This window comes from Saccostrea cucullata, unplaced genomic scaffold (genome assembly GCF_032062105.1).
Source record: "Saccostrea cucullata isolate Sc308-1 unplaced genomic scaffold, CSIRO_AGI_Scuc_v1 ctg27, whole genome shotgun sequence".
In the NCBI taxonomy this organism is placed as follows: Eukaryota; Metazoa; Mollusca; class Bivalvia; order Ostreida; family Ostreidae; genus Saccostrea; species Saccostrea cuccullata.
In genome coordinates, this window is record NW_026920935.1 from 702,401 (window position 1) to 916,882 (window position 214,482).

At 33.9% G+C, this 214,482-nt stretch overlaps 9 protein-coding genes, 1 long non-coding RNA gene and 1 other non-coding gene across 16 annotated transcripts; 7 read left to right on the top strand and 4 right to left on the bottom strand.

The window, feature by feature from the left end:
- Positions 1–13,690: 13,690 nt before the first annotated feature.
- Positions 13,691–14,882, bottom strand: LOC134258694 (5-hydroxytryptamine receptor 1B-like). Its single transcript, XM_062741234.1, has one exon. The coding sequence runs from the start codon at positions 14,765–14,767 to the stop codon at positions 13,691–13,693; it is 1,077 nt and encodes a 358-aa protein (XP_062597218.1). The 5' UTR covers positions 14,768–14,882.
- Positions 14,883–18,365: 3,483 nt separating this feature from the next.
- LOC134258695 (mucin-2-like) lies at positions 18,366–31,206 on the top strand. Its single transcript, XM_062741235.1, has 17 exons — positions 18,366–18,597; positions 21,135–21,343; positions 22,294–22,380; positions 22,547–22,736; positions 22,925–23,028; positions 23,188–23,221; positions 24,063–24,153; positions 24,306–24,399; positions 25,756–25,833; positions 25,944–26,089; positions 26,189–26,229; positions 26,321–26,426; positions 26,532–26,699; positions 26,901–27,021; positions 27,383–27,508; positions 27,612–27,663; positions 29,339–31,206. The coding sequence occupies exons 1-17, from the start codon at positions 18,504–18,506 to the stop codon at positions 31,165–31,167; spliced, it is 3,570 nt and encodes a 1,189-aa protein (XP_062597219.1). The 5' UTR covers positions 18,366–18,503; the 3' UTR covers positions 31,168–31,206.
- Positions 31,207–32,947: 1,741 nt separating this feature from the next.
- LOC134258729 (tricarboxylate transport protein, mitochondrial-like) lies at positions 32,948–50,244 on the bottom strand. The gene is made up of 7 exons (XM_062741288.1): positions 50,027–50,244; positions 37,382–37,592; positions 36,356–36,441; positions 36,059–36,196; positions 35,586–35,806; positions 35,368–35,441; positions 32,948–35,027 (listed from the first exon to the last, which is right to left on the bottom strand). Exons 1-7 carry the CDS (start codon positions 50,139–50,141, stop codon positions 34,913–34,915), a joined length of 960 nt encoding a protein of 319 aa, XP_062597272.1. The 5' UTR covers positions 50,142–50,244; the 3' UTR covers positions 32,948–34,912.
- LOC134258696 (uncharacterized) lies at positions 43,151–44,687 on the top strand. The gene is made up of 3 exons (XR_009990210.1): positions 43,151–43,268; positions 43,663–43,748; positions 43,980–44,687. It is a non-coding gene; the product is annotated as an uncharacterized LOC134258696 (long non-coding RNA).
- Positions 50,245–52,701: 2,457 nt separating the features above from the next.
- On the top strand, positions 52,702–59,374 carry LOC134258697 (centromere protein M-like). The gene is made up of 6 exons (XM_062741236.1): positions 52,702–52,838; positions 54,142–54,218; positions 54,551–54,649; positions 55,519–55,598; positions 56,376–56,467; positions 57,920–59,374. The coding sequence occupies exons 1-6, from the start codon at positions 52,776–52,778 to the stop codon at positions 58,055–58,057; spliced, it is 549 nt and encodes a 182-aa protein (XP_062597220.1). The 5' UTR covers positions 52,702–52,775; the 3' UTR covers positions 58,058–59,374.
- Positions 59,375–76,011: 16,637 nt separating this feature from the next.
- Positions 76,012–141,899, top strand: LOC134258733 (protein polyglycylase TTLL10-like). Of its 2 annotated transcripts, none has more exons than XM_062741295.1 (10): positions 76,012–76,410; positions 134,419–134,839; positions 136,006–136,124; positions 136,943–137,143; positions 137,584–137,746; positions 137,944–138,115; positions 139,111–139,251; positions 139,473–139,589; positions 139,977–140,070; positions 140,165–141,899. In XM_062741295.1, the coding sequence occupies exons 1-10, from the start codon at positions 76,017–76,019 to the stop codon at positions 141,523–141,525; spliced, it is 3,183 nt and encodes a 1,060-aa protein (XP_062597279.1). In that variant the 5' UTR covers positions 76,012–76,016; the 3' UTR covers positions 141,526–141,899. The 2 variants fall into 2 exon arrangements, with proteins under 2 accessions (XP_062597279.1, XP_062597280.1); XM_062741296.1 differs by lacking the exon at positions 76,012–76,410 and adding an exon at positions 131,617–132,152.
- LOC134258738 (myelin transcription factor 1-like protein) lies at positions 81,076–106,002 on the top strand. 5 transcript variants are annotated; one of them, XM_062741309.1, is made up of 6 exons: positions 81,076–81,155; positions 81,554–81,639; positions 97,894–98,044; positions 98,322–98,528; positions 100,811–101,000; positions 103,505–106,002. In XM_062741309.1, the coding sequence occupies exons 3-6, from the start codon at positions 97,918–97,920 to the stop codon at positions 104,217–104,219; spliced, it is 1,239 nt and encodes a 412-aa protein (XP_062597293.1). In that variant the 5' UTR covers positions 81,076–81,155; positions 81,554–81,639; positions 97,894–97,917; the 3' UTR covers positions 104,220–106,002. The 5 variants fall into 5 exon arrangements, with proteins under 5 accessions (XP_062597293.1, XP_062597290.1, XP_062597294.1 ...); XM_062741307.1 differs by lacking the exons at positions 81,076–81,155; positions 81,554–81,639 and adding exons at positions 96,808–96,828; positions 97,116–97,175; XM_062741306.1 differs by lacking the exons at positions 81,076–81,155; positions 81,554–81,639 and adding an exon at positions 83,690–84,027.
- On the top strand, positions 129,981–130,056 carry Trnay-aua (transfer RNA tyrosine (anticodon AUA)). The gene has a single exon. It is a non-coding gene; the product is annotated as a tRNA-Tyr (tRNA).
- An 11,040-nt stretch (positions 141,900–152,939) lies between the features above and the next one.
- Positions 152,940–169,464, bottom strand: LOC134258730 (phosphoinositide 3-kinase regulatory subunit 4-like). Its single transcript, XM_062741289.1, has 35 exons — positions 169,343–169,464; positions 168,680–168,797; positions 168,304–168,428; positions 168,103–168,161; positions 167,444–167,593; positions 167,190–167,291; positions 166,752–166,939; positions 166,379–166,505; positions 166,058–166,230; positions 165,590–165,710; positions 165,255–165,350; positions 164,875–164,969; positions 164,718–164,757; positions 164,467–164,549; positions 164,097–164,172; positions 163,418–163,565; positions 163,234–163,280; positions 163,027–163,128; positions 162,093–162,227; positions 161,612–161,749; positions 158,853–159,029; positions 158,666–158,722; positions 158,436–158,479; positions 158,165–158,305; positions 157,851–157,896; positions 157,447–157,690; positions 157,094–157,274; positions 156,696–156,835; positions 156,400–156,493; positions 156,222–156,313; positions 155,883–155,987; positions 155,515–155,640; positions 155,272–155,429; positions 154,845–155,020; positions 152,940–153,420 (listed from the first exon to the last, which is right to left on the bottom strand). The coding sequence occupies exons 2-35, from the start codon at positions 168,769–168,771 to the stop codon at positions 153,219–153,221; spliced, it is 4,080 nt and encodes a 1,359-aa protein (XP_062597273.1). The 5' UTR covers positions 168,772–168,797; positions 169,343–169,464; the 3' UTR covers positions 152,940–153,218.
- A 159-nt stretch (positions 169,465–169,623) lies between these two features.
- On the top strand, positions 169,624–183,296 carry LOC134258735 (ATP-binding cassette sub-family F member 3-like). The gene is made up of 19 exons (XM_062741297.1): positions 169,624–169,738; positions 174,725–174,869; positions 175,182–175,314; positions 175,551–175,639; positions 175,955–176,077; positions 176,331–176,435; positions 176,774–176,932; positions 177,161–177,310; positions 177,431–177,487; positions 177,709–177,731; positions 177,977–178,032; positions 178,367–178,567; positions 178,718–178,794; positions 178,966–179,010; positions 179,391–179,520; positions 180,795–180,975; positions 182,277–182,409; positions 182,813–182,900; positions 183,098–183,296. The coding sequence occupies exons 1-19, from the start codon at positions 169,666–169,668 to the stop codon at positions 183,251–183,253; spliced, it is 2,124 nt and encodes a 707-aa protein (XP_062597281.1). The 5' UTR covers positions 169,624–169,665; the 3' UTR covers positions 183,254–183,296.
- Positions 183,297–191,823: 8,527 nt separating this feature from the next.
- On the bottom strand, positions 191,824–203,982 carry LOC134258779 (solute carrier family 2, facilitated glucose transporter member 1-like). The gene is made up of 11 exons (XM_062741368.1): positions 203,900–203,982; positions 196,035–196,142; positions 195,464–195,751; positions 195,159–195,279; positions 194,823–194,963; positions 194,452–194,599; positions 193,981–194,071; positions 193,527–193,757; positions 193,201–193,276; positions 192,845–192,972; positions 191,824–192,458 (listed from the first exon to the last, which is right to left on the bottom strand). Exons 1-11 carry the CDS (start codon positions 203,906–203,908, stop codon positions 192,264–192,266), a joined length of 1,536 nt encoding a protein of 511 aa, XP_062597352.1. The 5' UTR covers positions 203,909–203,982; the 3' UTR covers positions 191,824–192,263.
- Between the last annotated feature and the right edge of the window lie 10,500 nt (positions 203,983–214,482).

Here is a 214,482-nt window from a genome sequence, read left to right on the forward strand (position 1 = left end):
TTGATCTTTTATTTAAAAAAGAAACAGGCTGTCAGAATCGTTCAAATTTATTTATTCACTTATCTATTTATTTATTTATTTATTTATTTATTTATTTATTTTTTATTCATTTTTTTTTTTGACAGACTATACTTAATTAATCGATGTAATGAAATATATGGAGATAAGCTGACGAACAGTATTCAAGATCAAAGTCTAATAAACAATACAAAATAGGAAAAGAGCAAATATAGACCTCTAAAACATCAGAGGTGGGATCAGGTGCCATGGAGGAGTGAGAATTCCCTGCCGACAGGTCACACCGGCCGTGTTCTCCTAGTCATGATCGGGAAATAACGGATATATATGTCGACAATTCGGTGTGTAAATAATAGCCTGACAAAAAGTGTGAAAAACGTCAGCATTTGACTTAATGATAAATTGTACTTGCTGACAATGTCACTGTATCGACCATAGAACTTACAAAATGATGACAATAAACGAGACTGCTGATATTCTTGTTTCAGTAACATGTTTGTCAGTATTTATCCTGGTTTTAAATATTGTTCAAATGTAGAGCATGCTCTTGTGTATCGAATCAACTGAGAGATATAAACCCCATATGCACGTGATGAAGGTATACTACAGTATTACCGCATATAAGTAAGGAACTTTGACGACTGAAAAGTAAAGTCATTTCGTTTATTATAAAGCTTTGTTGTTAGATTACAATTAACTTCTTTTTCAAGTAAAATATCGAAATATGAAACAGATGCGTCAGAATCTATGGTATCTTTTATTTCAAGCTCACCGGAATAAATAGTATGGACATTAGAATGGAAATTACCATTGTAAATTGATAATGCGTCGCCGATATAAATAAATGTCGAGTTGAAGGCCACAGCAAGTGCTTTCCTCTTTTCACGTATAAGATTACAGACAAATGCTCTTCATATACGAGGGTTGTCCCGTAAAATCGTGGACAAGTTGTCTAGTTTGAAAAATAATCATCACTGCGTTCTGAAATTTTCACCACTTTTTAGTAGATAAATTATGAATATAAATAGCAAATTTCAAATAGATATATGCATAGGTAAACAAATTGTGATATTTTATGTTATGTACTGTATCGCCCTACGGCGCACGGATGAAGTGTCTAAAACAGCGTCACGTTTCATCTTTGCTAAACTTAAAGTTGGATAATCCCCACTTAAACTTAGAAATTTTATTGATTTACATATGTGAGTATCTATAACCAGTTAAGAAACCAATGTGGCACACTCATACGATCTTATGAATATTTATTAGCAAGTTACAGACAGTATTCTCACCATCATTCAACTAAAAGAGAATCTCACATCGACGGTCGACATTGACAGCTTCCTTTGCTATTACAAATAGCAGTCTGTCCATATGTTTTGTACTATCTGGGGACTCGACCACGAAGACTTCACTCAGAAAACTTTCATTTCATTTATACTCTAAAGATCTGGTGATATTTTTCACATTTTCTTTCTTCTGTATTCATTTAAAGTCTCTTAAGGCGTCTTACAACATCCTAATCTATCTGAACTGCTCTCCGGTGCGCCGTAGCGTCATAAAAAGTCGCCATTTTCCGTGTATTGTGTTTATTACTTTCCCATTTCAAATGCTCGGGAAACTGCCAAAAATTAACCAAATGCCTTGAAATTTTTTAAAAGACGACAGAATTGATTAAGGAATGGAATTAGGATAATTTTTCTCCTAATCTTAAGTATTGAAAACTTTTATTATGAAAAAATTCTTATGTCTTCTCTAATATAACCTTGCTATTTTTACCGTGCGCCGTAAGGCCGTACCTTGTGCACATTCAAGCAGAATAAAATCTTTATTTTTGAATAAATATTATCAAAAACATTTTGATTCACTTAAATATGATGAATAAACATTTACTGAAAATTTCAGCTTAGTGCGCCCATTACTTTTTGAGAAAAACGCTTTGTCCACGATTTTATGGGACAACCCTCGTAAATACAAAAATAGGTCTGCTATTGACGGGGCGCAAATGGTACTCATGGGAATTTCAATTGATTGTTGGAATACGTGGTCTCCAAAAACCATATAGATACTGTATTGTCATTCAGAAACTCAGGTATCTTCTAAATATCAACTTCAGAGTAATTGTGTGTAGAATCAAAATGTTTGTTTTTTTACAAAATAATTTTGCAAATGACCAGTGACAAGGTAAGTAAATTTACGAGTTCCATTTCTATTGAAAATGCAGCTGTCAGTGATATCAAAAAGCCAGGACTTTGATTTATCGTTGGGAATAGTTGTGTATAAAGTTGAAAAGTTGAAAAGTTTTTATGATTTGTTTTGGTTAAATTGTGTGATTCTAAATATCCAAAAGTTCCTTGAATTTTTTAAGTATCACATATGACTTACACCACTTCTTGATTATATTGTTGCACAGTACTCTTAAAGTTTCTCCTTCACCACTGTTAATATCTTAGTGAAGAGTAAAGAGAAAGGCTTGGTTGAACATTTACTGGAATCCTCTATGTACCTTGGTTTGTAAGGCTTTTTATAAAGTTTTGGAACCCAACATGGATAGTATTATAGTAATTCAAATTTATTTTGGTTGTTGGAATATTAAAATTGTTCAAATCTGACATATGATTTTGAAGAATTTTTCCTTAGAAAAGAAACTATGAGTATAAATTGGAATATCACTTGTAGAATTAAATATAAGTTCTTCTTGAATACGTATGAATTCTTACAAACAAAACAATGCTATTACCTGCTTAATGTCAGTAGAGACCAGTATGTACTGATCATGTAATTGATCATGTAATCTATTTAATTCTTCAGTTCTGGATTATTGAATATCAATGATTTTCATATGGTTTTCATATGGCCATCAATCGATGCGCGATTTTTACATACATTTAATACATTCATACATCTTTTTCATGATGTAAGCAATAACTTCTAACTCCTAACGTCTTTTTTTCTTGTTTACTTGCAAAAAAAATATATGAAAATTTTAATAAACTTTTTTAATGAGATATGGAGAAAATTAGGAGTATTTAAGCTCATAAATCCATTCAAACAGTACAAAACTGAGCATAGCAAACATGGACCTCTAAAACATCAGAATTGGGATCAGGTGCCATGGAGGAGTAAGCTTTAATCGGTAGGGGCGTGTTGTGGCTAACCAATTAGCAATCCTGAATTCGATTGCGTTCCCTAGACATACATACAGAGTTTTATGTAATAACGGATTAGATTTTTTTGTACGAACTAAATCCGACTTACTTTTTTAAGCTGAAGTTGACAATATATTCTAGATTCATTACTGATATTTCAAGCATGTTACAGCTGTTCAGCAATTATGATCATTTAACTTCTAACTAGTTTTCTGTTTGATCCAGAGTAGTTATGTAAGGAGTTGATCCATCCCACGGTGGGACGTGGAGACTGGTCCTTCGGATGAGACCCTATAATCCGAGCTCCCTTGTCGCTATTGGCAGCAAAAGATTCCTCACTGTTTTAAGACCGAGTACATGTCTAAATTTGCTGCCTTCCATACTTAATTACTTATTCATTTGCAGAAAATTAATTTTTTATAGATTTTTTATCTTCAAAGTTCTGGTAAGAAGAAAGCATTTTTATTATTGTATTCTTTCTGATACCATGCAGGCGCTGTCTATGTTTTAGCACATTAAATCCATTTTTATATTCTTCTTGTATTTCAGAATTTCTAACTTTAAGATCGCTATTAAAATTTCATATATGTTTATTTTTTTGTTCATTGAAGTTTAATTAATATCGAAGAATTTAGCTCGTTCAACCTGCTTCCTGTTACAATAATATAATTATTACTCGTTGCAAACCAACTTTTTCTAATGAAATCGATGCTAATAAAATTGAGCTCATATTAATTACATCCATAATATAGGAAATATAATGTCAGGGTTTTTCTGCATTAAAGTAATGCATTTCTAATTTATTCCAATCTAATTTAATGATGTTTCATGACGCGCCTGTCGACGCAGTGCATAATAGGTGAAAACTATTTAGAAATATTTCGTGTACTGAAATAAATATAAAGCTTTTTAAAATGTGTTCACTATAGTTAAAAGTTTATTAGTGTATGGCTAGAACATGTATGAATATGGATGGTATTGGCTAAATCAACCTACTGTCGGTATGGAAAGTCGGTATCGAAAATAGAATGTTTCATTTCTATCCGTAGTAAACGTTTGGGGAATATTTCCCCGCAGTATTATTTTGGATCGGTGCTAGACAGCGACGTAATTTAGATTTTGGAATGATGCCCATAAACATTGAATGCTGGTTTTGTTTGAGACTGCTTTCTGCTTTAGATGGATAAAAAAAAAAGCAAGATAAGAGGGTTTTTTTTCGATTTCGGACTAAAATCATTTTCAAATGTCAGCGTCATACCAAAATAGTGTCCTCTACTTTTACAGGGTTTTTTTTCTTTGCTTTTCGGAATAATTCATCAATTTCTCCACAGATATAAAAAATCTGTTAATTCAGAATAAGACCACATTCATTGAGTTTGATAAAGATGCATTTGTTTGCTAAATTTAAGTCTTATGTTGGGTGTTATTGAATAAGTTCATGCTCTCCGTTCAATACAGGACATATTTGTCTTTTTTTCTGTCACATGGGCTATGTAAGGCAAACTCTAGAAAATACAACGAGTTGAATAAAATTAAATCCAATAAAGAAAACATGAGAAATACTTTTTAAAAAAACATATTACCTCCTTTTAATGGGTTCTCATTTTTTCATTTTACTACCGACTGCATTAAACCACACAGCAAAGTTTCAATTTGGTAAAATAAAGCATGTTTAAAATGTTTTATTTGGTACAGATATCTTTTATTTCAACGATCAAACTATTATAAACTCTGTCCACATCTAATGCAAATTCACATAACATCGCTAGATTTCGAATCACAAAGGGTGATATGTAAAAAGATCAAAAGCATTTCTACATGTCAACGGAATGTACAATGACTGCATTGAGAATTGAGAATTTTTCATTCATTTGTCTGCATTGACTCTCATGAGAGTCGCTCATTGCCTGCATTAGACCTTGACATAGTCGCTTAGTGCTTGTATTACCTCTCATGGGTGTCTTCCCACTTAGCCAACATTTTGAAAAAATACAGGTAAAACGGTTTATTCCCACTTAGCCAACATTTTGAAAAAACCTATTCCCACATAGCCAACATTTTGATTTTTACACCTGAGTGACTAATAGGCTATAGTCTGTTTTCGGGTATGAGTATATATGGATTACCTGAGAATTACTACCATTGAAATGTGTAAAAATACATAAATCGAAATTAAAATTTTAATCAATATAATTATAAAATCAGAGTAATAAAATTAAAGTTCAAGAATTTTTAAAAAATAAATATACATGTAGTAAAATCAGCATTTTTAACAAAAATTAAATATTAAAAAATATTATAAAGTTAATTTTATAAGAAATGAAGTATTTAATGATGAAGCAAAAAAGAAAAGTGAGATTATTTTTAATGCCCTAATATAATCAACATTAGAGATTAGAAATATTTAACTGAGTATGTAATATTTGATCATGGTAATTTATGAACACAGTAATCAAATCAGATACAATGCGATTTATTATCTGATGAAGACACCAGCTTAAATATTCATTCACAACCCTGCTTATTTAATTATCTATTGAGTTCCATAATGTCCCCCAAACTAAACTTCTTTTGAATTCCAGTCATTTTGTTTTTATTTGTATAGTTTTACTCTACTATGGAAATTCCCAAAAAATTATTTAATTTCAATTAAAAAAAATCAATGTTTGTACATTTTAAAAAGGCATGTTGCAACATATTTTGTCGTTTTCATTTTTAAAAGAAGGAAAGACTAAAAACAATCTAAATATAATCAATGAATTGTGCATTTTTTTATTTTTAAATATAAGAATTATAGCTAAATCATCATGTTTATATGACAATTCTGAGCTAAAATATGAAAAGGGATTAAGTGTAAATATACATGGTAAAATTAATGTGATTTAATTTATGTTCAAATGTGAATTCTCACCAATTTTGAACTTGTAAAACCTAGCGTTTCTAGAGTTTAATTGACTAATTTTTTTCTGTTCTCTAAATGTAAAGTCGAAAAATAAATGGGTTATTGTTAAAAATTCTTGATATCTTAACTTTGAAATGCGTATGATTAAGTAATTTACATAAAAGCCCTATCTTTACATAAAATCATTAGAAAGGTTTTTTTTTTTAATTTTGATTATTTGATGTAACTTAAATAAATGCATCAAATTAAAATAGACTAAAATTAATAAATGTTTTATTCACCTTAAAACAGACTATAGCCTACCTGTAATTTATTTCTATTGTTCTCCTCCTGTACCCCATTCCCACTTAGCCAACACAGATTTACTTGTGTTTTACCATGTCTTCCCACTTAGCCAACATTTTGAAAAAATACAGGTAAAACACAAGTAAATCTGTGTTGGCTAAGTGGGAATGGGGTACAGGAGGAGAACAATAGAAATAAATTACAGGTAGGCTATAGTCTGTTTTAAGGTGAATAAAACATTTATTAATTTTAGTCTATTTTAATTTGATGCATTTATTTAAGTTACATCAAATAATCAAAATTAAAAAAAAAACCTTTCTAATGATTTTATGTAAAGATAGGGCTTTTATGTAAATTACATAATCATACGCATTTCAAAGTTAAGATATCAAGAATTTTTAACAATAACCCATTTATTTTTCGACTTTACATTTAGAGAACAGAAAAAAATAAGTCAATTAAACTCTAGAAACGCTAGGTTTTACAAGTTCAAAATGTGAGTCGCCCGGCCAATTCCTGCATTTGATTTTGAGAGAGTCGCCCAGTGCCTGCATTGGTTTATTCCCACTTAGCCAAAATTCTGAATTTTGTACCTGTAATTAATTTCTTTTGTTCTCTCCCTCCCCCTACCTGTACACCATTCCCACCTAGCCAAAACCAGTCACCTGTAACATTTTCAGAATTTTGGCTAAGTGGGAAGACACCCCTGCATTGGACCTTGACACAATTACCCAATGCCTGCAGTCTACCTTGAGACGGTCGTACAATTCCTCCATTTACCCTTGAGAAAGTTTGGCAATTCCTGCTTTGGTGAAAGAAAGAGGAGTGAGTGAGAGAGTCTGTATCAGTGCCAGTATTGGCTTTTTTAATAGTTGTACAATGCCTGTGTTGGCCAACAATGACCAAAGATCTTGAAGAGAATTACATTATCAATTAAATTTAGAGCAATTTCAGAGGCATATGAGATTTATAATATACAAATCAGAAGGAGAAACATTTGCAAGAACTATGTCATTGTTTCCGTGAATACTGTGATTTTACTAGTAACTGGAAATAAGCAAATTAGTTTCAGGCTACACTTATAATCACGAACAACTTCCTTTGTAAATCTGTGCAATTATGTTTACATTGGTAGTAGATGCCAACATTCTTTCAATTTCTCCTCAAAAATTTCATCATTTTATAAAAATTATTTAGACAAATAAAAATTAGTTGAGAGTCCAATATGTATACTTGCTTATTTAAAACTTAACGATACTTTTTTTTAAAAATTTACTTTGCATTGAGATATAAGGTCTTGAAATGCATTTATTTTAAATCTTTGATGAAACAGAAGTGTTGTAACAAATATTTTGCTAAATTTTAATATTTAGTTTAAAATTTTCCCATTAGACAAAGTAAAAACAACATTGTCTATATTTGTATTAAAACATTTTAAATTCTATTCTAGAGGAACAAAGACTTAATTCTGCAAGATGTAACCGAACATTCACTTGTACCCAAAACTCCCTTTATATGAAAAAAATGTTACATCAAATGTCAGCTTTAAAAAAAAAAATATATTTTTTATTCCCAACAATCGAAATGAATTTGAATTACTATATACACCTTTAATGGCTCCCAACCTTCACAAAAATCATTACAAAGATACAGTATGGGCAACGCGGATTATGCATAATCCCGGGCTCCCCCCGCGGTGTGTTAATCCTTAATGCGATACTACCCCGCGGTTAATTCATCGGGGTCCTACCTGTAGCCAGGTATAGACCGTGGCGATAATGTCATGTTTAGTCTATATTCCAGGGTTTGGGTATAAATTCTTATCCCACCTTTCTTTTCAGCGACTTCCAATAAATATTCTACCCAGCCCATTTCTTTAATCCGCACTGATATTATATCAGCGTTGAACAAAAACCTCTGGAGCGCTTTAAACAACAATGTATTTTAGAAGTGATATTTAATCAGATGTGGATACTGCTTCAAGGCACTCCAATGAACTTTTAAAAATAAAAATAAGAGATAATAAAACGTGCTCCTTTTCACTTCATAAAATCATTCGTTAAAAAACTTGAAATCGCAAAATGGGTCTTTTGTACTTTTGCGATGTACTTAGGCTTTTTGACATTAGAGACGGCTGCTTTTTTCAATTAAAAGAGACTCGTTAATTAACTTATAATATAAATATAAAAACAAACTACTGTAAATTGATAATACGTCGTCGATATATTTAAATTTCAAGTTGAAGTTCAAGGCAAGTGCTTTCTTCTTACGTAAAATATTTTGAATAAATTCTGTTTTATATGAATGCATAAAAAGTCCGCTAATAAGGAGACGCAATTGGTGTCCATGGGTATTCTGAAAGATTGTTTGAAGACCTAGGGCCCGTTGCACAAAAGAACTTACGACCAAGATTAAAAACTTCAGATGATTTTAATACGTTGCAAAATTAGTGAGTCTGTTTAAAATATCGAATAAAAATATCTATCTTTATTCCTTTTAAATACATCAAAACCATATCCAGTTGTTTTTATTGAATGTAAAAAAAATTAGAAAAAATATTAACAGAACTAAATTTTGGTCTTAGTCGTAAAACGGGTCCCTAATCTTCAACAATCACATACATGTACATGTACATGTATATAGAAATTGTCAATCAGAAACTCACGCAGCTTTTGAAAATCAACTTCAGAGTACTTTTGTATATAATCAAAATCTTTTTAACAAAATAAAGTTGCAAATGAACAATGACAAGATAAGTACATTAAGGATTTTCATTTTTATTGAAAAAGCAGCTGCCAATGATGTCAAAAACGTACTAGAATTATTTATCGTGGGGAATGATTGTATGTAGAGTTTCAATGTCGTAAGTTTTAGCTCACCTAAGCCGAAGGCTCAAGTGAGCTTTTCTGATCACATTTTGTCCGGCGTCCGTCTGTCCGTCTGTCTGTCCGTAAACTTTTCACATTTTCCACTTCTTCTCAAGAACCGCTGGGCCAATTTCGACCAAACTTGCCACAAAGCATCCTTGGGTGAAGGGGATTCAAGTTTATTCAAATAAAGGGCCATGCCCTTATTCAAGGGGAGATAATTGAGAATTAGTGAAAATTTGGTGGTATGTTTTAAAAATCTTCTTCTTAAGAACCACTGTGCCAGGAAAGTTGAAACTTATGGGGAAACATTCTCAGGTAGTGTAGATTCAAGTTTGTTCAAATCATGACCCCCGGGGGTAGGGCGGGGCCGCAATGGCCGACCAAAGTTTTACATAGAAATATATAGGAAAATTCTTTAAAAATCTTCTTCTTAAGAACAGCAAAGCCAGAATTGCTCATATTTATATGGAAGCATCCCCATAGTGTAGATTCAAGTTTGTTCAAATCGTGCTGCCGGGGGTAGGGCGGGGCCACAATGGCCGACCAAAGTTTTATATAGAAATATATAGGATAATTCTTTAAAAATCTTCTCCTTAAGAACAGCAAAGCCATGATTGCTCATATTTATATGGAAGCATCCTCAGGTAGTGTAGATTCAAGTTTGTTCAAATCATGACCCCCGGGGTTAGGGCGGGGCCAACCTTTTGGATTCAAACTTTTCAACAGTAAACCAATTACTACTTTTTCCTAGCCACAATGCTCGGGTGAGCGATATGGCCCATGGGCCTCTTGTTATGCTTTTGATTTTGGTAAAATTTTGCGATTTCACGTTTTTCCAAAAGTTCCTTGGGATCTTTAAGTAACTCCACTTCTCGAATATGTTGTTGCACAGTACTCCTGAAGTTTCTTCTTCACTGCTGTTAATATTTTAGTAAGGAATAAAGATAAAGATTTGGTAGATTACGACCAACTCCAAATTATCATTTACGTGTATATAACTTAGTGATTAACATGCTTTCCCTTGATTTTTTTAACCAAATATAGCACCGATACCTATATCTAACCATCAACATGTGTCCTGTGACTTAATTCTGGCCTTACGCATAAAATCTAATTCGAATTAGCTTCGCTAAGCTAATGCGAAGTAATATTTAATGCGCAGTAAACTAATTCGCTTTAAATTCTCCGTGTTAACGCGATTCAAATTTAATTCGCAGTAACTTATGTGTGAACAGGGCATTTAGTTTACTGATCAAGACATGGAGCATAGAGTGGGTGTGACTGATACAAGAGATGCTTGCTGCCTACGGATTTTCGCTAATCATGACAAGGATCACACGGCGAGTGTGACAGCTCGGCGGGGTATGCTCACTCCTCTCTTGCACTTGATCCCACCTCTGGTGTTTTTAGAGGTCCGTGTTTGCTGGCTGCTCCGAATTTGAGACGTTCTATTGGACATTTGAGTTTAATGTTCAAAATCTTCGTATTTCATACTTCAGCAGCATGCTGCATCTACGTAATGACTGCTGTTAAAAAATATTCACAGACACTGAAAATAAAATTCTGGAGTTCAAAAAGGCTTGCAAAGAATCAATACTATCCTCATTTTTTGTACTGCTAGACTAATATTGTTGTGTGCATTGACCGTCGTTCTCAATTTAAACTATAGCCTAAAGTAAACCATGAAGAAACGGACACCAAAAGGGTATACTCTGTTATTCCCATTCATCAGATACAAAAAACAAAGAATGCATATATCAAGGATGACAAAGAATTTTTTTCCTTACCAATGGACACTCAGCCCTTCTCTGATAGAAGATAGACAGTAGCTGGACCAAAGATTGATACAGGAGTTTCAAATAAAGTCCCCACAGAAAAAAGTGTCATCAATGTCCAAGTGTATAGACCTTTTTCGCTACAGGTGTTTGATATCTATCTTGATCAATGACTATCAATCCCTTTGAAAAATTATGCACTGACCTCTAAGTTCTGGATACTATGAAGCAAGTAGCCAATTTTGCATTAAACTCTGCAGAAATTGTGAAAAGAATTGGAAAAGATAAGTTTGGAGAGTATAGCCCAAAAAGGTCTTAATTCGCTTCGGGCATATTTTCAATCATCGCAAAAACCTAAGCAACACAAAACTCAGCAATGAGTAACAGGATACAAGGGTTTGACTTTATTCAGATGTGACATGAATCCCCTCTCTAAATAGTTTATTTTTCAAATAAAACAAGGAAACCTCAAAGATTCCTTTCAGTATAAGAATCAAGCTCGTCTCCATTCTTTTGAGGCTGTAATCTACATCTTAGAAACAACAGTAATTTCTTCTGTGCATGAAACATATGGAGATAATGAACATTATTCAAGATCAAAAGTCCATAAAAAAATACAAAATAGGAGCAGAGCAAACACGGACCTCTAAAACATCAGAGGTGGGATCAGGTGCCATGGAGGAGAGAGCATCCAATGCTGACCGGTCACACCCGCCGTGTGCTCCTTGTAATGATCGGGAAATAGCGGAATAAACCGTTGTCAATTCAGTGTATAAATAATGGACTAACAATAAGAATGAAAAACGTCAGTCAGCATTTGACTCAATGATAAAATTTATTTGCTGACAAGGTCATTGTATCGACCATAGAACTTACAAAATGATGACTTTAAACGAGCCTGCTTACATTCTTGTTTCATCAACTTGTTTGTTAATAATTTACCTCGTCGTAGAAATTTTTCATACGTGGAGCATGCTCTTGCGTATCGAATCAACTGAGATATATATAAACTCTGTATGCAGGTGATGAAGGTATATTGCTGCATAAGTAAGTACTCTTGCGTAATCATGTAGGATTTTCAATAAAGATATATAACCAGAGTTACAATGACAAAATGGATTATATCATTGTCCAAATGGTCATCAGACCTTTCTTTGATCACATTTCTAGCGATATAGTATTTATTTTTTATCTTAGACAACAATAGTTGGTGAAATCTGTGAAAGAATTTAGTAATTCTCAGCCATAACAGTAATTTATAGACTCTGAGGCCATTTTGAGATATGGCCGCCAGGTTCTGATTCTCGCCCAATATCCAGATTTACTTATATTGTGAATGTCTATAATTGTGCAAAAAATGGTGCTTTTTGTCACAAAATGCACAATAAGTTACCTATGCCGCAGTACTATTAGCGCATATTTACAATATGACAGCTCTGACAAGCCATTCCTCTATTTATTCGTGAAATAAAAGTTTTATTTCAATAAGAGATATCTTTTAAGAACAGGGAGATACCTCATTAGCTTATAGAGATATATTTTTTTGTAAGAGAGATATCTCTTTTTCTTAGAGATATATCTTTATAAGCTAGAGCTAGAGAGATATCTTTTCAAGCGAGAGAGATACCTCTACACTGAAAGAAAAACCTAGTGAATTTAACTAGTGTGCCTCGTAAAGCGTTGGTCGTGATTAGTAAACTTTCATTTTACAGGTTAAGATAGTGAGTTGTGGATATATTAGATATCTAGTGAAAGAGAGATATACCAATATCTGGTAAAACTACTTTTAAGGTAGTGATTGTATGGACAGTAAATTTACTAGTTTTCTTCGTGACTTTAACTAGTTATTTTTTTTTTACAGTGTAAAGGTTAGAGAGATATCTCTTCAACGAGATTAAAAAAGATATCTCTTTTAATAATGTCGAAAGACAAGTGAGGCAAACTGACAGACATAAAAAGAAGGATTTTAAACCTATATTCTTCTCTCATTTCACTGGTTGGGACTAATTATGCAAGCTTTTGATATAAAATGAACAAAATGATAATGTTCTGAAGTTTTTGCTTTCCGCTTTAGGCAATGCTGAATCTCCAAAGTAATGTAAAGTAAAGGAATGCTATTTCCGTCAAAAATGATCAACATATAACAAATCCAAGCATGATCTGTAACTCATCAAAAAAAAACTCGCAAACAAAACAGTTTGATAAATGCAATTATCTTGCAAAGATGCCAGGACTACCAATTTGTTGTTTTTTTGCTAGCGCTTGTGTTGGAGGGATAAGGAATTTAGTCTGCTCTGTTGGACCGGCCTTCGGTAGAGGACTATTAACCAGCATGTTGACAGGCTAGCATTTATCGCTATAAAGTTATATAGCTTTCTCATATAAATGGATTAAATACAAAAAAAAGTCCAATATTAATATCAAGCGTTTTTTTTTTAATTATGACACAAGAAAATGCAAAAAATGACATTTAAATGCTTATAAATGTAGTTGCTAAAAAAAAAGAGAAAGGTCACATAGCAAATATACTTTAATTACATGCATACAAAATTGCAATAACTTCCTTCCTATGAAAATGTTATAGATTCTGATATGTCACAACACACATCAATGTTAAACTCTGGGAGTTTTCACTAGCATCAATATTCAAAGTACAATGTTCAAAGTTAATTAACGTTTTAATCACAGCTCTCAATCAAATGATGCATTATTCACACGACAGAATTTTGCCATAGCATTGTTGACTTCCGGTATTCGAAATGCGTAGAGAATGGGGTTAATGGCGGATCCCAAGCAAGCAATATAAATTACAACATGGTGCCATGAGACGGAAGTCCGCTCCAAGTTGCCAAAGATCTCCATCATAAGCATGGATATAAGGGGTCCAACGCAAAGAAGGTGGCTGCCGATGATAAATCCCATTGTCTGGATGGCCTTATTCTGCCGACTGTCGTTTTTGGATTGCTGGCTTGCCTCTATCCCATTCCTTGAAATATCTTGCTGTGACTTCATGGACGGCATAGATTTTGCTTTCGAAGAATTGTCAAGAGTTGATATTCTGCTCGAGACTGCGCTTATTTCCGAAGTGCGGCTCCGGACAGGATTTAACCGTTTTCTTTTATTTAAGATGAAACCAATGATAAGACCGTAAAAGACAGTTATACAGGAAATGACTGCAATATGAGTGCAGACCTGGTATCCGAAGGCCTCGTTATAATAGTCCCCAAAAACATTAGCTATGGAACACACCGACGAGTTCTCATCCCGCCACAGAACAAAGGGAATGAACTCTATCAAAAAGGCAGCTACCCAGGTCCCGAACAGGAGAAACAAGCATCGAGGGAATAGCTGTTTACGTGTCTGGGTTTTGTTAAAGTAGATAATCCACCATCTGTCTAGACAAATAACGCAGACGTGAAGCAACGAAGCCATGTATGCAATCATGAAAACTGCGCACCGTACGCTGCAGTCAAAGTCCGACTGCTGTCCTAGGAAGTATGTAATCTGAGTTGGGAGGAGGGAAACTCCGACCATAAAATCACTGACGATCAGGCTCATTATCTGGACGTTGAACGGGTTTTTGTTAATCTTTTTAAACCCAAGCCTAAGAACCAGTGCCACCACGAATACGTTGAGGAAGATGATCGATGTGGCGGTGAAGATGAAGAAGACGAGATCAAGAACGATAACATTTTCTTTGGGTGAGAGAGTGATGTTGTGGTATCCATAGTCATCTAGCTGGAACTCTGTCTGGTCGTGAACAGGCATATCCCTCGAGGCTTAATCAAAGACAGGAAACCTGGAATATACAGGACTTCCTGTCGTCTGCTCAGTAGCTCTCCAGATTTATAAGAAGCTGGATCATCAGACGCATCCAGAACAAAGTCAGAATGATGGACGCTATAATAATCTTCACAAGAACTGGCGTTGACATCCTTAAAGATAAAACAATCAAATTAATATAACCTTTGTTAGCAAAATAAATACTAATAAATTCTAGTTTTATAATGTTTAAATTGTCAACAATTTCATAATCATATTGAAAAAAAAGGTTTACAAAATATTAGACGGACAACATGACAAAAATAGATCGGCTCTCTAAATGGTTAAATCCATGCTGATCCCTGCTCCTTTTATTTCAGGTATCAAAGAGCAAGAACCGTTCCATTTCATCATTTTTGAAAAATCACCAGCATGCCTACCACCTACAGAATGTATTTTAAAGTAAGAACGTGTCTTAGATTATAAATACCTTGCCCGTTTTGGTCCTCGATATGGAAAAAATATTTCACCAAATGCTTGAATTCTTTGGATGTCCCTTGCCGAATTAGCAATTATCGATACGGAAAGGGTGCAAATCCGATAATCGCTGATAATGGCTCAAATGAGGTGCAAATTCTCAGAAATGTGCTTTATTATGGTAAACACCTTATGCAAAACTTGCAAAAGCTGAACATTTATTGTACTGGTAAAATATTTCAGGTTTTTTCTGGATTTTTTTTTCTTCAGATAACCTTGACAACTAAGTGAAAGTCCAATAAATATTGGTAGTAAACTCCCAATTGAATGGTAATGGGGAACTGAGATTTTCTAAATTCATTTTTCTTTTCTTACCTTGGTGCTTAAAGTGTAATATAAACTTTACAAAAATATACCAAAGCCAGGTAAATTTTATGAGGAAACGCAAAATGGTGAAAAATCAGAAAAATCACAAAAACTGATTTTTAGGTCACCTGAGTAAACTCAGGTGACCTATTGCTATCTGTTTTCGTCCGTCGTCGTCCGTCGTTCGTCGTGCGTTAACATTTGAACATTTTCAGCTTCTTCTCTGAAACCACTGAACCAATTTCAACCAAATTTGGCATATAGCATCTATGGGTGAAGGGAAACAAAAATTGTGAATTTCATGGTCCCTGCCCCCCTGGGGCCTGGGGGTGGGGCAAAAACCACTAAAATTAGTGCAATATTTATAAATCTTCTTCTTTACTCCTGGACATCAAGCAGTCAAACTGTTGGTATGATTGTGATCAGCAATAAGTCCTCTACCAAAATTGTGAAATTCATGGCCCCAGGGTCAGGGGTTCTAGTGCTAGGGCGGGGCTAAACAGGTTATATAGTGAAAATGCATTATTTCTTTGAAATTCTTCTTTTTTGTTCCTGGGCATTAGATAAACTAACCAAGTGCAAAGGTAAATTGAAAATGACCGCCTTTCCCAAAATTGTGAATTTCATGGCCCCAGGGTCAGGGGTTCTAGTGCTAGGGCGGGGCTATATAAATTATATAGTGAAAATGCACAAATTCTTTGAAATTCTTCTTTTCTGTTTGTGGGCATTAAATAAACTAACCAAGTGCATAGTTATGTTGAATAAGACTGCCTCTTTTCAGATTGTGAATTTAATGGCCCCATGATCAGGGGTTCCAGTGGTAGGGTGGGGCTATATAGATTATATAGTGAAAATGCAAAAATTCTTTGAAATTCTTCTTCTCTGCTCATGGGCATTAAATAAACTAAGCAAGTGCATAGCTATGTTGAATAATGCTGCCTCTTCCAAAATTGTGAATTTCATGGCCCCAGGGTCAGGGGTTCTAGTGCTAGGGCGGGGCTATGTATATTATATAGTAAAAAATGAATTATTTCTTTGAAAAATTTCTTCTTTGCTCCTGAGTATTAAATAAACTAACCAAGTACATAGTTGTGTTAAATAAGTCTATCTCTTCCAAAATTGTGAATTTCATGGCCCCTGGGTTGGGGGTTCTGGTGTTAGGGCGGGGCTTTATTGATTATATAGTGAAAATGCATAAATTCTTTAAAACTCTTCTTTTCTGCACCTGAGTATTTAACCAATGAACTATGAACATAGTTATGAGGAGGAAGGATGCCTCTTTGAGATTTTTGAATTTCAGGGTCCCTGGGTTAGGGCTTCTTGTGTTAGGGTGGGGCTCTAATGTTTATATAGTGAAAGTGCATGAATCCTTTGAAAATCTTTTCCTTTTTTGTTGGGTATAATGCCAAATGCTCTTAGTATATATTTGTGACAAAAAAACCTGTTTCTTCCAAAAATCGTTAATTTCCTGGCCCCTGGGACAGAGGTACTTTGAGGGGGGGATAGTCTGAAATAATTTAATGCTTTGAAATCTGCACTTTGGTATTAATTAACAGCATGATGAAATTAGATTTTTAAAAAAAATCCAAAATTTTGAAAGATATGGCCCCAGGGTCAGTGGTTCCTGTGGGATGGGGAGCTCAACTGTGGACCTGCGCTAACACAAGAAGCCCTGACCCAGGGGCCCTGAAATTCACTAAAAGTGGAAATGCATTTTCTCTTTGTTACTCTGATCTACCTCTGGGTATTAAGTAACCAAAATAAGCATGCTGAGTGTATAATTATGATAAGCAATGGTGTCCCTTTCAAAATTGTGAATTTCATGGCCTCTAGTTTAAAACATGAATCAAATTCAATTGTTGGAAAGTTGTGGCACGATACTCAGGTGACCTATAAGGCCCATGGGCCTCTTGTTACCATTTTGCTTTTCCCCATAAAATTCAATGGGTTGGTATGTATTTTTAAAGTTTATATTACACTTTTAGCACCAAGCTAACATATTCTGAAATTTGTTTTCATCTGTAAACCTCTACTGAGTGTGATTTGTCCATATTTGTAATTTTAATGAAATATTAATTAATATTTTCCAAGTCTATATCATTTTCCAAATCTAAGGAGAAAAAAATTCAAAGAATTATCCACTTTTCTAAACTTGTTGACATGATATTAAGTCTCCTCCCAAGGAAATAAATTCTAATAATCTAAGACCTTTGTTCTAAACTTATTTATATACAAATAGATTTATGTTAAAAATTATTGGACACGAGATACCAAGGTAACGGAAATCATTCTCAAAATATAAATCGTGTATAATAGCCATCCCACTCAAAGATACTGTGTGTCACAATATTACAATGTCCACGTAAGAACGTTGTAATACATGTCAAAGAAAAACACAGTTACACATTGGAATGCTGTTTTCCTATTTATAACGATAATCGCTGATGGTCTGATTAAAACGTCACATTTTCACTACGAGGGACAATTCGCTCAGACCAGCTTTTCACACCCTGGAGGCCAGGGGCCTTCTGTGTTAGGCATACACAGACGTAAAGAGTCAGCGACCCGTGACTATCAGATTAAAGATAATGTTTTTGTTTTATTGTCAGACTTACCATTACTGGGTTGGTCCAGTAATGGTCTGAGTTCATCCAACCGCATCCAGCGTAGTCTCATTTTAGCCGAGGGTACGTTAGATGGGCATTGAACGTATTATTAAAATCACCAATAAACAGGATGAGGTTTTTTACCCTCTGTGACTTACAATATATGGAGATAATGTGAATTTTAGAATTCTAATGTAAATTTTAGAATTCTTTTAGTGTTTCCCTTTTTAAGTGTTCAGCCAATAAATTTCGGATACACGAAATGAGTTGACAGAGGGTGATTTGGAATTAAGATGAATATTTTGTTTTTCGTAAGTCTTCTTTCCTTATCATGTGCATTTCCGTCCCAGTCCAGAAAACGAAATATTCAGGACTCTCTAACTGAAGGTTGGTGCCAACAAATGCATGTTCCAGTGTTAATGGTTTTACTCTAAATGGAATTTAATAATGAACGATTTAGAACTTACTTATTTCTTACAATATAAATAAACTGTGTAATATGTTTTGAATTCACCACATTTTAAAGTTTACTAGAGAAAAGAATATTGTAACACTTGCTTAAGTTTCATTGCTACTCTCATAAGAAAGATAACTCTTAATGGTATTAAATGTCTATTAAATCTTTATTTATTTTTCATATTAAAAATTTCTTTTTGTCCTAAAATGCAGTTCATTTTTAATCGTAATTGAAAATTCAGAGGGAATTTGGAATCTTAATTTTAAATAAAACTTTTTTTTTCAGAAAACGGCAATATTTTTCTAATAGACTTATATTGACTTATTGTCCAAACATTTCCTTAGCATAACATATGATGAAAACTCGATTGAATATCTTAATATGACATATAAAGATATATTTTTTAAAAAATATCAGTGTTCAGAGTTTTCTTAATACGGACTTTTGAAAGAAATCAAATTTATGCTAAAAGTATACACATAGTTGTAGTATAATTTAACAAGGAGTGTTATCTTTCTGATCACGGGGTAAATGAACTTTTAGTTAGTGACTAGTGGGGATGACCATGATATTTCGATAAACTTGCGTATAAAGGGAAAAGATTACCAATTATTTTCCCATAGAACTGTATAAGTAAGTAAGTAAGTAAATTATTTATTATAGTGACATGTGTATTGTTACAGTAATACAATATATTTTACAACAATAAGTTTAGTTTCTTACACCCGGCCCAAAGGACCTATATGTCACTGTTAATATTTTGACAATTCTTATATACAAAGGCACAGAATGAAGATAAATGATATTAGAATGTTCTTTTTATGAAGTTCTGGCGAGTTTTAAAAGCATCAAATATAAAATTTGCAGATTGTCTGGGAAATTTACATAAAATATCTGAAAAGAATGTGTAATCTAAAGACAAATCTGATAAATTTTTAAATCCTATTTTACGAAAGAAATCCTTTTAATTTCATATAATTTGCAGTGTAATAAAAAATGTTTTTCATTTTCGATTTCATTATTGTTACAAAACTGGCAAATTCTATGTTGGGGTGGCTCAGATTTATAACGTCCGGTTTCAATTCGGAGTGGTAATACACCGCAACGAAACATTGCCAATCTTATCGGTTTTGTCAAATCCATAGAAACGTAATCCTCCAATTTGTATTGATTTTTAAAGAGACGGTAAGTTCTTAGTTTGGGAATTTTTTGCAAAAGTCCATTTTGTTTCAATCTGTTGACAGAGGAGTCTTTTTGCAAGTTCTAAGCTGCAAATTGATAAATTTGTGTAGATATCTGGCATATTTAGAGAATCAAGAAGTAATTTAGTTTTTGAAGTCCAGTTCGTTTTGTTATTTTGTTCCCTATCCCATAGAAAAATTTTCTTTGTCAGACGGTCGTTTTCTAATATCATCAGACGATTCCATAATCGCAAGACGTTAATCTGCTGTCGAAAGTAGCATGGCATCCAGCCACATTCGCCTTGGATTGCAATCAATGGTGTGAATCGGTGTACTCCAAGAAAATACCGTAAGGCGCGGGACTGCACCATCTCTGTACAATAATAATTTGTGGTTCCCCAAACTCCGCTGCAGTAGTCCAGAATGGGAGCAACACAGTTGAGATATAACTTTTCAAACGTTTCGAATCCGACCATTTTGAGGGAGTGAATTTTAGATATCATAGATCCGAGAGCTCGTCCTCCAGATTTTCCTAAATTTTCCGCATTTCTCTTAAAATCACAATCCTCATCAAAGATTACTCCTAAATACTTGTAGAAAGGTTCATAAGTTAAATTTAAAGTATAAAAAAAACTTTTTGCCCTCTCAGTACCATACTAATTTAATTTCAGACAAATCCTAGGCATTATTTGAAACTTTAATCCAAGCACTTATTTTTTAAAAAGGCCAAAAAAATATGGGGTCCCATGGCGTTTATAGGTCAAAATTGCAGTTGTTTACAACTTATAGCTATCAGCATCTTCGCTAGATGAGCTATCAGCAGTAAATAAAACTTTGCCAAAAAAATTAACCCCCGATCCTACAATCTCTCCTGGTATTTCTACATTTCTGTAATATTCATACATTCAATCAATTATTTCAAACATTAATACTTTTACTTTAACATGAAAAAAAAAATTACATACCCCATTTCAGCCAATCAGGTAATACATACATGTACCTATTAACCAATCTACTCTACATTGTGTGTAACAAATAAAGCCATATGTTCATTCAGGGACACAATACTCTCATTCCATAAAGATAGCCTCAACCAAAATATTTAGAGCCATACTCATTCCAATGAGGTCAGTTCAAGCAAGGGCTATTTTCAAGAGATTCATCTAGACGTATTCCACCATCTAAACACAATAAACCATCTTTCAAATTTTTACTTGGCTCTATTTTTAATCAAAAATCAATCAAGGAATATTTTCTGTAATATTGTTTGAATATATTTTTTTCAGAATTAGTGCCAATTCAGATATTACTCACACAAGACCATGCTCGAAGGAAACGGTCGGCCCACACATTTCCGGATAAACTGCTCTTTAAATTCACCACCAGTGACGGCGATGTGCGATTAGATCTAACCAGAAATGATTTGGTCAAAGTTCCTCCAATTCTCTTGTGGACCGGCGGACGAGTGGTCAATGACACAAAATTTAGTTTACAGGTAGCTTTTACAATGTCTTAATATATTTCTATTTCTTTTTTAGTTTAACTTGCCTAAAGGTTTACCCGTCTACATGAATTTTGAAATTCCTTTTTTTCTCGTGTTTCATGATGATTGCATTTACCAAAAATACGAAAGATTATTTTGGTTTTTACAAGAATAGAACTTTAACTTAAAATAAAATAAATGGAAATAAGATAATGTATGTATAACATAGATGAATTCAAGTTGTAATTGGCGATAAGTTAGGTATTAATACCTTTGACTAACTTTTAAAAAAAGCCTTATCTCCGCCGTAAATACTTAAGTCTAGTTTTTAGGCTAGAAAATTGTTTTAAACTGACTTTTATATATAAATATAAACTTGACTCATTATTATGGATTGTATAATTATATGTACATATATATATTTTTGGACAGGTGCTTTTTACTCTGTTTGGTTATCTTTTTAGTTAGCAAGTAAGTTGGATTGTCAGGGACAAAAATTCAACTATATGCTAAATTGTTGTATTGAATTGACAGCTTTAATAAACCTTAAGGGGATGATTCCGTGTACCATAAATCAATTGCAATCACCAAATCACAAACGTGTTGGTGTTCATGTATGTAATTTGTGTTAGTAGGGATAGAGATCTTACATATGTATATTTTGTAGATTGTTATCTCTGACTTTGTTACAATTTACCAATAACAATCAAATCAGATCATGGTCCTTTTAATCTCTTTGGAAAAAACACCTTGAGTGATATTTTTATGGAATAACTAGTATGACGTTGCAACACAATTTTTTGCGACAAGTCTCAATGTTTTACAGATGTAAATTTTATTAAAAAAAAATAACAAATAAAACATTTTTTAACATAAAAAAGATATTTTTATCTAAACATATATTATATATACGTAAATATAATTAAGTCGATATAATACATGTTATTTTTTTCTTTTTTCAGAGAGATTTTGCCTTGTATCAAGGCACTGAAATGGGAGCCAATGCATTGGTGCGTTTTCCTGAAGATGACTATACAAGGTTTGAATTGGTAAGGTACCAACTTATACGAGTAGCTCTTGAATTTGTGGCCTTCAAATGACTATTAATACCATGTGCACAGATTCTATGCATTTGAAAGTAGAATATGTTTGTCTTTTCTCTGAGTCTAGTTAATGAAGACCTTTCTACAAATTTTGCAATATACTTTGTTTCAGCACGCAAACTACATCATCGGGACAGATTTTTACTCCATTGAACCGGTGACTTCCAGAACGAGGCGGTCTGTTAAGATCGTGGAACCCCCATTCTCCAACACCACCCCTCACCCTGCCACTATCCGGATCCACAATGTACTGAGGCTGGAAAAGGATTCCCTCGACTTCGGGAACGATATGTTTATTATTAGTAGGCAAACCTCGAATTTAGAAACATGGATTAGATTAGAGACTTGGTTTTCGTTCAAAACTATGATAGGGGTTAATTCATCCGTATCAACCCTTCCAACTAACATAGTTGTTTAACAGTGTAAAGGTTGCTTTGTCATTGTACAATTTAAGGAAAATGCTCAGTGTACAGTTCTTTTCATTCTATAGACAACGAACCCTCTCAGTCGGATGGACTAAGACCACAGAGGGTGATGGAGGGTTCCATGCCTACATCATCCACGCAAGGACCATTTATCATAGATCCCGGCATGGTAAGTTTTCTTTCACCAATGGAAATAACAAATATTTTATATTTGTATCTGATGATTCAATGATTATTGATTTTTTTTTTTACTAATTATAATTTCATTGGAAAAAAAATCAACATAATATAACATCACCGGAAGTAAAAGATTTGTTTGTTTTTACAGGGGTTCAGTGAAAGGAAAAGAAGAGAAAGCAATGGTAAGAAGGAAGAATAATTTGATTGATTGTTTGTATGTTGTATTAAGTCCTGTTCCAAAACTTTTCACGCGTATATAGAGACGTCGAATGTTATTAAGGCGGGTTGGACTCTAAAGATATCAGTTAAGGTCATACGCAACGTAGTTTGAACTTTATTTGGTTCTTCACTGGAGTTGAAGAGTTCCACTAAAGGAAGGACACGTGTGCAATATTTTTAATGTCTATATATGGATTTGTACACCTCTTCTAAAACAATTCTTGATGAAAAAACATCTGGAATTTTTGCTTTGTAATTTTTATACATTTTTTTTTTGAATAATGCAAAGATTTTCAAAATTTGATATCTTTTCAAAACCCCTGGTAACGCATGCTGATTTTTTGTCCAAGAACATGTGATGGTATTATAAATTTAAATTTAGAATATCTTGGAAAAATATCAGTAGGTAAGGTACCTTGCGTATGTCAGTGTATAAACCGGCAAATAAATTGACATAAAGAGAACAGCGTCATTATGATTTGCTACGGAGCACTGCTGTTTTGTGGATCTCCGATCATTTGTATTTTTCATGATTTTAGGCAAAATATCGTTTATCACTTTTTGCTTCATTTTATACATCCGTGGATCCTTAATGGGTTTTTTGAGCTCAGATGAACGTTTTAAAGGCTCTTTTACCTCTGGTTGAGATTTAGATACTCAGTAATTGTAATTTTCTTGGAATGCGAAATATGTTTTCTAGATAAAGCCAGGAAAGCGTAAGATATTTTAGACTTATTGTGACAGTGACTTTCAGAAGATTTGTGACAGTGACTTTCAGAAGATATATATAATTTTCTTGCATAGAGTTTGCAAAGAGCCACAGATGGAACAAAAGAAGTACTAATCAGTTGTACGTGGAGTACTTGGTGTGTGTAGACTACGCGAACTTCATCATGTGAGTACTATCAAAGTCAATACGTAGTGTGTGCAGAGTAGTGAACTTCATCATGTGAGTGTTTATGAAATCAGTACTAACATCTAGAAATCACATGGTAAAAATGTAAACGTATTAAAATCATGTGTACTAATACTTTTGTTACGTTACAGCTGGAAGTCCATGTCAAATGCAACCAATGACAACCAAAGAAATGAAGAAGCCAAAAATGCAATAACCAAATACTACCTCTATCTTGTAAATGGGGTAAGACAGTTGACATCTATGTTTTTTCATAGTAAGGGGTGTTAAGAAAGTTCGTTCCAGGATGAAATATTTTCAAAAATCCTTCGGTTTTTTTATTTTTACTGAGAGAGTACAGCTTTTATTGTAGTTCAGAGTATAAATTTTAGCCAAAGGAGGCGTACTACTCAAAGTTATATAGGAATTAAGAACCAAAACAAAAACAACAAGCCATGATTCATCAATTTTCAAAACGCATTTCAAAGTAGTGCTTAACTAAAGCGATGAATTTTCAAGTCAGACAAAATCACAAGAGTGTGCTTTAGATTTCTAGCAATTCATTTCTAGCAGGAACTTATAGGATTTTTCTTCCATATGAAAATATATATAACATCTTTAAAGCTCGAATGATAGAAGTGCTGGTCATTTTGAGTGAAAATAAAGGACAATTTACTGCTTTTTCTTCATATCTTATCTTGCATCAGACAAGCTGATGAGCGTAGGTATATAAGAACGATAGATCACTTTTCAATAGAATAGAATTGTCGTTTTGGAATTTTTCACAGATTTGATAATTTTTGCTTAATGTTTGAAAGGATGTTTTGACCTGTGTGCTTAATATATTTCACAAATATGCGTTATCCCTGATTTTTCTGAACAGACATAATCTGTTTTAATACCTGCCCTCCCCTTATGCTGTTGATCTAAGTGTAAATTTTATGTAAATTCTCTTTTTTCAAATGTATTGTTATCACCCGGTGATGAGAAAAAATGAGATCACCCTTTGGGTATCCGATGAACTTATGCCATAAAAAAAACATCCGACTTGATTTAACAAAAGACAGTTAAAACCTTATAAGTAGCAAGAATGGACTCTATAAACATGAAATATCACAAATTGTAAATATCTTCTCATCGTATTTCTTTTTGAAAATAAAAGAAAAATGTGGAACGAACTTTCTTAACACCCTTTATATATTACTAATTCAATTATTCAATAACAACCATGTTTTTTTCTAACATAATGGGATGAGAGTACCTACAAAGTCCTTCTATATAAATATATACTATATATGTCTATTCTTATGAATAAAACAATATGTATTACCTTTCAGTGGTAAATAAGGTATTAGTCTATATGAAATGCTTCCACAAAAGACATGCAACATCGTTTTTTAAGGGCGGGGATGGGGGAGGGGGTTTTGAAAATTTACTTTAAAAACTTGACAAGCAAAAAAGGAAGATTTCTAACTCGAAAATCCTATTTCGCCTTGGGGAGTGGATTTTATGTTACAAGAGGGCAACTATCAAAGTTTGTTACTTATAAGTGGGTATCCCACTCCATTCATCTTAGATTGATATTTTAAATTATTTTTGCAGATAGACACCCGATTTAAGACGGCGCAGACCCCTCAGGGCGACTTACGTGTGGCTATAGCTGGAATTGTACTGGCAATGGTAAGCGCAACCTTAAAATGAATGCATCAGCGTTATGTTTAAAGAAAATACGGTAATTGAAAAGTATGGTAGTTATAGAATCTACTACAAGATAGACCTGTTGCTTTTAGGACCAGAAGTCGTCCAATTGGACAGAGAACAATGTGATTAGTGGGAATAAGGTGTATGATGGAAACACTCTGATGGATTTCGCCATTTGGTCCAATGCCCAGAAATCGGTGTTACCAAGACACGATCATGCTGCTTTGTACACGGGGTAAGATTCCTGCAAACTCTCCAAGAAATAAAGAAACATGATGATGAAATAAAATGATGATGAATATCATTGTTTTTATTTGTGTGCGTTTTACCACAGGTATAATCTGGCAGAAACATCGACAGATGACAGAACTATAGGTAAGAATCTTCCCTTTCTTTTGTAAAATGTTGACATTATATAGGCTATACTAATGTATTGACCAATGCTTACCAATATCTAATGTTTCAGGTATTGCCTATCTGTCCAGGGTATGCAATTCTTACGCAGCATCCGTTAATGAGGAAACATTTAATGCCATCGCCATTCACATAGGTGCTCACGAGCTTGGTCACAGGTGGGGAAAATGTTGTTTATACAATTACTTCAAATTTTATCAAGTTTTTGTCTCCGTTGATACCAGGAAGTTCACTAGCATAACATTTTTCTCTTTTCTTTCTAGCATTGGTGCATCACATGACACGGGGGCGTGTCCGTCCAGTAATTTTAATTTAATGGCGGGAATTTTACCAAATCCCGCCAATCTTAGTCCCGATATGGCGCTAAACACGTACAAATTCTCGGCTTGCTCAAGAGCAGCAATTGGGACCTACGTTAGCGGTTTACTTGAGTAAGATATATCCAACATCCCCGCATAACAAATCTGTCTTTTGCACACAATTGCAACAAAACCCCAACAATAATGCTTGTTCAGTTACAAAATATAAAACCTTTTATCGTTTTTTTTTTCAAGCGTTACGTTCTTGTCAGGTTGTGATTTTGCTATCAGGTGACAGCTAGAAAGTGACATTCAGATTTCTTTCTCCTTTAGAAATTGTTTGAGTAACATGCCACCATACTTGGATGTGGTCACTCGAGAGAGCCAAGCCTTCACAGCAGACGAACAATGCGCGATGACGTATGCACCATCTGTTGGTTCCACAGTCTGTCGGGTATAACTTCATAAACTTAATACTTGTACTTTAAATGTCGAAGAACAAACTCTGAAATAAAGATTTGAAATTAAAAGTTTGGGTCCAGTTTGGTGCACACATCCAGAAACGAAACAAAGTTAATCCGGAATAAATCGGGTGAATGAAAGTGTCTACGTGTAAAAGAAAATTCAAAACGCATTTATTGGTTAACAAAATCTAGAATAGGATACCGGTAGTCTGATGAAATGAATTAAATGTGGATATTGAGTTAGTCAGTGTAAAAATATTACTTACAGAGTTACTACCGATATGATTCATCTGGATATTAAATGCTATTATCATAGGCATAAATGTTTTACAAACATCTCTTGTTTTTCAGGAAACGTATACTGGTACTATACTCAAGTGGTCAGAAATTTGCCACAAACTACGATGTCGTATTCCAGGAAGTACTTCATGCTCGGCCCATTTTACGTTTGATGGAACCCCATGTGGTAATTACAAGGTAAACTGACTTCTGGTGAATTCTACCCTCTTGTAAATATGTGATTCCTTTGCAAAATTTTGACTTGATTCGAGCCTCATTCTTTTATGTTTCTTTGATTTAGTGGTGCCAGCTTGGACAGTGTGTCAGTTCTACAAAAGCTCTGGATGTGCCAGGTAAGGCAACCAATACATTGAGGCATGATGATCCCCCTTACCCTCCCCTCCCAAATAAATTGGAGAATATGTGGTTGTCGATTTACCTCTTTTTTGAAAGTAAACACAGGGGAAGGTTTGTCCCAAACGTTTAAAGACAGGCCAAACGATTATGTTTGTTTGTTGCAAAACAATATTCAAAACGATATTGTGTTAGATATGTGAGAAAGACATTTGACGACTTCATTTGCAGGAAACTCAATTCAGAGTAGGCATTGACGTCATCATTCCTGTTTCTGAAGCACTTTTTTGCAAATTTGCGCAGATTTTTTTGTCCTGATTTAGCTGATATCAAATTGTATTTATCAGATACCTCAGATTTTGTTCCTGTGCCGTGAGGCCATATCAGGCCTTTTTGTACTCCGATATGTAAAATGACAGTCATGCAAAACTTGGTAAGTATTCTTTAAATGTTTAGCAACCCTCGAAGATGTTTCCCTTGAAAACGTACTAGAATATGGTAAACGCAAAGCCCCCCTCCATCCCCCACCCACCAAACTTCCAAGACACACGCATACATTTATACCTATACATTTTGTACTTTTTAAAATTTTTGAAATTTCCTTTACTCCTTTTCATACGTATTTTGTTTTTGTCCAGAATCTCACTTGCCCATTCCGTTGTGAAACTGCCTTTGTAGTTTAATAGGGCTATGCAATAACATCGATATTCCAATATATTGCGATTCGTGACATAAAATATCGTATTGCAATACTAAATACTGTATATAATTATACCGATATATCGGCAAAATGCTAAGGCTTTAGATTTATAGGGTAAAATATGAAATTTAAGATGTCAGAACCGTTTTCAATTGAACAAACGGTAATTGCTTCTGTTATGTGGTTGCATTTTGATGCCAAACTGAAGTGAAATCAACTTTTAACTTTTTTGTTACAATTAATATGAGTTTTAAACACTATGCTTATAAATGGAGGTAATTAAATAAAACAAGCATTCTGAGAGTATTGCATAAGCAATACATGTCCCCTATCGGGTTCCTTTTTTTCTTCAGGATGTCATTTTATAATACCCGGTATGCAAAAGTTATGACCAAGGTAAAACTGCTGAATGTTGAGGTTTTGAATGCCTTTAAACTAATAAAATAATCCACATAAAGACGAAAATTCAGCTCATTTTTCAACTCTTTTTCTCGCTTCATATTTATCATGTTGACCATCGGAATTTAGCGCAGCACGAACCCGATCTTAAACCATTTTGAAAAATTAAAAATGCCATAATTCTGTCAAAAATCAATGAAGCAAAACGAAATTCAAACTTGATATGTAACTCATCAAGATACACTCGCATACCAAAATTCAGCCCAATATCTGCAAGCATTTAGAAAAAAAATGCGGAAAACCAAGTAGGACAGCTAGACAGACCGACGGATGGACGGACGGACGGACAGACGGAAGGACGGACAGACACAGAGGAAACCTATAGTCCCCTCCAGTTTCATCGGTAGGGGACTAACAAGACAAGAGCATTTAAATATTTAAGTATTGCAATACATTATAAAATCGCAATACAATTCCAAATATCGAAATACAAAATCTTCATCCGATACACAGCCCTATTAAAGTTTAACGGATCTTTCTTATGATTTTTAACTCTTCTTTATATCAATTCGCAGACAACTGTCCACTGGGTGATGACCCCAGCTATAACTGTGATGTCTCTCTGTGTAGTCAGTACTCGCAAAATGTCCGAGAGGGGAGTTGTTGTCACACATGTTTAATTGGAACAACAACTACTAATATACCAACGACCTCGACACCAACTACAACAACAACACCAACAACAACAACAACGCCTACAACAACAATGCCACCTACAACGACCAGGACACTTACTACAACAATAACACCTACAACAACAACAACGCCTACAACAACAATGCCACCTACAACGACCAGGACACTTACTACAACAATAACACCTACAACAACAACAACACCCACTACAACAACAACGCCTACAACAACAACAACGCCTACAACAACAACAACAACGCCCACTACAACAACAACACCTACAACAACAACAACAACGCCCACTACAACAATGCCTACAACAACGCCTACAACAACAACGCCCACTACAACAACAACGCCTACAACAACAACAACGCCCACTACAACAACAACACCTACAACAACAACAACAACGTCCACTACAACAACGCCTACAACAATGCCTACAACAACAACGCCTACAACAACAACAACGCCCACTACAACAACGCCTACAACAACAACAACGCCCACTACAACAACAACACCTACAACAACAACAACAACAACAACGTCCACTGCAACAATGCCTACAACAATGCCTACAACAACAACGCCTACAACAACAACAACGCCCACTACAACAACGCCTACAACAACAACAACGCCCACTACAACAACAACACCTACAACAACAATGCCTGCAACAACTCCGACCACTACAACACCGACCACAACAACAACAACGATGTCTTCAACAACTCTGCCTACAACAACGATGACGTCTACAACAATGTCTTCAACAACACTGACCACTACAACAACTACAACCACAACAACACCTTCAACTACATCAACATCTCTTACAACAACAACGACGACGTCTACAACGACAACAACACCGACAACTACAACAACACCAACAACAACACAAACTACAACAACACCTGTAACAGCAACAATGCCTACAACAGCAACAGAGACTACAACAACACCAACAACAACAATGCTGACTACAACACCAACCACAACTATTAAACCAACCACAACACCTGCAACTACATCAATGCCAACGACAACAACATCATCAACCACAATACCACCAACTCAAACTACATCAACACTAACAACAACAATTTCATCAACAACACCAACCTCAACATTAACTTCATCAACTCAGACCACAACATCAACCCCAACTACATCATCTAAAACACCAACCACAACAATGGTACAGACCACCACAACAAAATCACCTTCTACAACATCACCAACAGCAATATTGACAACCACTGAAAAAATACCAACCATCACAACACCAATATCAACAACATCAATGCCAACACCGACAACTACCACAGCACCAATTAAAACAAAATCAACCACAATTACATCAGAAACACCTACCTCAACATCCGTACCTATCACAACAAGCGACCACACAACCACAACAAAAGCAACCACACCAAGCACAGTGACAACAACCTCACCCATAATAAAAACTTCAAAAACAACCTTCACAGCAACTTCATCACCTAAACCAACAATGACCAGTCCCCCAACCTCTGTACCAACCTTACAAACAACAGAACAAACATCAGAACAGACAACCATTGAAACAACCACAGACAGCACTGATGATGTGATAATTAATTTTATGCAGCAAGCCAACTTCTATCATTTAACAAAAATAGCTTTATTTCAAGCACTTGTAGCCAACATTGTGTGACTTGATAAACTCAATTCCATTATCTACATACAAGTAACACAGCCAACTTTTTTCTTAATTTAAATACAATTTGAGTAGTTTAGTATGATGTGTCTTTCAGTTGAACTAAAATTGCTTGTACAGTAAATGTATTTGCTCAAATTTATAATTTTTGAAATATCAATTTTTATTTTTGTGAAATAAAATGAATATACGCCATTGTTTGGTATAAAATGTTCAACAATAATGCTGAAGAAAACAGGCTCTTAGAGAATTATGATTTTTTTTTGTTTTACAAACAAGTGATTTAGTTCAAGGGTAGTTTGTCATAATTTATTGGGGGGGGGGGGGGGAATGACAAATCATTTTAATATAATTTGATAAACAATTGCAATACATGTACTTTATTTTTTTTTCTTTTAAAGTACAATTAATAGAATAAAAATTATACCATTTATCATCCATAATGAATTGCTATTTGACTGGTCACGTGTGTACTAGTGTGGCAATATGGACCTTGAATATCATAGCTCATTTATCACAGCTTGCTACACAGAGGTAAGTTAGGGAAAAAAGTGTATATGAAGTAATTGAACTTTTCCTGCCTGATGATTCCACAGTTTACAGAATATCAAATGTGATAATGATTTAGATTCAGCCACAATGTGCAAAGAGGGATAACTACATGATTAGTATTAACATTTATTTTAAAATAAATACTGCATTTATATTGACCATTTAATTAAATGTTATTCTAATGGTGTTAAGGGTAACAGCATACTAAAGTTTCAATTTCTCCATCCGCTATTAATCCGTAATCTTGATAATCTTGACTTGGTAATTCTTAATAATAGTCAAGGCCATACCAAACTCTTGAATAAAATTTAATTCATTCCTTTAGTCTGAACACAATTGAACCAACTGTCAGTCAGGTAAGTGCCCATGCAACCAAGAGAAAATAAAATATCTTTCTGATAGGGTAAAGTCAAAACTACATCTGAATGACTAAAATGAATAGTTTTCTGTTAAACTGACAGCTTTTATGGAAAATTCTTCATGGATTATAACTTAAGATATTTATTTCAAGTTTCCCTCATCCTTCTTAGGGTTAGGAATCCTGAAAAGTACCTACAGATTAGAACTGTTGATAAAAACTCCAAGTGATACTAATTAATGAATTGATCTCAAGAGTTATGGTTCTTTATAGTAAACAAATTACTTCAGTCAGGGCAAAAAAAAATTAATTCACAGTTTCTCAGGCCAAAAAATTCAAATTTCAATGTGGCAGGCAGGCTTTTTTTTTTAGCAGGTTTTACACCTTTTTAAAGCAATTTGTTCAATAAAATGATAATATACACTAATTCTTAATTTTTTAATTCTAAAATTCGTTATAATACGTATTCAACTTAAAATAATGTTATTCCAAACATTTATTTAAAAGTTAATTCATAAAATATTGTAAATTTAGAAGAAATATATTGTTTTCTATAATAAAAACGTCTATCTTAGCATTTATAAAAAAGGGGAATAACTCAATTTTCTTTTTCAACTTGAAAAATAGAAAATTGAGTAATTTCCCTTTTCAATATATCAATAAAATTGATCAATGCGGCCGTTTTTGAACTGATGCGGCGGTGCCTGAGAAACTATTGATTAATTTTTTTTGGCCTTACAGTTGTGCCATTATCAAAGAAATTTGGAAGAAAAAAAATCTAAAAAGTGAGGCAATTAAAACTTGCATATTAGTTTTTAGCTTTATAGATCATCTGCTGACATTAAAAAAAGTTAAGTCCAAGTCATTGTATCATATAATGTAAATTTTATATTGAACAAAATTTCATATACATTTGAAATAGTATCACAATTATTTTTTTCAAATACATTGTAATTTTTTTAATGTACAAGAAATAATAAATACATATATTCAGTGCATCAACTGAATTCTGAGTAATGCATAGAAAATTTGGTTTGTCTTTTGTTTTTTAAGTATTTCTATAACCTGGTGTAAAATCAAATGGTTTTTAGCATTCTAAAATCAGAAAAAAAGTACATATGACAAATTAATGTATATGAAATGAAATAGCATTAAATCATCTGAGCAAAAATAAAATTATAAATAAACTTAAAATAAACATTTAATACTGGTTAGATTTTGGATTTATATGTATATTGTCAGATTGTAACATTTAATATGCAAATTAATGATCAGTGAAAATTAAAAAAAAAATTCCCATGGAAAACATATTATTAAGCTGCATAACTTTATCTTATGTGTGTAATTTAATTAAAGCACAAAGCTAGCTAAATATTTGAACACTTGTTTATCATAGGAACCAATGAAAACCCTCAGATGAGTGCACCAATGCTACATTGCACTAAAAAAAATTGCCCGCAATTGTACATCATGTATAACTATGATCAAAATATGCATTGATCACCACCAAAAATGAAAACCCATTTTTATGTACATTGCATAATATTTTAAAGCCATGTTTTTTTTTTAATTAAAACTTATGTTGTTCAACCAAGACTTGTACATTCACAAAAATTCAAACCTGAGATGTTGATTTAATAAAATCTTCTTTCTTATAAATTCATATTTCATAAGACGTGTATTTAACATAGCAAACATGATTTTGATATATAAACATACAAGTATTAAACTGTTGAAAATTCTCATAAAAAATATATATACTGTATCTACTAAGTGTAAAAAAAAATGGACAAAAAGGATGTTAAGATAAATAAATGAAAGACAAATCAATTAAAGTTTCTAATTCACTAGTACACTGTACATGTATTAATGAATCAAATTTTACAAATCTGTTGAACGATAAGCTAGTCTGGGGTATCTTTGTCAAAACGAGTTTCATGCTAATCCAGAAATACATTTCTATTGCAACAATGCTTGATTATATTATGGTATTAACTTACCGGGTACGCTAAGAAATTATCAATCTATGAAATGAAAATTTTCAAGAAAAAATTATCGATAATATTTCAACCAAAATAAATCATCAAGTAAACATATACAGGTAATATACCTGCAAAAAACGTGCAACTACACATGAATTTGCTTGCACAAGTCCTGAATACACATACAGTTTTCTTCTAGCCTAGTTTGAATCTTGTCATCAGATGACAAATAAATACACATATGCCTGATACATAACATTTTCATGGAATGCAATGGAAATTTACAAAAACTAGATATCATCTTTCACACACACAGAAATGATCCACAAACCTGTTAACATGTAAATATATGGACTATTGCAGCAGATGTTAGAAATAAATAAGAATATAAAAGCTTCACATTCTGGCACTATCACTATAAACACTAATATGGCAGCTGCAAGGTCCACTGAGACCCAATTAATATGTATAGAGCACTTATAACATATAATGCCTCTACATATAAAAAAAATCAAATCATTTCAGTTCAAACAATACAATTTTACATCAAATAATTCACCAATCATGCTATTTTACATCTAAATAAATATCCAATCATACAATTTGTAGAAAACAGGGGACAAGCTGGACACAACTTTACATGGAATAAATCCAAGAGTTTCTATTGTTAACTCCATATCTTCTAAAATTAAGCATTCAATATTTTTTTTTTTCACAAATTATTTTATTAATGTTATTTTTCATAACACTTTGTGTCTATAATCTTTAATTAGTCAAGTCCAACAAGCCAGCAGTTTTCAAAATTTTCCGATACATTACTTCATTGGAGATACATTTGGATTTTAGGATTTTATCCCCATCTCCAGTGACGATTGAAAATTTCCATAACAGAATCATAAATCATAAAGGTGATGGCCACGTCTAAACAAACACGACTTAACCTTGGAATTGTGCCTTTGTAGAACCTATAAAACATAAAATACATTCTGATAGGAAATCAAAGGAAAACTCTATTTTATTATACTGAGTAACCTAATTCCTCGTGTACATTTTGCTGAAATTGGCATCCTAGATAGAATTCCTGACTTTATAAATCTTAAGTTTTTAAAACAAAAAGAGTCTTTCTTAATGGTCATTTATCCATATACATGTGGATTTTAAAATCATTAAGGTGAAGTTTTAAAGCCTGATTTCTGTCGATAATTTTTGAACATTCCCCCCCCCCCCCAAAAAAAATGTTGGCATCAATCAATCTTAGCAAGTAAGTTTCTGTTTGCTAGAAATAAGAAAATTATATAAACTTACGCTCTTGGTCCTTCATGCTTAAATATCTTAACTGCACAGTCAATCGTTCCCTTGTATTTGTGTGCATCAAGACCCTAAAAAAGTAAAGGCAAAAACCAATATTCTTCCTGCACATTCAGATCATTACTTTCCAAGCAATTATTTTAGGACTGGGCAAAATATAATTTCATGAACATGTATTACACTGTTTCATATATAAAAATACAATTAACACCTACCTGTAGCCTTGTTTTAATGACATCTATTGGTGTGTTACCAAATACAGAACAGGCTCCCGCTAAAGCTCCAAAAGCCCCCACCACATAAACAGGGACCGGTTTTTTGGGGTCTCCCTCTCTGTACCAATGTTTTAAGGACTCCATAACAAAAAATCTAATGGCCTGATTAGATCCCTGTTTTAATATTGTGGGAACTACTCCTTGATATATACCTTTTATACCTGAAGGATAAAAATTAAACTTTCTTGTATTATGTGTCAAACTAATGATTAATCAATCTAAAATCATTAGAGTTACACAAATCAGGAGTAATTTTTTTTATATACTTGAATCAAAATCATGAATTTCAATTTTTTTTTTTAGAATAAAAACTCATAATTTTCTTAATTATGACAGAAATCTGTCCTTGCAGCATTCATAGCTAGATGGGCATAAAGTTTTCGCTTGTTCATAAAACTGATCTTTGTATTCACCTTGCTCTTTCACAATCTGGCTTACTCCATGGAAAAATCCTCTGTAATGGGGGTTAGCTGAGGTCTGATCATTAATGAATTTAACTTTTAATGTTTCCATGGGTGTTACTGCTAATATAGCTTCTGATACACCAGCACCTATTGAAAAGAAACATTACATAGGCTTATGATATAAAACAAATATAAAAACCTATAATTAATTCATGTTCAACTAACTTAATTTGCTGGCCACTTGAAACAAATACTAGGTATGTTGAATTTATTCATTCACAACTTCACAAGAGTTAAGGTTCTTACCTAGTCCACATAGTACTCTTTTATGAGGGCTTAGATTACCATTTTCATCTACATTAAATCTTTTTAATTCTTCAAATGCCCCAAACCTGGAAATGAGAATAATATTGCTATAAATATATCATACAGAGAAAAATTTACAGGTACAATCATGGTCATTGGAAAATCCAGAGGGAAATTTTATGCATGGTAATTCAATAAATTATATCTGTTTTTTCAAACCAAAAAAATGAATTAATTTTATTGATTATGTTTAATCAAGTTAAATTTCTTGAAAACATGTATGTATGAAGAAACCTTCATCTCTGAAGTTATTAATCTGTGGATATTTTGGCAGCACCAACAGCTAAGAAGCTAACTAGCATTCCAATCGATGTGAGCAAATCCAAAAATCAGTTTGATCAACGTCGGAGAGTCTAGTAATTTTCTGTGATTGACGATACCTAATCAAGCCCATTCACCATAAAAGGCCCCAATCTTCAAGTTTTACATCTTCTTGGCCAATTTTATTGATTATACGAAATCTCCTACCAAGTAAGCATTCAAGTCTAAATACTAAATAGATTTTTCTTGTACCAAAAATCATTACACGACTCTTAATTGCCCAAATTTCCCTCAGAATGAAGATAACCAAACTAAAATAGCAGAGACAATGTTGAGATACAGTCAAACCTCATTATCTCAAACTAAATTGGACCAAAACAAACTTCAAGATAGCCAAAGGTTCAGGATATCGAGGGTTAAAGAATAAGTACGTGAAGTTGGAAAAATGACTGTAAACATGATTATTGAAGGGCTGAAAATTTGACAATTTTTATATTTTAGAATGCTCTTTAACAAGAATGTGATGAGTGGAAACTTTAACAATTTTTTAAAGTTATTTTTCATTTTCATCATTTCCTCCTCGTTAAAGTTTCCCATTTTAGAGTATATAGTACATGTATTAAATAGCCATGTCAGTTCTTCAGCATTTGTTCTGGAGGCAATGAGAGATTCTTGACATGTTGTAATGACCAGATAGATACTAACCTTACTGCAGACTTAGGAATAGACCCGTATAGTAGTACACTTAATCCCCTATAAAGACCCCTAACTCCATAGTCTCGCACTGTCACTGAAACACAATTAACTGGGCCTGTATATCGTTTCTGTACCCCCGATCGTTCGTCTAACTGTAGCTGTGTTTTCACATATTCTGTAGGAAATGTTATACAGATCTCTAATCCTCCTGTGATGCCTCCTGAAAAAAAAAATCATCATGAATATAACGTAAATTTTGAGATTTTGTACTAATGATGGGATGAAAACTGGTTCAAAGCAGAGTGGCCATATTACCATTTTCTTTTTGTATTTTTTTTTTCCTAAATAACCTTTTTAGCCAGGCTTATTGCTCAAAGAGCCATTGCCGGCTTATGTGATCCTGTTCAAGGCAGGATGTCAACCCCATAGTCGCCATTTTAAAGTTACGTGCAAAAATATAGTTCTTACTTTCACCGCCTTTGAGATTATGCAAACGATAAATAAAGCAACAAAAATAAAACGAGGTTTTATCTATATAAAACATTAGTAGTAATGACTTTGAAAACTTCAGTCCTAAGTCAAAGAACATAGTTCATTAGCGTAAGGATTTTTGATAATCAGAGTTATCGTAGTTCTCTACACATACCAGGTAAAGCAGGAGAGGGAACCAGACTGGCCTGTTTGTTTACATTCAGATGCAGTACCAGATTAAATCTGATTCTGACAAAATCGGACCATGGTATTAGGATTGAAAAACTCACTGGCAGTGTCTTATAATTTATATTGATAGTTTTAAAATATTTTTTTCATCAGAATATAAACGTGATTCATGTAAAAAATTCATTCTACTCTGTAAATAAGCCCGGCTCTCTGTACACCTGAGTACTTTGATTTTTCATTGAAGTGTAGGATCATTTACCAGTATCATGTTTTCTAAGAATTAAAATATTTTGTCCAAGATCGTTTATCAATGAAGACAAACATTAATTCAGAAATACTCAATTTAATATTCATGCACAAACAAGGATGAATTAAATTTGTAATTTAGAATAGACATTTCAACTGTATCTATAAATTCAAACAAATGGGCATGTACCATAAGTGTAATGAATTGTACGTCCCAGGGTAATTCAAGGTCATTTTGAGAATTAAACCACATCATGAAAACACTATTAAGGACATACGCAACATTGTTTGAACCTTTTGGTCTTTTTCCGTGGAGTTGGAGTTCCAAATCTTGAAGGAACTGTGTGCTATATTTTATTGTCTATGTATGGTATTGTACACTTCTTTTAAAACAATATTTGACAAAAGAAACACCTAGAAAATGTTTATTATTTTTTATACATTTTTCTTTGAATCATCCAAGAATTTTCATCAATAGATATCTTTCTAAAATCCCTGGAAAGGCATGCTGATTTTTTGTCTATGAACATCTTATGACACTATACGGTAATCTAAATTTAGGACTACCCATACCGAAAAAAGTTATAACTAAGTTATAACTAAAGTATAACTTAGTTATACCTAGCCTGTGAGGTACAAAAAAGTTATAACTAAAATGTAACTTTTTGGGACTTTGTCATTTTCATGTATAACTAAAATGTAACTTTTTGGACTTAGCCATTTTCATGTGTAACTAAAACATAACTTTTCTGGACTTTGTCATTTTCATGTATAACTAAAATGTAACTTTTTGGACTTAGCCATTTTCATGTGTAACTAAAACATAACTTTTCTGGACTTTGTCATTTTCATGTATAACTAAAATGTAACTTTTCTGAACTTAGCCATTTTCAAGCATTACCAGTATAAATTTACAAGTTTTGGGGGTTATTTAATGGATACTACTTGACACCAACTTTTTTTTTTTTCAAAAATAACATATAAACTAAGTGTTAATTTGAATGAATTTTGATCGTGTTCAAAATTTTTTTTTTTTTTCAAACACTGCAGCAGAAAACTTTGTCAATTCCTGAACAATAATATTGTTTACTACCAGTGATCGACTTCTCATTCATAATACCGGTAAATATGCTGTCCACAGCCATGTCAAGTTCAACAGAAGGGATGTGAAATAAAATCTTGTGAATTACATCTATAAATGAGAAATTCTCTCTCTCTCTCTCTCTCTCTCTCTCTCTCTGTGGTGTTTGAAGGTGTGTACACAGTACATGTCATGTGTGTGTAATAAATATTATTGTCTATTTAAATTGATATTTGTCATGTAAGTTTCAACTAAAGTTGAGAATAATTAATTTCTCTCTCTCTCCTTCTCTCTCTCTCTCTCTTAGAAAATACGTATTTATTGAGACCCTGATGAGACATATTTGTCTTGTAAATTATAATAATGCACTTACATCTGAAGTTGGGAATGAATATATTTCATAATTCTGGGGAAATATAAATGTACTGCAAGAGATATAAACAGTATGAAATGTAATCTCATGAAGTCTTCGTGTGCAAAACTGTGTAAATTTCCCTATTGTTTTCTGTGAGACAGGTGTTTGTACTAGGTGACCTTTGTGGCCAACACATCGTAAATATTTCAGCTTGGGTATTACACAATCTCTGAATGGTACAATTCTACACAGGTTGTTTGAAATCTGCAGAAAATCAGTCGTAATATGGGTGGCTAAAAAGATAAACAGCAGCATAGAGTATGTGCATGTTCATGTTGAACAGATATTACGATGTTGTGAATAAAGACTGCCACTTATATTAAGATTTAAGCAGATGACTAGTACATGTAGATTTTATTGTTTGCATAATTAAATAACCCAGTTATAATAGTTATTTTCACAAATAAACAAATATTAAATTCAAAATGGCGGCAAATATCGGCCTGCCTAATTGAAGACCTACAGGTAAATGAAGACCTACGGAAGACCTACGCAAATGTGTATTATATACATGAAATCTGATATGATAATCTTATTCAGCATGTCTTAAATATCAAATATATCCCAAAAAAATTTATAAAAATACGTTTTAAACAGTGTTTTTGGAGCTCGGTATGAGGAACTATTTTTTCTCCCAAACGAACTATCGCAAGAAAGATAACTCGTGTCGATTTGTAAACAAGAGACCACAGCGATGTTATAACCCAGTATATTTACATTGAATTGACATTGGAATTTTAATGAAAATTATTTCAAATATTATTCAACATTATTTCATATATTTAAATGTATAAGAGTGCATTTATAATTATATATATTTTATTTTTTCTGATTATTAACAAAAAAATTTTTTTTTTAAATATATAAACAATTTTTAACATTATATTACTTTATGTGTATAATTTTTTTTTTATTGTTTTTTTTATTAAACTTATTATTTTTTATAACTGGATTATCACTTTGAAGGATTATTGGATTTAATAACACACTATCAACAAACACCAAGAGCTATTGGAGGATGTCCATGTTTTGATAACAATTAACACAAGACCCACTCAGCCTGTGTGTGTGTATTTAGAGTCAACAGTGGTTTCTTAAATACAATACCAATGTTAAAATACACAATAGCACAGATGTATATTATTTATATTTTACTTTTATTTTAAATGACAAAGAATTTATGCATATAAAATACAAACAATTTCATATTTTCTATATACATTGTGGCAAAAAATTTCAATACCTAAATATATCAACATTGTTTTCATTATTATTTATTTGTCTATTTCATAACAAGCAAGGAAATAAATAAAATTTAATTGAACATGACATGAATAGTATAACATAATGAAACATTAAAATTCATACACATATATTATATGTCAATATTTGAATGCACACTATTTTGTCTCTCATCTGTAACTTTCACACTTGAGGGCCATCCTGATCTGCTGAGCATACTTCCTGGTTGCTGAAATGTTGAGGTGGGTTCCATCATCTAACCAAATGTTCCATGTAGGTTTCACTAGTCCACGGATATTCCAAAAGTGCACTCTGTTGTCTTGCTCATAAAACTTCTGGAGAAACTTGTTCACTCTATCCACTTGTACGTTGTAGTCTGTAGTTGTCATTCCTCTGGGCTTGGTCCGATGGAAAAGGCTACCAATGATGACTGTATGGACACTGTCGAATCCCAGGACTTTGTCGATGACCTCTCGAATTCCCTGAATAACATCCACAGATGACAGAACCGGTGAGATGTCATTCCCTCCAACCTGAATAAACACTTTGGTGGGGTTGTATTCTTCACACACTTGCATCTGGGGACTTGTCAGCAGAGATGAAGTTGTTGCTCCTCGGAATCCAAAGTATTCCACCGAGTAGTTGTCTGGCAGGCTGAGATTAGTTCCAACGCTGAGTCGTCCATTCTTGATGTCTTGTTCCAGCCGTGCAATATAGCTGTGACCCAAAAGTGCAACTCTCTCCATCTTAACTGTAAAAAGAAAACAAAAGTAGTTAGGAAGATGAAGATGACTGTGATAAATACAAAATGACACTAAATAATATATATGCAAGTATGTTCAATATTATAAATTTTAAATGATTAAAAGGATTAAAATGATTTTAATTATATGATGTATAATAAAAATATGTCTATAAGTATTTTCCAAGTTGCTTTGCTTGTTGCTTTGGTTGGAAATGATGGGTAAGGATGATAACAAGTGTGTTTTATACTATTAAGTCTGCTTGGGTTAAAAAGTGATGAATATTGATTTGTAAACTGAGCTTATGGTGAACATTAATCTATTAATTCAAATTTATGAAGGTTTATCTAATTTAGACAATTTATTTAATTAAAACCAGTTCACTTCATGTTCACCAATTAAATAGTCACAGCTTGCTCATTGTATGATCAGCATCTACTGGGTAGATGTGTTAGTTTAAATGACAATTATTTCTAACCATCTGAATCTCCTCCGCTTGACGGCTGTGTAGAGAGATGTGTTAGCTCTTTTTCCTTTTTCATATGTTGTACATAGGCATGCCAAAATATATATGTTAAATTATTATTTAAGAAAAAAATTCAAAAAAAATAAACAAAAAAAAAAAAAATAAATAAAAGGATCCTGTAAAGAACCACGTCCACGTCGTAGGATCTGGAAACATAGTTATGAATTCAAGAAATATAAAAATTAATAAAAATTAATCAGAAATGCAGAAATATTGAGTTCACAACTATGGCTCAGAGTTCTTTTTTTATTTACAATATATTACAGTAATGTAATTCATTTTTAATTTAATTTAAAAATTATTACTATCAATTCATAAATTATAATTTTCTACAATTAGTGCTCTATTTTTATTTTTTTTTATTATAATATATTCAAGAAAAAAAATTCATCTTCTATGAAAAAAACAAATAGGAAATATTCTTTGGCTGATTTTGTACATTGACACTTCAACAAGAGTTATCGTTCTTGCGCTAGTTCGTTTTGGAGAAAAAATGGTTCCTCATACCGAGCTCCAAAAACACTGTTTAAAACGTATTTTTATAAATTTTTTTTTGATATATTTTATATTTAAGACATGCTGAATAAGATTATCATATCAGATTTCATATATATATCCCCAATTTTTGTAGGTCTTCCGTAGGTCTTCCGTAGGTCTTCATTTACCTGTAGGTCTTCAAATAGGCATTCCCGCAAATATGGCGGCCGCTGGCCTCCGATGTCCGTTTTGTTGATACTAAGATAAATTCAAAATTTTAACACCAACTGGTATTTATATTTTTAATTTAAGGTTGAAATTACACAATTAGGTTTATTTGCATTTAAAATAAATTAATAATGAATTATTTATTTTATTTCTTTTCGATCACGTGACGTTTTTGAGTTCTATGATTGGTCAATAACAGAGCGCGGATTTTTCCATGGACGATTTGAATGTTTGTATGTTGAAAGTGTTGATAGAAAAAAAGGAGATAAAACCAGTTGGTAAGGCGATATTTATGCTAACATTTTATTGATTTTGGTAAAGTAGACTTAGTACCTCTGGAATAACATTCCAAAAAGAAGAAATATTGGGAATGAACACAATTCTAGGCGTGTGAATCTTAGATTTTTCTTGTTTGTTTTGATTGGTATGTCGAATGACAGACTGAAGTAAACAAATTGAAAGTATTTGAAACGCATAATATTTTTCAGCATTTAGTATATTAATCAAATATGTTCTTTGTCATATTTATTCCCACAATTGTTTATAGATTCCCTGAACTGTTAAAATATTGTGAAGCCTTATACGCATCAGCATGATCATAACATGATCTAGCTGCAGTGTTAATTAATGCTATGAAATGAGTAATTTAACATTATTTTTTTTTTTATAAAGCAGAATATTGGTACATGATGTTTCCATGAGCTGAATCTGTCCTGCCCTGGAGTACATGAAATTCTTCACAATATTACTTGTTTAAGGTAAAGTAAATTTTTTTTCCCTTTCAAAATTCAATAAATCTTTCAATCTAAAACTGATTCCTGTAAGTATAGATCTTAAATTAGTCTTGTATTTTCCATGTTTTGGATGAATTAATGAATTTGAATTAATTGATATGGAAGAGTGTTTCAATTTGATATGCAAATGAGTGCTGGAAAAATACTATCTAAATATCTTTAATCTAAATTTTGAACCTTTACAATTTTTTGCAGAATTGAAGAAAAGGTTAAAATTGCAAGCATATTTCAACGAAAACTTAGCCGACTACCAGTCACACTGCCCACCAGCCAAGACGTCTGACCAGCTAAAATGAGGGACGCAGTCCACCAGCCAAGTCCCTCGGCCAGCTCGGCTGACCCAGTGCGGCCTGTCAAGGGATGACCAAGTCCATCAACTAGCTCGGCTGACTACCAGTGCAGCCTGTCAAGTCCTTCAACTAACTTGGCTTATTACCAGTGCGGCCTGTCATTGAACAACCAAGTCCATCAACTAGATTGGCTTACTACCAGAGCGGCTTAATTTTCAAGGGATGGTCAAGTCCGTCAACTAACTTAACCTACTACCAGTGCCGCATGTCAAGAGATGGCCAAGTTCGTCAACTAGCTCGGCTTACTACCAGTACCGCCTGTCAATATAGGGACGGTTAAGACTGTTGACTAACTTGGCCTTCTACCAGTGCGGCTTGTCAAGGGACGTTTAAGTCCGTCAACTAACTTGACCAACTACAGATGCGACCTGTCAAGGGATGGCCAAGTCCGTCAACTATCTTGACCAACTACCAGTGCGGCCTGTCAAACGATGGCCAAGTCCTTCAACTAACTTGGCCTACTACCAGTGTGGCCTGTCAAACGATGGCTAAGTCTGTCAGCTAACTTGGTCTACTACCAGTGCGGCCTGTCAAACGATGGCCAAGTCCTTCAACTAACTTGGTCTACTAACAGTGCGGCCTGTCAAACGATGGCTAAGTCTGTCAGCTAACTCAGCCAACTTTCAGTGCAGCCTATCTTCAAATAATAAAGATAAACAACTGTACACCTGCAAGGATACCTGTGCAAGGAGGGTGGTATGCAGCTAGAAACTGTGACTGAAATAACTGTTTATAGAACCTTTCTTTTTTTTTTTGAAATACAGCTAGATCAAAAATAAATAGGGTGTTAATATTTAAAAATTAGTGACGTCTGTTTATACAATTAGCAAGAGTAGAATGCTGTTTGCTAGGTAATTTTACAAAGACCCTAATTGCTATATGCTAAAAATGTATTCTTTAAAACAACCAGAGAAATTTCAATCTGTTGTAGATGACATGATGTAAAATAAGGTACACTTGAATTTTTAAAACAATTGCATGTGCATTCATTTAGTTGTATTTGACAATAAACCAAGCTATCTTTATCGTGTTTGTTAGGTAAAATTGTTATTGCCTTTAATATGTTTTAAATAATCTTTTTTGTATAAATTTCAAAAATCTTTTTTTTTTTTTTAAATTTTAATGAGTAGCTTTTTAAAAGCTTATAACTGAGTAAATCCACAACAGGTTAACAGTGTATAATTTCACTGGAACTTTTACGAAAGTTTTTATTAATAGGTATAACTTTTTATAGTTATAACTTTTTGCGGTTATAACTTTTTTTTAGGTATAACTTTTCTATAACTTTTTCATAACTTTCTTGGGGTATAACTTTTTTGTAACTTTTTCATAACTTTATAAAAGGTATAACTTTTTTTAGTTATAACTTTTCCTGGGTATAACTTTTTCCGGGTATAACTTTTTTGTAACTTTTTCATAACTTTTTTTGGGTATAACTTTTTTGTAACTTTTCCACTGTTTATTTGGGTATAACTAAAGTATAACTTTATAACTATTTTATAACTTTTTGTGTAACTTTTAATAAGTATAACTTTTTGTAGTTATAACTTTTTTATAACTTTTATGTACTTGCTGTATTTATGTTCAATAAAAGGTGAAAAGTTATGAAAAAGTTATAACTTTTTTGTAACTAAGTTATAACTAAATTATACCTCACTTAAAACATGCCATTCCAAACTCCGATAACTTAGTTATAACTTTTTTGTAACTTTTTTTAGTTACAAAAGTTATAACTAAGTTATAACTTTTTTCGGTATGGGTATCTAGAAAATGTATCAGTAGGTAAGGTACGTTGCGTATGTCCTTAATGTGAAGTATATTGTTGTATGATTAATTCTAAAAATTACTGTTGAGATTTCCTGGAAAACATAAAAAGGTTCTTGAGTGACTGAATGTTATGAAATGTGTCCACTCTTGGTATTTGTGCAGTTACCTGCAATATGTATAGTCACCAAGATCTTCAAATCCCATTGGTTTAAAAAAATCATTATAATTCAAGCTTAGGCTTAGAATAAACTTAAATTATATTCAACTTGCAATTTTAAACTCTTGCAATTGTAAACACTGTATTCAGCATTTGGTACATCAAAAAAATCTAAATATATCATCAGTTTTTCAGATGAACACTGTGAGTGAGATAGGTAATCCATATCATAATATTTAGTAAAACTTGAAAAAACACAAAATGTTTTTATAGACACCACTAGCTGGCATATTGTGTCCAGTATTCTTTATGACAAACATTCCTTTAGGTAAAAAAAAAAAAAAAAAAAAAAAAAATTTTAAACAGTTCCTTATCTACATGCTTTTAGAAATTCATTACTAGAAAATTGTTACACCTCTACACTGTAACTTTGCTGCAAACAATGGACAATGGTCTAAAAAATGATTAATTTTTAAACAGTTAAATCTAAAAACCTTGCTTCTCAAAGTATGCTGTTTCTAATTGATTAAGCAATCTTTTCTTCTCTGACAAATATGGATTATCTTGCCAGGGTCCTCGTCAAAAAATCAATTTACAAACTCCATTTGTCTGAATTTGATGCATTGACATGAAAAATATGAGACATTTACTGGGTATGAAATCTGTGTCTTAGGAGTTTTTAGATTTGTTTCACAACTGCAGTAATTACAACTAAAACTGCAACATAATAAGGACAGAAATTGTGCATTAATAATTAATATAGAATTGCAAATTCTACATTTTGCTGTTTATTAATTCACCCTAGACATTTCAAATCCCTGGATATCTTAAAGTTTGTTCGTTTTTTTTTGTTTTTGGTACCAATAACCTTGAAATCAAACCCCTTCAGACCAGCAATTTTACCTTAAACAAGAAGTTAAATTCAACCCTCAAAAAGAAGTGATTTTACAATATTTGATTAAAGGTAAAGTTTGGGCTAGTCAATGTTGATTTACTTTGGGGTCAGGTTTTCCTCTACAAACTTTTTGAAAAGGGGATACACATGTATATCCATGTCAGCTGAATTTTCATCTTTGAGAGATCAAACAAATAAGGTACAATAGTTATATATATATATAGATTGTCAACGACTTAGATCTTTATCACTCACTCATGAGCAGGAATTATCGTTCATAACAAAATGAATCAGTTTACAACATGTCTTATATAATTAATTACACATAACAGTTTGTCTGAATTATTCATGACCTGTAATGAGTTTTCTCTAGTGTTTCAAGTGGCCTGGGTGTATACCCAATCTGGTAAAGATTTATAACTACATGGGGTGATGACAACTTTCTTCAGACATTAGCACCATGAGGATGATCAATACTACAGTGTATTCCTATCTCATTTCATCAAATGATCAATAGCTCCTTAAAACGTGTCACCTTTGTCCCTCAAAAACTATATATAACAGACAGTATGGTTATAAACAAATGTATGTCCTAGAAGGTTTAAACTTTACTCTTTACAGGATTAAAATTGTATATATTAGAAATGATTCTGTACTTCAACCTTCATACAGATCTGTGACAACTACATTCCCTGGGCAATCTTTATAAAATTTTGTTTGTCCTCTTCTGACCAACTAAAAACAGCCATACTCAAAACTTTTTTTTAACCTCTATGAAGCAAGTCTTATTTTTATTCATTTCCAAGCCGGCAAGGTTTTTTCAAATTATTAATAACTATTTCAGTTTTACATATTTGCAAGTGTTTTTATTAATTTTAAAAATTCTCCCTACATACCCACTCACAATTTCAGCAGGGATCCTGAGTCAACACACATTGTCGTCAAATGGTTACATGTTGAATCAAGACCCCTAACATACTGTAAAGAAATCCACCCATTGTTTTTTTTTAATCCCAAATTAAGAGGACAAAAAGACACTTTTATTTAAGATGGCCTATTTATATCACAGAAAAATTTATATTAATTTTTTATATTTAGTATTTAAACAAAATTAGCTTTTGCACTTGTTACTCCTGGTAATCTGTACTATATAACATTGACAATCAAATTAGAATGATGTTTAATACACAGTGAGGTGTGCATATAATGTCCAATATGATAAGACTCCGTTGTGACAAAACAATGAAAAAATTTATTTGAACAAGTGCTTGCAAACCCCTATAATTAAGTACTGTGACATTTAATATACCTGCGTAATAAAACTATAATTATTTTAATGGAACATTCATTTAACCATTGATTTTAAACATTCCCAGTTACATATTACATGTCAAAATAAGTTCACTGTACTGAATACTTTATACCTTTAGAACAATTCTAAGATAAGAGTTATTTTCAGTGACACTTCATCTAGTGACCTGAATAGTCATAGTAATCTCAGGAACCCATATTTCTACTAACGACTTCAAATGCATAACAATTTAAAGCTCAAAAATTTAAAATCTTTCTCAAGCATTCATATTGCGTGAATTCCGTGAAAGAGAGTCAGAGGCATGAAGATATCAAGTTTCCTGACCATTATTATGCTGTTCTGTCAGACCTGTTTGGAGGTATTCTACTAGACCAGGAAGTCTCTCTATTATTGTTATACCCTCATATCTCCCAAGGCTGGGTACTTCTTTTCAATCCATTCAGTTTAAAAAATTTAAAAATAAACAACATTCAGCAGAATGACAAACTTCCTAGAAGGATTCTTAATAAAGACATTTATTTGGACAAATACAATGATTGAATGTCAAATTCAGCCCAAAGACTACGTCACAGTCATTTTTACTGAAAAACATTACCTAACGCCATCCCAAAACATAGAAACTCATATATTTTAGGGTTTTTTTTTACAACACATAGAAACTTATATATAATACTGACGATGTGCAACTAAGAAACGTCCAAGTGGGTGTAGAAAAAAAATGAAAATATCTACACTGCCAAAAACTATTAAAATACACTGATTCAACTTACATTACAAAACAGTCCTTTCGGGGAAAATAAATCATCACGTTAACTCACTGATAAGAGCCTTGTTATGAAAACTTTTTACCATCATTTTGCCAGTTTTGCACATGATTTGATTGCCCATTTCCTTTCCTTCCTTGAAACAACTATTCATTAAAAGGTTAGTCTTAATGCCCCAGGATAATGATCGAAACATCTTATAAAAGTATAATTTAAGACAAAATCTTTATGCTTTAGTTAGGACTTCAGCAAATATATTAAAAACACGATAGATGGCATGAACAGCTTTAACTTTTTGTTTCATTCTATCATTGAATCACAAAATAAAACAATCATTGCTGTTTTTTCAGTCAATACAATGATTTAGCCACTTTCAATCAATGTATATACAATATTAATTCATCTCATCCTTTGGGTTCGGTGAATATTGTACTCCTTAGGTGACTAAATCATCATATTTGACCTCAAAAACACTAAACAGCAAGTGTAATATACACATATTAATATTCAATTAGTTTTTAAGAATATTCAGGGATTTAAAAAATTATTTGAGGTAATCTTGATACAAAACATAAAAGAGCATTACATATATATTTAGTTTTTTAAGTTTTTTTCTGATTTTAACTACTGTTTTACCAAAACATAATCACTAATAATGAATATTATTTTCACTAGAAATCATAAATTTCTCTATTTTTCGATTGTCATGACATTCAAACAAACATGAAAAAACGTGAAAATCTATATTTAGAATCAAAACAAAAACACAACACATGCTCGGCTCTACAAGATGATGCAAGATGTCGTGACCAGTTACCAGTCATCATTTTAGCACGAATTATTTTTAAATCGAAGTCCAAGGTTCATTTATACAGAGAAAATATGTGTCAGGGGCTCCCTCCTGGTCATTGAGATAAGATAATTTTAAGGGTGTTTTCCAACGATACGACCTACTTCACACGAAGTTTTCGTAAACCCTTTGCCTTTACCCACTCACCTGCAAGAATTGACTTCGTTGCTTTAGCTAAATTAAAGCTATTTGTAGGAGGTGCAGTGATATTTCCTGCTAATGCCTTCTTTTCCTGATTTTTCTGCCTTTGCTCGTTGTCCATTTTTGTCCTTTAAATCCTTCTTTGCTCACCTAACGCAGTTGTACGCGTGTATCCTCTCCCTAAGGTATCATCACGGGAAATGACATCACGCCACGAATCTCGTGAACCTAACCCAACTTATTGCCCAATCAGCGCACGGCATAATGTTCTCACACGACTGTCCTCGAACAAACATCATAGTGCCCCTGAAACCAAAAGAAGCTGACGTGAGGCTTTCCACTTTTATTAAAAATAATAATTATTTAATTTAAAGTATAACGTTAAATTACAATTCAAATACTTTTTGTTTCAGGACTGTTAATCAAATTTCGAACAGTTTTTTTTATCAATTTACCTGATTACTAAATTAACACAGGGCATGGACAAATATTGCAATAGACTTATTTATTTGGACTTTGAACTATTCATTGTGTAATTTGCAAGCATAAATAGCTTTAGAAAATAATGTACCAAATTCTAAAAGACAATATTGAAGTAACTGAATCTTAAAGAAGTGACAGGAAATTAAAAAAAAAAATATTCCGATATCCTTTATTGATTGATTTAATCAATTACGAAAACGAAATAGTATTAAATATATGATTACATGATTTACATGTAAATTAGCTATGAATACACATTTATGTAGCTTATGGCGATGGTTGAATTTTCTCAAATGCATGCCAAACTCAAAAAGTCAAGATTGGTACCCAAAGGAAGGTGTTGTCACAGGGAATACACCTGAAAAATATGAAAGCCATAATTCTAACTGTTCAAAAGTTATATCCAAGGTTGATGTATTTAAAAAGTAAGTCAAACACTAAGGTCAAGGTCAAAAAAATCGATACCCAATGAAAGAAATTTTGTTGTAAATTTTTATTTACCGGTTGTCAGTAAATACAAAATTCCGAAAAAATCAGAATCACAGGTACTTTTGGACAGGACCCCCCCCCCCTTCGATATTCAACCCCGGGACTTATTGGACATTTTTATCACAGATTATATTTATTACACTTATTCATCGTGTGTACAAAATCAAGAAAATGAAAAAATCGTCAAAACCCCAAAACAATCGCTCCTCAAAAAATACCCCACTATCTCCCTTATAATGTATAGTGGGGTATTTTTTTTTTTAGGAGCGATTGTTTTGGGGTTTTGACGATTTTTTTTTCATATTGTACACATGATGTATAAAAGTAATAAATATAATTTGTGAAAAAAATGTCCAATAAGCCCCGGGGTTGAATATCGAGGGGGGGGGGGGGGTTGTCCTGTCCACAAGTACCCGTGATCAGAATACCGGTATATATACAACATGACTAAATACGCATGTGAAGTATGAAAACCACAGCACCAACTGTTCAAAAGTTATGATCATTGTAAAAGTGTGATGAATTTTTGTAAAAGTGGGTCAAACTCCAAGGTCAAAAGGTCAAATTTAGTGGTACCAAAAGAAAGGTCATGTTACATGGTATACACATATGACAAAGAAAGCCATATCCCGACCCACTCAAAATTTATGAGTAAGATTAAAGTTTTTACGGACAAACACATACTGGCGGAAAGGGCAAAAACTACCGTATAAGTGGAAATTTTAGCGAGACGGAAATTTAGCGATTTGTCCTTAAAAACTGGTATTTTATTTTTAGCGATATGTAATTTTAGCGATTTTAAATTGTTCATTAAAGAACCTATTACAAATAAAACGCAATAAATTTTTAGCGATATGTAATTTTAGCGATCTCAGCACCCTCGCTAATAATGCCAAAATTAAGTCCTCGCTAAAATTTCTACTTACCGGTATACGGTATATACCCCGAATCTTCGATTACGGGGGCATAAAAATATGTAGGTTCAACTTTAAGGTAAAGTTACCATATCAAATACCCAGAATACATTCGGAGACGTATTGAAACAGGTTGTGCACAAGTCATTTTCTTTACTGAAATCAAAAGTTATTAGCAATATTAAAATTTTAGAAAATTATATCTGTCAAACTTTCATGTCAAGGTGTTAAAAATCACAGGGGCGATGAACAACGATTGTAAGGAATGTTTTGTTGTAAAAAAAAATGAAAGAATATATTAGAGACACAACACACAATGGGTTATAAACTTATGATTTTAGATTGCTGTTGAAAAACACGAAGAAATCCTGGCAGACGGACAGTCTTACAAACGAATAAGATTTATATTTCCAAAGCGGGGGGGGGGGGGGTTAAAACATGTTCATGTCCAGTCCAATTCATTTGATCTAACAAAGAGGCTTGTTCTAAAACTATATTAAATTGAAATAGAAGGGCCAGGGCATTTAAAAATATGAGGGGTCTTGGGTCGATCCCCCCTTAATGTTAATGGGGAGTTTAGAAATAAATGACAAAATAATGGGGGATAACATCATTATAGGCGGGAATATTTCCCATCCCCGGCCTTTTAAACAATCATTACCCATCATATTATGGAGTATGATTCAATGCAGTTCTCGTCATAAAGCGGAATTATATATTTCACCGTTTCCAGTTTTAAAGCCTGCATTTCTTCGTGACTCCTCGGGAGTTTTCCTATTTCCCGCGTATTTCAAACGTAAACATCAACGAATGATCCGTTCAAGAGGAAAAATTGAAGGTTCCGTGTCATTTACAGCTTTTTCATAATCATGAATGATTCTGTTTTAATGCCATATAATAAAATACCACAATATCAGCTTGCAACAGTGTTGGTAAGTAGTTTTCACGTTTGTAGACTCACAGGCACCTGAATTTTTAAATTTTATCAATAACAGAATAAGTCGCTAATTAAGCCAAATATCGAAAAATTCTACCCCCGCTATATATATATATAGAGGGGGTAGAATTTTTCGATATTTGGCTTAATCAGCGACTTATTGATAAAAATTCAGGTGCCTGTGATAGACTATACCATAATCTATTCGAATTTCCTCGATCAGTCGGTGAAACTTTACAAGAAAGTATCTGGCTCCGGGGCCACAAAACTTAGACAAGCTCACTTTTGATCGAAGTCCCACTTTTAGCATAGACATTAAAAGAAGAAAAGTGAGACTGAGATTAAAAGTGAGCTCATATTAGTTTTATTGCCCGGAACATTGTCTGCCATTCACAAGGACAGGGTTGTCCTTAACTTGACCCTAAAAGTTGAAATAGAAAGGGCATTTAAAAAGCAGGTGGGGATTTGCTCCATATTGGGAGTTTAGGAGGAATACCACAATGACGAAGGAGTTATATCATTTTAAGACGGGGAAATTCCACAGTCACAGGGACAACCCCACAAGGAGATTATGGAATAGTTTACTTACTATTGGCTTATTGTTCCTGCATAACTTTTCATACTTTGACGTAGTACAGTAATTTGAGCTATGATGAAGCAAGACTTTTCCCACTCACCATCATATTAAGATTGATTAAAGTTTAAAGTTCTTTAACTTCCCTAAGGAGAATTTTTCACGGACTCATATGGAGATACCACCACTTGCCAGTGTAGAGCTGCAAATTTTGTCCTATGCCCGGCACTTATGGCCATTGAGCAGGTGGGGATCTTTTCTGTGCCAGCACCTACTGCGACATGGGTCCTCAGTTTATGGTCTTATCCAAAGGACTGGTCTCCACGTCCCACAGTGGGATTCAAACCTGCTACATAAGGATCAACTCCTTACTTTGCGAATCGTAACTCTAGAGCAGACGCTCTAACCACTGTGCAACACGGTTGAACATGCCTCTTAACAATTCATGAGATAAGCTTCATATACTTGATCAGAAATACCCGTATATATTTTAATTTACTTTGGCCCTCAGTTTTTGTGATCTAAGCTCGGCTGAAATTGGACTTGACCAGACATTTGAACTATATAAATGCCAGCTTCAACAGCAGTTGCCCAAATATCCAGCCATGTCAAATCTTATCCGAGATTAAGTTGTGCTCATTATACCGGTAATAAATTTAACTTGCATATAGTCCATGAGAATTATCAAGAAGAATATATATAACATTTCCTGTATCATTTGCAGCTTGTTGGATCTGAGGGTATTGGTAAACATGACTTTGGGAAGTGTTTGATCAAGAATTCCTGGTTCTACCTGCAGGTGTGAGTAAAACTGAGTATCATTACTATGTCTGAATATTTTGGTAATTCGGATTTTAGAACATGTTTTACCAAATATATGTGTTGGAGAATACCTATTTTTAAATATATCATTCAGTGTTTGTTTAGCTACTAGATGGAAATAAAACAATTTGTCCTGAAAAATCAGATATTAATTTTATCGAGATGTAATTTAAGGGATTTCATGGTGCATAGAAAGATTGAGGTAACCTCTAATGCAGATATTTGATTTTAGTGATCTCAACACCCTTGTGAAAAAGGCTAGAAATGAATCCTGCTAAATTTTCTGTTTTATATGTGGTATTTATTTTCAGGAGGACAGCTATCACCCTCCCTCTGCCATTAACCTCGGACAAATCTCGCCCCAGGATAGACTACATCTGCTTCCTGATTGATCTGACCAGCAGAGATAGGTAAGCAGGGGCATCAGGCTGTTACATTTGATGATTTTTGGTGGTTTTCTTTAATATAAAAAAGATGAGCAGATTGAATTTTTAGTAGTTTGTATACACCCCCACAAAAGAAGTTTTTAGGATTAAGTACATTGAGTATTGTATTATTGATACATGTATGTACATGTACTACTGTAAATCACTTTTCAGGAGAACTTTAATTAATTAAGCAAGACACTTTGATCACAAAAATGTGATTTTTAGTTCTCCTGAAGATGTAATGACCACATTTTGTGAATTTTTTTCTCACTAGTAACAAGTTAGTGACTATCTTGTGAAAATAAGTTGTCATGAAAATATAGTGAACTACAGTACTGATAGGAGGTCTAATAAGGGAGATAATTAATATTCAGTAGTTGTTAATATTTAGGTAGCAACAAAGCTATATTTCAGCATTTTTTAGTAATATTCCTAGTTTGTATTAAATGCCAAATTAGGAGGGAGTAAGATATGGCACCAGAAAGACAAAACCAGAGGCCTGTTCAACAGAACGAGTCTCGCGAACATTTCTGTTGGAGGTATAAGGAATTTTGGTGAGCACTCGCAAACGTTCGCTCTGTTCTGAACAGGCTTCAGGTTATTTTACATACAAGAAGGAATATATTAGTGAATATTTTTCTCGAGATCAGCACTGCTGTAACTGATTAACATAAGGTTTGAGATACACAAATGTTAATTCATTTTAGGGCTTCACTGCAAATATATATTTGTCTAAAAGTTTGACATATATTACTTAACTATGTTACTCAAATGACAATTACAGTAATTAGGCCTCTTGTTCTTAAATTTAAATGTGTTAACTCAAACTTGTTTGTTTTGAATTTTTTAAGCTTAAAAACAGTAGAGGAATCACTGAAGCATGTTGATGTTCGATACTTCCTAGGACAGTGCTGTTTTATTGCCCTAAAAGGTAAAAAATTAATGCTTTGGGCCAAAATAAAATTATAGTTTGTTTGAAATTGCCTCCCGCCTAATTGAAATGCCCCCTCCTGAAAAAATTTTATTGACCAAAAGTAGGAAGATTTTTTTTTATTAAATCAATTTTTTTTTTGCCCATTACATGTACATGTATCAGGTACACCATACAAAACACTGAAATATTGTGTCAGATATGTGTAAAATTAGGTTTTTTTGTTGATGGTAGATACTTTTTTTTAAAAGTCAGAAAATGTATTTACTGTTTACTGAGATTTTTATCAAAAAATTAAAATTTATCTTCAATTAAAAAAAATAATAATTTCCCTCCCTCCCTCCCTCCTGTGTCTGAAACCCTTCAGGCGGCAATTCCAAACAAACATTTTTTTTAAGGATGGCCTTGTCTGATTACAATTTAAGTAATTATGAAATACTGGTAAAAGAGCAAGATTTTTAGGCACATGTTTGAAGAGTTCAAAACATTTGGAAACGTTTTCAAGATTCTTTAAAAAAAGAAAACACAATTGTAAGAAAAATAATGAACATACCTATCTTTTGGGTTTGCAACTTTGCATCAAAATCAGGTTAATCAAACTTTTATTGTTCTCAACAAACAGACAGACAGATAGACATGAAAGTTAACTGCAGCTTCACTTTGAAGACAATTCACATGTACTTTAGAATGGTATTACAGGCAATACACCTCATTAAAAAGTCCTTTTTATAGGTATTTTTTACAGAGTAATGAATCTGTTCTTGTTTTCATTTGAAGTGAAGAATCCAGAGAAGAGAGCCATTTTTATTGAACAAATTGTTCAGCTTTCGAAGCAGTATAAATCAGATGTGTTGTATGGCTCATTTGAGGTAGGTTGTTCAGGAGTTATCTTTCTTTTAGTGTATTTTGTCAGACCAGTGACATATACTGAAAAGAAAAAGAAACTTTTGAATTTAATTAGAATTACCATTTCTAATATATTTTCCAATATTGTTATCAAACATTTTAATTCATCTTTAATTAACAAGTTACGAAAATCTTGTGTGACTTTGACTGATAATTCATGAGTTATTGAAATTCATATGTCGATACCCCCCAAAATTAAGATAAAACTTCTCACCATCTCCCTTGCGCATCAGTAACAGCCTTGATTTTCCTGTGTATTGAGTTCACCAGAGCATTTATCTTTCACAAAGGATTATTATTCAACCCTACCAATGGTAGTCTTAATGGTTGAGAGTAGCTGTAACATTCTAAAGCCAACAAATCCCCCTGCCCAATGAATCCCACGAATTTTCGATAAAGGATAGAATGTAAGAAAGTCTCGACAAACACTGGCTTTATTTTCCCAGTGTATGAATATGCTAAAAGTATTACGTATATGATGCGTACATAAGCGTGTGAGAGTAAAATCAACGTTAAAGTTGCCAAGCTCGTGGACCAAATTTGAGCAGAGAATCTCTGTCAATTTTAGGGTGAAAAATATGAGTATGATGTACTCATGTATAAATGTCTGCTGTATAAATATTGGTTTCAGTGATAATGTCTTGCCGATAACCGAGGTGGCATGGTGAAAAGCCCTATCTTGATGTGACGTTGTTACGCGCTAACGTCACTGTCATGGTTGGTTGGAAACCTTTTAAGTTACTGGCTGACAACCAGAAAAGTTGGTTGAAAAGTTCAAAACGAACTGCACAGCAACGTGTTGTTGCCGTTTTAATTATACATTTCATGTTTGAGTAGTTTTGACCAGCGATTTAAGTGCTAAGTAACCAAAATACACATCTGTCCAATTTTCATAATTTTCGGCAATGTACCGATAGTCGAAAAAAATTTGCATATATTTTCTTATGTATTTCTTTTTCCTTTCAGTATAAAATAGATCCCTCTATTATATGTCCAAGAACCAAATTGTTTGCCAGGGACCATTATGCCAAAGGCAAATAAAATAATTATGGTTTTAGGGGTAGACAAAATGCATTTTGTCAGAGAATATAGTCAATGAATGTTGTGTTTTATTTTTGAGATATAGTGTGCTGCTTACTATGTGTAACGATAATTGATAAGAGAGGTCCAATATAATAATCATATATATTTGATACTAAAGTAATGATAAGATGAAAATGTGTTTTTATTTATTTAAGATTGTTATCATTGAAGTATTTGAGGGATATTCCATCAATGTTAAATTCCACATCGCAATATTGTAAAGCATGATATCAGGAAGAATCATACATTAAAATGTTGCCTGAATATTACTGCATAAAAAACTATATTTCTTTGAATACAACTTGTATAAAGGTACAAAACATATTTTGTAGACAGAAGAAGAATCCATATTTCTTGCAGAACAAATTCTGAAATCTGTTGAAATTGCAGCAGGTATGCAGAAAAATGTGACGCCCATGTTTTTGGAAAGTACGCGATTTGTGGGGACAGAGGAGGAGGGAGAGAAGTGACGGATCTGATGGAGTGTCTTGTTTATCCCTGATTACTCTCATAAAGATTGAGAGCTTGAAGGCTGGTGGCAAACCCCAAATTATACAATTCACAAATTATGAATATACATTCCATGTATTGCTATGGAACTGCGAAAAAGACAGTGCCACATGATTGCTTCACAGAGTCATTGAAAGAATGTGTTTTTTAATACAAAAGAAGTTATAGTTGATTTGCCAAAAGCAAGAAATCGCTTACTTTTAGTAGTTTCTATTTCGTACCCTTACATGTTAGCAGTGACCAGGAATTGGCACTTTAAGAACCATCAGATGCTACCAGATACCATAACTTCCATTCTTACACATTACTTACACATTACAGATATACATGTATTCCAGTATTAGGTAAAGCATGTATTTAAACCATCTCCAGACCTGTTTACTCTTACGGTTTTGACATATTTTGTATGGATTCCGAGTCCGAAATGCATCTCATATTTTGCTATTATGATAATAATACGGAAATCGGAAAGCCATTCACTTGAATTTTAGCAGTAAGTTTTCGTTATGTTCTGTCTCAGTTTGACACTTTTTAATCAATAAAAAGAGAGATTTTAAACAACATCTACATGCAGTGTAGATACAAATTTAGTTTCATATCATTGCCCTTTGGACCAGTGGGATTTCCTATGGTTCTTGTTTTTTTTTTTGTTATCAGTAGAAAGAAATTTTAGAGCACAGGTAAAAAGACTTAGAAATACATACCTTGTGAGGTTCGAGTGACTGTTATAGGCCATGAGCCTTTTGATTGCAACTGCTAAAATACTTGTTTTTATACTGTATGTCATATTGCCGAGTGTATTGAGTTTGTACAGTATGTTATATTGTTTTTAGCCACAGGATTTCTTTGGTTACTTGTTTTGTTTGTTACATGTATTTCCGATGATAATTTTTTTTTCACCTGTATTTGTTTAATGGTCAATAAGAACATATTTTCTGCTGTTCGGTATACAGACTAAATCAAGGAAGTACTAATTCTATAATGAGAAATTATATCTGATTTTTTCCTCAATCTAATTGAGATAAAAATCTCTTCTGTAAATACATGATGAGAGATTTTTCCTTTGTGGCCTTATAAATATTTTATCAATAGGTGAGAGAGAATTAGGTTTAGTTTGTCTGCTATCCTAGATCCAAACTTTGGTTCTCTTTTTTACCAAGTTATAAGAAGTTTATGGTGATAAACTTGTATAATTTAATTGTTTTTTCTATTTTAGTTTCTAATTAAGCTGTAAGAATCATAAAAAATGCAGGTGTGCCACATCATCCTTGTGTCTTTATTCGAACTATCATTCTATAATTAAGCTTTACAACTAGGAAGTAGTCGTAGTAAATCTGCAATGAACAAGTTCTTTTGTAGGAACATTTCAGCTTCTTTTCTGAAATGACTATCTAGTTTCAACCATTTTTGCATTAACATCTGTCACTATAGAGGAGCAGAAATAGCACAAGAATGACAAAGCCATCAACATTTTGCAGTTTTTAACATCTTCTTCTCTCCAGGATACCTAGGTGAACTAGCTGTTTAAGTTAAACAAGATGTTTTGTGAGATACTGATGTCCCCATATGGCAGCAATTGGCAAAGGTTAAAGTTTGTCAGGTACAAGTCAGGTCAAACTCCAAGGTCAAATTCAAGAGATGAAAAATGGTGGTGAATTATGAAAGCCCTAGCACAAACTGTTCAAAAGTGATGACTAGGGTATAGTTTTTTAAGAGTAAGTCAAAATTGTTGGTATCCAAGCAAAGGTCTTGTCACAAGGAATACATCTGTAAAATAAAATATGAAGGTCCTTGTACAAAGTTTCTGAAGTAATGGCCAAGTGTGGGTCAAACTCAAAAGTCAAAAACTTTTATTTCCTTAGAAAGGTCTACTACAGTGGATACTCATGTGAAGTATGAAAGCCCTATTGGATTTTATTAGGTCACCTGAGTAAACTCAGGTGACCTATTGCTATCTGTTTTCGTCCGTCGTCGTGCGTCGTGTGTTGTGTGTTGTGTGTTGTGTGTCGTGCGTTAACATTTGAACATTTTCATCTTCTTCTCTGCAACCACTGAACCAATTTCAACCAAATTTGGCAAAAAGCATCTATGGGTAAAGGGGAACAAAAATTGTGATTTTCATGGTCCCTGCCCCCCTTGGGCCTGGGGGGTGGGGCAAAAACCACTAAAATTAATGCAATCTTTAAAAATCTTCTTCTTTACTCCTGGACATCAAGCAGTCAAATTGTTTGCATGACTGTAATCAGCATGGAGTCCTCTACCAAAATTGTGAAATTCATGGCCCCAGGGTCAGGGGTTCTAGTGCTAGGGCGGGGCTAAATAAGTATATATAGTGAAAATGCATTATTTCTTTTTAAATCTTCTTCTCTGCTACTGGGTATTAAATAAACCAACTAAGTACATAGTTATGATGAGCAAGAGTGCTTCTACCAAAATTGTGAATTATATGGCCCCAGGGTGAGGGGTTCTGGTGTTAGGGCGGGGCTCTATAGATTATATAGTGAAAATACATGAATTCTTTGAAAATCTTCTTCTCTGCTCCTGGGTATTAAATATACTAACTAAGTGCATAGTTATGATGAGCAAGAGTGCTTCTACTAAAATTGTGAATTTTATGGCCCCAGGGTCAGGGGTTCTAGTGATAGGGCGGGGCTCTATTGATTATATAGTGAAAATACAGTAAATCTTTGAAAGTATTCTTCTCTGCTCCTGGGTATTAAGCAGATGAACTACCTATATAGTTATAATGAGCAAAGTTGCTAATCTTCCAGAATTGCGAATTTCAAGGCCCCAGGGTCAGGGGTACCATAGGGGGGACTATACTTATATATACTGAAACTGGATGAATTATTTGAAATCTGCTATTTGGTATTAATCAAATATTTATTTATAATTAAAAATGAAAAGCAAGGGTACCTTTTCAAAATTTATGCAATGTGTGTATCTAAGCTTAAGGGTCAGGGGTTGATGTGTGATAGGGGCATTACTGATTATTGCTGAATATTACTGATTACTTGAAATGCATTTTTTGTTCCCCTACCCTGCCTATAGGTATTAAGTAAACAAACTAAGCAACTGCTAAGTGTATTGTTATGATGATCAATGGTGCCTCTTTCAAAATTGTGAATAGCATAGCATCTGGTTTAAAACATGAATCAAATTCAATCACTGGAAAGTTGTTGCATAATGCTCAGGTGACCTATAAGGCCCGTGGGCCTCTTGTTGCATGAAGCACTGACTTTTACAGATGACAGTTTACTTGAACATTTAAACCTGTATCATGTACAGAGATACAGAATTGATAATAGAATTTAAGAAAACCTTTACAGCGGTCATGAATAGGGTGTTAGGGCCACTAACATGTGATGTCCGGGAGTTAAGGGTAGAGTGATTGTCGTTTTCTTCAAGGACAATTTATTTGTGCTTTGTTAGTTATTAAAAATTGTTGAGCTAAATATATATTGTAAAATGGCTTCCGTACATTTTCCTAGTGTAACTGTAAACATCGGCGCTCCCCGCAAAAGTCCATTACTCAAGTTATGACAAAAGTAAAAGTTTTATAATCTGCACTAAATGGGCTCAATCTTGAAAAATTGAGATGTTATTAGACAGACATCCAAGCAATCAATAGACCAAAGAAGAAAATTATGGTAATGTATGTCATGAACATGTTTATTTTTCCGCTATTGCCTCTTGGCAGTACATTAAAATCTAAACAGTCAAATTGATTGACCCATGAAGCATACGTATCACTAAATTTTGATACGTTAGCCTAACAAAGTGCAGGAAAGTTATGTTTCATGGGTCAATGTCGTTTTGAACTTGCTTTCTTTTTATAAAATAACATTTAAGAACAAGATGTATTTCACAGCTGCTTTTTTCAATAAAATGGAACTCGTAAATTTACTTATATCGTGTCATCGATCATTTGCAAAATTATTTTGTCAAAAAACATTCTGATTGTACATACAAGTACTCTGAAGTTGACATCAAAAGGATGGTTGAGTTTCTTATTGACAATGTCTATGTGGTTTTTGGAGTCCTGGGGCCCACTCGATTGGGACCCTTCTTATTCCAGAATAACCATTCTGTCTGCTCGATTGGTTTGGTAGGGTAGACTTAGAAGGCCTTCTCAGCCTTCCACGTCAGAGATGGAAGGATAGCTGAAGGATAGCATTCTAATATGGCGTCAAGCGGTTTGGTGAAAACTTAGGGGATTTTTATTATTGTAAATAAACCTAACTTAAAACAAAATACAGTTGCAAAATGTATTTTTATCATGTATGAAGGGTACGTCTGTTAAGAAGCATTTTTAGCTCACCTGAGCCGAAGGCTCAAGTGAGCTTTTCTGATCACATTTTGTCCGTCGTCCGTCCGTCCGTCTGTCCGTCTGTCTGTCTGTCCGTCTGTCTGTCCGTCCGTCTGTAAACTTTTCACATTTTCGACTTCTTCTCAAGAACCACTGGGCCAATTTTGACCAAACTTGGTACAAAGCATCCTTGGGTAAAGGGGAATTTAAATTGTTAAAATGAAGGGACATATTCCCTCGCAAGGGGAGATAATCAAGAAAAGAGAAAAATAGGGTTGAGTCATTAAAAAATCTTCTTCTCAAGAACCACTGGGCCAGTAAAGCTGAAACTTATGTGGAAGCATCCTGGGGTAGTGTAGATTCTAAATTGTTCAAATCATGACCCCTGGGAGAAGGGCGGGGCCACAATGGGGAATCCAAGTTTTACATAGAAATATATAGGAAAAATCTTTGAAAATCTTCTTCTCAAGAACCACTGGGCCAGAAAAGCTGAAACTTATGTGGAAGCATTCTAGGGTAGTTTAAATTCTAAATTGTAGGAATCATGACCCCCGGGGGAAGGGCGGGGCCACAATGGGGTATCAAAGTTTTACATAGAAATATATAGGAAAAATCTTTGAAAATCTTCTTCTCAAGAACCACTGGGCCAGTAAAGCTGAAACTTATGTGGAAGCATTCTGGGGTAGTGTAGATTCTAAATTTTAGGAATCATGACCCCCAGGGGAAGGTTGGGGCCACAATGGGGTATCAAAGTTTTACATAGAAATATATAGGAAAAATCTTTGAAAATCTTCTTCTCAAAAACCACTGGGCCAAAAAAGCTGAAACTTATGTGGAAGCATCCTAGGATAGTGTAGATTCTAAATTGTGCAAATCATGACCCCCGGGGGTTGGGCAGGGCCACATTCAGGAATCAAAGTTTTATATAGAAATATATAGGAAAAATCTTTGAAAATTTTCTTCTCAAGAACCACTGGGCCAGAAAATCTGAAACTTATGTGGAAGCATTCTGGGGTAGTGTAGATTCTAAATTTTAGGAATCATGACCCCCAACTTTTGGGGGAAGGGTGGGGCCACAATGGGGAATCAAAGTTTTATATAGAAATATATAGGAAAAATCTTTGAAAATCTTCTTCTCAAGAACCACTGGGCCAAAAAAGCTGAAACTTATGTGGAAGCATCCTGATATAATGTAGATTCTAAATTGTTCAAATAATGACCCCCGGGGGAAGGGCGCGGCCACAATGGGGAATCAAAGTTTTATATAGAAATATATAGGAAAAATCTTTGAAAATCTTCTTCTCAAGAACCACTGGGCCAGAAAATCTGAAACTTATGTGGAAGCATTCTGGGGTAGTGTAGATTCTAAATTTTAGGAATCATGACCCCCGGGGGAAGGGCGGGGCCACAATGGGGTATCAAAGTTTTACATAGAAATATTTAGGAAAAATCTTTGAAAATCTTCTTCTCAAGAACCACTGGGCCAGAAAAGCTGAAACTTATATGGAAGCATACTGGTATAATGTAGATTCTCAATTGTTCAAATAATTACCCCCACGGGAAGGGCGGGGCCACAATGGGAAATCAAAGTTCTATATAGAAATATATAGGAAAAATCTTTGAAAATCTTCTTCTCAAGAACCACTGGGCCAGAAAAAGTGAAGCTTATGTGGAAGCATTCTGGGTAGTGTAAATTCTAAATTGTAGGAATCATGACCCCCGGGGGAAGGATGGGGCCATTATAGGGGAATCAAAGTTTTACATAGAAATATATAGGAAAATCTTTGAAAATCTTCTTCTCAGGAACCACTGGGCCAAAAAAGCTGAAACATATGTGCCCATGGAAGGATCATGGGGTAGTGTAGATTTCAAAATGTCTAAATTTTGATCAGTGGGGTAGGGTGGGGATGCATTATGTATAACAAGGGGGAGATCTGGTAAAGAACAGAATGGTCAAAGCTTCTCAGGTGAGCGATGTGGCCCATGGGCCTCTTGTTTCTGTTATGTAATTGCAGTAAAATCAACCATTGAACACAGTTTCATAATTTACCATGTAATATGGGGTGCAGATTTGAGCCATTAATAGGTCCCTGATTTGACCATAATTGTTTTATTTTTTTTTACATGCTCTTTAATATTCTTCTGTCTCAGACACTTCATGTTTTAAATCTTTCTTTAAATAAATAAAAAAAAAATTCCCAATACTATTATATTAAATTAATTTTTCCACTCTTAATTATCTCAAGTTTCCCTTTCGAACTAACATTTAACATGCTTTACAAAAACCGGATTCAAATTCTTGAAATTCAACAACTGCAGTAATTCAAAACATCGCAGATAATATTCCATCCTATTCAATATCCTTCTGAACACTTGATTTAGACATACATATTCCAACCCTTCCAACATTCCCCTTTGCTTCTAGAAGGGTCCCAATCGAGTGGGCCCCAGCAGGTCTTCCAACAATCAATTGGAAATCCTATGGGTACCAATTGCGCCCCGTTATTAGCAGACCTATTTTTGTATTCATATGAAGCAGAATTTGTGGAAAATCTTATACATGAAAAGAAAAAACACTTGTTGGGGGTTTTTACTCGAAATTTGATATATCGACGACCTATAATCAATTAGTGGTAATTTCAATTTCCTTTCTTATGTCAATACCAATGGCACGCCAAATTCAAAAAATGAGCGAAACATACTTTCACAGTCGATAAACTAGGTTTATCGGTTGTAAACTATAGTTTACGGACTGTAAACTATAGTTAACAACGTCAATCTATATTTTACATCTATAAACCATAGTTAACGCGATAATCTATGTTTCAGAACCGTAAACTATACTTAACTCTGAAAACAATCATTTGTGATTGCAAAACATAGATTATCTGATAAATACAGTTTCACGATTTGTAAACTATGGTTTACAACTCTTAACTATAGTTAACAATCTGATAAATATAGTTTCATGATTTGTGAAACTATGATTAACAACTCTTAACTATAGTTCACGATTGTAAATTATAGACGTGAATCTATGTTTATCAACAAAATCTATTGTTAACATTTATTACAGACAGATAAACCTAAATTAAAGACATTTTTAAACTATAGTTAACAACCGTTAAATATAGTTTTACAGATGAAAACTGTAGTTAACTAATTGTTAATTATAGTTCACAGTTTGTAAACTATACTTTACAGTCGGTAAACCTAGATATAGTTTATCAACATAGAAACCATATATATATATATATCCCGTTGAGCTTGAGATAAAAGATACCACAGAGTCTGACACATCTGTTTCATATTTGGATATTTTACTTGAAAAGACGTTAATGGTAATCTAACAGCCAAGCTCTGTGATAAACGTGATGACTAACTTTACAGTCGTCAACTTCCCTTACTTTATAGATAGTATTATTATACCTCTACTGATTTTTTCCTATATAAAAGTAAGGCAGTAAAATGTGAATAATTCCCTAGAAATATCAGTGAATAGACAAATTCCCCGTGCGTTAGTTAAATGAGCTAATCCCTGCTTCGGAAGCTAATTCCCCGGTTATCCGTAATCCTCTAGATTTTACTTTTGGATCGGTCTAATATTTTAATGGCCTAATTCCACGTGCGTTAGTCTTGAAGCTAATTCCCCGCCATTCGTAATCCTCTATTTGTATCGGTGTAATAAAACAGTTAAAATTATTACCTAACCTACTATATAAATTATAATTAGGTATTTTAAACTGTTTCACGGTTTACTTTATGTTTTTGCGTGATCAGGAAACAGTGAACTGTTGACCGGGCCACAGAATGAACTGTTGACTGTTTAAAGCGTCATCGTGATATTCAAGCGTTTTGATGATCACGACATCACTATTTACCTGCTCTATAGTTAATCAAATTTAAATAAAACACACAAACAATCAATTTATTAAGTATTACTATAAATTAAAAATATTAATTTAATCTTTATATTACGTGTTCAGCTAATTAATAGACAAGTATGTGAATAAACAGTTGTGAAAACTTTTTATTGATTGTTTGTGTGTTTTTATTCCAATTTAATTAATTATATAGTAGGTTAGGTAATAAAACACTTATTCAATGACTACTCGGTGAAACAGTCAAACTGTTGTCCCTCGGTAGTGGGGGAGACCTGGTAAACTTGCCCTCGGCCTTAAATTCGGCCTCGGGCAACAGTTTCCCAGGTCTCCCCCACTACCTCGGGACAACATTTTGACTGTTTACCTCGTAGTCATTAAATAAGTGTATAATGTATATAATCGAGGTTGTTAGCAAGATTCCAGTTCCCCTCGACCAGGACTATTTCCCGAGGCGCGCTGCGCCTCGGGAAATAGTCCTGGTCGAGGGGAACTGGAATCTTGCTAACTCCCTCAATGATACTAGTATACTTTAACTGTATAATATACCTTCGTCACCCGCATACGGAGTTTATATATCTCAGTTCATTCGACACACAAAATTATGCTCTCTGCGTAAGAACAATTTCTAAAACGAGGATAATTATTGACAAACAAGTTGATGAAACAAGAATATCAGCTGTCTTGTTTAAGTTATCATTTCGTAAGTTCTATAGTCGATACAATGACCTTGTCAGCAAAAACAATTTATCATTGAGTCAAAGACTGAGTGACGTTGTTCATAATAATTGATAGTCCATTACTTTTACACCGAGTTGACGACGGATTTTTTTTTACGTTATCTCCCGATCACGACAAGGAGCACACGCCAAGTGTGACCGGTCAGCAGGAATTGCTCACTCCTCCATGGCACCTGATCCCACCTCTGATGTTTTTAGGGTCCGCGTTTGCCCTACTCCTATTTTGTATTGTTTTATGGACTTTTAATCTTGAATACTATACGTTAATATCTCTATATGTTTCATTTGTGAAACACTGATGCTACGTATGAATGCTTATTTTGAAGGTAAAGGGTCAAACGCAAGTTAATTTCAAGGTCAAAATTGTTGATATCCCCAAATAAGGTCTTGTCACAAGGAATATACTTGTGACATTTGAAACCCCTAGTGTTTAAAAGTTATGGTCAAGGTTAAAGCTTTTTAAAAGTGAGTCAAACTACATAAGGTCAAAAGTATTTTCATCCATGGAGAAGTCTTGTCAAGATTAATACACATGTGAAATATGAAAGCCCCAGCACCAACTGTTCAATAGTTATGGCAAAGATTAAAAATTGATAGTTATTTTTTTAGCAAAAGTCACAGGTGCTTGAGGAAAGGACCCCCCCCCTTCGATATAGACCCCGGGCTTTTTCCGACTTTTTTCCGAAAATAATCTTTTATTCACATACTGAGTATTTGTGATAAGATTTATACCAACCAATCGAAAAATTACCTAAAACAAACGTTCTATAAAATCTACCCTACATTCTATGTATAAAAATCAACAGTTAATTTAGTTATATAGAGTGGGGTAGAAATTTTTATAAAATGTAAGTTTAAGCAAAATTTCTGAATTGATAGGATAGATTATATCACAAATGTGTCATCCATATACTAGTATAATTTATGTGAAATTGTCAATCAAATTGTCAATCAATTACGTTAAAAATAAAAGTTTTGATTTAAGTTCGTTCTCAGTTTATGGTCTTTAGACAAGATTTCAAAACGCCAAGTAAACGTCAGACCAATATACTAGTATTTCTAAAAAAAAAAAAAAAACGTGGTTCCGGTTTTGCCATTCGTTAGTGAGTCACTTGTTTATTCTATGTGAAAAGGCCTACCTTTGCAGATATGACATAGCTTTGTTGTCACTAAATAGAATTTTTTAGATGTAAAACTTTGTTTACCTGTTGTGGACCACCTCCTACCCCGTGGGTCATGATATAAACATACTCGAATCTACTATGATACAATCATATACTAGTAAGTTTCACCTTTTCTGGCCAAGTGTCATGAAAGGATTTTAAAACGTTTTAATAATAATTTTTTTACTGAAAATAAATCTTTTTTAAAAATATATATAACTAGGGAGCAATTGTCCATCTAGTATGCTCCCATCTGATTCCAGTTAGAAAAATCTCATTTGATTTCGAGCTTCTGGCTCGACGAGCTCGGGTGAGCTAAAACAGTAAAATCAGTGACGTTGTCGTGAGCTGTTTTCATGTTTCTCTGTTTATTTATATGTTTAATGATGCTCACTATGGAATTACTACTCTGTTTAGGAAAATAAAAATCAGATCGATCTGTATCCATGCTTAATTTTTTGTAATTCGTGTTCCAGATAATGATTTTCCCCAATTTATCCACACCCATTGATTAAAATAAGGAAACGCCTCTCTGCTTAACCTTTCAGTTCGTTGATTAAAATGGTAACGTGTTGTGCTTCTGTTTAGCTGTTTTCTTGTTATAGCCCAATTGACATTTGATCTCGTCATGTCATGTCTAGTGTGGACTGGCGGATACGTAGCAACGTCTGATGTTCCGACACGAAAGCCCGCAATCATTCAAATATTTACCCAGTATCCAGGGAAGAGTCCGCGGGCTTGTTTTATTAATTTCATCGACTAAAGATTAAACGTTTTACTGTCACTACATAGTTTGTTTGTAATAATTATTGCAACATGCAGCCAATTTTTCTAATGTCTTTCGGCAAAATACCTTTTGCAGTCATCCTTCACTATAGCTACTGATTCTGTTAGTGGTAAAGGACATGGCTGATGTGAGAGAGTGACAGGTGTGATGCACAGGCTATGATACCAAGCTTTCCCAACTGTTGTATTCATATGACGAATAAATATTCCCCTAAAAGTCCAACTCTCAATCCTTTTCTCATTGCAGCTTAAATAATGCATGCAAGAGGAAAAGTGACAAATTATTTCCGTAATTACTACATGCTTAAGATTGAATCTGCAGTCTTTCTGACTAGGAACCACTGGACCAGAAAAAAATCGACTTTTAATTTTTTTAAAGTCTTTCTTTAGAATAACAAACTAATATTCCTATAGTTGAATCGTTGATTTGGCTGATATCCGTGCCTGTGGTTTTGGAAGAAACCATGGAATTTTCAGCGCACATTGACGGGGACAAAATAGGAAAGGACACCTGAATACCACTAGTAACTTCAAAAGTATATTTCATGTGTCTACACATTTACGTAAAATTTTACGTAATGTACGTGCGATAATTAAAGCACGGGTCAATAATGAAAATATATATGATCTGTCAGAATTTTCTATAGCAGAAACTAAAGTTCTGCAGCTTTTTAAGACTGTACAACATCTTAGAATTAATGTTAATAGCTTTCTACTCTGTATTAAAATAAATTGGTTTGTAAGTGTATTTTAAACTCAACTGGTTATAAAATTATTGAAGACATCAATGTTCAGTGGAATATTCTTTCAGAAAACATATAGTGCATATATACCGCCTTCAAAGATTTTGAGATATGTGATTTTCAAAGCATTTTATACAATAGATCAAGTATCCAAAAATTGAAGTCGGCGACGGCTGCAGACACTATTTTCTGAAGAAAAAACACAGAAATAAGTCATTTTGAGACTTTTTCTGCATAAAATTTTGAAATGTCCCAAATTAATGACGTCATATTTCCAATATAGTCCTCCTACTTGCCTAATTATTAGATGATTTATCATATTTATCTACTCAACTCATGCTACAGCCAATTTCATGACCTTTTCAGACCGTTACATTTTTAGGGCACAATAAAGCCCTAAAACAGTACAATATTTAACTCCGGACACTCAAGTCCTAAAACTCAGAATCCCATTGGAGAATGGTGGGATTTTTAGTCCAAATAAATATACCACCTATCTCCAAGGGGAGAAAAAAGTGTCAAATGGGATGTTTTTTTCTCCCATATGGATTTTTTTCTCCCACAAATTTGTTCAAATTGGATAAATCCCACGGATTTTGACAAGGAAACATTATCTCTCATACATTGTAAAACATGGGATATATCCCATTTATTATGATAAGGGATTTATCCCATCTATCCAATTTATGGGCGAAAAATTTTCAGTGTTAATATCTGTGAGATTTATCCCATTAGGAAATGTTTTTGAGAGAAAGTATCCCATCTAACTTTTTTTTCTTCTTGGAGAATAGTGGAATAATTGTAAGGACTGAAAATACCACCATTCTCTCGTATGATTCTGAGTTTGAAGACATGTTATCTTTAAAAATAAGTTTAACATGACACCATATGATACTGCTAAGAAATCCCACCAAGCGTTATAATTAATTTTTGGTCACCATAATTAGAAATGGTAGTAAAAGTCTTGGCAATGTATCCAGAGTTAAATTTCATACTGTTCAGACCCTACCTTCTTCTTTGCTATATGTAAAACATTTTTAGCAGGTGATTTAAGAACCCTCTCTACACTGCACACTAAGACTTTAATGATTCAAAGTAGAAAACTTGCATTTATATTTTCACTTAAAATAGTGTAAATTAAGTTATAAGCATAAGTATTTGTCAGAATCAAAATCGTACATTTTTAGTAATATCTTAGAAATTGTGTTTAACCTATTTTAAATGTTTGATTTTTTTTTAAAGATTTCATAATTGATCAAATAAATAAAATTACGTATTTTTAAAAGTCTTTAACTTAACAGTATGTCTCACTACTCCTTTTGCAAAGCATTCTTCTAAAAATATTTATTGGTTATGTATTTAATTTAACGACGGTTATTTCAAAAACCTTTGACATCGGTCACAGGAGTATGCAAATATCTTTATTTCAAACATGTGGTGAAAAATTTCCTTCATTATCATTATTATTTTAAGATTTACTGTTTTGAATTTTGACTGACGTATGTCATAAGTTTTTTGTCATGGGGACTGAAGAGCTCGAGCTTATAGCGATAGTAAGATATCCACCCGTCCGTCTGTCTGCATAGCTGTCCGCCTGTAAAAATACTTCAAACGTTAGTCCTCGTAGAGTTCTGATTTCAATATAACTTGGCACACAAGTATACTACACTAAGAATAAAGATACATAATTCTATTCATTGCTGTTTCAAATCAAATTGCTAGTTTTCTCTTCCTTTTGGTATAAGTACAAAGTACACTACAAACCAATAGAGTTACAGTCTCATTAGAGACTTATGACGTAAGACCAAGTTTAATTTTTCATATAACGTTTAAATTAACATTATATCGAAAATCATTTAAAACTTTTTAAAAAGAATTTTACCAGATATTTTTACACTGACAATTTCAAAGAGAATTATTAATTTGGCAAAATTTTACAATAATCTGAAGTTTTTGGTCTTAGTCGTAAGTTCTTTGTAAAATGGGCCCCTGGTTCCTTTCACTAGTAAACTGGTTTAAGTTTGGGCAACGAACAAAATATTTATAACTCAGTATATTCAGTTTATCAGTTACCGAGGCACATTAATGTATTCTTAACTCTCGGGTGCGGATCTAGGCTATCGGTATATCGTACTTTGTCAACTTTATATTCTGTATATAATCTTTTAAGCTGTTATTAGAGTTTTAAGCTATTATTATAGAGTTCATTTCTATTTTCAAATGCTATTGACCGAAAGTCTGCTTTCGGTATCTTATAATTAGAACAATATTGCAGCTTGTGGCAATCATCTGGAACAATATTTTGTAGCTAATGGTAATCAAGTACATGTATTACTGCAAATGGGGAGAGATTGTTCTGAAAAATAGACAAATATTGAAATTATTTTTAAAAAAAAAACAAAAAAAAAAACAACATTTATTTGATGTCAAAATTTTGCAAAAAAAAAAAGGGTTTCTGAGAAACAACAATTGAATCAATCAAAAATTATTTCATGATGTCATTTTTAATCACATAAAAAATCTTTTAAAAAATCAAAATTGTGATTGTATTTATAAAATAACAAAATTATTTTTGTAAAAAGAATTTTGTTTAATAATAAATATTAAAAATTCATTTTTGGGTGTTAAATGATACCTTAATATTATGAAAAAGGGCGCGTTTTTATGAATTACATTTACTTGTATGTATTTGTTTGATATGAGACAAAAGTTTAGTACTGTGAGAAAACGAGCACATATAGCTGTTTTATTACACACATTTTATTATTCAAACATAACTATACAATTTATCGGTCGAACAACGAAGGCATTTAACAACTTAAGCTTTAGATATTTAACAGAGGGTCTTACTACCAGGTTACTAGAACTGGAGATTGAATCTTCTTTGTTTATATTATTTTCTGATATCATATGACGATGCTATCGCCGTAAAGGTTAGATGGTTCATTTCAACACCTCGTCACCAGCAAAAAATAAAATGTTTGTTCGCCGAAAATTGTATAATGCACTCACACCCAAAGAAATAATTTCCTTTAAACCATGAAAATGATTTCAAATCCATATTTGAATTCATATATTCATATGGAAGAAAGGTGAATATTTATTTAGTTGATAAATCTGTACATATTGATCCGGCGGGTGGGTTGAGAGAAAGATAGCGCACCTGCTAGAATTTGAATCATTGGTAAGTACTTTACATTTTGAATCGTGCAATCGCTATTTAACGTTTAGAAAATATTTTTCTTTTTTTAATATATATATAGTCCTGAGAACTGTTTAATAAAAAATTAACCATTTTACGGAAGTTATTGAGTCTGATATCATTGGAAAGATAAGAAAAATACACACATATTGTGACGTCACTTTATAATTTTTATGACGTAATAACCCCGAAAATGACGTCATACTTCCGCATACTTACAATACTGGTCATAAAAATGACGTAACAAAAGACACAATTTCATCAATGTAAAATTTTAAAAACAACTTTTGCTCATTACTCGGGTAATTAAATGACAGTTGGTAGAATCTTTACATAGACCACAATCTATCATATGGTGGTCTACTTCAGAGATCTTCTTGTTCTGAGATGGTTTAAGCAATTGTTAAAACATCGAATGTTTTTATCGAATCTTGCTCAATATATTGCGTAAAACAGACCCAACTGTGAGAATAAGGCAAAGTTGGCAATCAAAGAAAAATATACGATCGTGTTACTACATTTTATGGCATCAATTCGTCAGGTGTTTTAACCATATTTGTTGGATCGGTGAAGGCTCAAGAGAAGTTAAGTTTAGTGTGCCCCATATTTTCTTGTAAAATCTAAAATGGCGCGGGCGCAGTTGTAACCCCGCCGTACCTCCACATATTCGCGAAAATTAATTCATGGAAATTAAATAAGATTTTTCATGTCTATGTAATTTATAAACCGTTTATTGAGTCAAAAGTCAAAAGCAGTACTGAGTTTTGGGGCGCCGAAGTTGAATTAATGAGAAAAATACGCACAGAAACAAGTCAAGGGCAAAACTTTTGTACATTTTATTTGTAAACGGTAAGAGTACTGTTACTCAAAATATATTTGTTGAAAACTGCATAAATATACTTTAGTTTTATACAGAAATTGTTTTATTTAATATAATAGAGGAGTATATAAAAACCGAAAATCCAGTCGTATCATGTAACTTGAAATCTTGGATGAATGTCGATGATAGCATAACCGGACATAAACCGCGCTAGTTAACAAACCAAACAATGAAATATAGTATTGTTGATATACAGTACCATAGTCCTACTCTACTTCTTCGCAAATGAAAATTTTCTTTAAAATATATTTTCAAATAAGCCTTTGGCAGCACTTTTAAAATTGTGCCATGTGGATAAAAACGCGAGTTTTCAGTATGCTAAACATTCTATATTCTGACGTCATTTTTGGAGATATTACGTCATTAAAATTATAAAGTGACGTCACAATATGTGTATATTTTTCTTATCTTTCCAATGATATCAAACTCAATAATTTCTGTAAAATGGTTAATTTTTTATTAAACAGTTCTCAGGACTTTTGAAATGCCCCTCGTATATATCTGTACCGAGTTTCATTTATTGACAATTGGAAAATGTTTCGATCTTAGGTATGTCCTTATCTATTTGTAATTTCATTTTAAATACTTTTTTTTCTTTACCAAAACTGGTGGGTCATATCCTTTGATTCAAGAAAAAACAGAATAACAAAACTGAATCATTTTGATATTTAATCTTCGGATGCTATTTGACCATCTGGTTATTTATGCAAAATTTTACGCTGGTCTTTGGGATAAAATTGAAATCAGTAACAAAATTAGATATATTTACGATTCAATATTGCTCCTCGACTTCTCCTTGGAGACGACATGCTTTTATATGCAAGGTGGGGATAAAGTTTACTGGATGTTAAATGTCCTTAAAAGAATTTTAATGATTTAAAGGGTTCAATATGATTTGCATTACCTCGTACAATATAAAGTGTGACATTGATTTCTTCCAAAGAGAAAAATACAATGTACAATGTATATTTACAATACTGCAATAAACAAAGTATAGAATAGAGACACTTGTTTTGCTGTAAACAAGAAAATTAAAATTCACATGAAATTTGATCTCTCATGAAGAGAATGCTCGTGCGCGTGAAGTGGGGGTGTTATTTTAAAAATTTGATTGGGTGGTTTGAAGACGATGTTTAAATGCATACTGACAACCTCTGTGTAGCAACAGCGTACCTGGAGGAGCACTTTCTTATGCAACATAATATGTAAACAAACGTTCTAGCAACAAAATACCAACCCAATGTATATTTTGGCTGGCAGGATCGGGTACGTAGAGTTGTTTGGCACCAGTTTGCATGAGATGATTTTTGTTTTTATTCTTTATTTAGATTATATATGCATGTGTTTCATTAGGCACATTGAGCTTCAAAGAATCACAAAATGATCTTAATTGTTTCAAAGCGCATATACATGTATGTACTTCTTGCATTGTTTAAGAGAAAGCTAAAAAAAGGTCACACTTATTTCTTGAATGCCATAAACATATAACACAATAGAAAGTACACGTTCCATTTCAAAAGCATCCTTCAAGGATATATTTGCTGTTTTAAAATGCCGAATACCATTTTTTTTATGATTTGTTTGCAGAATTTCAAACGGCTGAATCATTTAATTTTCTTGTAACTCTTTAAATGTTTTTTTTTAAACCTATCTTTGATACGGACATTGCGTTTTCTATATAAATATAAATCTGCTTAAAGGCTTAGTCTTTAATTCAATACTGTAATAACTTTAGATTAAGAAGTGACTTTTCGGGAAAAAAAATGACAGGCTAACTCGACTCAAGTGAATTTATCTGTGCGACAAGTGTCGATTAACCAATCTTTCATATTAAATGTTCCGAAATAAGACAAATATTCCTTATTCTGAAAATTAGATATTCCAGACACACTGGCAACGTTACATATGGTAGTAAGAGACATAGTCAAAATAAATAAAAAGTATCGATTAATGATTCATTGAAGAAATCTCGGTTTCTTTTTTTTTTTTTAAGTACAACTAAAACAGAAATGCAAAAACATTTCATTGGAAGAATAAACAATTAATTTTGAGTTTTTAACTTTTGTAGTATAGATCGTATTAATGTAGAATAAAATTGATGATACTGTGTTAAGCTTTATAAGTTCAAGATCATAATAAAATCTGTATTCTATATTTAGGAGGCGAATTGATCCTCGGGTGAGCGTTTCAGCCCACAGACATTTAGTGAAAAACAATGGGCTCTTCTTCATCCAAACCTCAAGCAAGAAAACATGTGACGTCAGATGGCGATTCTAGCAACCCTAGCGAAGACAATGAAAAAGACGGCATCAAAACATCCGAAAGTGACGTCATATCAAATATGTCCGAAAATAGTGATGATACTGTTTTTGTAGCTTTTGCGAATGATTTAATTTTTCCAAATGAAAGTGAATTGACAGAAAAATATGAGAGTAGCACCGTCTTCATGAAAGACTATGTTGGGTACACAAAACCCCCAAAGAAATCTTGGAAGGAGAAAAGAACACAGATAAAAGAAAATAGAACGTCTAATTTAAACGGTACACGTAATAAGGCGTCACACTCGGGAAAGACGGTAACCCCAAAGTCAGGCAATAAAGTTAAAACAAGTAAGATTTTATAACATATTTAATTTCTTGATATTAAAACATTTAATACAGAACTGTACAATATGGACAAGGCTATATAAATGATGATTAAATAAAGTTTTTCTATACATCTGCCTCTCTCATATGCAATTTCCCTAGCCAATTCATATAATCAAGTCAAACAATACATGTATATCCCTTTTTTATTTTTTACTCTGTCAGTCAAGGAAGAAACTAAGCATTTTTACGGTATTGGTAAATGATTCGTCCGTATTGGCGTGTTTAAAAAAGTTTAATCCTCTCTACAGAATGTGTTTGATGAATACGGGATGAAAGCTTTTGCGAGTGTGTAACAATTCTGTAAAATATCAAACTTGCAGTGCATCGACCTTATAAGTCTGATAACCTTTGAACTTGATCCTTGTGTTCAATTGCAAATTACACCATAGTGCCGATATACTTATATATATATATATATATATATATATATGTCATTTGCCCTTGAAGAGGTCATTTCTAATTTACTATTTGACGAGTGCACTACTTGACCTCAGACCTTTTGATAAAGAAAATTAAAGTTACATATTCCACTTGACATTGAACTTTGGCACACGGCGGGAGTGAACGGTCGGCAGGGGATGCTCACTCCTCCATGGCATCTGATCCCATCTCTGATGTTTTGAAGGTTCGTGTTTGCTCTGCTCCTATTTTGTATTGTTTTATGGATTTTTGATATTGAATTCTATTCGTTATCTCCATATGCTCAATATATCTCATTAAAGGCGCTAACAAAATTAAAGGATGACCTTTTTTTTTAAATTCTTTTTTCTTTTTTTGAAATATACCAACATTATAGTTCAAGCAAAATTAAAAATACATCATATGGATATTAAGACAGCGATGAAAAATATTTATAGAAAAGTTTAGGGCTAAATAACCCTTGCATCCCGGTCCTGTTAAAGGAACCTGTCCCATGGCACCGTAAGGTAAATATTCCCAAATGATAAGCAATTTGACTTTCAGTGGTTTTTACTTTTTAAAGAACTTGAATTATGAGATTCAAATAACTTATAAGCAAAGAAATGGGGAATAAACTTTAATTTATAATATTTTATTCAACAGTAGCACTTTAAGCATAAATATAACATGTATATATTTTGTATCGATAAAACATGACAGGGCATAGATTCAAAAGGGTTAATTAAAGCCGTGAAGTTCTTTTAAAATTTTTGATAAATATTTTTCATCGCTGTCCGTGGATGTATTTTTAATTTCTCTTGAACTGTAACGTTGGTATATTTTCATATAATGAAAAAGAATTTTGAAAAAAAGGTCGAACTTTAATTTTATTTACGCATATAGAGATAACGAACAGAATTCAAGATCAAAAGTCCTCAAAAGAATGCAAAATAGGAGCAGAGCAAACACGGACCCTCAAAACATCAGAGATGTAATAGTCATAACACACAAATTTTCTCCTTGTTAATAAAAATTCAATGTGTAGATAATAGACTAACAATGTATCTTGCATTTGATTCAGTGATAAATTGTATTTGCTGACAAGTTCATTATATCGACAATAGAACTTACGAAATGATGATTTTAAACGAGACTGCTGATATTCTTGTTTCATCAATTTGTTTGTCAGTAATTTACTTCGTTTTAGAAATTGTACATACGCAGAGCATGCTCTTGCGTATCGAATCAACTGAGATATAAACTCGTATGCAGGTAATGAAAGTGTATTGCGGCATATTATATAAGTAACGGAAGAGAATTAAAATACGTTTATAGATCACAGAGCTATATGGGTCCATAAAAACGAATATGAAACAGATGTGTCAGACTCTGTGGTATCTTTTTTCTCAATCTCACCAGGATATATTGTATCGAAATAAGAATGGAAATAACCATTGTTAGTTGACAATACGTCGTCGATATATCTAAATATCGAGTTGAAGGCCACGGCAAGTGTTTTCTTTTCACGTATAAGATTATGAAAAAATTCTGCTGCATATAAATACAAAAATAAAATGAGCGCAATTGGTAGCAGGCCACACATGGAAGCCTTTCTTCAATCAGAACATTTTTTTATATTTCAGACTACTTGTTTGTACAATCATTCTGACAAAGACATTTTAAAACAAAGTACAATGTAAGTAAATTTTAGTTCGATTATATTTGAACAATCAAAAATCCTGATTTTAATTATCTGAAGTTGTGAATAAAGATGAAAAGTTGTGTAAGTTTTTAATCTGTTAATTTTGGTAAAATCTTGCGATTTCAAATGTTCCAAAAGTTCCTTGGCATTTTTAGCATCTACTTCTGATCAACACCACTTCTCGAATGTATTGTTGCACAGTACTCTTGAAGTTTCTCATTCACTGCATTCATATTTTCACAGTAAAGAAAGATATCTGTGCGAACCTGTGGAACCTTTACTGGAACATATGTATCTTGTTTGTAAGGATTTTTATGAAGTTTCGGAATCCATATAGATATGGTAATTCAATTCATTTTGGTAACAGGTTGTTTAGGATATAAAAAGAATATTCAAAACTGACATATGATTTTGAAGAATTTCTTCCTTAGAAAGGGAACTATGAATTTAAGTTGGATACACAAGTTGGATATATATGGGCCATACAAACGAAATCAATGTTGTTACCTGCTTTGTCAGCAGGGATCAGTACGTACTGATCATGTAATCTATTTAATTCTTTTTTTCACTTTTGGATTAATAAATAAATGAGGCAATAGCAGGCCACACATGCCTTTCTTTGAACATTTTAGTTTAATTTCGACGAAGGTCTTTTGCAATGCTATTAAATTAGACGATTTATTGAACAACTCTTAAGTTTACAACTGTTATATATAATACAAACTACATGCATACAACGTACTTATGGACAAGAACACATCCACCCCGAAATGTATATTTTCACATAATATCTTAAGTCTGTAGATGTTCATTACGATGTAATGAACGCCTAGAAAAAAAATTGACTAATCATTCTACAAAATGATACATCAACTTTACAAATACCCTCTCGAAATATTTTTTTGAATGGTCGATTTTATGGGTTCGTCCCACAGGCACTCGTTTCATATGTAGAACTTCCCCTAAACTGAAAAGGGGTGTCCTGTTAATGCAAATAATTAATTGCATGAACATCACTAGAGCAAAAATAACTAAACGCAACGAAGGGTAGCACAAATTTGAAAATATGCGAGGAAGTCTAGTGGAAAAAACTTCAAACATTTAAGAAATAAACAACTATACTTTTTTCATTGGATAAAAATTGCATACATAGACTGTATTTCTAAATCGAGTCATCAACAGTAATTGAAGAGTAAAATCGAACAAAATTCGTCTTTTAGCAAATGTTTATGACATCAATGAAGCTATATTGATGAAAGAATTTATGAATGATAGATGATATTGTTTATAATGCGCAATAAATATTTCGACAAAATAACATTAATTTTACAAAATTAACTTTCTTCAAAAGAGGCAAAATAACGATGTGTTCATTTATAAAAGCCATTTTTGATAGATGTTAAAATGATTCATTTTTCGTATGATATTTATCGTCATTCATCAAACAAAGTATGTTTCAACATTCTTTACATGGTAATCAACTCGATTCGCCATATTTCACAAGATAACAAAAAACAAAGAAAATTGAACTCCATCATATGACCAATAATTCCAATCATTCAGATGTAATACCTGAATTCCGACTTCTAAGTAACTTGTTCTTGTACACGTAGAGCAAGAAATATGAAGGTGTGTATTTTAAGAGGGAAGATCCAGCAACATCGAAATCTTAGGGAAAAACGTTTACATCTTGCATGCTTTCTTATATATCCATGCGTGACCAATGTATACAGAATATTAAAAAAGTACAGATGAAATCGCTTATCATAACGAAAGCTATAAATTTAGTAAATTACCCCGGCTGATTCGCCTGGTAGATCATAACATTCTTTATAGGGGTGGAAATGTATATTCCTGTTTACGACTGGTTCTAATGTGGTAAAAAGATGAATACTGCATTCACAGCAATTATTTTAATGGATTGGTTTTCTTATGTAATTATAAGTTGATTACAGAGTTTTCTGTCGCCTAGGCTACCACAGAAACAAGTTCGGACATAAAATTTCATTTAACTGAATCAGTTTGACTGAAATGCGGTAACGCGTCGATTGTTCTGAATTCACTGTTACCGTGTTTAAAAGAGTTTTCTGTAGAAATCAAAGAAAATTACAAAAGTTTTTATCAATCAGCCGACCATGGGGTTGCTTCAAAGTAGCTGATCAAACAGAATTTTGATCAAGACTCATCCATAATTTACCCAGTTTATGACGTGTCTAACGAACGGTATTGATCAATTTGTTCTGTGTACATATCCAAAATATGAGTCTGAACCTACGGGGGAGGCTGACCGATACAAGGTGTGATGGCTATTTCGATGAAACCGCCAAAGATCGATTGGCCCAACATACCCGCCATGCTCCATTGGGGAAGAGACATACCAAAGAAGTTGCTTTAACTATCGACATTTTTTGTTTGTCATTTTCTATGACATGTTGGCAATTAAGTAAATTTCCTCACATTGCCTGACTTTTTCTCGCTTGATAAGGGTAGCAGGTTATAAATGGCTCGAGCGTCAGTTTAAAACGGAAGTGATGCAAAGTAGGTACCTCTGACCCGTCTGGTGCATTCAATCGATGTAGTCCGCCAATAACCTCACTTCCAACAGGTACGTATTATCATATTCCCCACTGTTTTCATAAAAAAGCTTATGTAAATAAATATATTTTTGTGTTCCTGTTTTTCACATTTCTTACCTAACTGAAAGGTAATCATCTCTTAATGGAAAATTTTAATTTACAGGTTATTCCAAAGTTATTACCAAAAAAAACCCAAACTTGTTTCTTAATGTTTCTTTCTGTAGTTGCAAAAAGCATAAAGTGTGTGATGGGTTAATGTGTCGACCATTGCGTAAGAAATTGGATATCAAGATCTATCACTTACATCTAATATGTCTTTCTCTGATCTTTTTGGTGTAATTCATAACTTTAAGAATTCTCTTTATACTGGTATTCTTTCACGTTCTTGAAAATAGACCTCTAACATTTATTTTTGTATTTATGGCAGGTTGTCGATGACGATGCAGAAACTAGGCATCTGCTTGTGTTTGTCGTCATGGAAACGGGCCATACCCGCCTCTGTAACGGAAAGAGGTAAGTCAGATGCACAAAACGAAAGAAAAAGTGTTAAGATTATTTCCATCTCATTGTGATTGAGCACCTGTCATCTTGAGAGCAAGTTAGCTAAACGCTAGAGTTTATTTGTCATACGTTGTTACGATTCCTGGCTCCACGTCTTGACTATTAAGAATTATACCGCTATTTTAATGTACAGAAAAGAACTGAGGAGAGTTCGAATGAAATTCTTGTTCTTATCTCGGCGTGCAAGGCTTGGATGCAGCGTTACCCATAGCTACATATACAGAGAATATACAATATTGATCACATTTACACATGATTTGAAGTTATTTGTGTAAGTTTTATTCAGTCTTTTCTATTGGGAAGGTGAGGATCTTGGATAGGATTAGACGTATAATTTCTTGTTTCTATAGATAGCTCTACATACTCAAATATATCATTTCAAGTGTACTTAAAGCTGAAAAAACATCACCAAAACGGAATTAATGCTGATCAGGTTTATCAGTATAATACTTGAATTCATTAAAAAAAAAAATAAATTGTATATGTTTTGTACTACTCTCTCATGGTTACAATTATTGAAATAGTGTGTATGAAAAATGATTATCAATTAAATATAATATTTTTCTTCCTGTTAAAGACTAAATATGAAGTGATACACTTCTAGGTTATAGAAGCAGGAATTCAAACAACTTGTGACAATAACAGAGCGGCGTTTTATTAATGTGAATTTGGTTTCAAAATGCCATGGTATGTAATTTATGGTGAGATGGAAACCAAAACACTTTTTCTTGATCTTTGATTTTCTTTTCATTTTAATTTTTTGTATTTTCCCTTATTATTATTACTTGATATAGAAATGGACGACAAAAATGTTCGCTTATTAAACTAGAATTAAAAAAAATCAGAATATGAAGAACTGAGTAAGTCGTATGCTGACTCAACTTTATACCTTGGATAATTTATCTACAAGTCATTGTATTAAGTTAATCGAATTCAAAAAATTAAGTCCGTTATCTTTTTATGCAGCGCTAGATCTGTGTTTTTAAACTTTTTAAACATTTCTTTGCAAGGGATGTTTGGTGTTGTTTTCTGTTGGTCTTAATTATTTCTTAGAGTGAGTCTTAGCAATGGCGATCGGTTCCTGGATCTCGTCTTGTTGTTAAGTTTGGTGAATCTAGAGATGATTCTCAAGTTGAAGCCCTCAGATTGTCAGTTTCTTACGGTTCTGATGAATTATCGATGAGTTTATTATGTTCAGCTCAAAGCTACAAAGGGTATAGGGTGGATATTGGGATTCTGTATATAGCATACAGTTCTTAAACAAGGACTTGTAATCATAACTTTTAAAACGCTACACTTGCGAAACGTGTGTATATGGTACATGTATATTCATTATTATTCATTAAACGTGTTTAAAATAAAATCTAGCAAGTTATAAAAAGACGACATTCTTTTATAAGAGATAATAAAATTTATTTTAAAAAATAGTCAGACAACTTATCTATAATAAATAAATCTAAATGATTTGTTCATTTTATTCAGAGAAGTTGATCATACCTACATAAATAGAAAGGAAACACACTTAAATACAACTTTTGGAAAAGACTACCTCAGTGTACAGATTCTGTGCCTTGTACAATTTTATTTAATTCTAGTATCAGGCGTTATGTTTGGATAGGGTTGTATAGATGCGTTTGCATTAAATTTGCATTATCCATTTGTGCCCATCGAAGTGAAGCGACTGGTTGGTTTATTTTTTAAGCATCATCACACATGACTCGACAGTTTCTTTTGTCACGAGTTCCAATAAATGATTATTCATGCAGGCATGGATGATGAATGTTAGAGCAGTGTCTATTAATTTTTTTTTAAACTACAAAAGTAAACAGCAATAGGACACAAGTCACGGAATAACTTTTATTACATAATTTACATTTGTCCATATAAAGGCAGAGGGTATATGGCAAATACGTTTATAGAGTTATCGCCCGTTGTCCACTGAGTTGATTTGCTTCCTTTACTTTGATTGGCTAGAAACTGAATAAAATCGACCAATTACAAAGCGTTTTGTATTGGGTTCTCGTCTAAAGTGTTTTGAAATCGTCAAGGCGGTTTCCTTTACACAAAATCAGAGAAACATGTGTACCTACATGTTGTGCAGATTTAAATTGACGTTGTACGTTTGAGTGAACTTACTGCTCTTCAACCTTGACATGTCAACACTAGTAATGTTAGCAAATGAGTGGTAATGAAGAAATCAACATGGCCGACATACAGGAATCCGGACAAGGAATAAGCAAACGAAAACAATGCGAGTCCTTTACTATTGACTTTTCTCAGGGCGGTGGACAGAAAGAGAATCTGCAAGACGCCTTTCTAAAATTTAAAAAAGATAAACAGGTACAAATTCCATACCGTTATGTTCATGTATTTAAATATGTTAAAGTGATTTTTTTTCGATATGTATATATTTCTTCCAGTTCCAAGAATTATTTTGTTCTGTACTTCTGAAATAATTATTTTAAAATTTTCTTTTAAATTCTCACCAGACTTTAATTGTAAAGGTAGGGTAGAAAAATCTGTAGTTGCTGAAGAATGGTGGTGGTGTTTTGGATAGCATACTTAAAAAAATGTGGTGTCTGATAAATTATAAATTTTTTAATAAAAAAGCAAAAATCTATTTTAAAGTAATATTTAAATGCAAAAAAAAATTGATTAAATTTTAAAAAAACTCATGTAAAAGTTAAAACACATGTAGACATTTGTAGTTTACAGCTCTTATACTATAGGTATATGTTTATGTAGTTTAAATTTCCAAAAAAAATATGACGCTTTTCCCCCCTATGTTTCTTATATATAGAATTATCATGAAAATTGTTGATGGCATTGGTTTGAGTGATTATAAACATGCATTTTTTTATGTAAATGTAAAACAATTTTGATATTCTTGCATGTATTTTTATGCATAGATTCCTGAAGAGTAATCAAACTTTTAGCTATACATTCTATTCAAGAGGATGAACATGATGAATAAGAAATTCATTAAGAAATGAATTGATGTTAAATGTTAATAGATGATGATTGAGCTGTCATCATGGTCATGGAAAATATTATAGTATTTGGTCATTTATTAGATCTATTTAATAGTTGCTATAAATTATGTACTGATGAACTGGAGAGTGAAATTAATAGAAGAATATCAAATGTTTGTGGGAAAATTATTTTTTTTTTTAATTTATTTTAAATTTAGCAGTAAGATAGTGGACAAAAGAGTTATGTGAATTTGTGTTTTAGTACACATAATGCATATTGCATAATTTTTCCCTATTCTTTTTGATGTTTTAAACTATTGTTGTAAGGACTGTATTATTGCTGTAAGTAGACTAAGTTGATATTTGACTGAACCACCACCTAATAGTAATCATGAATTGATAATGATATAGAATGGCCTGTGGTAACTAAAGTCATTTTCATTGTGAATAACAATGAGCAGGTCCAGTAAATATTCAATGTATCGTTTATAAAATCAATAAGTAGATTAATTTCCTGTCAGCTTTTCTATTGAGGTGGGTACTGAACTGTGGGGAATTACATAAACCCTGGAAGCTTTTGTGAGTTTTCCATTAGACTCTGTTACTTTGATATTTCATTATTTATACTGGGGGCCACAGGAATATATGTGTATAGATGAAAAATTGAGATCTTATGGGAGACATTATCTCTTGATTTAGGGCCCGATTTCTCGTTTTTTGTTATCAGTGTTTACCTGTTCTCCTAATTACGTGTATATACCGGTACTAGTACATCACACAGACATAGCATATGTATTTCACCAGCCTTACAAATCTTCTCTCATAATTTTGCTTTGAAATAGATGGAAAAGGGTTTTTTGATACAGTTGACAGCTGAAAAAAAAAAACCCCATCAACAACAAAACAAATACTCTTCTCAAATTTTCTGACCATCTGTTTATTAGATTTTTACATTTTAACTTCTTAAATGATTTTGACTTGCATGTGTGGGAAGGGGGCGGGGGTCCTGAGATAATGAGGTATCAAATATATTGAAGAAAGTACCAATATCTTCCTTTTCAATCATTGAAAATTAGCAAAAAGAATTTTAAGCGTTTTAAAATTAAAAAAAGAATTTTTTAACATCCACCAATCCCAAACACCCCCACTGCCCAAAAATAAATATTTGAAAAAATCCCTTTGACTTGAACTTTTTTCATTTATAAACAATATCTGTGTTGAAAATTCTACCCTTGCTCTTTGTGGCTATAGTTGCTGATTGTTAAGGTATAAAACAGCATTTATATACACATTCTTTTAACAAAGGTTGAGAAATTTAAAAAGGAAAAATGAAAAGGAAACATATATTTCCTTATTTGATTTAACTAGCAAGGAAATAATAACCTTTTCTTTAGGCTTAAGTTATATTTTATCATGTTTCATATCAGTCTAAAAGCATTCTTATTTAAAGGGTTGGAAGGGCCTTCCAATTTGTCTTTTGGTATAATTTTAAAAAAAAAATCTGTGTCCATAGATACATGTTGAGAGTAAAATGTCCATTTTGAGAGTAATTATGGGTCACCAGTTTTCAGCTGACCCACCAAAAGCATACATTGATTAAATTCTTTTAAGTAAAATATTAACCTGGTTAAGTCAATAGAGTTGGTCAATTTTAGAATCTCTACATTGATAGGTGCAAAAATCATGTCAAGACAGAAAATTATCTAGTGTGCAAGCACTTTCAAGTGGTTTATTCTCCGACCTTCATTTTTTAAATATTAGGACATTGGGAGGCCTTTACTAATATTTAAATTTCCCTGAAAGTTATTTTAAGAGTCCATTGATCCCTAAAGATAACAGTCAGAGGCATTGAAAGAAAATGAATTGGGAGATTAAATGAGATTATTTGATTTCGTTGACCTCCAGTGAATTTTTCTATTAGAGCATGCACTTGTGGCAATCAACATAAGTACCATTTGCTTTGGTTTTAATTTTCCATTTTAAGCTTTGAAAAGCTTCTGCTAACAATGATTTTTTGAATTTATTCATGTTAGAATATTGCAAAAACTCGGAAGCTTTTGAAAATTATAAGTATATAAGGCAGAGATTTTCCATTTGAAACTCTCATGATTTTCTACTCCTGCATGAATGTAAACAAAATTGTATTGAGATTTGACTATTATCATTCCATCTCAAACATAATGTTTTACAGTCAGTTGTGATATATTCCAAAAATGTTTCGGTCAATATCAATATTTTTACACCAAGCAAGGTAATAATTCTGACACAGCAATTTAAGGTGAAATGACACCAAGGGGAGAAAATGTATAAGAAAGCGATGGATCTTCATTGATTTTTTTGGAAATAAATTGATTCTCTTTTTTGCCTTGGAGGTCCGTATAGAGATGTGAGATTGGTAAGTTAAAGTAGGAAGTTGTGTGGAGTTTGCTTTGTCATATAGAGATTGAAAAATGGTGTCAAAACCTTTGTGAAATTTAATGGCTTTTCCTGCCTCTGTCCTGCCAGACCCAGACAAGGAATTCAAACTTTGCTTTTGAACATTAATAATTTACATATATAATGAGAGACCCACAAAAAGAAATGATAATCAACTTGGAAGAAGGAAATTCTAAGTGATGTGTTTTACGTGAGATGACAGGGGCTGATCAATTGCACAATAAACAACACTGTTGAACTTCTTTTGAATGTTTGATCCATAATTTGGACAATTTGGTATGTTACTTTATGATTGATGTTTTGTGGGGTTACTTTTTATGGAGGTGTCGGTGATCATTCCCCCCTGATGGTGACCGGAGAATCAGGTGAGGGCTGGCTCCCCTGGGAGGTAACGAGCGCTCTACCTTTGTACGATTTATTGATCACGGTGTGGTACCATTATAATCCTGTGTTGGCACTTCTTCCTTTGTTATCTCGGTTGACAAATATTTGTAACAAACAAAAGAGTTATCTCTTCTCTTCTGATAGATTTAATGACCTTTTTTAAGCTCAATACTAGACCTCTTTGAAAGGACCCGGTCCTGGTATAAACACAGTATTGATTTCTTGACCACTGACATTCTTTTTTTTATCGGTCTGATAATTAGTGGCAAAGTGTTTTCTTTTTTGAGGTATATTTATTAATATTGGATATTTAAAAAAAGAAAAACAAATATTTTTTCTCCTTTTATGTAAAAATAAATAATGTTACACAATTTATGAGGCCTTGGTTTAAATTTTCCAAACTTGGAGAATTTTTTATATGATTTAGAAATGTTGGATCTTTTATCTGGCAGAGAGTTTGCGTGACTCGTGGGAGATTGAAAGTCCCCTTAGCCATGTAGAGTCAACAAAGTGAAGATTTACGGTGTTTGATTCAGCACTTCTGAAGTTTTTACCTTTTCCATTTTTTGTACTGATAATTGTGCAATACAGGGGGAATTTGAAGGAGCACATGTACCTGTAAATTTGTGTGTAATATTTCCAGCTCCTGCAAAGCGGGACCTCTTTGTTTCCTTGTGGTATTGATCCTGGATCAAAATAGGAGACATTGTCTTTAAGAAAATGCAGAGTCAGGTTCAGGATCAATATTTTGTTACTATTGGGATGTGGGCTTAAACTTTGTGTGTACCATGTTTTAAAACTTACTATTTTTTGTGTCATTTTAAATATGGCTTTAATTTGTTTTTTTTAATGTTCCAAGGTATGCTTTGAAATTTTTTTAAAGCTGGATGTTTTTGATACAGGAGGTCTTTGTTGTAAGTTTGTAACATTGCAGATACAATTCCCCTGTTGTGCTTTCTCAATATCAGACAGGAGAACTTAAAACCTTCTATCACAAACTCTGTGCCCCGTGGAAACTCTAACAATACTGTGCTCTCGTTGACTTAAGTCTGCAGTTGTTGAAGCACGTTTAATGACGTTTGGGTCAATATTGACTGGGAGATTTTCATAGCGTAATATACCTAGCGCTCAAACATTTCACCTGATCCAAAGAGCAAACGAAGCTACGCTCACCCCACAACCATTGTTGGAGAATTTCATTTTAAAGAGGGGATGAGTAGAGGTTAGCATTGAGTGGAGAGAGAGACCTGTGATTTTTTATCTGAACCCTATTGCTGAAATGCTTAAAGGACATTATTCTGTGCTTGAGGACTTGAGGTAATTCAGTTCAGGTTTAGTTTTTTCATAAGGAAGCCAAATATTAATTCTTTCTCATTTAAATGCAAACTTATCCGGGTATATAATAGGGAGGATTGAATTTCTGTTATTTTTCATGGTGATTTTTTTCAACAGTTGCATTCGTGCATTTCAAATTATGCCTTCCTTAAAGGAAAATAGATCTGTTTAAATTCTTCGGAAAATAAGTTTGTGAGGAGTAGAAGGATCTGTAGTGATGATTATGATTGTAAGAAAGCCACACCCTTCAGGTGATTGTAAGACAGGTAATGTGTAAAATCCAAATCCTGCATTATACAAATGTTTGATCTTTTGCTTTGATGTTGCCTTTTATTTGATTTACTTGCTTCTAACAATGATTGTAATTTATCTTCTTCATGGAAAACTGAGAAAAAAAAGAATTTATTTAAGAGGAATATTTTCCTTGTCTTAGCTATAGTAATTTAAGCAATTTTTACTACTTATTATAGTCAAGGTCTTATGGTAATTCTTAGAGAGCTATGTTGATGGAAGTTGTCAAAGATTTGAAGGACCATGCTTTTCGGAATTAATCCAATAAGAAAACACAAATTTGCCTTGGATTGGGGTCTTATTTTAACTTTTGTGTGTGAAAGAAAATTGACTTTCTCCCATAAAGCAAAGACACAAAGACGAGTGTCAATGTTTGTGTGTTGTTCATTTAAATTTTGTGGAGGTAATATTTGTCTATTTCTTAACTAACCGTCACACAGTCCCAATGTTCTGTTGATATTTTACACAAACTTTTCATGTGTTACCGAGATTCTTTGGTTTTATTTGCACATGAAATATTTAGAAGGGAAAAAAGGGATGATTTATTTGCAATGTAAATGTGTATCATGAGTTGTGTACATGGTTTATAAAATTCCTTTGTAGTGACACATTTTAAAACTATACAGGTGAAATATTCATGTGTAAAATGTGATTTTATAGGGGTTTTACGGGGCACATTACCTGATTTTCTATCTTGTTATCTTGTTAGTGATCTTGGAGTGGGAAAGGTTTAGTTACAGGTGTGTTTCTTTGTTTAAGGTTGTGGGTTGCCATCTTGATCACACCATTAAGTATTTGAATGGACAGAATTTTCATTGATCATTTCTAAGTATAGCAACTTTTTGTGTCACATGTTTACCTGATTATTATGCTGTTTTGAATGCTTTACAAGCTCTTGAGAGAAAAAAATTTTTTTGCATAAAACTGAAGTTCCCCTTTGAGAAAGATTGATATTCTAGTACATGTATCAGTAAAAAGTATCCAAGTCGAGCCATACAGTGTTGGGACTTTTAAGCAAGTGATGTAAGTTATAGAATTAGTAATGAGGAAATTTTAGACCACGCCTCACAATGACACTTTGTGTCAGGCAGTCAGGTGTGTTTGAAGTGGAGCAGACGTTTGATCTAAAGATACCTGTATTAAGTAGCTAGGGGACCCAAGCCACCATATGCCATTAGAGAAAGAGCCATGAGGGGGAAGGACAAGGTAGCTAATGAAAAGTTAAAAAAGCCTTCATCTTCATTGATGTATGCATGACTATCTTGTGGGGACTTTATGAAATGCTCATTCAGTTGGAAAGTTCATTGTTGCTTGGATTTCAATCTGTGTATATCTGTTATCTACTGTTGTCAAGCAAAGATGATGTCGTTTGTGGAACCTTGTATATCGTGGACTGCTGCAGCACGGTAACTCTACCTAGGCATGCTTAGATTCTGTGGGGCCATATTGCATTAGAAGGTTTAGGAGTTGTATTACACAAGTTATTTATTTAGCAACTCTTTCTCATGAACTAGTCAAGCATGTAACTACTTTATGCTTGGCAAATTACTTGCCGGATTTTGAGAGATTTTTCCTGTACATTGCGTACTAGGAAGGATGTTTAAACTTGTGTGTCAGTTTGAGGGTGAAAAGATAAATTCGTGTGACGTAGAATCTTTTTAACGACGAGATCTATGGCTATGCAGTGGGAAGATAGCAGTGTCGATTTGTTAGACTTGAGAATAGAAAGGTGAGATTTGAGAAACTAAGGTTTAATAAAGTCATTTACTCTACTAAATCCAGTCCTAAAATGCATGCGAATGCCTTGTTACAGTTGAAGTTGATTTATGAAATTTGAAATTGAATCTCTCGATGGGTATGTAGAAGTTATTGATATGGGCTTTTCTTGTCATTTAAAAGATTTGATTTTTAAAAAGCAGTGGTCTGATATTAGCTCTTTAAGTATTAAAATGCTGGATACAAAAGGAGTATCTGTCAATTTTTGTGGACTTATTTTCATTCCATGCATTCATTATAACATAACGTATTTCAAATCGGCTTTCTTGTGATTGAATGCGTTTTTGAAGCCCTAATTGTCTATAGCATGGGTACCACCCAGTTGTCTTATTGATTTTTTTTTACAGGGAAATAATTTCAAACTGTTCTCAAATTGTATAGCTAGATCTTAGGTTTCTTAATGTTAAGTTTAAAGGTTCAGGGAAGATGAACTGTTTTACTGATGATAAGGAATATGTCACTCTTATTTGCAACATATTTTATGGAGATTTGAAATAGCGTTAGAATATTATTTGGGAAAATACATAATTTGCTGTTGTTTTACGTCGACAAATTTCCTCATTTATATTTGATTGTGATATGTCTTAGTCATTCGGAGGATTTTTTTATGGGATATATTTTTTTTCATGCTTGAACAGTGATTGATAAGTGAAACATAGTTGAAAACTAGTTTTGCCGCGCTCCCGTGAATAAAGCTTGCGTGGCATTGCACACCAATGTAAATTGCCAATGGTTATTTTATGTAAAGTAAATGTAAACTAAATATTGTCGAAGCTAAGTCTCCCAAGATTGTCATTGTGTTGTATAGTCTCTGTATTAAGTAGCACTGCACTACGCACTGATTTATTGTGATGGATTCTGGCGGCATCTTACCGGATAGCATTAGAATGATGTACCTCTTCTAATACTGTCAGGTAAAGATGTCCTCAGAGTTCTCTAAATCGACCATATTCTGCACTACACACCTGCACTCTTACTCATCTCCATGTATTCTCTTCAGACAAACAGATGGTGCCAGATCGCAACTGAATGGACTTAATTATTCATAATTTCATTTCATTTTGTAGTAAAGGTCCCATTTGTATTCAGAGAAGTGAGAGGAAAAATATCTTTTTTTGACATGACCATAAGTTTTAAGATCTAGGGTTTCGTGGCTACCATTCTGTTTGTTCTGTTTTAGATTCCCACTGTGTAATCAAGGCATCATTAATGGATCAGTTTTACTACACTTTTTTGACAGTCCTTTGATGCTGAAGTGTCATTTGGTTCAAAATCAACAGAGAATTTCATTATCTGATACTCAGAGTATTAAATATATTTTTGGTGGAGAACACTATAAAAATATATTGATTTTTAGTAAATCATGATTTATGGATGATGGTTTGATTACACAGATGATAGCTACTGTCCTACATCCTGGTATTCTCTTTCATCCAATGAAATGATCTGTGACATCTGTTCATGGGAAGGTGCATTTTGCCTGTTGTATACTGTTGTTGGAGATTGTATACACTGTTACTAGGCACCGGTCAACAGCAACCCACAGATGAGAAGGAGGCAGAAGGGAAATGTTGCATGCCCTTGTTTGTATGTTCTGTTGTGATGGATTCGAGTATACGGCAAGTGGCATGTAACACTGTGGATACAGAAGCAGACTGCCAACCCTGCATGATACCTCTAGTTTTAATCTTAGTTCTGATTTCAAGCCCTATCTGATACATTGTATAGTTTCAAAAATTATTAATTGTCAGACAGGTGTTCTGTTTGTTGTCAGGTATGAACAACACCAAGGCTTTGTGTTGCAGTAACTTAACAACTTTGTCGCATAGTCAACAGTTAGATTTCTCTTTCTATTTTCCCTTTCTCTCCATCTACATTAAAAACATAGGAATAACACATAGAGAGATTTTGATCTGTTGTGTTAAATTGTCCATTTTACATTAAGCAAGTAAAACCTAATTGCAATAGAATGAAATGGTATTTTGAGTCACAAGTGTTGGAGTATAAAATCTCATATATATCCTCTAATTGATGTGATTCCAGAAATTTTTATGATCCAGGCAGGGTATCCATATTACAGATTAAATTTAAAAGCAAAATTTCATTAGAGGGAATTACCTTTTCATTTATTGCAAGTGCATGCTGTTGAAAAAATTACAAAAACTTTTTTCTGGAAAAGAAGAACCTTTTATTTGATATTAGAAATAGGAGTGAAGTGCATAATATTTCATTGATATCCTTTTTTATGGGCCCTTTTTAGTAAGGGTTTTAAACTTTTACTGCTTGCTGGTCTATCTAGATCTCGCAGGCTAGAGAACATATATCCCGAACTAGAGGGTTTAAAAAAAATATTTGTAAAGATCTCCACATTTGATATTTTTGCCCATAAATTCAAAAATTTTTCCTTTTATTTGCAAGTACAGCATTTTATTTTATTGTTGTTTTTGATTAAACATGTTTTAGAAAGGAAAAACATGGTAAGGTTGGGCCTGGCGGTTAAATTTGTGAAAGATATTGTACTTTAGAAGTAAAATGCTGACTGGCCCAAAGCCAGGATTTAATTCTGATTTGAATTTTTAGCATTCTAACAGGCTGCAAGATAATTTTTTTTTTCCCTTTTTCATGAATTTTCATCAAAACTTTATTTGCTTTGCAAAACAGAGGATTTGCAAGTCTACCTGTGAATCTGAGCTGCTGATGTTCAAAGATGTAATTTTGGCAAATAGCAGCGAAGCATGTTGTCATTTTGAAGAAAAAATTACAATTTGCTGAAACATGCATGAGAAATTGTTCAATTTTCTATGACCTCTAAATGTTTTGTCTCTTTTGAGTGTTTGATATAAACTTGCATTTTGCAGGATGTTACTCAATAAGGTATCTATAAAGAGCTCTTAACAGTAAAAATATTTCAAGGGGGAAAACATTTTTAGAAGTTTTGGAATTCCTGGAAGGTGACAGTCAATATTTGATTTTCAAGAAACCTTAACAGAATCACCAGTCTCTTCAAATGCAATTCATCAGGCTTTTAATCATATTAGTGAGTCAACTGATCATTCCATTATCGATTCAAAGGAAAACACTGACAACAGATGACAGTATGAAGAAACAAGTCCTCAGCCATGTTAAAATGATGAGTTGAAAATGTCAAATTGATAGATTATGTAAAATGTTTATGGCTAATTTGCTATTCTCATTTGTTGTGGGATCCATCAAATCTATTCTTTACCTCCAACTTGAAAGGTTTGGCTGACAAGACAATCTATTGGTTTGAAGAACAGAGTGGCTCAAATTAACAATATAAATTTATGCAGAAAAGATCTATCAGAAATGTTCTCATCCATAATTACACTGACTGCAAGAAATGAGTCCTGGTGCATATATTTAATGTATAATAAACCATCTATTAAAAGCTGGGATGATACACAATTAACAGGGGGATTTTGTGGAGAGATTGATTAAGTGGTTGCATTAATACTAATATATAACATTATTGGGCTGTTTGATAGATGTAGGTTGTCTAGACTATCCTAATTCCTATGCTAAAGTCAACAGGAAAGGAAGGACAACAAATTCTATGCCTTACGCTGGTCTTCTCCTACTGGAAAGCTAGTATAGTGAAACTTGTCTAATCCAGATCTTTTTTATCCAAAATCCTGTCTAATACAGTATAAACTTGAAATCCCTTGCAGTATATTTTCTTGTTTTAAGTCTTGTCTAATACGGTGTAAACTTTAAGTTTAATCTGGTCAATTTGGTGTCCAAAAGTAAACTGCGATTTGGTTAAATACTGTTCAATATTCAGGGAAAATGCTCTTGTCTGGTATATAGATGAGAGTTGCATTTTAAACTTAAAAGAGTTTTTAATGAAGCAAACATGTTAGTCAGTAAACAAAAGTCACAAGACATCCTTTGAGCCTCTGATTTGTTTAGTAGTAGCATTAACTGATTGCACTGTGTTGTCACTGTTGCTTTGTTTGTAGTCATCTGGTTTCAAGGGAACTGTTCCAGGTGATTGCTAGAAAATGACTTTCATTATGTTCAGCAATATCATGTTTTGGGTCCTCTTAAAAGCTCAGTCTAATGTCTTATCAACCACCTGTTCCACCAGGGCTAGTATTTCACTGATGCACCTCAAATATATTTTATCTGAAATTTTAATGAGAGTTGCTGGATCTGTTAATTGCTTTGCATGTTTAATTAGTTACAGTGGAAACACTGATTGGCAATATACACATACTACAGTCCTCTTCTGTTTTACATAATGAAGCATCGTCTATATTAGCAATATTCAGGTATATGTTTTCCTGCCCTAGGACTCAGAAATTGCAAATAAAAAAACAGTTTTCTCAAATTTCACACTAATAAAGGACTAGAAGAAAAACAGACTTGCTAGAGGGAGTAGATGATTTTTCTGTAATAGCTGAGAGCTGGTCAGCTTATTATAAGGATCATAAACCTCCTATAACTGTCACCCTCACTGTCTGCTGACCGGGCAGTCACAAACACTGTCATGTCCCTAATTATCTCCCTTTGTCCCCAAATGATCGTTAACCAGACTGATCACTCTGATATTTATGTGTCTTTGTGGTGGTAGTAGTTGGCTAGTGTCTCTGCTCTGCCAGGTCATTGATACCACTTGACCTTGTCATTCATGGACAATGCAATATTCATGTCATATTAAATAAACCTGGAAAAAAAATTAGAAAATTTTCAAAAGCAATCAATGAAAGAAAGACAGGGAGATAAAGTATATACCTGCATAGAAATTGTTGAATGACGATTTTTTTAAATATAGATTTTGATTTTTCGTTATTCATCAACTGTTCAATTTTTACTTATTTAACTTTTTCACTACAAATTGATAGGAACAAGTGCCAAAAACTGTGATGCTTCTGCAGCCAGTAGTTCAAAGATCAGGTTTATCATGGTAACAGGACTGTAATTGGTTTGGGGGACCATTTTAAAGTGGTTAATATGGCAGATATCTTGGAGAAATTGCCAGGCTTTATCAGCTTATCATACTGGGGTTATCTTTATGGAGGGGGTCTTGTGTTCTGTGGACGGTTTGATGACAGCCGAGAAACGATGCTTAACGGAGCTTAATCGTGATTTACAGTTGTCTTGTCAATATCTCGAGCACTCAGAGTGGACAGGAACAAAGAATTATGGGGTGGGTTGGTACCCAGCTATTGTTGTCGTTATGGTATCTTTTATTTGTGTCAGGGGCTTCCTAGGTGTAAGGGACCCTCGTACAATAAACATTGACGGTGGCCGCGAGTCGAATATTTTACAAACATTGATTTTGTAGATACTCTTGGGGTCTGCATACTCATTATCTTTTGTGTTTAAATGAACAGTTTTAAATTGTTTGTGTTTGTTTTTAATGAGGTTTTGTGTTGGAAAGATAAATACATTTTAGCAATGATAATGCAATATGTATTAGCCCTATTTGTATGATCCTCTTGGAGTAAATATTTTTAAAGTGATTTCTAAAGTGAAAGTCAAGAGGGGAAACTCCTCTCAGTGAAAAAAAAGATGAAATGATTTTGTGGGGACTTGTCACCATGACTTTAACTTCCTGACTTGTAAACAGTTTGGCACACCTCATTTAAATGTGGTTAGGAGAAGAAAAGAAAGAATTAGCTTACACTGCCTTCATAAAACTTCCTGATGGAGTGAAGTATATTAAATCTGACAAAGACACTCAACAAAGCCATATTTGTCCTGGACAAATGGTGTCCATTGTTCGTTGTTGGTTGGCCAAGCTTGGTGACAGGGTAGTGACAAGGGTTCTCTCAATCTGAATTGTTTAATCAATATTTGATTTGGGTAATCAATTTTATGGGGAGAGATACTGGAATCAGAGAGAGAGAGAGAAGCGGGGAGAAAGGTGATCTTAGCTGACAGCACAGAGGTCATGCCCTTCTCTCGAAGGTTTAATATGGAAGTAAATAATGTTTGATTAATCTGAAATGGCTCTCTTTATAAGTATTGGGTTGATAAGAAACAAACAACTGTGTCTTGCAGGCGACAAGCATAGACTGGTACTCAAGGAAAAAGGTTTCCACCATGTTTCTCTAAGACAGATATCTGCTTGGTCAGCTTAGTATTTACAGGGTATTATGCAACTTCTACATATTAATTGCTATGGTTACACACCTTTGCGAAGAGAAGACTGTTTTTATGCCTTTTGGGGTCTTGAATTTCTTAATTATGTCACCTTCTCTTTTCTAGATGGATAATAAGGAAATGGGCAGTCGTAAAAAGACTTGCATAAAAAGAATGAAAAACAAGGTTAAGGTTATGTTTGCATTAAAATAACTCCGAGTGGCGTTTATATTTTACTCTTTTTAAGGATTTAAATAATTGCACTAAATGGAGCTAACAGTGAATTCAGTATTCAAAACACTTGAAGTGGAAGATATTTCACTATGTAGAAAGATTTTCTAGATAACATGTTTTGTCTTTAAGGATTTTTTTCTTTCTTTTGCTCTTAACAACAAGACCATCATTACCAGGAATAAAAATAAATTTCTTAGTGGCTTACATAACTTTCTGCAATTAGGCATTAGAAATAATGAAGTTGTTGAAATAGTTTGCTATTATGCTGTCCAGATCTAGCCAAAATCTTGTAACAAACACAGACATATACTTGTATAAGTACTGTTTGCAGTGTGTTGAATGTTTCACTTATGATCATGTATATATGTGTTATTGTATGATGTCATAACAAGCCTATTTCTTTGTTAAAAAAAAAATTCCAACTTGGGTAGATGATGTGCTAACACGTAGTGACGTTTTATAAGACAGTTTAATAATGACCCACGAATCTATGTCCTCCACTAAATGTTAAAAATTCAGACTAAAGTATGTTATTCTGCAAGCAATCAAATAAAATCCCCACAAACCAATATTTTTTTCCTCCAGTCACAAATGTTTTATTGTACCAAAAGAAATGAATTTATCTTAATCACTTACATAAGTGATCTCCATTACCTATGTATATTTACAGAAGGAGATCAGGAACCAAAAGAAAATGAGACGAAGAAGGAAGAAAAAACAGAGAAATCCTCAGCAGATGCAGAGGCTGAGAGCCAAGTTTGTCGCGCAGGCTAAGAAATATTTCGGGACACCATATGCCAAACGATACTGGAACCCAGAGGGTAAAGGACCCTTATATATCCACATTGCATGTAATATTATAATGTCATGCATTGTGATCATTCTGTGCAATATATGCCAGCCACTATATGCATGCATGTTAATGGATGTATTTAAAAATTGAATACTATAAATGAAGAGAAACAGAATACAAGCCAGGAGTCAGTCAACAGAAGTGGGACAATCGTTTTTGCCGAGTAATGCTGATTTATTTAAATTCTATTGTATGAGAATCTTTTTTTCCTCCCAGCTCATTCACACTGAATTAAATGTTTTTAGATGAGGAATACTACTCCAAGCGCTTTCTTGACTGCTGCGGGTTGGTGCGACAGGTTATGTTGGACTTGAGGAAGGAGTTTGGATTCCGCATTGGTCCGTGGAACCAGGCCTACATGTATGACACACTGCCAATCACGATAGAGAGAGAGGAGGATATGAAGGCGGGGGACCTCGTCTTCATCTCGGGGATTTACCCTAATCCCAAATGTAAGCACCTACCCCAGTCCCAATTTGTGTAAAACACTTCAGGGATTACAGTCACTTTATCATTCCCAGAGTTTGTTATGGTAAAACTAGGTAAAACAAAGTTCCCATGAAAATAGTAGGATTTTAAAGATAAAATTTGTCATGAGTAAGAACCAACTCCTTCTGTTTTTCCTGTACTCTGTCTTTGGTGCCTGATAGATAAAAAGATTTCTTCTTATAAGGAAAATTTAAAAATAAAAAAGGAGAAGGGAATTTTTCTTGCAAAAGCAAATTTTATTTCTACTGGGGCATATTGTAGAATTGTGTTCAGACAGATATTAAAAACCTTTTACCACCTTTCTATATCTCAGTAGTGACTTTATTATTAGTTTTCTATACTTGACTGTCTCCAAGGTTCTCAAGCATTAATTAAATTCTTCTCTTTACTTGGCTAAATTTATTTAAACAGTTTTACCAGTATATCTCTTCACAATAAACTCTTTGATGAGGTTAACCCAGAGAGCTTTGGGCAGATTATTTTGAACTTGAATCCACATTTTCGTTCATACGTCCTAACCCAAGTGTAACCAATATAGAGATTTGACAACATTTATATTCAATTCAAGGACATGGTTTATAGACAGATTTAAACATTTTCTCCCAAATACCTGTCATAGTTCACCTAAGCTGAGGTAATTGGCCCGATCTGGCCATCCGATCCTCCGACACACTGACAAAGACCACTCTATGTGGGGCTGCTAAATAGTTTGGGCCTTGATCCTGTACATGAGCAGTTTTTGACTTGGAGAACTTGGGTACAGTTTAGGATTTTTAAGTAAGCGTGGCTCAGAAACTAAATTGGCAGGGTTAATTTTAGGGTGGGGATTTAGATGTAAACCTGTGTAAAGAAAATGATTGATTGTTAAAGGATAATTAATATAAAAAGGAATGTTAAACACAGAGAATGTTTAATATCGAGTTAGGTTCGTTTGAGCATGGCTCTCCAGTTAATGTGACATTCTTTGTTAAGGTTCAGAGAAAAATGAAGCTAAATCAATTATTATCTTATATAACATGTACTTTGTTTATTCTAGTAGGTATTAGTAACAACTATTGACTTTGTATCAGTAACTACAATATTCTAGCTAAATATTACTGTTAGCTAAGTATCGTTAGCTTAATGAACCTAGAATTACAGTTTAGCTTTCCTAGCCGTAAAATAAAACAATAGCTGAATACAAATGGTTCTTTAAGGATGTAGGAGATTTAACACTCCAATAGGCTCATAATGCAATTAACAATTACAAAGGATATTAATATAACTTCTCTTAAAATAAGTATTATTTGTTTATAAGTGTGTTTGCTTTAACCATATTTGACTGTCCCTACATTGTTAAAAGACCACTTAGTTCAAGTATGCCTAGAATTAATAATTAAAGTGAGGATCCCTCATTTGTTACCCGATGTCACTCCATTAAATGATATTAAATTTCAACATTGAAGATGAGAGAAGAAATCAATAAACCGAGATCAAAATATCAAGGATCCACTTAATTCCCTAGAGATGGACTTGATTTTACTTTCAGTTTATTTAAGGTAGTCCACCCTTAATAGGAACCAATTCTCTGTCTTAGATATCTATCATGTACAAAATAATCTGATATTAATGCTAAGCCATTTAGAAAAGGGAAGGATTTACCAAGAAAAATTTTCAAAAAAATTTATAACTAAGCATTAATCAAAAAATAGATTGCATTGAGGTCTATGATGACAAGCAAATTTTTAAATAAATACTAAAAATATCAGAAAATGCTGTGATTGATAGATGTCTTTAATCATAAGGAATTGAGTAATGAAAGAAAGCAATTTTTCACTGGACAGATTTTTTTTAAATTTGATTTTTATCAATTAGAAACAAAGGGTAATGACACTACAAGGACAGATCAAGGTCATAAATTAGAACTCTCTTCTTTTACATTGTGATCGTAATAAATTGGAAATATATTTAAATGTACTCCGCATTTATCATCTCTAGTCAAGTGTCCAATTCGAACCCCTCGGGAGGTGAGCTAGGGGATAGAAATTGAACTCTTGACTACTGAAGATGGCTGAGTATTCAACCTATACATATTTGTTATGTATAAAATTTATTTAATCTGAGCATGTTAGGGGAGCAATACCTTAAAAATTAAAATCATGAAGAAATGGAGAAAAAAAATCTTTAAAAAGAGTTGAATGTTGTACTGTTCATGGTGAGATTTTGTCTTTAGGTGAAGATAACTTTGGTTTGATTTTTTTTTCAGCTCGGCAGCAGAAACATCATATGACCCATGTAGAGATTTGGGCTGGGAATGGTTGTAAAACTATTGGTGCTCGATGGAACAAAGGAAAGGTACAGGTGTTTGACCATTACAAGTTCCAACCCAAGAGCTTTCATAGTGAGCAGTATTACTTCAAGTCCATAGACACATGGCTAGCAGGGACATGCAAAAGGTACAGTAAGCACAAGCTGGAATAATGGTCTGGTATGGACCATTCTCAAGTTTCAACCTGAAACAGTGTCACAGTGGACACGAGTCAACTGTGGCTGAGAGTAACTGTATAGTAGCTATTTTGAAAGGTCAATATTGGGTATATGGACCCATATGTCAAGAGATATTGACCACAGACACAGAAAGTGGTAGGGACTTCACAAGCTTTATGTCTAATTTATCACTTTCTGTGAGTTAGGTCGATAATACTTGATATTGGTCCTTATAATCACATATTGCCCTACACCTAAGTCCCATATAATATTAATGATGATAATTTTTTGGGGTAGGGAGAGGATGCTTTAAATTCCCATTAAACAGCAAATCACAAATAAACAAATTGCACACCCATGTGACCACTCTTTAATGTAGAATTTTCCTTAGTTTTTGAAATTCATAGGCATTCAAATTGATTTCTTACTTCTAGTGTAATGATCATGACATCAGGTTTTTTTTTTTAATTTACATTCTTCATTCCATCAATCTGTTTTTGGACTAGCATTTTAGATTTTTTTAAACACTGACTATGATAAAAATGTTAATGAGTTTTGGCTTTTTTTTTTAAAATGATGCTTATGGTTAGAGTCATCTTTTCTTTTTTGACATTGAGGAAAACACAACATTAACACTGGGAATAGGGCAGAAATGAGAATACAGACCTCCTACAACCACTAAAAACTGGAGATAAACATAGTAATTACTAGCATTATAAATAGTACCCAGGCATGGTACTGAATTGAAGAATAAATTTGATTTATTTCATTTTTATTTTTAGCGAAATTAAATGCCAAACAAAATTTTCATATGATCAAAATTGATCTGTTAACTTTGAAACAACGAAATTTTATCCCTATAAAAGCATTATTGATCACAAATCAATGACATTTTATCCCAACTACCAACAAAAATTTCTGCTTCTACAGTATTAAATTAAACGTAATATGCTATATATACTATTTGAGTTTCCATAAGGATAATGAGGAAAGACAGTTGTATACAACCCTAAAGGAAAATTAAATGTCAGAAGTAATCACTGTAATCAATGTAAAACATAAGCTTTTAACGTTAAGACGACAAAATGGATGCCCAAACAAAATACAAATGTAACAATTTAACTTAAAAGCTTTTTAATGCATGCATAGTTTGATATTGGCTATTGTGTTACAAAAAAGCCCTGGACCAGGATATTCAACCTAGTGGTGTGTGTCTATTGGAATGGAATATCAGTAGGTCCTGTTTAATTAACATTAGAGTAAATGGTGTGTATAAAAAGATCATAAATTGGGAATTGTTTAGGAAATAAAGGACTGCTGGCTGCTGCGTGGCCTGATACTATATCAGAGAGGATGGAGGCTTCCAGAATTGATCTTCTTAATACTTTATCCCAAAGATAAAAAGATTTTATGCCCTGCAATTAATCAATTTTTGATGAATTATTTTTAACCAAAAAGTGATAAGCTCCCAGCTAGTCTCTTGTGAGAGGATAGAAAATTAAGTGATTGGACATCTCCTGCAGTCAGGTCTGAGGAAGAAAAATCAAATAGAGGCTGACAAAGCAACTTATTATTGTTCTTCTCCGTACTCTGCTACCTAGCAACTCGACTCAATTTCCTCTGCTTCGTCTTACTGTTTTAGATCACAGAGTTTGTACCTGACCAGACTAATACATTAATGGTAAATCAGGAATATCCAGAAAAATACTGTCTGACTTGCAGTTCAATAAGAAACCCAAGACGTTTAGGTTTATTATACAGCTATAAAATATTGTGTAGAACACAAGACCTATTTCAGGAATTTATGGCTTATTTAAGAGTGTGGCTGAGCTGGGTACTTAGTCCTGCTGTAGTAGATTTACTTCAGTGATGGATTCCTTGTGATCAAACGGACAAGAAATCCACTCCTAAGTAGACCTATCACACTGTAGCATGTCCTGTCAGCTTTACTTCTATGTGCTGGTAATATGCAAGAAGTCTTCTCACGAAATACCTTAATTAAACTTGTAAACATGACAGGCTTGCATGCTGGACTCTTATTAACTTGCCCATTCATCCAAATACACTTGCCATTTTTCTACAGCATACCTTTTATGCCTGACTTTGATTCCTGCTTGGGTGTAAGAAATAAATAAATAAGACTTAGACCTGAATCCCTCATTTTTCTTCCTGTTCAGTAAGCTGTAAGTGGGCAATAGAGATCTGAAGATCTGGCAATACAGATTGACAGATCTGGCAAAATAAGATAATAAATGCAACATGTCCATGTTTCTCAGTCTCCAAGCATGTTGGGCACCAAGAACAGAACAAAATTAATTGCAAAAGTTTTTTTTACCAGATATGTTCCATTTTATACTTGCACACAAATTTTAAGAAAAAAACCATTGTTTTTAAGATATTCTGTTTCAAAGTTAAGTAAGATGATAGATGAATACTGTTCATATAATTCATAAGTGTTTGTTTATTTCTGTAGCTTCTGCCCAGAACATAAGTGGAAAAGAAGGAAGTTCAACCCAAGCAAGAAGTCTGTGTTTTCACTTTCTGGTGAGCAGAAGAAAAGTTCTGAAGCTGGTCCATCATCTGAAAAAAGTGATCAGGAGAAACTAGGTCAAGGTGTGGTCGAGGAAGAAATGACAACAGGAGAAGAGAGAAATGAAGAGACTGAGAAAGCTCAGATGGCCGAGGCTGAGAAAACAGAGGAAGATGAGGAATTTGAGGAACAAGATCAAGATTATGGTGAAGATGATGAAGAAGATGGATATGATGATGAAGATTATGATGAAGAAGATGATGATACCTATTTGTACCAGGAAGATGATGTCGGACAAGAAGATGAGGATGATATAAATGCAACACCTATGGATCTTCAGAGTCAGATTCTTTCCACTAGCAGCTCAATGGCTTCCTTGCAGAATTATGACTCAAACACAAGGTCATCAGGAGCAACCAATCAAAACACGGAATCTATACGAAGGAGTAACTTAGCCATTGAGACACAACTAGCCAGTAAATGCAGCATCACTGATAAAAATGGTAAGAATATCAACAACAGCAGCAGCAGTGCCAGTCTGGACTCCGTGTTCTCTAAAGCTACCAACTCCATGCTCCGTGGAAAAGGCAGTCAATCTTGTAGTCAGCTGTCCCTAGCTTCCAAACAGATAGTCAAAGAGTCAAGAGGTCAGCAGTGATGATGTCACTTCCTGTTCAATGTATTTTGAAATTTATACTAATCTTTGTTATAGTATTTTACATTTGTTATTTGTTTTGATAATTTTATATGTTGCCAAATAAGGCATTTTCAGTTTTTTAATTAGCCTTTATTTTATAGTTCTTTTTTGAACATAATTTGTTAGTGTTTGGGTGTTTTTGTTTTGTGGAAAAGGATTTTGTTGTAAAATTATCTTTTTAAATTAATGGTTTGTATTAATTTTTTATTAGGACAAAGAATTTAGCATTTTCTCTGCAAGGGAATGGAGGAAATTCATGTAGTCATTTTTGTGATGAAAGCTAAAAAAAAAATCAATGAAAACTCATTTAATCTATTCGAGCCTCCTCATTTTCAATCAGCAAATATTGATGAACTGTTGTTAGACGCAGAATAAAAACCACACCCTCAGGAAATGAGCGCTTGTCTAGATTGATTGCCGTTGTGGCGCTTTGTGGCTCTTCTGGGATTTACATATCATTTCATTTTACATTACGGATATGGGTTTTATTTATTAAAATTCAGAGTAGCATTTTAACTTATGATGTGGTTATAGTTATTCAGTTCAGGGGGGATTATGGTCAGGTATCTGGCTTAATAAGATATGCATTAATATCTGTTATTTTGAGATGTTTGAATTTAAAAGATCATATTTTTCTTTCTTTCTTACACGTACAACTTGAGAGACAGACATATAACTGAAATTAAAATTTAGATATTATACCAAAAGATTAAGGTGAGGCAGACCTATATAAGCTCATTGATTTTATTTTTATAAATAAATCAAATATTGACATAAAATACACGTTTTTCTCTTGGAATCATTGAAATTTTGAATTGATGTCATTTTCTTGATATTAGACCTAACCTATGATATCATGACTGACATAAATATAAAATTGATCTCTACAGACTATGAAATTTCTTTCAATTAAAAAATACAATGTGAGAAGACTTTGTATGAAGTCCTAGATTTCAAAGACCCTAACAGAACTCAGTGTATGTGATAGGCATTGACCATAATTATTATTTCTCTTTGTCTTCTCTCATGCAATTTATTTTGAACAAAATTAGGAAAGTATTACAATATCTTTCAATTGTTTAATGTGTATAAGCATAGCATTTATGTGCTGTTCTTGGAGCAGTTTAAGGGTTGAAAGGGGAGGGGATAAAACTTCTTTCCTCATATAACATTTTTGATAGGAATGTTGTGAGGCTAAATTATTTACCATTGGATATGCTAACTAGAATGTGGTTTTCAGTTAAATCAGGTTTGCAATTTATTTAATTGTATGTAAGTTTTCATTTTATCGGATAGTAACAGAATTTTATGATTGATTTTGCACCATATTGTATAAGTGATATTAACATGGGGACCTATGGGAGGGGGGTGTTATCAATATAAGGTGTGAGTTATCACTGCCTTCATTCCCAGTTAGGGCATATCCGACATTGGTGGTATATCAAAGCTTCTTTTTTTATTTGTGTACGTACCATGTACTGGAAAAGTTTCCATCCATTGTAATTTGAATGTGATACATTAGATCTGTGATATTTTAAAAACAGGGATACACATATTTCTGTGTAACAGCTTTTCTTTTGTTTTTAGAGTACAGTTAAAGTTTGTTTTATAAGCAATTAGATTTTTCTTTTGTATAAATAGAAAACAAAATGATAGTCCACTTTAGAGTTTCCTATGAAAGGTATGACATATGGATTTATTGAATTAAGAAATTGTCATTCAAATAAAAATTGTTTGATTATAATTTATCTTTTTTCTTGATAATTATAATATATAATTTGACAATACTTACTGTTACAGTCGTACGACGTTTTATTAAAATTTCAGACCATACAGGGTAAATTTAAAACTTTTTGGCAAGGAAAGTGTTTCTGAATTCAATATACATGCTTTTTTTCCTCAAATTTCTCATAGGAAAGATAATCAATAGAGTGTCAATTTTCTTGATCAATGAATAAATACAATGCATCATTGAATAACAAAGATTTAACACATCTCTTTACCTATGGGAGAAATTAAAAAAGAAACGAACATTATGCAAGTTGAATTGTAAAATTGATGTAGATAGATTAGTTTGCCAGCATTGCTAAACAAAATATTTATTTCATCCCTAAAGGCATAGATTACCATAGCAATATAAAATTTTGCACCACGCACCAGTGGGCTAAGTGCATGGTAATTACGACAGAAGGCTTCTGTATATTGATGAGGCACTTTGATGGTCGAACTGTGACCTGAAGTATATACACATGTGTCGCCCAAGTCGCATCATTTCATCCCTCAAAACATCATTAAATGCGGTTATTAAAAACTGGCAATTCAACATGATCTGACGACATTTTACGACCATTTTTAAAATTCATCTTAAAGGAGGTGCCAGGCATTCTGATATATTTTAACTATGTAATGAAATTTTTAAGAGCTGAAATACCCTTTCAAGTTTATTGACTGAGGTAAATAATTATACAATCGGAACTGTCATTGACATGTACAGATTTATTGGGCAAATATATATCCTACCCTAAAAGTCAGGCTTTTGATTTCGTGAATAAAGTTGATCATTTGAAAAGCAAGTAAAAGGTTTTATGGAATGCTTTTATCCAATTATGAAAAGTACATTTTATTTTCAGCTCACATAACAAATTTTTTGTGTGAAACTCATATAAAATCATTTTTTTGAGAGACGATCAGATGATAAATATTCAAGTTTTTAACAAAACAAAGTGGTTTAAACATTGACTTCAGACAGTTAAATTGAGTATAAATGAGGCATAACATCTATTCATCAAAATTTGTTAGCATATTAGCGCTACAGGAGGGAATGTTTGTAGTCTGCCATCATTGATTCATCACAAACACCCTTCTCCTATAGCGGAGATAATGACACTATATTATGCAATACATGGATTACCAACATTACTTCCCTATAAGAAAGCTGATGTTTTTTGTTATCTTTAGGTAATATTCCTTTGTTTGCAAGTAGTCCTTTCCCATGATCATGATCTTGTTATAATGTATGAGAGGTGTGTTTGAATTTATAAGGACATGTATGCAGTTGAATGGCAGGTCACCATACCAATGTCCTTTCTTGTCCAGTAAGCTTGTTCATTAACTGTGCGTTATACGTCCAAAAGTTAGTGATATCAATGAAGTGTGCACATTCGCTGAAGTTGATCTATCCCAGCTGCCATATTGTCTATTTATGGTCCTACTAACACTATATATAGCCTGGAAAATGCCCTGCTTGGTCATTCACAGATTTCGTTGACCTCATGGAACTATTGCTGTTCAAAAACCATAGCGGTCAAGAAAATTTGCATCAAAAGTCACTGCCTTGAAAATGATTTTGCGTATAGTCAACATAATGCTATAAATCTGTCCAGTAGTTCATTTTACCAAGTATATATTAGGAAAGGTAACAGATTTTTACAGCTGGGGGATGGTTTAGCTAGGCTTCTTTTTTTATTGGAGCATCAAGTATGCAGTGATATGTTAATAACCAAATACTATGAAAATGTGAAATATATGAGTCTTAATTTTGTGAACTTAAAAATAACTATGCTTCCAGAATTGCAGGTATGGGGGCATATAGTTTTCCCCTTAATTGTCTTTTCATCTGTCTAGCAATCTTTCTATTGGTCTGCAAAAACTGTTAGAGTAACTTTTTCCATACTTCACTTAGTATTTGCCCTGTCCAACACTCTGTCTCTGTCTGTTTGTCTTCCAAAACGTTAATTTTGTCCTTCGTGCTAGGGTTTGTTTGTTTTTTTTTGAATGGTTGGAGCCATAGCTTTCATACTATACTTCTGAAGTTCTCAAGTATATTTCTTGTGACAAGACCTTTCTTTGACCTTTTGACCTTGCAATCAATTGACCCACTTGAGCAAAACTCCATTTTAGCTCACCTCGACGAGATGAGCTTATGCTATACCCCCAGTGTCGGCGTTAGTGTCAGCGTCCCGGTTAAAGTTTTAGGAGCAGGTCCATTCCCAAGTAACTATAAGCCCTACCCGGACCAAACTTGCATGGCTGATGCATCTAGGGATGGACACTACCAGACTTGCTTCAGATGCGGGATCTGACCTACATTTTCCAGATGAGTGACCAGGTTAAAGTTTTTGGAGCAGGTCCCTTCCCAAGTAACTATTAGCCCTACCAGACTTGCTTCGGATGCTGGATCTGACCTACATTTTCCAGATGAGTGACCAGGTTAAAAGTTTTTGGAGCAGGTCCCTTCCCAGGTAAAAATAAGCCCTACTCGGACCAAACTTGCATGGCTGATGCATTTAGGGATGGACACTACCAGACTTGCTTCGGATGCTGGATCTGACCTACATTTTCCAGATGAGTGACCAGGTCAAAGTTTTTGGAGCAGGTCCCTTCCCAAGTAACTATAAGCCCTACCCAGACCAAACTTGCATGGCTGATGCATCTATGGATGGACACTACCAGACTTGCTTCGGATGCTGGATCTGACCTACATTTTCCAGATTAGTGACTAGATTATTCCCAAGTAACTATTAACCCTACCTAGACCAAACTTGCATGGATGATGCATCTAAGGATGAACAGTCAAAACTTGCTTCAGATGCTACATTTTCCAAACGAGTGACCAGGTTAACGTTTTTGGAACAGATCAATCCCAATGAACTTTAAGACCTATTTAAACAGAACTTGCTTGAATATTGTTGTCAGAAAAAATACTGTTAAGAAAATATGATTTGAGATTTGCAATACTTATATTGATAACATTCGTCGCAGTGAGCCTCGTAATCTTTGATTACCTATGTTTACCAAACTTGAACCTTGGTCAAATTTTTGTTTTTATTTTTAACAGTTGGTGCTAGGGCTTTCCTATTCCTTTTCATAAGACCTTTTCCTGGGTTAAAATTATTTTGACCTTAACCTTGGAGTTTGACCCTCTTTAAAAAATATTTTTACCAGGACCATACCTACTGTTCTTGTTAGGGTTTTTATTTCCTTACAACAAGACCTCTTGGGCACCACAATATTTTTACCTTGACATTTGAGTTTGGTCTCCTTTTGAAAAACTTAAACCTTAGTCATATCTTTTGAACAGTTGGTGGTGGGATGTTCATATTTTACTTATATATTTCTTGTGACAGGACGTACCTGTTGAGCACCATTAATTTTGACTTTTTTCAATTGACCTTCACCTTGGAGTTTGACTTGCATTTGAGAAATTTTAACCTTAGACATGAGCTGCAATATGGGGGGGGGGGGCATCAATGTTTCACAAATGCATCTTGTTTTTTCCAGTAATTTTACTCTAAAAGCGCAATTTTACACTAGATTAATTATGTATAAAAGTTTTTCATTCCAAAAGTTTATCTTTTAATCTAATACCTTTATCCCTTATACTACATGTATGTCATACAGTTTAACATCAGGTAATTATTGAAAATAATAATTTTGATCATACAGTCCTTCAGAGAAAGTTAATTAAGGTATTCAACCTCTTCACATGATGTGATATTACTTGTCTTGAGATGATATCATTAAATCACATGAGAATGTCAGTATTAATCATAAAGGTCAATTCTAGAAATTAGTATGTTAACATTTTCTTAATTGAATTGTGTGGTTTTGATTTTTTTCATGCTTAACTCTTCTTTTAATGGTTTACTTAAATGTGCTTTGTATAGATAGCAGGAGGACTATTATTGTGGGGCGGTTATTTTATGCCAATCTACAGTATTGGACCTTGAAGTATCAATTTTAATTGTTTTTCTAAAAGTGTATTTAAATGATGTCCTTGAATAACAAGTTGATCAAAAGGCTGAAACTACTATGTCATGATTTCAAAGAAAATCAATACAGGATTGCAATTAGCTTTAAATAAAGAACCATTAATGAAAATGTGAACAACTGACAGAGTTTTTGAAGAAGACATTTTTGAAGTAGCAATTACATCACTGGCACTGAGCCTGAAGAACAAAATTAAGCTGACAATTAAATGTCAGGTTGTGTACAACAAACAGGGCCCTAGTGCCAGCATCTGTCGCAGCATCAGGTCGCTGTGGGACAGCTGGATTGATGATGTTAGGATGAGTCTGCAGGTCTGACTAATTAAGGACTGTGGTTCAGGTGATGATGCAGAACGGTACCTTTCAGGGATCAATAGATCATCAGAACATCGGGAGGAACTCCTGTAGCTCTATACATGGTGCCTGAATTAGTTCATTATACATTGTTTAAGGTAGAAATTTTATCATTGATAAGAGGGTTTGTTTAGAGAGGCATTAAAGTATGAACAAGAGTTATCCATCCTTAAACAGACACTTGCAAGGGGAAATAACTTTTTCCAGTTTGTGAATACAGTACATAAAATACCTCAGAACAAATATAGTCTGCTCATATTAAGTAATATTATAGTTATAGGGTGGATATTAAAAAAAATTGTGATGCTAATAATTCAAATTATATTATAATCGAAAATGACCATTTTTGCAATTGAAATGAACTGATTTGTACACCAGATATTAAATAATTATTACATTTTTGTGTAAAAGTTTTACAATGCATTGTTTTAAATAAATAACAACTTGAAATTAATGCATGGAAATTTGCCCATGTTGTCATGAGGACAGACTTGACTATTGATGTTTTATTGCCAAAGAGAATTCTTGTTCCCGCGCACATCTTTTTTTAATGTTGATCTTTCATTTATCAGTACATGAAATTAATGGTAAATATGCAAATGAATTCAGCTTATTTAAATATTCTATTCCAGCTGGTACCCCCCAAATATTGACAAACTCTAATGGACTTTTTATGGTGTAAGATTCTATCGAAGTTAAAACCAACAGGATAACTACTGAAATTTACTTATTTTTATTGAAAAATTCCTAGGGAAAAAATTCATGTTGTAATTTTTGAAAATGAATCATGAATAAATTATGAGAAAAAAAATTAAAAACTGAATGGAAGGGAATATAAAGGGAATCAGAATCCATGACACTTGAAAAAATGATTCTTTTTATTACTAACAATGTAAAGTACATAGGAGCATTTATACTTTTCTTTAAATAAAAATATGAAAACAATTAGATAATGGTTTGAATTTTCATTCATAAAACTGAATTTGGATGCCTTTGGAAGAATACTTTGGTTACTGCATGAAAATGATATTCATTCAGTCGAAAGATGGATAACTCTTGTGATCCTGAATATCTTTTTAAGGAGGTTACATACATGTACAGTTCTTGTTGTAATGGAGAATTTGGACATTATTGGACTTTGCTTTTAGCTTCCTATTTATGGGTTTATATTACATGTATTATCATTTGGTCATTTTGATAAAATGGAATCTGAAAAACAAACCCTGTTATCTCAAAACCAATTGGATTAAAAAAAAAATATTGAGATATCCTAGGGTTCAAGATATGTTCACTAACATTTGTTACTCCATGCCCAAAGTCCATTTCTGATCTTTCATCTCTTTGTCAAGTGATCACCACCATATCTCCTTTGGCCACGTACCCTCTGTTTCACTTTGCTGGTGAAGTCCATCTTAAGGCTATATCCTTGGTACATACATATACATGATGTTTCAATTCTTATGACCTGGCCAATTCATTTCCATCATTTCTTTTTATGACCCCCTTCGAAGGAGGGAGGGCATATTGCTTTGCTGCTGTCTGTCGGTCCATTTAGTTTCCGTTCATTTTCTTCACAATCGTTGCATATACTGAAATGAAATTTGGTATACAGATTTATCAGATGAATATCTAGGTCTTGAAGTTCTGTTTTGGGTACGATCACGCCATTTTGGACAGAGTTATGTCCCTTGGACTTAGAAAAATTCCAATTATTTTGCAGTTTCCTTTCATTTTCTTTGCAGAGGTTGTAAATTTGAAATGAAATTTAGTATACAGATTCACCGTGTATATCCCAACATGCGGGGTGTATACTATGTTGTGCACGGGGTGTATACTTCCGAAGCGAGAGAAAGGGGGTCAATGTACGTTCTTTGTCCATTTTCTCAACTTACGGATATTTTTCGCCAGTAAGCATATGCCTACGGAAGGAAGCATTGTCTAAGGAGTATATGGATACCTGTGAATCCACTGGACACCTTCTAGTTTTATCAAACACCTCAACACAATTCCGAGGATCGGAACAAGATTGACGCTACACGGTGTTTTTGTTCAAATATCAGAACAAAGTTTTGCTTTATCGTCACTTTTATATTATTGTTAAATATATGTATACAAAATAAACGTTCGTACAAATTGTCTGTAAATAAAACAGTTCCTATATAAAGAAATTGACGAAAAATCAATGTTGTGTCCGGGGTGTATGCAACATGTTGTACGCGGGGTGTATACCCCTCTCTTTACTCTATAGTATCATCGTCTGAAATGTCATTAAAAATTGTTAACAATTGACTTTTGTAAAAGTTCTATTTATTTTTTAAATTATTCACCAGTTTTGTAATAGCACAACTTCAGGTTCATGAATTCGATTTACTGGAAATAAAATTGATACACGTTCATCGTACTTTTGGCTTTGCATGTACATTGAAGTAAATGTACAGGGTACTTTGTTCAACTGTTTAATGTGATGACCAACAATTCATCCCTTCTTTCGATTTAAAGGCACCTTATTCAGAGCCTTTCTTAATAAATGCTTCACACATGCATCATTTTGAACTTTTAACATTTCCTCATAACTTTTTTTCAATACTTTTTTAATGAGTTTGAACATATTAAGCTTTTTGTAATGTCATAAACACCAGAAAAAAATGTTCTAATTCATGTAGTATTTATATGTTGTGTACTTTGCCCCCAGGAGCCCATATATGGCAGTAAACTATTTGTTTTATATTGAGGCATTGTATTTTACTGAGTACATACTTTCTATAGGAATGGGCCCGAGGTTGTGTTTGTGTCTTAGGTCATTTGGGGGGGGGGGGGGTTAACTTTACTACGTGTATATACGATAATAAATTAGAGGAGGGTGAACATAATTGATATTAATTACACGTCAACGTAAAATTGTAATTGTACCAAAAAAGTTTTTTTTTCAATCATGCATGCCCTCGGAAAATTGTCGTCCCTTATTACAAATGTGCATTTTTATAGCCGGCTTTACATGTTTATTGTGATTTGTTAAATATGAAATCTTTTCAGATAAGGAAAAATGAGTCCAAATATTGCGAAAATTGAAAGTAAAATTAATATATATGTATCATACAGACAAGTAGTATCACCCCCCCCCCCCTTTTGTTCCAGTCACAACTTTTCACTACAGAAAATGTTCATCGAAAGTCAGGTTGCGCCCCCCCTTTTTTTTGCAGCATAGTCAAAAATGGTATGTAGTATGTTTAAGTAAAAAAAGGAGAATTGGTCTGAAAAAAGATGGGACCTACAACCCTATCTGAAATAGGAGTTTGAGTTTCGATACCCCCCCTTTTTTTTATAGCTAGTCAACTTATGTCAAGGATTTTTTTTTTCAGGTATACCCCCCCTTCAAAAAAGATTCTACATCACTCTCATAAATGCTTAAGAATACATGTATTTGACAACATAAATGTTGTAGAAACAAACAAAACGATTTATTCCTAATACACCATTCATGTAGAGTTTCTATTTTTTATTAACAGGCGAAATATTTACCGGTAGATTAAAATGAGCTTAAAAAAGGGCAAAATGTCCTCAATGCAGGCATTGGGGAGGGGGCGAGGGACCCTTTGGAGAGATTTTATGATTACGTAGATTTAGATCATTGCACCATGTACAATGTAGCATTTAGTCAACTAACAATCACTCCTTGCAAATCGAGCGCCTTTTATGTTGGAATATGATAGTTTGTTTTTTATTCTTTTTTAAATTTAGTTGATTTTTTTTTATTTCAGAAAGTTTATGGAAATTACTCTTTGGTTCGGCATTAGTATTAAGTTCTTTATCAACACTATCTGTCGCTTTTAAACCTGTGTGAATATAATATTTCCATTGATACTTTGCATTAAACAATCCTAAGAAAAATATGGGGTATACACCCCGCATACAACATGTTTCATACACCCCGGACACAACACTGATTTTTCGTCAATTTCTTTATATACGAACTGTTTTATTTACAGACAATTTGTACAAACGTTTATTTTGTAAACATATATTTAACAATGATATAAAAGTGACGATAAAGCAAAGCTTTGTTCTGATATTTGATCATAAACACAGTGTAGCGTCAATCTTGCTCCGATCCTCGGAATTGTGTTGAGGTGTTTGATAAAACTAGAAGGTGTCCAGTGGATTCACAGGTATCCATATACTCCTTAGACAATGCTTCCTTCCGTAGGCATATGCTTACTGGCGAAAAATATCCGTAAGTTGAGAAAATGGACAAAGAACGTACATTGACCCCCTTTCTCTCGCTTCGGAAGCATACACCCCGCGCACAACATAGTATACACCCCGCATGTTGGGATATACACGGTGAGATTTCTCACATCAAAATCTAGGTCAAGATTTGTTTTGGATACGATCGCACCATTTTGGACAGAGTTATGCCCCTTGGACTTAAAAAAATTCCAATTATTTGCAGTTTCAGTTCATTTTCTTCACAGAGGTTGCACATACTGAAATGAAAGAACAAAGTACGGTATTGGCCAAAAAATGCCGCTTGTCAGACCTGCTCGGTTCAAAACATTTTAAAAAGCTTAGGATTTGTAGAATTAAATGATATATAATTTATATACCTGTCTCAAATGTATGCATTGCAAAAATAACGCTCAATACTGTACCTTTTATAGCAAAACGTCAAGATTTTACGAAGAATTTTGACGCGACGTCATACATTTAAGGCAGGTCCACCCTTTTACGGATCCGGTTTTAATTTTACACACCGATATAAAATTTTGATTATCCTTGTCTATTGAAATAAAATCTTTTTGGATGATTGAAAATGATTTAGCAAGTATACATTTGTTTATTATAGTGTCATTGTGCACACAAAGCATTTAATGTACATTATTTATAGGAATAACCACTTTGCACTCTGTCCATAGGATCTATATATGTAATTTAGTACATACACAGACAGAGAATTCTTAATTGCCGTTATGGACCTAAAGCTTTTAATTTTTTTTTTAAACAAACTAACTTGAGATCTATTTATCTTTAATTTTTAGCCTATATCATCTTTTTAAATTTACTTTTTCATAAGTTTTGCGAAGAACGATTGAAAAAATAGATATTCCAAAAATGGGGGTATGGGTGTTCAAAAGGCTGTTTTGTAAACATTTTCTGGTCAACCATAATAAAGTATGTTTTTCTGCTAACCTAAGATATAATTCTAAATAATTGTGAAGAAAAAATAGCATATAAACATAAAAGATTTTGAGAAATATTTAAAATAAAGATATTTTGAGCTTTTTCTCTGAAAGATTTTGACACAATCAACATCAATTATTTAGTGTTTTCAAATAGAAGTTTCAAATATTTTCTTGACAAATGAATATTTATGATTTTCCTATGTTTTAACAATAATTGGATGTGATTTGGTACATAGCTAAATAAAATATAATGTTACACTTCTATATGTCGAATTTTGACTGTTGAATTTTTAGAGGTATATACTCCGAGACATGTTGCATGAAAATTAACCTGCAAAGATATGTTTTTTATGGGTATTTTAGTTAGATTATGACTTATTCAAGATTTTCAAATAAAAAAACAAACAGTTTGACAGAAAATTCTGAAAGTACGGACCTACCTTAATGCGTACAATAAGCGTATCTGAAAATTTTAACTTATTCGCTTGGACACAGTTTTTATTATATATTGAAGAAATTAAGTCGTTGATTCAATAACACTTTTCTCGTGGATATTTACTTTCATTTTATTGCAGATCTCAATAAAAATAATATCAGATATTTCTGTTAAATTAATTGAGAAAAATCTAGTGAAAATTATGTACTGATGGAAAAATTCAAGTGTCCCGGGCTGCCCTTAGTACCAAAAAAGTTCAATTCTCAAAAATATGGTAAGTATAAGGTGGACAAACAGTTGAAAAAAAACTCGAATGTCAAGAAAATTAATATTTATATCTATTGGAACAATAGCGTGGAAGACTATGATTATTTAATGTACGTATATATACAGGAGAATTCCTCCTTCTAATGGTCAATTTTACTAATAAAGATATTAAAACACAGAAAGAAGAATGCGAGAAATTTCGATCTTGATTTAAAAAAAAGTATCAGCCTAGTAAACTTTTAATTATATAATGGGTACATGAAAACTGATTGTTTTCTGTGATATATTCATTTATACCCTGCTTGGTGACAGAGGAACACTTGAAATTTAAATGCCCCCCCCCCCTTTCCCTCCATTATGAGTTGAATGAGTTCATATAATTTATAAATGCCTTACAATATATTCTGGTTTTAATAGGACTGTAAAATTACATTTAATAAGACTGAAAATGAATTATCAGTAAATCTTGTGAATTTTTGTTTGGAAGGGGGATTAGATTAGGGGGCGAGGAGAGTATACATGTAAATCGAACTTTCGGTTCAGACTGAATATCATAACAGGAGGTATTCTTTCAATTCGCTTTAAAAAAGTTATAAAACCTGTTCGGATACTATTATTGATTTACTATTTAGATATTCAATACTTTTTTTTGACAATTTTCTCGGATAAGTACATGTATAATCGCTAATGGATTTTTTTTTTTTTGAGAATCCCCTTTTTCTAGCAGCCGATGACATATTTATTCCAAATATATGTATTTAGTACAGTGTTCGCATATTTTATTAGGTTTAAAATGTTTAAGTTGCTGGTGACACTTTTTCGTTGTTTTTATTTTTCGCAAAAATTCCTCGCTTGGTAAAGAATGTAGCATTAAAAAAATAGATCACAGCTTCCTTGTATCTTCATTTTTCTGACAATTGAACGTGTTGTATGTATGATTCTCACAGTAAACGAAAAGAATGGAGGGTTAATGTACAATACAATACAGACGAGTATTTCCTGTATTTAAAGAATATACTTAACATGTAATATATATATTGGTGTATAAGAAGTCATTTTAGTATGGGGATGGGCTCAACTGAAAAAAATGCTTTGGAAAATTTAGTAGTCCCTATCCCCAAACATACCTTTTCTTAATTTTAAGGAATTAATGTAAAACATAGTGAGCAAAAAGAACAAACACCAACTATCTGCAATCCCCTTCCCGGGAAGCACAGGTCTTTCATAAATTGCATGGCCCATGAACCCCCATCCCCCAGCCATAAATAGGTATTCCCCTCTCTGAGAGTGTTGAAACTTATTATCGAAAAAAGAAAAATGAGTTGCAAGCTTTTCCTTCAGAAGTAGTAGATTGGATTTCCTTATTGTACATGTAATTCCTTTGAATGTCCCAATTCACGCCATACCGTTTCCTATCGTACAAAATGCATAATGTTCTGAAGTGGTGGCCTTTTATCATACATAAAAAAACATGTACTAATACTTGGTAAAGATAGTGGAAGTATAAAAAGTAGATACGACTTTTTCTACGTACATGAACTTCGTGATCACAAATTAAGGAATGTGATTGTGTATGCTATTGGACATTACGGATATACCTGGATTTAGGTTTTGAAATACCCGTATCTGTGTACATCAATTCAAAACACTTATTTTATTGCTGACAACTTGCAAAGACGATCTGCTTTCCTTCGTAACAAAGATTCGGGAGGGTTTTGTAAGACTTTTTTGGTTTCATCTGTATGACTCTTTCCTAATCTGAAAATCCAAGGATGAAGGGCAGGGAAGCCCTTAGCTTGATCAGATAAGTCAAAAGCTGCTGGATGTCGCTGACCATTGTAAAATTTTCAGAATTCCACTAGCATGGGTACAACTTTTCTTTCTTTTCTTTCTTTTTTTTTTTTTCGAATTAGCATTCCCCTTTACTTGTATTGCTAAAACGCGGAACGAAACGGAAAATATGATTTCAGCTAGATTAAATCCCTTTATATTACACAACTTTTATCATAAACGGTATATCTTATGCATATTCAATCATTATTAAATACAAGTTGATTTAGTTATGTCCTGTCTCTTATTCACGAAAATCGCCGACATAGCAGTGACGTACGCAAGTATTTTGCTTTTGAAAGGGGGCGGGGGTAGAATAAAATAAACTTACCCTGAAAGATCTTGACAAGCGGTTTGATTTGGAAGGGAGATTAATCAAGTTCAAACTTATCTTTTTTATACAACTTACAACTTTAGGCTGCCCGAAGATCGTATACCGTGTACGAAGGTCTCGGAGAAATTGGCACTCAGAAAAGTCAACATATTTTAAAGTGTTCTTTTACTTTTAGCAAAACTATGCATTCCATATATAGAAATAGACAACATGTGAACCCTCTATGAGTCTATTCTTTCATGTAAAGTGACAAGTTTACTTAAAACTAATTTTGAAACAATAAGCCTACATGATTAATATTGACCGTACTTTAATTCATAAATGAGTAAATACTCATTTCTTCGAAGATTTCGTTTGTTTCATTTTTAGCCGGGCTCTTTGCTCGTAGAGCAATGCCCGGCTATTGCGACGGTGAGCAACAGGAAATGCTGCTTCTTCACCGCCAAACTCAGTTTACGAGTAAAAATATAGTACGTACGCACAGCCGCTATTGAGAAAACAAAATCCATTCAAACACCTTAAGAAATAGTAAATCGAATATTTTTATCAAAATATTAAATTGTTTAATATTTTCCTGGCTCCTTTGACTAAAATTTTACAAAGCAATTCAAAAGGTGAGAAAGGTTTTCACCAGGTATCCCTGTCTGCGTCATATTCTATAGATAAATGTTGTACTATCAGGCTAACACAAATGCAGTGAACTTGATGCAAAACTCCCCACTGAGGACACATCAGTGCAGAGTCGTTTGACCTTAATTAATCTTGCTGCATCGGTGTTTATTTACCTCTGTTTGTATATAAAACCTGTTACCCCAAAACGATACATGTGATGAATTTTTACGCTGTTAATTTCTAGCTATATTTTATTTCATTTTTAAAACTTTTTAATACTATACATGCCATTGAGATATTTTTGTGTGTAACATATCCTCTAAAAGTCTGAACTTGATTTTAAACTGTCAATACGGTCCTTGTTTATTACCCTGTACATGAGCCCGGCTTTCAGTACTTCTGAGTACTTTGATTTCCTTCCTTCCTCGTAGGTTTTGAAGTAAAGTTAATAGGTGACATCAAACGTACAATTACTTCCAGTCAGCCTTAATCATATTAACAAAAAGTATGTGTAGGGCAGGGGGGGGGTCAATGAAAATTATTGAGTTAAAAGCTTATAGTGTCTGAAAAAAGTGGGGGCAAAATTTTGATATCTTAATGATCCATGGTTAGAGAACTAAAATCTAAAAAAAAAAAATTCTGAAGATTATGATTAGAGGCAACCATAACAGGATGACTTTTCTACACACTGGAATGGAACAATGATGTTAAAATTTTATATTAAGGCCACTTCAATTAAAGAAAAATAGTTACATGTATTGAATTAATTTGCAAGAATTTTCTTTAATGTTTCAGCTATATAAATATTTGAATTTCTTGATATGCATATCATGCCACTGCAAAGCTGTCGGATTTAAGGGGGGGGAGCTTTTGTGTCCAAATTATACGTAAGATTTAATAAATCATTTTTTGGTGTGGGTGCATACTATCTATATAGTATTCGGCAACTTTTTTGCTTGTATTGTTTTGTTGAACTGCTATCAACTACTGCAGATTTATTATTATCATGGATATTATAATATTTATTTTTCACAATAAAAGGCTTTAAAACGTATTTAAAGTTGGACCATACTTTTAATGTTACATTAAAGGGTGATCATATTCGATGCATATACATTTTATTGTATTTTTATGGTTGTCATATTATTGTTCGGAGGTCACACTATGACTATAGTAAGACTACATACACATGTACATTGAGGAAGACTCGTAGAAAATATAAGTACAAGCGGCATCCTTAGGTACCATTTCTTCTTTGTTTTCAAAATATTTTATTCATATTCAAAGGTATTAGTAGTTTACGATATCCAGTAAAGGTACTTAAAATCAGAAAATCTCATTCTGTATCAATTATGCGTCATTATTATCGATATCAGGAAAATTGTGTCGGTAAAATATCTTTTTTCCATATGTTAACTTTTGCAAAATTCATATTGATCACGGGTGACAACCAACACTATTTTAACTAGTGCTAATTGTAACGGGGACCGTTACAGATGTTCCCCAAACGCTCCCCAACTCCTTTTTGGTGCCATATTCCCTGTAAGCTTCATTATATAAGACAAACTCTGTGCATTTTGACTTTAACAACGTTTTCTCAGAAGGATACCAATTACATTTAAATTTTACATTGCACCCGTGCGCATGTGAATGCATGTCCGTTATGATCATATCATCTTGTCTACACTATCTACATATTTTAATATGCAATATATTAAAGCATTCAGTCCAAAAGTATGAAAAATCACTCTTTCAAGTGTAATTTTCATTTCACTCGTTCCAAATGCACGCAAGTGCGTGCACGTGCATGATGACCATACCTTCTTGTAGGAGTCCCTTACATCTATCTATATTCTAAATCCCATCCTGTTTGGTTGAAAAACAAGGGAGTTATAGCCATTTCAAGTTTAAGCCAATCAGATTGCAGCACACGTGCATGCGCGTGTTTTCATGTTTTTTTTCTATATCATATTGTAGGATATCCTAATGCATGACAATGTTTTAAATTTCAAAGCATTTCGTCAAAAAACAAAGTAGATGTAGCCATTTAAAGTTTCAGCCAATCAGATTGCAGCACGCGGGCATGCGCAAGCTTTCATGAAAATTCTTATATATCATGCTGTAGATCTTCATAATGTAGGTCTATGTTCAAAATTTCAAAGGATTATGACAAGAAACAAGAAAGATATTGAGAATTTAGTTTCAGCCAATCAGAGCGAAGCACACGTGCATGCGCGTGCGATCTTGCTATTTTGACCAAGTCATCTTGTCCATACTACTAATATATACTTATAAAATGAGTTTAAAAGCATTTCATCAATAATTTTAATAGTTACGTCTGTATCAATTATATTGGACTTTCTCGTGTTGCACGTGCGAGCTCTTGCAAGCACATGTGCATGCACATGCTTTCATGAAAAATCTTATATTACAGGCTGTAGATCTCCCTAATGTATGACTATGTACAAAATTTCAAATGATTTTATCAAAAAAGCAAAAAAGATATTGAGACTTTAGTTTCAGCCAATCAGAGCGAAGCACACGTGTATGCGCGTGCGATCTTGCTTTTTTGACCATGGCATCTTGTGCATACTACTAATATATCCTTACATTATAAGTTTCAAAAAATTTCGTCACAAAATAGAGAAGTTACGGTTATATCCATTATATATTGGTCATTTTAAGTTTTGCACGTGCGCGCTCTTGCAAGCACGTGCGCGCTCTTGCAAGCACGTGCGCGCAAAATGACCTTGATTCCGCAAATTTACATAACATGCCTACTTACCCTAAAAAGGTTTCACCTAAGTCGGATGTGTAGTTTACAAGATCACTCGCGGACAAAATTTTCCCAGGAAGAAAAATAATAATAACTAGAGCCGAGCTCGTTGCAAAGCAACGAGTAGGTCTTCCGTCCTGTTTGACCGGAAGTAAGTGTCATTTTTAACAAAAATGAGACATAACGCCCAAAAATGGTTCGAATCCTCTTAATCCATGGTAATGAATGCAAAAATAAGCAATTTTCTGTTACTTCCGGTTCGACCGGAAGTGACGACGACGGACGGAAAATTAATTTTAATGCTCCCAGAGACATATGTTACCAAAAAACTTGTCAAGAACGGCAAAAATAGGCGTTTTCCTACTACTTCCGGTTTGACCGGAAGTGCCGACGCCGGACGTATTTTGACGACTTTAATTAATTAAGCTTGACATTCTGAACAATTTTGCTTCTTTGACGTATCACAAATTCTCAAGACTTTTTGAGATATAAAGGAAAACCTTTCGGCCCCTCCAGGCCCCTGATTTAAGGGGCCAGCCCTATTTTCGAGATGTCATTTGAAAGATCTTGAAATTATACACCTTTTTTGTTCTACATGCTTTGACAAAATATTTCTAGGTAAAAAGTTATCGTTGAAAAGGTGCTTAAAATTTTGAAATTCTTGATAGGACTATTTTCGGGCCATAGCGAGCGTCGGCGCTTCGTACTTCCGGTAGTTGTGATATACTTAGTGCACATCTCCAAAGGTTGCTCTAAGTATCACTGAAAGTTTCAAGCTTCTGTGTTAAGTGCTTTTTGAGAAAACTGCCGGACAAAGTGACCCTCTAAAAATCACTAAATCGCAGAAAAATCCGAACCGGAAGTGACGTCATCAAAATGAAAAAATATATGTCTAGATTTTTTGATGTTCTATCAGACCTGAAAGTTTCATGAAAATCGATTGAGCCGTTCTCGAGAAATCGCGCGTACAAAATCGGTAAGAAAAAAAAAAACAATAATAATAAAAATAGTGGAAAAGAAACCTAAGAAAAACAATAAGGTCTTCCGCTGAAGACGGAAGACCTTAATAAGAATAATAATAATAAGAAACAGAGTAAAAACAATATGTTCCCCAACTTCGTTTGGGGAACATAATAATGTAACTGCGATATGTAATGATGAACTTATATGCGGAGTATAAAAGTGGTTGTTGCATGTGAAAGGGTCTAATTTCAGCAAAGATTACTTATTTTTCAATATAATTTAACGATTTTATACGACCATTCTATGTTTAGCGCGCATTAGTGACGTCATAGTTAAAAATTACGTCATTTTTGTACCTGTAGAATTTAGTTCGCATCTTCCTTACTTCAAAGCATAACATCAAAAAATTGTACAAAGAAGATTAAAATATCGTATTATTTTCGGCGAATTACTGCTAATACCGTACTTTGTTCGGTATACAGATTTATCAGATGAATATCTAGGTCAGTTCTGCTGCGGACATCGCTGCAAACTTGCTGCAATGAAGCTAAATAATCCATGAAAGGCTAGGTCAATTTTAAAATTGATTGGTTGCCTTATCCCAACCAATTTGCTAAAAATGCCCTAACTCAAAACTTTTTTAACCTTTAGGAGACATTTTTTTTATGCAGTCCAGAAAATAGGTGTTGAAATTAAAGAATTATAGCTGAAATTTTCTGAGAAAAAGAATTGCCCATGTACCAACCAACCAATTTTTTTTATCCCAAGTTAGGAGAGTGCAAAGTAATATTATTACAAAGTTGGCCCTATACAAAGCCTTTGAATTTGCAGCAAACATTTTACCATGCAGATAATATATGCATCAAGTCTGCATATATAGGATTTTCCAAATTTGAAAACTGCTGTAAACTTGCTACATACATTGCTGCACACCATATACTATTCATAATCAAAATTATCACCTAAGTGATGCAGTGGTTAGAGTGTCTCAAAGTAAGGAGCTGATATTTCAAATCGACTGTGGGACAGGGAGACCAGTCCTTCGGAGAAGACCAAATAAACTAAGGCCCTTTGTGACTGTCGCAATAGGTGTTGGTACAAAAAAGATCCCTCACTGGTCAATGGCCTTGAGTACCAAGCATAGGTTGAAATTTGCAGCTGCACTGACAAGTGGTGGATTTTCCATATTAGTTTAAAAATTTTAAGAGGGAATAAACAACATACAAACAAACAAAATGACAAATTCAGTGTTGACCTTGGAACAATCTGCATTTCATTGGCTGATTTAACTTCTTTAAGATACTGACTTAAGGACTTTCAACACTAAATACATGCAATTTGGTGAATATTTTTTGTGAACTTTATGTGAACAATAGATTGGAATGATTGTTTCTTACAAAGTTCCGGCAAACATGGTGTTCCCACTTTGCTGCAAGATTGTGGGTAATGGAATCAAACAATTTACTGGTGGATTGCACTTATGTACAGACTTGCTGTAGCTCTGCAACAAACATAACAGCTCGGTTAATGGTGGTGGTTACCAAATTATGGTAGAAATCCCAAGTAAGAAGAGGACAAAAAAATAGCCCTTAATGCTCAATGGCCATATGCACTGAGTATTCCTCAACTCTCCAACAGCAACTGAAGGCATTCCAACGTTAGTGAAAAATTCTCGGATGTACGACAAAGTCAAACAGATACAATGTAATATCTGTTTTGTTACCTAGAGTCTGACCAGTTGATCATGTTGTTATTGCATTTTCACTTTCTGTTGCATTGGCTTCATAAGTTCATTATATTAAGTGTAAGCCCATCATTAATGACAAAACAAAGAATGGTCTACATTCAGGAAGCTTACTTATCTAAATTAGCTCAAGAAATATGTATAAAACTCATCAAATTGAGTTGTCAGAGGCATTGATCAGTCCTGCTGGAAAGACCAGGGATGTATAATACTGCCTGAATTGATCCTGTCAATCCTATATTATGACTTTGTACCATAGTTAAGTGTGATTTCTTTTGTTAAAAGTGTGGGTTTTCTGTACATAACCCACACTTTTCTATAACTCCGCCCATCGAGTCGGGACAAAAGAACTATTTACAAAATGATCATGCACGGATTTTCAATGAAACAATCATACGGGCTTGTTATACCAAATTTAGGAGAGAAAAAAAGGAGTAAAAATTTTCAATTGTATACAGCATTTTGTAATAAATAACATTTAAAAACAGTCTTTAATACTTTAACTTTAGTTAAAAGTGAAGAAAAAAAAAAAAACTTCAGAAATCGCTTGATTTTTTAAACATTTTTTTTTTTAAATAGTGTAATGACCAGGGTGACGTTAGCTTAGTAGATTCCAATATATCGTTCTTTTTATAACCAACAAAGGAAACACGGAACATACATGTACTTGACGTAAAAACAAGTGTACACTACTGTACTTATTAAATAACCTTTTCAATTGTGGATCTAGCCGATCAAAGATCTAATTTTCATTAAATTGAAATATACATAACCTCTAACAAACATTTCAATCAACGTACCATGTGCAAAGCAAACTTTGTATCAGGTTTACAAAAATTTAAATTAAACCAAGTTCATAATAAATTCAAATTACTACTCTGTAATTTTGACGATTGAAATTTACGAGAAAAAAAATATCAATTTAACATATACCATTGAAACCAAACTCGTTATTTTTTCAATTACATAAATCAAACTTTTTAAACGGGCCTAGATATGTTCAATTTTTATGTCGCTTGCGTGGCCCAGTGGCTAAAGTGCCTGCCCTAGTCACGAAGTAAGGAGTTGAATCCCACTGTGGGACGTGGAGACCTATAAAAACTATAAACAGAGGTCCCATGTCGCAGAAGGTGTTGACAGGAAGAAGATCCCTCACTGCTCAATTTCCTTGAGTGCCGAGTATAGGGCAAAATTTGTAGTAAAATTTGAAAAGTATTGTATACAAATTACTTACCCTATATTCCATTGACGTGGTCAGAAGGACAAGAAGGAGCGTAAAATCATATAAAATCAAAATGCATCTTTGAAACCAAACACTTAATGTTTCAATCCCGCGAACCAGTCCGAACGATTCGTAAGCTGACTTACATATAAACTATGGTACAAGTCATTTACCCCATATCACACTGTTGATTATGTGTAGATACCCTATGGGCGTGGTCATAATGACAACTCGGGAGCTATGCTCCCTCGTGTCATTATGACCACGCCCATCAGGTATCTACACATAACCAACAGTATGATATGGGGTAACTACTACGAGTAGAATAGAAACTTGGTGGGTTCAACAAAAACTTGGAAGGGCTGTAAGATATAAGCTTTACTTATTGGAAGTTGTGTAATGAATTTGTGCTGGCTTAATTGAGGATTTTGTCCTTAATTATTATCACTGTAATCAAACTGCAGCAGATGGAATGAAAAGCTCCTTAATTACCATTTAATTTATACCTGGTATGTTTCAGAATTTATTTAAAGCTCAAATACAATATCTGAAAAACCAAGCTTTGTCTGTGATGTGTACTGATAGGCCTGGTTGCAGATTTCTTTGTTTTGTCAGTCATTATAGGACACCTGGAAAGTTAGAATGGGAGGTTGCACAGATCCTAAGTAAAGATATTTGGCAGTGTTGATATGCTCATGTACAGCTGTATTATTGCCTCTTTGAGTTGCCTCCCTTGCATTGTCACCTATATATTTTCTTTCCTTAGCTTGATGATCATCACCCTCATGAATATTCTCACCTTGAGGGTGAAGAAACTCAGTATACAATGATGATTTTAAAAATCAGCAATGTATAGCTCTGCAATAAGGACATTTAGGCTAACAATGCATGCTATATAGCTTGGTAAAATAAGAAATCAAGCTTGCATACATTACATATAAAGCCCTGCAACATGGAGAAACTTAGAAATTCTTTCCTCTGTAAAGGCCCTGTCATACTAAGCTATGTCCCCACAGAGTTAATGTGGCCATGTTAAATTTTTAGCTCACCTGAGCCGAAGGCTCAAGTGAGCTTTTCTGATCACATTTTGTCCGTCGTCCGTCCGTCTGTCTGTCTGTCCGTCCGTCTGTCCGTCTGTCTGTCTGTCTGTCTGTCTGTCCGTCTGTAAACTTTTCACATTTTCGACTTCTTCTCAAGAACCACTGGGCCAATTTTGACCAAACTTGGTACAAAGCATCCTTGGGTGAAGGAGAATCTAAATTGTTAAAATGAAGGGACATATTCCCTCGCAAGGGGAGATAATCAAGAAAAGACAAAAATAGGGTTGGGTCATTAAAAAATCTTCTTCTCAAGAACCACTGGGCCAGTAAAGCTGAAACTTATGTGGAAGGATCCTGGGGTAGTGTAGATTCTAAATTGTTCACATCATGACCCCCTGGGGAAGGGCGGGGCCACAATGGGGAATCAAAGTTTTACATAGAAATATATAGGAAAAATCTTTGAAAATCTTCTTCTCAAGAACCACTGGGCCAGAAAAACTGAAACTTATGTGGAAGCATCCTGGTATAGTGTAGATTCTAAATTGTTCACATCATGACCCCCAGGGGAAGGGCAGGGCCACAATGGGGAATCAAAGTTTTACATAGAAATATATAGGAAAAATCTTTGAAAATCTTCTTCTCAAGAACCACTGGGCCAGAAAAGCTGAAACTTATGTGAAAGCATTCTGGTATAATGTAGATTCTAAATTGTTCAAATCATGACCCCCAGGGGAAGGGCGGGGCCACAATGGGGAATCAAAGTTTTACATAGAAATATATAGGAAAAATCTTTGAAAATCTTCTTCTCAAGAACCACTGGGCCAGAAAAGCTGAAACTTATGTGGAAGCATCCTGGTATAGTGTAGATTCTAAATTGTTCACATCATGACCCCCGGGGGAAGGGCGGGGCCACAATGGGGAATCAAAGTTTTACATAGAAATATATAGGAAAAATCTCTGAAAATCTTCTTCTCAAGAACCACTGGGCAAAAAAAGCTGAAACTGATGTGGAAGCATCCTGGTATAATGTAGATTCTAAATTGTTCAAATAATGACCCCCAGGGGAAGGGCGGGGCCACAATGGGGAATCAAAGTTTTATATAGAAATATATAGGAAAAATCTTTGAAAATCTTCTTCTCAAGAACCACTGGGCCAGAAAAGCTGAAACTTATGTGGAAGCATCCTGGTATAATGTAGATTCTAAATTGTTCAAATAATGACCCCCGGGGGAAGGGCGGGGCGACAATGGGGAATCAAAGTTTTATATAGAAATATATAGGAAAAATCTTTGAAAATCTTCTTCTCAAGAACCACTGGGCCAGAAAAAGTGAAACTTATGTGGAAGCATTCTGGGGTAGTGTAAATTCTAAATTGTAGGAATCATGACCCCCGGGGGAAGGGCGGGGCCATTATAGGGAATCAAAGTTTTACATAGAAATATATAGGAAAAATCTTTGAAAATCTTCTTCTCAGGAACCACTGGGCCAAAAAAGCTGAAACATATGTGCCCATGGAAGGATCATGGGGTAGTGTAGATTTCAAAATGTCTAAATTATGATCAGTAGGGTAGGGTGGGGATGCATTATGTATAACAAGGGGGAAATCTGGTAAAGAACAGAATGGTCAAAGCTTCTCAGGTGAGCGATGTGGCCCATGGGCCTCTTGTTTAAATTACCACGGAATTGCACAAATTTCTGAAAATTTTACAGATGTCATAGCATCTCTATTGCAACCAACACATTTCTACGGTGTTCTCGTTGCATGCTACACACTGCATTCCCTCAGAGATCTCTAGGTGATTGACTTTACTTATACAAAGTTTTCACAGCGACTTCTAGTAGTTGTCACCTAGTGTTCATTGCATTCTCACTGCCCTAGCTGCATTCAAGGACTCTGTGAGGTCTCAATGGAAGCAGATTCTTCTATATTGCACTGACGTACAATCATGTGTCTTTTCAGTGTGCTATACCCCAAATGAGGAATCATATCTATATATATAAAAAATTGTATTTTAAGTGTGATATAATTACATCGTTGAATGTAAAAATCATGGAAAAGAAATTTTCTATGGTTTGTGGTAAGATTAAAAAAAATGAACACAATATGCTGGACAAATTCAGAGTTTATCCCAAAACACATAAGTTAAACTATCTCTGTAGTAGCATCATTGAAAGACTGAATATCAAATCTGAAGTTATATGCTATTATTATACCCTTGCTCCGAAATATTGTGAGTATACAATGTAAACCTTTCGTTTCTGTATGTGTGTCTGTAAGAAATTTCCATCATAGTTTTCTCAGCAATTACCCATTGCAGAAGCGTGAAATTTTAACACACTATTCGTTTATTGTATGATTGTATGTTGCTTTCAGTCCCATTTGAGAATTTTTCACTCATACAGAGACATCACCATATACATGTGAAAGCTTCAAATTTTGACCTATACTCTGCACTCAGGGCTATTGAGCAGGGAGGGTTCTTTATCCTGCCAACACCTGCTTTGACAAGGGACCAAGGTTTTTAAGGTCTCATCAGAAGGACCCACAACTTTCACTTCAAAGTGCCAAGTGCTTGGCAAAGAAACAGTTGCTACCCATTTTTTATTGACTTGGGTCAGTCGCAGTCAACACTCTTTGTTTAGGCATGCCAATTATGATTGGATTCATTTTTATATAAAATCTTCCAACTTCCTGTCAACAGTCAACTTCCTGTTTATGTAGATTCTTAATTATACACGCATTAATTAACGTAATTTCGCGAGAGGCATCACTGTCTCGCGAAATAAAATTACTTGTTTTTATTGGGGCTGAAATCCATAAGATATATTTGCATAGCAATTTTTCGCAGTTTTCTCATCAGCTACTCATTGCAGATACCTGAAATTTTAACACACTCTTTGTTTAGGAATGTGGCATGATGCCATATGATGGGATTCATTTGTAATGGTTTGGGCCGTGGATATCGGCCTGGATAGCTCAGTTGGTAGAGCACCTGACTAGTGATGCAGGTATCCTGGGTTCGATTCCCGGTCCAGCCATACATTTTCTCCTTTCCTGTTATTAGTTTTGGTGCCTTGACCACCCTGGAATTGCAGGTGAAAGTCCTACCAGGGGGTAATAAGAACTTGGGTTGTGTCTTCGAGGGCGAATACCATTTAACGAGGGAGGAATGTAAAGGTTCGGGCCATGGATATCGGCCTGGATAGCTCAGTTGGTAGAGCACCTGACTATAGTGATGCAGGGGTCCTGGGTTCGATTCCTGGTCCAGCCATACATTTTCCCTTTTTCTGTTACAGATTTGGTGCCATTAACCACTCCTGGAACTGCAGGTGAAAGTCCTACCAGGGGTTAATAAGAACTTGGGTTGTGTCTTCCCGGCGAAGACCATTTAAGGTGGGAGGAATTTAATAGTTTGGGTCATGCATACTGTAAACCAACTTTTATTCGCGACGACTTTATTTCGCGATTAACCAGGGGTAAACTAGTTAGGGACGACTAATTTTCGCGATCAAGCCTTTTTCGATCTGTTTTAAATTGACACAGATACTTTAAGTTCTGATTCGCAGCGAGAAATATTCGCGATGACGAGGCTGTCGCAAACTTCGCGAAAATTTCTCGCACGCGAATAAAAGTTGGTTTACAGTATCAGCATGGATAGCTCAGTTGGTAGAACATCAGACTTGAGATACAGGGTTCCTGGGTTTGATTCCCAGACCAGCCATACATTTTCCCCTTTCCTGTTACAGTTTTGGTGCCACTGACCACCCTGGAATTGCAGATGAAAGTCCTGCCAGGGGGTTAAAAGAACTTGGGTTGTGTCTTCGAGTGCGAATACCATTTAAGGAGGGAGGAATGTAATGGTTTGGTTTGGGCAGTGGATATCAGCCTGGATAGCTCAGTTGGTAGAGCACCTGACTGGAGATGTAGCGGTCCCGGGTTGGATTCCTGGTCCAGCCATACATTTTCTCCCCTCCTGTTACACATTTTTGTTCAAATTCCAAGTCTAAAACTGAACTTTTGTGTATTCAAATAAGAGCATAATTTTCACATCAGACATGATCAGAGTGAGGGTATTACTTCTGAGCATTGGCTCAAAGAACTTTCTCTTGTATAGCCTATGAATTTCTTAAACTGCAGTTTTTGTTCAATGTTCTTCCAAGCATCTGCAATGATTGCCTTTGAGACTAGATGCAGAAAAGCTTATTAATTTTGCTCAAATATCATTCTAGACATCCATGAAGATTGACGTACTGTAACTTACTGCTCTGCTAGACATATTTAAGCACTAATGAATGGGTTGCTCAGTACACAAGTCAATTCTTAATGTCTAGTATACCAAACGTTCCAAAAAGGTACTTGATGGCTAAATGCTAGTGAAAAGTAAATTATACTTGTTTGATTGATTAAATATATATAATTCTTAGAGATTAGTATTAAGGGTAGTAATTAATGTAGACAGAATATCTACCAAATTAATCTCTCTAATAAAAGAGTTCCCATTAATAGCCCTCTGGGTAGATTAAAAATATCCCTATTCGGGGTAAATGAATGTGTCACTTTAAATGAGGCATGCTGAACAAGCAGTAGTCGCAATTTTGTTTAGAATTTAAACTGGCTATTTACTGATCTGTGTGCATGGTTTTTTAATCTTGAAGATTTAAAAATCTGATATGCTTTAACTTGTAGGATTAATGGAAAAATTCAATAATCAATTATGGGTTTAAGTGTTTAGGAAGGTGAAAATATTCTCCCTTCTTGAAATTTTAATTTCTGGGATTGTAGAGTGGGACTGTGGGTTGAAGCATTGTATGAATGTTTGTTGTACGTTATCTTAGAGATTGTAATGAATTAGGGTGACATTAGGGGACCTCAAGCTGCGGTTAATCCTGAACATGGTGTCTCCTCTGAAAACACTGTGCTATATCATCATAGTTTTAATTGTCATGGATCTTTAGCATATTTAAATAAAATCTTTTCCGTTTCTAAATATTGATTTAAATAGAATTAGCACATGAAAACCGTTCAACCCAATAACACAGATCAATATGGCTGAGGGTTTTTAAATGTCTCTGGCACTTTAAATTGGGCCTTTAGAGTTGTAACGAGCTAAATCTTGTTTCCAATGGTAGTGGCATTGTGTATAGAAACTCGATAGAATTCGGGCCAGCACTACTGTATTGAAGCCTTCTCTGTATATAGATAAAGAATCACCTTGTTTATGAGGGGATATACTGAGCTGCCCCATCTTAGGCCAGTTATGGAAATTTTATGATATATGTGGAGTAAACAAATGGATAGACATGCTACCTTAAGTTGAACACAAGTAACAGGAAAATCCACAGAACATGCAAAATCCGGACACCAAGGGTAAGATATTTGACGGATGATTGACATTTAAGGTTCACAAGTCATTCTGGGAAGTTTGCATTGTAATTTACAGGAATGGATGGAAGATCAGTAATGGTTTTAAACTGTTTGTATTTGCTGGAAGAGACATGGTTACTGTTTGTCTGAGAAGTGTACTAGGATTTTCTTTGACAACCAAAAAAAAGATTTTCTATATTTCATGGTCATTGAGGTCAAATCTGGACTCCTTGACATGATGAATCAATCATACTATCTTATTAAATTTAAATAAATTGATTTATTTTTCTAATGCTTAATTATTTAGATAATTTTCAGGCTAAATTGGTTGTTTTGGGCCTTAATATCTGTCTTCAACAATTTTTGGACTATTCAAGTTCTGCCAAGATTCAAATAATGCAAACATACTTATGGTTCATAATTTTACAGAATCCCAATTTTACTTCAATTACCAAGAAAATAATCTAGATTAATCCTTGGATTGACAATGTTATAATTTTCCTTAGTAGACTTTAAGTAAGCTCAGTGACAAATTTCAAAGGAAAAAATTGTAATCACAGATTAAATTTACTCCCAAACCAAAAAAAAAGTTCATCTAGAGTATTATCAGAAATCCTAATTCTTGGACAGTGTCAATGTATAAAAACAAATCTACCTGTACATCCCAGAAATCCATTGACATTTTACATCTGAATTACCTAAGAAAACCATTTGGCAATGCCTAAAAGACATATATAGCAAGTGCCAGGGATGAACAATTTTCAAAAATACTAGTCAGAAATGAAAACCAATACTTTATGAATTCATATTAAATGTGTTTGTTAGTTATCTGTGCTGAACATAGGTACTGTACAACACAATTGCAATGGTTTTGAAATGCGGTTACCTGGTGAAATTTACAATTTTACATAGATACAGCATGAATAATGAAGGAAAATGAATGGGTTGATGTATGTGATGAATAATTTACCATAGATATATGGGTCAGATCTGGAGTACTGGTAGATATGCAGTGATAAAGTACCCCTGTTACTGATATTTGATCCTGGGTGGCTTACAGCAGTGTTGTCGTACAATTTGGTCATTTGGCATTCAACTACAGTCAACTTTATGTCCATCTAGTCCCCCCTCCCTAGTTCCATCCCCCTCTCTTCCCCAAAACAACAAAATTCTTTAACATTTTCTAGCAAAGTATATATATGACAATCAGTTTGCTAAAATGATATTGCAGTTTGTTGCTCTGTTGCTAAAATAGCACTTCTACAGAAAAACGGTACCCAAGTCAATGATGAAGGAGTAACAGTAGCAAAGGAGTCATAAAAAAGGCACTGCATTTATGTTTACATTCATTTGAATAATTGAACAAAAAATTGATTTTGCAGCCTGTTAAAGCATTGTCCTTCATCATATTTTTTCACTGTTTTAATTAAATGCTGTTTACCCCTCAGTAATCAAGGATTTGTTACCTCCCAGCCAGATGCCTTATAGCTGCTTTGTTGACAGGAAAGTCTTATGTCACTATAGGTAAAATCAATTAGACAGGATCGATTGGATTTGTAATTGAACTTGTTATGTTTTAGCAAATCTCATCAAAAACTGTGCCATTTCAAAAAGTTAATTCTTATTGGCTCAAAAGCAGCAGTGTCCTCTTATGATTCTATCAATAAAATTGTATATTTGTCTTGTCTCTGTATCAAAAACAAGTTTAAAATCCATTTAATTCATAAAAAAGTAATTTCTGTATTATCATTCACACAGTCAGCAATAGATTCCTAATGCGTTGCATACTGTGAAATCTATTGTACAAACTCTGTAGAGGAAATTGAACTGTTCGTATTGTCATTCTCGGTGGCAATATTGTGCTAGTTTCCTTGACTCCACATTGTGCTGGCAGATACCTTTAATGTGCTTTGGAGGAAATTCTTTTTTTCATTTATAATTAATTTTTCTGATTTTTTTCTGCTCTACCAACAATAAATTCTTTTGAATAGGTTTCCAGGCAGTCAAAAAAGCTTATTAATTAAAGATTATTGACTTCATCAAGACTGCGCATTTAAAATTATTAATCGTTTTTCTGGTATGACATATACTGGTAGGGTATTATATATTAAATTATTTTTTTTCTACTTTGATAATTTCTTCACAGTTTATTTTACTTTATTATAACTGCATAATTGTAACAATCTCCATAAATGTTAAAATTGTTGTTAACTTGCTTTAAAATTTTATGTGTTTTTTATTTTTATCTTTAGTTAATTTTATTTTATAGATGCACCAGCAGAAAACAAAACTGAGGGTGCCACTGGTACAGACCCAGGTAAACCTGACACCACTAAGAAGGAAGCCACTGTCAGTAAACTGGAGGCCACAAACTCAGATAAAACTGACAGTCAGACGGTCAAACATGACAGTGGACTGAACCCAACCAAACCAGATACGGCCAAAGACAAACCGGACACCACCAAAGACAAACCGGACACCACCAAAGACAAACCAGCTGATACCATAAAAGAAAAACCGGATACCAATAAAGATAGCACCACCAAGGAAACCAAAGAGGAGGCATCAAAAGAAAAGATAAAGAATGGGAAAAAGTCCCCCCATGTCCGCTCTACCAGGCTCCCCGCCTGTAGCCTCCCCGTTAACATGCAGCCGACATTTTACGTGGGTGGAGGAAACGGTGTGTCACTGTAAGTCACTGCCGGGTGTACTTAGTCTGGGTGTGGGTATTAAGGATCAAAATTAATTGTCTATTGTCTTCTATTACAAGATTGTAATATACAGTGAAGCCTCATTCATTCAGACACTAACAATCCAGTACTGGAACCAACTTCAAGACAATATTTGGGGGGAACATAATTTACATTAAAGCTGAACTTGACTTGTAAATATGCATAGGCCATATTAGATTTTCTATCTCAGATATCAGCACTGGGGTATATACTTCAGATTTGTCACATCTGACTACTTTCTTGTCATGGGTACCTGCTTTGAATGGATGACAAGTTTCTTTTACACATTCAGCTTTTGTATCTGCTGTAATTAAGAAAGATATATCCTCACAGTCTTCCAGAGGCTTTTTTCATCCCAAGGTTTTTCTTAAGAACACAAGTCTCTGGATAAATGAGGCACTACTGTATGTACTTCAATAAGAGTCTCAGCTTTTAAGCAGTATACTTACATATTTGGGAAAAAAGAAGATAAATTATGTTTGTATAAGAGGTTCCAAAAAATTAATTCTTTTAAGAAGCAATAGAGAGCACTATCCTCATTTTTACACATGTATATGAAAGACAAAATAAATGGTGTTGGCCTTAATGCTAGTTCTAAAATCTGCATTTGGTAGGTCTGAAAAACATAAACATTTAAAAGAGTAGTATCAAAGGTGAAGCTAACTATAAAAAGCAAAGATAAATTGTTGGAACTAAAATGATAAGCAATTCTTAATGTTATTTGTATGTGACAAAGTTTTAATTCTAATAAAAGCAGTACCGGTATTTATCTATAATGTGAAAAGCATGACTGTGTATCTTTCAGAGCAATATGGCATGAATGTCTAAGGTTTCAAAAATACTTAATTTATTCTATTATGGCACATTAAATGTTGAATAAGGGTTTATTACTATGTAAACATATCCTGAATTTTGATTTATCACTAGAAAGACACAGCATCCAAAACCACAAATAGGGACTTCAAAATATTTAAAGTGATTTTCAAATCCTTGGTATTGTCTATTATCTCAGAACTTGAGAGACTCTGTTGTCGTTTTGTAAGACACCTGAAATTGATCACCTTCAGCCAAAGTGTTCACAATTCAATGGAAATGTAAATAAGATAGACAAACTGTTCTTACAGAGTGGAGGCCCCACTACTCAATCTTGGATGGAAGCGGACCAATGACAAATATGATGAGCGTTTTAGACTGAAGTGGGTGGAGTGCAAGACTAGAATCAATTACAGTGCTTTCAAAGAAGGTATATAGATTTGAAAATGAATTCAAGGATGGTGTATTCCTTCGTAAGATTTATAAATACAAAAACCTTTTATTAAAATTCAGAGTTATTGACTGATATTAATTACTGGTATGTCAGACAGCTAAGAGTCCATAACCAAAATCTCTTTTCTTTTTGTATAATTTATTTAATAAGTTTGCTTTGCTTCTTCTCCCTCTAGCAATGTGTTTACCATTATATCCTAGGTTAATTTTTTAAAAAATATATATTTATATATAATAATATAATAATACATGTATTCATGCTCCACATTCCTGTTATTAAGTAGACTCTTTCTTGCAATAACTGCATATGAACAAATTAACAATCATTGTCAAAACATTGGTGTCATTAATTTTGTGTGTATATGATTCACACTAGACCCGAAAGTTTAAAATGCTTTCACAATAGATGTAATCAACTATGTCAATAAATGTTCCAAGTTTAAATGATAAATGCTTAATCAGTATTGCAAAGTGAAATCGAGAAACTGTAAACAGTCACAAAAACATAAGACAGTTGTAACCTTATACTGAAGGAAGACACCTGTAAATAAAGTTCAAGATTTCAAATACAAATATATGTATTTTATGGTTTTAGAAATGCAACAATTTTTTTTTCATGAAAATAAATTGATAAACTTGCATTAAGATCATCAATTTTTTAGCAGATTCTACACAAAAAACTCTATGAAAAAAAATGTCCTTTCTTTCATTTTTCTTATACATGTGTACTGTATGTGCATCTTTTAAAACAATTTCATACACAACTTGTATTCATCAACATTGTACTGGTTTTAGGTGAACAGTTGGTTAATCACATCCCTAATGGAAACCTTCTGACTAATAAACTGGGACTTCTCAACAGTCTCCAGGAGTATGAAAGAGTTACCATGAGTACCAAAGGTCGACCTCCCAGGTTACGCTTCACTGACTTTGTTCCCGAGACCTACAGATTTGATGAAAAGCATGACCGAGAAGTGTTCTTGGAACGGTATAAAGGTGTGTCATTTTCTACCTATAAAAGTATTTCTAGAATTTTTAAGAAATCTAATTCCTTTACTAATTCTTTTACTGTAAACTGTTTAACTTTTATTTGCGACAACTTTATTTTGCAATTTATTGGAGGAAAACTAATTTGCGACAATTAATTTTCGTGATCAAGCTTTTTTTGATCTGTTGATAATAGACACAGAGACTTCAGCACTGTGTCACAGCGAGAAATATTTCAAAATGGTGAGGCTCTCATGAAAATTTCTCTCATGCAAATAAAAGTTGGTTTACAGTATATGAAAGTGAATTTTTTCCATTAATCTGTTGTTTTTATGTTCCTTGGCAAAAGGTCATTTGTTAATTCAAGAACTTCCTTAACCTTGTGCAACAGATATTGAGATATCCTCACAAAATTTTAACAGTGAGATAATTTGACTTTGCGTTTTCAGACCCGGAGCTTTGGATCTGTAAGCCCACAGGTATGAATCAGGGGAAAGGAATCTTTATCATTAGGAGTCGGGAGGAGGTTAACAAATTGATAGAGGAGCGCGAGCAGAGGAGGGAACAGCTGGCCAAGTCCTCAAAAACCATGATGACCCGCATTGTACAAAAGTAAGGGGGATAACTTATAATGATGCGCACAGACAGAAATACAATTGAATTAAGTAATATGATAGAAAACAACAGAATTTTCTTAAAAAAAATAGCTAAAATTTAATTGTTTATGATTTGAAATTTCCTTTTTTTTCTTCAGTTGAGGTCTTTCATTGTTTTTTTTTTATCTCGTGTACTTTTTTTCTATTTAAAAGGTATATAACCAATCCATTGCTTCTAACTGAGAGGAAGTTTGACATCCGTGCATACATGTTGATTGCCAGTACAACCCCTTATTTGGTGCTATATCACAAAGGCTATGTGAGACTGTGTTGTAACAAATACAATGAAGATTCCAAAGAGTTGTCTACACACCTAACTAACCAGGTAAATAACCAAGCTCACTAGCAAAGTATTTAATCCAGCTTGTATTCAGCTCACTAACCAGGTACATAGCCAAGCTCACTGACCAGGTAAATAACACAGCTCACTGACCAGGTAAATAACACAGCTCATTGAGCAGGTAAATATTCAACCTCACTGAGCAGGCAAATAACCCAGCTCACTAACCAGGTACATAACCCATCTCATTGACATAGTAAATAACCCAGCTCACTGACATAGTGAATAACCCAACTCACTAACCAGGTAAATAACCCAGCTCACTAACCAGGTAAATAATCCAGCTTCCTGACAAAGTAAATAACCCAAGCAGGTAAATAACACAGCTCACGGATCAGATAACTTACCCAGCTCACTAAGCAGATAAAAAACCCAGCTCACTGACCAGGTTAATAACCCAGCTAACTGAGCAGGTAAATAATCCAGCTCACTGATCAGGTAAATAATCCAGCTCACTGACATAGTAAATAACCCAGCTCACTGACCAGGTTGGTTTATAATCAAGCTCACTGACCAGGTAAATAACCCAGCTCACTGACCAGAAATAACCCAGCTCACTAAGCAAGTAATTAACCCAGCTCACTGACCAGATAAATAACCCAGCTCACTGACCAGGTAAATAACCCAGCTCCCTGGCCAGGTAAGTACCCAGCTCACTGACCAGGTAAATAACCCAGCTCACTGACCAGAAATAACCCAGCTCACTAAGCAAGTAAATAACCCTGCTCACTGACCAGGTAATAACCCAGCTTGTAATCAGCTCACTAAATAGGTAAATAAGTCAGTTCCCTAACCAGGTAAATAATTCTGCTCACAACCAGGTAAAATGTTATTTTCATGTGCTATCAGAAGTGCTGCTACTATTTTTGTTCCATGGCCTAAACTTGGTTAAATAAAGACAGAAATAGCATTTTTGATAAAATATCTTGCATGGGTGTAAACAGTTTTATATGAATCTAATATTTTTCCTCTCCAATTAGTTTGTGCAGAAAAAGGACCCTAATTACAAAGACATTAAAGAAGATACAGCTTGGAGCATGGACAAGTTTAATCAGTATATTAATGAGAACATAGCCCCACACAAAGAGCTGGAACAGGACTGGGTCTACAACACACTCACTGTAAGTATATACCTCAGACTGTTAGCAAAATCAGATAGTCTTAAAACATAGTTCAATAAAACATTTTATACTCATAGTCAGATTCACTTCAATTATAAGCATAAAGTTTTTATCTCTTGTGATGGAACACCACTGTTCATGAAGATAATAGAAAACAAAGATACATGTCAATAATTCGTACTCACAATTGAAGTTATGTCTACATAATGTTTTCCCTTCAGAAACAAATGCAGAAGATCATGATCCACTGCTTTAACAGTGTTAAACACAAACTCCAGTCCAGGGTTGGATTCTTCGACCTTTTTGGACTGGACTTTATGGTGGATACAGACTTCAAAGTAAGAATACCCTACAAAACAAGTGTATTGGAAAATTAGTCTGTAAGCATAAGGGTAATTATTTAATGAATCTCAAATGCTTAAATAAATTCAGTTAAATCAAGTCCATGAGTTGGCATTTAAGTAAAAATTCTACAATTTGTTTTAAAAAAATGAAAAAAAAATACTTTAAAAAATTCTTTTGGATGGAAGTTAATAGATGCTGGTCAAGAAAGGCAGTGTATCTGGAGATCACAACAGCCAAATATTATGTCAGTTGTCAAGCTGTCTGAAATGTGCAGTGGCCACCAGATAAAATATTTTTCTCACTTGACACTTACTTTCTTAAATTGTAATAAAGTAAGCTGAAGAAATACTGGAAACACTAAAATGCCTCCTTTTTTCCAGATTTACCTGATAGAGATCAATGTGAACCCGGCTCTCCACTGTAATTGTGAGGCACTGAAGGAGGTGATTCCAGGGGTGGTGGAGGAGACACTCTGTAAGTTATAGCTTAATCAGGAATCTCATTGAGTCTGTTAAGAGTCCAGAGAAATATCTGTATCAAACTAATCAAATCTCCATTTGTTTTACAGTTGTGGCCATTGAATGCTTTGAAAAAACACGCAAAAACCAGCAACTACTGCCTTTGAATTCATTAAGAGGTTTTTCTATACTTTACTGTGGTTCTAGGCCATACAATATGCCTTCCAGGCCTAGCCGCAGTGTTTCACCCACGAAAGACAACACACCACAAGAAAAGCGTGCTTCCATTCCAAACACTGCTGTTCCTACTGCACCACGATCTCTCCACCGGTTGAGCACCACCAGTACTCCGGTTGTGTCTGCTCCACCGGTTGTGTCTGCTCCTAAACCAACACTAACAACTGAAAAGTCATCCACTGACAAAAACAGTGAAAAAGACTCCACTATTAAAAAGCAGCCAGTTGTGACTGATGTTCACAGGGTCTCTAACCCCAATGCCAAGCTATCGGATATGGTCTCATTTTCTTCCACTACCCTGCTGGCAGAGGCTGGAAATCTATTAGGCCAGACCTCCAATAAACTGGATGAGTCAGCAACATTGAAAACGAGCCATGGTGATGAGAAACAAACAGAAGAGGATGAAAAACTGAAAAAGGAGGATAGTAACTTGAAGGAAAAGGCACAGTCTGTAGCAAAGAGCTCAGAAGGTGTGGTACTGAACCTTTCTCCTCTTGAAAAACAAAAGTCAACAATGGCTGAGGAGAAGTCAAGTGTTGCTGACTCTCTAGTCAGTTCTACCACCAAGACCACCACAACCACTTCTACCAGCAAAGCAAAACCATTTGTCGGCCGGTTGTCTGGTAACACCACTTCTGTACCTGCTACCTCCTCTGTGACTTCCATCCCAAAATCCAGTCCTGGTGACACCAACTCTTCAGCAACCACCTCAAAGCCAGGACTGACTGAAATCACACCGAAACCAGCACATCCGTACGTTATAATGACTAGCACTACCAGCACAAACCCCATACCAACTAAAAATGTATCAAATTTTCCTCTTATTACAAACAATGGAAATAGAAGTGCTCGCCATAATTCAAACACTCAATCTCTTCGCTCATCCAAAGAGACCAGTGGTAAACTTTCGATTTCTGGAGGCTTGAGTTCAAATCCTTATAATCTCACTAGCTCATTAGGGAAAACTCAAGGCTCTGCAGTGTATCTCAACACAGCCACTACTAGATCTCTTAATGTGACAGGATCTAATGCGTTATCTACCGCAAATTCACATGCAAGCTCAAACAGTGCCAAACTAATGACTGTCCCCTCTGTTACAATATCAGAACCTGGCCCTAAAACAATAGCAACTCTGACTCTAACCAGCTCTAGAAGTGGATTCATGGGAAGAAATGAGGTCAAGTCTGCCGTCCGACGAAGCAGGGATAGGGACAAACCGGACAGGGGGAATTGACTACTACGCTATTCCAAGTACAGCTGGGGGTGACATCTGGTGGGAGAATTAAACAAGGGAAACAACCTAGTCTGTCTCAACAGTCAATGTACAAAGTATCTGTGATATTATGACACAGGGTACCTAAGGGCTTAAAAGGTCTTAATGTTAATCACTTGAAATGTACCCACACAAGCTTAAGTGCAGCACTTTAAATTTTTTAATGAATGTATTTTCTAAGAGCAGGGATATTCATATTAGTAGTAGAATATGAATCAAATCAACTCATCTGCTAGCTTTATCATTTTTTTAATAGAACAGAACTATTTTTTTCACTAATATTTATTGCATTGTACCAACATTAGTATTAAGATACAGGTACTCATAAAATCTATTCAAATCACAATGGTTTAACATTTAAACATTTCAAATATTACAACTCTAATTATTTTAATTTTTTATTTCTGATCCCTATTAAAGATGTGATCCTTTCTTTTTCGCAAAGGCTAGATGTAGTCAAACAAAACTTTTTAAATTAACTTGATAATAGGAACACCTGTCAATGCTGTACTTGGTTTAACCTTTCAAGGTTCACAAGTACCTACATTTATAAATTGGTAGAATGATCAGTTGTTTTTACATTTCTCTGATCATAATATTCCTAAATACACATGTAATAGTATTACAGAAATGACATTCCAGTGCCGTACAGCTGTTTTCATTATTATTTTATTGTGCCAAATGTGAAGGAGATAGATTTTATTTAATTGTAGAGTTTATATCCTATTTATACAGTTTTATTAAACATCTGTGATACCTATGTGATATCTATACTAAAGATGCTTATGACTGAACTCTGCAGTTATTACCAGAAGCTCTCCTGAGTTTGGCCGTGACTTCAGTGAATCACTGAATAATGGGGATTTTTTGTTGCCACATTAAGTTTGGATGAGTTGTGTCTTTGTGCTGAATGTGGTATATTAGCGGTATATACCTTTCTTTTTGTTATGCCTTACATAAATCTTTAATAAATTATTATTATAACACATACATGTCACTTAATCCTTATTGTTCTTTTAAGGTCAAGATCTAGTAAATGAAAGGTGTCTACAAATATATCAAATTTAGGAAATAAATTCCTTTAATGATGCTTTATAACTTTAGCTAGGTCAAATAAGGTGTTTTGGGGCATAATTTGTAGGTAAACAAGATGAAAAATCATATTACATATTGTCATTTCCTATGAAAATTAAGAAAAGCAGTCATGAATATAGGAGTTTTTTCCATATCAGACAAAGAAAATGTATCCAGATTGCCTACAGTCTTATAAAAAACGAAAATTTGTATGTTCATGGCCTCTTTAAAATAATGTTAAATTTAATATAGGTATCGGGACTACTTTTAATGTAATTTCAAATTGAATTCCATGAAAATACTATATTTTCTACATAATTCTATTAGAGCGATAAAGTATGGGAAAAAGAAAATTGAAAGTGATAATGACATCATACGCAGCACAGTTAAGGTTACAAAAAGGAGGCGGAGCCTAATTTGTACGGGAAAACTTGACTATGACATCATACACAATATACGTCATACAGCATTTCTTTAAAATACCACAAAATGAGTTGATTTGCTAATTTAACCAGTAAGAAATGATCCAACTACATTAAAACTTACTACAGCGTGTTGTTTTGACTTTAGTTAAGTCCCACATAACAAGTTATATACATGTCACTGATCGCAATACATTTGTCAATATGACGTCATTTCTTACAACGTGACGTAGTTTGTATGCAGTGAGAGGCAGATCAAGTAATATTTTTCTCAACAAAATATTTATTCTCTAATTAAATAAAATATTATTTACAGATATTCTATGAGCAATAACTTGAATTTAATGTCGTTTTCACTATTTTATTAATATATTTTCTGTACATTACGTATTTAATTGACACTGCCGTATATTTGTATGCAAGTATACCGGAGGGTAATGTGGGGGTCTTAATAAATCGATCTAGTGCAAGGGCATACTCTCTATGGATCATAATAAGCTTTTACATTTCAACTCTAGAACTATTAAGGTATCTGAAAAGTGCTGCGATCCTGATGAAATCTTAAAAACAATTTAATTATATCAATATTTCATGCCGCTGACCATCAAAAAATATAGCATTCGGTCATACAAATATAATTTTAACAATGAAATTGCAGAAATTAGACAGGATCGCAGCACTTTTTAGAAACTACAATGTGTGTTGAAAATAATTATATAATAAATTTGGAAATGAAACTTGGTTATGCCCTTGCACTAGTGATATTTATATGTAACATCAATAATGCAAGTCAATGTGCTAAAATCGCCTGACTGCAGCATCACGTGACTAGTCTAAATATAAAATATATTCGTCCTCGATATGTAGTTATTAATCATAATTACAATTATCTGATATAAATAATGTACTAAAAATAATCGCCATTCCAATTACAAATACATTTTTAAATACAAAATTTAGTCGATATTTCCATTGCGCACCTTAACTGTGCTGCGTAATGGATCTTGCACCAAAAAGTTAGTCTAAAGCAAGGTCTTGACCTTAACATTGAAAGCACATTGGATAACAGATTTTATTAATTGCAGATCTATAGCTCACTGATCTGGAAAAAAAATTGTGAAGAATGTACAAGTCATCCACCCATTTTTTTCCCCCAACCCGTACGAAACAGTCTGGGCGGCTTAGACACGGCTCAGGCACGGATTCCGGCTCCAGAAACCCATGCTTAAGCATTCCGTGCTCCTATGTAAAGTATGCATGGAAAGCCGTGCCTAAAAGTGGTCGAGGCACGGACACGGCACGGGATATTGGCCGAAATATTTAAATGAGATCACACGGTTTTACAAAACCCGTGTCAGAAAGCCGTGCTAGTTTCCATATATGGACTCATGGATTCTGTAAACCCGTGTCTGAAACCTGTGTCCTTTTCCATATATGGAGACACGGTTTTTTGGAAACCCGTGTCAAAAAAGCCGTGCCGTATACCATATAAGGAGTCACGGGATCTGTGCATTTGTTTAGATCTGGGTCATGGCCTTTAGAGAATCTCCTGATCGATGTAACTGTGGATGCCAAAATGGTGACTGAAACCCAAACTAACTTCACATTGCTTTACATTAATGCTTAGTTTTAGAATTTCAAAAGTTAAAAATCTTATATGAATGTGTCCATTTACTTTCTGTTAAAGATTAACTTTATCAGTTACAATCCATGCTAGTTTTTAATTAAGATTTTAATGATAATGTACAATATTCAGTTGTAATTTAATCTAGCTAAGTTTGCACAATCTGAGAAAGAATTTAGTTTAAATAAAACTTTCACTAGCACAGTCACAGATGTCACATAAAATATATACTATAAAGGATTAGTGAAAGTCCAACTAAAGTCATTCAAATAAACCTAAACTATTTCATCATGTTCATTGTCAACATCGCAATACAGGACTTAGATCATGGAAATTAAAAAATTGACTTATTTATTCTAGATTACACTTACTTCATTTAGTTCAAAAGTGAAGAAATTATCCCAGATTGACATAAATACAATTCCTACTGACATCTATTAGTTAAATATCCTTTAAATATAGCAAAAAGACACATTGACTTAGCTCATGACCATGAATCCCTCCAATTTAATATTCAAATAAAGGAAGTTATGATTGAGCATGCTCAGTAAAAAGCCGTGAGATATAAATAAATACAAGTTTGAAGCAAAACCCGCCTGAGTTAAAATCCATCTCCTTGGGACACGGATTCCGTGCCTCCACTGGGGTTTCTGTGAGTGAGGATTCCTCACTTTCCGACACGGAAGCCGTGTCCGTGTCTTGGACATGCAGAACCCGTGTGGATTCCATGTCTTAGCCGTGCCCAAGCCGTGCCTATTCCGCCTCGAACTTTCGTACGGGAAACATTAGTTACGCATCTGCAGCTAGTTCTCTGTCTGTTAATTGCCTTCTGTCTTATAAACAGAATAACTGATGAAGACTGAAGCTCTACTTACATAAACTTAAGTAGGTTGGTGCATGTGTATTTATGTTATTTCTCTGAATTTTAAATCGTCAGTGGAAAGTGAAAAATACATCATGAATCTCTGAAGTACTGAGAATAACAAATAAATATACATACATGTGTACTGCACAGCAAATTCGCAAATTTTACATTTTCTGTCAAGTATGACTGGTTTATATGTTCAAGGACTGGAAGTAAATTTAAAAACTAAATTTTTTTTTTTTTTTTAATTTTTTTTTATTGCCCCAGCAGTATATGATTACATGAATGGCGCCAAGGTTGGGGAGCCCTGGATTCACCAAACTGACAAACAGAGGAATTTAAAGACATTATAGTGCATAATACATATACATAGAATATAAAAAATTTTATGAAATCTTATGATGTATGCATTGTAGTCATTCTTTTAAGATGAAAAATATTTCCAAGAAATGACATTAACATCTCTATGATATATGATAATACTGATCAAATGACTATTCACTTTGTCATGTATGTATGAACATGTTACATGGCACTATTATTTGTAAGTGAACTACTATTAATATGAACACTATAAATTCGACCAGGACAATTTTTCAATGAAAAAAAAAAAAGACAAAAAAAAACAACTAACAAATCCTTTCACACCACATTCATACAATATGTGTATGTATTGACAGATAAGTTATCCAAAAAACAAAAAAAAGAGAAAAAAAATGGATAGCATAGTGATTTTAAACAAGTACATTGTTATTATAAGCATGTACAAATACAGTTTTAACCATTAGAAAACAGAGGGGGAAAAACACCCCATCTCTTTTCAAATATAGGCAGATCATTATTTTTTTAATACATAAATCTCTCAATTTTATAGTAATAACTAATTTCTTTTTTAGCTCCATCAATGGTTGGTAGTGTCTTACAAAGTCTTTTCTTATAAATATGTCTTTTTACTATACATATTAAAAGGTTCAGTATAATATGGTTTTTACCATCTCTAACAAGTATAACATCTATAAGGTTTATTTCAATGTTCTGGTCAGTTTTATCATTTATCCATTCTACTAGATTATTCCATAGTATATCAACATATAAACATCCCCAAAACAAGTGGGTGATCGATTCAGGATGCATACCACAAAAAGTACAGAGATCAGAATTTACAATCCCTATTTTTTTAAAATAAACATTGGTGCTCAAAATTCTATGTACAATTCGATATTGAAACCATCTAAGTTGTACATCTTCAGTGATACTAAAAATAATCTTATTATGAGTTTTCCACCACATTTGGTTTACATTCAAATCTAAAGCATTTTCCCATTTACTTTCATATTTAGGTTTATTCCATCTAGATGAAATTAATACATCATAAAAATCTCTTGATCCCTTTTGACTCTTGAAAATTGTTTTGAAGAAATTGGGATAATAGGGAGAGTTATAAAGAACATCCTTAACAGTATAAGTTAAATTCAATTTTCTGACATTTTGTATGACACCATGAAATAAAGTAAAAGGGGTTGACAGATTATATACCTCACAGAATTCTTCAAAACTCATAGGCTGGCCATCAGGAAAAAACAAATCTTTTATGTACTTTACACCTTTTTCAGCCCAATGTTTAAAGTATATACAGTTGTTAGATATCTTAATATTGTCATTGTACCAAAGAGGATCTAACATAGACAAGCTGTCAGACTCAATTATATTTCTTAATTCGTAAAAGGCATCAAAAACATCTTTCCAAAAATGATTTGAAATTCTATTGGAAATTAATCTTGTAAAACTGTTACCATAACAGGGAAGAAATTCTACTTCTGGTGTTATACTATAAAGCAAAGTTTTCCATGCAGAAGCATTAACATTGCTAAACAATCTACGAATCCATGTAATTTTTAAACCCTTACAAAAATCTTTAACACTTATCATTCTTAAGCCACCTTTTTCATGGCACTGTAGTATACAATTCTCTGCTACCTTGGGAGGTTTATTGCTCCAGATAAAATTGAAGAACATTTTCTCAAGATCCTGTAAAAATTTAAGGGGAGGATTCGGCAAGGAAATTAACAGGTGGGTAATTTTAGGAAAAATGATTGACTTTACTACTGTAATTTTGCCGGCTGTTGTCAACAGTCTTTTTGACCAAGAGCCAATTATTTTTTTCATTACGACCAGTTAAGGTTGGAAATTAAGTTCATTCATAGAGTTTGGGTTCAAATCTACAGAATAAGTTATACCTAATACAGTGAATGGTTCCCGAGACCAATGGAGATTAAAATCTGAGCAGATATTGATATTTTCTTGAGACATGGAGCCAATTTTTATGCATCGAGTTTTTTCATAGTTTGGTTTAAGACCAGAATATTTAGAAAACTGATCTACCAGTGATAGAGCGCAAGTAAGAGAGGATTTTGTACCATCCAAAAGGACGACTGTATCATCCGCATATTGCAATAGTCTATATTCATTTCTTTTAATAAAAATTCCTTTGATATCAGGATTGTTTCTTATCATAATACCCATGATCTCGGCACAAAGTACAAATAAATAGTGTGAAATAGGGTCCCCCTGTCTACATCCGCTTCCAATATCAAAAAATTCTGAAAATATGCCATGCTGGATAACACACAACTTTGCATTAGAAAACAACAATTTAATCCACTTTATGAACTTTTCACCAAAAGCAAAGAATTGTAGAACTTTAAAAATAAATCTCCATGAAACTGAGTCAAATGCTTTCTCAAAATCAATGAGAAGAACAAGTCCTGGGATCTTTTCCTCATTACAGTAGTGAATAGTGTCATAGAGTAGTCTAGAATTTTCACCAATATATCTATCTTTAAGAAATCCCTTTTGGTTTTCATGAATAAGCGAGGGGAGAACACTTAATTCGTTCGGCTAAAACACTGGACAGCAACTTATAAGTAACAGTAAGAAGAGAGATAGGTCTCCAATTTTTCAAGTATTCTCTGGGTTTATTTCCCTTTGGAATTACAGAAATTATACCTTGAGTTTGAGTCATTGCTAAATATCCTTTATTATAACTGCAATTAAATGAATTTATCAAAAATTTGCTTAAATCAGACCAAACAAATTTCAAAAACTCTGTAGTGAATCCATCTGTTCCAGGGGTCTTGTTATTTTTCATATTTTTCAAAGCATTTAAAATTTCAGACTGGGAGATATCATTATCTATTAGTGTTTTTGTATCTGTGCTGAGTTTGGGAACTTTACAATCTACTAAAACTGTGTTTAAATCAACATCAATTAGTGAATCATCTAAGTTTCTGTATAGAGACTGATAGAATTGTTTAAGATTATCTAATATTTCTTTTTGATTTACAATTGGATTACCTCTACTATCAATAATTTTTGTTATATTTTCTTTTTTCTAGAGCACAAAAATATTTTGTTGGTTTTTCACCATCCTCAATCCATTTACAATGTGTTCGTATCAAAAGCCCTTCAAGTTCATATTTTCTAATATTTTCAAGTTCAGCCTGTAGCTCATCCAGTAAATTTCCATAAATTTGTAGATGGTGCATGTTAAACATTTCGTGCATAAATTTTATTTGCGTTTGAAGACGTTCTTTCTATTTTTTCCTCTCACTGGATTTTTTACTGGAAAAATAAATTGCAAACTCTCTAATTTTCATTAAAATAATTTTTAGTAATAGATATCGTCAATTGTTGATGAGCTGTTTTCACCTATCAAGTATTCTACCTGAGTATCAGAAATAATTTGTTTGACCTTCTTAACAAAATCAGGATCTTTCAACAACAAATTATTAAAGCGCCAAAAGCCTTTTCCTTTAGAAAAGTTGTCAAATCTTAGTTGAAGTTCAATTATTGAATGATCTGTTCTATAGCCTGGGAGGATATTTACCGTATCTAGTCTTGACATAAGCTCTTCTGATATTAGAAAGAAATCTAATCTAGCCTGCTTGATAGGAGATTTTTTAGCCCAAGAGAACATTTTTACATCTGGATTGCAAACGCGCCATGGGTCAACTAAATTGAATCTGTCCTTTAATTTTTCTACTTCAGATTTACTTTTTGTATTATTCTCACGCACATAGTTGTAACAATCAAGATCATAATCTTGTACAAGATTCCAGTCCCCAAGACTATAACAAAATCATCTTCAAAATCATCAATGATATTTGCAAGATCAATATAAAAATCAGGATTATCTTTGTTTGGGCCATATAAATTTACTAGTGTAATAGAATATCTATTGTCAATGAAGATACTTGAAACAATATAATTTCCAAGGGGATCAAGTTTGACTTTTGAAATTTTGACTTCTACTTTGTCATTAAAAAGTGTTAAAATACCTCTTGAGTCACTGGACCCTGAACACATCAAAAAATCAAGTCCCCATTGCGAATAAACAATATCTCTCTCATTTCTCTCTCACAGCATTTATCTCTCTCACAGCAAATTCGCAAATTTTACATTTTCTGTCAAGTATGACTGGTTTATATGTTCAAGGACTGGAAGTAAATTTAAAAACTAAATTTTACTATTTAACTATTTCATACAAAAATGCTTGTACTTAAAAAGAAAAAAGAATAATTTTACTTCAGTAAACTCTGAGTTCTTTGAAAATTCATAATAAACAAGCATCTGCTATGAATAGCTAATGAGAAAACTGCGATGAAATTTTTTATGTATGAAACGGACAGACACACAAACAAACAGGAAGTTGACATCGGATTTGAATAAAAATGTATCCCAATGAATGGCATGCCTCAGAGAAGATTGTGTTAAAATTTCAAGCACCTGCGATGAGTAGTTGCTGAGAAAACTGCGACGAAAATTTGTTATGTATGAAACGGACAGACGCACAGACAAACAGGAAATTGACATCAGATTTAAACAAAAATGTATCCCAACATATGGCATGCCTTAGAGAAGATTATTTTAAAATTTCAAGCATCTACAATGAGAAGTTGCTGAGAAAACTGTGATGAAAATTTGTTATGTATGAAACAGACAGACGCACAGACAAACAGGAAGTTGACATCGTATTTTAGCGAAAATGTATCCCACCATATGGCATGCCTCAGAGAAGATTGTGTAAAAATTTCAAGCATCTACGATAAGTAGTTGCTGAGAAAACTGCGACGAAAATTTGTTACGGATGGACACACAGCTCCACGGACACGCGGACACACAGACACACAGACGGACGGACAGACACACAAGGGTAAAACAGTATACCCCCTTCTCCTTCAGAGTGGGGGTATAAATATGTATATATTTTTTTAACATATAACCTCATACTGACAAAATATCAATCAGCTACATGCATCTGTAAATTCACTATATCAGAATTTTTTATATTTATAAAATTTTAGACTAAATTATCAAGAATTCATAATCAGAATTATGCATCCTGAAAACTAGTAAGACTGCAAGGGTCACATTTTTAACAAGAGGCCCAGGGGCCACATTGCTCACCCGAGCACTGTGGCTAGGAAAAAGCAGAATTGGTTTATACTTGAAAAGCTTAAATCCAAAAGTAGTCCAAAGACCAATCATGGCTTTGCTATTCTTGAGAAGAAGATTTTTAAAGAATTTTCCTATACATTTCTATGTAAAACTTTGGTTGGCCATTTTGGCCCCACCCTACCCCTGGGGGTCATGATTTGAACAAACTTGAATCTACACTACCTGAGGATGCTTCCATATAAATATGATCAATTATGGCTTTTTTATTCTTGAGGAGAAGATTTTTTAAAGAATTTTCCTATACATTTCTATGTAAAACTTTGGTCGGCCATTTTGGCCCCGCCCTACCCCCGGGGGTCATGATTTGAACAAACTTGAATCTACACTACCTGAGGATGCTTCCATATAAATATGATCAATTATGGCTTTGCTATTCTTGAGAAGAAGATTTTTAAAGAATTTTCCTATATATTTCTATGTAAAACTTTGGTCGGCCATATTGGCCCCGCCCTACCCCTGGGGGTCATGATTTGAACAAACTTGAATCTACACTACCTGAGGATGCTTCCATATAAATATGATCAATTATGGCTTTGCTATTCTTGAGGAGAAGATTTTTAAAGAATTTTCCTATACATTTCTATGTAAAACTTTGGTCGGCCATTTTGGCCCCCGCCCTACCCCCGGGGGTCATGATTTGAACAAACTTGAATCTACACTACCTGAGGATGCTTCTATATAAATATGATCAATTATGGCTTTGCTATTCTTGAGAAGAAGATTTTTAAAGAATTTTCCTATATATTTCTATGTAAAACTTTGGTCGGCCATATTGGCCCCGCCCTACCCCTGGGGGTCATGATTTGAACAAACTTGAATCTACACTACCTGAGGATGCTTCCATATAAATATGATCAATTTTGGCCTTGTTGTTCTTGAGGAGAAGATTTTTAAAGAAATTTCCTATATATTTCTATGTAAAACTTTGGTCGGCCATTTTGGCCCCGCCCTACCCCCGGGGGTCATGATTTGAACAAACTTGAATCTACACTACCTGAGGATGCTTCCATATAAATATGATCAATTACGGCTTTGCTATTCTTGAGAAGAAGATTTTTAAAGAATTTTCCTATATATTTCTATGTAAAACTTTGGTCAGCCATTTTGGCCCTGCCCTACCCCTGAGGGTCATGATTTGAACAAACTTGAATCTACACTACCTGAGGATGCTTCCATATAAATATGATCAATTTTGGCTTTGCTGTTCTTGAGGAGAAGATTTTTAAAGAAATTTCCTATATATTTCTATGTAAAACTTTGGTCGGTCATTTTGGCCCCGCCCTACCCCCGGAGGTCATGATTTAAAGAAACTTGAATCTACACTACCTGAGGATGTTTCCCTATAAGTTTCATCTTTCCTGGCACAGTGGTTCTTGAGAAGAAGATCTTTAAAACATGCCACCAAATTTTCATTAATTCCCAATTATTTCCCCTTGAATGAGGGTGTGGCCCTTCATTTGAACAAACTTGAATCCCCTTTACCCATGGATACTTTGTGGCAAGTTTGGTTGAAATTGGCCTGGCGGTTCTTGAGAAGAAGTCGAAAATGTGAAAAGTTTACAGACAGACGGACAGACAGACGGACAGCTAGACAGAAAGACAGACGGACAGAAGGACGCCGGACAAAATGTGATCAGAAAAGCTCACTTGAGCCTTCGGCTCAGGTGAGCTAAAAACTGTTCACTAACAGGTGCATGGAGAGATGACGAACAATTTACCAAAGCATAAGCTATTTTGCACTTCAACCAGAGATTTGAATCAAACTGCCTCAAAAATCAGCAAAAAAAGCTTAAGAATGTCACATTTTTTTTCAGTATATGCATGCACATACATGCATAAGCATTATCAAAATTAATAAAAAATTGAAACAATGAAAATTTTAGTACATGTTTTTCTTTTCTTTATGACTGTATATCAAGTATTGCACAATTTTGCCAATATGGCCAACTACATGTGTAGTTTTTCTTCCATGATAAATTAAGATTATCACAAGTAAAAGACAATTTTTTATAAACATTGTCTTTAAAGTTTTGATTAACAGGTCCACAGTCATCTTTTCAAACTCACATACTGTTTAGAGAATCACAGACAAGGTATTCCAGCTTGACGAGCCTATTTCGGCATGACAAGCATAAAATTGTTTACTATACAATCACTTCCACACTTTGACAACTCCGTCCCTGGAACCCGTGATCACAAGACACTGAGAGGTCTGACACAGGTTAATGTCACTAATAATATCACGGTGCCCCTGTGGTGGGGCCTCGGGGCCCCTCCGCGGGTTATCTTCACTAGTTACTTGTTTCTTTGTGTAGAATTCCTGAATCACTTCCACCCCATCTACAAGTTTTGCTCTAAAAATAAGTGAAGAAAAAGATTAAAGTTCCTTAATCACATGCTAAGTTTGAGAAGCTTTATTATTGCATAATCTTTATGAGCATGTGAAATTAACAAAATGGGCATGGGGTTGGAGGATGCTAGTTGATAGCTATGAAAACAAGAGGCCCATGGGCCTTATAGGTCACCTGAGTATCATGTAACAACTTTCCAACAATTGAATTTGGTTCTGTTTTAAACCAGAGGCCATGAAATTCACAATTTTGAAAGAGGCACCATTGCTTATCATAAAACTTAGCATGCTTACTCTATTTACTTAATACCCAGAGGTAGATCAGAGTAAAAAAGAGAAAATGCACTTCCACTTTATAAACAGTTGTGCACCTCACCCCAAAGGAACCACTGACCCTGGAGCCATGAAATTCACAATTTTGGAAGAGGCACTCTTGCTAATCAAAACTATGTACTAAGTTAGTTTATTAATACCCATGAGCAGAGAAGAAGATTTTCAAAGAATTAATGCATTTTCACTCTATAATCAATAGAGCCCCGCTTTAACACCAGAACCCCTGACCCTGGGGCCATAAAATTCACAACTGTGGAATAGGCACCCTTGCTCATCATAACTATGTACTTAGTTAGTTTATTTAATACCCAGGAGTAGAGAAGAAGATTTTCAAAGAATTAATGCATTTTCACAATATAATCAATAGAGCCCCGCCCTAACACCAGAACCCATGACCCTGGGGCCATGAAATTCACAATTGTGGAATAGGCACTCTTGCTCATCAAAACTATGTACTTAGTTAGTTTATTTAATACCCAGGAGCAGAGAAGAAGATTTTCAAAGAATTAATGCATTTTCACTCTATAAATTAATCAATAGAGCCCCGCCTTAACACCAGAACCCATGACCCTGGGGCCATGAAATTCAAAATTTTGGAAGAGGCAGCCTTATTCAAGATAACAGTTTACTTAGTTTATTTAATACCCAGGAGTATAGAAGATTTTCAAAGAAATAATGCATTTTCACTACATGATCTATATGGCCCCGCCCTAACACGAGAACCCTTGACCCTGGGGCCATGAATTTCACAAATTTGGTAGAGGACTCAGTGCTCATTACATTCATGCTAACAGTTTGCCTGCTTGATGTCCAGAAGTAAAGAAGAAGATTTTTAAAGATTTCATTAATTTTAGTGGTTTTGGCCCCACCCCTCAGGCCCCAGGGGGGCAGGGACCATGAAATTCACAATTTTTGTTCCCTTTCACTCATAGATGCTGTATACCAAATTTGGTTGAAATTGGTTCAGTGGTCTCCGAGAAAATGGCTAAAAATGTTCAAATGTTAACACACGACACACGACGGACGACGACGGATGAAAACGGATAGCAATAGGTCACCTGAGTGACTCAGGTGACCTAAAAATAGCCTACAAACCTGTAGTTGACTCCTGTCTGTTGTACAGGATCACTGGCAGCCCCTGCCAGGATAAAGGAGTTGGCGGGGTAGGAGATGTCCCAGAACCGGGCCCTCATGTCTGACCCTCCCGTCAACATAAACACATTGGTGTCTGTCACAGCGATGTGTAACCCATACACAGAATGGTGACTAGCCTATAGAACAAAGTTATATACATAATAGAGAAGAGGTGCATCAAATTCAAGTCCATGGCTCTGCTCTTCAAAAAAAATCTGATAAAAAGAAAACTGAAACATAATACCATGACGAAGAAATTGGGTACGTTACACAAATAAGATAAATAGGATACTTTCTTACTAAGCAATATATCCAGCCCATAAGACTTTTTAGATATGTAAGTTTTTAAAAAAAATTTGTGATTAATTCAAAAAGTATAGACACTGACCTGATTAAGACTAAGGGTGGGTGTAGGACTTGCCCACAGGGCTTTTTGTCTGGCCCCTGTCTCTACATCCCATATGGACACTTCATTATTTCCTTGGGTGGCTGAGATCAGCCAGGACTGCTCCTGGGGGTGCATGATCAACCTCCTTACTCGGGCACCTGTCCGTAGCACAATGGTTATCAATAAATCATAGTGCCACTAATGAAGTGCAGTTTTTTTAATGATAACGATATTTATCCATACCTGTAGGATGAACAATGGAGTTGATAGGAAGCTGAAACCTCATGTCCCAACAGACATGTGTCCCACTACTGGTCCCCACAGCCAACCAACACTGGGAGTGGTGTACAGCAAAGGAGGTGATCAAACCTACAAACACACCATTATAAAGAATGCAGCCACTTTGCAATGTTCCAAAAATCTGGTACAATGATTAAATTGAATACCAACATGTGATTGTGTCAAACATTATCATTTCAGACAAATGATTTTATCTTTAAATTTCCTTTCTAAATTATCAAAATGATTACATTGACAACTTCAATTTTAAAAAAAGTTACATCTTTTCAGCTTTCTGGCTTGTGCATGCCTTGATTGCATTTGCTTGTTACCTGACTTTGGGTCGTTTCTGAGTTTCCAGACTTCCTTGTTAGAGCGGAGATCATGTCCCACTAGGAATCCATTGACTGTGGCATATGATAAAACAGACTGGGCACCTGTCACAAAACAAAACACCTCTAACACTCATACACCAAGTTATTCTTTCATTGCCTCATATACATCTAATATTAAATATTTACTTACCGGGTAATATTTAAAGTAAAGGACAACTTAAAAATTTCCAATGTATTCCCCTAATCTTAATTCTGTTTTCCTTTATATTGTTGTACATAAATTGCTAATAAATGTCTTATTAGATATACACTATATATAATTGTACAGTGCTGTACCTGTATCAAAGTATGTGAGATCTACAATGTTTCCATAGTCTGACTTGTCAACATTAATAGCCTTGTTCCAGGTGGCTTTCCCTGTCTCTATCCTGTTAAAACAAAGCAAATCAATAAAAGAAACAATTACTTTGTGTCTATCTACAGTATTATAGAGATACATTGTAGCACTACTGACTTGTAAATGTTGATTGCCCCCATGTCGGTGAATGTGGCCAGTGAAAGAGCGGATCCATGGGCTTCACAGAAAACTAAACCTTTCACTTTCTCTCCTAATAAAACGAAGCAATACTCAGCACTTATATTTATCTCTATTCCAGTATAAATGAAGTTACAAAAAATTCAGGATATTTCTCTTTCCTCATTATTTTTTTTCTGGACTTGTTAAAGAAAGTTTAGTGAAATAATTGGATATTTATAGAAAAGGTTAAGAGAAAAATTAATGACATAAAATATAACACAATGTTGTCTCACCAGGTACAGAAGTATTCTTCAGGGTCTGTTTAGAGCGGTTAGCAACACTGTTTCCCTCCAATTTTTCAGACTCCCATAATTTGACTGTTCCATCATTAGAGGCCGTGGCAAAGAATGCATGGTCTTGAGAAACTTGAATCCTGCCAGTATATATAACATTCAACTGATGAATGCTCAAGGAATCACTACCCTTGGACTTGAATTACTTGACGTAAATTTCTTTATTTATGTACAGCATATACATGTAATAACAAATTATCTGGCAAAGGCACTTACATTGATGGCTGAATAGTATTACATTGAAAAGATAAAATCTAGTGCTTAAGAGAGTTATTCCCCTTGATAATGCACCATACCAATGTAAGTCATTAATCAGTACTTTCTGTGCCCCTCTCTACCTGTTGACTGCAGCCCTGTGTTCCTGGAGGTGGGTCACCAGTAGCCCCTTGGGTTTCCAGTTACTGGGTGGGGGTCTCCTCTCCCAGGCTATCTCGAGTAAGTCTTTAGACTCGGCCGTATACAACTCGCGCTTCTTGTGGACAATGTTTCTCAAGGCTATCTTACAGGGATGATATTTTGCTGTAATTTAAAACATTGCACTATTTAGGATTTAAAGTTTCGAAAAGCTATATAATTTTAGCAGTAAAACATACAATATGATATACAGATCTACATATAAAATTGTATGTATATCAATATATCACATAAATTTTTTTCAAGCAATGTGATTCTAATATAGGGAAGGTCTTACTGGTGGGATTTTTGTCGGTGCTTTTCTCTGTCAGGGACCTAACTGACCCCTCAGATGACACCTGACTCTGTGACATTGTAACAAAGCTTCCAGATGATGAAGATGTCTGACTCAGGGTCTGTGAAGTATTTAGTTTCCTCTCAAGGCTCTCGGCAGTTCTCTGGAGGGTCCGAGCTTTTGGAGACAAACTATTTGAGGATGAATCTGACTCATTGGAACCAAACATACTTTTCCACTCAGAGTTCTGAAATATTCATACAATATCATGAAATGATATTCAGTTACCATTATTAAACAGAATCTTTTATATTATATTTTTTCAATTAAATGTAGGCATAGAGTATAAGATTATATACAAATTATTTTAATCTGTAACAACAAATGTACAGTATACAGCTACTCACCATGTTTATGGATTGGTCCTTTGGATTTGTCTTTTTAGAAGAACGACTGGAAAACAGAGAAATCACTTACGTCAATGAATATTAACATTTTCATTTTTTTTTTTGGAAGCAAAATTTCTTCCTAAATGGTTTCATTGCATAATTAATCCATGTATCAGAGTACAAACTAATCTAATTTTATGCAAATGTTTTGACTTCAATTGCAATCCCCCTACTCCAATTTTTAATGATACAATTGAATTTTGCACAACTGTATAATCTTACAACAGGAAAACTCTGTGCACAGTCAGTAGTATTTACAGTAGTCATTGTACCTGGAAAATGATCCACTGACAAAGTTGATTTTGGATCTTTCTGTTTCAAATTCAGCATGTCTCCTGGTTATTGCTTTACCTGGGCCCACAATACAGAATCTACCATGGGAATACCCGGCCTCTTGTTGAGTCTCCACAGACCTAAACAGAGAATCAGGAACTACTAAAAATCTAAACCAATATTGAAAGCTTCTCTGAATTTAGAATAGTGAAATAAACATAAGCAATTCATTAACTTATTTTACTGAAGTGATGTTGAGATCTTGCTTACCCTGCCCTAGATCTGTGTAATTTCATAATGTAATCTTTCATGGCCTAAAAACAAATGCAGTTCAGTGTCAAAAACTGCCTGGTGGTTCATAAATATGTTTTGGAGAAGAAGATTTTTTAGCAACCAGTACTTTTGGTTTTGTTGTCACTCTCTAGACATAGAGATATTTAGAATATGAACCTTATCATATATTATGAAGGACAATATAAATAAAAATAAATTGTACTTACAAGAAGTTTATCTTCATGTGATTCATCCATACCAAAGGAAGTCAGCTTTTTAAAAACCTACAATGATTTTCCTTCAGTATAAAACTTCAAAAAATAAGTACAATGTAAATAAGGACATGAAAGAAAATTTTCTGCTACTTTTTTTTTTACAAGAATTGTAAATTTAATAAATGCTTGACTGAATCACCTGAGTCATTGTCTCGTCTAACTCGGAGTAGATGATGCGATGCCCCTGCCTGCTGATGGACCTCATATACTGCTTCTCCCTCAGGATATCAAACACTCGGTCCGGCTGACTGACCCTCAGGATGTAGTCAAAGACGGGGCGGGGGATTGGGTTCTGTAGGGCATTCAGCAGAAAAATCTGAAAGTGGTACAGTGTACATGTATAATGTGTAGTTAATTCATAATTGCAAATTTGCTGGCTAAAAAATGAAAAAGAAACTTAAAGATATTAACCTTTTAAATTTCCCACCATAACAATCATGAATATTTATTATTTGGCATACTGCCCTGAATATAATCACTTCCTGTTTCTTTTTAATACTGGACAGGTAAGACATCACTAATTGATTGACCCAAATAGTATTTTTTTTTCAAGTGCATTATTTTTAGATGATTTTAACATCTATTAATTCAATCACTTCACAATTTTCACAGTAATTAGAAGGGTGATAAAGCTTTTTATGTCTCTTCTCTTCAACTTTCAGTTTATATACATCACATGCACACATATAAGATGTAATATATTTCTGAACTCCTAACATTTCAGTGCCGAGATGGAGAGCAGTTTCCTTTCTGTTCCTTTGTACAACAGAATGCTTGACTTGGTGGGCTGTGAGGAGGAGATAGATATGAGAAGAACGGAGGTGGACGTATGTGACTATCTGTACAATAAGTTGTCCTGTGTGGCGTGTCACAGGAGAAGTGCTGGCAGTCACAGGGAGGGGATACGAGCGGGGGGATCAGATGTAGATATCCTGTACTACCCCACAAACCACCATGTCATCTGGGACCCAACAGATGTACAGAACTATAATCCTGAATCAGAAACGGTGATTCTAATGGAGTATCAGAGGGACCTGCCTGGAACAGTTTATCTGTGGCTGTTGAACATACACCCCTCTAACAATACTATAACTAAAGACTCATGTATACAGAGGGGTTCTAAAACTTATCTCAGCAGTATGAAGTACCTGGAGAATGCTGATAAACTTTACTTTGGTCAGAAAGTTTTCAAGCACGGTCCATGTCAAACCAATACAGTGGGTGGCACTGAATATGATGGAGCAGTAGGATTTGTGGGCAGGAAATGGCCCCCACAAGCAAATGAATGGATAGCAAGGTGTCTGCAGTTTGGATGGCCTGCAAAAAACATCCTTAAAAGTATTGTCAGTTCTGGCTGTCATTTTGTGCCTGTTGGTAGTAAGCAGTCTCGAAATGAAAATCACCCAAATCTTGAGTTAGAGTGGCGTGTGTCATTTGTTCAAGCAGAGCAGAAGCTTGTGTATGCCATGAACCATTGCCAATTTCTCTGTTATGCATTGCTGAAAGTATTCCTAACAGAAGTGATACACAAAAACTTGAAAGAAGAAGGAAAACTTTTGTGTTCTTATTTTCTGAAAACTGCCTTGTTCTGGGCCATTCAGACTGATCCAGAATTTGACTGGTCAAAAGAAAATTTCTTCTTTTGTTTCTGGAAATGTTTTAAACTGTTACTACACTGGGTATACACGGGCTATTGTCCAAACTTCTTCATCCCACAAAACAATCTGTTTGTCTTGAGGATTGTTGGAGCTGATCAGCACAGATTCTTCACACAAATGTACAGTCTCTACTGCTCCAGCGAGAAGTGCCTGGCTCAGTGTTCTTCTCTACAGAAAATCAAGACGGTTATAGCTGACCCTACAAAGCCTATTTCTGATCTAAAAGAGGTTGATTTCAAAGAATATGACCATGATGCTGTTCTTCAACACATTTTGATTTCCATCAATTCACTTCAAAACCAAGAGCTTGATTTTGACCGGAGAGCTTTTTACAATCAAGCACACATGGATACAGGCAGGCTGTCCCTGACAGAACAAGTCCTGATTAAGCGACATGCCCTGAATTTGTACCATCATGTAGCATTTATAGAGCACTGCAGTTGTAATTGTATGAGGAAATGTCAGAGGAACAAACAAACTTATGTAAGACATAAAAAAGTTGGACGGCAACTTCTGAGATTGACAGCAGAGTTTGGGTGTGTGAGTGACCCTCTATATTTGGCATTATATCAATATCTAGATGGTAAATTCAAACATTCTCTACAAATCTTAGAAGAGACAAAAACAGAACTACATCAAAACTACATTTTCTATTGGAATGAATACAGAAACATAAAGGATTATACCAAAAGAATGTTAGGGAAGCCAATGTCTGCAAAAATGAAAAGGAGCATGGCATTCGACATCTATATACCACTGTTCACACAATTCTCAGAGCTAGACATGGAAATATCCCTGCTTTTACACTCAAGAGAGAGAAGAGCTTTGATGATCTCACCCTTTGTTTTCCGAAACTTTCTAGTCTTTTTATGTCACCATAGACTAGGCAGTCCACAGAGTGCCCAGTCCCTGCTAGATCTGCATACCCTGGTGCACAGCGATAGGGGAAAATATATTGTAAACCACACCCGGGATATAGCCTGGGAGATTCTGGGGATCTGTCATGAGCTGGCCGGAAATTGGGACCTAGCGGTACAATCCTACCTAACCTCACTGCGTGAGACTCCCATCAACTTCATAACTAAAGCTACCAAGTTACGCTTAGTATTCCTTAACAAAGAGCAGGGGATTGAAAACACAGCTTAGCTGATATTGAGAATTTAATAAAGAATACAGTGTGGATACAAACACTGGTCTATTACAGTGGGGTAGAGATCAGTACCTAGTAAAGATGACTGACCTCTTTGTCCACTTGAAGAATTGGTTTATTGAGACAGGGCTGTAGAGCAGGCAAGACTTTACAGTGGATGTCTGCGATGTTAAACGTCCGCGTCAAGGCCGAGATAAACCCTACTGCTCCCTGGCGGATCCAGATTCCCTGTGTAAATAATTCATCATGTTTACATCAAAATGTTCTCTTCAGAATTAACACGTCTATGTGAAAAATCAACTTCAAATATTAAAGTTCTGCAATTTTTTTCTAAGTATGATACTTAAGTACTATTCATACTAAGTATCCAATACTTGCAATTGGTAACAAACCTAAGTTCTACATATGATATGTATGAATTATGCAAATATAAATATGAACACTTATGTTAAGACAGCAAATAGTAGATTGCATTTGTTTATTCATTGCATCAAACACTAAAAGTATATCATTATGAATCTTTAATTTTTTTTGTTGAAATTGAAGGGAAACTTTGTGAAAGATTACTTACAGGGTGTGCCAGAAAAGGGACCACTTCATGTAAGAACTCCTGAAGCATGGTTTTCTGAATGAGACCTAATTCTGTAAGAGCCTGTAGAGCACCTAACGTCTTGTGTACAACAAATTCTTCTGGGTCACTAAGGCCCTGAAACAGAAAATGAAGTTTATATATATATGTAGTAAATAAGCATCTACATGCACACTGTATAAAGCAAAGATCAATTAATAAAGTATGTTTAAGGAAATGTGCTTTTTCAGCTAATCATAATTTACCATATCTAGCAAGAATGAACTATGATAACATGATTGTATAAAACATCAGCATTCACAAACATGATATCTGAGAGCAGATATACTCACTAGAACTAGTTTTGGGTGCACATTTTACATAGGACCTGCCTTTTTTCAGGATTTTAACCACAACTTTGGGGGTGCGTCTTTTACACCATTTCACACAATACATGCAATCTTATGGTTATAATCTAATACCCCAACTATGATCTAATTATATGCTCTAACAAATCCCAGCATATGGCATGCCTAAACAAACAGTATGCTAAACTTTCAAGCAACTGCAATGATACAAGTAGTTGCTGAGAAAACTATGACAGAAATTTGGTACAGACAGATGCACTTGTAAACACTTTTGATATCAGATTCACACAGAAATGTATCCCACCATAAGACAAGCCTAACTAAGATTGTGCTTTAATTTCAAGTACCTGCAATGAGTAGTTGCTTAAAAAATAGCAACAAACATTTGTTATGGACATATGGACATATGCACAGTTAGAAACAGACCGATACCCAAGGGTAAAACAGTATACCCCCTCCTCTTTCCATCAGAGTGGAGATATAAATATTTTATAAATCTATTACAGTAAAATGCTCACATTGTTTCTGTAAGATTTTACTAGCTATAGTTATTATCCCGATTTCCTTACCTGGTCCAAAAGTGGCTTCAGTATAGAGCAGCTCTGCCACCCTACATAGGCGGCCACACCCACAATGTTGTCAAAGAAGGAGCCGCGGAGATGCCAGTCAGTCTGAAAAACAGGGCGGAATCAGAATATAAAAGAGAGAGTTTTCTTTATTTCACTTAAGGCTTTATAGTTTTAATTATTGTAAAATAAAACCCTGAGTGAGCTAACCTTATCGTTGAGGAAAGTAATCATGTGAGACAGCAGTACATCATTGGCTGAAAAGTAAATACAGAAATATCAGACTGAAGAAAGAAATAATACTTTAAAACAACTTTCACAACTTATATTTGCATTACTTTAAATCTATTCTTCAGATTCAAGAAGGAGATCACACTGCTATGAGAAAGAGTACCTTTCTGCCTGCCAAAGAACACACAAAGCTTAGTGATTCCGTTCTCCAGTAGGGTCTGTTTGACACTGTTGTCCGGATCACTCAGCAGTGTCACGACCTTCTGTTGTATAGTTTCTTGTAGAGACAGCAGCTCGATGTCATAATTCGCCTGTTTAACAAAAAGTAATTGGTTTCTTGATTGCATACAGTGTTAATGTACCATAAATCTGGAAATCTTTACATCAATTTTATTTTGCAAATTCGGGTCAAAATGCTGTTGATTAATTTTTACGTTTCAAAATTTTGCGAATGACCACTGCTTTGTTTACATTTTGTTATTGGTAATTTATTTTTAAGAAAAATTTTTTGCGATTGCAATGAACTCGCAAATTTGCTAAAAATTTATCTACAGTAAAAATTTCCAGATTTACTGTAAAGAAGCATGTGTATAATTAATTTAGTAGGTTATCGAAGATCATTCAGTACATGTAAGTTTTTGCATATATCTCTATTCACATAAAAAGTATTTCATTAAAGTGAATCATTCCTCCTTCTATTTCTTTCATCTGAGAAAAAAAGTGAATATCGTTTTTTGATAAAACAGAGCACAGAACCTTGACCAGTCTTAGTCTAAAGATCAGCTTGTCTGAAGTGTAAGTTTTTTTTTTTTTTTTTTTTTGGGGGGGGGGGGGGTGTTTACCTGATACAGAAGGCCTTCCCCAGCTTCCTCATTGTCATTCTCCTCCAGATCCATCCTCTGAGTCATCTCCAACACTCTACAAAATAACATATACATGTACATGTATATATAAAATATCACTCAACACAATAACATCTCCAACACTCTATAAAATAGAAGCATTTACTTTGTACTCATAGAGCAGATTAACAGAATATTACAACTAAACATAAACTATCATAATCTATACATCAAAAATATCTTAATATACTTTTTAATCACTCAAGAATATCTCAATCTGTGAAGTACTCATTTTTTTCACAGAATCTAAAAAGTCAAAAACTTTCATTGAATACAAAAAATATGTGTCAGCCCTGGGTTTTGTAAATACCTTAAAGCCGTTTCTGCTAGCTTGGCAATATTCTCTGCATAAGCAGCTCTGACCATTACTACTGGATCTTGTGTAAGGTGTGTCTGTTATAAGTATAAAATATCATTTAACTCAAGAAAAGCAAGGCAATGTATCAAACACTGCTGTAAGGAAAGACATACAAGAACAAGTAGATATTCAAAGAATTTAAGCAGTGGATTTCATATAACTGATGCATAAATTCTATACTCGTTAAGTAAATTTGCACTTACTATGTTTGGAAAAATGTACTCTGGAAACACATTGGCATCACTGTAATTATAATATATATATTCTTAGCTCTTGGATGAAATAAAATAATAATGCTTAGATTTATTAAAAAATATCCCAGAATGCAATGTTTTAAATGCCGTATTAGTAATGTCTGACCTTCGTGGTATTGAGTCCACGTCCACCAGGCACTGAGTGACCACTCGAATGACCTCCGCTCTTACTTGAGGAAACTGGTCATTGACAAAACTAAGCTACAAAGTATAAATCATAATTATTTTTCTAAAATGACAGTGCCCTTACAGGCAACAAGAGCTCTCAGTGAACTTCAAAAACACAATACAGTAAACCACCTGCAAAAATCATTTCAAAATGCATTATGACCATACTCTTCCTCAGCATACTATTTTCTACATTATTCCGTTTTTCAATCGTAAACCCCATTTGTTTTGACAAAAAATAATTGTCTCCTAGAGCACATATTGGTAGAAGTTTTCACTAAGAGTGAATGAATGTGACACTATGAGAAGAGACTGTACCATGTAAGGTATAATTCTGTCCAGGATGATGTCTGTGGTGACCAGCTTTGATACATCCAATAGGAGCTGTAGGGCTGTCAGTTTACTGTTACAGAACTGAAATCATTAAGTTTACTCCAATAAAGAACACTGTAGTGGACAAGGACTTCAGTACAAGCTTGTGGATTTCAAATATATTTAGAAAAACATGCTATTACATTAAATCTTATCAAACAAACAAGACATTCAGAAAGGCAGATGAAATGAGGAAAAGTTTAACTTTAATGTCCAAGCCATTTCTTTTATAAAAACATGTTTCTAGATAAATGCTTTCACAAGAAATCTACATATCTCACGTGAAGTTTCCTGGAACTTGAGCCAATGAGAGAGATGATGAGGACCAGACCAATATTGTCCTCAGATCGCTCTTCTTGAGGACAAAGGCTCTTTACTATTCTCGGAAAATCCCTCTTTATCCTACAAAAGTAAAAAAAAAAAATTACTTATTCAATACCCCTAAATTTCAATGAAATGGAAAGCAAACATGGAGAATCCCTTAAAAAATTGCTTTTCCTTCATAAACAAGTGTTAACAACACAGGTTTCTTAAACAAGATTAAGAAAAAAATTAGAAAAAACCTCAAAATAAGTACCTCGTGCATAAAGCTTACATACACTGCATATATATGATCTAAGGTCAATGTCACTTGATTGACTGAGTTGAGAAAGGGATGAATCTTGAATCTTGATTGAGTTTTTCTCTCTCTCTCCCTCTTTTTTCTCTCTTTTTTTGGGGGGGGGGGGGGGGGGGATTACTAAATATACCTGCTGATTTTGTCATCAGGGGAGAGAACTGGGGTGGACACAAACTGTTGGAGGTAAATCTTGAGAAATGTGTAGAAATACTCCGGGAAGGCTTTCCCTCTCTGTTGTATCATATACTCCTCAGCTGACAATCGATGGGTGGGGTCTTTCTTGATCATGTGACGTACCAAATCCTTGAAAGTTGAATTCAGAAAAAAAATTATTTAACTTAAATTACATGACACATTAAATCATATATCCAAGTCAAAAGTGTTAATATTTTTTAACTCTACATATAAAGAGTGCACCCTCATTATGAATCTGGAAAAAGCATTTACTCACCCTAATATAGTTGTCATCAATTTTTTCTAGAACTTTCCAAGGACTGTATTCTCCATTTCTGTAAGCCAGCAGCTGGGAGAAGTCAAAGGGTGGGGTGCCCTCAGTAAATAACTCACATATTACACACCTATCAACACAAAAAAGAGATAAATAACACAGACAAAGATATTTAAATCTGCTGAGAAAGAATTATTTTCTATATGTATTTGTATCACTGCTTTCTACTCCTCTTGCAACCATAATGCAGGACCTAATTCAGTATCATTTAACCTTGGGTGAGATACTTTTATAGAAATTTTGGTAAAAAGAATAAAAAAATTAACAAAGTCAGAAAAACCACCAAGTACATGTAAAGGATGGAATATTTACTGACCCTGCTGAAAAGATATCCATAGGTGGAATGAGATCACCTGATTTGACCTCATTTCCAGAGGTCAAATCAATTGTTTGGCCTTGACCTTCTTGGTTCTTTAATCCACTTTCTACAAATCGCTCAGGTGCAATATAACAACATCTTCTCCTTGATGTGTCAAAAAAGTAGGAAAAATCGGAAGGATTGTCCTAGATAATAAAAGAAGAAAAATATCAAAAAATAAGAAAAGTCCTAATGATTGTACAAGTATCAAAATGAATTGACATGTACTTTTATTTGATAACATTGTAACCAAGTAAAAATAGCATCAATCTTTGCAGCTCTTGATTTACTTCTTGATTTGTATATATTTACATTAATGCATTTAAAATATGGGATATTTCATTTTTACTAAGGGGGGCATTGGTTGAAGGTTAAGTATAAATGACCTTGCTTTACCTCTGGTAGGTACGTAGGTTTAAAGCTGGCAAAATCAGTGAGGAGCAACCAGTTCCAGCTGGTTATCATTACATTTTCTGCTTTTATATCACCATGACATACCTTTAACATAAGAAAGAAATTCCTAATTATTTGTACAGTCACTTAATAAAGTCAATATCTGTAAAGAAATATACAGAAATATCTACTGACAAAAATGTCTGTGTTTAATAATGACTCCTGATGAAAAAGAATTAGAAATGAGAATGGCTCACTTTGATTTTATGACACTGATTGAGAGCACATAAAAGCTGAAAGGCCAGCCATTTCTTCTCTATTCTGTTAAGGAATGGGCGAGTGCTGATTCTGTCATAAAGACTGTCTTTGACATACTGTCGGAAAATCAAAGCCGCTTTGTCTGAATGCTGAAAAAGAAACTTGCTCATCAATATCTTTTTTCTATGTAAAATGTCCCTTCTGATTTATTTATCTTTAACATTGTAGATCTTAATTTTTGCATAATTTGCAGAATTTTTTTCTCCATGTGAAAATGAAAGTCTTTTGACATTGGTTATTTATAACTTTACTTGCTGTTCCTACAATATTTTAAAAAGTTTAACTTTTGACTCCTCATTTAGTTTTCATTTGGGCCACCTTTAAAAAATTGTTTGGCTGCCCTCTCCCGACAGACTGACTAAAATGGCTCGACTCAAAACTTTTTTCACATTTCAGGACACAATATTTTTTTCTGATCATTCCTCTCATCCCATCAACAAAATTGTTGAAATTTTCAGGAAAAAAGATTTTCACACCTACCTACCGACCCAATAATTTTACCATGAGTCGAGAGAAGGCAAGCAAACCTTATTTTATGGCCTTGTTCAGTGTTATTTATAACTAAAACAGAAGCTCTAATGTCAGTGGAATCACTTACAATGGCCTTTTGGAATGGTAGACAGTTGGAGGTGCTACCTTGGAGTCTGATGTGAATATCTATAAAAAAAAGTTTCCACATTGCAGTATTTAATTTGGCTGAAATGACTAACATAAACACATTCTTCAAAATGTAACTCAAAGTTACAATCTCTTGTTGACATTAATCTACACATGATAAGCTGACTGTGATAAGTTTTACCCTCTAGTTTGTTCCTGTGAGAGGTCAGAGGAAGGGAGGGATCGTGGATAACAAACACCTTCACTACAGCCAGACCCTCCTTTGTCCGGGCGCGAGCCACCTTAAAAAATCTCGTACTTCCCAAACTGAAATCAGAAAAACATACAAATAAGGTTGGGTTGTAGTGAATCATACTTAAAATTTACATCATTTAAGTCAATTGAAAAATTAAGTATTGTGACTGTATTTATTTCAATACATTATTGACTCCTTTTTAACATATTTATTAAAAAATGAAAGATGAATACAAGAATTAGGATTCTTGTCTTCATAAAAAAAGAGGAAATATAATTGCTTGCTGTAAGTTGTATATGATTTTGTTTAGTTGCACTCAGACCTGTTTTCATACTGGTAATCCTGAATATCTGTCAGGTATTGGTCAACTGGTTGGATCTGAGAAGGGGCTATCCCTGTCAACTGGTTCCCCATTTCACTTTCATGAAACCATTTGTTTTCTAGAAAGAGATAAATGATATCAAAATCAAATTAGTAATTAATATGGATGTACAATGCTTTTTTAAAAATTGTATAATAAGTAGCTATTGAAACTAGTTGATAGCTCCAAGGTTTCCTAATGCGTTTTCACTCTGTCCCTGTCAAATGCCTTAAAGAACACTTGGATTTTTGTATTCAAGTCTGAGTGTGTATTGTAGAAGCTTCAAGGGGAAACTTCAAACACTGTGTCTCAGAAAGATAATTACTTGACAGATCCAAGGTAGTGGGTCCATAAAATATTAGAAAGTGAAGGGAGAACAGAGGTTGAAGAGAGGAAGGGACCAATGTTAGAGTCCGAAATGGTGTCCTCCCTGTGCTGTTTTACTGTGTTGTTTTAGTATTACATTATGATTTTTCAATACATAGTTATTACACGTCCGAAGCAAGACTGTGTTAGAAGCATCATTTATGAATTTCTGGTCGAAAAAGTGAAAGTTCCTCCCCATTTTATCAATGAATGGCAAATAAGGACATTAAAATAATTGACACTCTGTTTATCTCTTACAGCAATCTTGCAGAAGTTCTGTTACCTGCAAAACACCAAAATACCTGCTTTTCACGGCTGTTTAATGCTTTTATGATTGCAGACTGTGGATTAAATGTGAAAGTCAGAAGATCGTCTTTTCTCAACCGGAAGTAAACAAGTTAGTCTCTATCAAAATTGTTTATTCTTATTAATCATTAATTTCATATAATATGAAAATAAATTTAAATAGTTTAAATAAAAGTAACAATTAAAAATCAAATATATGCTAAAGATGAAAAAATATCTGCACTGTGGTAAAATTGATTCAGATTCTTTTCCTTAGAGACTATAGTCGGGACAACATGGCAGACTATGAGACGGTCCTGACACAGTGCTTCCCAAATATTGACTCAGAAATCGTTCATTATGTCAATGGTGAGCTTAACATGATTTACAGAATATTTATTAGCTCTAAGGAAATCCAAATTCAACTCAACATATTAGTTGATGAATGAGAGATTGAAAAAATATGACTCAGCTCATCAGCTGGTCATGCCGGGGATCTAGGAATAGGATTACACAATGTCTTTTTTTCACTAATCCGAGATTCCTCTGACTCTAACCCCCGCTTTTATATTATGACCCGCAAAAGTCATAATATAAAAGCGGGGGTTAGAGTCAGAGGAATCTCGGATTAGTGAAAAACGTAGTCCTAGATAATTCTCTATAATTTGTAAAATCAGACTATCTTTCTATCTGTTAAGTTATAAAGATGTATGTGAATTTATAATGATATCTTACCTTTTTTACTTGAAATATGCAAAAGTGTTAAAAAAAAAATCCTTACTAGCAGACTAACCCCCCTCCCCAAATTAAGGTCAAGGTCTAGTAAATGAAAGATGCCTATTGATTTATCAAATTTGAGAGATAAATTCCTTTAATGATGCTTTACATCTTTAATAACTTGGTCAAATAAGGTGTTTCGGGACATAATTTGTAGGTAAACACGATGTAAAACTATATTTTAAACTGTCATTTTGAATGAAAAATTAAGAAAACCATGCAGTCATGAATACTGTCCTACTAAACAGAGTACGCTAGTAGGATAGAGTACTTTAGAGTACACAAGTAATATTTTATAATTTAATGCAATTAAACTGCTTTTTGTATGTTTTTCTACTGAAGTTTAACACATTGAATATATATTTTAAATAAAATTTGCATGTTTTCCTTATTCATGTTATTTTAGAAGTTATCTAAATTTTTTTTATATCAGGTTAGGGTTTATCATTTGATCCCGATCTAATTTAACTTGAACATGTTGAAATGTTTCATTGTGAATATGCAATATATTAACACACGCAATTAATTTCATATTTGATAAAATTTGGTTGTAAGTCTTTAGTAAGTAAGTCTGAAACAAAATAGTAAACGAGATTGGGGTATTAGTAATCTTTAATGCGTTGAATTATGGATGTTATTTTCTTGTCAAAATATCGTTAAAAAACAAATATTTGAAATAAATATTGAATAAAAGTTTATTATCATGTTTAGTCAAGTTGTACATACATAAATAAACAATTTAATTGCATCAAATAACATAATTTTTCTAGCGTACTCCAAAGTACTCTATCGTACTCTAGCATACTCTATTTAGTAGTACCCGTCATGAATATGGGAGTTTTTTCATATTCGACAAAGGAAATGTATCCACTATCCAGATTGCCTACAGTCTCTCAAAAAAGGTAATTTGTATATTCATTGCCTGTTATTTAAAATAATATCAAATTTAATATATGTATCGGGATTACTACCCTCATACGGTAACTGGAAATTCCAGAAGCCCCCAGTTTTTTGGAGAATACCCGTACAGAAGAGGAGAAGCCCCAATAAAGTGGTAGAAGCCCCATAAAATTGAATGAAATGGGGTACAATAAGGCCTAAGGTGATGTTTAATTGAATGATACTGATATACGTAAAATTTTATAGCCAATTTTACCTCAGAATCGACAGAAATCTGGCGCCATTTCTTCTTGTCTTGTATACCGTACACCACGCCCGATCTAAAATCGCGATCGCTGAGGTCGTTTCGAGTCATCATTACCGAAATCTTGATCAAACGTGAATAATATCGTATATGAATTTTCTTTAAAAAAATATGAAAGGAAAATTAAGAATATAAATGAAGTATTAAATATTTGCATATTTCCTAAATGAAATTAAATATTGAATATGAACATATTTCATGGCCCACTTGAATATTAGTACTTTTATCCACACTGGTTTGTACCTACCAAAAAGAATTTTATATCAAAAATCATTTGAAAAAATATGGAAATATTTGTGAAATATATGTTTACTGTTACATAAAAACATTGAGATAGTATGTCTATACCTTAAGTACATAAGACAAGAGACTTAACCTGTTGATAGACATTACAGTGAAAATTCCAATTGATTGTTTGTTTGTTTTTTAAATGAATTTAACTAGTCAATTAATCAAGTAATAAAGTCATTTTTCTAAAATTCCAATCATTTATAATATATAATTAAATTAAATTAACTAATGAATCAATTTGTTAATTTATTTCATTTTTAAGGTATTTGTTTTGGTTTGTTTTCCTTCTTTCATACTTGCCAACCTCCAGCATGTAAAAATCTGGTCATGACCAGATTTGGAAAGTAAAAAATCTGGTCATAATGCGTAACGACATTCACGACATATTGACCATGATTAAATTTTATACATAATTATATATATACAAAGTTTTTGTGTATTGAGAATTCTATTATTGAAAAATTAATTAATTAACTACTGCAATTTGTATATATTAAATGTGAAGTTAGGCCTACATTGTCTTCGATCATTTTATTTTATCTAGAATGAAAGTTTTTTCCAAAGATGTACATAAATATTGTTTCTCTTTTTCTTGGTTCAATCAGAGACAGGTGTTTGGTTCAATTTGTTCCTGCTGGCCCTGATAACGATCTAGTTCTATCGGAAGCCATTTTTATTGACTTCAAACATTGATTTGTCAAAACAACACCCAGTTAATTGTTTACACCTGCACTGATAATTAATCCATCGGCATTGTTTACGTAGATCTAAGCTTGGGTTGTAACTGGAAGTTAAAAGTGCAACCTAATTTACGAACCAAATCCGGAAATCGGGAGATATTCGGGTTGGTCGGCAAAAATCGGGTGAAAAGCATGACCCGCCGGGTCATAAAAAATAATCGGGTTATGGGTTGAAAAATCGGGTGTGACCCGACGAAATCGGGTGAGTTGGCAACTATGCCTTCTTTGTTTATTTAAATTTGAAATTCAGTATTCATTCATTATTATTTTCCAGTTACTTAGTTTATGTTGTAATTTTTTTGGTTCTGTTTTTTATGGGGGGGGGGTGTTTGTATGTTTGTTTGTTTTTTTTTTTTAATGCGTGTAAAAGAAAAAACTTATACTCTTTCTGGGTTGACATTAGAAAGCAATCATTTTACAAAAGAAAATTATTAGAATCCAGGTCTATGAAATAAAAAAGTTTCATAAAAATTAATAAAATGTGCATGTTGCATATGCAAAGCCTTGTAAAGTGGGTATTGTGAGAATATTGTTAGAATATTATTTACACATCAGCTAGCTCTGTTGATATGTAGTGGGATAGAGAGACACACCTGTGTGTGTACATGCACTATATACACAGCTTGACACTTGGTCAAGTTGATAATAAACACCTTTTGTTTAAACACCTGTTCTCAGAAAGTCTGACCAACCCCCTGTGGCAGGGCATGTGTATATACATTGAACCTTTACTATGCTCAATTGTTCTGGACTTTCATTATCATATTGTAAAATAAATGATTTTGTAATTTAATTTTTTTTTTTTAAGAACTGTTAATATGAAATGGTAATATATGCTTTTCAAATTTTCATTTTTAGGACTTTAGCACACACATAAGGAAATTTGAATTTTGATAATTCATGAAAAATTAATAAAGACCTTATAAATTAGTAATCCCTAAAAAAAAATTTTCACAGTTTCCTTATGTTCCCAGCTGGGGGCCTCCTTAATTGTAGAGCCATGATTTGAATTTTGAAACAGAAAAATATATTAAAGCCAAAGGACCAAAAGATGACCAAAAGAAAAAAAAGAAAACAAAAAACTTTAAAAAGACTTAAAGATCGATACTTTATCATTATTCCTAGTCAATATTTTGTTTAAATGTAAAATAATACAGCCAAATGAAAGTAATATACATAAAGTAAAATATAACATATAAAAGTTTTAGAGAAAGGAATTAATATATAATTTTATTAGCAACATTTATTAGCAACATTAGTGACAAAGATCCTACAACAAAAGCTATTATTTATTGCCAATCTTTCGGAAGAGCAGTTGAATTTTGTCCGACAAAAGTGTTTCTGCAAGTGGGAGAGAAATTATATATATATATATATATACATATTTTCTTATTGACTAACATCCTTACATTTTTTTTGTTAAATACTTATTGCATAATATTTTACATATATCATTGTAAAACAATTATTATTTCGAAAATTAAAATGACTTATTTTGATCTTATCTATATGATGTTAAAGCTCGCTTAGAATTTAGATCGGGCATGGTGTACGGTAAACTAGTAATGGCGCCTGATTTCTTTCGATTCTGAGGTAAAATTGGCTATAAAAATTTACGGATATCAGTATCATTCAATTAAACATCTCATTAGGCCTTATTGTACCCCATTTCATTCAATTTTATGGGGCTTCTACCACTTTATTGGGGCTTCTCCCCTTTTGTATGGGTATTCTCCAAAAAACTGGGGGCTTCTGGAATTTCCAGTTACCCCTTTTGATATGAGTTCAAACTGAATGCCATGAAAATACCCTTTTTTTCTACATAATTCTGCTAAAGTCAAAAGTACAGGAAAAAGAAAGTTGAAATTAATGATGACGTCATAATGGATCTAATACCAAAGAATTAGTCATGAAGTCATTTACTAGATCTTGACCTTAAATTCTCATACACCCACATTTTTCTTCCTATGGACAAAATAACAATTAAATAACCCCTTCCTGATAACTACAGCACTACTCGTTGAAATTGATAACGTTTTGTGAAGTTATTGTTGATAGATAATTAAATGACAATTGCTTTTATGTCATATTTTACCAAAATGTATCATTTTGCCCTGCATCTGATCTGTTGACTTGCTCGTAGCTGTCAACTGTCTACAAGGTTTTGACTGCAATCAATCTGTTGACCAATAACCATATCTTCATTAGCCACTTGATTTTGATTCTGCTGCTCATCTTATGGTGAATATGACAATACACAAAGAGCAGAAACCGTAAAACTTTATAATTATAATAAGCAAGAACTATTTAGTAATGTGTTGTTATTGACATTGAAAAATATAGGTATGTTAGAAGATGGACATGATGATTTTGAGTCATCAGAAGACTTGTATGATGCTATCGGTGGAATTTTACAAGGGACTGATGATAGCAAAACAGACGAGGAAATCAAAAATATATGTGAAAAACTGCACTCTCTTATGACTTCGTAAGTACACATCCACATAAATAAAATATATTTTGTGATTAAATACCTTTTCAAGTGTAGTGAAATACAGTATAATGGGTGCTTTTTGCTGATGGAAATTTTTGCAGTTTGATCCCTGAAAGATAGCAAAATATTTCTGAAATTTTCTTTGGTTGCATTTTACTGCATTTATCTGAAATGAAATCAGTGATGTTTTAAAAATCTAAAACATGAATGCACACCCTCACAAATTTCACCTGTATGTATGGTATAAATAATAATTATTGCAATATAACTTGTTATTGTACGTTTTTCTACATCTGTACACTTCAGAACTCAGAATGAGTCTGCCGCCCCTGTCCGTAAGTTACTGAGTGCCCCTGTACAGATCTCCAGCATTCAGACAGACAAAGAGGACCTATCACAATCTAACAGTATCTGGATATCTAAACGAGACAGCAACACAGTAAGAATGATTGAAATACAAAGAGTTAAATTCAGTTATGTTTAAAAAAAATAGTAATTTTTTTTTAAATTCCTAAATTACAAAGTTAAGTGTTATTAAAAGTGCAAAATGATATTAAAAAAAAAAAAAAAAAAAGCTTTTTGAAGAAGTGAAATTTATTTCTCTATTGGTGTAACACAACCATGTAAAGCATTGTGACAAATGTGTTTTATTTTCAAACTTGTAACTTATCCCAGGTTGTTGATCAGAAGAAGTTGGAAAAGGCAGAAGCACAGATCAAGAAAAAACAGGAGAGGAAATCAGACAACAAAACGAAAACCAACAAGTAATTCTGAATTATGTTTTCATGATATACATTTGATCAATTGATGTTAAATTTTAAATAAAATTTGATATTTTTAGTAGGAATCATATGTACCAGTTGAATAAAAAGGGTACAACTTATCCTTGATAATGTACACATTTATGTGATTTCAATCATATGAGATTTGAAAAAGTAACACCAAAGCAGGTGAGAAATCACAAGATAAAAAAAATGCTGATCAGTTGCTAATCTCCGGTATTTATATCTTAGTAAGAATACTGTGTACATGTAGAGAAGCACCTTTATAATGTACATGTACTTTCTTTTCTGTTGCAGTATACAAGAGGAAGCAACTGCCTGTCAACAGATAAACAAGAAAGATGTTAAACTGGATTCATCAGGCACAAACAGATCCTATGATATCAAAATAGAGAATTTTGACATTGCATTTGGTGAAAAGTAAGATTTGCTGTAACATGCAATTTAAATATCATAAACCTGTTTTCAAAGAATTGCTAACACTTTGTAAGTTGTGTGATTTGCTCTAAGGTACATTTTGATGTCAAAAGCTTCTATTCTATTCAATAAAGTTGAATCAAAAGATGAGATTAATAATGCTGTAAGAGTAATTGAGGTCAGGTCTTGAATTCAACATAAAATAGTTAAACTGGTACATTTTTACTTACTGCTAGTATGTGTACATCCATTACAGACAACTGATATCTGGAGCCTCAATCCACCTGATCTATGGAAGGCGGTATGGTTTTGTGGGGAGGAATGGACTTGGGAAGACTACACTGCTCAAAATGATCTCAAAGTAAGCAATGTAATGGCATCAAAGCTGATAACAGATTTTGCTAGACTTCTAATCAAGATGATTGATATCAGTTGTCTACTGTAAACCATTCTTTGCCATTCACTAAATAACCTTAGATTTAAAAAAAAATAATCATTGTAGAAAACCTTTTACTATTTTGGGTCATATTATCATTATATTTTAAAGGTACATGATTTTCAAGTCTATAAGTCTGTAAACCACCCAGGTGGGCAAAACACCCTATGAACCAGTTGTCAATACTCAACTTTTAAAAAGAATTGTCTAAATTCTAATTGTATAAGATTTCACTGGAGTTTATGCTGCTGCTGTTTTTTCAGAGGAAATTTGATGATCCCCTCCCACATTTCTCTGCTCCACGTGGAACAGGAGGTAGAGGGAGACAACACTATAGCCCTGGAGAGTGTACTGGAGTGTGACGAGGAGAGAGAAAACCTCCTGAGGGAGGAGAAAGAAATCTCCCTCAGACTCTCCTCCAGGTACATACTGATCCAGTGTAAATGGATGTTTGTCAAACAAAAAATACACAGTGTTGTGAGGGTAGGAAGAGGGAAGGGGTATACTGTAAAAGATGCTTATGGTGTATGCTTAAAAGTGCATGTTTTGATGAGGAAAAACCATTTTTCATATTGCATACAATTATTCATCCTATGATGAGAGAACATTTATAACTTAAAATTTCTCAAATTGCATTATCCTTGTTGTAGCCCTACTGGTACAGATAATATGTTGTCTACGCGACTGACGGAGATCTACCACCAGCTGGAGGTGATGGAGGCAGATAAAGCTCCGGCCAGAGCTGGTGTTATACTGGCAGGTCTGGGATTCACTCCCAAAATGCAGAAAATGCCAACAAAGTGAGAATACCGTCAATACATAAAATGATTTGTATGCTGTACATTTAGTATGTTCATTCATTTAATATTAACCGTGTGATGCTCGTAAGCCTAAATCATGTGAATCTGAATTTGTTTCAGGGAGTTTTCAGGAGGATGGAGGATGAGACTTGCATTAGCCAGAGCTCTTTTCTCACAGTTAGTATCTGGACTTATAACTTCTGCTCTTTGTTTATATTTTATGAGAAACCTGTTTCTCTGTTTGAAATTTCATGACCAAGTACATGCTTTTGAAGCAATGGATAGTGGTACTGAAAAGCTGACTTTTTAAAGTGAACCAAAGAACAAAAATATAGAACAAAATGAATTTCATTTACAAAAGATTGTTTTTGTTAATTAATTGTCAATTTATTTTTCAGACCTGACCTTCTACTACTTGATGGTAAGTCAAATTCCAACAGAATGGAAATCTATAAGATTTCCATTTTCTTTATTCATTATACATGTACATTTACATACATATAATATTATTTTAATTTTCGATTAATAAGTCTACTAAACATGAATTCTTTTTGGATTTTGTTGTAGATAAAGTTTTCCATCAATTAGTATGAATTTTTTCAAAATTTAAAAGTTGATAGTTCTGTACCATTTTTGAAAATATAATCCTGGATTTTTGACTTTCAGAACCTACAAACATGTTGGACATGAAAGCCATCATTTGGTTAGAAAACTACTTACAGGTAAAACAGCTTTCAGATACTAATACTTATGAAAATGACCTACATATCAAGGAAATTGTGATGTATGTTTACTTTCATTTAAATCCATATTGTAAATTGACTGGATTAATGAGCGATAATTTCTGTCCATAGCTCTTTTCTGCCAAATATAATATGTATGCTTAAGGTGCACCTTCATTGCTTTCAATATGTGTACATGTTTCTTAAACATATTTTCTAATTAAAAATGATTTTGTCTGTCATTTCCTAAGTAGCCTTATACATGCATTTTAAATATGGAATATGGAAGGAATGTTTGTATTTTGTTTGATTCATGATTTTGTTACTATTTCAGTCATGGAAATCCACAATATTGGTAGTGTCTCACGACCGATCCTTCCTAAATGCAGTGTCTACAGACATTTTACATTTACACAATGGTGTGATAGACACATATCGGGGGAACTTTGAGTCATTTTACAAAACTCGGGAAGAGAGACTGAAGAATCAACAGAAGGAATATGAAGCTCAGAAAGAATACAGAGATCATATACAGGTCTGTGTCCATATAGTGTATGGAGGTCAAGGAAATGGAATTGCAAAATCAGAAGAAAAGAAATTATTAACTTGCATAAATATATATGTATGTTATGTTTTTTTGTATAAATAACTTGAAGCTTGGATTAATGTTTTAATTTGACTTCAGGTGTTCATAGATAGATTCAGATACAATGCAAACAGGGCATCACAAGTACAGAGCAAACTCAAGCTGTTAGAAAAACTGTAAGTTGAAATTCATTTTCAAAACTGAATGCATTAAAAAAGTATGTATTGCACATTCAGCAAAAGATTATTATTTACCTTCGCACCTCTGATTGTAACTTATTAAATGTTTTGATAAAACCTTTTCTTTTAATCCATCAACTTATATGAAGATACATATTTTATTTTTAGACCTGAATTAAAACCTGTAGAGAAGGAAAGTAAAGCAACACTGAAGTAAGTCTTGGTAGATAAAACATAAATGTACTGTAGTAAACTTAACTTTTATTTGCATTCAACAAATATCTGCAGATGTTGCTTCATTCTTTTACTTCCAAATAATTCATATTGCTAACCACAATTTTTTAATTATGTACATGTATTCATGAAAAATACTTATTGTGGATGGAATTTAAATTGACAAAAAAGTCATGAATAAAAGTCATCATAAATAATAGATATACATGTATATACTCAAGTAAGTCAGTATTCTATAACTATTGATTACATAATTTTTTGAAATCTTTTGTAAGTTCCAAGTTTTCCTGGTATTTTTTTAACTTAAAAATATTATGACTTTTGAAAATTCCTTGATAAACACTATTATTTCTTTTCAGATTCACAGATTGTGAGCACCTGAAACACACAGTGTTACAACTGGATGAGTTAGATTTTTACTACACAAAGGACTGTCCTATATTTAAAAATCTCAACCTCAACACACAGTCAGACTCCAGAATCTGTATTGTAAGTAAAACACAGTTGTATTTCCCAACTGAGACCACTTTTACTTTGCAAGATTATACTTATTTATGAATACAGAAATATTTTTATTAGTGAGACTTTGTTTTCTGAAGAAAAAAAAAATTATAATTATTTGTACCCAGGAACATAATTCATTTTGACTGGTAAAATGTCAGTATTCTTAACATTAAAGAAAGAGGGTGTATAAGGCATGGATAATCCCCCGCTTTGAGACAAAATGTTTCTCAGTTTTCAAAATTCACAGAAAAGTTATATTTTCTAAAATCATATTCTCAGTAATGTCATCTTCAAAACATTTTATTATTTTATTTTACTGAACGACTTATCATTTGATAATCTTTATTTCAAAGTTGACAGTTAAGCATATTTAGTGGAAAATGGGTTTACTAGAGCTATAAAAAATGAATTTTGAACATGAATGGGTCAAGTCTCCATTCTTCGTTAATGCTTAAATGATGGCAACGTAAATGTGAAATCTATTTCATTTGTCCAAAAAATGAAATCTGAACCCATTCTATATGAAAATCGAAAATTTCTGAAAAATGTACGCTTCAACAAACCCGTTCATTTAAATCACACTGACAGATGTCGCTTATGCATATACTTCGTAGTGTAGTGGTTAAAGTGGTCGGTCTTGGACCAAAGCCTGCTATATGGAGAGAGTTCGAATCATACATGAAGCTTTTTCTTTTTTTTGTTTTCACATATAATAAAAACATGAGTGAAAAATAAATTATTAGTAAAATATTAAAACGATGAAGTACAGAATTAAATGTGTAAAAGATGGTATAAACCATATAATTTTAAAAATATAACTTTTAGAATTTCTCATAGCTGGGTATTGTCCTCGCCTTGTACGCCTCCATTCTTTCAATGGTAATGAACTGTGGAATCATCATTGTTTATTGGGAATCAGTGTTTGGGATTTTGGGGGTCATTCTTACCCTCTTGTTTTCTTCCCAATAGCTGTTCATTTCTTAGTTTATTTGACTCGTGTGTATACAAATTACAGACAAAATTTTGCCTCATTGAGCCTAAAACATTTTGCATGCTCACAAAGTTGACAACCACAAATTAAAATGATTCACACGGTACAAGTCCTGATTCATGCAAGCTTATCATGAATAGCTGTCAGTGATTGGCAAAAAATCTGGAGATAAAGTAATTTGCATATTTTGATAAACAGAAATATAGAAACATGTCCCATGATAATAACTGAAGAAGCCTCTATAAGATAGATTTACATGATTTACCAGGTTGGAGAAAATGGAGCAGGTAAAACAACATTGTTGAAGATCCTTTTGGGAGAGCTGGATCCAGTGAAGGGCTGGAGGAAGGCCAACAGAAATCTGTGTATAGGCTACTTCAGTCAGCACCATGTGGACCAACTGGACATGAGTCTGACATCAATAGAACTGATGGCTGAACGATATCCAGGTAAGTCTTAACTCAATAGAACTGATGGCTGAACGATATATAGGCAAGTCTAACTCAGGTCAATCATTAGAACTGATGGCTGTATGATATCCAGATAAGTCCTAACTCAGGTCAATCAACTGAACAGGATCTGGGGCCATAAAACTTAGACAAGGTTACTATTGATCCCAGTCTCACTTTTACAAAAGGAATAAAAAATTAGCAGTAGAAAAGTGAGACTAAGATCAGAAACGAGCTCATGCATCCGAATTTTTTGGCACCAGGGCCTGATGGCTGAATGATAGCAAGGCAAGTCAAAACTAAGGCCATTCAAGTGAATATTAGTATAAATCTATAAATTTCTGGAACAAGGTGATAACTTTTCAGGTGAATGATTAGATACTATAAAACGAGAATATTTAGTGCACTACTAATTTTAGCGCCTTTGGCGCAAGAGCCCCTGAGCTCTAAAATTTATTGTGCGCTAAAGGATCTCTAAATATCATTTTTTATGTGTGTTCAAAGCTTTTACATAAGTACATGTAAACAGGGACGCGCGATTACGTAATGTCGAAGGGTCATTGGATTTTATATACACAGGTTCGGAAGACAGAAAGTTCTACCAAATTTTAATTTAATTAAACTATTGTTACCCCAGTAGTTGTTACCCAATTATTATCATTGGCACCTTCAAAGTTTGGCTTCTCGGCGTGTCAATCATCTATCGCCTCGAGGTAAACAATGTAATCAAGCATGACGATCGAGCTTGCAGACAATACCTGATTAGGATTGCCGTTTTATCGAAGTAATTTTCTGTCGATGCATGCATTGTTTTAATATGATTTTAATGAGTAAATATTACAATTTTTTTAATAGAAAATAGAAATAACATTAATATTTAACATTGTGCCACGTCCATATGGTAGCAACACGTACCGCGGTAAAGTTAACGGATGTTTACTGATATACGGGTGTACTAATGTGTTTCCGTGCTTGACTAACCAAAAAGTCAAATACGGGTGTGGATGAGAAAAAAACAAAATACTGCAGTATCACATTTATTTATTTTACTGACAAGTGCAGGCGCTAAAATTTATTTGCGCCAATGCATTCCCACTTGCGTTTGCGCTAAAATACGTATGCGCCAAATTTTCTCGTTTTACAGTATCTCAATCAAGGCAAACATGCTCTGAAATGGGTATAGTCAAATTTTCTAAATACTTGTATCAAATTGAACCGATTTTGGGGGATTTTTTCCCTGTTCATTTTTTTATAGATACATGTTTGAAAATACATGATTGTACTGTAATTGCTTATTACAGGGAAACCCACAGAGATGTACAGAAACAGATTAGGAGCTTTTGGTGTATCTGGGGAATTAGCCACACGCCCCGTGTCCAGTTTGTCTGGGGGCCAAAAAAGTCGAGTGGCCTTCGCTGTGATTGACATGTTGAAGTAAGAATACACAATATTAATGAAGATTGTAAAGAAATAAATACTAGTTTATTGTACTGTAAATTCACATAATTATGTGGAATGAAATTTTTAAGGGTTGGTTTGTGGGGAGTTGATTTAAAAAGTGCTGAGTAAATATATATGAAATTTTATATTTTACAGAGGAAAATTCTTGGGTCTCTGCATATGACAAAATCAATGAAATTTAAACTTGTAAAAAATGATCTTTTCACAGTCTGTAAAACATCAAAAATGCAGATTTTTTTTTTTGCACTAAAAATGAGCACAAAAATCTATTGTTGTAAAACTTGGATAAAATTTTTAATAAATCATACATAAATGATAACTTATTATCTTGGTAGCTCCTGTAACTTTATTTAAATCTTTTCTATGATAATTTCAGTCCTAATTTCCTCATTCTTGATGAACCTACAAATCACCTGGACATGGAGTCTATAGAAGCATTGGGAGAAGCTATACAAAAATTCCAGGTAAACATCTTTCAGTGAAAGTTCATTTTGTGTTTCTATCATGAAAATTATAAATAGTATTTTAAGTATTGGTATAGTTATGTATAATTATATAAAAGGCTTAATCAAGAAGTTATTTTTCTAAATTATATATTATCGAATTTGATGAAGACGATTGTCATCTTATGTCCAGATAATAATGTTTATTTTCTAAACAGGGAGGGGTTGTGCTGGTTTCCCACGATGAGCGATTGATTCGGATGATCTGTAAGGAACTCTGGGTAGTGAAGGATGGTAATGTGAAATCACTGGACGGAGGATTCGATGAGTACCGCAACATCGTGGAGAAAGAACTGGCAGAAAACGGAGTCTGATGACAGTCTACAGCTAGTCTTGTTATTTATTACTGCCTCTGTGTGGAAACTTTATAAATCTGACAGCTTCACAAGTATCCAGATCAAGATAAAAAAAAACATTGATTGGACATTGGTGCATTTAAGGAGCTCTGTTACTATCTGTCAGAATGTCCAGGGATGGCTTTACACTGTCTGTGATAATTTTAACATGATCCAGTAGTAGATGCAAGCCTGAATGTATTGACATTCTCTTTTTTTTTTTTACCAGTCAGGTGACTGAATTAATACATGTGATACAAAATGTAAACATTTTCTTGTGTTGTCTTTGTTGCTGGTGTGATAGAAGTCAACAAGAATTTGGTTGTTTGACAGTTAGAGAACAAATACACTTGCAGGCCTGCAGTTATTTAGTGTCTCTTCTATTTTGATGTATTTCAATTACACACATGTAGGGGACAATTCTTTCCTTTCAGCTTTGCTGTCTGTATTCACTTTCCTCTTTCTACCACAATACATTGATTGCATTAAAAAAGAATATGCAAAGGATGGATATAGTGCATGTGTTTATGTGTGTGATCTGTGTAAAGTTATTTTAATGTATTTCTTTCAACTTGGCTCCTTTGGTAACCTTGTCTGTTTGGTACTTCTAGACTGTTTACCAAAGACCATAATTTCTTGCTTTATGATACAGTTGATGTAAATCAGGTCTGTTTGTCGGTCCACCATCAGTTTTTTTTCATTTTCTTTGCCGAGGTTGCTTATATTGAAATGAAATTTGGTAAACAGATTTATTAGAACCATTTCTAGCTTAGTTTCGACTTTCAGTAAGGCAAGGCATTGGCGGCGCTACATAATTAGCGTGTGTCAAATGGCGAAAAGATTCTCGTTAGTTAAGAAATTAATAACAGGAACTTTAAATTGTTGACAGTGATAAGACGATTTAAGCTCCACCTCTTTGCCGGACGAGACAACGTTATTGGTTATTTGATACACTAATTGGCATTTGCCCAAAGTTTTATCCAATGTCGTATATTTCAACAGTGAAGGAAAGCTGTGTAAATTATATAACGTCGAGAATGCCCTACCCTACTGAAAGTCCAAACTAACCTCATCCTGGAAATGGTTCTATAAAAATATCTACGTCAAGTTCTGTTCTGGGTACGATCGGGTCATTTTGGACAGAGTTATGCCCCTTGGACTTTAAAAAATTCTAATTATTTGCAGTTTCTGTTCATTTTCTTTGCAGAGGTTGCTTCTATTGAAGTGAAATTTTGTATACAGAATTATAATAAGAATATCGATAATGAAATGAAATCTGGTATATAGATCTATCGTAAGAATATCTAGGTCAAGTTCTGTTTTGGGATCGAGCCATTTTGGATATGGTTATGCCCATTGGACTAAGAAAAATTCAAATCATTTCGGTGAGGGGGGCACAAGTGTATTACAAACATCTCTTGTTCAAGTGAAAATTTCCAGGTACAAGTAATGGAAAAGGGTTTGAGGAATTACTGTTTCCAGCACAGAATAAAAATTTGCTCATATAAAAATATCAATGTGAATGAGACATTTTTCTTGTGCAGTTTCATGATCCAGAAAAAATAAAACGGCAGTATTTTATAGATTTTATTGTTGCACTACAGTATAAAGCCAAATATACATACCCAAACATTTAAGTTATACAATGTAATCAATGACTTCACCCTGAAATATTAAGGGACTCCGACCCTCAGCCAGGAAATTTATAATTTAATTCAAATAGTCTTTAAATGAAGCTTGAAAATTAAATCTTTTCATGCAACAATTTTCATTATATGCCTCTCAATGTGCAAGGTTCTACAAAGCTCCATAAATTAGCTAATTTCAAATATACATAAAAATGCTTTTTTTGGGATAAAACTTTCACACATTTAAGTTAAAGAATACACATTGTGAAAATTGTTCATGAAAATTTTAATTTTGACTTCACTGAATTAAATTGAAATATTTCGGGCAATAAGCAAAGGTTTCAACACATCAAAGAGATAAAAATTTCACATTTTGAAGGAGGGGGTAACCTCAATGAAATGAGGATTTATTTACAAAGCAATCACTCATGACATACAGTACCAGTAGATTCATCAGAATTTAAAATTTCATGCTTTAAAAAAATAAGCTTCATTCATTCTTGACTTCTTTACATACCACTGAACAAGAATTGACTACATCATTTATCCAGTTTGACACATCAAAGCTAACAGTGCATCTGTCAATATCAAACTCCTATGGTAGCAATTTATATCTGCTCTTTGACCTCTAATTTGTGACCTTGGCCTAATATTAGTTGTTACAGTAGCACTGACAAGATTAAGCCCCCTGTCTCTGGTGTTGCAGATATAATATGTATTCTATACATTTATATGGACACAGTCTGTAGTAATTATTAGTTTCTGAAGAAAATTTTGGAACTCTGATTCACCAAAATGTCAATGTAGCACAATAGTTACATGTACATATATCCACTAACAATTTAATGTACATGTATATGTACAAATATAAGAATTTAATAACAAATTTATACTGAAATGTTTACAAGAATTTTAATTAAAGATGAAGTGTCTCTCTCATTATATTTAAAAATTCAACAGATCAAGATGTTGCACACAACATAAAACACTTTAATAGCAACAACATAGCAAGTATTAAAATATATATGTAAATTTATTTATAGACATAAATTCTAGAAGAGGACTGGCAGTTAATATACCGGTACATGTAAACCTGAGGGGTGATGGAAATGGGAGGGTTTTACTAATACTGGCTCCATTTGATTCAAACCTTTTGATATTCAAACTAGAAATAATTCCCTAAATCTACAGTGTTTTGTTCACCACATATTATATCAAGTATATCTTGAAATTTAATTTTATCTACTATTTAGTCTAATTTTTTCCCAAAATTTCAACAAAATTTAAATAGCACTATAAGTAAATGAAATACAAAGCAAATATATTTCTCTGTATAAAGAATGATAAAAGCTCTCATAATTTTCAACAGAAAACATTTTGAGAATGTCTATAATCTTACAAATATTTCCATGATCACTTCGTTTCAAAGCACTATGCTTAATACAAAATGTACCAGTGTAAAGAAGAAATAAATAACAAGAAAAAACACTTATATAATAATAGAAAAAGATAAAACAAAAACTAAATATAGTTAACAAGCACTATTGAAAAGAGTTCATACTCAAAAGACAAGTGATAAAAATGAAATAAAAATTAATGTAACAAAATAGCCTATAAAGCACTTGTAATGAATTAACTACCGGTATCTAGACTGTACAGGCAAGTGCACCAACTTAATAATAAACTGTAAAGTAAAAATAAATTTTGAAATTTCATTAAACTGATTGATACTGAATCAAACAAAGGCCCACACAAAGAGCTTTCATTCTGTTCACCAGATTTCCCCCTTGTTATCATAATGCATCCCCAACCCCACTGATCATAATTTAGACATTTTGAAATCTACACTAATGTATCCTACACACATATGTTTCAGCCTTTTTGGCCCAGTGGTTCCTGAAAGAAGATTTTCAAAGATTTTTCCTATATATTTCTATGATAATGGCCCCGCCCTTCCCCCGGGGGTCATGATTCCTACAATTTAGAATTTACACTACCCCAGAATGCTTCCACATAAGTTTCACTTTTTCTGGCCAAGTGGTTCTTAAGAAGAAGATTTTCAAAGATTTTTCCTATATATTTCTATATAAAACTTTGATTCCCCAATGTGTTCCCCGGGGGTCATTATTTGAACAATTTAGAATCTACATTATACCAGGATGCTTCCACATAAGTTTCAGCTTTTCTGGCCCAGTGGTTCTTGAGAAGAAGATTTTCAAAGATTTTTCCTATATATTTCTATATAAAACTTTGATTCCCCATTGTGGCCCCGCCCTTCCCCTGGGGGTCATTATTTGAACAATTTAGAATCTACATTATACCAGAATGCTTCCACAAAAGTTTCAGCTTTTCTGGCCCAGTGGTTCTTGAAAAGAAGATTTTCAAAGATTTTTCCTATATATTTCTATGTAAAACTTTACATTGTGGCCCTGCCCTTCCCCCGGGGAACATGATGGCACAACTTAGAATCTACACTATACCAGGATGCTTCCACATAAGTTTCAACTTTTCTGGCCCAGTGGTGCTTAAAAGAAGATTTTGAAAGATTTTTCCTATATATTTCTATGTAAAACTTTGATTCCCCATGTATCCCCCGGGGGTCATGATTTGAACAATTTAAAATCTACATTATACCAGAATGCTTTCAAATAAGTTTCAGCTTTTCTGGCCCAGTGGTTCTTAGAAGAAGATTTTCAAAGATTTTTCCTAAATATTTCTATGTAAAACTTTGATTCCCCATTGTGGCCCAGCCCTTCCCCCGGGGGTCATGATGTGAACAATTTAGAATCTACACTATACCAGGATGCTTCCACATAAGTTTCACTTTTCTGGCCCAGTTGTGTTGAGAAGAAGATTTTCAAAGATTTTTCCTATATATTTCTATGTAAAACTTTGATTCCCCATTGTGGCTGCCCTTCCCCCGGGGGTCATGATTTGAACAATTTAGAATCTACACTACACCCAGGATCCTTTCATATAAGTTTCAGCTTTACTGGCCCAGTGGTTCTTGAGAAGAAGATTTTTTAATGACCCAACCCTATTTTTGTCTTTTCTTGATTATCTCCCCTTGCGAGGGGATATGTGTTATTTTTAGGTCACCTGAGTAAACTCAGGTGACCTATTGCTATCCGGGATGTCGTCGTTCGTCGTACGTCGTACATCGTTTGACCGTTGTAAACTTTTGAACATTTTCAGCTTCTTCTCTGCAACCACTGAACCAATTTCAACCAAATTTGGCACAAAGCATCTATGGGTGAAGGGGAACAAAAATTGTGAATTTCATGATCCCTGCCCCCCTTGAGGGGTGGGGCCAAAACCACTAAAATTAATGCAATCTTTAAAAATCTTCTTCTTTACTCCTGGACATCAAGCAGTCAAACTGTTTGCATGATTGTAATCAGCATTGAGTCCTCTACCAAAATTGTGAAATTCATGGCCCTGGGGTCAGGGGTTCTAGTGCTACAGTGGGGCTAAATAAGTATACAGTGAAAATGCATTATTTCTTTGAAAATCTTCTTCTCTGCTCCTGGGTATTAGATAAACCAACTAAGTACATAGTTATGATAAGCAAGAGTGCCTCTACCAAAATTGTGAATTTTATGGCCCCAGGGTCAAGGGTTCTGGTGTTGGGGGGGGGGGGCTCTATTGATTATATAGTGAAAATACATGAATTCTTTGAAAATCTTCTTCTCTGCTCCTAGGTATAAAATAAACTAACTAAGTGCATAGTTATGATGAGCAAGAGTGCCTTTACCAAAATTGTGAATTTTATGGCCCCAGGGTCAATATTGATTATATAGTGAAAATACATGAATTCTTTGAAAATCTTCTTCTCTGCTCCTAGGTATAAAATAAACTAACTAACTGCATAGTTATGATAAGCAAGAGTGCCTCTACCAAAATTGTGACTTTTATGGCCCCAGGGTCAAGGGTTCTGGTGTTGGGGAGGGGGGGCTCTATTGATTATATAGTGAAAATACATGAATTCTTTGAAAATCTTCTCTGCTCCTTGGTATCAAATAAACTAACTAAGTGCATAGTTATGATGAGCAAGAGTGCCTCTACTAAAATTGTGAATTTTATGGCCCCAGGGTCAAGGGTTCTGGTGTTGGGGGGGGGGGGGGGGGGGGGGGGGCTCTATTGATTATATAGTGAAAATACATGAATTCTTTGAAAATCTTCTTCTCTGCTCCTAGGTATTAAATAAACTAACTAAGTGCATAGTTATGATGAGCAAGAGTGCCTTTACCAAAATTGTGAATTTTATGGCCCCAGGGTCAAGGGTTCTGGTGTTGGGGGGGGGGGGGCTCTATTGATTATATAGTGAAAATACATGAATTCTTTGAAAATCTTCTTCTCTGCTCCTAGGTATAAAATAAACTAACTAAGTGCATAGTTATGATAAACAAGAGTGCCTCTACCAAAATTGTGAATTTTATGGCCCCAGGGTCAAGGGTTCTGGTGCTGGGGAGGGGGGGGGCTCTATTGATTATATAGTGAAAATACATGAATTCTTTGAAAATCTTCTCTGCTCCTTGGTATCAAATAAACTAACTAAGTGCATAGTTATGATGAGCAAGAGTGCCTCTACCAAAATTGTGAATTTTATGGCCCCAGGGTCAAGGGTTCTGGTGTTGGGGGGGGGGGGGGGGGGCTCTATTGATTATATAGTGAAAATACATGAATTCTTTGAAAATCTTCTTCTCTGCTCCTAGGTATAAAATAAACTAACTAAGTGCATAGTTATAACAAGCAAGAGTGCCTCTACCAAAATTGTGAATTTTATGGCCCCAGGGTCAAGGGTTCTGGTGTTGGGGAGGGGGGGCTCTATTGATTATATAGTGAAAATACATGAATTCTTTGAAAATCTTCTTCTCTGCTCCTTGGTATCAAATAAACTAACTAAGTGCATAGTTGTGATAAGCAAGAGTGCCTCAACAAAAATTGTGAATTTTATGGTCCTAGGATCAAGGGTTCTGGTGTTTTATTGATTATATAGTGAAAATTCATTAAATCTTTGAAAATTTTCTTCTCTGTCTCTGGGTATGAAGTAGATGAACTACCTATATACTTATGATGAGCAAGGGCTGTAATTTTACAGAATTGTGAATTTTAAGGCCCCAGGGTCAGGGGTTGGGGGGGGGGGGGGGGGCTCTGCTTATATACTGAAAATGAATTTATTGTTTGAAATCTACTCCTTTGAATTATAAAACATTTATTTATTTTTTTGATAGGTAGTTTTAAGGGTGCCTTTTAAAATTTTGTGCAATGTTTGGACCTAGGGTCAGGGGTTTATGTCACCTTGTTAGAGGCACTACTGATTACTGCTGAATATTATTGATGATTAATTGGAGTGCATTTTTGTTCCCCTACCCTGCGTATGGGTATTCAGTTACCAAGCTAAGCAACTGTTAAGTGTATTGTTATGATGATCAATGGTGCCTCTTTCAAAATTGTGAATGCCATATAGCATCTGGCTTAAAACATGAATCAAATTCAATACACTGTTACTGGAAAGTTGTTGCATAATGCTCAGGTGACCTATAAGGCCCCTGGGCCTCTTGTTACAATTTAGATTCCCCATCACCCAAGGATGCTTTGTACCAAGTTTGGTCAAAATTGGCCCAGTGGTTCTTGAGAAGAAGTCGAAAATGTGAAAAGTTTACAGACGGACAGACAGACAGACGGACAGACGGACGGACGACGGACAAAATGTAATCAGAAAAGCTTGAGCCTTCGGCTCAGGTGAGCTAAAAACAAAAGAGCTTTCACTCATAGTTATCTAGCAAATAATAAAAAGTACCGGTAATGTAGTACACACAGATCAAATAACAAAGTTGGAAATGAGAAAATCATTTCACGCTCAAACTTTTTTTGGACTTCCATTTTTTAGACTTTCAAATTCTGAACTGACTGCATGGCTATCATTAGTTTTTTTTTCGGTAGCACAAATGAAGCAAAATGTGTTTAATTTGTAGTAATGTTATGGATGCACTCATTCTTGGTTCACAAGTTCCCAGCATGTATATAATCGACTCCTTTGCTGAGATCTAAGACAAAGTGTACAGATGAAAATGTGCAAAAACAAAATCAACCAACATTATTCTTAAATACATGTAGCTGCACTGAACATTGGTGAACTTGACAGAAAGCCCTATACTGTTAGATACATGCATATATATAAGACATTGAAACTATCCGAGGTAAAACATATGCAGGACTGCATTAGTGGTATCAGTGCCCTACATAACGGATAATGACTACAGTGCATGTTAATTCTAAATGCAGGTAATAGACGCATTCACTTTGTGTTAAAGACAGTGACCTCTATCTCTACACAGCTGTTCAACAATTACACTGATCACTTCCTATAATTAGTCTATCTTACCTTGACATGCAAAGAAAACCATTACTACCAAAAAATTCTTATTCAGTAGCGGGTTTCTTATACACCAGAACTCTGAAACTGATTCCAATTATTTTAACGTTTGACCTTGCAAAAGACCTTGACCTTCATGTTAACCATTCACAGTTTCTATGGAGATGAACATGGTTGAGATAAAGTGATGATATTATGCCTTTTCACAACCTACTTTCAAGAACAAGTTAGTACTGGAAGTGACAAAAAAAAATAAACAGGCATTCGGACCATATACAGCGAACTAATCAAGCTTGTCACTACATCAACCATACATACTAGACTAATAACTAAAACTAAATATTGTCATGAAACTAAATAATGAACTAAATTCTCCTACCAGTGCCTACCATTGTGACTAATGAAGAAAAATACTTTTATACATATTAAATCTTCCAGAGATCAAAACATTTACAATTCTTATTCAAGCTTTATCTTCAAACTATGAACGATAGATTCACCCATTGTCTATTGGGCAGAATTTGGACACACAAAACTTAAAAATTTTTACAGGGGTATTCCTTTTATCCGTAAGTTGTTGAAATTTTCAAAATTACCTCTTAGTTCAAATTTAACATCAAATGTTAACTCTTGTTCCTAATTCCATGCAGAAGTTAGCATGCATCATCATAAAAATCATTAAAATTTTGCAACTTATATGTGTAAATTTGACTACTTTAATAAAGCAGTTACATGTACCTATAATTGATATGTTCATTTCCATGATCTTAATTTCTAGGTACACCACCCGAAATTCAAGTTGCCTTTTCTCCTGGTTTCTCAATTTTTGTAAAAAAAAATGAAGACTACTTCTTTATCAAGGTACACTGACAAATATATCCTGTTTTTATACCCACATATTAACAATAAGTCACAACTTACTAATTGCCCTTTGAAGATAAATAAATATGTCCCCTCATATAATTCCTATATTTCTCTATCATTAAGATTTTTCATTCATTTTCTGCATCTCTTCTCCATCTTCAAAAGGTTCCTTAGCGTGTCTCCCGCGGGTTATTGTGGCTGCTATCTCGTCAAATGTCCGGTTCTTTGTTTCCGGTACTTTGAAGAAGATGAATAGAATAGCTCCCACCAGAATACCAATAAATGGAAGGTATACGTATCCCAACATAGCTTTCTGTAATAGTACAAGATAATCAATTTTAAATTAAAACAAAATTAACATTAAAGAACTTAAGTGATAATCTTTGTGCCGTTCTCTCCCTCCCCCCCCTCTTTTTTTTGTGGGGGGGGGATCACCTTGTTTTGTAGTGTGGCTTACACCACAAAACAAGGTGATCAATGAACTTCAAATTCAACTAATTATAGAATACAACTGAATACAAAGATCTTGATATTTTAAATCATAAAAATTGTATTCAAGCCCAAACCACAAAATTTCATCCCCACAAAATTTCAAACTTCCAGAGCATTACATAATACAGACACATCTCTGATTTTTCTGTAATCTTTTTTTCTCCTTTTTATTCCATCAATCATATTTAAATGGGTAGGAAAACATACCTGCATAAACCTAAATATTAAGTTCAAGATGAAGTTGCAGACCCAGTTAAAGGTCAAGGACAAACTCATGGCAGCCGCCCTAGGCTCTTGACGGAATATTTCTCCCACCACAATGAATGGAATAGGACCTGCAAGAAATTGGACAATTTGTATCTCATTAAGATGAACAAAATAGATATACAGAATTAGAACCATTACTATTAAAACTAATGAACATATAAAACATTACTTCAGCAGAATTTCTTTTTTGCTTACTCTTGTACTTGGTAATAATAAAGGGTAAAATTTCTCATTACTAATTATGATACAATTACAGAGTACTTTAAGTCTATTTATCCTATATATGTTATAATTACCCAGTCCAAGGGCAAATCCAATGACATAAGTATGCATGGCAATAATAGCAATTATGGCAAAAACACCCCGAGATTCCTGCAAAGTAAAGATGTTTTACATAAATTACTTTACAACAAAAGACTTGGGTCTAAAATTCATGTTCATAGCTATTTAAACAATTTTTGAACATGTATACAATATGCTTTTGGCAACATAGGAGATACTGTTTCTCTTAGTGTAAATTCCTCCTCACAATAAATTGAATGCAACCTCCTCCTTAAATTTTTTATAATAAACATCTTACATGTATCTCAGTTTTGTATAAATGTCTTATCAGGTGACTTACTTGCAGATCTTGGTCATACTGTAGATTGTGGAAGATTGTGAGAGCTATGAAGGAGATAACCATACAACACATAGGATAAATCAGAAGTGGGCGTCGACCTAATTTTTCCATCAGAGGGACAGCTACAATGGTGGTCAGTACATTAATAAGACTGGTCAGACACACCACCCACTCCACAACACTCTTCTCTACCCCGGCGTTCTTATACATAAAGCTGGAGAAGGACATAACCTACAAATAGAAAGAATGTCTTAACAACATACAAAATAGAGCATAACCTACAAACAGAGAGTACACCTTATTACCTACAAACAGACAGAACATCTTAGCCACATACAAAATTTTTAACATAGACTTCCCTGAAATATTCTTCCATAACCCAGCTGTTTTTATCAAGCACTAAATATCTGCTACCAGAGAAAGTAGTCTCCCTCAACATTAAAGGAACACTTACAGCATTAATACCATAGGAAGAGACCACTGCTGAGAAATCTAAAGAAACACAGAACACAGGCGATAGGAAGAGATACAAACAAAGGAACAGCCTACAAACATAGGAGACTCAACATTAAAGGAACAGCCTACAAAGATAGGAAGAGACTCAACATTAAAGGAACAGCCTACAAACATAGGAAGAGACTCAACATTAAAGGAGCAGCCTACAAACATAGGAAGAGACTCAACATCTCATCCTCCACATAGGAAAAGTAACCCTACAAACATCCTCATTAAAGAAATAGCCTACAAACAGAAGGAGAGACTCAACATTAAAGGAGAAGCCTACCTTGTCTCTGCAAAATTTTCACACAAAAAAGTCATGTTTTTTGTAGCATATTCCATGTAGTTGCATTTTAATGGCAGAACAACTGTGGAAGCCATAAGCAACATCTCCACACTTAAAAGCTTTAATTTTATTCAGATAAACTTAGGCTCACCATCTCTGGCCTCCTCTTCCTCGTTCTTCTTGATGAGGAGGTAGCGGGGGCTCTCTGGACAGAAGGGGAGACCAATCAGACAGACCAAGGCAGGGATAGCATTAAAGATGAACACCCACTCCCAGAGTTCATGAGTACCTGTAAAATAGAATGTGTAGTCGTAAAACAATGGAGTACAACTGAAACGCAGTATAGGATGGCACAACAGGAGAGAGAGCATAAAAGCAAAAGAGAAAACACAGAATCAGCTTATATACTGAGTGCATGAATGCTTGCATATAAATCACATATTCTGTTTATAGTGGGAAGGTTTTTTATACCTTCTATTTGGTAAAATAAAGAATTCTAACCAAACACTTACCAAACAGTTTGGATACACCCATGATGTTGGACCACAGGATACCGACAGTGATAAACAGTTGATGACAGGTACCAATGGCTCCACGGATCTTCTTAGGGGAAATCTCAGCCAGATACAGGGACGCCAGACTCACATTCAAACCTATCAAGTAGAAAGGAGTCTAAGTAATGCTCTCTATACACTGTCTTTCAAACATAGTCTCAAGAATCCCAATGTAAATGCTATAAAGCATTCTAAAATAGTGGCCAGATTTAAAATTCGAATCAAAATTTTAAAGTCAAATCATCAATATTAATTCATGTACTGATATTGATTAAAGTGCAGCAAAAAAATTACCGCAATGCAACCCCACAAGGGCTCGGTGGACAATAAGGACCTCAAAGGATCTGGTTATCTTAGGGATTCCTCCAAACAAGGCTGCCAGAAACATGATAAACGTGATCAGGATCATACCCCTCTTCCTGTGTACAGCAAAAGAATTCAAAACCATCAATTCTTTATTCTAAGTACTCTCAAAGAAACTTAATTACTAGCTACTACATGTGTATTGTAAAGTTTTTGGGGTGTTTTTCTTTGCAAGATCCCTCTCTATCTCAAAACTCAAAAGCTTTCCAGCTTTTAAAACTATCATAATATTCAACTTGCCTTCCAAAGTAGTCAGCCCATTTTCCAGAGATAAAAGCACCAACCATTCCAAACAAGACAAAGATGGCCACTGTGACGGACCAGAGCCATTCCACTTCAATAGGAGCCTCATAGTCAAGAGGGCTAATTTTAGTGTTGTTTTTAGGCGTTGTGACGTAAGACGAGTTCAGGTTAGAACTGCTGTTTCCTAGACCGACCACATTAACAGATTGGTTTTTAGGTTTGTCTGTAGGTTCCCCTCCTGCCCTCTGAGTAAGGACATCTTCATAGAACATCTGAATGATCTGTGGAGAAATAATAGGAACACGTCTTATTTACAAGTGTATTTTTATATTTCAATGTCTTCATTTGCTTTTTATTAGCAAGAACTTTATTTTGGCATAATTACACAAGAGATTCTGATAGCAAAATCTTTTTAGTATAAGTATAGATTATATACAACAGATTTTGTGAAAATGTTTGTCTTGCTTGAAAATACCAAATACCCATCTCTCGAAAATATAGCGTCACGTAATAAGTGATCTATTGAACTAGAAATCTACTTGTTCTGTTGCTAATTTGACGTACCTTAGCTGGATTGTTGACATCTCCGATGTTGTAACCATAAAGGAACGAGTTACCGAATACACAAAAGAACACACTACATAGCAAATAACAACTGTAGTTCACCTCTCTCTGAAAAACAAAAGGAAACACATTTTATTTAACACATTCCTTTCTTTTTCTTTACAATACTGTAAGCTTGTATCTAGAGTAATTCTTTTTTAACTTTCATGGTTTTGTAGTGCTATGTCGATGATGTATCAACTTTGAACATCTTGAAAGGACAATAAAGTTATGCTATAAAGGAATGTTGAGCCTCCAAAAAATATTTGCATGTAGTACTATAATTTTTTTATTATAAGATTAGGCATCTTAATGGTGTACTTTTCTGACCAAAAAAGGAAATAATTCTTCAGTCTTGTTTTATATTTTCTTTACAACTGTCATGACACCTGCTTTGTCGCCATACATTGATATAAAAGTACACGTAAACTGGACATGATTTACTGGACCACTGTTGTTCTCAGTGGAGCCTGGATTATAGATCTTTAATCACAATATGCCCTGGTCATACCGGGGTAAATGTCAGAGTGTGGCTCTCGATCCTTAAATAGAAACAAGGCCCCCGAGAGGAATGGGTCTAGTACAAAGCTTGGCTATAGCTATGTTCTTATACCAATATAGAGAAAAGTTCTGAGATGAGATGGGTCCATTTATGTAATACATGTATAGTGACTTTACTATGTGGATACAGTACATGTAGTTTGGAACTTTCCTGTGCCTCTACATTGGAATGCTCAAACAACACAGTGGGTCATTGAAACGTTTTACAGCACCTTCCAGCAAAATTTAAAGTTTTTATGTTGGGTATAAATCTTTTAAAGTAATCAATCAATTTTTAATCAGATATTGACTTCATGTCAAAAAAGCAGAAAGGTTCTTCTTAATGAGGAACAAATCATGATTGGACATTCTTTTTTTCCTTCTTCCTTCATATAGACACTTAAAAGGAATTATACTATCTCTCATGGAATTTCCTTTTATATTTTATGGGGTTTTAAGTGAGAATCAAACTTGGGCATGACAAATATAAGCTCACGGAAATCAATCTTTTAATACATTGCAATATTATTTATTTCAAACATGTTTGAACAAGATTGTATAAACAGAAAAATACGATCAACTGTATCAATAGAATTGTTTCCTTTCCATTTGAATTATGCAAGTTTCTAACAATGTCCCAGTGACCCATTAAATCACTATCAAATAAAATCCTGAGTACCCTAAGGAAGTTTTTTTTTAAAAAAGAGAAATGGTGTTTTAACACCCAATATTGAAGAATAATTTATAATTAATCAAATTTTTCCCTTTATGCACCATTACCAATTACGGAAGTGTAAAATATGATAGGTGCATTTGGTACATATGTCCTTCAGTTTGACTCGTTTTAAAACATGTACATGCTAATATGTGCGTAATTCTTTTCAGATTAATACCAAACCCATTCAAACAGTCACAGAGTGCATGCCCTTCATATGTTTGTTGATGAAACATCACTGAGCACCAATACACACATAACAAGTAATTCAGTAGCGTAGTAAAAATGCATGAGATTTCTTTATAAATAGCTGCACAATTATATATTGATTGTACACTCCCACAACTTAGAGGGCTGGTTTACGTCACATTATTGCGAAAAGCATGAAATGTTTTCTGACGTAAATAAGGATTAACCAAAAGTTAAACAAGCGCAACTTGCCTTGCATCCAATAACTTTATATTCTCAGCTTGTTTCTATCAGTTGGTGTATATATCTACAGGCTCATTTTGAGTGACGTAATTAATTCCATATATATAAACAGAACAAATGTCAAAAGCTTGCATACATTTGTCCTACTTTTCAAGGAGTAATTAAATAAATTGCTCATTAATAAAGCAGTAGACTGATATGATTACACTAGGTTAAAATACAGGGTTGTAGTACAAAGTTCATGTTACAGAAATTCAGTGTTGAGTACTAGGGGTAATTAATCTTTAAGCCTGATCCCCTATTGACCTTACGGGGGTATTACTGATATAATCACGAGGGGATTTAACACAACTTACAATATCCATTTAAAAAAAAGCATCCATCTTTCTGTTTTGTAGACACAATGGTCTTAAATAAACCTCACACCTTCCCACTCAAATCTCATCAATCATTGTATACAAGGCCCATTTTTCATCTTTTTCATCAAAATAAAGTTTTTAATTTTTTTTTTTTTTTACTATTTATGAAAGTTAAGGGAGCAGAGTCAGTGTTACCAGTGTATACTAGCTGGGTTAGCCCTGGAATATTCTCCCCTCTATAAAAGAATTACTTTCTACTACTTTTAACACATAAAAAATTAGTTCCAATGCCTACAGAAAATCAAAGCTGCATCCTCTTATCTTACAAAAAATACCAGCAAAACAAAACTTAAAAGGTCCCTCTTAAAGTTCTAAAAATCATTCAGTTTTGGCCAACCGATTTGACTTTTTTGTGGCCTTGTCATCGTACATCAAACCTTGAAGAATAGCTAGACTGATATCCTTGACTGATAAGGTCATTATTAATTAAGGCTCCATTGACTAACTTTACCTCAAAAACAGAGCTGGAGGAATACCCCTATACCACGGACATGCTCAAAGTCCACAGTTTTTTGTAGACATTCATTTTTATCTAGAAAATCAAATCTTTTTTGAATATCATATCCTGCTACAAATTTGTATACAATCACATTCCATTACTGGAATTTCTGACGTAATTGTTTGGATAGGATTTAAATTCTTTAGCTTATACATGTATTTTTTTCAAACAACTGCTTGCTTATAAATAAATACATGGTAATACATATATGGGAATTCCTCAACGTTTCCTAGTAGATATAAACCTGTGCATGGTACCTATTAACAATATCATGATCATTTTCATCAAATTCTACAGGAAAAGACAGTATTTCATTAAGTTGTGTTTACTTTTTTTTTAATTTAATGTCCTAGCTTGGTTTCAGGAATGCCATGTTAGATTTTATATTTCCATCCCTATAAAAAGAGTACTTCCCATCACTGCCAGTGGAGTCTTACATGCCCTACAAATGTCTCCTAAATGAATCCAAATAATTTATCTCCCGGCAGGTATAGCCGTCACTGCTAATTTATTATGTCTATCTAGCCTACATTCACTAAGTGCTATACATGTTTCACCTTTCACTGAGGTATGATAAAAATTAATATCAGTCTTCTGTACAAAATTGGATTCCTTTATTTATCTTACCCCCTCCCTATCCCTCTCCCTCTTTTCTCTTATCCTTCTTCCTCCTTTATTCCAGTCCCTCCTTTATCCTATTTCCCCTTTCTGTACCTTACCCTTCTCAATTCCCCTACTTTACCCTATCTCCTCCCTTTTCACCCTACTCCCTCAATCCCTCTCCTTCATTACCCTACCCCTTCCCAATCCCTGTTTTCTTTTTCTGTACCACCCCTTAACTCTTAGTTACCAAATCAAGATCTTTCCAAAATGAAAAAAAAAAAAATTCTCATAAAAATATAATTATTCTTTAATTTGCTAGACCCTCCAAGAGCATCATAAATAATTTATGAGAAAGATTTCAAACATCAGTTTTAGTGTGTCAAGCACATGCATGCCTCTTTCATTAGAAGTGGTGGAGCATGCATTCTTTTGAAGTTCTAATCAGATGCCACTCCTAATGCTATTATGCTAGCCATCAACTTGTTCATACTTCCTCTTAATTCTAAAACATTTTCAGTGGTGTTGCCAATAATAAAGTTCTTGAAAAATATTTTTATTTTTGGAAAATATGGAAAAATCTCTCTCTGTATTATACTGATTGGTTTTCTCCATCTCTCAATGTAAATTGCTGTTTGACAGAATGAACATGTGCACTAATACAGATAACATGCACTCTAGTGATAAGTACTGGATGTACTTCCTATCATGGAAATTACGTAAAAGAAATACTATACAGTGAATGGGAGTTTACTTGAATACTTTGGATTATTGGGGTAAATCTGGCACAGGAAATATGTAACAACTGTAATAAGGAAGCGGTGGAGGATGGGATTCAGGAACACTGTGTATTTTCCATACAATTTTTCCGACTAATCTGCAATACAAAGACAGAGTTTGTTTTCCTTGTGTGACGTACATTCTGTATCTACATCCCCTTGTTTGTGGATAGATCCTGTTTCATTTGGATCATCAGTACCTCTTGTTCCCACCCCTCCTAACCACATACTGACCATATCTACGACTGGGCATTACTTGAAAATACTGGTTCAGATTTTGAATGACATCATTCAAATACTTTAAAAATGAATTCGATAAACAAAATAATATGAATATTGTTCTACATGACATCACTCTGTGCTAACTTAGTGATCATCACCCAATCATGTAAACTATAAACATAGGAGGGAAATGAAAACTTTTTTTAGGAAATGTAATCACCAACAAAAATGAATTTGACTAAATAAGCTGTATTGAGTGCAGTCAAATTTCCAGCTGCTTTAACCCTAGTCCTTTGTTATCCTCCCATTGAAGTCCCATCTACTCTGGCCAGACTGCTGTGACACTGGTCAGCTGCTCGACAGGACAATCAATTTCTGTCAGCTTTCTATTCATTTGTCAATAACCCTGGTGTAGTTTCTCTCCCAAGCATTTTTCTTTACTAACACTGACCTTTACCAATTTTCTTTTCCACTGCTTCACTTTGCTTGGCTTAGTGTGACTTTTTGCATTGTATGTCAAATGAAAGTCTCTTGAAAGATCCCTATTCTAATACATATGGAAAATTATGTACATGTATTAAAAATTCCTACTTTAATATTCTTGTAATTAATTAGAGTATAATATTTTGTTTTAATTTAGAATATGGCATCCAGAAGAATATAAAATCTATTCCTCTTCTTTGCCTTGTACACTAGCATCATCAGTCATTATTATCACTTGCAGAAACTAGGTCAATACAAAATCAATACTGTTCAGCTTTTTACAGGCTTGTCCTCTCAGCTTGGCTCTCACAGGATGAGAACAAACAACTGAGGCAAAAGACGAATAGCAACACAGTTAGGCGACCATAATTTGATTTTTAGTTTTACGGATCCGCCGACTCTAAAAATTTGCATTTCAAAAAAAAAATAAAATCGGAATTTTTCAATCCGCTCGTGTCAAACCTGTGTTTTATAAAAGCAAATCAGTCAGAAACGTAAAAAAAACACACATGTGCAGAATGGTAGAAGAAGGTGAGCTGTCAACTTTGATTTTATCGAGAGTCTACCAATTCTGAAACCTCCCCATCGCACGTCTCTCTCTATTTTTTTAATTGCTGTTTCTACCGATTTCGAAAATATCCGGATTTTTTACCTTCTTCGATTTGTAAAATACCGACAAGTCAAAACAAAAATGGCTGTCATGCAGTGTTTACCGGTAGCTAATCTGCTTATTGCCACTGATAACAGGTAATAATCAAGGTGTCAACTGTGCTACCAGATGTAATTGCAGTTCTAATTGCTCATTATCCTCATAAAAAGTGTTTTTTTTTTTATCAAAGACAGAGATACCAGATGTGGAAATTTTGCAAAAAAGGGCGGTAAATAACGATATGAATTTTTTTGATACTTTGCTGCAAACAAGTTTATATGCGCCTAAAACAAAACAATTCCTCCATAAATAATACGGTGACCAGGAAAGACATAAACTATAGTACTTTATTAATAATTTAAAGAGGAAATGAAAGCAAGTACATGGTAACTAATAAAGAGTCTGCAGAGGGAACACTGCGTATTATGAGATTCAGTGACTTAGCAAATCCTACATCAACACCAGTATATAAAAGCCCTTGAAACTGCAGAGCAACTTGACAGTACCTGTAGAAGACTTCTTTGAATTTAAGTAGCTAAACAGGGTAATAAAGTTTCTGAATTTCAAAATATAATATTAGCAGATTGGAACAGGACTACAATAATGCTTTGATATCATATGTACTAAGAGTGAAAAAAAGAATGCAGGATCTAAGAATCCATCTAATTCATTCTCAATAGATTACGCATGTAATTTTTAAAAATGTATAAAGTTTTAGGTTTGGCTAACAGGTACTTCCAATTCCTTCAATTTCAGATCTTTATTAAATCCAGGAAACAGTTGTCTTGCTCCTTATAATGAGAAAAATCCATTCATCCATCAGTTGAAAGCTTGAAACTCAGATCATCTGCAGAATATTATTAAATCTTTTAATTGCCAAGTTAAACTTCGATATTTACCCTGAATATTATTCAAATGACATTCAAATGAATGTGCAAACTATACAATGAAGAACATAATTAAATTTATATAATTTCAAACATTAAATGGTACTCATATTAAACAATGTTTGAATTAAAAGTTGTCATTTTTATAAATAACAACATTTATACAAGTAATGTGTATTAATATTAAAAAAACATATCTTGTAAGTTGTTTATTGTTTTGTTTTATACTACAGTGAAATGTGTGACTTTTTATATGTGAAAAAGGTCGTTGCTAGAATGATTTTTGTCTTTTTTTTTTTTTTTTTTTTTTCGTCCTCCGACTTGACCTTTCTTGAAAAAAAATCCGTAAAACTAAAAATCAAATTATGGTCGCCTTATAGATTCTTGTACAAGAATGCCACTCTCCTGTGAAAGTATGCCAACTATATTTCCAGCATCTTGTTGTTTTGAGTTGTACGCTAGTTATTTAGCATGGCTGTTCAGACAAGCGTAGGTTATTGACATCAGAACCTTCTATTATTGATTGTTAGAAGCAGCAGCCATCTTTTGTTTTCAGAGCTTTTCAATGAACTTCAAGCAATGCATCGGTACAGCTGGTTTTTGATCTAGCTAGCTTTCAATCCAACAGTTTCCCAGTCATGATTTCTGATACACATGGGCTACATTTTTTATTTATCATGAAATTTTATTACTTGAGTGAATTCAAACTTTAAATTTATTTAAACAATAGTCTAATATCTGAAATATTCCTAGTCAAATGGACAAAAGGAATTTTTTTTTAAAAATCCATGCCATTACTGCCTCAAAAACAGAAGTTGCATGATTTTGAATTACACCTGGGTTCAGAATTCATTCTTTAAAACCTGTTAATGCCATTATTATAACATTGACACCATGGCCTGAATATTTACACAGGAGATTAATCTTATTCCAGTGACCGACTAAAATATTAACGACTTTAATTCACACATAAGGTGAATGAAGAAAATATTTTAAATATTTTAAACATAAATGTGTATCAGAATGCACTGCTCTAATGACAACCTCTATCTTATGATGCAATCTACATTGTGTTTTTATGAATAAATAAAAAAAACGAAGTAATGACACTTAAATGAAAACAATTTTCCAGCTAATATAAATTAAGGCCTAAAATGAGCTGACATGTCATTTCCCTGGTGTTTAAAACATGCACTGTATAAATACATTTTTTTTTTGGTCCCACCAATACTACACTGTTTTACTATGATAAAAGCATTTTATTTTTAACACACTTCTTCTTCAGAATACCAAATTCTGAATCATTTATTGATTATTTATAATATTTTCCTCTAGATACTTGTCGATTACATAAGACGGATTACAAAGAATTCCCCGTATTTATACTAAAAATCACAATCACTGATCCATAAAACGATCAGATCAAATCATTCAACATAAAACATGATTGACCACGTGTTAAGTGTACACACAACAATCTTCCATTGATACACGAGCACTTCAAACTCACGATGTATGTTTTAACAACAACGTGCACATCCCTCAATGAACTGATGAAACATAAAATGAAAGTATAGAGAGAAATCAAATTATATACTCACATCAGTCATGTTTTCTGTGCGTGATTTTTGCTGTGTGACAAATAGACGCTCTTCTTCTCTTCGTGTTTCAACAGTATTTTGACCTTCAACAGAAAAAAGGTATATATAAATACGTAGAATTCTGATTGGCTGATGCAACCCACACCCTCTACGCATATAATATGTAGGAAACATCCGAGAAGTTCCGATTCTATTGGAAAGAAAGAAAAGAGAAGGGGGGTAAGATGAAAAGAAAGTATTGAATCTTTTTACACTACAACAAGAACGATCACTAACAGTAGAAGAGGTGTGTGTGAAACATTATAATTAATATGTAAGGTCTTGCCTTTGCTTCGATGATTTTTTTTTTTACACTACTCATCGCTGTAAGTGCTTTAAAAAATATTTGAAAAGTTATTCCAGTCTAAAATTTTGACTTAGAATTATAGGTTAAAAGTATTGAAACCCGACTCATTTCACTTCAAGATAATACATGTACAAATTTTCAACATAAACAGCAATAGTTCGTTTAGTGTTCTGGAAATTACAGAGTTTCCTTACAATTATAAATCTAGCTTTTCCGAGAAAAAATATATTTTCTTCTAAAAGGAAGTAAGATAGGTTTTTTTATCATGTCCCTTCAATATATTTTTGAATTTTTCAATTTAAATTTGTATAGATGACATGCAATTAATTGTCATAAACAATTTTACATTTAAAAAGAAATGTCAATTTGAGCGGAGGGTATTCCTATTTTGAAATTAACAATCTACTTATTAACTTTTTAGAAACCATATTTCAATCGGACACAAAACCGGAAACAAGTTTTAAACATTGAATAAAAAAACATCAATTGGAGTCGAATGCCCCCCCCCCCCCTGAGGGTGATTATAAACGTCAAATCTGTACAGTCAAATAATTCCTATTGCCCCCACCCCACCCCACCCACCCATCAAAGCCACAACGAAACAATTACAATCAGTAAACGAACAAAAATGCGACAACATGCCAGACTGTGAGAAAATTAATTTCCGTCATCTTGATGTACAGTAAAATAATTTTAGAGGAGCTACAAGCAACATAAAGGCCAAATCAAAGCTAACACAATTCTTATTTGTTACAAGACAAAATGAAAGGAAAATGGCAACAATCTTATATAAGTCCGAGACCACCGTTAAAGTTTTCATTGTAAAAAGCCCCTGTCCTGGTTCTGTCAATATTTGCCTCCTCCAAATTGGTCAACTTGTTGACTCTACTTGTGAACCTTATCTTAAGTTGTTTAATCTACCACTTTTAAACAGCTCTCTGGTAAGAGGGGGTGGAGCATTATATGTAGGGGAAAATAGAAAGTGCATATGCTTTCCTAAATGAATAATTTTAATGCAAGCTTGTGCAATGTAGAGCCTTTTCTTCTAATATAAAGTCGTGATGATAGTCACCATTTATATCTTATAATTAGGACCCCAGAATACCACGCAAAAAGGGCATTGAATAAATGTTATTAGATATTTCCGTCAATGACAAAAATAGTTACAACTTTCCATATAAATCAGAGAAAAAAAATATTTCCCAATCTAAATTATGGACGTATCTATAAACCCTGGTTTTCTTACACTTTCTCGATCGAAATTTCATTGAACAATTAATAATTCTTCAGTACTTGGTAACATCTGGTAGGAAGTAGAATAAATATGAATTTCCGAAGTTTTATGATGAAATCTTAGCAAAAGGCCCATTGGCCTTGATGGTCACCTGTGTATGACGAATTTCTCGGACCATGGTCACTTTAGGTCAACCTTGAACTACTCTCTTTATTCAGCATATTCATACAGCTTTTCTTCTAGAAGTTTAGAAGTCAATTAAGATTTTGAACCTTGTACATGTAATAGAAGTTTTACCTATGTCCAGTTAATTAACTCCATCATATGGTCCCCACAGGCACTTGGGGTATGGACCCCCCCCCTTTCCATTTTTTTTCTTATTAGATCTGGGGTCGAGTCACCTTTTTCCTATTATATTAAAAATATCGTTTTCGACTGATACCACAGGCCTTTAGATCGCTTAGAAAAAAAAATTGAGGTGTTGAAAAAAAAAATAAAGGTATGGAACTCTTTTCATGGGGTACCTACATCCGCCAATAAAATTCTTTTAAATCAAATTCTTCACAATTTTACTTTCTTTCCATATCTATTCAAATATAAACAATCTTCATTAATACCAAAGTTCATTCCGTAAATCCTTATACTTCTCGAGATATTCTGAAATCAATTCCCAAATTGACAATAATTTTTTTACTCGACATTAGCTTGGGCCTTCACTAATTGTAAAGCGGGGACGACGGGACAAATTTTCCCCGGAATTTATTATAAACTCAGTGAATATTTGCTCATCTGCATTCAAGCTTTACAAGATTTTTCTTTAATTTGATCATATGGTGTAACTAAGTCATTAACAACATTTGAGCAGTCTAATTCTTTTGAAAATCGAAAGATATATAATGCGTTCCGGGAAAAAATCGTTTTACCATGGCTTCATTACCGTCTTCCTTGGAAGACGGTATTATATAGTTGAAGTTTTTTACAGTCTTCGGACTATGCACTTCCTTTCTTCTGTGATTGGTAGAAATTGCATGAATGAGAAAATTTTCAATTATTTCATTGGTTGAAATGCTGTTCAAGGAAAGGGAGATAACTTTCTGATGGTCTAATTTCCGTACGACTTAACAATTTTTCAATATTTCCAATCTTAAAAAAATGACAAAACGAACAACAAAATCAGCAGTAATTAATTCTAAATAACAATATTTTTGATAGCAATAACTAAACAGGTCTCTTTATTTTCATCATGTTGCAAATAAGATTTGATTTTTATGGATTGCTGGCTTTACAATTTGCATTTATTCTTTTCCCCTTATTTGTTTGAAGAAGGTAACATTTAACGGAATTGGCCGGGGTTTGCCGAAGGTCTCAATCAGTTTACGGAGATGACCGAGCGACAACCGCGGTAGGGCTAATACCGGTAAAATTGTAGAAATACGAAATCAAGAAATTCAAAAGAATTAATGTACGACTTGAAAGATGTAGATTAGTTTACTGTTTAAGGTTTTTGCTAAAGACGGTAAGCTTTTTTAAAAAGCTCTACTTGTTTACATTCATAATCAACATGGCGGTAGTTGTTGATGTAGACGTTTTCAAATTAATTTTTCGCGAAAGGAATATTATTACGGACTTAACGTTACACTTTGGAGTAAGAAATTAACTTTAAATTGTTGAAAGATTTTGCAAATACTATGCAACTCTTCGCCGCACTTCAAACACCGTCTGTTTACATGTGAATGACAAGGGGCCCAAGCTAATGTCGAGTAAAAGAAAGTAGGTCATTTTTGAAATTGATTTCAGAATATCTCAAGAAATATATGGAATTTCGGAATGAACTTTGGTAGAATTGAAGAATATTTATCTATGAATAAATTTAAATAGAAAGTAGAATTTTAGAGCATTAGAATAAAAAATATTTTATTAGCGAAATTAGATACCCAGTGTAAGAGTTCAGTACCTTTATTTTTTTTTACACACACACAATTTTTTTAAAGCGATCCAAAGGCCTGTGACTGATACATATCTTTTTATGTATCATTCGAAAACGATATTTTTAAAAACAGCTTATAGAGACAAAAGCATTACATTATTGATAATATATAGTGTATATTAGAATACAAAAATAGGAAAAAGGTGACTCGATCCCAGATCTAAAAAGAAAAAAAAACGGAAAGGGGGGGGGGGGTCCATACCCCAAGTGCCTGTGGTTTTCGTAGATGATTAGATGTTCTAAATCGCGCGAAAAAGATGCCTGATATGTTAAGTTTTAAAGTAACTGTGTAAGAAGATTTTCATATATTTACTTCAATGTATGACCAACATTAACCAAGTGTAGAGGGTAATTTGTATTTTCAGAACCCAGTTCTGAAGCCTGAACCAATAGACCATGCTTTAAAGGATTTCACAATTTTGTAATAAGGTTCATTGCTTATTATAATCATGGCAACAGTTTGACTACTTAACAAGGGGTAAAGAAGATTTTGAGATGATCATCCGTAGCTCTCAGGCAGACAGGGACCACAAATTTCAAACATTTTGTTCCTCATACATTAAAATTGCTTGAAATTGATTGAGTGGTTCCAGAGCTAAACTTTAAGATGACGAAATTATATAAAGTTAATCTATCGGACTAGCGATTATTTAGAAAGATGACACGGACGCCGTACAACAGGTAATCAAGAGAAGACTTGAGTTAAGGTGAGCTAAAACACTGTGTATGTGTTTATTATATGGATTTATTGAATCAATGCTGTTACTGCCTGTGAAAGTAGTGAATATACAGTGAAAACTGTCCAATCCGACACCCAGGCAATCAGCCACACTGTGTTTACCCACGGAAAATTTCTTTCTCCTACTTTTTTTCATCTTCCCAAGTCAAGAGTTTCTGATCCGCTCCGCTCCACAAAAACATATGTGGAGCGCTCCGCTCCACATAAACATATGTGGAGCGGAGCGGATCAGAAACTCTTGACTTGGGAAGATGACTTTTGCGTGGACCCTGAGGTCCACGCAGTAAATATATAAGCGAGGTTAAACCGGATGCCATGGGCAAACAACAGGCTACACATGCGCGAGAATGCCGGAGAGTTCGCAGCATTCGGCAAACCTCGGCTGATTCCGTGAACTACGGGAGGTACGAATCGGCCGAGGTGTGCCGAGTGAGTTCGCAGCTTAGGTAACTTGCCCGTAGAATAATTCGCCCTATTCGGATTAGAATATTCCATTCACTGGCAAATCGCGCTTTTAATTCCGCATATCGCATTTACATATTCATTGGTGGATCCGAATTTCCCTCTCATACATATACTTTTATATACAAACTAAACTTTCATTCTATGGTACAAGCATTTTAAAAAGTAGGAAGAACTTGCAGTATATAGACAACTTAGTAACTTAACAACTTGAATGATAAACGCCGTTCAACGACTAGTTCTAGCTTTTAAAAGATAGAACAAGCTTTCACCGGCATTAGTTTTGTGCACCAAGGCTGCAAAATAATTTTTTTTATTTCAGCAATCCAAATACCGTTTGATAGAAGACTATAGCAACGGTTTTAAATGTGGCGGAGGGGGGGGGGGCTTCGACATAAAAAAAAAACTGCGTGCTACAGAGCTGTGCTACACGTACACCATCAGATCTTTTTTTTCCCCCTGATAGATTTCTTCTGCATAAATCCAGAACAGGTGTCAGGTCCCAGCCATTATTGGTTACATGTATCAAAATAGCCCAATTTTTGAAACTGACAACACTATATAAAAAGGTCGCTAATCGGAGATAAAATTTCACAATTTTGCTTTGAGACTACAATCAGTCATAAGTAGGCAGATCATTGTAGAAAATGTGAACAAACCTACTTGAATATTTACTACACATAGAAATTTTCTTAATTGAATTTTGGTTAGAAACACATGCATATGGTCCACGTATTGCAGTCCTTTTTTAAAGGACAGCAACTTGTTTCGATGTTTTTCTACACTGCAATCCGACATCCTGTCTACTCCGATACAAAATTCCCCTGACAGTTGAGTTGGATTAGTCATGTTGAACAACTTTATCCAAATTTCGCCTTCGTACACGCAGTTATCATGGACGAGCAAGTACTAGTAACCGTTTGCATGCACGGTACTTCAAATGTGCGCATGGTATTCGTGATTTTTTTGTCTTAACTTTATCAATTTTCCAGGAGACATCCAATTATAGCAGCACACCACCAATAAAGCCGAGAGAAAACGTGAGAATACTGCTGTTAGAAGTGTAAAGTAATCCATAATGTTCAATATGAACGATTCTCCTTGCACGTAAGCCAAAACATAGCCAGAAAGAACTGGTAGCCACAAGAAACTCTTGGTTACTTAAATTACAGATCTCTGCATAAAATGCTTGCTGTCTGAATTTAATTGAATTTGATTTTAACTTTACAATGCCCATAGGTAACCACGCTCACCTTGTCAAACCTTATTTATAAATTGATTGATTGATTGTATGTTGTTTAACGTCCCATTCGAGGATTTTTTCACTCGTGTAGACGTCAACATGCATTTACCGATGTAGGGCTTCAAAATTTGATCTTAACTCGGCACTTACGTCCATTGAGCAGTGAGGGATCTTTTTCGTGCCTGGACCTACTGCAACACAGGACCTTGGTTTATAAGGTCTAATCCGAAGGACCGGTCTCCACGTCATACAGTGGGATTTGAACCCGCGATGTAAGGATCAACTCCTTCGCGACTCTAAATCAAACGTTCTAACCACTGCGTCATGCGGCAAGTAAACGGCGAAGGAACAATTGCTACCCTTCTTTTATTGACTTAGGTCAGTGTCACGGCCGAGATTCGAACTCACGACCTCTACCGACTGAGCTACGTGACGGTGCTTTATACAAATAACGTAAACGCCAATAAACTTCTCATTGCCAGTGATAAGGAATTGTTTAACATAGTCTAAGCATGCAGAAACTATTTTTTCGATAAATTTTTGTAGTTTAAAACAAAAAATAAAAACAACAAAACAAAACCCAAAACAACAATATTAACAATAAATGATTTGTCAGTAAAAAGCTACCTTGTCCTTTGTCCAGAAACTGAATCCTAAAGCCTTCCGGCTTATTTGCTAGATATTTGAATTTTTAAAGGACATTCCACTAAAATTAAATGTTCTGTTCTCCTGATGTATGTCGGGGGATCTTCAGTGATTCTTCATTGATTGGTAATAAGAAAAAAAGCATAATGATGCCTGAATGAGACCGCCTTTATCAATTTGATTGCAATCAAAGTTCTATCAATGTCAAGCATTCAGTCTTTTAAATATGGTAATGATGATTGCAGGGATTATGTAGTAAACAGAACGGAATCAAATTTTGAGCGGACAATTTGCTGCAATCGTTGGTTTCAGATTCATCTCATATATTTTATAACAAATATTTTTTTTAAAAACAAGTTATGAATCTATGAGAAAACTCCATTTTTGAAAAATTTGTCACAATAAGCATATGAACAAGATGTATATTTGTGAAACACTGATGCCCCCGTATATAGCTTATGGCGAATGTTGAATTCTCTAAAAAAGAATGTCAAATTCCAAAGGTCAATGTCATAAGGTCAAAAGTGTTGGTACCCAAAGGAAGGTCTTGTTGCAAGGAATACACATGTGAAATATCAAATATGAAATCCCTATAGAACTAACTGTTCAAAAGTTATGACAAGGGTAAAAGTTTTTAAAAAGTGGGTCAAACTTTTAGGTCAAGGTCAAAAGGTCAAAATATCTATACCAGCTAAAATGTCTTGTCGCAGTGAATACAATGTCAAGTATGAAAGCCCTAGCTTCAACTGTTCAAAAATTATGGCCAAGGTTAAAGTGTGGTATTTTTTTGTAAAAGTAGGTCAAACTCCAAGGGCAAGAGTTCAAATTTGGTGGTACCCAAAGAAAGGACTTGTCACAAGGAATACACCTGTCAAATATGAAAGCCATAGCCCCACCCACTCAATAGTTATGGGCTAGATTAAAGTTGACATCAGGGTGGAGAGGGAAAACATACAGACAAACAGACAGAGAGGTCAAAAACAATATTCCCCGGGATCTTTCGATCCAGGGGCATAAAAATAACGTTCTATATTATATATATATCAACTTGATCTGCCCCGGCCCTGCCCCCACCCCAATGCTTTGTTAGATCCTATATTAAATGAAGACTATAATTATTGATTTCAGTGTTAAGTTTATACGAGTACTTTATATAACAATTAATTACTACTACTTATATCTAAAAACTATTCAGTAAGTAGAATGTTGGAGTACATGTTTATTCATTATATTAACGTTTTAAATAATTTTCGAGAATTAGTGATAAAGGAATCAATAAGTACCAGTGACTCTCTTACCAAACATCTTTCTAATTTAATAATATCCTCACAATCCAAATTCAAAAGTGATGACTATATACAAATATTTGAGAATCTACCACTGTCCCACATTGAAACACGGTACTGTCATCTTTAATAGTTAGAGAAGGTTCACTTAAAGGAGGGGAGGGAAGGGGGGCTATTTGACAAAACCTGACTTCATTACTGGAGATAAAAAACTTTAACCTTAACACTGTGTAAAAATCACATTCAGAACAAACATTAAACATCAAATAAGTTCTAGTCACTAGAGAAAGGACGACTTTGATATTTAGATACATGCCAGCATTGTTGGCTTTTATTTCGTTCATTCTACCTGGATATCACACATACACATGTATCCAAAATGCTTCATCTTTCGTTGATAAAGTACTTCAATTTCAATGTTGCAATAAGGTCCAGATACGATATGGTTCTCCCACTGCAGTGATGTAGGAGGTTTTTGAAAGGGGGAGGGGGAGGCAGAGAAAAAAAATCAACATCTGAAAAAAAACTTTACAAGCAAGAAAGGGGGAACTTGAAAATCCTATTTCGGGGGGGGGGGACAGTTTTAAACATACTACATTACCCTTATTTGGGCTTAGCCCAATACGGTTTTCTAGACTGACCCCCTTTCAAACTGTTCCGGCGCCTATGGTAATGCAGCGTTTAGAAGACGACTGAACTGCTTGTCTGAGTGAGTACTTCTCATTTACAAACTTAACAACACGTGTTCAGCTAAATGTCAAAATAAGTTGTAACAGTTATTAGGAGTGCCGCTTATTAAACCCAAATGACATTTTAATATATTTTGTTAGAAAATTATAGAACATAACAGACGAATATGTCCCTATAACATTACTATACAATAAGATCCGTGCTAATGACGAGGAATCTTGGGGAAAATCAATAAAAATATCATCAAACAACGTATTTAGACAGATAATCCACAAAAACGAAGTATTATCACATTCTTCTAGACGTCATTATTCACAGTCTACTGCGGAAAAAGAGAGAAAAAAAGAGGCACGTGGTTTACATAGGTACAGATCTATAGCTTCCTAGTCTATATAAAAAATTGTATGGACGACCAATTCAATTCAATTCTATTCAATTCAGTTAGTTTTTTTTTTTTTTTTTTTTTTTTTACAAATTAAGGAGAACTAAGAAAGTACACTATAAATACTCAAATAATCAAAGAAGGGAATATACATGTAATGAAAAAAACTATATAGTACATGTATATGCAAGAGAGATCAGGAGTTGCCGGATGGAAGATACCTAGCGAGACTGTTATGAAACGCTGATGCTCCCGTCTGACAGCTTTTGGTGACGGTTGATGTTTGTCAAACGTAAGTCAAATTCTAAGATCAAAGGATGAAAAATGTTGTTACCAAAAGAAAGGACTTGTCTACAAAACTTAAAGGTCAATGTTGTTGGTAGCAAAGGAAGGCCTTGTCACATGGAATACACCTGTAAAATATGAAGGCCCTAGTACTAACTGTTAAAAATTATGTCCAAGGTTAAAGTGGATCAAATCCAAAGGTCAAATGAATGTCAAAAATATTGACAGTCCTGTATATGGAAAGGTTTTGTTTCAATGAATATCGAAGATTCGGGGGTATATAGTTTTTCCCTGTCTGTCTGTTTGTTTGTCCGCAAAAACTAACATTGCCCATACAATTTAATTGGTTGGAGCTATGGGCTCTCTTATTTGAAACATGTAGTTCATGTGATAAGACCTTTCTTTAGCACCAACATGTTTGATCTCTTGACCTGTACCTTGAAGTTTGTCCCAAATTTGCAAGAACTTACCAGATTTTAGCATTGGCTATAATTTTTGAGCAGTTGATGCTAGTGCTCCTATACTAGTACTTCACAGTCTCTTCATTGTGATAAGACCTTTCCTTGAAAATCAATATTTTTTACCTTTTGACCTTGGCCTTTGACCCACTTCCAAAAAAACTTAATCAAGGACATAACTTTTGAACAAGTTATGTCAGGGCCATCATATTTCACAGGAAATTCGATGTTTCAAGACGACCTTTCTTTGGATCTCAACAATTTTGATCTTTTAACCTTGAAGTTTGACCTACTTTTGAAAAAAAAATAACTTTGACCATAACTTTCAAACAGTTGGTGCTAGGGCTTTAATATTTCATATGTGTATTTCTTATGATAAGACCTTCTCCACTCTACCTTTAATTTGACCCTTTGACCTTGAACCTCGAGTTCCATTCATACGATAGAACAATCCAAAGGAAAAGGCGCGAACAAAGCAGTGACATTTGGCGCGAAAAGAGCGATTCACCCCTTTCGTAGAATATAAATGGACTAATTCAGTAGTTTAGAAATGCAGAAAAAAGGATACACGGACATGCTGAAACAGTGAATCACATGGAATAATCTGTACCATGCAATACAATAAAGGAATTAAACAATGCAGTATTTTGCATCAGTAATATCAGTCTTTTTTCTGAAAACTGTTTCTTTTAAAATGCAGATAAAGAATTCCAATAAAAATCAGCTTGCATAAAATCTAGCTCTCCAGGTATGATCTATTAGTTTCGGATTATGAAAATATCAATCCTTATACAGCATGACGCCATGACGTCAGGCAATAATGTCT

What these genes read in the sequence shown, in the direction of transcription:
- LOC134258729 (XM_062741288.1), bottom strand. Translation starts at nt 50,141, where the DNA reads ATGGACAACGAGCAAAGGCAGAAAAATCAGGAAAAGAAGGCATTAGCA. An exon ending in ATTCCTAAGTCTGCAGTAAG is followed by an intron (nt 36,442 to 37,381) that starts GTTAGTATCTAT and finishes TCTCATTTCCAG; the next exon opens with GTTTGGGGCATTTGAAGAAT. An exon ending in TCATTAAAACAAGGCTACAG is followed by an intron (nt 35,442 to 35,585) that starts GTAGGTGTTAAT and finishes TTACTTTTTTAG; the next exon opens with GGTCTTGATGCACACAAATA.
- LOC134258695 (XM_062741235.1), top strand. Translation starts at nt 18,504, where the DNA reads ATGAATATTTTGTTTTTCGTAAGTCTTCTTTCCTTATCATGTGCATTT. An exon ending in ACACAAAATTTAGTTTACAG is followed by an intron (nt 21,344 to 22,293) that starts GTAGCTTTTACA and finishes TTCTTTTTTCAG; the next exon opens with AGAGATTTTGCCTTGTATCA. An exon ending in AAAAGCTCTGGATGTGCCAG is followed by an intron (nt 27,664 to 29,338) that starts GTAAGGCAACCA and finishes ATCAATTCGCAG; the next exon opens with ACAACTGTCCACTGGGTGAT.
- LOC134258694 (XM_062741234.1), bottom strand. Translation starts at nt 14,767, where the DNA reads ATGCCTGTTCACGACCAGACAGAGTTCCAGCTAGATGACTATGGATAC.
- LOC134258735 (XM_062741297.1), top strand. Translation starts at nt 169,666, where the DNA reads ATGGCAGACTATGAGACGGTCCTGACACAGTGCTTCCCAAATATTGAC. An exon ending in GGTTAGAAAACTACTTACAG is followed by an intron (nt 178,033 to 178,366) that starts GTAAAACAGCTT and finishes TTACTATTTCAG; the next exon opens with TCATGGAAATCCACAATATT. An exon ending in AAGCTATACAAAAATTCCAG is followed by an intron (nt 182,901 to 183,097) that starts GTAAACATCTTT and finishes TTTTCTAAACAG; the next exon opens with GGAGGGGTTGTGCTGGTTTC.
- LOC134258730 (XM_062741289.1), bottom strand. Translation starts at nt 168,771, where the DNA reads ATGGGGAACCAGTTGACAGGGATAGCCCCTTCTCAGATCCAACCAGTT. An exon ending in AGTACATTTTTCCAAACATA is followed by an intron (nt 164,550 to 164,717) that starts GTAAGTGCAAAT and finishes TACTTATAACAG; the next exon opens with ACACACCTTACACAAGATCC. An exon ending in TCTCACATACTTTGATACAG is followed by an intron (nt 155,988 to 156,221) that starts GTACAGCACTGT and finishes GTTTTGTGACAG; the next exon opens with GTGCCCAGTCTGTTTTATCA.
- LOC134258738 (XM_062741306.1), top strand. Translation starts at nt 83,866, where the DNA reads ATGAGTGGTAATGAAGAAATCAACATGGCCGACATACAGGAATCCGGA. An exon ending in GATTTACCCTAATCCCAAAT is followed by an intron (nt 98,529 to 100,810) that starts GTAAGCACCTAC and finishes TTTTTTTTTCAG; the next exon opens with CTCGGCAGCAGAAACATCAT. An exon ending in CTAGCAGGGACATGCAAAAG is followed by an intron (nt 101,001 to 103,504) that starts GTACAGTAAGCA and finishes TTATTTCTGTAG; the next exon opens with CTTCTGCCCAGAACATAAGT.
- LOC134258697 (XM_062741236.1), top strand. Translation starts at nt 52,776, where the DNA reads ATGAATGATTCTGTTTTAATGCCATATAATAAAATACCACAATATCAG. An exon ending in ATCAGCTTGCAACAGTGTTG is followed by an intron (nt 52,839 to 54,141) that starts GTAAGTAGTTTT and finishes TATCATTTGCAG; the next exon opens with CTTGTTGGATCTGAGGGTAT. An exon ending in CTGTTTTATTGCCCTAAAAG is followed by an intron (nt 55,599 to 56,375) that starts GTAAAAAATTAA and finishes TTTCATTTGAAG; the next exon opens with TGAAGAATCCAGAGAAGAGA.
- LOC134258779 (XM_062741368.1), bottom strand. An exon ending in ATGTCAACAATCCAGCTAAG is followed by an intron (nt 195,752 to 196,034) that starts GTACGTCAAATT and finishes ATTTCTCCACAG; the next exon opens with ATCATTCAGATGTTCTATGA. An exon ending in TAATATTTAGGTTTATGCAG is followed by an intron (nt 192,459 to 192,844) that starts GTATGTTTTCCT and finishes GTACTATTACAG; the next exon opens with AAAGCTATGTTGGGATACGT.
- LOC134258733 (XM_062741295.1), top strand. Translation starts at nt 76,017, where the DNA reads ATGGGCTCTTCTTCATCCAAACCTCAAGCAAGAAAACATGTGACGTCA. An exon ending in GGAGGAAACGGTGTGTCACT is followed by an intron (nt 134,840 to 136,005) that starts GTAAGTCACTGC and finishes CTGTTCTTACAG; the next exon opens with AGTGGAGGCCCCACTACTCA. An exon ending in ATGACCCGCATTGTACAAAA is followed by an intron (nt 137,747 to 137,943) that starts GTAAGGGGGATA and finishes TCTATTTAAAAG; the next exon opens with GTATATAACCAATCCATTGC.